Source organism: Kogia breviceps, chromosome 4 (genome assembly GCF_026419965.1).
Source record: "Kogia breviceps isolate mKogBre1 chromosome 4, mKogBre1 haplotype 1, whole genome shotgun sequence".
NCBI classification, from domain to species: Eukaryota; Metazoa; Chordata; class Mammalia; order Artiodactyla; family Physeteridae; genus Kogia; species Kogia breviceps.
Window position 1 is genome coordinate 116,840,604 of NC_081313.1, and position 287,418 is coordinate 117,128,021.

The following is a 287,418-nucleotide window of genomic DNA, read 5'->3' on the forward strand; positions in this document are numbered from 1 at the left end:
ATCTGCAATCCCGTCACCCAAAGACAACCCCGTTTAGCTCCTTAGGACTTTCCTTCCAGACTGACGCCAGTGCGTGTGTTAATGAAGTGAGGGGTAAAAGCTGGTTGTAGGAGGCCTTCTGGGGAGAAAGGCAGGTTTTGTTCAACTTAACACTTTGAAGGATCATTTGGTTGTGAAGACAGGTCTGCTCTGGAAGATTGAGGAAAGGGACAAAGAAAAGGAAAGGATCCGATAATAAAGAAAGAAGAATTTCCAGTTTCCGAGGGCCATGCTAGAGATGTGGGGGAATGTCTCTGGAGCACTGTCCTCCCCACAAGCTCCCAACCACCATTTGCTCTCACTCTCCATCACCTTCCTCCTTCCTGAGCTGAGCCTGGGGCAGGCATTGCAAACCCAGGTTCCAACGGCAGTGGCCCCCTTTAGAATGGGGGAGTGAAGCCTACAATCCTGAACTCCTGGGGAAAGCCTCCTGCAAGATTCAGTCACACGGTGAACTCTCCCCTTGCCCAAGTCAAGCTGTGAGTCCAGCTGGTGGCGCTGGCGGTGTGAAGGAATTAGGGGGGTTCCCAAGAGATAGTGCAGGGGAAATAGGACAATGCGTTCAGGAGGCAAGAGGCAGGTGGGAAATGGAGAATTTCCTGGAAAAAGGAAAACAGAGCCAGCTGTGTAAGAAGAAATGGAAACTCCCCAAGAACTCCAGGGATTGGGATGGGGGCAGGGATGGTGCATGGAGTAACCTGTGTCACGGGATGGGGTCTCTAGTGAGGGGAAGGGTAACCCCAGAGAGCTGCTTTTCCTTCTCAACTAGTGTATGTGTAGAGAGAATGTCTTTCCATTTCAGCAAATATTTGTCATGTGCCATGTTCATTGCTGCATAATACTCCAGTGCTTAAAGATGCTGCCATTTCTCTAACCCATGCCCTATTTTAGGATATTTAGGACTTTTTGCCATCATAATTAATGTTGCAGTGAACAACCTTGTAGGTACGTCTACATCCATCTTTATTTTCTTAAGATAAATTGCTAGCAATGGAACTGCTGGGTTGAAGAGCAGGAACAATTTTTAAGGTTTTTGATACATGTTGAAAAATTGCTTCCCAGAAGGTGGCAGCACTTTTGGTTCCTAATGGGTAACAGCTGTGTGAATGTGCCTATTTCCCCACACCTTGACCATCAGTTGTCTTCTTTTCACAATATTTTATTACTCAAATTTTAAACTTATAGAAAAGTTGAACAAATTTTACAGCGAACACCCATATAGCCACCACTCAGATTTGACAATTTACATTATACTATATTTGCTCTCTCATCCTCTATGCATGTCTCCTCCCTCCATCAGTTCATCTGCGTTTTTGGACGTATTTCAAAGTTACAGGTATCATTACATTTCACCCCCTGACATTTCAACATGCATATCACTAACAAGAGTTCAATATTTGTGTATAGTTCTTTGCTTTTTTAGATGAAACATATATAATGAAAAGCACAAATCTTAAGTATATAATTGGTTGAGTTTTGACAAATGCATATACTTGTATACTCCAACTCCTATCAAGATAGAGAATACTTCCATCAGTCCAGAAAGTTTCTTAGTCACCCCGTGACCCCACTGTTCTGGTTTCTTTCCACAGTAGCTTACTTCTGCCTATTCTGGACCGTCATAAAATGGAATCATATAGTATCTACTCTTTTTTGTGTCTGCCTTATTGCATTCAGCATAAAGTTTGGAGATTCATTCATGTTATTGCATATTGCTTATTTCAGTAGTTTGTTCCTTTTTGTTGTTGAGTAGAATTCTATTGTATGGATGTATAGCAGTTTGTTAATCCATTTGCCTCTTGATGGATACCTGAATACCACTGAAGGTTGTAATGACAGGGTTGGCTGCAGTTGCCCTGGCAATCAACTGGACACCTTGGGCTGTTTCTCATGTACAGACGAATGGATGGCTGCCCAGCTAGGTCTTCCTGACCTTGAACTTGTACTTTGTTGGAATTTGAATGGCTTTTCCATTTGTCCTCATTTCATCTCTGTCCTCCTTGTTTTCTTCATTTGATGATGGGATCCCACATTCTCCTGCTTTTCCCCTGCCTCTCTGGATGCTCCTTCTCAGTCCCCCATCTTGTGCTCCTCTATCCCCCACCTACCTCTTCATATGGGAAGCCCTCAGGGCTTCTGACATACCCTGCCCTCACTCCTAGGTGGCCTCATGACTTCTCCCAAATGCCCATCTCTAGCCCGGACCTTCCTCAAGTATCCATCTGTCTATCTGACATCTCCACGTGGGTGGCCAACTGATGTCTCAATCTCCAGCTGTCCTCCTCAAGCACATATTTCCCCACCTTAGTTCCCAGCAACTCCATCCTTCCTATTGTTTGGGTTCTCATATTTTGCTTTACTCTTGACTCCTTTTTTTCTGACACCACACACCCAATCCCTCAACTCATCTTATTGGCTTTAACTTCAAAATACATCCAGAATCTGGCCACTTCTCACCAGCTCTGCTGCTACCATCCTGGTCTGAGTTCCCATCAACTCTCCCCTGGAATTCTGCAGTAGCCTCACTGGTCTGCAGGCTTGGCCCTGACCCCTCCAATCTATCCCCAACAGCCAGAGGAATCCTTTAAACATATAAGTCAAATCAGGTCAGTTCTTTTTCCTAAAGCTTGGGTGGCTCCTCATGTTACTCAGCATCAAAGCCAAAGACCTTACAATGACCTTCAAGGCCCTATGTCACCTGGCCCCTTCCTCTCCTCCTCGTCTCCTCCACTTTCCCCTTGTTCCCTTTGTTCCTTGCTGTTCCAAGGATGCACCAGGCACAATCCTACCTCAGGGCCTTTGCACTGGCTGTTCTTGTTCCTTGGAAATCTCTTCCCCCAGATAGCTACATGAGAAATTCTTTTTACCTCTTTCTTGTCTTTGCTTGAATTCGCCTTCTCAAGGTGTCTAGCTGTAGCACTTTATTTTTTAACATATTTTTTGGAGTATAATTGCTTTACATCATTGTGTTAATTTCTGCTGTATAACAAAGTGAATCAGCTATACGTATACATATATCCCCATATCCCCTTCCTCTTGCATCTCCCTCCCACTCTCCCTATCCCACCCCTCTAGGTGGTCACAAAGCACCGAGCTGGTCTCCCTGTGCTATGGGGCTGCTTCCCACTAGCTATCTGTTTTATATTTGGTAGTGTATATATGTCAATGCCACACTCTCACTTTGTCCCAGCTTACCTCTCCCCCTCCCAGTGTCCTCAAGTCCATATTCTACATCTGCATCTTTATTCCTGTCCTGCCCCTAGGTTCTTCAGAACCATTTTGGGTTTTTTTAGATTCCATATATATGTGTTAGCATATGGTATTTGTTTTTCTCTTTCTGACTTCACTCTGTATGACAGACTCCAGGTCTATCCACCTTACTACAAATAACTCAATTTTGTTTCTTTTTATGGCTGAGTAATATTCCATTGTATATATGTGCCACATCTTCTTTATCCATTCATCTGTCAACGGACACTTAGGTTGCTTCCATGTCCTGGCTATTGTAAATAGAGCTGAAATGAACATTGTGGTACATGACTCTTTTTGAATTACGGCTTTCTCAGGCTATATGCCCAGTAGTGGGATTGCTGGGTCATATGGTAGTTCCATTTTTAGTTTTTTAAGGAACCTCCATACTGTTCTCCATAGTGGCTGTATCAATTTACATTCCCACCAACAATGCAAGAGGGTTCCCTTTTCTCCATACTCTCTCCAGCATTTATTGTTTGTAGAGTTTTTGATGATGGCCATTATGACCGGTGTGAGGTGATATACCTCATGGTAGTTTTGATTTGCATTTCTCTAATGATTAGTGATGTTGAGCATCCTTTCACGTGTTTGTTGGCAATCTGTATATCTTCTCTGGAGAAATGTCTATTTAGGTCTTCTGCCCATTTTTGGATTGGGTTCTTTGTTTTTTTGATATTGAGCTGCATGAGCTGCTTGTATATTTTGGAGATTAATCCTTTGTCAGTTGCTTTGTTTGCAAATATTTTCTCCCATTCTGAGGGTTGTCTTCTCATTTGTTTATGATTTCCTTTGCTGTGCAAAAGCTTTTAAGTTTCACTAGGTCCCATTTGTTTATTTTTGTTTTTATTTCCATTTCTCTAGGAGGTGGGTCAAAAAGCATCTTGCTGTGATTTATGTCATAGAGTGTTCTGCCTATGTTTTCCTCTAAGAGTTTGATAGTGTCTGGCCTTACATTTAGGTCTTTAATCCATTTTGAGTTAATTTTTGTGTATGGTGTTAGGGAGTGTTCTAATTTCATTCTTTTACATGTAGCTGTCCAGTTTTCCCAGCACCACTTATTGAAGAGGAGTAGCACTTTAAAGTTGCAATACCCCTCACCCTGTCCACCTCCTGGGCCCTTCTGCCCTGCCCTATTTCCCCCTGTAGTACTCATCGTTGTCTATAATATTATAAATTTTACTTATTTATTGTGTTTATTGTTTCGTTTCTTCCCCCACTCCCACTGGAAATGCTTTAGGAGGGCAAGGATTTTCGCCTCTTTTGTTTACTGCTATGATTCACCTAGAAACGTGAATATGTAACGCCTCAACGACAATTCGATGAATGAATGAAGGAAAGAAGTAAGAAAGTAGGATAATTTGGGAAGGGGTCTGCAGTCTAAAAATGGGTTGGAGCCAAGAAAATATGGGCTTCTGGCATGGCCAGGTGTCGTGGATGTCAGTGCTGTCTGCTGTGCAGCAGCCGTCTCCCTCCTCCTGGTGATCCCTCTCCCTGTTTTCCTTTGGAACAATTTCCTGTCCCACTGTTGGTCCATATGGATTACCTGGGGCTGACTCCACTCCTCACTCCAAGGCGGGCAGTGACTCCTTACGCCACAGTGACTGGTTCAGGGCTGGGCATATTTCGCTGGCTGAGCCAGTGAGACTGCATCCTAAGACTTTTGCTTACATTCTTGGGATGGGCAGGTATTCTTCCCTCAAAGCTAGACAGAAGCTCAGAGCTGCCTTAGCCACACTTTGTTGGAAGAGGTTACCTGGAAATGAAGCCCACACAGAGGAATAGTGGGCTACAGATGTGGAGAAAGAGCACTTTTGGGAGCCTGGATTTGGTACTTCCTGCAACTGGAGCTACTCCTGGACTTTTCATTTACTTGAGCCCCCTTTCACTGAGGCCGACTTCTGTCACTGCAGCCACTTAAACTGTACCTGCCTGAGCTCCTGAACTGGGAAGTGAGGAAGGGGCCAAGTAGGGTCAGCTGGTGGCAGTCCCAGGTGAGAAGCGTTTAGTATACAGAGGGCATTCAGTTATCAGTGCTGAATGGTGGGGAAATGGGAACAGATTTGCCTTGGTCCTGCCATAGAGGAGCTTTCAAACTGTTGAGGGAGAGAAGGACATGGGCACTGATGGGGCAAGACAGACTGAGGGATCCTTCCACACCAGCGGCAAGCTGAGATGGATAGCACCCAAGATTGGGGAGGGAAGCAGGAAGCGGGAGATGTCCCCTGTAGAGCTCATTCCCGAGCTGCCACCTCCCCCATCACCTCCAGTGCAGGTGGAAGAGCCCAGTTAAAGTACACACCAGCGTGTGTTCTGGGGTAGGTCCCTTAACTTTCCTAGCTTCAGTGTCCTCATGGGTAAAATGGGCTGAATGTTATTCACCTGGGGTTTCTGTGAGGATGAAATGAGATAGTGTGTGAAGTGAGATAATGCCAAGAACTTAGGATGAACCTGGCTCACATAACAGTCTTTTTCTTTTAAAAAATATTGGTTATTTACAAATTTATTTATTTATTTTTGGCTGCGTTGGGTCTGCGCCGGAGTTTTCCTCTACTAGAGAGAGGGGGCTACTCTTCGTTGCGGTGCGCCGGTGCGCCGGCTTCTCTTGTGGAGTACCGGCTCCAGGTGTGCGGACTTCAGTATTTGTGGCTTGTGGGCTTCGTTGCTCCGCGGCATGCGCGATTTTCCTAGACCAGGGCTCGAACCTATGTTCCCTGCACTGACAGGAGAACTCTTAACCACCGTGCCACCAGGGAAGTCCCTCACAAAACAGTCTTAATAAATGTCAGCTGCTCTAATTATTCCCCGCGGTCTCTCCTAGCCCGTGGCTGTGCCTGGTGGTGCAGGTGCAATTCTTGTAGATACCAGCAGGTGGCGCCCCGACCTCAAAAGAACCCATTCCTGGACTGCTTTCTGAAGTACTCCGGAAGGGGTTGGGCGGGGCGGTCTCTTGCTTCTCAGCCAGTTAGAGTCCTGTCTTCCCGGCTGCTCTGGGGAGAAGTACCTGCACTCCCCTCAGGTCCAAGGAAGCGGGGCCTGGGTCACCATAGGATAGTCAGTGGAACCTCAGTTCTCCGTCTGTATTGTGGAAGAGCATGGATTTCGGAGACAACCTGAACCAAGTTAAGGAAATGCTTAGGTTGGTGCAGGTAAAGGACTTAACAGAAAGAGCGAGCATCACAGCACGGAGGCTGGTTACAGACGGCCTGCGACTGGACCTTGGAGCGCGGCTGGGCCTGGTGCTGAGGCAGGGGTACGATCCATATGACCTCTATTCGTTTCCTTTCTGGATGAGTGAGAGAGAGAGCCGGGCTGCGCGGCACGGAGGACCCAGGACCGTGCGTGGCCGCGTGACGCGAGACGCTCTGGTAATTCTGAGTCCGGCCAGCAGAGAGAGGCGGAGAGCCTCGTGGCCCCAGATGGCTCCGCTTCTAAGCCCCGCGCCCGCCCTCCCTGGACATTACCGTTTGGCCGCGCTTCCTGGGGCAGGAGTCGACATGTCTCGAGTCCCTTTGCTTTAAAAAAGGCTTCTCCTCCTCTCTCTGGCTGGGCTTCCTGGGTCAAAGTGTGGAGTGAGGGGGAGTGTCAGCTTCAACCCTAAGTCTGTGAGCCCTAGCTGAGCCCATCCCCTGGGCCTCAGTAACTTGGATGGGATCTACTGGACACTCAAATTCTAGCAGCTCTCCAAGTTGTAAGGATTTGAGGGGCAGAAGGAGATCCTTTTCCTAACCCCCCATTAATCCAGGCCTGGATGGCTAGCTGGACCTCTGGAAGCCTGGGAGTGCATCCCATCCCACACTGGCCAGTTCCCGGCATTTTCCTGGACTGGCTCCCAGCGGCCCACAAAGGCCCTCAAAGTTCTGGGCCAGGCTTTGCCTGTGCCCTGGGCCCGCAGCTGGCTGGCTCTAGGCACTGCAAGTCCCTGGCACTCCTTGTCGGGCTTTGTCCACCAGCCCTGGACCAGTACTGGCAGGGCCACACTTGCTGGGGGAGGGGGTGGGACAGGCAGCTCTCAGAGCCTGAGCAGTCCCCCATTCCCTCCTGCCCATGGGCTTGTTCCCTTCCAGGGGACCTTCCCTCTACCTCACCTTGGTCAGGCAGTGCCCTGCCTTCTCCTCTTGGCTGCAAGCCCAAATCTTCACCTTCTTCAGGAGCCTGCTCCTATTTTACTACTCATTTATTCATTCATCCATTCGATACTTACTGAGCTCCAGCTACCCTCCAGGCCCTTGCTAGATGCTGGGGATCCAGTAATAACTAGATACACAGTCCGTGCCCCTTTTTGGAATTCACAGTCTGGGTGAGATTGTAGGCAGGAGACTAGTAAAATCCATACCTAAAATTTGACTTCACCTTGTGATAAGTGGGGTGAAGTAGATAAGCTGCCTGCCCCAGGAAGCTCTACCTACAGAGATATTTCCCCTGGGAAATCATCTGATAGTCTGTGAGCTGTGGAGGGAGGGACTTTGTCTGGGCTCTGCTCACCACCACCCCCCGCCTCAGGGCCTGGCACACTGGCACACAGCAGGTGCTCAGTAAATGTTTGTTGAATGAATGGATGAATCATTATCCTCACAGCCACAGGCTGCCAGTGAGTATGGTCTTTGCACCTTACACTTCCTCCCAGTTAACACAGGAGTCGCAGATAATGTTGGGGATGTAAAGACAAGACCTTGAGGCTCCCAGGATTCCACCTCTGGCCACTCTGACTCCCCACCTGCTCCCCACTGCACAGCTTCCCTACCTTGGGCCCTTGCCCTCTGGGACCATCCAGTCCAGAGAGTAATGGCACAGTGTGGTATGTGCTGTGATGGGGGAAGACGATGGCACTGCTACAGAAGTGACGGAACAAATTTCCTGCCCTCCTGGAGCTTATGGCCCAGTGATGGTAGTGGTGGGAGGGAGACAGACAATAACCGGAATAAGCAAGTAGACATGTAGTATACAAATATGTGTTATGGAGGAAAAGAAAGCAGGTGAAGGGGAGACGTGGGTGAGGGAGGGGGTAGTATTTTAGGTAGGGTGGTCAGAGAAGGTGACATTGGAGCAGAGAGCTGAAGGGGGTAAGGAGTGAGTCATGCAGCTACCTGGGGAAGGAGTGTTTCAGGCACAGGGAATAGCGAGTGCAAAGGCCCTGAGGTGGGGAGTGTACCTGGTGTGTTAGAGGAACAGAGAGGAGGCCAGTGTGGCTGGAGAGGTGTGAGGTTAGAGAGGTGACTGGGGCCAGATCACAGAAGGACCTTGTAGCCATTGTAAGACTTGGCTTGAGTCTTAGTGACAATGGAGCCATTTGAGGATTTTGAGCAGAGGAATGACATGATCTGACTTACACTGAACAGGATCCCTTCGGCTGCAGTGTTGGGATTGTTGGTACTGGGGCTGTGTGGAAGCAGGGGGACCAGTTAGGAGGCTACAGTAATAATCCTGGTGAGAGAGGATGGTGGCTTGAGGCAGGTGGTGGCAGTGGAGCTGATGAGAAGTGGCCAATTTGAGACACGCTTTGAAAGTAAATCCCACAGGATTTGTTGAGGGATTGGATGTGGGGGTGAGAGAAGGAGAGGCAAGGATAACTCCCAGGTTTTCCGCCTGAGCTGATGGAAGGATGGTGGTGACAAGTACTGCAATGAGTAAACTTTGGTTGGGATAAGTTGGAGCTGCCCTTTGGAGATCCTAGTGGACCCTTCAGACCAGCGGTTGGGTGTGAGGGCCTGACCTCATGGGGAAAAGGTTGAGGTGGGAGAGTCATGCACTGAGAATCATCAGGGTTTGAAGCCAAGGTGGCCTCAGCATGGGAGACCAAGGGGGAAAAGACAGGACTGAGCCCTGGGGCACATCAGCATTTGGAGGTAGGGAGGGGAGGAGGAACCAGCAAAGGAAAATGAGAAGGCAAAGCCAGGATGGAGGAAAACCAGGGCAGTATGGATCCTGGAAGACAAGAGGAGAGCATATTTCTGGGAGGAGGGGGTGATCAACTATGTCAAATGCTGCCGATAAGATAAGATGAGGTCTGAGAATTGACATTTGGATTTGGCATCATAATGGCCACTAAGGACCACTATCTAGTCCCTTTGTACAAATACTGGAAAGAGGTGGCCCCTCCAGGTAGACCCAGCTGTACAGGCACACAAAAGCAAGACACCTCAGTGTAAAGGAAAAGGTGTCCCTCTCTCAGGCAAATGTAGCCTGTACCAGGCACACAGCATGGTGAGGGGACAGCAAGCTGGATTTCAGCTCCCACTCTACCCCTAAGCATGCTGGGGGACTTGTGCAGTGCCCAGCCCATACATCTGTACTCAGCAGCTGTGTTGGTGACCTTGATGAGTGTTGTCAGTGGAATGAGTGTGGATGAGAAGATGACAGTTGGATTGGAGTGTGTTCAAGAGGGGTGGGAAGGCTTTCCTGGTGGTGCGGTGGTTAAGAATCTGCCTGCCAATGCAGGGGACATGGGTTCGAGCCCTGGTCTGGGAAGATCCCACATGCTGCGGAGCAACTAAGCCCATGTGCCACAACTTCTGAGCCCGCGCTCTAGAGCCCGCGAGCCACAACTACTGAAGCTCGCGTGCTTAGAGCCCATGCTCTGCAACAAGAGAAGCCACCGCAATAAGAAGCCCACGCACTGCAACAAAGAGTAGCCCCCACTCGCTGCAACTACAGGAAGCCCGTGCGCAGCAACGAAGACCCAACACAGCCAAAAATAAATAAATTTATTAAAAATAGACAGGATGGGAGAGGAATTGGAGAGCATATACAACTTTTTCAAGGAGCTTTGCTGTAGTGGAGAAAAGAAAGGGACAGTAGCTGGAAGGGGCTGTAGGGTTGAGAGGAATTAGCCAAGTGAGGGGGGGTGAAGGGGACGGCATCCCAGCCAGGCGACCAGCATAAGCAAAGGTCATTAGGAGTTGTTGGGATGTAGGAAGTTCCTAGAATGTCACATGGTAGGTGGGAGGTGTCAGGAGAGGATACTGGACAGGTGGCCTGAAGCCTCTATCTTGGGGGCGGGGTTGGAGCATGGCTGGGCATACGGTAGGTGCTCACTGAGCACCCTGGGATTGCCTGAGGAGTCCCTTCCCAGCCTCTCCTCCCCAGGCCTGCCTCCCAGCTGGCAGATGGGAGAATTGGGTGTTTCAAGTGTTCCCTGAGCCAGGGCTGGACCCAAATGCCTCCCCCAGTTGGCAGGTCTCAGGTCCTGGCCTCTTCTCCTCCCTGGATGCCCCAACCTGTTCAGGCTGAGGAAGAGCAGGAGGCCCTGCCTGGACCTGACCAGGTAGAGGCCTCAGCATGGCAGAGGCTGTGGTGGGCTGGGAACTGTGTCTCCTGCCCTGTCTAGCCTCTAGCATCTGCCTTCCTGAGACTCACCCTCAGGAGGAACGGGAGAAGCTGCTGATTCTTCTTTCCCTGGAAGCATGCTGGGGAATACAGAGCATTTTGGTTGCTGGTTGGGGGGATGCTGACCTTGTTTTCTTTCGAGGTAAAAGTAGCTGCAAGGACTAATAACAATACCCCTCTCTCCCGTGCGCATGGCACCCAAAGTGCTGTCTCACACAGAGCCCACCTGTGGCCTTGTGACAGTCCTTTGAGCCCTTTGAGCTAGTTCCACTTTGACATGGGAAAGTGAGGCTCAGGGAGGGCATATAGCTGCCCGCGGCCACACAGCCAGGAGGCAGCAGTGGCCACACTAGAACTCCTGTCTCCTGGTGCTGGCCAGCTCATGCACGCTGAAGCAGGCTCCAGAGTTTTGAGGGTTGGGGAGCAGATCCAGCCCGGGGACTAGGTTGTCTGTACCAGTCTGGCCCAGTTAAATGGAGAGACAGCTGGACCCTCCCTCCTTCCGTTTTTTCTTTTCACATACAGTTATTAAGCCATACCGTGTGTTAGGTGCTGAGGCTACACTGTGAACAAGGCAGACCTTGTCTTCAGAGGGCTTATAGTCCATCTAGGTGGACAGAGGTTCAATAATCCATTCCATGAATAAGTCACTAATTACAATCGGAAGAGCCGTGGCCTGTTGGGTGCATCTGTGAGCCGGGTCTTGGGTGGGTGGACCGGCACCAAGCACATTAACTCCTTTCATCCCTGCCCCATAAGAGGGGCTGTGACCATCCTCATGGGTAGATGAGGAAGTGAAAGCTCAGAAATGTGGTCCAGCTGTGACTTGAGGTCATGGGTCCTGAGGATAAGGAGCAAAGCCCTGTCACCACCACTTCCTCCGACCGCCCTTGCTGGTTGCCAACTGCCTCCCAGCTCTGCCTGCGGGTAGCAGAGGGCAGAAGGTAGAGGGCAGGACAGCAGGGAAGCCATGATCCCTCTGTGTCCTTCGAGAAGATCCTGGGCCCCTGCAGTAGAGTGGCTCCCTGGGAATGTCCTAGGGTCTGATGGGCCATGAAGGGCTGTAGCCAGAGTGCCCTCTGAACTGCTTAGCTGTGTTTACAGGATTAGACCTCCTGCCTTATGCTTTTGGAGTTTGTTTTCTCATCTGTAAAAAAGGTCGTAGGATTGTTTTGAGGGTTAAATATAACACGTAGAAAGCATTTAGTGTGGACTTGGGAACCCAGTAGATGCATAGTTAATAGCAGAAATGTCACTGTGGTTGATGAAACCCCAGCTCCTGCTGTAGCCCAGCTTGAAGAGGGAGGAGACTGATCACAGCTCAGACCCTGTACCTCCAATTACTGCCACTCTGCACAGCTTAGGCACCCCTCATAAGTCAGCTAATCCTCTCTTCTGTCAACCTCTCCTCCCTAAGAAGAGGGTCCCTAACTGTATGGGTGTGTATGGGTGGGAGGAAGGACGCAGAAAGCTTCATGGAGGAAGAGGCATTTAAGCAGGGATTTGAGGATTGGGTAGGAGCTCATTGAGCACAGCAGGATCAAGGCCCGACAGGGCAGAGGGTGGAATACTTGCAAAAGTGTGGAGGTGGGAAGGAGCTGGGTGAAGTGAACAGCACTTGCCGGCTGGAGTGGAAGGAGAAAGGTGGAAAGTGGCTTCCTGTGGTAGGGCCTGACCCTAACCTGATCTCCCTTGTCCACGGCATGGGGCCTGCTCACCTGCCCTGCCTCACCACAGCTCCCAGTCTCCCTAGATCCCTGTGGGTGGGGGCCCTTTATTACCTCTCTGAGGGGTGGAATCTTGCTCTGTAGGAGCCTCACAGCCAGGATGTTCTTTTTAGTGTTTAGCCCAGGTACAATACTGTCAACCTTCTCTTCAGAGCTAGGGTCCTGGGGTGAGGGGAGGGCTGCAGGTGGTGACTAGCAGGGTCTGTGGGGGCAGGTTCCTTTGGAGAGAGTTTCCACAGCCCAGAGTACCGGGCTCCTGACCTGGTACTGGGACTCTGTATTCCCCCCTTCCGCTCCCTCAGGGTCTCTCCCCTTTGTCCCTCTCTCCTGCACCCCTCCTCACTGCACTCCTTCCAGCTCTGTCCCAAGCCCCCCTTCTCACCCCATACCCCAGGTCTGTCTGTCCCTCTGTCTCAGTAGGTAGGTAAGTAGGTTGGGCTCAGCCTCCCTCTCTCTGGGATCATCCACCTTGATCCCCCACACTCCTCGCTCCTCTCAGTCGGTTGGGTCTCCCCTGAGCGGTGTGTGTGTGTGTGTGTGTGTGTATGGGGTGGTGGTGGTGGTGGTGTGGTGTGGTGTGTGTGGTGTGGTGTGTGTGTGTGTGTGTGTGTGTGTGTGTGTGTGGTGTGGTGTGTGTGGTGTGGTGTGTGTGGTGTGGTGTGTGTGTGTGTGGTGTGGTGTGTGTGTGTGTGTGTGTGTGTGTGGTGTGTGTGGTGTGTGTGTGGCGTGTGTGTGTGCGCGCGCGCTGGCGGGGGTGTGGAGGGCAAGGAGTCAGACCACGAACAGACCAGCGGAGGAGGGCAAGGACCGGCTCCCTCCTTCACCTCGAGGAGCGTGGTTCTTGAGGGCTCAGGGTCTGCGGCCCCAAGGTCTCGCCGAGGGGGCGGTGTTGGGTCCGGTCTGCTGGCCCGGGGTTAGAGGACAGCTGTAGCACGGCTGGGCTAGGAGCGGGGGCGGAACCTCGCAGCGCTCCCCTCCCCCACTTTCTTAAAGGGCCGGCGCGGGCTGGTGCGGGACAGGGCTGGCCGCCCTTCTCGGCCGGGTCTGGGCGCGCGATCGGGCCCTCAGTGCAGAGCTGGGGCAGGTGGGCAGGCGGGCAGGCGGCCTGCGTAGCCGCTGTCGCCTCCCGGCTCCATTCTCTCCGCCCCCGCCCGCAGTCCCCCCGCCCTTCCCCGCCCTTCTCGCTCCTCCCTCCCTCCTTCTCTACTTCCTTCCCTCCCTCCTGCCGTGTGTCTCCCCCCACCTCTGCTCTGCTTCTCCACAGACGCGCTCCGACACCTGAAGGGATAGCAGCGAGCGCGGGAGCCCCGACAGGCGGTGGCGGAGTGGGACGGTCAGTCCAGCGGTGGCCTCCTCATGGCCCCACCGTGAGAGGCTGGAGCGGTGAGTCGGGCCGTGCGGGAACACCCTGTCCCCAGGGTCAGCGTGCTCCGGGACCCCGCCCCTCCCGAAGCTGAGCTGGGGGCCGGGAGGGGCTGCTGGGGTTGGGGGGAGCATGCTGGGTGGCGGCGCCGCCCTCCGCCCTCCGTACCCGCCTGGGTCTGCTAACAAAGCTACATTTCGAGATCAGTTCCGTGGCGGCTGGAGCATCTGAAGGATACGGTTGTCATGGAGATGGGGCCGAAAGAGGAAGCCCGGGATGGCAGAGTCTGGGCCAGGGAGAGAGGGCACCGCTAGAGAGCCCCAGGCCAGCCTTCAGGGAGGGTTAGGGCCGGCAGCCCAGTTGTCTCCTGATCTCTCCCCCGCCCCCCCCCCGCGCCATTTGTCTAATCTGAGTGTATATATGTGTACGTTGATGGGGTGCCAGTGGGAGCTTGGTGGCCAGGGACCTGGGGTGTTGGGTGCCAGGCCTGCTGGCCACCACCTTTACCAGGGAGCAGCTTTGAAGATTTATTTCTGTTTCCAGTTTTGCAACTTTGACAGCCTGGCTTAGCGGCCAGGCCTCAGCGGCTCTGAGCTCTGCCGCTGGAGCAGGGCTTGCATGGGGGCGTGGCAGGCATCAGGCAAGGCCAGGAGGCACATAATGGCTGTGGCAGCCGCAGGGAGGGAGGGATCCTTGTAGTCACTGCTAGTGCTGGGGTGGGGCAGGGAGTCCAGATGTGGGGACCACCTGCTCAGCTGGCCCCCCTCCTAGGAGGAGGTATTCCAACTCTTGCTGTCCCTGGAGGACCTGGGGACTCCCTGAGTCAGAACTGGGGGCATTGTCTCTGCACAGGCCCAGGGGCCCACTGCCTCAGCCCATCCCTTAAACTTAGGGCCATCTTGGGGTGCCCTTGGAGAGAACTGGGGGTACCAGCCACAATGGAAGTGGGTCTGAGAATTCCTGGAAGGCTCAGGATAAGCCAGGCTGAACTTGATGGGTGGGTGAATGGGGAGCAGGGAGAGGGCTCAGGGTTTGGCCAGGACAGATGGGCAGCCTGGGTTTGGGGAGAGGCATCTGGACTTTCCTGGGTTCTCCAGCTCCTTCTTCCAGACCTGGAAACAAAAGCTGCTTAATGGGTGATACTCAGGCAGCTCGAGGGAGAGTGGAGAAGGGGCATTGGGAACATCTCCAAGTCCAACCTCTGGCCCCGGCAGATATAGTCATTTTTCCACTCCTTCCTTGGGAGGTTAGGAACCCTACCTCTCAAGGATGCTGCAAGTTCTATGACCTGTGATCTCTGAATCAGCAAAATGGGCCAGCTGCCCTCCCTTACCCATCTTACCTCTCTTACATCATACCCACCTTCCCTCTCAAGAGACCCTTTTCCCCAGCATATGGTAAGAGTCAGTGGCTTCTTTTAAAAAAATTATTTATTTATTTATTTATTTTTGGCTGTGTTGGGTCTTCGTTGCTGCGCATGGGCTTTCTCTAGTTGCAGTGAGTGAGGACTACTCTTCCTTGCGGTGTGCGGGCTTCTCATTGCGGTGGCTTCTCTTGTTGCAGAGCATGGGCTCTAGGCACGTGGGCTTCAGTAGTTGTGGCATGAGGGCTCAGTAGTTGTGGCTCACAGGCTCTAGAACACAGGCTCAGTAGTTGTGGCACACGGGCTTAGTTGCTCCGTGGCATGCGGGATCTTCCCAGACCAGGGCTCGAACCGGTGTCCCCTGCATTGGCAGGCGGATTCTTAACCAGTGCGCCACCAGGGAAGTCCAAGTCAGTGGCTTTTGAATGAGGCTACTGCAAAGTTTGGTCCTGGTGGAAACATGGCAGGTCCCTAGGTTGTGGCCTGAATCAGAGGATTCCCACACATTGGGATGAGTAGGTGGGTGGTGGCCCAACTAAAGGTAGAAGGTTGACTGGAATGCCCTTCGAAGGCCTCCCCTGCTGGTGCCTTTTGCAGGGGCTGAAACCTCAATGCTTAGGTGACTTGTACCCTGTAGTCCCAGGAGTGCCCTATGCCAGCCTGAGAGGCTTCCCTCCTGCTGCTGGTCTGACAGCTCTTGGTGTGCACTCCCCCAGCCGACCTGACCCACATGACGCAGGGGAGCAAAGTTACCTGGAAAGGACTTGCTGCTCTTGACAGGACTGAGAGAGGGGTGGGGGGACATTGCTTCGCCCAGCTTCCAGAATCGTGCACTGCCACTGTGCTAAGTACTCTCCTACACAGACCAGCCTTTAGAGGGAGGTATGCCCATTATTTCCATTTTGTGGTTACTGAGGCTCAGGGGAAAGTTGCTTGTTCAAAGTCACCTGGTTAGTAAGTGACAGAATCAGGATTTGCACATGGGCAGAACTGCTTGAAGCTTGGACTTCTGTCCCGAATCTCATTCTCTTCTTCCTTGGAGATGCAAGTTAGGAGGGAGGTGGGACTGAGCACCTTTTCATCTGGAGCAAGAGAGTGAACTTGGGGAAAACTGAGGCACTAAGCTGGGATCTTCTAGAGAGCTGGGATCAAGGCATTCCCGTTCCGGACGTTGGCCTGAAGGAGAACAACACTGCCTCTCGCGACAGACGATGCTCTAGACATTCTTTGCCAGATGGTCTTTTCCAGGAAAATCTGTTTTGAGAGGCATCTTATGTCTGGGGCTCCATATTTAGCCTGGCTCCTCACACGGGAGGATACACTCAGGCTGTCACCCCTTGAGGGGTGTTTGGTGGGGGGGTGGGCCTGGGCCAGACCCAGCTTCTTGCTACGGTTCAGGCAGAGGTGGGTTAGGGCCCCTGTTCCTGCCAGTCCTGTCCCAGCTGAGGGCTGCCCTGCTGGTCTCCCTGGGACCTGGCTGTTTCCTGCAGGGCCCTGTCCTCCTAAGTTGGTTTGCTCGCAGGTAAGCCTGACCCTGTTTAGGTGGTGAGCCGCTCCAGGGCTGTGTCTGCTTGGCCTGGGAGGACTCCGGTGTCCAGGCCAGGCCCACAGCCCAGCGTGCCGTCTGCTGCAGTAAGGACTGCCCTCTCCTGACTCCTGCGCCATCAGGGGCCCTGAGCTCCCCTCTTTAGAGTGTCTCCCTCCACTTCCTTCCCTCCCCCCTAACTTTTTGTCTTGTCACATCTGATTGAACAATGAACACCCACCTATAAACCCTTCACCTGGAGACCTAGATTTGCCAGTTGTTGACATTTTGCCCACATTTGTTTTTATCTCTCTCTCTGAAACTTCTGAAAGTAAGTTGCAGACATCATAGCACTTCAGCTCTAAATACTTCAGCATGAATTTCCTGAGACAAGAACATTTTTCTGCATAATAACTGTACTGTTAATCATACCCAAGAAATTTAATGATGCCATCTAATCTCATGTAATCCATATTCAGATCTCTCTAGCTGTCCCTGTAATGTTCTTTATAGCTTAAAAAAATTTTTTTGATAAAGGATCACACATTGCATTTAGTTATGTCTCTTTAGTCTCCTTTAATCTAGAACAATTCTCCGCTTTTTTTTTTTTTTTTGAAGTCTCTTATGACATTGTCAGTTTTAAAGAACCCCGGTCAGTGTTCATGTAGAATGCCCCACATTCTGGGTTTGTCTTCTTGCTTTCTCATGAGTAGAGTCAGGTTAAACATTTTGGGCAGGAATATCCCATAGGTGAATTCGTGTCCATCAGCAGGCGCATGTCATTAGCCTGGGCTATAATAGGTGGTGCTAAGTTAGGTCACTTGGCTAAGGAGTCCCTTTGTTTCAATCCTGTTCCTCCCTCTTCCCTACCTCTAGAAGCTTCATCCACCTGGTCACCCACACTCCAGGTCAGCAAAACTGACTGAACCCCCCTTTCAGAACATACGCCGGAGAAGGGTGATTAAGCAGACGCTGATGGGGCCTTCAAGGAGTTCACAGCCTCAGGGGTGTGGATAGGATGAGCCACAACTCAGGGCAGGTGCTGTCAGTGTGGGGAAGGAGCCCCAAGAAAGCAGTGAGGGGCACAGGGTGGGGGGGGAGGAGAGGGAGTGGGGGGCAAGACAGGAAGAAAGGGGGTGGGGCCTGGACCACAGCTGGCCTAGAATGTGGGCTGACAGCTGGCCCTTTCCCCAAGGGCACGGGGAACTACTGAAGGGCTTTAAAGAGGGGAGCGATGAAGAAGATGTGAGTGCTGGGAAGGGCACTCTGAGGAGGATGGCATGGACTGGCGGGGCGAACGGGGTGAAAGGGATGGTCAGGAGGCCGTGACATGGTCCAGCACAAGATGCTGGTGCACTGGGTTCTAGGCTGCTGCGTACGGTGCACAGAGGGAGTGGAGTTGGTGTGGTGGCCCTGCTGGGACTGGGGTATGGCAGGTGGGGGGTGGAGAGAAGGGATGGAGTAAGGAAAGATTAGGAGGCAGAACGATGAGCACTGGTTATCTGACTCGTGGTGGGGAGAGCTGTCATGCAATGGCTTGGGGAGGGTGTGGAGAATGCTGATTTGAGTGTGTGAGGTCTGAGGTACTTTCTGGGTCAAAGGAACAGCGTATGGGAAGTTCACTTCCCCAGGTCTTGGTGGGATGAGGGCAGAGGGAAGGCCACACACAAACCACAGCAGAGAGTGGGTGGTGGGCTTTCAGGTACCAGCAGCAGAGGGACTTTGGGTGGGGGCAGGGGCCGGCTCAGAGGCAGCTGCCACTATAAAAGTCAGGATAATCTCTCCCTTGAAGACCCCCAACTCCCTTACCTCATTTCACTGCTTCATACTTGCTTGGCAAAACCCCAGCCCTGGTTAAATGCAGTGCCTGGTCTGTTCCCTCTGTGCAGCAGAATGGGGCTGAGAAAATCCACTGCCCTGACTGGTCTCACTTTTAGTTCAAAACCATGAACTTCGGGTGTGTCCTTAGTGCTGTCCCGCAGTCCCACGTGGGTCCTAAGTCCATCCCCTCTCCCCCTACCTGATGATTATTACACTCTTTCTGTTCTGCCTTCAACCCTAGCCCCTCTTCTGCAATCCTCCCTCAAAGCTGATGACATTTCTTCCTACTTCTTTGAGAAAACAGAAGCAGTTAGAACTTCCTCAGACTCCCAGTGCTCTGTTCACCCATCCACTAGCATCTGTACCCACTGCTCTGCCTTCCCCAGTTGCTGCGGATGAAGTGTCCCTGCTCCTGGTTTAGGCCAGCCCTAGACTTGTGCAAATAGATCCTGTCCACTTGTGCAGTAGAGGGGGAACCTATAATGCGGGCGGTGGAGGGCACACTGTTCCAGCAAATGCCCCCTCCTGCATTATAGGCTCCCCCTCAGTGGATCATTCCATCAGCAGATATCTTTTTTTTTTGTAATAAATTTATTTATTTATTTAATTTTTGGCTGCGTGGGATCTTCCTTGCTGTGCGTGGGCTTTCTCTAGTTGCAGTGATCGGCGGCTACTCTTCGTTGCAGTGTGTGGGCTTCTCATGGTGGTGGCTTCTCTTGTTGTGGAGCATGGGCTCTAGGTGCGTGGGCCTCAGTAGTCGTGGTGTGTGGGCTCAGTAGTTGTGGCTCGCGGGCTCTAGAGTACAGGCTCAGTAGTTGTGGTATACGGGCTTAGTGACTCCGAGGCATGTGGGATCTTCCCGGACTAGGGATCGAACCCGTGTCCCCTGCATTGGCAGGCGGGTTCTTAACCACTGCGCCACCAGGGAAGTCCCTTTCAGCAGATATCTTGTTATTGTTTCTTCTGTCTTAAAAGATGGCTCTCTCATTTTCTCCAGCCAGCTACCACTGCATCTCTGTGCTCCTCTTTACAGCAAACCTCCCCAGAAGGGTTGTCCACTGACTGCTCTTCTCAAGGTCACCAATGACCTCCATGTTGCTACACCCAATAGCCATTCTCAGTCCTCATCTGCCTCATTTGGCACCTTCAGTCTCTCCCTCTTCCTTGAAATACATTCCTTGATCTCCAGGACATCCATTGTCCTATTTTCCTCTGACCTCGTGGGTACTCCTTCTCCCCGACCCCCAGCTCACAATATTGGAGTGCTCAGGACTCAGCCCTTGCATGGCTGCTCTTCCTCATCTGCATTCACTCCTGAGCCAATCTCATCCAGTCTTATGGCTTTACACACCACCTATATGCTGCCAGCTCCCAAATTTATATCCCAAATTTTGACTTCTCTCCTGAGCTGCAAAAGCCCACTCAGCATCTCGACTGCCATGTCTACTGGACACCTCAAACTCAACTTGTCCAAAGCTGAGCTCCTTTCTTCCTGATCTTCTCTCCCAAACTCGCTCCACCCAGTTTTCCCCATCTCTGGAATAGCAACTCCATCCTTCTAGGTGCTCAGGGTCGAAATACTAGTGTCATTCCTGACTCCTTTCTTTCTCTCCTATCCCATGGACAGTCCATGAAGGGGTGAGACTTTTACCAGCCCTCAGATCTCCCATCAGTGGGCTATGGCTGAATAGGAGGGCCAGTTTCAAAGATGGGGACAGGGAGGCGATGGTGGAATGTCCCAGTACAGACCCTTTCACACCTGCTCACTTTGCACCATATGCTGCTCACCTTCAACTGGGCCCAAGGAGACCACAACCTTTGTCAGACCCTGTGCTGAAGCCCTAAAACAGACAGGAGAGGACAGGGTAAGAGGAGGGAGGGAGGGGAAGAGCGGACTCAGCAAGGGAGAGGTTATGTGGAGTGACATAATCAAGAGGTTGGGGAGAGGGTGGGGAGGAAGGTCTCAGGGCAGGAGGCAGAGAGGAAGAGGAAGGGTGGACAGAGAATGTGAGGATCTAGAGAGTATGGGGTAAATGAAAATTGGGCAGGGAGCAGGGAGGATGAAATTTCTTGGTTCATCTCTCCTGGCTGTTGAACCAGACTGGGCGGAGGCTGCTCAGAGTTTGAGCCCCTGGAGTCTGCCCCTCCCCAGGCTTTTTAGCCAAGACAGGACTTGCTGGGAGGACTTGCCCTTGGTCAGTTCATTGTAGCTTTTGGGGTTAAGCTTTCAATCTGCAGGCTCATGGCTCAAATGTGGCTCAAGAAGCAGAGTGAGTCCCAGGTGCCAGCTGAAGTTCCAGGAAGACAGGCAGCAGCCAGCTTAACCAGAACAGCCTAGTCCTTTGTGGTCCCAAATAACTGAGGGCTCACCCTGCAGGGAAGTTGACTGGGGGTAGAGTCACCAGCTATAAACATTATTTGGGGTTTGACAGCAGACACTGTGAATTTCATCAGTGTTGAGGGCTCTCCAAAGCAGCATGCAGATGTATGCAAATGTTAAGCAAACGAAGGTGCCAAGTGGTTGTGGGGCGGGGAGTGAAGTAAGCTGGGAGATGTAAAAGAATGACCTTTGCAGAGATGGGCCCCTGAAAGTCCCAGCAGGCTGTGGGGCACATGCAGATAAGATGCAAATGTACACCCAATCCCAGGAACCTCTGCCTGCCCCGACCGTGAGAAAGGAGGCCTTCCAGACACCCACAACCCAAGGCCAGGCTGAGAGGAAGAAAGCAAGTTGGTGCTGGGCTCCCGGTTAATCCCAGATAAACATCACCTGTAGGGAATGGGAGCCTTTTAAGGGAGGTCTAGACCCCTGGCCCTTGCCCTGCATCTGGTGTGGCTCTTGTGCCTTTGAGGTGGAAAGCTAGGAGGGAGCCTGGTCTGGGGCAGGAGTGTTAGTGGGACCAGGACTGTAGGGTCCTCACCTGCCTCAGGAAAGGGTGGGGCACCCTTTCTGGCCCACCCTCCTGGTCCCCACAGGAGCCTTTCTCCTGCCTCCACCCTCAGGCTGGGCTTCTGAAGCCTCAGAACCTGCTCTGACAGGCTGCCCAGGGCAAATGTCTGCTGGGGCCCACTGGGTGTCCTGTGCTGCTCTACTGTGCATTCCACCCCCAATGCGGGCAACAGGTTCCCTCCCCTGCAGACCTGAGAGATGGTTCTGGAAAAGCAGTAGCCGGCACCCTTCCCTGAGCACTTGTACCTGACTCTGAGCTGAGCATCACATCCAAGCCATCTCCTCTGTCCTCCCTGCAGCCCTGCGGGGCAGATACTATCAGCACCACCACCGCCATTTTGCTGAGAGGGTGCTGAGGCTCAGAGGTAGGCAACTTTCCTGAGGTGACATAGCTTGTGGGATTTGAAGCCAGGTATTTCTGTCTGCATAGTTAGGGTGCTGACCCACTGTCCTGGACTGTCCCATCTGAGGCACTAGGTGGTCCAAGCTGAGAAGAGCAAGTAGGTAGAAGGATTAGGGTCACTTTGGGGAAGACCCAATGCAGCCAAAAATAAAAATAAAAAATAAATAAGATTGAAAAAAATAAATGAATAAAATAAAGCCATCATAGTAAAAACTGGTTCAGGCTAGAACCATTAAAAAAAAAAAGATCTAGGGAAAGAGCATTCTAGGCCAAGGGTACAGCTGGTGCAAAGGCCCTGAGGTGGGAATGAGCTCAGGGAGCAGAAAGAAGGCCAGTGTGGCTGCTGGGGTGGGGGATGGGCCGAGGGCAGTGAACCAGCTCAGGCAGAGCCTTTTTAGGCCATGCTGAGGAGGCCAGATTGGCGATGGGAGCTGATGGAGGGTTGCCAGTGAGGGAGGGGTGTGATATAATTTGTGTTTTCACAACTCACTCCAGCTGCCATGGGAGAGTGGGGAGGGGGATAGGGTTGTTGCAGGAACAGCTGAGACCCAGAAAGTGGCTGGCTTGACATTCAGCCCTGGACTGGGTTCCATTACCGTCATGGACCCCATTTTGGTTGGTGCTGAAAAAGAGGCTGCTATGCCCAAGGTTATCCCAAGGGCAATCACAGGAGCCCCCGCTGAGAGAGGGGCCTGGTTCTGGCTGAGGGAGGATGCAGAGGATCTAGCCACTGCTGGGCTGTCATTTGTAGGCATCTCCTTCTCATGAGTGCCCTGTGGCCCAGCTGTACCCCCTCCCCTGCTCTTGCCAGCAGGGCTGGAAGTGGGCAGGGTCACTGCTTTGTGTAGACTCTTCTGGTTGAGGATTTGAGCCGTGATGTTGAGGGAGGGTCTGGGAAACTGGGGCTCATCCTGTACTTCCAGGCCATTCAGGTGCAGAGGGAGGCTACTCCTGAGTCTAGAGGTAGCTACTCACTGTGTGACCTGGGGCAAAGCCTTTCCTGGTTCTGTGCCTCAGTCTCCCCGTATGTCAAATGTGGTAGTGGAGAGAGTGGGCCATAGTTGCCTTTCTCCTTGACCTCTGTAGTGAGTTTGTTTTTCCTTGGATCTCAGCCCTCTCATCATTCATGACCAGCCCTGGGGAAGGAGAGCAGAGGTGATGCCCCCATTCTGCAGATGGGTTCACAAAGGCCAGAGGGGACAATGATGAGTCCCAGGTCACATGGTGATTCAGAGTGAGGACTTGGGGCATTGTTTCACGCCTCTGCCCTGAAGGGCACCCCTCCCTTGGGCCCAGCAAGAGAGGGGGGTCCTGGCTCAGCTCTTTCTGGGCTCAGCTGGCCTTTAGCCCAGGCAGGGACTCTGGGCCCCTTCCCAGAGTGGAGCTCAATGTGCCCCTTGTCTGTCCACCCCCAGAAGCTGAGGACCCGGCCCCGTGCCCGGTTTTGGCAGAACTTCCATCTTGCTCTCAGCTGCAGGAGGACATGGCAGGGCAGGTAGGGCTAGAGCCAGCCTGAGGCAGCTGCTGGAAGTTGGAGGTGACGTAGGGACCTCCCAAGAGGTCCTTGATTTGTCCATAACCCTGGCTTTGGGGCTGTTGTAGACTGAGTGCTGGGTGAAGCCGCTTGTGCTCTCAAATCTCAGGCCTCACTGGGAGCTCAAGCAGAGCCCTGGCCAAAGGGGAGCTAAGCATCCATGTGTGGGTGTGGGAGCTTGAGGAATCCTGGTGGAATTAGGTTGAAACCCTGTGCCACAGATCCAGTGCTCACCCAGGCCTGTGGGCTAGAAAGCAAGCCAGAGGACTAGAACTCAGGCAGCAAGCCCAAAGGCCCCCACTGTCCCTCCTCTTTCCTTTCTAAATGCTCCCCTCACCCCCAAGGAGCCTCAGCTGAGGAGATTACTTCCTGTTCTCCTTGCTCTGAGTACACAACCCGAGGGAATGGATTGAAATAGCAACTGCAGCAGCAGGGATTTAGGGCAGACCAGAAAGAATCCCTCACTCAGTGCCAAGCCCCTCGGGGTCTCCAGTGTCCTAGGATCAGGCCCCAGATATTCTAGAGCCTAGCTTTTCAGATTTTTTTATTTAGTCTGTGGAAGTTTTGTTTTGTTTTTTAGAGTAAAATCTTATGCTCTTACAGTCTTCAAAACTCTAGGAGGTGACAGTCAGTCAGGGTGGGTGGGCTGGGGCCCCAGATCCCCATCGGTCCTGCCTGCTCTCTTCCACTCCATGTTTGAAAACCAAGGGGTACATGAATCTTAAGTGGTCCTGTGGTGGCAGAGCTCCCCCCAGGGGCCCAGAAGCCCCCAGAGAAGTAGACTCACCTTCCTCTCCAGGCTCATCTCTAAGTGGGAAGTTTCTCCTGGAGTCTAACCCAGTGTTTCCCAAACTTGCCTTATTATAAGAATAACAGATTACTATACCCGTTCCCTATAGATTCTGTTTCAGGTGGCCTGAGGGAGGGCCTATCTGTATTTTAACAAGTTCCTCAGGTGAATCTTAGGACCAGGTGAGTACGGGAAGTATGGGCCTCACTTAAATTCCTGTTGCTGTACCTGCGTGCCTCTCCTCCTCCCGCCTCTCCTGAACCCCCAGCACCCTTTCTCCAGAGAAGAGTGGGGTTACTAGGGGAAGCTGAGGTCCAAAGAGGGGAGGAAGTAAGTTGCCGACCCTCCTGAGATCGGACAGGAAGCTTCTGGGAAATTGAGCTTGTTCTGATCCGTTTAAAAAAGGGAAAATGGGTCTCCTCATTTGACAGATGAGAAACAGACCCCGGGCAGGGCAGAGGGGAGGGGGCTGGCCTGGATGGAGTAGTGAGGAGTCCCAACGTGGACCCCATGAGGCTGCACGGTGAGTGGGGCTCCCCTTCCAGTGCTCTCCCCTGGAGGGCCCCGTGGCAGCCTCCTCATGAGTCCCTCCTCAAGGATGGGTGAGCGCCGGGGCCGGGGCCGGGTGTGGAGGGGAACCCCAGGCCCCCTCCTCCTTCCTCCCGGCGCAGCCAGGGCTTTGGGCGCTCAGCGGTGGAGGAAGCCCCGCACTCGGCCAGTCTCCCGGGTGGCGCCGCCCCACTCAGCACCCTGGACAGCGCCTCCTCGGGGCCTCACTTTGGCTTCTCTGGGGTGGCCTCTGTTAATAAAGCTGCACTTCTGTTGACTTCCTTGCCTCCCTTCTTAACTCTCCCTCTAAAGGCAGCCCCCAGTCCAGATCTTTTCAGTCACCACTTGTCTCGCTCCTGGAGCCAGGGCAAGGGAACATGGAAAGAGGCAAGGTGGCTGGCTGCTGTAGGCCTGGGGTTTCGTTCCCTTTACTCACCAGCGGGAGAGGAAGTGGCCTTGGAGGAGTCCTGGACCCTTCCCTAGTACCTGCCAAACTGGATCTTCCTCGGAGGATTTTGATTAATTCTGAAGGGCACAACAGAGATATGTAAGAGTTAACAGGGAAGTAGGACTGGGGCACACCAGTGGCTGGGGGTCTGGGGAGAGGTGAGTGGTGCTGGCCTGAGCAAGGCAGTGAGGAGGCCACAGCCTGAACCCAGACTCCAGCTGAGAGGTCCTGCGAAGATCATCTGGGCCATCCTCTTGTCCTCAGGCAGGCTGCCTGCTGCTGGTTCTGCTGGGCTTTGGACCCCAGCACCTCTCTTTCTGATCCACCCCTTTCTCTCTCCATCTACTGCCAGGTCACGTTGGGTCCCAAAAGCAGCCAGCACAGGGTGGAAGCAGTGGCTGCCATGGATGAGGATAAGCTTCTACCTGCACTGCCTGGGGAAGATGATGCCACCTGCGACCCCATCCTGGAGCCTGAGGAGGAGCCTGGGGTCCAGAATGGAATGGCATCCAGTGAGGACCTGAACAGTAGCCACACCAGCCCAGGGCATGAGATGAGGGACACCCTGGTGGACACTGAGGGGCATACAAAGGGCCTGGACCTGGCCCTCCATGGCCTCAGCCTTGCCCTCTCCCTCACCAATGGCCTAGCCCTGGGGCCAGACTCAAACATTCTGGAAGACTCTACAGGGTCCAGGCCCTGGAGGGCTGGTGGGCTGGCGGAGGTGGACGATGCCTCCAGGAGCCTCTGTCCAGACACTGAGGATCCTCCACTGGGGTAAGTGGGTGTCTCGGGATGGGGGGCTCACCACATTTGCTCCAATGCTGCATGGCCTGGGCCTAGCCACTTAGCCTTTCTGGTTCTTGTTTTTCCTCATACGTGAAATGGGAATTTTATGTCCCTGTTTTGGGAGGATAGGGCCATAAGAGAGATTTCAAAGGCCAGCAACCTGTTGTGCCCCCCCAGCCCCCCTATTCACCATGGGCTGTTTCTTTTTAAAAAATTTTTTTCTTTTCCATCGTGGTTTATTACAGGATATTGAATATAGTTCCCTGTGCTATACAATAGGACCTTGTTGTTTACCCATTCTATATATAATAGTTTGCATCTGCTAATCCCAAACTCCCAATCCATCCCTCCCCCGCCTCCCCTTCCACCGTGGGCTCTTTCTATGTGGGGTTGGAGGGCCACACTCCCTCCATCCCAGGCTGGGCATCAGAGTTCCAAAATGCCTTGATGTTGGAGGTCATCTGGCCTATCCCTCTGCTTCCTGGAGATGAGAATGTCCCAATTCTGCAGCTGACCTCAAGAGAGTAAGCTTATGTGGATTAATCTTTGTCAGCTACTCCTCCCGGAGTGCCATCTGGGAGTTTGAGCAGGAACTCCTACTTATTGGAGTAAGTCCTACGTCCTGGAGTTACAGTCCCATTTCTATTATCCTCAGCTGGAGGTGGAGAGGCCCGGCGTCTTGGAGGTGGAGAGGCCTGGCATCTTAGAGGTGCCAGTTGGACAAGGAGGCGAGGATGGGGCAGGGGAATGTCTAGAAACCCCCAGTGTGGGCTGAGAAAAGAAAGCATATAGAAGGCTTACTGTGTACCACTGTCGGCACTGGCCCAGGCAGACAAGGGTGTAGGAGGTGTGCGAGCATGTGTTTGTGGGGCATGCATGTGTGTGTGTACCGTTGTGTGCATGGGGATGTGTGAGCATGTCAGTGTGCCTGGCCTGTGCATTTGAGTTGCACGTTTGGGTCTGCACGTGGATGTGTGGGGCTGAGTGGGCCTAGGTCTCCAAGGGCAGGAATGTGAGTACGTGGGGTCAGACGCCAGTGTGTGCCGGGTGTGTCAAGAGACGGTTTCCTTCCGGGCAGGGCCTATGGGGGGTGGGGCCTATGGGGGCAGGCAGGAGGCTGGGGCTTCTTGGAGCACGCTGTTTGTATTTAGGTTGGTATAATTTTGGAGGATGGCTGAAGGTGGAGGCAGATGGAAGTTTGGAGATTAAGCTGATGGTCTTCAAGCCCCTGTCAAAACTAGCCCTCAGGTTTGCTCAGGTGCATGAGAGGGTGGTAGATATGGGGACCGTTCTTGGCTCTGACACGAGATGAGAGCCCCCAAGGGCAGGACTCTGTCTTGTTGTTCTAGGACCCAGCATGGGCCTTGCAGAGAGAGCTGCTGGGCAGATTTTGGGTGTCTGCTCTGGCAGCCAGGGCAGTGGCCCTTCTCTTCCCTCCCCTCCTCCTGGAGGTCAGTAAAGGCAACTTCCATCCCAGCCCCCTGATGGGCATCCTACCACCTTTTCGGTTTCTGCCCTTTCCCCACTTCCTTCTCCAAATGAGGCTGCCATCTCAACTCCTGGTGGGACAGGGGTGGCCGATGGCTGTGGCCTCAGCTTTTCTCTCTCAGGTCAGTATTTCTCCAGGAAGCACTCAGGGATCAAACTTTGGCACTGGGGGTCCAAGGAGAGGTTTGAGGGGGTGGGGCACTTCCCAGTCCTCCAAATATGGCTCCGTCTCTGCTAAGCCCCAGGGACTAGGGGTTAAGCAGGGCATAGCCAGATCCTCAAGCTTACCAGGGGTGTGCTTCTTTGCTAATGGTGGGCCTTGGTTTATCTGAAATGGGCTGGGCTCAGCCTGCTTCTTTCTTTTTCTGTGTCTCTTGCTTTTGCTGTCTCTATGTTTCTCTCTCTCTCTCTCTCTGTGTCTCTTTATCTCTGTTACTTTCTGTCTCTGTTACTCTGTCTCTCTGTCTTTGTTTTTTGTGCTCTCTGTATCTCTTTCCTCTGTCTCTTTTTTATCTCTCTCTTATTTCTCTTCTTCTCTCTCTTTGTCTCTATTTTTATCTCTTTTAGTCCTCTTCCTTGCCTATTTTCCCTGCTTACTTGTGCATCTCCCCAGTGGATAAGAGGCCTCGGTTCATCTGTGTGTGATGCTCGATTTTAGGTGCTGGGGCTACATCAGTGAACAGAATATACAACAATTCCTACTTTCATGGAGCTTATGGTCTAGTGAGGAGACAGATAACATATCATAAAAATAATAGATAATTACATAGTATGTTGGAAGGGGACAAGTGCTTTGGAAAAAATAAAGCAAGAAAAAGGGGCTGGGGTGTTTGGGGGCAGTTCCTAGTTATAAATAGGGCAGTCGGCGTGAGAAAGGGATGCGAAAGGAAGGCTTCAGCTTGAGGAAAGAGCACCCTGGACAGAGCGAACCGCTGGTGCAGAGGCCTTTCTCGGGGGCGGCACAGGGCTCTGCAAGGGCTTAGGCAGTGTAGTGGGCTGTGGGGCTGATAGGCATCTGTCTATTCACCCAGTGCACCACTCAGCAGGGTTTAGAGGACCTACTCTGTTCTGGGTGCTCCCTGGCCTTGTGTGTGGGTGGGGGGAAACAGGTGTAAACAGGGGAACAAACAGAATACTGCATGCTGAGAGGGGCTGGGAGGAAATGAAGAGGTACCCTGAGGATGGACACTACTGAGGGGCCAGTGTGTTGGGTGGTATGGGCCTGCCTCCCGCAGTCTCTCTGAGGAGGTGACATTAAAGGCAAGGCCTGAGAGCTAGAATGTGGCAGCCAGACTAAGAACCACCCAGGTTGTGGGGACAGCAAAATTATGACCCTGTGTGACACTAGCTGTGAAGGGGAGCCTGGAGGAAGCAGCCCCCCACCCCCTTCCCAGGCCAGGCTGAGGAAGAGTCTCACGTTCATTCATTTAGCTCAGTGATGCCCACTGTGGGCCAGGCACGGTGGGCAGGGGGGGGCGGGACCACGCCTGTCCTCTCACTGCTGTGCCCCGGTACCCAGTCCAGCATTTGGCACCTAGTGTGCTCAGCAAGGGTTGGCAGAAAGAACAAACAGGACACGATCCATGCCCACTCGCTGCCCCGCAGGGAGCTCCCAGACATGGATTGGTGCCATCCTAGCACCTGTAAGGGGGACACCTGGCAGGATGGTGACTGGTTCTCGCATCCCACAGGCCAGGAGAGCCAGATGTGCGGGACGGCTTCAGCGCCACATTTGAGAAGATTGTGGAGTCGGAGCTGCTGCGGAGCACACAGTACAGCAGCCTGGACTCCCTCGATGTGCTGAGCCTCACGGATGAGAGCGACAGCTGCGTCAGCTTCGAGGCCCCCCTCACGCCCCTCATCCAGCAGCGGGCCCGGGATAGCCCTGAGCCAGGGGCTGGCTTGGGCACTGGGGACGTGGGGTCAGAGGGGGACATGGGAGCAGCTGGCGGTGTTGGGGAGCTGGGCAGCCCTCTGCGGCGCTCTATCTCTGGCAGCCGCTCCGAGAATGTCCTGAGCCGCTTGTCTCTCACGGCCGTGCCCAATGGCTTCCATGAAGATGGACCCCCAGGCCCAGGCGGGGACGAGGAAGACGAGGAGGAAGACATGGACAAGTTGCTGAACTCGGCCAGGTGAGGCAGGGCCCACCCAGGCTGGGAGCCGAGAGAACCATTGAGCGGATGGGGAAACTGAGACCCAGAGGAGGCAAAGCAAGTTAGGACATCCGGGGGTCTGGAGTGAACAGCCCTCTGCAAGCTCATTGTGCCCACCCTCTGCACCCCCAGCCTGAGGTTCCATCTGCCCTTCCAGGCCTTTCTAGCCAAGGTGGGGTCAGGGAGCTGATCATCTAATGATGTCCTTTGAGGGCTTTTCTAAAAGTCTGACTTGATTCTGTCCCGATGCAGTGGAGCTTCGTTCCCTGGTCTGACCCCTGGATTTTCAGAGGCCTGGGGAGAACTTCCAGCCCCCAACCAGGGCTTCTGACCCCCTTCTCCCCAACCCCACCTTCCCTCTGCAGTGACCCCAGCCTGAAGGATGGCCTGTCAGACTCAGACTCAGAGCTGAGCAGCTCGGAGGGGCTGGAGCCTGGCAGCGCAGACCCACTGGCCAACGGGGGCCAAGGCGTGAGTGAAGCTGCCCGCCGGCTGGCACGCCGCCTCTACCACCTGGAGGGCTTCCAGCGTTGCGATGTTGCCCGGCAGCTGGGCAAGAAGTGAGCTTGTCTCCTCACCCCTACCCCAGGCAAACCTGGTGTCTTTCTCTGCCCATGGCGGGGTGTGGGTGGCTGCTGTCAGGGGGGCCTGGTTCTGGAGGCTCCCAACAGTCCCCAAGAACTTCTCCTCCTACCACTGATCTCATTCCGGGCCTTGCCCTAAATCTGTTTCCTTTCTGGGCTGCCTGAGCGAGGGCGCCCCCGGCTCTGAGGGAGGAGAGGTGTGGCGGGGCGGCCCCTCGGGGCTGGGGGAGTGGCATGTGGCATGTGGCATGTGGCATGTGGTTATGGGGCCGTGGTGGATGGTAGTGAGGACAGAGCAGCCGGGCAGGGGCTGGTGGGCCACCTAATGGGGCCAAGGAGGGAGGGGAACCTGGGCCTGGCTGGGACCTCGGGGAACCCAGGAGCTGGGGAAGGAGATCCTGGCCCTCATAAAGCCCTGCTCACTGTGTGTCTCTTGGGACCAGCTGAAGGGGCGGGAGCCACCAAAGCACAAGCCCCCGTCTTTGGACTTGGGGGAAGGGAACTAGCCAGGTTGAAGCCCTGAGGGATAGGGGACAGTCAGCTGTGAAGTCAGCTGGCGTGTCCTGAGCAGGTCCGGCCAACAGCATGTCCACCTGCCTTGTCCTTCTTGCCTGGCCATCCAGAGGACCCCCAACACCCACATAAGGCTTCAAGATGCACAGAAGCAGGCCGGGCCTCTGGAGAGAGCTGCTCCCAGGCTGAGAGAGGCAGCCCAGACTCTAGACCCCAAGTCAGAGCTGACTGGGGCTTAGGCCACAGGGAAGTCCTGAGGATCCCCCCTTCTCCCTCCCTCCCGACTCCTCCACCCTCCATTGCCTCCAGGGCACTCCTTCCCTGGGCCTCCCCCCAAATCGCATCACCCACACCCTCACCTCTCCCACTGGGCTATAGTCCCCGAACCTAATGACATCCTCCTTCATTATGGTTGATCCCCACCCACCCCTGTCTTTTCAACCACTCCCTCTACATGAGTTTTCCTATCAGCATTTAATTGTGCTTAACTCTTTCCCATCTGAAACAAAAATCCTTCCTCAAATCGTACTTCCTTCCCCAGCCTCGTCACAGACAAAATTCTATTTTCTGCTCTGGATGGCCTCTGTCCCCTCCCCTTCTGCACATTCAGTGCCTCCAGGTTGGCTTCTTCCCCTGGAGGGGCCCTTCACAAGTCCCTCTTACTAGAGTCAGTGGCGGCCTGGTGTCTTTGAATCTGGTATCTGCCACCGGGCCTCAACTTTCTCCCCTTCAACAGCCTTGACACACCGGTCACTCCTTTCTTTTTCTTTAATTAAACTTTTTATTAGGAAAATTTCAAGCGTACACAAAGGCAGAGAAAGTAACATCTTAAACTTCCATGTACCCATTGCTCAGCTTCAAAGTTATCAATATTTTTCTATTCTTGTTTGATCGTCCCCCCCACAGCTTCTTCCCCTCACATTTGCTAGAATATTTTAAAGCATATTTCAGACTCTCTATCATATGATCCATAAATATTTAGTATGTGTCTCTAACTGACTAGGATTTTTTTTAGACATTCATAATTCCATTATAATTTCTGACAAAGTTAACAAAAATTCCTTAGTATCTCTAACATTCGGTCTATGCTTAATTTTCTCTGGTTGTCTCAAAAATGTTTGTTCAAATCAGGACGCAAATAAGGTACATGCATTACATTTGGCCAGTATGTCTCTTAGGCCTCTTGTAGCCAACAGCAGTTGCCAGTCCCCCTCCTTTTTGTAATGCCATGTATTTGTTGAAGAAACGGAGTCATTTGTCCGGAAGAACTTTCCACGTTTTGGATTTGGTGTCCTCATGGTGTTACTTCACACGTTTCTGTAAACAGGAGGGAGAGCTCGGGGCTTGATTGGATTCAGGTGGAAATATGCTTTGTTTTTTGGCAAGAATTCATCACTCCAGTCTTGAAACACTCTCTTCCTTGGCCTCCAGGACAACATACCCCTCCCTCTCTGGCTGCTGTTTGTCTGTCTCCTTCTCTGGCTCTCTCTTCCCTCATCTCACCCTGACAGGGGTTCTCCTCAGATCTCTGACCTGGACCTGCTGGCCTGTCTGTGCCCCCTCCTCTCACATGGGCTCGTCCCCCTTCCTACTGAGTTGTTAGTCACCAGTTAAGGGCTGATGACTCTCACATGGGTGCTTCTAACTCTACCTGTTGTCCTGGGCTCTGGGCATCACCCCAGGGGCCACCCTCTCTGTCGTGCCCCACGCCCACTCCATCCCTCTCCATGTCCTGTGGATTCTGCCACCCAAACATCCCTCCTGCCCACCCCTTCCATCTCTCTCGTGGACAGCTCCTACCACCCCCGTGGGCCTCCACTCCACAGGCAGGGTTCCAAATACATATCTGACCATCTCACTCACCCCTTCCCTGCTTCAAACTCTTCCAGATCAAGTCCCAGTCCTTGCCTTGGCCCTCAGGCCCGGTTCCCTGCCTCATCTCTTGCTGTCCCCATTCCTGCTCTCCAGCCCCAGCCACATGGCCCTGCTGGAACTTCTTGGACTGTTTCCTCTACTGGGGACACTTTGCATCATCTCACCTCCTACTCCCTTCACGTGGGTGGCTCTTCCTTTCCTGAAGGTATTGGATGAGACATCACCTCCTCTAGGAAGCCTTCCTGACTCCCCCACCTCCTGGCTCAAGGTTGAACTGTCAGAGCCCAACTGGCCAGCAAGGGAGACAGCAGGAGGAACGGGCAGGTCTGGGTGGGTGGGTCAGGGTCCCCAGGGGCCCACTGCCACGAACTCCCTGCTATTTGCTGTGCCCTGCTTCTAATGGATAACCCCCTGCTCTCCTGGCAGCAACGAGTTCAGCAGGCTGGTGGCCGGGGAGTACCTCAGCTTCTTTGACTTCTCGGGCCTGACTCTGGACCGAGCACTCAGGTCAGTGGGGCTGGGGTGGGATAGTGTGCCCACAGGCGATACAGTCACACATCTGGATTCTCCTGCCAGCTCTACTGTAAACTTGCTGTGCAAGTCCTTGGACAAGTCTCTTGACCCCTCTGGGGAGGCTGAGGGGAAGGGGTCATGAGAGCAGCAGCAATGCAGAGACTCAGTGAGTGCTGGCTCTGCGGCGGGCGCTGAAAATATGAAGGTGGGAATGCAGTCGTGACTCTTCAGGAGGGGAAAGGGCCAAAAGGCTTGCCTGTACTGAGCACTTCCTGTCTGCAAGATGCACCCTTTACGCACCCTGCTGACTGCATCTTAGCAACACCCCTGTAAGGTAGGGGGTATCATCCCATTTACTTGTGGAGAAACTGTGGGCCAGTTCCCCACAGTCACTGAGGGAGGAGATAGTCAAAATGGAATTTGCCCTCAGGTCTTGTTGGTGTTTGGACCCAGGGAGTAGCCCTCAGGAGGGGCAGGTGCAGGCCCCAGGGAGCGGAGGGTGGGGAATGGGAAGATGCAGCCCAGTGTCCAGCGGACCCGGCGGCAGGGCCAGCAGGGAGACCCTAGGCCAGAGCCCTCTTGGGGAGGGGCGGCGGTCTCTGAGCTGAGGGGTGGGTGGTCCCATGTATGGGATCTGTTCACCTCCTATGTGCCTCTCACACTTTTAAAAACTGTATTTTTCCCTTCTTTTTTCTCTGTTTCAGTTGGGATATTTTCTATGGACCTGCTTCCAATTCACTTACCCTTTCTCTGTGTCTCATATGCTGTTAACCCCATTTATTTTTTATTTTATTTTATTATTTATTTTATTTTACTTCTATTGTTTTATTTTTCAGTTCTGGAAATTTCATTTTATTAAACATTTTTTTGGGGTAGGTTTTAATTCTCTGGTGGGAATTCTTCATCTTTTGATTTATTTTCTACTTACTTTCCCCATCTTTCCCTCTCTTTCTTTGAACATATTAGTCAAAGTTATTTGAAATTCCTTGTCTGCTTTTACCCCGATATCTGCATCATCTGTATCTGTTTCTATTGTTTCTCTCTTGGCTTTCTATCTTATATCCTATTTCTCTGTGTGCTTAGTAATTTTTTTATTAGATGCTGTACGTTTTGTATAGAATTACAGTGGCTCTAGATCATTGTGTTCCTCCAGAGAGGGTTTACCTTGCCCCTTGCTAGGCAGTTAGAGGAGGGCAGGGAGGCGCAGTCCTAAGCCATCCAGGGCTGAGCTGAGGAGAGGCAGCCCTGAAGTTTGGTAAGGCTCAGGGTTCACCCCGATCACAGGGTGAAGGCCTCAGGGCTTTCCACTGAGAGAATGGTGTGTTCACTGGGGCCTCTCCCTTTGGTTGGTCCTAAATCCTAATTTGGTCTCCTCATTGCGGTGAGACTGTGAAAAAAAAAAACCAATCCCTCTACTTCTCAGAGAGGCTTTCCTACCCATTACATCTTTAGGTTTTGGTAGATATCTCACAGGGAGAACTGGCCACATGTTTACAGCCCCTCAGGTCTCCCAGTTTGTCTCTCCAGCTCCGTGAAGCCACTAATTGCTCTGCCTCTTGCCTGTGCCCGTGATTGGCAGTGTCCCCGGGGAGAAAGCAGCTGCAGATCAGCCCACTTCTCCCCAGTTCTCTCCTCTCCAGAATCTTGGTCCTATTGGTGTTTGTTGCGTCAGCAGTTTTCTGATAGCTTAAGAGAGATGTATTTTGTCTGGCTTTTCTCATTGTTCTCAGTGGAAGTGTTGGTCGGCTGCAAGCTACTCTATCCTGAGCTGAGTCTGAATATTCACACTGGATGATCGGGTGGGGAAGGTGTTGGGTGGGTCGGGCTCACAATCAGAGGCATGAGTGCTGGGTGAGAGGACCTTGTGTATCCAGCCCAATAGATTGAGGCTCGACTCTGCAGGCCCTGGGGAGCCCCAGAAGGCGCTGGGTGTGAAGCAGTATTTTGGGAGGCAGTGCTGGCAGCGGTGTGCTGGCAGCCTTTGATCCAGAGGCTTCTGAAGAGGGTCAGGTGGGAGAGGACGAGGCCTGAAGTTGGGCTGTGGGACAGAGGAATGATTGGTGTGAGAAGTGCAGAGGATACAGCAGACGGGCCCGTGGTTCCAAGATGCAGGGGAGAGGGTGGGCAGTAATGAGGCTGATCCTGGGGGCAGCCTGAGTTTAACTGGAGCTTGGTGAAGACCCCTGAGGAAGGGGTGTTTGGGCTGGGGAGCCGGAGCTGGGATGGATGACTCCCAGGTAGGATAGGCCACGGTTGGGATGGGGGATGGGTTTTAGAAAGTCCTAGCGGAGTATGAGGAGAAGAGGGAGGGGCCAGATGCAGGGAAGAGAACGGGGAACAGGAGAGACAGGGAAAGGAGGAAGACTAGATGGCGGATGGAGTATTTTTATATAGCAGTTGATTGATTGGGATTGAATTAGAGAGTGGTCTGCAGTTTTGGATGCCTTGGGAAGCCTCCAAGGGTAAAGACTGGCCAGAATGGGGCTCACAGGTCCCAGAGTGCCTTAGAAGTAGCTTGAGAGAGGATAAAGCAAAGTGGGCATTACAGAAGCCAAGTGAACCATGGCAAAATCAGGAACAAACTAGTCTCATGAACCCAGGATGGATAGAGGCCCACACTGTCTCAGCTTGCTGTTTCCCTTCCCAAGAAGGGGTGTGCCTATGCCCCAGGTGAGGGACCCCAGCCCCATCGCCCAGCCCCTCTGGTTTTGGCATACTTTGCCAGGGACCCCTGAGAGCTGGTGACCTTTGAATTTGGCCTTGAGAGGGACTCAGAACTGCCCAGCAGAGGAGGCTCAGACTTGGGGTGGGGGGAGTGAGGGAGGCCAAGGTTGGGCCTGGGGCTCAGCTGGTAGCACCTCAAGTGAGGAGCGGGAATGGCTGAGGAAGAGTGGTGTGGATGGCTCAACCATGGAGGTGGGAGCAAGGGGTGGGGCAGATGCTGGCACTGAGGTGTTCGTCTGCCTTTGCTCTTCACAATCTGTCCCCTGCATCCTTCCAGAAGGGCCCTGGAGGGTGATGAGGGCTGAAACTCCACACTCCAGAGGCCATCATGGGGGTCAGGGTGCCTCCCTGGGCCCAGCTGCTGGGGCTCTGGGGCCTCAGCCCCCTTGGGCAGGTTTGGGTGGTGTGTGTGTGTGTGGGGGGGGGGGTCCTACCCTGAGTGAGGACTCAGACTGACTCAGGGGCTCTTGGAGGCCCTCAGCAACCTTGCATTACCCATTACCCTCCAGAACCTTCCTGAAGGCCTTTCCGCTGATGGGGGAGACACAGGAGCGTGAGCGGGTCCTTACGCACTTCTCCCGCCGGTACTGCCAGTGCAACCCTGACGACAGCACTTCGGAAGGTACGCTTCGCTCCACTCCCCTGCCCCCAAGCCGGGCCCTGGCTTCTCCCTACCTCTGGTCCACCTGCCACTTCTGTCCTGCTCAAGAAACATCGGTGAATGAACGATGGCAGGTGGCATGGGGACTGTCTGCTGGAAAAGGAACCTCCCAACTGCCCTGCCCGTTGTCATTCCCTGTGCCTGAAAGTCCTCCGTCCTGGAGTCAGTCCTTTGGGTCCTCATTCTCCGTGGTGCCCTGTCGCACTGCTGATTGTTGGTGTGGTGGGAGTCCTGGTGTGGAAGTCTGGGTTGGGGTCCTCTTAAGTGCAGGACTTGTCCTGTGGATGGACCTGAGTCCCAGGCACTGGGGGACTAGGCTGGTTATTAGAGGAGACATGGGCCATGGAAGGGATATAGCCCGGGACCCAGAGCCATTCCTGGGTCTGAGATTCAAGATGAGTTTGGCCACAGCAGGCAGGAATCTGGGCTAGAACAGGCCCAGGGTGGTCTGGTCACCTCTTAGGGAGGGGTTGGTCCTGACCTGGGGCGAGCGAGTGACTCCGATGCTGTAATGGGGGTGGGACACGGAGCATCACGCAGGCCCTGGGCCCTGATGTGTGGTTGGCAGGTGGCCGGCCTCTTCTTGTCTCCAAGGCCTCCAGGCTGGCTCTCACAGGAGGCAGGTGGGAGCCTGGGGTTGGGAAAGAGCTGGCTGCTCACACTGAGGGTGCCACCGTCTCTGATATAGATGGGATCCACACGCTCACCTGTGCCCTGATGCTTCTCAACACGGACCTGCATGGACATGTGAGTTGGGGAGGCAGGGAGCGGGTGTGTCCTCTCACTGATTCATCCTGAGTTGTCCACGGGCCGGTCCTTTCTCCAGCCCCCTTCCCGAGACCTCCTGTTCGCTGGCCGGTGTTTCTTTAGCAGACCTGGGAGTTGGGCAACTTGGCTTCTAGACTTAGCTCTGCCCTCCAGTTTTATCCACTTGAGATCTGCCTGGGTCCCCACCCTCAAGCAGAGCAGTAAGAACAGCTGAGGCACATGGGAATTTAGGATGTGTTAAATAAGACGTGTGCCCCTAGCTGTGTCCATGCCAGACATTGCTAAAAGATCACATGTTCTTCCTACCCCTTGTGCCGTAAGCCTGAGTGCAGCCCTGTTGAAGTGCCACGCCCCAGGCAGCCCCTTACGGTCAACTGGTAGATTGCCCTCAAGAGGCATTCTCGTCACGCACCCCTCACCCCCCCGCCCCGACTAGGCAAACAGAGGAGTGATAGGTGGGTGTCCCGGGTTGTGAGCCTGTGTCTGGTCTGGGATCTGGGCATCTCAGTGCTGCTTGTGGCTCAATAATTCCTTCTTCTTTCCTCTATCTGCTCCGGGGACCCCCCCTTTGGGCTCTCTTGCCCTCTCTCAGGTGGTAAGTGTAGCTGGTGGTCTGCATGCCCTGTGAGCCTAGACCCCATCTCCATGTTCCCCTTCTGTGTCCCCCATTACCCCATCTGGCCCACTGATCAGTGCCCCGTCATTGCTCATCCCGGGGTGGTCAGAGCCCCTCTGTTGGGTTGGGGATATTTCAGTGACTCATGGGGACAACAGGCCAGCACATCTAGTTCCGAAGTTAATCAGGAAAGTCCAGGACATGTAGGGTGGAAGAAAGACCTGGGCTAGGTCCAACTTCAGATCCTACTCTTGCCTCCAGGTGGTACCTCTGTGACCCTGGGCAAGACACTAGCCCTTTCTGCATCTCAGGTTCTACATCTGTGAAGTGGAAATAATGATTTCCCCCATAGCGTCCTGGGGAGGCCTGAGAGAGGTATCACCAAGTGTCAGGGTCTGGCACTTAGTAAGGATTTATTATTTAATATTACTATGAATAATATTATGATATTATATGATACATTATAACAATATATTATAATAATATAATGATATAATAATAATATAATGTATTATTTTATATAATATATTATAGCAATATATTACAATAATATTATAATATTATTGCACAGTAATAATAATAATCATACGTATTATTAATATTAAAATTTAAATAATGGAGAGTCCAAAGCCCTAGCCTGTAGATCCCTGGAAGATCAAGAAGGTGAAGTGCCCCACCTGATGGCAGCCTGAGCAAGCGTGGGCACACTGGGGTACCTGGCCTGGGGAGGGTGAGAGCCTCGCTGACCTTGGCACGAAGAGTAGTTGTGTGACAACTGTGGTATGTCCGCCTGGGCTGTCAGCCTGGGTGTGGAACAGGAGAGAAGACGTGTGTATTCCATGGGAATATCACCAGAGCAAATGCCCATTAACGGACTGATGTTCCCCCAAGACTGCTTACTGTTTGTTTAGGGAGAGCAGGTGTTGCTGGCTTACCATAAAAGGAGCTTTAAGCACCCCCCTCCTCTCCCCATCCCCACCCTTGGCGGGGCCAAGGGCCATCTCAGGACCCAGTCACTCCTGTGCCATCCCTGTATGCTTCTCCCCCTGGTTGAGAGCTGCTAACAAGGGCAGCAGTCAGTGAACCCCCGGGTCGAGAATACTTCGAGCTTGGTGGGACTTAGCTGCCCATGGCACCACCTTAACGCCTGCAGCTGAAGAGAAACATCACCACCTTCATAGATCAAAAGCGGGTGGGGCAGGATTGTTCATACTTGCAGCCAACAGACATTGAGGATCCTGCCTCTCATGTCTCTCTCTCGAGACAGTATTGCAAAACATCAAAAGCAAGCGTTCTGGTTTGGAGTCCTCTGTTTTTCTCCACACAATAGCTTGTGACCTGGAGCGAGTTATTTACTTCCCTAAACCTCAGTTTCCCCAACAGAAAGTCCCTGTAAGACTTAAGGAGACAGCACTTGTAAAGTGCTTAGCCCAGGGCCGGGTTGTTGCAGTTACTGTGAGCTTTCCAAAGGACCCCAACGGAAGTGGCATCACCTGCTTTGCTCTTTTCCCCCTCCCTTCCTGCTCTCATTCTTCTGCTCTTTGACAGAGGCTGAGTGTTTGGTGGAAGGTGGGGATCTCAGGAATGTGGGGCCTGCTATGGCCCCCAGAAATAGCTCTGGTCAGAGCAGGAGGCAGTACAGGGGCTGGCAGGTGGAGTAGGTGTACCCTCTTCAGATGGGCACAGCCTGGTGGAGGAATCTGGAGGACTTTCTGTAGGAGGGGCGTTTGGACTCTAGGGGCTCAGCACCTTCTGTGTTCCATAAAAAGAAGGAAAGAGAACCCCTGCCTCAGGGTGCCTACCTTCTAGTTAGAGGAGATAGAAAATAAAGAAGTAAGCAAGTGATTAAAGCAGTGATAGGTATGTGAAGGGAATGAACAGGAGGGTGTGATGAGGCTGGACAGGGGGTCAGGGAAGGTGTCTCAGAGGAGGCACAGTTGGGGCAGAGACCTGGAGGATCAGCAGGAGCCAGCCATGGAAAGACCAGGGACAAAGCTTTCCAGGCAGAAGGACCAGTGAGGCTGGTTTCCACCTTTTGGCTATTGTGAACAGTGCTATGAACATACATATACAGGTTTTTAAAAATTTATTTTTATTTTAATTTTTTAATGGAATGAAAAATTCTTTAAGTTCTATAGTACTTTACAATTTTCAAAAGTTTCACACACATGATTTCATATAATCTCATAATAACCCTTTTTCTTCCTACCCTATATTGCCCCTCACCCTTCCTGGTAACCACTGGTTTGTTCTCTATATCTGTGAGTCTGCTTCTTTTTTGTTTTATTCACTGCTTTGTTGTATTGTTTAGAGTCCACATATAAGTGATATTATATAGCATTTGTCTTTCTCTGTCTGACTGATTTTACTTAGCATAAGGTTTTGTTTGAGCACCTGTTTTCAATTCTTTTGAGTGTATACCTAAGTAGTGGATTGCTGGGTCTGCTCGTAATTCTATGTTTAACTTTTGGTGGACAGTAAAACTGTCCATAGTGGCTGTTGTTGGAGCCCAGATGGGAGATGATGGTGGCTGGGGCAGACAGGGCAGTGAACATGGAGAGAAGGGACAGATGATGGAGGCCAGTTGAGGGTGAGCCTGACAGGACGTGCTGATGGGGCTGATTAGGGAAAGAGAGGAGTAAGGATGGCTTCAGCATCTGGCTGGCTGGGGGTGCTGTTTCCTGAGATGTAGAAGGAACTTCCGTGGGTGGTTGGAGGGCGTGGTGAGTGGGAGAGCTGGGGCTCAAGTCCCACTTGTGACATATTGTGTTTGAGATGCCTGCTGGACATGAACATGGGGTTGCCAAGGAGCTGGTGGGATAAACAAATCTGGGATGCAAGAGAGAGATTGGGTGAGGAGGTCATTGTCATCCTGGTGGAATGAAAGCCATGGGACTGGCTGAGTGCCTCAGGGAGAGAAGCAGGCTGGTGACCTCGTCCCAAGGCATGGCATTATTTAAAGGTCAAGCAGAGCAGCAGGAGAGGCTTTGAAGCAGCCATGGAGATGGGAGGAAAACCAGGAATTTGCAGTGTCTCAGAGGCCAAGAGAAGAAAGTGTTTCAAGGAGAAAGGAGTGGCCAACTGTATAAAAGGCTGCCATGAGGTCAAGAAAGATGTCAACAGAAAAATGACCATTGAGGTTGGAATGCCCATCGGTGGGTCATTATCACTGGATGGTCAAGGTCATTGGAGACCTTCACAACAGCACTTTAGGTGGAGTGGAGAGGACAAATGCCAGGCTGGAGTGGGTGGAGATGAGGATAGGAGGGGAGGAAGTGGAGGATGTGGAGAATTCTTTTGCGATATTTGGCTTTGAGTGGACTCCTGAAATGAGCCAGCCACTGGCTGGAGGGGTCTAGGAGGAACTCTTTCAAATCTGACTAGAGCATGTGTGTATGTCAGTAGTATCCACTAAGCAGGCAAGGAGAAACTGATGATGCAAGAGAGAGAAGAGAAAATCGAAGCTTTCCTTGAGATGAGCAACAGAGCATAGGTGGAGAGTGGCCTTAGCTGGCAGTAGGGAAAGCTCATTCCCCATGACATAGTGAGCTGGAAGGGGAGGATGTCAGAGGAGGGCAATTTTAACCTCCAGACAAGCGAAGATGGGAGCTTGGGTTAGAATTGGAGGTGGAGACAAGGAGAAGTATTAAAAATGTATTTTGGATGTGCAGTCACTAGCACTGATTAATGGAGTGAACGCTGGGGTGAGGGAGGGAGAAGCGTCTAGGCTGAGGCCAGTAGGGGGGGTGAGGAGATGGATGGGAGAAACTGTGCCATGAGCTTTCAAGCTGAAACAAAGAAAGTTGTTTTTGAAGAAAAGCTTAATTTATCTCAAACTTGGGTTGTCTGAAGGTTAGCAGTGGGAGTGCTGGGGAGGTGGGTTGGTGCTGGATGGTGGAGGACTGGACAGATGCAGGGGTTGGGATACTATTCTGAAGACTGGGGGCGGGGGGTCCTGCCTATTCTAAGATGGCATCTGAGAGCCATCTGAGCGTCATACAAGAACTTTAAAGGAGCACTGAGTACAACTCAGGTTTAGTCTTGATTTGCAAATAGTGATGAGGGTTTCCCTGCCCATGGGACTTTCCGTTGGCCCCTCTCCTTGCCCTGAAGGATGACATCTACTTTCTTTCTTCTTGGCCTGTCTCATTCTGCTCCTGGGGGGAGACTTAAAGACAAGCTGGGATTGTTCTGACCCCAGGGCTGCGCAGGCAGGTCACGCCAGACCTGTGGAAAAGGCCTTGGAATGGGGCTGTGGCCAGGCCAACCATAACTCTTTTCTGATTAGAGATAGAAGCTGTGGGAACAGTTTTTGAGGGTCAAGGCAGCAGGGAGGCCCTTTTGATCCAAATGGTGGTGGGAGGAAGGGAGGAACTGGGAACTTGGAGGCCCCAAATTATCCATGTCAGTTCACCTTCGGAGTTTCTGGATACACGTCTTTTCCTTCTCTCTTTCCCTTTTTCTCTCCCTCCCTCCCTCCCTCCCTCCCTTCCTTCCTCTCCCTTCCTTCCTTCCTTCCTTCCTTCCTTCCTTCCTTCCTTCCTTCCTTCCTTCCTTCCTTCCTTTCTTTCCTTCTTTCCTTCCTTCTTTCCTTGTTTCCTTCCTTCCTTCCTTCTTTCCTTCTTTCTCTCTCTTTCTCTCTCTCTCTCTTTCTTTCTTTCTTTTCTTTTTTTCCCTTCCTTCCTTCCTTTCTCTTTCTCTCTCCCTTTCTTCCTTTCCTTTCCTTCCCTTCCCTTCCTTTCCCTTCCCTTCTCTCTTTCTTTTTCTTTTCTGGTATATGTCTTTTTGCCTGGGTATTGTTGTTATTTTATTTTAAATCAGGTAATTTACCCAATATGATTTCACTTTTTTGCAGTTGATTATCTTACTTTCCCATCCAGAGATTGATTGATTTTAGTAGATGAAAGTGTATTCTGCAGTTGTTGGTTGTAATGTTCTATGTGTTGATAAGGTCAAGTCTTTTAACTGTGTTGTAAAAATCTTGTATATCCTTAATGATTTTTTTATTATGGTAAAATATACAAGACATAACTTTACCATTTTAACCAGCTTAAGGTGTACAATTAAGTGGAATTAAGTACATTCACACAGTGTGCAACCATCACCACTCTCTTGTTCCAAAACTTTTTCATCACCCCAAAAGGAAACCCCGTACCCCTTCACAGTCACTCCCCATTCTCTCCTTCCTCCAGTCCCTGGCAACCACTAATTTGTTTTCTGTCTCTATGGATTTGCCTATTCTGGATATTTAATGTGAATGGAATCATATAGTATGTAGCCTTTTGTATCTGGCTTCTATCACTTAGTGTAATGTTTCCAAGGTTCATCCATTGTCATAGCATGTGTCATAATTTCATTTGTTTTTATGGCCGAATAATATTCCATTGAATGGATATGCCACATTTTGTGTATCCATTTGTCTTTTAGTGAATGTTTGGATTGTTTCCACCATTTTGATATTGTGAATAGTGTTACTCTGAACATTTGTGTACAAGTTTTTGTTTGAACACCTGTTTTCAATTCCTAGGAGTAGACCAGCTGCATCTTATGGTAATTCTATGTTTAACTTTTTGAGAAACTGTGAAACTATTTTCCATAGTGGCTGAACCATTTAAAATTCCCACTAGTAATGTATAAGGGTTTCAATTTATTCACCTCCTTGCCAACACTTCTTTTCTTTTCTTTCTTTCTTTTCTTTTTTAATGATAGCTGTTCTAGTGGGTATGAAGTGGTATCTCATTTTGGTTTTAATCTGCATCTCCCTAGTGACTAATGATATTGAGCATATATTTTCATGTGCTTGTGGCCATTTGTATATCTTCTCTGGTGAAATGTCTATTCAGGTATTGATACTTTGCCCATTTTGGGGGGTTTTATAATTTTTATTTAAAGTTGTAAAAAAAATAAAAAATTGTGGCAAAATATGCATTACATAAAATTTACCATCCTCACCATTTTTATATGTATAGGTCAGTAGTATTAAGTCTATTCACATCGTTGTGCAACCAGTCTTCAAAACTTTTTCATCTTCTCAAACTGAAACTCTATATCCATTGAACAACTCCCCATTCCCTGCCCACCAGCCCTTGGCAACCACCATTCTACTTTTTGTCTTTGTGAATTTTACTACTCTACATACCTCATATAAGTGGAATCACACAGAATTTGTTTCTGTGGCTGGCTTATGTCGCTTAGAATAATATCCTCAAGGTTCATCCATGTTGTAGCATGTGTCCTAATTTCCTTCCTTTTTAAGGCTGAATACTATTACACTGTATGTATACCACATGTTGTGTATCCTTTCATCTGCTCTTGGACATTTGGGTTGCTTCCATCTTTTGGCTACTGTGAATAGTGCTGCTATGAACATGGGTGTGCAAATATTTCTTTGAGACTCTGCTTTTAATTCTTTTGGGTATATACCCAGAAGTAGTATTGCTGGATCATATGATGATGTTATTTTTCACTTTTTGTGGAGCAACCATGCTATTTTCCATAATGATTGCACCATTTTACATTCACACCAGCAGTGCACAAAGTTTCCAGTTTCTCTACCTCCTTACCAACATTTGTTATTTTCTGCTTTTTGATAATAGCCAAGTTATATCTTATTATAGTTTTAATCTGCATTTACCTAATGATTAGTAATCTTGAGCATCTTTTCATATGCTTATTGATCATTTGTATATCTTCTTTGGAGAAATGCCTATTTAAATCTTTTGCTTTTCTTTAATTGGGTTGCTTGTGTTTTTGTTGTTGAGTTGTAAGAGTTCTTTATTTATTCTAAATACTGTACTCTTATCAGATATATGGTTAGAAAAAATTTTCCCTTTTTATAGATTGTCTTTTCATTCTCTCAATAGTGTCTTTTGGGGCACAAAAGTTTTAAATTTTGATGCAATCCAGTTTATCTATTTTTTCTTTTTTGCTTGTGCTTTTGGTGTCATATCTAAGAAACCCAAGGTCATGAAGATTTAGCCCTATGTTTTCTTCTAAGAGTTTTATAGGGTTGGCTCTTATGTTTAGATCTTTGATCCATTTTGAGTTACTTTTTGTATATGGTGTGAGGTAAGGGTCCAACTTCATTCTTTTGCTGTGGATATTCAAATTTCCCAGCACATTTGTCCCAGCACCATCTGTTGAAGAGACTATTCTTTCCCCATTGGGTGGTCTTGGTACACTTGTCAAAAATCAATTGATCATAGCATTACAATTTATAAATGTATCAAAGTAACACAGTGTTGGGACTTCCCTGGTGGTCCAGTAATTAAGACTCCAAGCTCCCAATGCAGGGGGCATGGGTTTGATCCTTGGTCGGGGAACTAAGATCCCTCGTGCTGCGTGGTGTGGCCCCTCCGCAGAAAACACCAACAAGAGAAAAACAAAATAACACAGTGTACACCTTAAACTTACACAGTGTTACATGTCAGATTTACTCAATTAAAAAAATCAATGACCATAGATGTATGGGTTTATTTCTGGACTCTTAATTCTATGCCACTGATGTATATATCTATTCTTATGCCAGTGTCCCACTGTTTTGATTAGTCTAGCTCTGTAGTAAGTTTTGAAATCAGAATGTGTTCTTTTCCAAGATTGTTTTGGCTATTGGGATCCCTTACAATTCCATATGAATTTGAGGATAAGCTTTTACATTTCTGCAAATAAGGCCATTGGGATTTTGATAGAAATTGTATTTAATCTGTGGATTAGTTTTGTGAAGTATTACCATCTTAACTATATTAAATCTTCCAGTCCATGAACACAGGATGTCTTTATATTTATTTATGTCATTCATTTCTTTCAGCAACCTTTTTTAGTTCTCAATGTACAAGTCTTTCACCTCCTTGGTTAAATTTGTTTCTAAGTACTTTATTCCTTTTGATGCTATTGTAAATGGAATTGTTTTCTTAATTTCATTTTATGATTGTTCATTACTAACATATAGAAATGTAATGGATTTTGTGTGTTGATCTTATATCTTGCAACTTTACTGAATTTGTGTATTAGCTCTAATAGTTTTTTGGTGGGTTCTTTAGGATTTTCTGTATATAAGGTCATTTCATCTGTGAATAGAGATAATTTCACTTCTTTATTTCTAATTTGGGGGACTTTTATTTTTCTTATCTAATTGCTCTGGCTTGAACTTCTAGTACAATTTTGAATAGAAATGGGTATTCTTGCCTTTTCCTGATCTTAGGGGGAAATCTTTCAGTCTTTCACCAGAGTGTGTGATGTTAGCTGTGGGTTTCTCATAAATGCCTTTTATCACGTTGAGGAAGTTCTCTTCTATTCCTAGTTTGTTGAGTGTTTTTTCCATGAAAGAAGTGTTGAATCTTGCCAAATGCTTTTTCTACACCAATTGAAATGATCATGTTTTTTACCACCCTTCTTTCTATTAATGTGCTGTATTATGTTAATAGATTAAAAAAATTTTTATTTATTTTTGGCTGCATTGGGTCTTTTTGGCTGCGTGGGCTTTCTTTTGTTGAGGTGAGCAGGCTTATTGTGGTGGCTTCTCTTGTTGGGGAGCATGGACTCTAGGTGGGTGGGCTTCAGTACTTGTGGCTCATGGGCTGTAGAGTGCAGGCTCAGTAATTGTGGAGCACGGGCTTAGTTGCTCCGCGGCATGTGGGATCCTCCCGGACCAGGGCCTGAACCCATGTCCCCTGCATCGGCAGGCGGACTCCCAACCACTGCACCACCAGGGATGCATTTCACTTGGTCATGATATATAATCCTTTTTTAAAAAAATAAATTTATTTATTTATTTACTTTTGGCTGCGTTGGGTCTTCGTTGCTGCGCACAGGCTTTCTCTAGTTGTGGTGAGTGGGGGCTGCTCTTCATTGTGGTGTGCAGGCTTCTCATTATGGTGGCTTCTCTTGTTGCGGAGCATGCGCTCTAGGTGCGCAGGCTTCAATAGTTGTGACACGTGGGCTCAGTAGTTGTGCCTTGCAGGCTCTAGAGTGCAGGCTCAGTAGTTGTGGTGCACAGGCTTAGGTGCTCCGCGGTATGTGGGATCTTCCTGGAACAGGGCTCGAACCCGTGTCCCCTGAATTGGCAGGCGGATTGTTAACCACTGGGCCACTAGGGAAGTCCATAATCCTTTTAATATGTTGCTGTTTGCTAGTATTTTGTTGAGGGTTTTTACATTTATGTTTATAGGGTATACTGTTCTATAGTTTTATTTTCTTGTGATTTCTTTGTCTGGTTTTGGTATCAAGGTAATGCTGGCCTTATAGAATGAGTTAGGAAGTGTTCCCTCTTTTTCAGTTTTTAGGTAGAGCTTAAGAGGTATTGGTGTTAATTTTTCTTTAAATGTTTGGTAAACTTCACGGGTGAAGCCATCTGGTCTTAGACTTTTCTTTTGTGTGGTTTTTGATTACTGATTGAATCTCTACTTCTTTTTAGGTCTATTCAGATTTCCTATTTTTGCTTGAGCCAGTTTTGGTAGTTTCTGTGTTTCTAGGAATTTATTTTATCTAGGTTTTCTAATTTGTTGGCATTAATTAATTGATATTAACAAATTAATTGCTTAGTATTTTTGTTCTTGTTACTGAGAAAGAAGTGTTAAAATCTCCAACCAAGATTGTGAATGTCTTTCTCTTTTTAGTTCTGTCAATTTTTGTCTTTTATTTTTATTTACTTATTTATTTATTTTTCTGTGGTACGTGGGCCTCTCACTGTCGTGGCCTCTCCCGTTGAGGAGTACAGGCTCCGGACGCTCAGGCTCAGCGGCCATGGCTCACGGGCCCAGCTGCTCTGCGGCACGTGGGATCTTCCCAGACCGGGGAATGAACCCATGTCCCCTGCATCAGCAGGCGGACTCCCAACCACTGCGCCACCAGGGAAGCCCTGTCTTTTATTTTTTGAGACTTTTATTTATTATTAAGTGCATACAAATTTAGGATGCTTATATCTTCTGGTAGATTGACCCTTTTATCATTATGAGATGTCTCTATTTCTAGTAATGCTTCTTGCCTTTAAGTCTATTTTGTCAGTTATTAGTGTAGTTATACTGGAGTTCTTTTGCTAGTGTTTGCATGTATATCTTTTTTCTATCCTTTCCCCAAGATTTCTGTCCCTTTATATTTAAGAGGTGTCTATTAATCTTTGCCTTTTAATTGTACCATTTAATGAATTACTAATATATTTGAGTTCAAACATACCAGGTTACTCTGTTTTCTCTTTGACTCATCTGGTCTATATTGCTTTTTTTTTTCTCCTTTCTTGCCTATTTTTGGATTATTTAAGTATTTTTTAGAATTCCATTTTCCCCTGTTAGCTTGTTAGTTGTGAATTCTTCTAGAATTCTTTTTGTGGTTTGCAATATGCATCCCTGACTTATTAAAGTACTTTTTACCACATCCTGGGAAATGAAATAACCTTAAAATGTCTCAATTTCATTTATTTGTCTTCTCAACTTACATACTACTGTTATCATCCTTTTAAATATTATATCTCTTTCTATATTTTATTCCCCAGAAAAATTTATTATTGTTATTTTGCAGTCAATATTCATTTAGACTCAGCCACCCTTTTTGTTGCTCTTCATTCCTTTCTGCTTCTCCATGCTTCCATCTGAGATAACTTTCCTTCTGTCTGAAGAATTTCCTTCATTTCTTTTTTTTTTTGTGGTACGCGGGCCTCTCACTGTTGTGGCCTCTCCCGTTGCGGAGCACAGGCTCCGGACACGCAGGCTCAGCGGCCATGGCTCATGGGCCTAGCTGCTCCGCGGCATGTGGGATCTTCCCGGACCGGGGCACGGACCCGTGTCCCCTGCATCGGCAGGCGGACTCTCAACCACTGCGCCACCAAGGAAGCCCTCCTTCCTTTCTTAATTTCAGGTGTTTTGCTGAAGTATGACCAGAGTGTTTCCCAGGGCCCCTTGTCCTTGGTGGGCCCTGAATTCCAATTTTTGTTCTCTAGTCCTATTGACCACTCAGTTGCTCACCCTTTTGGCCACTGCTTGAGAATTGACAAATGCTTCAAAGAGGAAAGCTGCTCCTAGTCAGTCTCACAACCTCCATGTTTCCCTTATTTGCAGGATCTTTAGCCTTGAAGTCCTCATTGCTCTTATATTTCTCCAGTGTCTTCACATAAATGTTTTATTAATATTTTGACCAGCAATTGTTTCTGATGGGAAGGTTCATCTTCAATAAGATAGTCTGTCATTACTAGCATTGGAAATCTTGCCTGGTTATTTTTTGATTTTGCACCCCTGACTGATGGCTGGGGAATGTTCAGTGTGTGTGGAACTCAGGCAATATTATCAACATTACCCTCATACTCCTCAATTACGAATGTATACATAAATGACTATATACATAATACATATATGTACATGTACAATATACACATAGATTTATGAAACATACTATATTAAGGCACACATAGATCATTTCTCCTTAACCCTTTGGGAAAGATATAGAAAACTCTTGCTTGCCAGCTACTTATAAAGCTTTCTATCATTGTTTTCTTTTTTTTTTCTTTTTTTTTTTTTTTTTTGTTTTTGTGGTACACGGACCTCTCACTGTTGTGGCCTCTCCCGTTGCGGAGCACAGGCTCCGGACGCGCAGGCTCAGCGGCCATGGCTCACGGGCCCAGCCGCTCCGCGGCATGTGGGATCTTCCCGGACCGGGGCACGAACCCGTGTCCCCTGCATCGGCAGGCGGACCCTCAACCACTGCGCCACCAGGGAAGCCCTATCATTGTTTTCTAAATTATTTTCTGTGGTGTGTGAATGTCCCACATGATGTTAATATAGTCTTTGCTAAAATGGTGCCAAGGTCAATAAGTTTGAGGCACTGTACGTGGAATCCTCTCCTTGGAGACTCTTAACACACAGAAGCACATTAAAAACTCTGAAACATATAAACTTATTTGATTATGAAATCCTTTTCTGGGGGGAATTCCTATTCCCATCTGTAGGTGAATCTTGGGAAACACTGCCTTATAGCAAACCTAAATCCACAAAATCCTATACCAGTAAATATCTAGTGTTCAAGGGCCTTTGTCTTCTCAAAGGTGAAATGCCACCAGTGTTTCCTCAAACGTGAACACTGCAAGTCTGAAAGTATGCACATCAGATGTTGGGTTTGGAGGGCTGGAGCCCCTCTTGTAATCATTGGTTAAAAAACGAAGGCAGAACTTTGGGGTACAGTCATTCCCAGATCTTTGTCTGTGCCTCCTGGAGTGAAACCATCTGCTTGGGCTCCCTTGGTCCCAGTGCAGCTCAGCATGGGGTACCCATGTGTGTTGGTGGAAATTGATTTTTGATTCTCTTAAGACCAAACTCTCCCTCACTTCACCTACCTCTTGGAGGTCTTGCCGCCCCTCTGTACAGGTGAGAGGGTGAGACAGTTGTGACGGAATACACAGAGCTTCTGCTCAGGAGCCAAGAGGCCTGGGTTCAAGTCCTGGTGCTGTGTGACCTTGGGAGAGTTAACCATGGAGTAGCGGGTGAGAGCACGGGCTTTGGTGTCAGACACACTCAGCCCTTCTACTTCTTTGCTGTGTGATCATGGGCACGTCACTTCACCTTCCTGCACCTCAGTTTCCTTACCTGTCAAGTGGGGATAATAATAACACCCACCTCACCTTCTCTTTGTTGTGAGAAGGAAATAAGATAATGCATGTTGAGTATAATACCTGGAACATGCTAGGCACTGGCAAATGTCAGCTATTACAATACATCATCTAACCTGACTCCTTCATCTGGGTTTGAGGAGAACCCCAACCTCTCATGATGCTTGAGGATCAAATAGAATCTTGAATGTGAAAAAGAGTTCTGTATACTCTTGGGAGACAAAGGGAAATCCAGGCAGTCTGTTTTCATTACTGCCCTTGATGCTGCCTCATCCCTTCTGGCCGGGCAGGGCAGGGTGTGGGGACCACACCAACCTCCATCCCTACTCTCAGGCAGAACCATTTCTCCATTACAGAACATTGGCAAGAAGATGTCCTGCCAGCAATTCATTGCCAACTTGGACCAGCTGAATGACGGACAAGACTTTGCCAAAGACCTGCTGAAGGTATAAATTGCTAAGGGTCCCCATGGCCCCAGCTGTGTCCAGGGTGGGTGGAGAGGAGAGAGATTTCTGCCCACTAAATCCTGATGGTCCAGATTCCTAATTCTGGGGTCAGGGTCCTGATGACTTTGGGACAGAGGTAGAGACCATCCAGGTCAACATGTGACTGTTATGTGTTCCCTGAATTAGGCAGAGGGGTAGGCTCTGTGAGATTTGTTTTTAGTGCTCCACTATCATTATTGCTGTCATGGTAATCCTCAAACTTGCCACCCATTGTCACAGCTGCCGCCACTATCACCACCACCTTTATCACCACTACCACCTTCACCACCACCATCATTATCATTACCACAGGGAAAAGACCACTCATTCTTTCAACATCATCAGGAATCTAATTTTCTTTTGAGGCTGAAGCCCAAGGTGGAACTCTGGCCTTTCAAGCCCTGTCAGTTCTCCACGTTGGAGGAAGAGGAGCAGGTTTCTGGGGGGTAGATGATGAGTTCAGTTTTAGATAGTGAGTTAGAGGGACCTGATGATATCAAGTGGGCAGTTGAATAGTGAGTCCGGAGGTCAAAAAATAAACATTGCCTCCATCGCTGTTCTTACCATAATTATGTTCTTCACTGTCAGGAAGCACTTAAGAGTGTTTTTGTAAGTAAGATCAAATAATCCCAGTCCCTTCACCCACCTACTCCCTGTCTACTCATCCACTCATCTACCCATCCTCCCATATACCCATCCTTCCATCCACCCACCCACCCTGCAACTCAATCATTCACCTGCCCATACACCCACCCATTCACCCATCACCCACACATACACTCCTACACAGTCCCCTATATACACTCCACATCCACTCACCCACCCATCCACTCACCCATTTCCCTGCCCATTCACCTACCTACTAACCCATCCACCCACTCATCCTCAAGTCTTTCCAATCATCTAAAAATGAATCCACCCACCCATCCCCCATTTATTTACCCATCCAATAAATAAGTGTGAATCAAACACCTACTTTGCCCCACTGGCTGCAAAGATGCTCCCTCACTGTATCCAAATTGCTAGATGGAGATTTCTTTGACTGTTCATTGAACTCCTCTCTCTCTTTTTTCCCCCTCTCCCAGACTCTTTACAACTCCATCAAGAATGAAAAGCTGGAATGGGCCATGTGAGTAGTGCCCATGGGCACAGGTATGGGGAGACTGAATTACGGGGAGGGGGGAGGGGGTGTGGCTGGGGGTACTGGGAAGTCACGCCGGTTACTCTCCATGGTGCTGATTTCTCGCACCCAGGGACCTGGTGATCCCTGGCCAGCTGTCCAGCTCCTGGTGTTGAGTTCCCCTTTGGGTTTGTTTTCTGTCTTGATAAAAAGTATGCAATGTTTACAGCTATGGAATAGATTGAACTGTGAGTTTAGTTTCATGATGTTCACAACAGGTTTTCTGTTCAGGGGATATTGCCACTATTCCCAATGATGATAGCTCTTTCCCCTCGGGGAGGTAGGCAGGCATGAGCTATGAGTCCCTTTACAACTCCAGTAATCTGACCAAGTTGACGTGGTGATGCTGTTGGCAATGGGGAGAGATGACTGCCCCCTAACTTCTTCCCCTGTGAGGGCAGTGAGACCTGGAGATGCCCAGCCATCTGGAAAGAGGTATGGTTGGTGACCTTGCTGACTGGGGAGACTAACAGCCTCCTGAGGAAAGTTGCCACTCCACCGGGGAGTTGCTGTACTCCCCAGGGCAGCCTGGGTCTTTTTTTTTTTTTTTTTTTTTTTTTTTTAACATCTTTATTGGAGTATAATTGTTTTACAATAGTGTGTTAGTTTTCCCTCTACAACAAACTAAATCAGTTATACATACACACATGCTCCCACATCTCCTCCCAGCCTGGGTCTTTGGGCCCATGAAGAGGTCCCAGGTAGGGATTGTTAGGAACCCCAACCCAACTGGGGAGAGCTGACATTCTTATACCAGGGCTCCTAGGCTGGGGAACCTAGACTTTAGGGGCCTCATCTACTGACCTTCCCTCCCTCACCATGTCCCTGGGGCTTGGGCAGTCTGGCCATGGGTTACTGCTCCCTGGGGCTGGGCCTTCAGAGAGGAGAAGGAAGACAAGGAAGGAAGCCTGAAGGTAGTAAGGTCTCCAGCTTTGTGATCAAGGGTGAAGACTGGAGCTTGGAGGCCAAAAATCAAAGCTCAGAGGAGAGATGTCAGAATTGAAGACTCAGAGGAGGGAACAAAGGTCTGGACCTGTGGTCTGGAACTGGAACCTCCTTATCTCTGCTCTTTACCTCTAACTGGCTTCCAAATGAGTGTTTTGTGGGGAGAGGGCATGTTGACGTGGGAATGAGACCTCCGTGGAGGTGGTACTCAGGCCTAGTACTTTCCTAGTGATGAAGATGAGCTGAGGAAATCACTGTCTGAACTGGTGGATGACAAGTTTGGGACAGGCACAAAGAAGGTGACACGGATCCTGGATGGTAGCAACCCCTTCCTGGATGTCCCACAGGCTCTCAGCGCCACCACCTACAAGCATGGTGTGCTGACCCGGAAGACTCACGCCGACATGGATGGCAAGAGGAGTGGGTGTCAGGCGGGGAAGGGGCATGGGGAGGGATGCTAGTCCAGAGGGGGTCCACACTCCCTTGGCTACTCCTCTGGTAATGCCCATGCAGGCAGACGTGTAGGGGACACAAGGGAAGAGATATCGGGGTGGTTGGTTGTGGCCACACTACCCGTGTTCCCCTCCCCAGCGCCCCGTGGGAGGCGTGGTTGGAAGAAATTCTACGCGGTGCTTAAAGGGACCATTCTGTACCTGCAGAAGGTGAGAGACTACTCCAGAGTCCTTACCCAGAAAGGGCCAGCTCAGCCCCTGCCTTATGGTGTCCAGAGGGTCCCGGGCAGGACCTAGGGCTTAGGCAGATTCTGGGTCCTCCCCCATCAAAGGCCTTACTTGGGCTCACAAAGGGCTTTGGTGGTTTCAGGGAGGGGTCTTTTGAATGTCCAGGGGTTCAGAGGATACCCAGTGTAAGGCCTGTTCAGGCTTCTGAGACCAACTGGGGAGGAGTGCCTGGTGAATCTTGTTGGGGTGGGCATGGCATCACAGTGGCAGCAGCTGAATAATGGTGGGATGTACAGGGACAGAGAGAAGGAGAGTAAAAGGGAGGGACAGTGAGGGTGGAGGAAGTATGGGTCAGTAAGCCAGAGCCTGGTGATGACAGAGGCTTGCCCACCCCCTACCTGGCCTGTCCAGGATGAGTACAGGCCTGACAAAGCCCTGTCTGAGGGCGACTTGAAGAACGCCATTCGTGTGCACCATGCTCTGGCCACCAGGGCCTCCGACTACAGCAAGAAGTCCAATGTGCTCAAGCTGAAGACAGCCGACTGGAGGGTCTTCCTCTTCCAGGCACCGTAAGTAGGAGTGGGGGCACCCTCGCTCCCACCCTGGGCTTGGGACCTGCCCCATTCCCTTGCCTCACCCACCTCAGGGGAGGCACCCTTAGCTTCCCCTTCATAGCAGCCATGAGAGTGAGTGTATCTGTAAACAGCTTGGGTCCCTCCCCAGCAGCACTGGTTCTCAAGTGTGGTCCCCTCAGCATCTCCTGAAAAACCTGTTAGAAATGCAGTTTCTCTGGTCCCACCTTAGACCTCCTGAATCAAAAAGGCTGGGGATGGGCCAGCAATTGTGTTTTAACAAGCCCTCTAGGCGATTCTGATGTGCACTGAAGTCCCTAAATACAGGGCATATGGGATCTTTATCATCCTCCACTTAAAGTCGGAGGCGGGGGGATGGGTACAAAAGACTCACCCTACAGTTTCTCCATAAGACCTTCTTTCCACTCCCCTGCACTCCATCCTCCTGTGACTTGAGATTGGGGTTTCATGTGTCAGATGAGCTTAAAAGGGGGGAGGCTGGTAAGTGAGCTCTCAGGATAGGAGTGGACGTGCCAGGCCAGGTAGTGGGGCTGGGACGAGATGGCTGAGTTGGGGTGACCAGTTGCCCAGCTGCCTCTAACAATCCCCTGCTGGTCTCACACTCATTAGCTCCAGGCTGTTAGCTCTGAACCTGGCTGGGCAGCTTTATTTTCACATGAAAATCCAGGTCTTGCCTGGGAGCTGGGGCAGAAGGGGAGCTGTCTACACAGATGTGACTAGGCCCATCCAGCCCCCATCCTGCCATCCTCCCTCACTCCTTTGCCCACTTACACGGAGGTCTTCATGCCCTCTCTGTGCCAGGCTGATGCTGGGTACTGGGTGCTGGGTGTGAGATAGGGAGTCCTATTGTGCGAAGCCAGTGCGCTCTCCCCTCCCCTCCTGTCCCCAGGAGCAAGGAAGAAATGCTGTCCTGGATCCTTAGGATCAACCTGGTGGCTGCCATCTTCTCGGCGCCCGCCTTCCCAGCTGCTGTTAGCTCCATGAAGAAGTTCTGTCGGCCCCTGCTGCCCTCCTGCACCACTCGCCTCTGCCAGGTACAAACTCCTAGGATCACAACACCACCTCCCCAGGCTGCCTCTGCTGTGCCAGGCTCCTGCATTCAACAGCCCTCACCTCAGCGCCTATCCGGCGCCTGGTCCTGGGCTAAGAGACAAGCCGAAGGGGCAGATATTCTCCTCCATCTCCACCGCACCCCACCCCCGTTTACAGATGGGGAGACTGAAGGCACACACCACACAGTGGCCTGGGTGTGCCAGTGGCAGTGTGTCCTGTGGATGTGGTTGTGGTCTGTGGGCATAACGTGTGTCTGGGACAAATGGGAGAGAATGTTTGTGTCACAGGGAGCGAGTGACAGGTGAGACTTGGCTGCCCTTTCATCCAGGGCTCTTTTGTTGCCCTCACCTACCCTTAAATATTTTATTTGTAATCCTTAAAAAACTCCTACTCATTAATACTCCATTTTTCAGAGTTTTTTTTGAGAGGAGAGGATAAAGGGTGGGCCACTACTTGTGAGGTGGGGGGCAGGGGCAGCGCCATACTTCCCTTCCTGTCAAGGCCCTTGTCCGGGGTCTTCTCCGCAGAGCCCCTGGGGCTGTGCCAGCAGGGCACACTCCCCCCACGTGCACACGTACCATTCAAGCACACGCATGTTTATGTGCATACACACGTGCTGTGCACCCACACCTGCACCATACTTGTGTCTGAGCATACACATACACCCCCCCCACACACACAAATGCATGCAGCCCAGTGCCTGCATGGCATAAAGGGGTCTGGCTGTGCTGTGATGGCTGGGGTGTACTGTGCACTTGTCTGTGAGTGACAGTGTCTTTGGGTGTGATCCTGGGTCTGTGGCCATCAGACGTGTCCGGGCATGAATGTGAGAGACTGTGTGCATCGTATGAAGCCAGGGGGTGCCGAGGCCGGGCTGCCCCTTGGTCCAGTGGGTTTGTGTGTGTGTGAGGGTTCATAGGAGCCAGGGGCTGTGTCTGGGTGACTGTGTGTTTGTGTAAGGGAGTGTCTGCGTCCACACTCAGTGTGAGGGTCTCTCATCTCCTGAGCCTGCTGGGGAGGCTCTAGGAGAGCTGATGCCAATGGCAGGAGGGGAGGAATGAAGGCAGCGGCGGAACTCTTCCTTGGGTCTGGACCCGGCTCTGCCCCTGTGTATTTGATGACCCTGGCCAGGCCTCAGTTTCCCTTTGGCGAAGCAGCTCCTGGTGGGACAGCCCCCCTGAGGGTGGGACCTCACAGTCCATGACTTGTCTTTGCAGGAGGAGCAGCTGCGTTCTCATGAGAATAAATTGAGGCAGGTGGCTGCAGAGCTGGCTGAGCACAGGCGTCACCCGGTCGAGCGGGGCATCAAGTCCAAGGAAGCTGAGGAGAACCGGCTGAAGGAGCATTATCTCACGTTTGAGGTGGGCCCTTCAAAGGAGGGATTTTGAAGGACAGGGCTGGAGCAGGAGGAAGAGGCCAGCTCCTGCCTTCCACATCACTCCCCGACCAGGGGCTCCTGCTTTGGGGGCTCCCCTGAGGTAGTCGTGGACCGTGGTCTCCTGTGGGCCAATCTCTGCACAGTCCAGCTGCACAAACAATTGTGCCCTCACTTATGTCTCTCAAAGAGCACCAGACGGGCTCTACCAGAGACCCCTGTCACCCCTCTACATCTTTCTCCAAGCCCCATCCTCACCTCCCCTTTCCCCATAGGCCCAGCTTCTTGGGAAGTTTTTGCGACCAAACCACAGAACTCAAAAGCCCTCTCCACGTGACTTTCCCCCCTTGTGTCTCATATGCCTCTTTCACATAGGTTTATCAAGCAGAGCACCTGGGTCTTTCCTTCTGAACTCTCCCTTCTTTCTGTCTTGTCTCTGCCCCCTCCCCTGGTTCTGCCCCACAGTGGGGTGAAGGATGGTGGGGTGGACTTGGGGGAGGAAGGCAGGAACCACTTGTCCATTTTGGACCGACCTGCACCAGGGGCGTGGACAGACACAAGAGAGGCTGAGACCAAGACAGGAAGACCCCGGAGCAGGAAGGGTGGGAAGTCGCCCCTCTCAGTCTCTAGATTTACACTCTGATTTTCTACTGCAGCATAGAGGAGAGAGGAGAGCTCCCAGGATAGATCCTGACCTTTTGAAAAACATAACACTTTATGGCTTTTGAAAGTCTTCTCAATTTCACTCTCTCTGTGATATAAAAAAAAGCCACACTGATTGGCAGGTGTGATTCTCTTCACTTCCCTTGTATTGATTGATTTAATCCTCATATGAACTCTGTGACACGGGTTTTGTTATTATCCCCATTTTACAGATGGGGAAATTGAGGCTTGGAGAGGTTGGATCCTGTGCTTGAGGTGACACAGGAAGTGCAGGAGCCAGGATCCTAACCCAGGCAATTGACTGTGGCTCCAGAGCCCTGGTCTTTCTCACCCCCTGCCTGGCTTAACTGGGGGTCGAGGGGGAGTGGTGGGGAGAATGAAGGGTAGGGGAGGTGAAGCCCAAAATGAGGGGTCTTTCAGCTCCTGTGGCAGAGCTGGGTGAGAACAGGGTCTCGTGACCCTTAGTCCCTGCCTTCCCTGGGACTGCAGTGAGGGCCTGAAGCTCAGAGTCAAGGCCTCAGACACTGCCAAATCTCCCTCCTAAATGTTTACCAATTTACAGCCCCTTTAATAGCTCTTGAATGTGCCTCTCTCTCCAGGCCCTCACCAACACTGGACATAATCTTCATTAATCTGATAGGTTTAACAAGTGGTGTCTTATTGCCCTTTTAATTTGGATTAAATTTTTTTAAAAAAAATTGTGGTTAAAAAGCATAGCATAAAATTGATCATCTTAACATCATCTTATCATCATTTTTAAGTATATAGCTCAGTAGTGTTAAGCCTGTTCACATTCTTGGGCAACCAATCTCCAGAACCTTTTCACCATCCCAAACTGAAACTCTATAACTATTAAACAAAGACTCCTCAGCACCCTCCCCCCAGCCTCAGCCCCTGACAACTATAGTTCTACTTTCTGTCTCTATGAATGTGACTACTCTCTAGGTAGTTTATATAAATGGAATCATACAGAATTTATGTTTTTGTGACTGGCCTGTGTCACTCAGCACAATGTCCTCAAGGTTCATCCCTGTTGTAGCATATGTTAGAATTTCCTTCCTTTTTAAGGCTGAATACTATTCTGTTGTATTTGTATACCACGTTTTGGCTATCCTTTCATCGACTGATGGACATTTGGGTTGCTTCCATCTTTTGGCTACTGTGAATAATGGTGCCATGAACATGGGTGTGCAGATGTTTCTTTGAGATCCTGCTTTCAGTCCTGCTTTTATATCCAGAAATGGAATTGCTGAATTGCATGGTAATATTATTTTTCACTTTTTGAGGAATAGCCGCACTGTTTTCCACGGTAGCTGTACCATTTTACATTCCCACCAATAGTGTACTTGGGTTCCAGTGTGGAACCCAAGAAATTCTTCCACATCCTTACCAACACACTTGTTACTTTCTGGGTTTTTTGTTTGTTTGGTTGGTTTTTTTGTGGTACGCGGGCCTCTCACTGTTGTGGCCTCTCTCGTTGTGGAGCACAGGCTCCGGACGTGCAGGACCAGCGGCCATGGCTCATGGGCCCAGCTGCTCCCCGGCACGTGGGATCCTCCCGGACCGGGGCACAAACCTGCGTCCCCTGCATCAGCAGGCGGATTCTCAACCACTGCGCCACCAGGGAAGCCCTTGTTTTTGTTTTGACAGTAGTTATCTTAATGTGTTTGAGGTGATATCTCATTGTGGTTTGGATCTGCATTTTCCTGATGAATAGTGATGTTGAGCATCCTTTTGTGTGCTTATTGGTCATTAGTATATCTTTTGTGGAGAAATGTCTATTGGAGTCCTTTGCCCATCCTGAAATTGGGCTGTGTTTTTGTTGTTGAGTTGTAGGAGGTATTTTTCCCTTTAATATTCTGGATACTAGACCCTTACCAGATTTATGATTTACAGATTTTTTTCCCATTCTGTAGATTGCCTTTTCACTCTATTGACTGTGTGCTTTGATACAGAGAAGTTTTAAATTTTGATAAAATCCCATTTGTCTATTTTCACTCTTGTCTGTGCTTTTGGTATCATATCCAATAAGTCATTGGCAATTAATTTGGATTTTAAAAATTATTTATTTATTTATTTATTTTTTAATTTGGATTTTTTAAAATTATGAGTGAAATTTCTGTGCATGTCCCTTGCCTAATATTTTTATTGGGTTGTTTATCTCCTTTTTATTGATTTGTGAGAGCTCTCTAAATATTAAGGAAATTAGTCTTTTGTCATATAAGATACATTTTTTTCTCATTTTGTTGTTTGTCTTTTGACTTTATTTTTGGCCTTTCTCTGCCCTTTCCCCAGAAAAGCCGTTATGAGACCTACATCCACCTCCTGGCTGTGAAAATCAAAGTGGGCTCAGATGACCTGGAGCGGATTGAGGCCCGGCTGGCCACCCTGGAGGGGGATGACCCTTCTCTCCGCAAGACACACTCGAGCCCTGCCCTTAGCCAGGGCCACGGAACTGTGACTGGCAGCAAAGCCACGAGGGATAACACTGGGCCTGATACTTAGCTGGCATGGATGGGCAGGTCCCAGAGGCAGGCAATGCCCCCAGAGGGGTCAGTGAGCACTATTCCAGCCAGGGGCCACTTGGCTCAGCTCCAGGCAGTTGTTGGGCAGCCAGGGGGCGGTGTGGAGAGCCCTGTGGGCCAAGGAGATGGAGATGCTATTCATGATGTTGATCTTGCATCCTGGGGCTGCTCTGGGCATCCGACCCTCTCCCCAGCTCTCACATCCCTCTTCACCCCAGAGCCTCATTTTCTAGGCCAGTTGTGTGCATGCTCTAGACACCATCTCACTGGAGAAGTGGGAAGGGTGGTTGACTTCCCAGGCTTTCCTCTTCTCACAAGTTCCTCCCCTCATGTCCCTTGTTTCTGAGGGCAGGTCTTGACCCCAGGTCTCAGCTTGGACTCCCGCCCTTTCTCCTCCTCCTTCCTTTGAGTTGACCAGCAGCAGGTCTGCAGACCACCAGCACTATCCTCTCCTCCTCCACTCAGCAGCCTTGGGAACCACACCCCATTCTCCTGCCTCACCTGGCAATAACCCAGGACCCAGGCCTGTCTCTCAGTGCCAAGCTCTCTCCACTCAAGTGTGTGTCCACCTCATCTTCCATCCATCGAGGCCACTACTGCTTTCTTTTATATGGACATAAATGTATATATATAAGAATTATATATATATAAGGAACCCCTTTAGAGATGGTTTTGGAACTGATATCAGTTAGAGGATGAAATAAGAGGTAGGAAAAGCCTATTTCAGAATGCACTTGTTAGCAAGGAGGGCTGCTCTCTGGCCCCTGGAGGCCCTGACACTCTGGGAGGGAAGGTAGAGATGGTATGACCTCCTCTCACCCTATTTCCCCCTCTTCCGGCTGACCTGTGACTTAAACTGCTCTTACAGTTAATGCTTTGGAATAAATAGTGTGTGTGTGTGTGTGTGTGTGTGTGTGTGTGTGTGTGTGTGTGTGTGTGCTGCCCTGTCTGTCCCACAGGCATCCTGGGGTGTGAGTGGGATGGGACCATGGCCCTGTTTATATTTTGGTCTTTATGTTGGTGCTGCCGGGTCTCTGAGCTCCAGAGGTGGCCTCTTGTACAGATCTACTGCTACAGGAATAAAAGACACTCTGCCTTGCAAATAGCCATTTGTCAACAAGCCCAAAGATGTTTGCTGGGGGAAGGTTATGGAAGCCACTAATTCTTGGTCTTGGGAAAAGGTGGAATGACAAGTTGTTGATTGTTTTTTAGGTTGCTATTTCTCGTACTCGTCTAGTGACTCAGAAACGCTAGTGAAGGACATGTCTGGGAAGAATAATTTTCCATGTGATGATCACAGACTAGCATCCTTTAAACCCTGCAATCCTCAGACTGACAGTGGTGGGGGTGATGGCACCCGCAATACAGCTGTGATGAGCAAATCCTTTCTATTTTTAAAATAGATTACTGTAGTTTGGCCAGCAATTTGACCTCAGTGGTAACATATTTAGTTAATAAGCCAACCTTGCAACTAAGCAGCCAGCATTTACAAGCCCACTCACATTTGATACAAGGGACCTGTGAGTCTGTGGAGTGATGTAGTGATTTAAATCCAGGTTATTTAATTTGGATCAGCTGAGTGTATTTTATAACCAAACCATCTGGCACCTTCATTTTGCTGAGTGGAAGTAAATGTTCATTTAAGTGAAATTGAAAGAGCAATGTGGCAACATAAAAAAGCTCTCTACTTTTTTCTCCACGCTGTCTCAAAGGTCCTTTGAGTTTGGGGTCAGCTTCCCACCCTCTACCTCATGAGGGTGGGTGAGTGAAATCAGAGGAGCAGGCTCCATCCACTGCAGACACGTGTGCTTCCCTGAGCACTAGCTGTGCCTCCCATCAGTAAAAAAACCTTTTAGTTCACTTTCTTAATTGTATAATTATTTATTGTAAATTATATACATGTACTACTGTACTAAAATATTATGTACATTATAAAACATACACAAAAATAGAAATTTTAAAAAGATGAGATGAAAATAAATCTAAAGCAAAGTTCTTTTTTTTCTGCATTCTAATGGACCATCATATTCCCTCCACAACCTCTGCCCCTAATATGTCCATTTTCCAGGACTGTCCAAATCCAGAGACTCGGAGGACTGCAGGTGAGATGCGATAAGTGGTTTGCGCCACCTGGTGGTCCTGGGAACTGTACGTGGGCTCAGGGACTCCTGGGGGCTGACCCTTGAGGACAGTCTCTTGAGCCTCCATCCTCTCATTCAGTGAAGGTGAACAGTGCTGCACACTGTGCTGGGTGCTGGGGATACTGTGGTGAGAAAAGGATTGACCAGATCCCTGTCCACACGGGGCTCACAGTCTAGTGGGGAGGGGGACAGACAGCCACCATTTCCATTTGGGACTCTGGAAGGGCTGGGGAGACAAGCCAGAAATGACCTGGCAGAGAGAAGAAAAAAGAATTGGAGAAGTGGGGAAGACTGACTCAGGAAGCCACCCGAATGTCCTAAGTGCTCCTGGGGGACAGGGTAGTAGTAGGAAAGTCACTTAACTGTGCTATACCTCTTCCTGACAGGCCATACTAAAGATGCCCCATGGCAGAATTTGAGAGGTGAGTAGAAAAGGGGCCTCTCTGGCCACACCTGCTCCTAGGTTCCATTCACACCTGTGAATGAATAGGTGGCTGATATGATGGGGAGTCAAGGAAACTGATTAGGTTCTGGCCTTAGACTCTCAGCAGGTAATGTAGAATCCAGAGCAGATAATGAAGGTACCAATGGGGTCATGTGAAAGCCAATGAGTTAATCAAGGGGCCATTCAGAATTACTTGGGGTTACATAGAGGTAGATGGGTTCACTGGGGTCATAGAGGTGGTTTCTGACTAAAAATTTAGAAGGTAGAAACTTAGGGCCCTCAGAAGGGTCAAATGAGGATACTAAACTGGGTCATGAAGAGGTCAGTGGGTTCACCAAGAGGTCATTCAGAATTACTTGGGGTCACATAGAGGTCGGTGTGCTCATTGGAGTCATGGAAGTGGTTTCTGAGTGAAAATTTAGAAGGTAATAGTAACTCTGGCCCTCAGAAGGGTCAAATGAGGACAATAAACTGGGTCATGAAAAGGTCGATGGGTTCACCAAGAGGTCATTCAGAATTACTCAGGGTCATAGAGAGATCATAAATCACACAGAGGAATTACTGGCTCTCAGAAAATTTTAGAGGCAATAGCAAACTCAGAGCCGGCATAGGGATCTGGATGAGGTCATCAGCTAGGGGCTAGAGAAGTCAGTGATTTGCAGGTTTGTGTAGCATTTAGTTCATTAATTTCCTTTTTTCTTTGTAACAGGTACTTTTTTCCCCAGCATCCCCACATGAATACATGTCTAGTTCTTTACTTTTCTCCATCATTTCCCTTTCATCCAGTTTTTGCCACTCTCTGTGTGACTCAAGAATGCAAGGCACAGGATATGGTCATCATCATCATCAAATTAGCCATTAATAGACATCTGTCATGTGCCAGAAGCAATCCTGGGTGCTCTATATAATCTCCACAGCAACCCTTTGAGGTAGGTATTAGCATCACCATTTCCCAGCTGAGGCAAGTGCAGCCTAGAGAAGTCACACAGCTAGTGAGGGGCAGAGCTGGAATTTGAACTCAGGCCCTGTTGATACCTAAGCCCTTTCAACCCTAAGCCTGTCCTTTGCACGTGAAGGTCTCTGAGCTGACTACACATTCTGTGCTCATTTGCGCATACGCCCATACATCAACCACCGGAGCTCTTTGGATAGCTGACTCCTTTGTGTCTGGTTGGAACCTAATGGTTCCTGGTGCTGGGCATTGGCTTAGTAACATTAATAAATGAGGGGAAAGGCTCACCTTGGACACCATCTGCCTTCTCCATGCCTGAAATCATGTACCCTTCATCAGCGACTGCAAGTTTAGACAGGCCCTGGCTTTGAGGGGATATAAAAAAAACCCAACACCCTGTGGGCTTACAAGCTGCAGCAGCTGTGGTCCTCCTGGCAGCTGAGGGTAACCATTATGGCACTTTTCATGTCCACACTTTGCCTGTGACATGCCTGAGGCCCCAAGGGTCATCCTGCCTCAGGTGCTTCAGTGCCAACCTCACAACCCTTCCCTCCTCACCCAACTAGGCCCGGAAACTCTTGCCTCATTCTGGCCCCTGTAGCTCCAGGGCAGGAATTGGGCCAGGGCTCTGAGGCTGAGCTCGAAGCAGAGTAATCTGTGTCAGCCCCTTGGCCAGGTTTCCCAGTAGCCGGGGGTGGGGAGCTGGGGGACACCTTGTGAACGTTCTTAGAACAGGGAGGAGGGCTGGAGCCTGTCCTGGGAGTCTAAGGCAGGGGGATTTGAAGGGAGGGTCTCTTCTCCCAGGGACTGCTCTGGCCCTCTCCAACCTCCACACCAACATCCATCCATCTCTATCACAGGTCTTCATCCTCTGTCTCCCTCCTCACCTGGGGGCTAGGCACACGCAGTCAAACATGAGTTATTTCTGATTTTATTTATAATATAAAAATGTTCAAGTGTCAACAGTCAGGTGTTTGGACATTTCAAGGGGCAGGTTTCCCATTTGCTTAGGATTTTTTTTTTTTTAAACAATTACCTTTTTGACAAATTAGCAGTGGACCCAGTTTTGGAGGGTGGTGAGGTCAGGGCTGGAGAGGGAGTGGAAGTCATGGGTGGGCTAGGGGCTGGGAGCTGGGCTGTGAGAAGGAAATGGTGTTACTTTATTGCTAAGAGGGGAATCAAATACACTGTCGAGTGGCTCTTCTCGGTCCCAGCGTGACCATGCATCCAATCTAAAGAATCTGAAATGCAAAGGACATGCAGGCATAAAATAGAAAAGACGACCTGTAAACGAAGGTGCTGCAGAGGACGGAGGGGCGTCCTGGAGGCCATAGGGGAGGAAGAACCACGAACATTGCGACCCTGGCAGAGCGGCCCCCTCCCCGGGCCGAGGCTGTTGGGAAGACCTCTTTCTCAGTGCCCCCCTCCCTTAGCAGCTGTGAGGAGCGGGGAGGCCCCCTCCCCATTCTGGTTGCTGTCGCTGGGCCTTAGTCTCCCCCTGGACGTTACCTGACCCCAACACTAGCTCCAAACCTAGGATCCCCGCCCTTTCCTCAGGGGGCCCAGGACTCCAGATCTTGCACTGGAGCAAAGCTACTCCGGACCTCCTGTCGTTCGTTGGGTCCCCCAGCCTCGCGCTCACCCGAACCCAATCCCGCAGCCTCTTCTCTCCTGCTTTCTCTCACCACCACCACCTCCCACGACCCCCGCCAGCTTGGGATCCTACATTCCCCCACCCCGCAACCCAGACTTCTCTCCAGGAGCTCCAGATTAGCGTACAGCAAAAGGCACCACAATATAGGTTTCTATTAAAGAGTCAAAAAATTGGCCCATCTCTCTTTTTTTTGTTGTTTCTTTTTTTTTCCGAAGCTGTAAATCAGGATGTCACATATAAATAGTTTCCCTATAAAAACGTCTTTGCCGTTAGCTAGTATTATAAGACAATTTTTGCTAAAATGAAAATAAAACATTTTGTTATAACTTTTTCCTTTTATAGAAAATAAAAATATTTTTATTTCTTTTTTTCCCTCCTTTCTCTCTCCAGTCGGCGGTCTCTGTTCTCCTTAAAGACAGTGGGGCGGGCGAGGCGGAGGGGGCGGCGGGGGCCCTAGAGGGGCCCCGAGTCCTGCTTGGCCCGCGGGGGCGGCCCACGGCTGTGTCTGCTGCTGGCCCGCGTGCTGTGGCTGTCCAGGGAGTAGTAAGTCCTGCTGTCGGCCGCCGGGCAGAGCGGCGGCGAGTCCGAGCGCAGCGCGTCGTGCGCCGCACGCAGGCCGAGGAAAGGCGTGCTCTCGGCCGCCAGCGCCCCGTCCGCGTCCTCCGCTTCGTCGTCCGAGGCGGAAGCCGAGCAGCCTCCCGAGCCGCTGCTCAGCGACAGCGAGTCCCGCGCCGCGCCTGCGCGCTGCGCCGCCAGCCCGTTGAGGCGCGAGCGGCGCCAGCGCCGGGGCCCAGCCGACGTCCTACGGGACGCGCCGCGGGCGCGCGGCCGCGGCGGGGGCGGGGGCGCGCACTCCTGCGTGGTCTCGTACTCGTCGTCCTCGGGGATGCGGAAAGGGCTGGCGGGCAGACTGCCCAGGCTGCCGCCTAGGGCGCAGGCCCCGCGCCGCGGCCCCGGTCCCGCCGCGGGGTAGTAGTAGCTGTCGTAGCTGCGCTGCATGTCCGCACCAGTCCCGGGCCCTGGACCGGGGCCGGGGGGCGCCGGGTGCCGCAGGAGCGGCTGCTGCTCCGCCAGGCGGTAGCTGATGGGCGCGGCCGGCGGCAGCGACACGGCGTGCGCCGAGTTGGGGGACGTGATCTCGAAAGTCGGCACCTGAGTGGCCAGCGAGTAATGGAAGTCCACGGGAGAGAGGCGCGCGGGCGTGGTGAGGGCCGACACATACCTGCGGGGAGAGGCAGAGACGTGGGCCGGTGGCCAGGGGATGGGGCGGACCTGATGCAAAGCAGTGGTCTTGCCCAGGATCCCTCTTGCAAGAACCATGCTGGTATTCCTCAGTGACCGTCAGCAATTTCCTTAATTTCTCTGAGCCTCAGTTTGCTTATCTGTGAAACGGGAGTAACCACAGTGCTCATTCCGTAGCGTTGTTGGATGATTCCTTAAACGTTATCAGTTGTCCTTGGCTGTGGGGATGCTCACAGTCACCGGTGTTCCTGAACGGTTACTTTGGGTGAGGCTAAGCCTGGGGCATTTTACATGTGTGATCTCATCTAATACAGTAATTCTATTAAGAGGCTTCTGTTAGTCCCGTACTACACGTGAGGAAACTGAGACTCAGAACATTTAATTGACTTACTAAAGGTTCACACATCCAGGAAGTGGTTGAGCTGGGATTTGAACCCAGGCTAGGCAGGAACCAGAACTCATACTGCCCAATTCCTCATTCTAGTCCCTGCATTCAGCCACCCCTGTGACTTGGACTTACCTCCCCTCCGGGACAGTTCATCCCATGGCTGATGGCTACAGTGGGGAAATATTTTCCTTTTTAAGTTGAAGCTAAAAGCTGCCTCAGGGAAGTGACTGCCCCCACCTCAGGTAGGGTCCTCAGCCCAGAGCTCACAGTTACCAAGACCCCACTGAAGTGTCTCTGCTTGGGGCTAAAGACCACCAGTTCCTTCAAAAGTTTGCCCTTGCGAATATCTCCCACTCTAAGTCCCAGGCACCCGTCCCTTTTCTTTCTCCACATTTCCCTTTCTGAGTCAACCGGCCTCTTGCCCAACCATTATCCACCTCAGGACAGGGACCACCGACCTCCCTTCCTCTCTTCCAAACTGTAAAGCTGGGCACCTCATTGCTCTCCGGAGTCCCCATTACTGTTTTTCAGAATCATCTGACTCTCCTCTCTTCCCTCTCCCACATGTGCATCCATCATGTCCTACCCATTCCCTTTCTCCTGGAATACCCTCCACCCTGCTCCACTCCATCCTGGGACTAGATGTTCACTCTGGTCATTCCCCCACCCCAGGGTATTTCCTCCTTCAGCCTATGCAGTTCCCAGAACAATCTTTTTTTGGCCACGTGGCATGGGGGATCCTAGTCCCCCGACGAACCTGCACCCCTGCAGTGGAAGCGTGGAGCCTCAACCACTGGACTGCTGGGGAATTCCCTCCCAGAGCAATCTTTTAAAGTCATATCTCTGCTTTAGGAGGTACTTCTTGCTTACCCACCCAGGGCCACTGGCCATATATCTGGCCCCAGCCTGCCTGTTCAGGCCCAGCTCCGCTCTCCTCACAGCCCACCCTAGTCTAGGTGCCTCACCAGCTATGTCCTTAGTGCCTCTGCTGGAACAGCTCAATTGTTCCCCTTGCCTGGAAGTCTTTCCCCGCCTTGCCTCTCTACTTCCCATCCATTAAGGCAGGGGTCCCCAACCCCCAGGGCGCAGACCAGTACCCGTCTGTGGCCTGTTAGGAACCAGGCCGCACAGCAGAAGGTATGTGGCCAAAGCAAATGAAGCTTCATCTGTATTTACAGCCACTCCCCATGGCTTGCATTACCACCTGAGCTCCGCCTCCTGTCAGCGTTATGGTGAGTTGTATAATTATTTCATTATATATTACAATGTAATAATAATAGAAATAAAGTGCACAATAAATGAATCATCCAGAAACCATCCCCCTGCCCCCTTCTGTGGAAAAACTGTCTTCCACAAAACCGGTCCCTGGTACCGAAAAGGTTGGGGACCGCTTGCATTAAGAGGTCCTATTGCTTTCGTTACTACTGATAACCACAGCTCCACCTAGTGAGCACCAGTGCCATGTCAGGTAAAAGGCGAAGAGCTTTGCGCAGGATCTTAGGGTGGCCTTCATAAGAACCATGCACGATAGGTGTAATGCTCCCTATTCTATAGCTGAGGAAACAGGCACAGAGGTGATCAACCTGCCCCAAGTCACACAGGTGGTGGAGCTGAGCTTGGAAAGGTTGGTCTTGGAAAACCTAGCTGCTTCCCAGAGACTGCCATCAGACTGGGTTTCTCTGCCCTGGTGGGGTGTCCTATGCTTAGCACTTTCCATAGGCAGCTGTGAGCTTCAGTGGTTTTGTGTCCATGACCGGCATGGAGTAGGCTGAATTGAAGCCTTCTCCACCCCAGCCTGGAGTTCCTAGTACCATGCCCCTTTTTCTGCTCTCCTCCCACAGATCCCACTTGCCAAGGGGAGAGCAAGATGGAGGCTGGCCCCCTGCAACTCCTGGCCTGGAGTCAGGGAAGAAGGGAAGGTTCCTGGTTCTCATTGCATTCATTGCTCAGGAACCCAATGGCATCTTGATCCATGGGGGCTTAGTTGCTGATACTTCCAGGGCCTTCAGGCATTCTTGGCTCATTCCCATCCTGCACTCATCAGTTTACTCACAGACAGACTCCCCTCCCACTCTTCAATCTGCTCAGTCTTGGTGTCTGTTTCTCCTGGGACATGGGGCCTCTAGGTGACACCAGGGTAGGGCAACTGTATGTTCTGGTTTGTCCAGGCCAGACCCTGTTTGTTCCTGATGTTCCACTGCAACTATTAATAACATCCCCTTCTACTCTGAAAAGTGTCCTAGTAGAACAATTAAATTAGATGGTCATAACGCACCAGGGTCTACTGGCTGTAGTCCCAGCCTGTCATTGACATGTTGATGACCCCGAGCAGACCATTTAACTTTTCAGGGACCTTGCTTGCCCATCTGGAAAATGGGGGTGAGGCTCTTTGGAGTGTTTCTGAGGTGACTTAAGGGTCAGCGGTGCCAGCTCTCTGGCTACGGTGGGGCACAGGTCACGGGGTAGGAACTGACCTCTCGCTGTGTGGGGAGTCACGCAGGGAGTCTATGGAGTCATGGTAAGGTGGCACAGCAGCCCTGCGCTGCTCCTCTAGGCTGTAGGCTGCCGCCCGCCGTGCCCGCGCCTCCACACATGCTGGGCTGTTGCACTTGCTGGTGCCCACTGATGACAGCATGATGCCCGATTGGGAGTCGGAGGTCAGGCTCTCAGAATGTTCCAGGCTCCACGTGTGGCTTTCATGCCTGGAGAAGCCAGGTGGGAGTGAGGTGAGGGGTCAGGAAGGGGCTGGGCAGCACAGCACGTGTGGTCCCAGGCCCACCCCTTCCCTGGTTCTTCATTCTATCTCAGGCTCCCTCGGCTCACTGCCCTTTACTCTGGGCTGATGTGTAACATCATAAATGCCAAACCCCGACTTTGGGAGGAGGAGAGCTGGAGGCCTGTGGATGGGTGAGCTGCAATGTGCAGAGACCTCTTCGTTTCCTCTCTGCAGCCAACCTCTCCTTAGCCTCCCTGTTTGGGACCCTTCCACTCCCATGGTCCTTAGCCACTTGCCTCAAGAGCCCAGCCTCAGTGGCCAATACATGGGGACCCTGCCTATTCTGTGCTGCTCCCCAGGGAAGAAAGGGGCCAACCATGTTCTTTCTTGAGCTGTATGAGCCTTTGTGCTTGTGTGGACAGGCCTCCCTACCTCTGGAGAGGAGGTTAAGGTGGACTAGGTTCATGTGGAAAACCCAGGAGAGGGCATCAAATAGCTGTGGGTATTTGAGTGAGCAGGCACTTTATGCCAGATGAAGTGGTGCTGATGAGGTCCAAACAAAACCACATGTTAGGTGGGAACACAGTGATGCTGTTGTTCCTCTGGGGCTGGTTTAGACCAGAAAAGGGAATCTGGTCTCTTGAGGATCTGGATGTACATTTGGTGGTGGGTTCTGGTTTGAAGCCCCCCACTTCCACCCTCCTGCTCACAGGGACCCTCAATACAGAGCCCAGCCTGGCTGGGAAGTTTGGTGTTTGTCCCCAGGCAGGTGTGCGGTGTGCATGTGCACGCCCTGAGGGTGTGCATACAGGAGTCTGCAAGGCTGCGTGGGCCTTGGTGGTGCCCACCTGTGGCTGGAGGTGGGCGTGGCTGTGGAGCAGTGGTGAGAAGGAGAACAGGAGTGGCTCCCAGAGAAGGTGGTCTCCGTTTCCCTCCGGATGACATGGTCTGTGGCTGGCACATTCTTGGAGATATACTGGAACAGACAGAGGGTTTTTGGGGGGGGGTGCAGTTAGTGACAGATGACCAAGTTGAATCTCCTTCCTGGTGGGCAGGGGAAGTGAGGCAGTAAGCTCCAGGTTGCAGGGGCGGTGGTGGCCCACTGGATAAGGGACTTGGTGTTAGGGCAGCAATGGCCCCTGGAAATCAATCCCCTGACCTCCCTTAAGGAAGTGGGCCAAGCGAGGCTAAGTCATTCTGGTGAGGCAAGGCTAGGCTAGCAGGCAAGGCTGAGCACAGGATGGGCCGGCCGCCTCCCTGGCCCATTCTTGCAGGGGGCATAAGAAGGCAGGCTACACAGCAAGAGGTCAGAGTGGGGCCTGGGAACACCACTCACGTCTGCCATCTGGATCTCCTCAGGGTCCAGCCGGGGGTGGCTGGGCCCATTGGCCAAGCTCCGGTTCTGGTGGGCTGGACACATGTTCTGTCGAAGGTGGTTATGCATCTGCTTCCGCTGTTTTCTGCACAGGGGAAGGTGCATTAGCCTGACACCCGCTCCCCCCCCCTCCCCTGACACACACAAAGTATAAGCTTCCCTAGCTGTTACTCCAGGGAACTAGTCTGCCTGTGCCGGGACTGCCGTGGCAGTCTCCTGCTACTGCTCTTTCCTGTGCTCAGGCTGCCTTCAGCCAGGACCCCTTCAATCAACCCCCTACATCATCACTACCAGCCGAATTCAGCAGGACCTGAGCGTAGTGGTAATGAGCTTTGGCTCTGCTGAGAGAGCAGAACTCTACTACTTTCTAGCTGTGTAACTCTGGGCAAATTACTTAAACTATCCATGTTTCTAATTCAAAAAGAGTCATGTACCAAAATGTTCATTGCAGCTCTATTTACAATAGCCAGGACATGGAGGCAACCTAAGTGTCCATCAACACATGAATGGATAAAGAAGATGGGGCACATATATACAATGGAATATTACTCAGCCATAAAAAGAAACGAAATTGAGTTATTTGTAGTGAGGTGGATGGACCTATGTGCCAGATGCTGTTTTGGAGCAGAGGAGACAGATATGGTTCCTGCCCTTATGGAGCTTGCAGGCCAGTAGGGGAGGCAGATGATAAACACATAAACAAATAAACAAACAAGATACTTTCAGCAAAGTGCTATGGAGAAAATAAAACAGGATGCTGTGGTCAGGGAGTCAAGACCTGTGGGGCTACTTCACTTCGGCACCTATTAAGTGTTCAATACATTTGATTTGTAATCAACAAGTTTAATCATGTCACTCCCCTGTTAAAGCCCCTTCATTGGGCTTCAGAATCTTGTTTCCTCTCCCCAGCCTTGTATCTCACTGCCCTTTCCCCACCCCAGCTTGCTGCATCCTTGGAGGGCTTGTTTCTGATCCTACACTGTGCCTCTCTGGCCTCTGGGCCTTTGCATCCAATTGCAGCACATTCTTTGCCTCTTCACCTGCTAACTCCTGCTCATCTCTCAGGCCCAGTCTAAATGCACCTTTCTCAGGGAAACCCTCCTTGCCCTCTAGCTGAGGTTAGGCACCCCTGAAATACATCCTGTAACACTGGACCTCTTGCTTAGAGCACTGGCCATGTGCCTGATACAGGGCCTGGTGTCCAGCAGGCACTGAACGAAAGTTTGTTGAAGAAATAAGTAAATGTAGTAGGGGTTAGAACATGGGGCTTGCTTCTCCCCCAAGTTCTTGGCCTCAATTTTCCTATGTGGGCCCAGTCTCCTCCTGTGGGCTCCCTGAACCCTAAACCCCAAGGCTGGCAGGGCCTTAGATCTCATAGATAGGGGCAGCAGGAGTCAAGACCCAGGGGTCAGTACCCCAAATGGTGGCTATGCCCAGACTGTTGCTTTCCACATAAGAACAGATATGACAAACTCTTTCTGTACCACATCACTCTACAACCTGCAATGGCTCCCTATCATCTGTAGGATAAATCCAGTTCCCCAAGCTTGACATTCAAGGCCCTGTGGTGCCATGCAGGTTCCAGCTGTTCTTTTAGATTCGTGCACCTTTTTAAAATCGACCCCAGCCCTTTGCTCCAGCTAGACTGGGCTACTCAAGCTCCATGAACACAGCTGACCCTCTCCTGAATCTGTCCTTTAGCTTGAACTCTTCTACTGGAACTGTCCAGCCCCTTTCCTTGCTCCAAGGTTCTGATGCCACCTTTCCTTTGCCCAGGGGTGGCCCAACCCCATCTTCTCTGTATTCCTGCTTGGACTGCTCCTAGGTGGGATTAGGCAGTGCCCTGTGAGGTCTCTTTTTCCCCTGAGAAGGTGTCTCCCTCTCTGTGCTTGCCCACCCCCAACACTGCCCCAGTGCCTGCCTACTTGACAGGGCAGATCCTCCCTCACAGGATCCTCTGAGGTACTAGAGGATCACACTCAATTTATAGATGAGGACTCAGAGAAGCTCATCTGTTTCCTCAGGGTCACAGGAAATGGCCGAGCTGAATTAGAACCCATATCTATCTTCTTCCACTGCCTGGGCTTATGACCGTTCTTGTGCAGTCCTCTGGGGCCTGTCTACCCCACCCTCTGCTCCTGCTTCTTGGCCCAGCCCTTTGGCCCCTCACCAGCTGCAGAAGGGGGCAGAGGGGCATAGGAATGGGGGAGGCTCGGCCAGGCATGGTGCAGTGGAGAGGAGAGCCTGTCCCCACAAAAGCAGTCCCTGGTTGCTCTGAGTGCCCGACAACTCACTTGGTCTTGCAGTAGGCGACCACGCAGACGATGCCCACGACCAGCAGAGCCACGCAAATGCCGGTGATAGTCAGGACCCTTTTCTGGTACAGCTCCTCGGCTTCTGCAGAGGTAGAGGGCGTGAGGGGGCAGGGAGGGAGGCAAACCCATACGGACAGTGCTAGGACAGTGCAGACTGTCCCCCTGCCCCGCAAACCCTGGGCTCTCTCCAGCTCAGGTGCTGCCCGGCTCCCATCCATCTCACCCCTCCCCAGCCAGTTCCCTCCCTTCTGCTTTCCTGAACTCCACCCACCTGTGGATCTCATCACAAGTGACTACACCTGAGTTCACCTTCCCAAACCCACGCTCTGCCTGGAGCATGTGAGTGGAAAATGTAGGGGGATGGCTGGAGGAGGTGGGATGGAGGTGAAGGTTCCCAAGGTCATAGGGGAGGGCAACCCACTATGGCCTGGTGGCTGCAAAGAGCCTTGATGGGCTGGGGGAAGCTGGTCTTCATGGTGGTGAACATGCAGACCCTGGGCAAAAGCCTGGCTGGCCACTTTGGCTTCCTTAAGAAGGTGGAGAAGTGGCTTGTTCTGGGCTGGAGACAGGACATGAGGCCCAGAGGCTGGACTTAGGAGGGATGCCAGGACCAGGAGCGGGGACAGAGCAGAGCAGGCCCACAGAGGCGGGAGAGGGGAGACAGGCCTTGGTTTATCCCTGCAGCTTGGTCAGGGTTGTGGCCCTGGCCCACTCCAGCTCTCCCCGTCTCTGCTTGTCAGAGACCCACGAGTGGCAGCACAGCCCCCTGGCGCCTAGGACAGCCCCTGTGCTCAAGGAGCAGCCTCCACCCTTCTGAAGGAGCTGAGCTAGGCTGGGCCTCAAAGCCCTCAAAAAGACCCAACTATCCCCTCTACCTCCCGCTTTTTGGCGGGGCAAGCCCTACCGTTCTACAACAGAGAAAGCCTGGAGGAAGCAAAGGAAAAAGGTGATAGCACCAGACATGGTCAAGGCTACAGCCTAGACACCCCACCCTTGCTCCCCCTCCCATCTGCTGGTCAGCCCCTCCCCATCGCTCCCCTCCCACCAGCACAGGGATAAGTGGGGGCGGGACCCAAAGCCTTGGTGGAGCCCTGGGCAGTGTCCCTAAGCCCCCAGGCTTGCAGGGTCTCTTGTGGCAAAGGTACGCCCAGCAGCAAACACTGGGTACAAAGCCCCAGGCACACGTACCTGGAGGACTGTGCCTGTCTGACACACATACAGACCCTTCACAACAATACACACGGCCGCCACGCACGCGATCACGCCCACTGACACAGTCATGCAGAGTCTTGAACAAACAGCCCTCCACCCCAGATCCCCACCTCCAGGCTCTGTGGTCCCCGTGCTGCCTCCGGTTCTCATCGCCAGCCACGCCTCAGGCCTCCACTCAGACCTCTGTCTCCATCACTCCTCTGAGACCGCTCTGGTCATGGTCACCAACAACCCCCTGCTGCCAAGTCTGTGGTCATTCGCTTCCCTCTCAGCAGACTCCCCCTGCCGGGCCCACTTCCCGGGATGGTCTTCCCTCCTGGGTTTCCTCCCCCTGCGCTGGCTCATCCCTCTGTCTCAGTTGCTACTTCCCCCTCTTCCATCTGGGCTACAGGGTCCAGGCCCAGAGCTCTCAGGCTTCTTGTTCTCTCCACCTGCCCTTTCTCCCTCTGTCATCTCACCCAGACTCAGACTTGAAACACCATCCGTATGCAGCTGAATTTCACGTTTCTCTCTCCTGCCCTGACCTCTTCCGGAGCTCCAGATTCCTACATCCAAGGGCCATGGCCAAGCAGAAGCACTGATTCCCCACCCTCGTTCCCTGCTTTTCCCATCTCTTCAGTGGCGACACCACCTTTCCTGTTATACTAGCCCCAGACCTTAGAGTCATTCCTGACCTTCCCACCCACTCTGATACCTGATCCATCAGCAAGTCGTCTCAGCTCTCCCTCCCAAGTAGATCCCAGATCTGACCACTTCTTCCCATTTCCACTGTTTGCAGCTTCATCCAAGATGATGCCATCTCTCACTCGACAGCTGCCCGCTTCTGACTGGTTTCTCTGCTTCTATTCCTCCACACCCTGTCCCCTCACCCAGTCTATCCTCTGCCCCAAAGCCACACTGATTTCCAACCATAAAGCAGATCATTTTACTCCTCTGCTTAAAAACCCACAATGGCATCCCCCTGCAATTTGAATACAACCCAAAGCCTTACCGTGGTCCACGAGGCCCAGGGTCACCCGGTCCCTTCCTCTAGATCCCACCTGTAGGCTTCTTCCCCATGTCTGCTGTGCTCCAGAGGCACTGGCAGTCTTTCCATCCATCGAACAAGGCAGGTCCATCCACATCATCCTTAACTCGCTGTGCCCCATGCCTCAAACACTCTCCCCCGATTGTTTGCAGAGCTGGCTACTTCTCGTCAGGTTTTAGCTCAAATGTCACCTCATTGGACAAGCCTTCCCTGGCCACTTAGCTAGAGTAGCTTCTCACCCCGGCTAGGCACCATCCCATTCCATTTTATTTTCTGTGTAGCACTTACCCTCACCTGATATCTTTCCTGTTTGTTTGTTGTCTGTCTCACCCTGTGAATCTGAGCGCCAGGAGGGCAGGGACTCAGCATGCTAGATCGCCAGGGTCTGGCCAACTCTGGGGTTCAGTAGAGTTTTGTTGAGTTTGTGTGTGAATGAATATACAGACCACCTTTACAGACAGTCACATACTTACATACGCTCACACTTGCCTCCGCGCCCATTGCTCATGCTCAACCCTTAACAACAAAGATGTTCCACTGCACCCCTCCGTGCACTCACACCCTGCACTGAGAGACCCAACAAGATGTAAACATGTCAGCCCTCCATAACAACATAGACACGCACACCTACAGACCCCCCCCTGCACCCCCTGCCATGATCACACAGACACCACAGACTCAGCCCCTCTCCTCCCCCACCGTCACAGCAGAGAGACAGACATACTCTTACACATAGACTTTCAGCTCCATCTTCTGAGAACAGCTGATGGTGGCTAGGTGGCTGGGGAACTAGGGCCTCCCCAAATCTGCCATGAGAACAGTCTTTTCATAACTGCAGGCTCTGCACACATCTGGGATCTGACCCCACCAAAGGCTCAACCCCTCTGAGCCCCTGCATCTCTCCTGCTATATGTGTGGACCAGGGTGGAGCCTCCCGGCACAAAGCCAGAGAGCTGGGAAGACTGACCCCTCAAAGTCCCTTCCTGCCCAAGGCATTATCCAGGGGCCAGAGGACAGTCAGGAGTGGGACGTGAGGTTCTGAGCTGGGAGGCAGGAGGGCAGGCACCAGAAGCCAGCCCACCGTGGACCCTTGCTGGTGTTGCCCACAAACACATGTGCCACCATGGGGACAGATCGTGAAGGGAGTAACAGCCTCAAGCAGATGGCAAAGCCTGGCAGACAAACACGGGGCAGGCGGCAGAGACAAATGGGTGTTATCAGCTGCCAGCTTGGTGAAGAATGAAAAGCAATGGAAATGGAAATGGGAAAAGGAAGGAGGTTTAAGGTCAAATTGAAAGGGATGCCTCTCTGCACAGTTCTCCAAACCAGGATTCTGTGGCTTTCAGACACCTGCTCTCCGAGGGCTCGTCTGGCCAACCCACTGGGTTGCACACAGCTCAGGGGTCCCGCTCCCCTCAGAGTACCCTGGCGACTGGCCCCAGGCAAGGGGGCACTACTGTACACGGGGGCACAGTCTGAACGCCAGGGTACTCTGCTGTCCATGAGCTTTTCTTGTCTCCCACAAATCAATGTGGTTTATTACAGGACATCCTGATGAGGACAGGGGGATTTTTGAAATCATCCCTTTTCCATTTGGGGGGAAAGGAAACCAAACATCCAGCACACATGGTGTCAGAGGCTGTGGCTGTGGAGAGGAGCTGTGTGGATGGTGCTGACCGATACATAGAGGCTCCATACCCTTTAGTTCAAATCCAAGGTGCTCTGGCAGTGCAGAAGAAAGGAGGGTCAGAGAGGGGAAGGGATGGAGGGAGAGATACAGATAGAGAGAGATGGGGGAGGGGGCGGGAGAGAGAGAGAGAAACGTTGGTCAGGACTCTTCAGACACCAGCAGCCAGCCTGTGAGGTGAAAGCAGGTTAGTGGTGTCCCCTCCCAGCCTCCTGAGCCCCTTCCCTGGCACCCAGTCCCCAGGAGCCCTTGATTGGGGTAGAGAGAGGAAATGTTAGGATCAGCAGGCAGGGCAGGTTCTTTAGAGATGAGCTGTGGGGTTAGTACCTGGTAGGGAGGCAGAGGCGCAAGAGTCAGTTGGCAGATGTCCCCAGAGAGGAAAGATGAGTGGGGGCAGGGGGCGGAAGAGTCCCCATCCTCGCCCTCCCAGCTCCAGTGCCAGGCCTTCGACCCTTTCGAGCCCGTCCTGGAGACAGCTTGCTCAGCCTGAGCTCGTTCATGGGGCCCTTCTTTCTGTTCAGAACTAGGGCTTGGGGTACCCAGACCGGCCCCTTGTCCCTGTCCTGCCCCCATGGGCCTCACTGGCCTGCCCATCTCCTAGGAGCCAGGCATGGAGGCTCAGAGTTTGTGTGGAGCAGGACTGGGGAGGGGAAGAGGCCCCAGGCAGCAGGCCACTTCTCCACTTAACACCCCCAACACCCTAGAAACCTGCAGGGGCTAGGCCTCTGGTCCCAGCCTGATCACACGACTTAGGAAAGCAAACTGCAACTTGGAGAAAGAGACGAGTGGGTTCACCTGTAGAACACCTGTGCCCCTTAAATGGTAGCCAATTGCACTCTTTGAAGCTGGATCATGTTGTAAATCTGCAAATTCACGGATCTTCGAGGTAGACACCAGGGCCATCGAAGGGTTGGATAAAAGGGCCCTGCCCAAGGGTCAGCTCTGTCACTGACCCGCTGTGTGACCCCATAGTATCCCGCCTATCTGGCTCTCAGTCTTTCATCAGTTAAATGGGGATCAGGCCTGGCCACGGGATCTCTGAGGTCTGCAACTCAGCTGTCCCTCAGAATCATCCAGACCAATGGAACCAGGCTCTGGGGTGGGAGCTCAGAAATCTCTCCAGTGCTTTTGAAAAGCTCACCTACCATTCTAAGGTAACAGCCAGCACCTGATTGCAGGCCTCGAGTCTCAGTTTTGTCCCTAGTTTGCTGTGTGCATGTGGGCAAGTCATACATAGTCTCTGTTTCCTCATCTGTCAAAAGTGCCTGTACACAGTGAGAGCAGAAACTAGCACATTTTAAATCAACTAGACTCTAATAAAAATTAAAAAAAAAAAAGACAGGCGAGGCAGTGTGCAAGGGTTTGCTCCACTGCCTCCGCATGTGCACAGCAAATTCCACTAGACCCAGGCAGGAGGTGGAATTGTGTTCTGATGTTCTCATCTCCTGCAGAGGGAGTGGAGCACGGGGACATGAGCAGGAAGTCCTATGCACTGTCTAGCTCTGGATCTCTCCCCTGCTTCCTGATAGGGATTCCAGAGGGTTATGCAGTTGGAAAAGGGCAAGAGAGTAGGATGGCTCTGACTGAAAGAGGCTTGAGGAAGATCCTGGGGTTCTGACCCCCAGTTCCATGCAGAGACCACACCCTTGAAGCACGATTTCCAGCTCTTCTAAACACGAGCCCTTCTGTGCACTCCTGTTAAATCTGAAGTTGCGGGTGATCTTGAATGTGGTTTCTTTGCAGTCTTACGCTTACTGCTTGGAGGTAGGAGTCACCATAAGCACAGCAAGTCTACTCCTCTCCCAGGGCCTCCCAGGGCTGGCCAGGTGTGCTAAGCAGGCAGTACAAACTTGACAAACTGAAAGGGTCCTGGGGGCAACTCTCACTGAGCAGTTAATCCTGTAGCCCCAGGGACCCTCCAGGCAGCTTGAAAGAGTTCACAATGTTTGGATATTCAGCCAGGTTCCCCACAGAGAACAGCCCAGCTTGACCACAGCACCCCAGACACTAAGAGAACTGTGATTCACAGAGCTGGTCTGGGCTCCACTTTTAGTGGTGTTTGTATTAGATGAGGCAGCTAGGGCCCAGTAGTGCTAGGACACTTTCCCAAGGTCACATAGCTAATTAGGAGGTGGAAGGGAGACTGGAGGCCAGGTCTCTGGTCTCTTGGGGCTAAGCCATGGCTATTCCTGCCCATTGAGTCCCTGGGCAGACCTGACTGGCTAGTCCTCAGGACAATGACCATCTGGAGAAGTCAGCAGGGCTCCCAAAGCCATTTAAGAGTTTTCTCCTGCATCACTCCTCTGGGAACCAAGTAATAGCAGCAGCAGCTTTTGGGACTCCTGACTGGCCTCCCCTTTGAGTCAAAGGCCAGTACTCTTTTGTGTGGACAGTGGTGGCTGACAGGACTGGTGATGTCACTGAGAAGTCACTAAAAGGCAGCCCTGCTTCCCTCTCCCCGGGGATGGATGCTGAGGGGCCTGCAGCCATATCAGCCTCAGCAAAAAACAAAAACAAAAACATCCCCAAAACCCCAAATCAAAAAAACTGTCTCCCGCTCATCATATTCACTGACTGCCACTCAGCCAGGATGGAGTGATACCACCGAGTCACAGATGGGTCCTACTGAACAGAAATTTGCATACTGACCAGTAACCATGGCAGCCTGATGCTGGACTCCCAGCAGGGCCAGGCTTATCAGACAACAGGCAAAGTCTTCATCCTGGACATGTCCTACAACACCTGGTCATAGGCACCTGGACAAGGAGGCCTTGACGTCGACCCCGGCGCATGTGCTTGTGTGCTTGTGTGTGTGTAAGCAGGTGTCAGCACATGTGTGTTTGTGTGCAAGTGCAGGCATGTGTTTGTATGTGTGCGGGTGCGCGTGCTCTTGTATATGGTGGGTATCCAGGTGTACAAGTTTTGACTCTTGGGAAGTGGAGGGGCTGTCAAGGGAAGGAGAAGCTTTAAAGGGCTACTGCGGCTGCAGGCTCTGTTTCCGTGGCCTCTGCAAAAGGTAACCTGGTCTAGAGGCTGTCTGGGCAGAGGGCGAAGGTCAGACACTTTGCTCAGGATGTGCTGGGAGTCAGCCTCCAGGGGACTGATGCTGCCCCTCTGGCCTCCACTCCCATGCCAGCAGTAGCTGGAAGAGGAGCTCAACTGTGTTCAAACAACAGCAGGCCCTTGACTAAGCCCTTGGTGTGCATCACTTCACTTCATCCTCACAGCAACCCTAAAGGCATAAATGTCACTATCCCCATTTTACAGACGAGAAAAAAAAATCAGAGAGGTTAAATGAGGCCCCAGAACAGTAAGCTCAGCTGCTGGCAATTTTATTCAGGTCCATCTGAATCGAAGCCTGAACACTTAAGTTAGCATTTTTCACTCCTTTTTCAATAATTATCTGATAGAGCAGTGCATGAAGTGCTCTGGGCAAAGTGCTTGAAGAGTATAAATCCTTTACCAAAAGGTACCAGCAAGGATCCCAGTAACACTAGGCAGAAAGGCTGCATTTCCAGGCTCTTTTCTGGGCTCCTGGGGCCCTGCTGACCCTCCCAGAAGAGCTGAGCTGCAAGCTGAAGCAGCCCAGCTGGCAGAAAAGCTTGGACAGTGGCCGAGTTTTGGAGGCTCTGCTGCTCAGATTCAGGATGGGCTGGGACTCCCTGTCCAGAACAGCCCCATAAGCTAGGGGGGCTCTGGGCCTAAGGGTGAAAAGGAATAGGCCCTCCATTGCCTCTCTCCCCAGGTCCTCAGCCCCGCCTGGTTGCTCTGTCCTCCTGACCTACGGTCCTCCAATGGGGCTGGATCTGACTCTGCAATTCTTCCTGGAGCCTGGGCTCTGGAGAGTTCTGTTGGGCTACGTGCCCACAGGCTCTGTTCTTATCCCCATGGCCTTCCTCCCTGGCCTCCAATGGGAGGGGCCTGAGGACAGCGCTGCCCCCAACACTCTATTAAGAGAGTTGACCACCTGGGATGACCAGCCCCGACCTCCCTGGCGCCTCTCCTCTTCAAATCTTGGCTTCCAGGTTCCTGTGCAGGGAATGTCTAGGCTTTTGTGCTGTGGTCTGAGAAAGATCGGAAGGCTCCTTTCTCTACCCTGAGCCCCAAACCCCTTTTCTCTAAGGGCTGCCTAAATGGCCCCTGGGTCCCTCCCTCGGCCTCTTCATGCCCAGGCACCATCAGTCTAGTTCTAATTCCTCATGGGACCCATGTGTCCTCCCTGGAGAGGAGGAGGTGGGTGGTGGGTCGAGCAGGCACCTAGCATGCTTTGGAGGATGGGGGACATGGTTCCGTCTTGCAGGCCAGTGGACCGCTGGGCCCCAAATGGAGTCCATGGCCAGCCTGTGGCTTTCTGCTCTGCTCCACCTCCACCTGATGGCACTTGAAGGCACTGCTCCCAGCCCCCAATAAAACACACCACAGTTAGGGCCTCATCCTTCAGCTCCAGGGGTCACACTTTTCTCGGCAGACTGTGCAAACCAGAAAGCTCCAACTTCAGAGGTGGAAGAAGGGAAGGGAATGAAGTCCTGGATGGGGACTGAGACCAGAGAGGGCCTGGAGAGAGTCACCAGTTACCCCTTGATTCCTTCTTCCCTCTATGCCTTAGTATTTGCGGCAAACCTCACCCCTACTCCAACATCTAGCTGCACAGATGTCTCTGGTCTTCAAGGAAACCACTACCCTGGGACCTGTTTTCCCTCAATCCCCCTTCCCCACTCTCCCCCATCATCCCAAAATCAAACCAAAACAAACTCTGGCCAGATGGAAAGGCAGGCTTTCTGAGAACTTGTTTCTCTCAAACACACGAGCACACATGTGCACACACTCATTGCCCAGCCCCACCAACAGCATGACATCCTCAGACAGGCTCTTAGAGGCAGGTGAGGGCTCTGCAAATGCTTCTACTCATCCTGGCCAGGCTGCCTGACCCCAGTGGTGAAGAGGCCTGAGCGTGGCTCTGAGCAGCTGCAGAGAGAATTCAGTGTTACTGTGACCAGGCAGTACAGCAACATGAGGCAGGGGGTGTATCAGTCTCCTCTGCATGAAACTGAGCAAGACCCTTCAGGTGCTTCCCCAGGAAAGACCCCCCAGTGACCCCTGCCTCTTGTTTGTAGAAAAGCTTTAGCCTCCTAGGCCTTTCTCCTCAAGTTCCAAAGAGCAAATTTAATCAGACAAGTGAGAAAATGCAGAAACAAAGGAAAACAAACAAGACAAAATAATGAGTTTAGCCATAAAACAAAGTCAAGGACCTTTGGTATAACCTTGAGTTGTTTTGCAGATACTAAAACCCCACCAGGTGTTAGAAGTTAACTACATGATGACTACCCCCAGTCCTAGGCTGATTGGAACCAGAAGGTTGATGATTGAGATTCCTGAAACATCACCCTGTTACCTCACCATCAACCAATCAGAGGACTGAGCATGAGCTGATCACGCACCTCGTGACCCCACCCTACCACAGTCTTTAAAAACCCTTCCCATGAGCCCCTTGTATTCTTTGCTTGCTACCTTACAACTAGCGCTGTTCTTTCTTTCACCTCCACCCGGTTTAGTAGGTTAGCTTTGCTGCGTGTGTGGCGTAGGGGACCCAAGTTTGGTTCAGTAACACACAGGCTTCTGATGAGGCCTGAGAGGAGCCTAGGACAGCACCCCGCGTTTCCCGGCCCACCGCAATCTCTCTAAGCAAGGCCCCATCCTTCCCACGGGGTGGGGGGTAGGGTGGGGGAAGAACTGTCAGTTACCAGGGAAGGAAAGAAATAGAAGAAAGAGACATACTGGAGAAGTTGACCATTGCGAACTGCTGACACCTGTCCCCGGTGTATCCCACAGGACACCTACCAAAAGAAAGAAAACCAGAAAGAGAGAGCCAGGATAGCAAGACATAGGCATTGCAACACCCCGGCACGGGCTCCTGCCAATGCCAGCTGGGTTCCTTGCCACTGTTACCATTTGTACCGGCCTTGCCACTCTGCCCCTTACCTGCAGCCCTGAACTTTAAACCCAAGGATTAGGCCAAAAATGAAAAAGCAAAACAAAAGAACTAACAAACCAAAATACAAAAAAGAAACAAAACAGCCAAAGATCAAAACAACCAACACCCCTGGCCCTATGTCCTACAAGGGGGTGAGGAGTGGGGGGGGACTGCACCCAGAAGCTTTCTAAGGAGCAGGGACTCGTGTTTGTATCTTCAAACATACTTTGCTTAGGATCTGGCATGTACAATCGCAAAGGCAGTTTCTCCAAACATCTCTGTCCGAAGAATCCGTTTGGACATCTGGAGAAGGAAAAGGGGAAAAATCACAGAACAAACTGGCATCATCCGCGAGGCTTAGGTTAGAAATCAAAGTGCACAGTGATGAATGAGAAAACCAAGTCGAGCGCTGGGGCACACTCGTTGCTGAAGGGGCTGGAGTCGGGGCTGGGTGGAGGGCTCGGAAATCTCTTTCAAAATCTCTCTAATAGATGTGGCTCCAGGTGGTGGGGAAGCGGGGGAGGGGTAGGGAAGAAGATGATTTGGGGAAGCAGGGTGGGGAAATTGGGAACTTACTGCCTAAAGGTCCTAATGGTCATTGAGACTTCCCTTCTGACCTGCCTAGGGCCCCGTGAAGCCAGAATTGTAGATCCTTGGTGCCAGGCAGTCAGTAGGCTGGGGGGCTGGGAGTCTTCTGGAATACCAAGTTCTGGGGAGCCATTCCTTCCAAGCCCTACCAAAGGGTTCTCTCCAAGGCCCTGGGCAGGTTTTCTCATCCATGAAACAGACCCCAGAAAGCTCAAAGGAGAACTTGGGAATGCTGTTCCCAGGCTGTGTGCCTACAACAAAAAGGGGCCTTGGAGATGTCTCATCTGTTCTCTCAAAGAGGGTTTCTGTGGCCAGATAAGTTTAGGAAATCCATTCCCAGGCTTCCTTGTAGAGTTGCAGTGTGTGCTAGCACATGAAAGGCTAGAAAAGTTTTGTAGGAGGAAAGAGCTGAACTTTCCAGTATGTTCCAAATTTATTTGACCTTGGAAGTTGTTTTTTGAGGAATCCTTGTAAACATACGGTTTGGGGAAGGCTGCCCTACCTAAAGCAATATACCCGGGAAAAGCTTATGGGGAACAGGTGGGGGTGGAGAGAAGCCTGAATTACCAGCATCCCAAAGCTGGCGGGCTGAGGGCAGGTGTGGGGCATCTGGCCTCAGGTGGCAAGAATCGCGGTGGAGGGGTGGGGGCGGGGGCGGGGCTGCAGCCTGTTCCGCATCAGGGGGCCAACTGGCTGCCTGGGATACCTGCCTTTTCCCCACGACCTGCTCCTCCATCACTGCCTGGCTCTAGCGGGAGTTCATTCTCCCACGTTGCCTCCTGCAGAGAACCACCCACTCCCATCTCCCTGACCTTGTCCTTAACCCCCAAGGTCCACTTTCTTCTGTTCCCTGGCTGCCACTCTCCCCTGAGTCCCTGTCTTGTAGATTTCTGGGAGACATGCCCAGCCCTTGTACTCTCTTCTGAACCCCAGCAAGGCCAGATACTTAAGGGAAGCTTACAGATAGGGCCAGACTGACCCTCCCGCACCACCCCCTACTCAAAGATGGGTCTATGCTCTTCTGCCTCTTCTAAATTAGGAAATTAGGTAAGCCCATCACCAGCGTCCCCTCAATAACAGGTCAGTGACGTTAATCAGTAAACTTCCCCAAGAGGTGAATGTACTCTACCTCTTAGCATTCTAGTGTATACTAACCATCATAGCCCCTTGAACTTATAGGGGGTGATGGCGATTGGCTGTGATAGACCCCCACAAAAACCCTGTGGCCTCCAATCTAGCCTGGAGGATTGGGAGTGGTTGATGAGCAAATAGCTGGAGTCTCTCTGGGCCTTACTGTATCTCCCCTCAGGGAGGCAGGAGGCTGGTCCTTGTAGCCGGGGCAGTGTGTGTGCAGGTGTGCCTGGCTAATGAATAGTAGTGGTGGGGCGGGGGGGGGGGGGCGGGGAGTGTGTCTGGAGAAGGGGGAGAGCCTGCACGTGAAACTGACGCACGCTCATCCTGTTGAGCAGGGTGGCTCGGAGGAGGAGGCTACAACTTTGTAGCCTTAGTAGCCCTCTTCTGACCCCTCGCCCTCGTCCCCAGTCATCCCAGCCCAGGAAAATGGAGGCAGTGGCTAAGGCTTTCCGACCAGCTCCACTCAGGCTCAGCCCTTCTTCCTCAGCTCTCGGAAACTGATTCCACTTGGGATGGGACTAGAGGCGCAGGAGTGACTTTTCAAGCAGCAGCATCGTTGGGGGTGGACGATAAAGACCCAGGACGTTGCCAAAATGATTCTTGCAATCAGGAATAAGAAAGAGATAGGCTTGACTGTGTCTAGTGTCTGAGGTTAGCCCAGCTCCTGAAGACAGGAAAAACCTGTGTGTGTGTAAGAGAAAATGGGGGAGTGCAGGGGCAGGAGGGGAGAGAGGGGAATTTATTCCCACTGCTGAGAGTCAGGATGCTTTCCTGTGGCTCTTAGAGACGGAGGGTAATTGAGCACATCCCTGAGTTCCCGGCCCTGCACCCAGCCTGGACTACCCCCGACTCTGTCCTCGTATTATTCGTGGCCACAGAGTTGCACAGCTCCAGGTGGTGCTGTGGACACCGTGTACAACACGAACAAGCCCCCTGGAGTTGTGCGATATAGTCCTAACCTTCCTGCCCTGGGAAAGTGCCCACTAGCTGAACAAAGGAGAAGGTTGTGGGGGGGGATGGCCACTGCACGGGGTTGGGAGGACTAACACCTGTGCTGTTCCTCAGGCACTGGCTCCTTTCACGGGGCTTTTGGACACTCCTGTTCTCTCCTTAGCCCTGCTTGTTGAGGATGAGCCACGTCCAGGAGGCTGGGGCTTCCCTAGAGAAGGCTCTGGGGGTGGGCCCACAGCCTCTCTACCCTGTTGCCAGGACCTGGTAACAGGGTACAGGCTACATTAGCCTATCCACCAGGAGCGGGGCCTGAACTTGGCGTGGGTGGCTGGCTGGTAGTGAGTTCCCACTCAAACAGGGATTGAGCCCCTGAGTTTCAGGGACACAGGGGACAGGTTAGGAGGAGCGGCAGGTAACAGGCTTCCCAGCCCTTCCCCCCGAGCTGTTATCCTTGACTACGGGAAGGTCTGTGCTCAGGGCTGGAGAAGAGCAGGGGTGAGAGAGGGGCAGAGAGGAGAGCCCACGGGCTGCATCTGGGGTGACAGAGAGGCTGGGACTCTGCCTCCCCGTTTTCCCACCCTACCTCCCGGGCCTCAGTTTCTCCTTTTGGTAGCCTGGGGATAATGCCATGTGTGCTGCCCTCACCCAGGGGAGAGGGGAGGATGAAGGATGAGGGTGTGCCCCGGGCACTGGAGGGAGTGAAGGGTCTCTGGCCTCATGAGGGGTGTGGGTGGAGAGGATGAGCAGGCAGATGGGCATGGGATGGGGGAAATCACCTGGACATGGGAGCAGAGGGGATGGGGGTGGTGAGCTGATGGGAAAGGGAGGCATGCCACTGGTATGTGCACAGGGCTGGAAAGAGAGTCTTGTTCTGTCATCATCCCCTGAACCAGTCCCCAGGAGTCACGCACCAACCGTGCTCTATAAAAACACGGAGAGAAGAGGAGAAAGCAGCAAGAGGAAGTGCAGAGGCCCCTGTCTGGCCCAGACAGGAGACGGTCACCTTGATTTGGACCCCCGTTTTCAAATCCCCCTAAACTTTCCTTTTTTAAAACAAAATTCAGTATCAGTGACACTGTTTCTTTTGGCTCGGAATTCTAGAAAAACAGGAGGGATGGAGTGTGCCTGCTTTCCAACACTCCCCGCAGGGCTCTGAACCAATACACAACAACAAGTGTCAGAAAACCAGGAAGGAAAACTGATTTTTGTAGAAACTGGAATGAAACTGACCAGTCTAGTTTCATTATCCAAGCTAAGCGGAAATGCAAAAAAATCAAAATAAAAAGTAAACAAACAGCACAAATGGTACGACGTGAGTTCCGTTTCCTAAGTTCTTTCCTTTTTATTCCATGCATTCCATTCAGGGTGTCATCAGGAACCCCAAGAGGCTTACCCCCCTTCCCTCCCAGCTCACCCACCCCAAGAATGGCCTCTGGGTTCTGCCCTGCCCCCCTCCCCCCTGCCCTTCTCCAGCACAGCTCTGAGGACCTGCCCTCCTGATTGCAATCCCCGCCAGGGATGCCCCTCTCCCCTGAGGGCTCAGGGCATCAGGGAAGTTGGTTCCAGGAGCCCTGGCTGGGGCTGACCCAGGACAGGCTGAGATGGGGAGGTGGTGGTTCTGGGTACCAAGCTCAGGTTCTAAGCAGTGAACCCCAGTTGCCCTGGTGGGGAGGGGAGACAGGACAGCATCTTCACAGTGGCTCAGGCTCCTGCCCTCTGCTCCTCTCAGACTTAGCTGGGCGGGACCCAGAAGGTCCTAGGGGTACAGCCTTGCTGGCAGGGCCCCCTGGGAATCCTGTAGCTCCCTACTCTTTCCCACACTAAACTCTGGCACTGGAGTCCTGGGTCCCATGGCCCTCCTCAGCCCCGACACCTGTCCCGGGTGGCTCAAACCTTTTCTGTCTGAAGCCAGTGACAATGCTGGATCCCTTCAAGGTTCTGGGATCCAAGGGGCAGCTAGGGAAGAAGAGAGGCCTGGTGTGTATGTGATTGTTGCAGGGGACAAGAAGAAGGGGTCCAGGGCTGGGCCATCTCTGTGAGGTATTCCAGAACGCTTATGCATTTCTATAGATCTATTCCAAAGTGCTCAGAGCATTTTCAAGGCTAGAATGTTTTCCCCAGGGTCTGTGGCACTAATGTGGCAGCTTCCTAGAGGCAGAAAGAGAGAGGAAGGATGAGGGGCTGAGTCTGGACTAAGAACTTCCCTGGGGGACCTGCTGTTGCTTTTGGGACTGTCCCTTGAGATTCAGGATGGGGGAGGCCGGAAGGTGGATGGCAGCAGGTGAAAGGTGGAGCCGAGGTGGATGCTGGCAAAGGATGCCAGCTGGAGCAAGAGGCACAGGTGTGCCTGGCAGTCCAGGCTCAGCTCACCCAGCACTGAGGGGAGGGCGTGAAGGAGGTATGGCCCCTCGTTATCACGCTGTGAGGTGGAGGGGTCTTTGGCCAAGGCTGTAGTCAGGAGGGAGATGCAGCTCTGCAGCCGGAGGCCAAAGGCAGGAAAGCCGAGGAGCGCTGAATCTGACCTTATCTGTGGGGAGGGCAAACGCCCCTCTCCATGAATCTTCATCAGTACTCTGCTGGCCCTTGCCCAGATGCCATGGCAATGGGGCAGCTTTGGCACATCGCCAGCGCCCTAGGCTTGGGTTGTTTTGAAACCCAAAGTTGTGAACTAGGCCACCCTCCCTTTACTCAGGATCCGGCCAGAAGCTGTGCTGCCCTCACCAAGCTCCCCTACCTGTTTCTTGCTCACCCACCAGAGAATCTGTCAAGGGGGCAGTGGGGGCCCGGCTCCCAGAATATGTGGCTGGGCCTGAACAAGCCCTCCCTGATCACTGTGCTCCCACCTACCCTGTTTGCTAAGGGTGGGGAGCAGGGGGTCCTCAGCTCCTGGGAGTTCCTTCGGGGCAGCTCTTGGGGGGAGGCAGAGTCCCAACATGAACTTTTCCTCAACTCTGACCTCCCCCACTCAGCCACACCCAGAGTGATGTCCTTGCTGGTGGCCCTTCACTCCCCAGAGAGGGGCTAGGGACTGAAGTGGCACAGGCAGCAGCCAGGGCATATCTGGGCACTGGGGTCCTGCTGGGTAGGGAGAAGAGGCAGGTCCTGAGGCAAGCACTGGGGGTAGAGCCCTCTTCTTCCCTCAAGGTTATAAGAGCAGAGCTCAGCTAGCAAGGGCTCTGGGACGTGTGCCCTACCTGACCCTGCCAGGCTCCTCACTGCTGGGGAAGATGCACCCTGGGCAATGTTCATCAGAACAAAGTTTGGAAAGTTGCTGAGAGATGGGGAGGGGAAGAGAGAGAGAGAGAGAGAGAGAGAGAGAATCCAGTGCCCCGGGCATAGACTGGTCTCGTCATCTCCCTAGAAAGTGTTGGTGAAAGGGTGGACATTGGAAGATGGGGTGGTTAGGGGCCTGGGAAACTGGGACTGCAGAAGCCCTGAGCCCTTTAGAGCTTAAATCTCCCTGTATTCCAGGAAAGGGCTAGGAAGTGGGGCAAACCTCCCTGTCTACACCTCTTGGAGACCCCTTATTAATATCTCAAAGCTCACTTTTCCTAGAGCCCTCCACTTCTGCCCCAGCCTCTCTCCCCCTGCTCTTGCCCCCATGCTTGCCCCCACTGATGACTTACTTGCAGGAGAGCTGGTTGATGCCCTCGATGTAGTAGCAGACGCCTCCGTTGACACAATAGGACTTGGCTGTCTCGTTGCACTTGCGGGCGTGCCCCGACCAGGATGATAGGGTAGTGCTCACTGGAGGTACGAGAGACACGTGCCGGTGACCCACTGAGACCACCTCTGGGCCCCAGGAATCACCTCCTTCATGGCCCATCTCAAAGCTGGACGATCAGAGACTGTAGGAATGGCCGGGGTGGGGGGAAGTTCTGGTGGTCCCTCCCAGGTCACCAACAAGGCCAAGGGGAGGCCACCATGAGCTTGGACCATCTGCCCAGCACCACCTTGCACCCTTGCTCCAGGCAAACCTTCAAAGGCTGGGAAGATTTTCTTTTTTTGGAGGGGATGAGAGGCTAGCAGAAACTGCTTCATCTTCTGGCATAAGGGCCCACCTCTGCTGCTTGCCTGCCTACCCGCCTGCCTTTCGGGGGCTCCACTGCAGGCGGATGAGGCACCATGTCTTACGTGGGGTTCAGGGAGGAGACATTTATATCTGTCTGCACTGCTGGGGCTCTCATGGACCAGGGCGTGATTACAGGGAGCTGGGCTTTGAGGGGAATGGCACCTTTTTTGGACACTGTAATTTTCTGCGATCTAGGGACATGTGGGGAGAACCCTAGCTTCCGTCTCTCCCCTCTTTGTCCCAGAGTTGGGCCAAGCCACCCAGAAATGCTACAGAGGCCGCTATGTGCGTCTCCGTAAGCATCCTGGGCCGCCTTTATGTCCTCCCTCATCAGGCAGCCTCCACCTCCCCCACCCGGTCAGCTGTTGCCTCTGGAGGGAGCCTCCAGGCCTTGGACAGCCCAGGCCATAAATCCGGGGCTTCACGTTGCTGGGGAGAGGGCTGGGGGACAGCTGGGATGTGGAGACTAGGTGACAGCAAGACTGGGCTTCAAGGCTGCTAACCCAGACTGCACACCTGATGGATCAGATTCATTTGATAAGTGAAAATCACAAAAGCACTGCTTCCCAATGGGATGGCATCCAGAAGCCTGGTTTCAAGTGAAAATTCTTGCTCCAAATTTCACTCTTTATCTGTTAGCTAACCTCTTGGGCTGTGTATCCATATTGGGCAGCTAGAAACCGGTTCCTGCTCCCCCCTTCAGCTTCTGTGGCTCTGAGGGCCTCTCATGCCCACCCAGCAGTGGCCTCCTGACTGAGATGGCCCATCCTACCTTGGCTGGTCCTGTCTCCTCAGGGGTACTGAGTCTCCACCATCCCCCGAAGTAAGTGGGGGGATGAGAGGAGGAGGAGGAGGGCAGGCACTTGGCGCCCTGAGTGTTTAGACGTGTGGGGAGACAGATGGAGCACGGGACTGGGAGTGTATACACAGCTCTGCCTCTGTATATGTCTGAGGAGCTCGCTGATAAAACCCAGCGGGTAGGGCCAGCTCCCACCTTCCCTCCACATCATGCCTGCTGCTGGTCTGGCATCCTCGAGCCCCACCCCTGCTGACGTCTTCCACCTCTGCTCAACCCCACACAAGGCTGGGACCCACATGCTTCTGGGTCAGTGAGACCTAGGGAGCTAAGAAAGGGACAGAGAAGACAAACAGCTGAGGTGACCACGCCTGTGAGTTATAAAATCTCATTGCCGGGAGGACCCTAGAGGTTGTCCTGCCCTTCGGTTACATTGCCAAGGAGGAGTGAGGAAAGAGAGCAGGGAAGGGCCTTCCAGAGTCCAGTGTGTGTTGTAACAAGGCCTCAGGGCTCCTGACGTCTGGCTGAGCATTCTCACCAGGCACCTGGTCCCTCATGGAAGAACACGTCAGCACCAAGGCTTGACGGGAGGACGAATGCAAATACGACGTGGACCATGGGCCTGGGTCCTCTCATGGGCCTTGGCCAAGCCAGAGAAATCTCAGGCCAGCTTGATGCCCTCTGCAGCCAAGGGTGGAGGAACCTGCCCAGAGCTGGGCTGCATGAGCGGCTGGCAGGAGCGAGGATGGTGGCAGGACCACAGCCGCATGCTTGGGCCTGTCTACACGCACGTCTGTGCTCACTGAGGCCTTGGGAGGCAGAGGACGACTCCTGAGGGAAGACAGGGCCCCACCTGGGATCCATGGCCTAGGGCTGCCAGAGCCATGTCATCACGGGGACTAGGCTGGGGCCCCAGAAAGGTAAAAAGGGAGGGCAATGGGGGAGCTGGTTGTAGAAGGTGTGGAGGGAAGTGACCATAGGCCTTTCCACCTCAAAAAGAAGTACCTTGAGGCCACCCCTGTGACGGCAGGGCCCTCCCAGCTCACGGCAGCCAACTCTGCTGGTGGTGAAGGCTCACGCCAGAAGATTTCCACACTGAAGAGGTGCATTCGTGCTATTCCGGCACACAAGGGCTCCTAAGGCAATGTGTCACGCTCCCTTGTCAGCCTATTCGTATTTCTTCACTGTGTTCTCCCGTGTTTGGGGATGTGAAGATGACAAATGACCTCCAGGTGGGAGAATTTGGCCGCTCCCTGGATATCACCGTGGGGATGGCGCCGGGCCACCCCAAACTCAGCTCTCACTCCTCTGCCCCAGCCACTTGTTCCTCTAGCCTTGCTCATCTCAATGACTGGACAGCACAAACCGAAGGCCTAGCGGGCATCTTTGATTTTTGGTCCTTCTCTGTCTCCCTAGCCGTCCATCACCGAGGGCTGCCTTCCTACCTCCTCCTGAGGCTCTGTCCATGTCTCAATACTGCCTCCGTGGTCTCTTTCTTGGATGGCCACAGTCGCCTCCTCACTGGTCTTTCTTCCCTCACTCTTGCCTTCATCTCTACCTTTTTTGCTTCACAGCTGCTACCAAAGTGGTCTTTAAAATATGTAAATTGATCAATCGCTTCCATTATCAAAACCCTCCAATGGCTTCCATTCATACTCATCATAAAGTCCCCCTCCCCCTTCCCAAGTCTAATCTGGGCCTAACCACCTCTCCTGCTTCATGTCCTGTCCCTGTCTTGCAGTATATTCAGACTCCACTGGCTTAGTCCAGCTCCTCTAAGAGGCCACGTGCCTTCTTATCCAGGACTTTCAAAATATCAGTGTCTCAGAGAGGCTGCTCAGGCTCCTCCTTTACTCCTTCCCTTAGCTTTGTAACTTCTCCTTGTAGTGCTTATTCTAACAATTAAAGGACTAGTTGTGCAATTACTAGCTGTCCAAAGCTTAGCTCCTCCACTAGAATGTAAGCTCCATTTGGACAGAGGCCATGTCTGTCTGCTTCACTGGTGAACGAACCCCAATGTCGAGCACCAGCACTTGACGTGTAATAGGTGCTTAACGAATATTTACAAATATTTCTAATGAGCAAATGGACATCTGATTCTTGAGAGAAAGGTACCTTCTTCTACCATCCCAGGGTCTAGTCTGGTCTCCTTGGCTGATGATGATATCTTTTTGGTAGGTTAAAGCATTGTCTCTTACTAAATGCAAATACTCCTAGAAGGTCGTTAGGGAAATGAAAATCAAAACCACTGTGAGAGAGCACTTCACACCCCCTCAGGTGGCTGTATTTAAAAAAAAGATGGATAAATAACAAGCGGTGGTGAAGATGTGGAGAAACGGGAACCCCCCATACTTTGCTGGCGAGAATGTAAAATGGTGCAGCCATTTTGAAACACAGCTGGTCATTCCTCAAAAAATTAAACATAGTTCCTATATGACCCAGCAATTCACCTCCTAAGTGTATACCCAAGAGAACTGAAAACATATGTCCACACAAAAACTTGGACACAAATGTTATAGCAGCATTATTCATAAGGGTCCAAATGTGGAAGCAACTAGAATGACACAACAACCTCAGGTGATGTATATATAAACAATGTGGTAGAACCAGGCAATGGAATTATTATTCAGCCACAAAAAGGAAAGAAGTACTGATACTACTACAACATGGATGAACCTTGAAAACATTATTTTAAGTTGAAGAAACCAGTCTTGAAAGGCCACATATTCTGTGATTCTATTTGTATGAAATGTCCAGGATAGGTAAATCCATAGCGGCAGAAAGGAGATTCTGGTTGCCAAGGGCTGGGGGGATTTAAAGAAAACACCTGGGAAGGATAAACCCAGGAAGCCTCTATCAGCCATTAGTGTCTTGGTGTGAGTGAGTTTATTGGGTCTCTGAAGAGAAAATGGGCCGGGAAGGAGCTGATGCTGCAGAGATGTTCTGCCTGCTGCCAGCTACTGCAACTGCTTTTCTCCCTTGCTCTTGGAGAAAATCTCTGCTCGTCTTTCAAGGCCCAGATCAAGTGTCTCTTCATCCTGTAAGGCTCCCCTCCCACCTGCCTGGGATGCCCCCTCTCCCATTGTTAAGTTGCCTGTCTTTCCTCTTCAGTGTGTTAGAACAGGCAGACGCTTTGAGTTCAGGTTTTAGCTTCCTGCCATTTGAGGGGACTTTGGGAGCCAAGACTGTGACCCCTCAGCGTTCAGAACAGCGTCTTGCTGAGTTAGGCCTCGCTGAAGGCTTGAGATGACAGTATACATGGGTGTGCCTGTGATTAAACAGCTAGCCTTTCTAAGTCCCCAGGTAAGGGGCAGGCCCAGAAGCCTCTCCAGGGCTTCCACGATCCTGTGACACCCCAGGTCACACCTGCCTGCCCTCTGGGGCAAAGCCAGGCCCAGCCCGATATCCCAGGACTTGGTACAGCCAGCCCGGGACAGTCCACCCGGAAGGTCACACCCGCAAAGAAAGTTCGGCAACAGGATGAGAGCTGAAGAATGATCTGATAGAATTGGAGAGAGAGATACACAAGACCACAGAGGGCCGAGGAGTGGGGCCTGTGCTGGGAGTGCCGCTGCGGTGGGCTGGACTGGTCAGGAGGATAGCTGCCTGGGAGAGATGGTGCAGGAGGAAGAATAAAAATGGGAAGGAGAGGCCGACTACAGTTAGAGTTGGAAAGGTCATTTGGGTCGGATTTGTGAGAGCTGGGCTGTGGGACCGAGTCCTTGTTCTTTGGCTCCATGGGTGGGGGAGTGACAGGGCGAAAGCATCTTGAGGCTGCTGCTCTGGTCCAGGTTCAGCAGGGATGAAACCTGGGCCAGGATTGCCCCTGAGGTGGGGTTGGAATGAAAAGGACAGATGTGAGTGAAAGATCCAGAAAGAAGACGGACCAGGACTCGCAGACTCAGACCTGGTAGATCCAGTGGTAAGGGAGATGGAGGAGCTGAGAGTCTGGGAGGACAAGGGAGGTCCCTTACAACACGGCAGACCAGGTCTGAGCCAGGCTCTCCTCTCAGGGTCAGAGGGCAGGGTTCTCGTTAGACTGCGCTGGGTGTAGGGGGTACTGGAGGGCTGTCTGGTGGAAACACAGGGGATGAAGGGAGATGCAGGACTGGACTCTGTGCTGGGAGCAGGACTAGAAGCGAACCCAACAACCAGGTAGCCAAGTGGTACGAGGAGGCTGGGTATCAGGAGGAAGAACGAGAGCTGTGGGGTTCTGAGGACTCAGGCTGGAGTGGAGGGGGCGTGGCCTGAGGACAGGCAGCCTTGGTGACTTTCCAGTCAAGGGCAATAACCAGAGGACAGCCCAGCAGGGAGGCCGCCTCCATGCCGAAGCCGGAGCTGCCTCTGCGGAGAGGGGGAATCAAAGGGTGCCGTGGGCTCCTGACCTTGCACGTTTCCCAGGGAGGAGATGACCTGTGGGAGAGGGTCCTGCCAACCCTGAACTGAGGCTTCCCCCAGGGGCCCGGGGCACCCAAGCCTCCCACCCGTGGCCCCGCGGAGCTGGCTGCCTGCACTCGGGCGCTCAGCAAAGCAGCGGGCAGGCAGCTCGCGTGCACCCTGGGTCTGCCTCTCCCCGGAGCCCCGCTTCTGGCAGCCCAGCCTCCCATAATTGCCTTCTAAAAATATCCTTCCCCCCACCCCCACCTCTTGATTTCAAAATATTTAGTTTTCAGGGTATTTAAAACGAGAGCTGGCGGCTCTTCCAGGTCCAGATAACAAAGCTAAACATTTATGCTTCGACTGCATTTCTCTGAATCGGCTCAGATCTTGGGGCTTGATATGGCAGTGGCAGGAGGGAGAGGAGTCAAGTGCAAGATGGATCATGTGCGGGCCTCCCTAGGGCTGGGGGGCAACTGGCCCACCCCACAGAACCCTTCTAGGACCCCTCCCTTCATTGGGGGATCACCTACCGCTGTTGACAAAGAGCCGGCCCCTGACGGTGTCCTTCCCCAGGATGTTCTCAGCCTCGCAGACGTACTCCCCAGCGTCCTCCACCTTCACCTTGTTGAACTGTAGTCGTGAGTTCTTTCTGGATAGGGAAGGGGATAAGAGTGGGAGAGGCGTGAGCCAGGGCTTAGGTTGGCCATGGCTCCCCAGCAGTCACCCAGAGGTCACCTCTCCCTGCACAGCCACAGCATCTACGCAGCGTGGACGGGAAGTAGATTCCCTCCGACCAGCCATTGCTGGGGTCCAGGTGGAGTGCAGAGTCCCCAGAGCTGGAGGGAGACCTGGGCACTCAGGAGAACATGGGATTCTAAGTCCATGAATCCTCACATTTACTTTTCCAGGGCTGGGCCTTCTCTGTAACCATATTTCTAGGGGAGGAAAGTGGAGTCCTTAGGAAGTCCCATGGCCACCCCCCTCCTCTTCCTTTAGTGTCCTTCTCTCAGGCCTGCTGTGTCTCCCCCCACCTCCTTCCAGGAGAGCAGCTGCTGGCTCACAGCTACCTCAGCCTTCTCTTAGAGGTGGCAGCCCCGTCACTCTAGATAAGCCAGGCCTATTTCCAGATACCCTGCAGGGCCACCAATCTAACAGGTTCCCATGGCAACTGTGCCCAGCCTCCCAGTCCAAACCTGTAGCTCTCTCCTGCCTTTGTGTCGGCCCTGCCACTAAGGGGCACTCTGTGGTCTCCCCAAGGGGTTTCGCTTCATTCATTCAAGAAATGTTCACGGGGTGCCTTCTGTGTGCTGGGAGCTTGGTTACCTCAGGGAACAGAAAGATCCTATCCTCAAGGCCTGACTTGACCCTAGTGACTAATCTGAAGGAGGACAGGGCAGGACAGACGGGAAAACTGAGTCCCAGAGGGGCTTCCAGACTTGTCCAAGGGTACCCGGCAAAGCAAAGGCAGAGGTGGATAAGGAGCTGGAGTTGGTGAGGACTTGGGCCCCACGCAGCTCGTGGGCTGTCTCCTGGAGCCTATGCTGAGGCTGACCCCTCTGTGGAGGGCTTTGCACCCAGCCCTGCATGCCACGAGTTGTGGGGCGAGGCCTGGGCAGAGACTTCAATGCTGTGTATGACTCCAGGGCACCTGGCCCTGCTTCCCCTCTTCTTCCTGAAGATGCTGCCAAACCTCTCCTTCCTTCCGTGGGCTTCCCTGCACTTGCCCGCGGGTGCCTGGGCTCCGTAGGATCTGTTCACACCTCCCATTCCCTCAGCCCCAGTGCTCTTTAGGGCCAGTCTGAGCTCCGGATTAAACCCTGGGACCCCAGCCTGGTCCCCGGGGAAACAAAAAGTAGCATGAAAATTTCTTAACATGATGTAACCTCCTCCTCTTTTAGGCCCGAGTTAAAAAATCAGATTCCCAGAATATGCGCAGTGGGTTGGAGGAGTGGTGGCATGGGAGGTAGGGTAGCTGAGCTGTTCTGCCCTGGGCCGAGGGATGGAAAGACAGAGCCATGAAGCTGATGGGGGAAGGTGTGGATGGTGAGCAGAGAGGCTGCACCAGGGATGGAGGAGAAGGCAAAATGACCCACATCCCTCCCCGGGCTATGCTTTGGGGACCTACCTGTCTCCTGAGCTCCACCTCAGCCTCTGATGCTGGGCTCTTCCCAGACCTCCTCATTCCAAGATCCCCCAAACCAGCCTCCATGAGCTTGTCTTGTCAAAAAGTCCCTGTTGCTGTGGTGATGTCCTTGCGGACGTGACAGTGACAGCTGCCTGACTCCGTTCCACCCCTCCTGGCTCACGCCGTTCTCTGTCTCCTTGGCCTGGTGTCTGCCTACAACCCTCTTCTGTCAATTCAAGTTTGTTCTCTTCATTAAACAGAGCCCTGGAGGCTTCTCTGGCTAAGACAGCATTTCCTTCCTGGCTCCAGCCTAATTAGATGCCACAGATCTCAGCTGTCCCGGAACCAGGCTTCTGCTTCCTGACCACCAGCTCTTCCCTGACATTAGATGAGCAGAGTAGGGGATCACCTGAGGGTCTCCGGGTCAAGAAGGTATAGGGGACACAGACTCAGAACCTCCTTGTCACCCACCCACAGCTGAATTCAAAGGAGCTTCCCTTACATGACATGACATGCAGCAGGACAAGGTGGAGCTAGGCTCACAGTTATCTGGAGGAATGAAAGCTAAAACCAGAAGGAAGGGCTTCCCGCATGAAGGAGTGTGAGATGTGTGGAAAGGTGAGGGTGCAGGGAGAGCCGCTCCCCTTTGAGGTGCCAGAAAGGGGCAAGGGGACATAAACAATGACCCCTAGGTTTGCTGGCTGCAGATATCTTGGGTTACCAGGTGTGTGATGATCTCCCCAGTTCCAGGAAGGTGGCCCCAGCCTTGCACAAGAGACTCTGGGGTCAGGGCTGAAGGGTAGGGCTCGGTGGGGCTCTCAGGACCCTAAGGAGTGCAGGCAACTACGTTTCTCTTCTCCTCGCTCCTAGCTCCAGTCCGAAGCCCCAAGGACTCAGGACTCCCTCCCACCTTCTGGCAGGCCTAGTGCCCGCTCGCTAGGCTGACCCAGGTCTGCCCCTGTGATGGACGCCCCTCCCCTCCTTCCTCAGCCAGCTTTCTGCTGGCAGGGACTAGGGATCTGGGTGGCTGCTTCCTCCACCCGTCTGCACGTTTTCCTCAGTGCCTACCTCCTGCTGCCTGCCCAAGGGGCCAGTTCCAGCCTGCCCCTCATAAATAAGGGAACACTTGGTTCTGCACGGGTGGGCTCAATGCCCAGGGCTAGGGAGGGGGACGGTTTTCTTCCGGCACAGGAAGCCTTGGGTGAGACACCTCAGCGGGGCAGCCCCAGAGACAGGTGGCACCCACTGGGAAGGGGTCTCCGTAGACCAAGAGTGATGTCAAGACAGAGTGTGGCTTGGGCAGAACGGAGCGCTGGGAGGGCCAGAGTGCAAGCCACAGTGTGGGCAGAAGGAAAGAGAAGATTTTGCCAGAAAGGAGACTCCCGCCCCTAACCCCTAGCTCCCATGCCAGGTGAAGTACGTGTCTAGAGGCGGCAGCTCTCTGAGTCACAACATGGGAATCAGAACTTTGTTGGTGGCACAAGGGCTCTGTGTGTGCAGGAGGATGTGGGTGAGTGTGAGGGCCACGTGCGGATCAGGAATGGGGATGAGGATGGGCCATGTTGTGGACTGTTTGAGAGTAATGTGGCAGGCAAGGAGCACCCCATCTCCTGACTTCTGCTGTCTCAGTGAAGTAGGGGGAAGGGGAGACGGGGCCCCCAAAGCTGTAGAAGCCTATCCACTCCTCTCTCCCGCTCAGAGCCAGGCTTGGCGGGGAAGGGGTGAGGTGGCCTCAGAAGGTGAGCTTGATGGTCAACCTGTAGACTGGTGACACCCCAGACCCCCCCTCCCAAGTTCCCTTAGGAAGCAGTGTTCTTTCAGCCATAAACCCTTGATCTGCACCAAATCCTCTTCAATTACTTTCTGTTTTCTGCCTGGATCACTTTCCAGGGTGACCAGTCCTGTCTTTGCTCTCCGTTCTTGAAAAGAGAGTCAGAAAACTGGAAGCCCTGCCCAGAACGCTGACCCCCACCTCCTCTTTCACAGGTTTCGGAGACTAAGGCCTGAGGGCACGATGTGTACATCCAGGGTCACCCAGCGAACCAGGAGCAGCCTGAGCCCAGACCCTTTTTCCATCACTTTCTGTTGTAGGACAGGTTGGAGGGTCCTCTAAAATCATCTTCATTTGCATTTTGCAGGGGTGAGGAGTAAATGAAAGCTCCTCTGGAGGGCCAGGAAAGGCTGGGGTGTGCCTCAGCCAGAGAGGGAAGTCCACAGGGCCCTCAGGGCCCACAGAACAGAGGTCAGGTTTGTCCTGCCTTCTCACAGCCCCTCAGGAGAGAGGTGAGGGGCTGCCCTTGGACTCTTGGCTTCTCTGGTGCCTGGAGCCCCCTGTCTGGCCAATCCAAGATGGAAGAGAGGCCACCTTCCACAGCCCAGAGACCCTAGAGCTTCAGATTCTCTTCCCTGGAGCACTGACTCAAAGACTAAAGTCAATTTCCACGTCACGGGGCAACTGTCTGAGATACAGACTCCTCCGACACCAGTCAAAGCCATGTGCCTTTCCCTTACCTGGCTGTCTGCCCAGTGACAGCTTGCTGAGCCGAGGAACCAGCCCATCATCACACGTGCCCTCTCAGACACATCCTAGTCAGGGTCCTTCACCAAAGACTGCCCAATGGTGGGCTTTCCGACCCTGTGGCAGGTCCTTTGAGAAGTTTTATGCACAAGATGGGACTCCACGGTTAAAGCTGACTTGGACAATCAAATTGCCTTCAACCATCCAGGGACATTAATTAAGCAGGCACCGTCTGCAAGACGCTGGGGCAGCATCACCAGAGGGGCTGGAGCTGCAAGGAGAAACTGGGCGCCACAAGAGAGAGGGGGGACTGGAACTGGTTCCACGGGTGGATCTGGGGGCACAGCCCTGGGCTCTTCCCGGCTCAGGCCCCTCCTTCTGAGGAAGGATGGTGGGCGGCTGGGTGGATGGAGGGAGGGATGTGGCTCACCTGCCATTGCCGTACTTGATGCGAATGTCGCGGCTGCGGTTGAGCTCCTTGCCGTCCTTGAACCAGCGGTAGGAGGGCTGGGGGTTACCGGCTGCTGCCTCACACTTCAGTGATTGCTTCTCACCCACCTGTCCCGTCTGGCTCTTCATCTTCTTCAGCTTGGGCCGGGTGGCTGTGGGGATACAAGGCAGGAGGTGAGTGTGTTGGTGATGGGGCAGCGCCAAGCATGTGCTCCTGGTGTCGTTTCCTAGTTCAAATCAACAAGCCTTCACAGAGGGTCTGCGATGATGTCAGTGTGGGTACCACCTATGGAGAGTTTTCCTTCATGCCTGGAATGGTACTCAGAGCTTGATACACATTAGCTGATGAAAATCACCCTGTGAGTTCATGACAATGATTAAACCCATTTACAGATGGGGAAAACTGAGGCTCAGAGTGGTGAAGTCACTTCTCCAAGGGGCTGGAACTGGAATTCAAACCCAGGTCTCCTTGACTTCAGTGCTCATGATCTAAATCCTGTCCCAGACCCCCAGGCCTATGCTGGGCCCAGAGGACACAAGTGGACCAAAATGACAGACACAGCTCCTGCCCTCAGGAAGTTCAGTCTAGCAGAGGCGCTGGAACCTGGCATTGACATCACAGCGTGGTTTATGGAGGCCTGGGGGTGCTGAAGCCCAGAGGCGTGTCCCCCAACCCAGGCTGGGGGAGGAGCTAACTCAGCTGAGAGCTAAAGGATGGGGGAGCTAGAAGGAGGGAGGTGGTCCAGGCTGTGGTTTATCAGAATCGCACGTGTCAGCAAGGTGAGCTGCCCTGAATGGGTGAAGTGGTGTGGCTGTGTGGGGGATGGGGCCTGGGGCTACACTGGTGGGCACAGGGCTGCAGGGCTGCAAATGCCAAGCTAAGACGCTTCTCCCATTTTTCTTGAACACCATTCTATTTCCACCTGCCCCGGTCTCCTATGTTTCATCTCCTTGCCCCCCTCCCTCTAACAACCTAAAAAAAGAAAAGGAAAAAGTACTCTGTTCTTAGGACAGTGATGGCAAGTCCATGCTCCTTGCTGGGGTGTGTGATAATTTCCACTGGGACAGCCCTGTAAAGGATACCCAGTGCCTTTGTGTGTGCTCTCATTTGGTCACCGAGCTCTGTAAGGCAAGTGTCATGCCTTGGCCAAGAAACTTGGCCAAGGTCACCCAGCCAGGCAGCCACAGAGCCCAGGTATCTGGATTTGCAGTGTGTCAGGCTTGTAGCAGGCCAGTGTCTGCTTTTGCAGCCTCAATGGCTCTCTTTGAGGAACAGAGAAACTGGTTGAAGGGAGGGTCTGCTGGGGCCAGAGAGTTGTCTGGAGACTGACTTGACCCTGTCTAGTCCATTGGTTCTTCCCCCACCAGTTCAGAGTCACAGCTCGAGCTGGCTCTGGATAAAGACAGGTGAGAGGGCCTGGCTACAGGGGCCCCTCACTGAACCCAACCCTGGGCTGCTGCTTTTAGTAGGGAGTAGATGAGCGTGGGGTACAGGGGCAGGGGTAGCATGGAGAGAAAGTGCTCCCAAAGCCTTAAAAAATATAGTACATAGATTCAAAAAAATGGTGCTTGTGAAATGATTTTGTTCATTTTAGAAAATTCGAAAATACAAATGGATAAAAGAAAATAAAATCATCCATTATCCTAGTACTCAATAGTATTTAAAACACACACACACCTACACATCTATTTTTAAACAAAGTGGGATCAGTTCCAGTAACATGTTTCTTTCATGTAATGAAACACTGTTAGCCTTTCACCTTGGCATTAAGTATTAATAACATTTTGCAAACTGACTTCTATAGGACAGACATATCCAGAAAGAGGATAATAGCTACTACTTAAGAAAATGGTTCCATGAACAAATCAGTTTGGGAAACATGTGGGTAAACATTAAAAAGTATCTTCATTGGGCTTCCCTGGTGGCGCAGTGGTTGAGAGTCCGCCTGCCGATGCAGGGGACACGGGTTCGTGCCCCGGTCCGGGAAGATCCCACATGCCGCGGAGCGGCTGGGCCCGTGAGCCATGGCTGCTGAGCCTGCGCGTCCGGAGCCTGTGCTCCGCAACGGGAGAAGGCCACAACAGTGAGAGGCCCACATAGCACAAAAAAAAAAAAAAAAAAAAAAGTATCTTCATTGACTTCAGTATGATTCCCCAAGTAAGGGTCTTGGAGCTTTTTTGGGAAACCCTTGACTTTATTTCCTTGAAATGCTATTATCTGGAATAAGTTCTGTAACATAACAACTTATGTGTGTATACATTTATAGATATATAAATATTTTAATAGAGAATATATTCACATGATTCAAAATTCAAGACGTGAAAAGGTGTATATAGCTTAAAAAACAGATCTCCCTCTAACTTCTGACCAAGGCCACACAGTTGCCTTTCTAGAAGGCAATCAATTTTATCAGTTCCTTTTACATCCTTTCAGAGACCTTTTAAGCATAAACAAAAACCCCTAGTATTTACACGCACATTTTTTTCCCTATAGCACCATTTTTAGGGTTGCATAATATTCCTGAATGGGTGAATCAGAACTTATGTAACCAATTCCTATTGTGGAGCATTCAGCATACATTCTCCCCTGCCTCACCACACCCCATCACAGACAAGCCCAGAGGAACACCCTTGCAGCTTCATCCAGTGTATATAGCCAGTGCACATCAACCTTTGCACATATTCAGTGTATACTACTGTACGGGCAGTGAGGCTCCTGACTCAGACTGCCTGTATTCAAACCCAGGCTTTGCTATTTGTTAGTTCTGTGTCCTCAGGCTATTGCCTTAATCCTTCTGTGCCTCAGTTTCCTCATCTGTAAAACACAGGTGATAAAAACAGCTCCTACCTCATGGGATGATGACTGAGGATTATATAAGATAAGGGATGTAGAGCCTGGCACGCACAGAGCATTTAATAAAGGTTAACTATTACTGTTATTATTATCCACAACTATTTCCTAAGGCAATATTCCTAAAAGTGGACTTGCTGCGCCAGAAAGGTATGCAATCTTCCTCAGCTTTACACGTTGCCAAACTGTTCTGGAAAGGTTGCACCAATTTGCACTCCCACCAGTGAACGATGGTGGCTGTTTTTTCCACACCCTCACCAACAGGAGGTATTATCATGTATTTAATCTCTGCCAATTAGCTAGGCAAAAGATAACGCCTCTTTGTTGTTTTCATTTGCACTTATTTGATTCCTGGTGAGGCTGACCGCTTTTCGTAAGTGTATTGGCTCATTGTATTTCCTCTTTTTGAATTGCCTGTTCTTGTCTGTACTCTTGTTTTTCTATTGGGTGCTCATCTTACTGATCTGTAAATAGCAAGGCTATTCACTTTTTGCTACAATGTTTTTCCTCAATTACCTGCTTCTTACATTTTTAAATGCTGGTTTATTGTTTTGGGGTTGTTTTGTTTTTGACACTCAGAGGTTTTATGTGTATCAACCTATCAATCTGTGGGACTTTCTGGAACTTCATTATTCTAGTGTGATTGAAGCCCTGCCTCAGCATCCTTCCTCCTTAACTGCACCCCACCGTCCTCCATCTGCTTGCTCTCGGGGCCCCAGTCACTCCTTATCAATAGTTATCAACCCTAGATGCTAATGAGAACCATATGGGAAGCTTTAAAAAGTGTGTCAGTGCCAGGAACATTGTTCTGGACACTCTGAAGCAGGACCTGTGAGGATGGGTCCAGGTATGTGGGTTTTAAAGATATATAATAAATATGTAACATACTCTAGGCAAGAGCACGTATTGTTAAGTGTAGAGCTTGACAGCTGGCTGCAAGCCGAACACATCTTCACAGGTGGCTTTGCTCCAAGGTTGGGTTGACACCCAGTGAGCTAACCTCTTGGTCACCTGGTGACCTTCAACTAGGCTCCTCCCCCTCCTCGTGAACTGGGGACACAGAGAGCTCTTCTCAAGTTCTAAGGTGCCTCCTTCCCCCGCTTGGAGTGTGTTGACCTTCCCTGAAGTTCTGACGTGAGGGAGACCCTTGACCCCACCCTCCCCAACCCAGGCCCCCTTCCTCCCGATGAGCCAGGGCGGGGGGGGGGGTGGTGGTGGCGGAATACCTGGTGGGAGGAAGTGGTGCTTCCTGACAAGTCCTGGCACCCTGTGCCCTGAGCCCGAGGCCACTGCTTAATGGTGGTGGTAATGGTTACACAGAGACTGAACCAGAAACAGCGGGCACGACCCCAATTCAGAGGGCCCGGGGAACTGGGGGCTTCAAGGTCGTTCCCTGCCACCAATGGGAAAACCAGGACAGCATTTCAGATCACAAGGAGCCACCCAATCTAGTGAGAACCTTGTGTGACCTGACCCGAGTGATAGTCCACTCACTTCAGAACAGCCCCATCCAGTTCACTTTTCCCCCATTCATTCACCCTATTATATGCCAGGCACTGTTCAGGCCCTGAGTGTATAGTGGTGAACAAGGCAGATAAACTTCCTGCTCTTGGGAGCCTGCATTAGAGTGAGGAGAGTAGGTAATAGCAAACAATCTCAGGAAATATGAGGCAGTAATAAGCTCCTGGATAAAGGCCTTGAGGGGTGAATGAGCTTGGTGAGTTCAAGGGATAAAAGAGGCCCAGGTGGCTAGAAGATTCTGGAAGGCAGGGGAGCCTGGAGAAGTAGGCCCAGGTGACTGATGTGAGGCTGTGTGAGCTAGGACAAAAAGTCTGGGTTTGTTTTGCCTACCCCTGCCACTTTTTATGTGCTTCCTAGAAAATTTTAAATTACATATGTCGATCACATTATATTCCTGTTAGACAGCACTGGGCTAAAGGATGACAGTAAAAACCACCATACATTTCAATCATGTTGTGTACTTTACGAAGAGTCTTCTTTTGTGTCTCTTAACAGCTCCTCACAAGCATCATCTGAGATACTGAAAGCCTATGTCTCCTGGTCTAGCAGCATCCAGCTCTGGTCCCTGTTCACAGATATCTTAGTTCACGGCTCTTTGAAAGCCAAGGATGTATGTTTTGAAAAGCAATGCGACCCCGCGAACAGGCTGCATTTTTTACTTTAAGCAAGTCCCTTGGAGAGAGGGGCGGCAGCTCAGGAAGAGCGCCCCGCAGGTGGCACTGGGAACATTGCCCAGAGGACCTCTGTACCCTCACTCCTGGGCCTGGAGCCCTGTCAGGCTTTCTGCAGTGAGGAGCGTGGACAACCTGCGCAAGACGGCCCTGGAGTTTTGTAAATGTGATGGGAGGTATCAGAGGCTTATAAGTCGGGGAATGACTTGACCTTACTTTACTTTCTGCATTTTAAGCTCGTTCTTATCCTGAGCCACCATTGCTTCTCCCACTGCATCCCATTGGATTCAGTACCAGACCTTGGGGACACCTGGGACAAGGCTAAGAGGCTGTTGACACAGCAGACCTTTGAGGAGCTGAAGATAGAGCTTACCAGGCCTCAGACATGAGTGGGACAGCTCTAGCTCCAGCCTGGGCACCATCTCTGAGCCAGGTCCAGTATGGTCTGGGTGATTTTTATAGCCCAGGGCCCAGAATGCAATGCTAGTGTGAGGTATGGAGACCACTGTACCGTGGCCCTAGAGTGTCTTGGGGTCAGAGCTGAACCAAGCAGAGAAACAGTTTTCCTGGGGTGGATGGGATCTGTCAGGACAAGAGCTGAAGCAGTCCAGTGGGTAGGCTCTTACCCCCTAGTCAGTCAACCTGTGTCTACTGAGTGCTACTATGTGCCAGGTCCTGTGCTGTCCCAGACAGAAATGATCTAGCCCCGTATGGAGCAACCACTCCTACCCACCAAGGAGCTTAGCTTGTTCCTCTCTGTTATTGTTTTGTTACATAAGAAATACATTTTTGTTGTAGAAAAATTGCACAATGTGGGCTTCCCTGGTGGCGCAGTGGTTAAGAATCCGCCTGCCAATGCAGGGGACACGGGTTTGAGCCCTGGTCCGGGAAGATCCCACAAACTGTGGAGCAACTAAGCCCGTGTGCCACAACTACTGAGGCTGTGCTCTAGAGCCTGTGAGCCACAACTACTGAGCCCACGTGCCACAACTACTGAAGCCCATGCGTCTAGAGCCCGTGCTCAGCAACAAGAGAAGCCACTGCAATGAGAAGCCCGCGCACCGCAACGAAGAGTAGCCCTGGCTTGCCACAACTGGAGAAAGCCTGAGCGCAGCAACGAAGACCCAACTCAGCCAAAGATAAAATAAATAAATAAATAAATTTATTTTAAAAAAATTGCACAGTGCAAGTAAGGAAAAAGAAAAGTACATTTAAATCCATTCAATTACCACCAGAGAGAAAATCACTGTCAACATTTTCAAATACTTCCTGCAAGACTTTTCTCTTGAAAACGTTTTATAGCCTACTTTTCTTGGTTAACATATTATAAAGACATTTCCCCAATTCTAGAAATACAGATATAGATCATTTTAAAGGCTGCATAATATTCTGTTGTTCAGAGGAATTTGTTCGGTTGTCTCCAACGTTCTGCTAATGTTAACACTACGGCCATAAACTTCTCTATAAATTCAGCTTTGCAGCCAAAGGGAGCGCTCACAGTCCTGAGAGCCTGTGTTTATTTCCCCACGCAGAGAGGGGACCCTAAAGGCCCAGCACACAGGAGAGTGGACAGATGAGAGGCAGCAGGTAGAAGCAAGAGGAAGATCTGTGTTCAAAAGAAGGGGGTGGAGATTCCCGATACCCTGCTTCCCCCCGGGGTGCGGGGGCAGACAGCAAGTTGATGGCCTAGGTGGCCCTAGGGTGTTGGTCAGCCCGCCCTTCACCGCCCCTAGTGTCTACTCAGACCAAGCCCTGTCTACTGAGCTCCCATCCTCCTTGAGAGGTCACTTCGTCCCGTTCCCTTCCCAGTCCTGCTGCTTAGGACCCACCTAAGCAGCAGGACTAGGGCTCTCTGGAGTAGGGGTGTGGGCGTGTGGGGAGAGTTCTTTTGGCAGCTTTCTAACAAGAGGAAAGTCTCTCAAGGATGACCCAGGTCTCCGCAAAAAGATCCCCCTTGATAAGGGATCCCGTGAAACCTTAAGACACATCTCAGTTGCCACAGGTTGGGCCATGGTTAATCTGGGGGCTTCTGCTTTCTCACCACCTGATGCCAAGCCAGGGCACCTGGCCCGCATCTGTGTGGCAGGGAATCCCCAGAAAGCACCTCACTGAAGAGAACAACAACAGTAAGAACAACCAGGGCTGCTCCTTTCCCACATCCCAGCCCCGAGGCCAGGCAGTACCGCGGCTGCCAGCAACTTGACCTCATTCCTCTCGGCAGTGGGCGGTGGGTGCGGAGCCTGCAGAGATCTGAGAGCAAGACAGACGCCTGGGACAGGGCCAGGCAGCCCAGCCAGGCGGACCAGGCCCGGCCTCCCTCCTGACAACCAGGGCGCAGGGGCAGCGGACTCCTAAAAGGGTTAATGGTCCTCACCTCATGACTAAGGCTGAGCAGTCCCCTTTGCAGGGCAACACCTGGAGACAATGCGGCCAGCCTGCCTGGCATCAAAGTCTCCCACTATCCTGCTGCTGATGGGCTGTGGGCCAGCCCCCTCCCCAGCCCTCCTCCACCCAGAAAGTGACCGCGACCTCTGGGAGGTTAATTACAGACTCCAAGTTCAAATGAGAAAGAAAGAAGAAACAACAACAACTAAAAACACAGCTGGTTTAAGTGAGCACAGAAGGCCTGCTCTGAAACCGGCCCTCAGGTATCCTCCCCGGAGCCTGCGGAAAAGCCATTTGATACCCACAGGGCCAGGCCTCCCAAAGGGAGTGTGTCCCTGCTGGGCCTCTTGGCTTTCCCTGAGCCACCTTTCCTCAGCCAATCAAGCTTGCCCGCTTCTCAAACCATCCAACGAATATCTACCTCATTGCCTATGAGGTACCAGCCACCTACCAGCCATCAGGGATACGGTGCTAAGTAAGACAACGTGGCTGCTGCCATGGGCTCCACTGAGGCTGGGAGTGGAGTGAAAGCCAGCCCAGACCTAATGGGCTCTTAGCTCAACAGGCCAGGTGCCTGACACCTCAGCTATAAGGTAGAGAAGAGGGGCCAGGGCTGGCTGGGGATGGGAGCTAGAGAGAGCAGACGCTGGTCCAGGGGGGTGGGTGAAGAGAGGGGAAGAGAGGAAGGAGGACACAAAGCTTGGTAGCTCCAAGAACAACTGAGATGGTTCCTGCCTTAAAGCCTCTCCTGCCCATCCAGAAGCACCCAACCACTGACACCCAACCCTACAGTGCGAGGGCAGGGCAAGAACAGGCCTGTCTTGACCACCAGGGCCAACACTATACCCTCCCTTCCCCCAGCCCCCTCTGCCAGGAGCCCGGTGGCCTGACAGAAACACTGACACCTCGGGACCCTCCCAAGACAGAGATGCCCAGACCCAGGGGTCAGGCAGGTCTACGCCACAGTTCCTCACCTAGGTTCGGGGCTGAGACATGGGGGCATGAGCAGCAGAGATGGGGGACTGCGGGGGATGTCACCTATGTCTGGGGAGACTGCTCAGGTTCACAGAGCAGAGGCACCAGTTGCTGGGGTGGCATAGGGCCCCATGGTTCTTACCAGTGCTCGGGGCACAGACCGCAGACACCTAGAGTTGGCACAGAGGAAGCCGTGCATAACAGAGGAAAGAGCGGTAACCGAGGACACAGTAGTTCAGGTCTTTGTCCTGGTCTCCCAATTTTCCAATGTCTGCCCTTAAGTAAGTAGTTTAGCCTTTCTGCGCCTCAGATGATTCATCTATAAACCACACTCTGCCTATTTTAGAGGAATGGGGTAAGAGAAAGCTCTCTATGGAGGGATGGAAGAGATTATCATCTCTTTGGCTGCTGGAGGTAGAGGTAGGGATGACAGAGATGACAGTCCTGCAAGGCCATTACCATTTGCCCAACTCTGTTTAAGCTCCTCATTGGGCAAGGATAGGCCCTGGCCTCGGAGAACCCTCTGGAGAAAGGCCTGCTGCTGATGGACTAGGCTACCCCTTGTTCGAGGAACCCAGAGAGAAAGAGAACTGAGGAGGGGACTCCCAGAGCCCCTTTCCCCTTTGGGACAGGTCTGCACTTCCCACCTCATCAGCCTGGCTGGAGAAAGTTGTTCCTGAAGCTCTAGGTCATCGGAAAATGAAGTGGGGGTGGGGAAAGGGGAGGCACCTTATACACCAGACAAGACTGGCTTCTCAACCTGGGATGCATGCAAAGCCACAAGATGACCTCAGGGTCTCTTTCTGAAGGGTTTGCCAAGCTCATTAGTAACGAAAAGCAGCACCTTTGTATTAAAACAAACAGATCTATGGTGGAGTACACTTGCAAGTTCATGCGAATTTTTAAGATAAAATAAAAATACAAGAATTCAAAGAAATGTTGGGTTTCAGGGGAAAAAGTCTTAGCAGGCCTGATACAGGTAAGGATACAGGCCCACGTGCTCACCAAATGCAGATACCTCAGTGGGTTCTGGGGTCTCCCACGTTGCCAGAGGCCTGGCTACCCTCCCTACAAGTTATCCTTGGAGAGTCCTGGCCTAAGCACTCTGGAGTCTGGGAGGGCTGAGTTGTGGTCTTTGTGGTCCAGGCTAGTGAGACAGGGGGCTGGAAAGAACTCACCCTAAAACAAATCACTGAATCTGCAGTCAGTAGTAGCTCACGAACAGTACGGGGGAGAACCAGTTTCTCCGTCTTCTCTCCCAAGACTGCTCTTTCTCCTGAGTTCCCGCTTTCGGTCACCCTGTCATCTGTGACAGCTCTGTGTCTCTCCCCAAAGGTGGAAACCAATCACCTTCCACCAAGCCTCACCTTCCTAAGCCTCCATCTCCTGCCAGGCCCTGGTTCAGGCTATATTGCTCCCCCAGCCCAGAGTACCACTCTGGGAAGATTCACCTCTGTGTGCCTCTCCGACATTCAGAAACCCTCCTTGGCTCCATGATGGTCTGTAGAAGGCAGGCTACGGGCCTTCCTCGGCTGGCAGCCAGGGTCCTCAGGGGGAAGCTTGCTTGGTCAGTGAATAGCCCCTTCCCAAACACAGCTCTCTGCCTTTTCCCCTACCGGTTCCCTTCAGGAATTATATATTCCAGGCAAACCAAATCACAGGCTGATCCCCAAGTGCGCCTGTTCCGTATTCCTCCCGCCTCCATGCCCTCTGATCATGCTCCGCCGCCATGCCTTTCCCCACAGAAGCACAGTTGAGAGTGTCAGACACACAGGCTGGGGGTCAGACCAGTCCCAGCTTGCATTCTGGCTCTGCCCAGTGTCTTGTGTAACTAGACAAGTTACTTAACCTCTCTGAGCCTTTAGTCCCTTGTCTGTAAAACAGGAACAATCTCACCCGACTCTTAAGATTGTGGTGAGAATTAAATGGGGATAATGTACGTCAGGAACTTAGCACAGTGCCTGGAACAGAGAGATAGCTCAACAACTGGCCCTTCTTATTCATCTAAATCCCTCGAGATCACCTCAGATGGCACGGCCTGCTCTAATCCACCGAGCCAGGAGCAACCTCTGCCTTGCACAGACTCCCCGAGCATTTCACCTGCCCTGCTTTGGGCTTTCTACCTCAGAGCAAAGTGGGTTCTTATCTTTCTAGACTGTGGGACGCTCAGGGAGGGGACGTGTGGGAGCACAGCCATACTCCTGGTGTCTGGCACTGAGTAGGTGCTCATTGATCACTGGCTGAACAAATGAATTAGTGATGTAAAACTGGGCTGTGACTGATGGGTGCCTCACGGTGGCCCAGGTCAAGACTGTTGCGAGCACTCAAGGGAGGGTGGGGTCCCCTGACGGCTAATCCCAGGGCCCTCTCCCACCCAACGCTCCTCGGCAACTCAGTCCTTTCCTTCCCCCTCAGCCAAAACAGACATCTGCCCCAGGATAGCAGAGCAGATGGTGTAATCGGGGCCTCCCTGAAGGACTACTCTTGCTCAGCCCACCGGGCTGCTCGACAGCTGAGGGGCCCCCGGCCGTGGGCAGGAAGCTCAGCCAGGGCAGCCTCTTCCCATGAGACTGCTCTTCTTCAAATAGGAGAACGGGCCACAGGTGTCTGTGTACAGGGGTGAAAGAACTTGATAACGGCCTCCATCATTCATTCGCTCAAGCGTGTACTGGGCACTCAGGACATGTCGGGTGCTGAGGGTCACGTGACACGGTCTCCCTGGTGGGGATTCCAGCTGAGCGGGGTATTGCCCACACAGTGGGGTCGGTACTGTGATGGGGAGGTGCTGGGTGATGTGAGGGCACAGACCATACACCTCAGCCTCCCTCCTCACCCTGAGGGCCAGGGAGGGCTCTGCGGAGGGAACAAAGCCTGTGCTGGGCCTGAAGGGTGACAGGAGTTGGCCAAGAGGAGGGAGACAGTGTTCCAGGCAAAGGGTTCAAAGGACCAGGGCAGGAGACCACAGTGCACTCAGGGAACTGAGACCCGAGGCTCAGTGGTCGGCGGGAGGGGGCAGTGTCTCAGGAAGCTGTTGCTCTCTTTCTTGCCCGGTAGCTGCCAAACCCTTTGCCTCGTGGTGTGTGAACTTCTCTGGGCCTCAGTTTGTCCATCTGTACGGTGAAGGGACTGGCCCATGAGCTCAGATCCAGCCTTGCCTGACTGGGCCAGAAGTCACAGACCTTTGGCCAGGCCCAAACCTCCAGAATCCTTCTAAAGTGTTGCCAGCTGGTGAGCTATCCCAAGGCAAAGCTCATGCCCCCCATACCCATCCATCACCATACACACATCCTGACTAATCGGCTGGGACTGTCGAAGGAGCCCTGGCCGTGCCTTCCCCTTTTGCCCATCCTGCCACAAGCTGGTGGTGGCTGACGATGCCTCAAGAGCGGCTCTGGGAGACCAGGTCAGCCTCCTGCTCAGAACACTTCACTCTGCGCTGTTTCAGAGAAGTCTAAACTCACCAGCCTGACACTCAGAAAACCTGTTTGGCCCTGTTGATCTCTCCCTCCCACACACCATGTTCAGCAGCATATCTTTGGGATTGCACTTTATTTCCCAAATACCCTCTGTTGCCCCTTTTTGCTCACGTGGTTTCCTCAGCTGGAATGCCAAGCCTCTTTAGATCTCTCCAGCACACTGCTTCCTTTCGCCAAGGTCTACCTCAACCCCATCTCCTCTAGAAAGCCTGCCCAGATTCCTCTGATGGGAATGAGTCTCTCTTCTTGCCACTCTGTGTCAGCCCTTGCCAGGCTCGACCTTGCAGCTCTAGGTCTGTCCCCATCTCTCTCAGCCCACAAGGTGGCAACCCCATTCCCCTGACAGCCCCCAAGCATGGTGCCTGGCACAGGTGCCGTGGGGCTGGCATGCCCTCTGCAGGGCTCTCTGCCCTGGGAGGCTGGGCCACAGCTTAACCAGTGGTTCTCATGCTTCAGCACTCATCACAGTCAACCAGAGGGCTTGCTAAAACTGCTGGCCCCCATTCCCATGGTTTCTGATTTAGAAGGTCAGGGGTGGGGCCCAAGAATTTGCATTACTAGCAAGTTCCAAGTTTATGCTTTAAACCAGGTTCCCACTGGTTGAAACATTCACCTTTTGCACAAGGGGTTCCACAGGACCAGAAAACTACCCAGACTGGTGCTAGATCTCACTGGACTCTGGATCCTGAGCTTGGTTTCTGCTTAGACTACTTGACCATAATAACCTCAGGCTTCCCAGGAGCTCCTTCTGCCTGTTGGTACAGCCTCAGGGCCTTGGGCTGCCCCTCTGTCAGTGCTCCACGGTTCCTATTCACACCTTACTGCCACAGTCACACTGCAAGCTCCTTGTGAGGGCAGGGACATAACCTGCCCATCTCTGTACCCTTAAACCCTGCCCAAGAGCCCAGGAAGTAAATATCTGACCAGTTGTATGATGGGAAGGACCTGCTCCAACAAGTGAACCAACAGAGCATCCTATGCCCTTCACTGGTTTGTCTTGAGAGGCACGGACTGTGGAAGAGCCCGGGGCCAGGTGGACTGTGCATGGCGAGGCAGGGTGGAGGAGGCAGACCTGAGCCTAAGATCCCATGCTGCCATTAAGTCATGCTGGATCACAGGCCAGTCGTGGACTCTCTCCCTGCCTCAGTTTTCTCATCTGTAAAGTGGGGATGATAAAATAGTATCTCTACTTTATAGAACCATGACTGACATGTAGTAAGTGCTCAGTAAATGATAGCTGCCTCCTTTCTCCCTGCTCCTCTCCCACCCCCCAGCCCCAAGCAGGTTGGGTATGGAGCGTTCCTACCTCTTGGAAGGCGCTTTCTCACTCTGGTGAATTCCTACTCACCATCCAGGCTCAGCTCAAATGTCACCCCACTGAGAAGCCTCCTCTACACCCTCCCAGGAGAACAAATCATTCCTTTCCTCATCATATACCTCATCACATACAGATCTCTGACTTCACACTTAGTTGCAATCACAGGTATTTTGTAAGGATCTGTCTGAGCTTCTTGAGGGCAGGAGCTGCGATTTATTTGCATAGGAGGAGCTTGATGAATGTTTGCAGATTTATTTGCATAGGAGGCGCTCAGTGAATGTTTGCAGAACTGAATACACTATAGTGAATGAGAGCACATGCAGTGTGTATAGTTGCCACGTGGCCACGACCTGGAAGTCTTGGTGAATGGATGGATGGCTAGGCCAGGGCTGGGCTGGAGGAAGACAGAGAGCATATGCTGTACTGTCCGCTGCTAAGTTATAAACGGTGTGCTACAGGCTCAGGCATGGTGGGAAAACACAGTGGGCACATGGTTCTGACGGACCCCACGTCTGAAGTTTTGGCAGCGCTTTGCCAGTATTTAAAACAAACCCTTCTCTTCCCTATGCCAACTGTTCGTCAGGCCAGCCTTGTGTGCTCGAATGCAGAGGAGACTTAGATTAGAAGGGGGAGTGGGGCTGACAACCAAGCATGGGTACCCACGCTGGGAAGCCCACCTGAGGCCAGGGCTAGGGCCTGCCAGTTCTGGGCTAGCACCTTTTCCTCCATACGCTCCTCACTCTGGCACCACCCTAAGGTCAGGGCTGGCCTGACTTGGCCCTGAAGCTCCCAGCACCAAGGGCAGAGGGCAGAAGTGGGGATCACTTAGGCATTCTCGTCCATATCCGAGTCCAAGGGCTTCTGCTTCCCAAGAAGCTGCTGCTTCTTCCTCCAGCAGCAGCTCATAGAACCCACAGCGGCCAGAGGGCCTGAGGGAAGGAAGGGCCCAGCTCATACTCTTTTTTTTCTTTTATAAATTTATTTATTTATTTCTTGGTTGCGTTGGGTCTTCGTTGCTGCCTGTGGGCTTTCTCTAGTTGCAGAGAATGGGAGTTACTCTTCTTTTCAGTGCGTGGGCTTTTCTTGTTGCAGAGCACGGGCTCTAGGCATGCAGGCTTCAATAGTTGTGGCACATGGGCTCAGTAGTTGTGGCTTGCGGGCTCTAGAGTGCAGGCTCAGTAGTTGTGGCGCACGGGATTAGTTGCTCCACAGCATGTGGGATCTTCCCAGACCAGGGATCGAACCCGTGTCCCCTGCATTGGCAGGCGGATTCTTAACCACTGCACCACCAGGGAAGTCCCACCAGCTCATACTCTTTTTAAAGGAGACTATCCCCTTTGTTTGCAACCTGAAGCCCTCGGTCCAATTTTACTTCTATCCCAGACTTACTGGCCACTTGATTCCCCCACAGTGGGTGACTCACTGTGTGCCCCCAGCCCCACTGCTGGGCCAATCTGGCAAGACCAGGGCTCTCTGTCCCCTTGTCCCCACCGCTGAGTGTCTGGGACCTGGGCTGAGGACCTATAAGTCCTGGGGTGTGAACTGCTTTGAGCTCTCAGGATGAAAGCCTGCTAGGCGGTACAAAGTCACTCTCTGCTTGTTGTTCTTGTTCCTAATGAACCCTGAGGTGCCAGGGAGTCAGAGCGGAGTGTGAGACACAGGCTGAGCCCCAGAGGGCCAGGAGGATCACTCCAGGTGCCCGGCTCAGCGGGGTCATCCAGGGGCCAAGGCCAGAGGCAGAGGCTGCCAAAAACAACTGCCAGATGTGGCTCAGCCACGTACACGTAGGCAGGCGCGTGACCACCTCTGACCTGACCCTGGACAGCCTAAAGACAGGAGTTGATCCTAGAAGTCTGGGCGCTATCTTCACCAAAGGCAGGAGATGGGAAAGATGAAAGAGAAAGACCTTGCAAGGATTTTTTGCGCCCATTCAAATGAGATGTGTCCAGAGCGCTCAGCTAGTGATGCTAATCCCCCTTCATGTCCCCGTGAAAACCGAAGCCTGTCCCCTGCCCTACTGTGGGCAGACACAGAGTCCAGTTCACACGGGAGCTCCAACAGAGGGACACTTTCCATCAAGCCCTGACCGGACTTTCAGGGGGCACATGGAAAAGGCCAGTTACTTAGAATCAAATTCCAAAGTCATTCTTCAAAACAACACAGCACTTTCAGGGGTTATCAGTTTCTTTGGGGCCAGCTTTCCCCCTTCCTCCCACCCTAATCCCATAGCTCTCCTCCTCTCAGGATTCTCAGAGACACAGGGCCTGAGGGCGGAGGCTCAGCTGTTGCTGTGGAGAAGGTGAGAGCTGAGAGCAGAGCACTTTTCCTGAGGCCCAGAGAGAGGGAGGGCAGTGCCCGGGGCCACACAGAGGCTGGACCCCAGGTATGTGAGTGAGCTTATTATCCACCCCTCCCCCCAAACACTGCTGCTAAGGCTGACAAGGCTAACCAGCCACCCCTACCCCAGTCCCCTGGGATAAGGGAAAATGGGGGGTGGTGAGGGGGACCCAGCCCCAGGTAGGGATACCAGGTATTGGCCCTGAGAATTCTCAGTGAGTCATGGGGCAGAGTTCACACCTGCAGTTCAGTCCCCCCCCCCGGCACCCCTGTGCCCGTTTCCCCACACTGGCCTGGGTTTGAGTGTAGGGGTACCCTTTCTGCTATTTGCCAAGGAGGAGACGGGGCTGCTGGATGTGTGGTCAGGGACAGGGGAGCCAATTAATTAATGTTCCCTCCTTTCTCCCTCCCACTTTCCAGATTCCCTCCCCCGTCTAAGCTGAAGATTTTAATGGATAACTTGCTCACACTCTCCATGTCTGCACCTCCCAATCTTTCAACCAAATGTGGCTCCGCCCTGGCTAAGACCCCTCTCCAGCTGCCCAGTGTCCGTGTTCTCCCTGGCAGGGGTACTCTGAACATAAAAGAGGAGGACCCTGCAGCCTCAGATGGGCAGCTGTGAGGGAGGCCTCCTGCTCTGTAGGCCACTGTTGGCTTAAGCACTCATCCTACCAGGTTTGAAATCAGACCCACCCAGTTACATAGCAAGGATTTAAGACTGTTGCTTCTCACTGACATGGTTTCTCCTGATATCTTGTTTCAGAGCATGATCGTCCCCCATGATTCCCCCATTCCACAGTGTCCTAGGTCTCCAAAAGTCCTCTAGCTTACGCCTTTGGTCTGTTTGGTATCTACTGATCAGCCAACTCCCTGAAAGAAGCATTCTGAAGAGCTGCCCACTGGGAAGCAGGAAACAAGAGAAAGCAGAGAAGAAAAGACAGCAGGAAAGATTATAGTTAGACATCAAGAAGGACTTTCTCACAGGGGTAGAAGATGCTGGAAGAGATCACTGAGAGGTGATCTCAAGATGCCCATGGCATCTTGTACTCATAGCCCTCTCCCACCTCTGCCCCAACGCATACTCTACTCTCTGCAGCTGCTCATTTCCCGGCACTATTGATTCTCACCAGCTGAAGCCCATGTGGCTTGCTACCAGCTCAGCTCCTGCAGCCTTGACATTGGAAGGGTGCCCTTAACTAGCCAGCCTTCCAAGGTGCCCACACTAGGATGTGTATGGTGGGGTGGGAGAAGAGGGTGGCTCACTGAGCCAAAGCCATGAATTCTGATCCTGAAAATAGGCACCCTGAATTCCTTCAGATCTCAGATTGGAGGTCATCCACACTATACGAACCTGGACTAAGCTGCCTCACATTAGTATGGTCAGGGCAGACCCACAGTGTCCATTACCTTACAGAGGACTCCTAGACACACTTATCCAGCAGAAATGGGCAAAGAGGCTTTCTTTATGAGGAAGAGAACATAGCCTGGCCTTTAAAATTCCCTTAGTTTCTTCTCTCTACTGGGCGGAAGGCAGTGTTTAACTCCTAGGCTCTTCCCAATAGAGACCTCATTGGCTACCTTGCTACCCATTCTCCCGCATTATACAGAAATTCAGGAAAGGAAAGGAATTTGGCCAAATTCTCAACCACAGTTGAAGCTTCCCAACTTCCAGTCCAGTGCTCTTTTGAAGACATTTTTATGTTGCAGCTCTGGCAGGAACTTTAGTGAGGGACAGAGACACTGTAAAATAGGCATCATTGTCCAGGAATGCTGATTGGAAGACCCAAGACCTATCTCTGGAACTTACTTTGTGACTCTAAACTCAATAAACCTCAGTTGCTCCCTCTGTAAAATGGGGCTAGGACCACCTACCCCCCCAGGATTATTATGAGGATTAAATGGAGAGGAGCCATTTGAACATGGCTGGCCTGCTTACAAGTACAAATAGGCATTAATGAAATGCTTGCCTGAAAAAGAAAAAAGTGAGAACCCAAGGTTTCCCAACTGCATCCCAATAATGCAAGCCTAGTTCTGGAGGGGAGGACCTGCACACCTTAGGCCCATCCCTGAAAAGCCCAAGACCCCTCCTCCTTCCCCCCTGCAGCTGCCCAGGGAGGGCACCAAAGCGGGTCTCAGCACAGGCTCTGCTCACTCAGAGCAACTTCTCACCTCCCAGAACCCAAGGGAGTCACTCCTGAAGACAAAAGGGGACAACTGCCTGATGCCTGGTCCAGTTCTAAGGGAAATACCTGTCACAGAAGCAGGGGCTCCCTACTCCCTGGGGCTCTCCAGGACAGGGTATCCCTTCTTGGGAGGTGGCAGGCAATGCTGCCCTTGCTCCAATGGCTGAGCAGAACTCATGGAGGTGTGGCACATGGGTGGCAGCGAGCCCAGAACACACTCTGAGGACTGAGGACGGGAAGACAGTGACAGCTCCCTGAGCGCTGCGGCCAGGCCAGGCCCCGCGTCTGCCCGTCCGCTGTCTCTTGGTCATCGCACCGGCCCCACTTTGCTACTAGCTGCGGGGTCCTCGCGGCAGGCCTGTCTGCTCGGGTCGCGCCTCTTTCCCGCCCACTCCGTCGGGACGCGGCGGCCCGGGGACAGGCGCGCACAGCCACCGACCGGCTCCGAGTGCGCAGTCCCTTGCCTGCCCAGCCGCGGAGACCCGCTTGCACGCAGGCACCCGCGCCCCTCGGTGCCTGTCACCTCGGCGACCGCTCGCACAGCCCCGGACTCACCCGCGAGGCGCTGGGGGCGGGTGAGAGGGCGGCAGGTTTCTCCCAGGGAAACGGGGTGTCTGGGTGCGCCGAGGTGCCCTACCTTCCTCCCCGGGTTCGAGTTCCAGCTTCCTCCCCTCTCGGTGCTTATTGGCGCGGCCTCGGCCCCTCCTCCTGGACTCCGACATTCTGCCCCGGGTCCCGGGTGATGGACCGATGCGAGTTGCGAGGCGCGAGGCACGGGAGGCAGGGGGACGGCCTGAGCTCTCCGCAGCCGCGCTGCGCCCCCGCCGCCTGCAGCCCCAGTGCCGGAGCGCGGCGCTTTTCTTATAGGCGGTCACACCCTCCGGGGGAGGGGAGCGCCAAGCCTTAACTCTTCCCCTCCCGCGCCCAACGCCGTCACCACCACCACCCCCCCGCACCCGCCCAGGCTGCCGGGGCTGAGCGCGGCCGGGTTTGGCCTTGGACCCCTCCCGGGGCCCACCGAGGGAGACAGGACCGGCGCCCAAACAGAGCGCCACGACCTCCTCGCCCGGAGAGAGGGCTGGAGCTGGGCTGGGGGCCTGAGCCGTGACTGAGGAGGGGGAGTAGAGATCCCCCAGCGAGGGCCAGGCTGAGGACAGCATGGGGGTGGGGAGACGGCGAGAGTACGGCCCAGGGAGGGACCGAAATGAAGCCCACTGACCAGCCCAGCGGAATGGGAAGCACTCTTGCTTTTTGCAGTCTGTCTCCACTGCTTCGTGCGCCCACCAGTCTGCCCGCCCACCCCGACCTAGGGGCAGTGTGCCTGTGCCTCCTCATCCCTGAAGGTCTGGCTGCAACCCCCTGGGATCCCACCAACCGGGGGAATACCTTTTATGGAGCCACCATTTGTGCCTGGCTGCAGGGGTCTGTGGCCCAGGAGCCTCTCCCAGCCAGCGCAGCCTGCAGCCAGAGAGAAACCTGGGTGCCCCATGTGGCTAGTAGCGCCCCCTCCCACACACACTGACAGCCCAGGCTGCCAGCACCAGCTGGCTCTTCTCTTCAAGGCCTGTGATGGTGAATCACTGGAACCCCCCTGCCCGCCAGCACACCTCGCACAAGCCAATGGACAAGGGCTGTCAGAAAGGACAGCGTCCTGCATCCTGCCTGGATGTGGTGCTGAAAGGGTTACATAGAAGAGGCTTTCCCTCTTCTGGCTCCCAGAAAGCCTGAGCCTGCGGTTTGCCTGCCTCGCTCTGCCTGAGGTGTCCCCTTACAGCCATCCCAACTGGAATCAGAGTCAAAGATCATCTTAGCCAGTCCTCTGCCTCCTCAGGAGAGGGTCCCAAGGGTTCTCTGGACAGTGTCCTCCTTAGGAGAGCCTGGAGCAGGCTAGGGCTCTGGGTCAAGGCCAGAGACTCTGAGGCTCCAGGGCTGCCTGGGGGCCTGGCCAACCTTGAGGCCAAATGGGGAGGGGCGGGGGTGGGGGAATGGGGGGTGGTGGACACAGAAAGAGAAAAGATGCAGGCAATGCCCACGCAGACGGCTGAACTCTAGTGCTCTTGGGGCCTCAAGTCTGTCCCATCAGGGGCCAGCTCTGGGAAGACCAAGTGTAAGAAATCTCCCTCCTCCCACATCCCAACTGGGGTACAGTGAGCACTCACTTCAATTCAGGTAGCACTGTTCTCTGTGAGGTGGGCAGCGAGGGGTCCTGGGCAGAGCCAGAGTCCAGGTCTCACTCCTCCCCTATTCATTCAGCTTCCAAGTTGGCATTCACATCCATCCCTCCCCAGCCACCCGGTCACTGCCTCAGTTTACTCTCTCCTCCTGTCCCACAGACTCTGGTCTCCTTGCTTGAAGTCTTGCCCTCTCAGTTCTGACCTCCTCAAGGCCATCAGAGTGAGCTTGCTAGAATACAAACCAGATCACTTACTATTGCCTACAGGTTAAACCTAAGCTCCTCATTGATATCCAAAGCCCTGTTCCATTGGGCCCCAGCTCAAAGCCTTCTAGCCTCTAATCCTGTGCCTTAGCCACATTTACTTACAAGCCAAACACACCATATTGTCTCCTCTCCATATCTTTGCACAGACTAATCTCTCTTCCCAGAATGGCCTTCCTGCCTCCCTGGCCTGGCCTGGCCACCCTCTCTGTTCAATCATTTAGCCAATATGTAGTAAGGCTTACTGTGTTTCAGGCCCAGTGCTATGTGCTGGGGATTGGCTGTGAGCAAGACAAACATGGGCCTACTTACATGAAGATTACAGTCTTGGTGGGTATGGACAAACAACTAATTACACAAATAATGAATTCATTAAAATTTGTGTTAAATACTGAAGAGACGCTCGCTCAACAAATGTTTCTATATGTTGACATAAAGGTTAATAGAGGAAACAGATTGTAGTAGGGAAGTCATTCCCTAGGAAATATTTAAACTGGGATTCAAAGAATGAGCTGGAGTTGGCTGGACTAAAGGGAGGTGGGAAAGAGCATTCCTGGCAGAAGCAACAGTACCTCCAGTGGCTGTGGGGCAGGAAGGAGCTTTTGTGCCTTTGCAAAACCAAAAAACAGTCAGTGTGCTAAGGGGTGTGCATGCGTGTGTATATGGGCGTATGCGTTTGAGTGTGTGTAAGTGTGTGTATGGGGTATGTGTATCTGCATGTAACGTAAGTGTGTGTGCACCTGGGGGGTGGGGGGACGTGGGGTGGCACACACGTGTGGAAGGAGCCTGGAGAGAAGGCAAGCAGCGGTCAGATCAAGCAGGATACTGTAGGCGCAGTAATGGTATTGGAGTTTATCCCAAGAGCAATGGTCTGCTTCCAAAAGCTTTTAAGCAGCGTTTGTGAGGGGTGGGAGAGGGAAATCATCCGATCCTCTGCTTCCTAGTACTTTTTATGTATCTCTATAAGAATATATCACTGTTTATTGTTTTTAGTCTCCCCTCCCTTTTTTTCTGGCCACACCACAGGGCGGGGATCTTAGTTTCCTGACTAGGGATGGAACCCACGCCCCCTGCAGTGGAAGTGCGGAGTCATAACCACTGGACCGCCAGGGAAGTCCCTGTTTTTAGTTTCTACCTCTGTCTCCACCGCTAGAGTCAGGCCCCTTTAGGGCTGGGAGCCCAGCACCTGGCACCTGGGGGTGGCCTGTACCTCCCTGTGGGTCAGATGAGTGACCCCCTCCCACTAGTGAAGAAAGGCCCAAGGGCAGCAGCAAGACAACATGGCTCCAAGTAGGAGCCTGCAGCCAGAGCTCTCATGGCTCAGTATTGATGCATGACACGTACGAGTCAGAAATGCCACGGCAACTCCAAGGGGGCGTGAGCACTCTCCATGGGCTGGGATATCCACACATACTCCTGAGGGAGGTGGGGCTTGAAGAAGGGCTTCCAAGGTGGGGAGGATTTCAATAGGGGGCAGGGGAAGGGTTCCAGTGGGTGAGATATGGCAAAGACCTAGGGGAAGCAGTCACTGGGCACTGGCTCAGGAGACCATGAGCAGATCAGGTTGATATGAGGAGGCTATGGGAGTTACTAATAATTAATATGGCAAACACTTACTGGGCACCTAGTGTAAGCCAGAGCTCACAGCGCTCAGCAGGTCAACCATTAACTATCTTTATTAAATACAGCCTACTAGGGGACAGGCTCTGAACATTGTGAGGGTCAGGTAAGAGCTTGAACCCGGGGGCAAAGGTGACGGAAGCAGTAGTAGTAAGAATAGCTAACGTTATAGTATTAATTCACTTAATTCTTTACAACAACACTATAAATAAGTATCATTATCCCCATTTTGCAGAGGAAAATGGGAAACTGGGGCACAGAAAGGTGAAGTTATTTTTATTTGTCCAAGTCAAACGACTAGTAAGTGGCAGAGGAGAGTGAGGCCCCTATGCGGTTGGGTACCCAGAGCACAGACTCTTTAGACAGCTCCACGGTGTTGCTCAAGAAGATGTGGGAAAGGAGAGAGTGGAGAAACGGCCTCCTTAAGACCACCCACTGGCCTCGGGCCCTGCACAGTGTCCGTAGCCCTGTGATGGCTACTGGATGCCTCGGTCACAGGCAGGTGGAGAGTCACAGGGCACCACGAGGTGTGCCGGCAGGGCTCCCACGGCCCCGCCCCACAATTCCTGGAGCAAAGGCTTCCTGGGGGGAAGGACAGCGGGCACTTGGAGCATCCCCAGCCTGGACCAGGGCTCCTGCCATGAGCCTGAAAATGACCCTGGAAGCCAGACCTGTTGCCATGGGAACTCCTCCTTCTTACCACAGGGTGTGCAATGCCCTGTACAACCTCATGTGGGAGCGAGCTGAACCTGGGGATGAGCCCAGTGACCACATCACCCAGAGAAGAAGCCTCTCCCCAACCCTGGTTTCACAATGGGACACTAACAGTAACATAACAAATTAATTCAATTCCTTTAAGGAGCAATAACACAATGTTTAACTGGCTTACAAACTTTTTTCTTTTCCTTTTTTAACATTTTCCCCTCCACTTTGAGGCTGTACCATGGGCCAACTTTGAAGTTTAGCAAAGTTTAGACTTGTTTGAGTCATGTGCAAAAATGCCTTTGAGTGAAAAGGGAAAAAGAATACTACCCCTTTCTCCACCTGAGACTTTGGGGCTCCGAGAGGATTACCTGTAAATTTCTCCTGCAAAGGGGTCTCAGGGACCGAGACCCCTCCCCTTGGACTCACTGCTTGGTGGGGTTCTCCAGGAGAGTGTCAGTGACCTCAGGCCAGGGAGAGCCTGATGCCCTTCCTTAGGGCCACCTCCAGTCCAAGAAAGGGCACCCCTGAGCCAGCCCTGAGCCACTGCATGTTCGCCCAGGGAATTAAAAGTCCCTGGAGAAGATGAAGCTACTCCTACTCTCAGCCACCCCCGTTTTAGTGCCTCAAAGTCGCGAGGCTCCTCTCCCTCACTCCCCACCCAGTGAAGCTGCCAGAGGAGGAAATAGATCAATATGCCACTCCCTGTAGGACCGGAGAACTTCCCAGTCACCCTGGAGGATTATGCAAGGAAGGGCCTGGGAAGCCCCTTACCCCATGACTCTAGGAGACAGTGGGATCCTGGCTGGAGCCAGGTGTGCCCTGAGGAGCACCTGAGGGCCAGTCCCAGCCCACCAGGCCAGAGAGAGCCTCTCCCAGAAGCTGCACCTGGCCTGCAGCTTCAGCATCCCTATAAACAACGACAGATTTCTTCTCCTACATACAAGCTCGCTCATACTTCCACCTCTCTCGGGCAGCCAAAGAGAAGGCAGCTGTACAGTCTGGACAAAAAGGAGGGGCTGAGTTAGATGCTAGGACACCTGGGCTTGGGCTCAGTTTTGCCCCTGAGATTAGGTTCATCTGCGCAGGTCAGTTCCCAGGTCACCAGGGACTCAGGCTACAAAATGGGGAGAAGTGCCCCCAGATCTCCCTGCCCCCCAGCCTGGGAAGGCCACTAGAACCTGGGTGATCAAGGGAGTAAGGGGCTCGAGATCATTAGAGAAAACACTCGACTGCCAGGTGAGAACACCTCTGGAGCCACACACAGCCCTGTAAGCCCTGGCTATTCCCCTCCGAATTGTGCCTGCCCGCTCAGCACACACACTGGCACCCACACCTAGGTGCATGAACTCCCCTAAGCCCTGGCACCGCAGAGAGATTGAAATCAGTCATCCATCCCACCCAGGCTCCAAACCAGTCCTCTTAAGACAGTGATGCTCTGAGCAAGACTTGGTTTCTCCTCGAGGGGAGGAACAAAAAAGAGCCCACAGGCCTTTCTCACAGAGATTCCACTAAGCGGATGAGGAAATTAATTTCTGATCTTCTAGAATGAAAACATTTGAAAAGGGCTCAGCCTTGGGCAGCTCCCTAGCCTCAAAGGCCCACACCAACAGTGTCAAGGTGCAGGGCCACGCCTCCCCGCCATGCCTTTTTGACCCCATCCCCTTTCCCTTGGCTCCTGCGGGGACACAGGTTAGCTGTTCCAGAGCCTGAGCTGGGCCTGACTCGGGGGGCTGATGGGTGGGCACCTCTGCTTCCATTTCCATTGTATAGAAGCATCTTCTTGCCTCAGCCCACCCAATCCCAAACCCAGGACAGAATTAATGCCTCCTGCTCGGGGGTTTACCCTTCCTTTCAGCCCCTCTCAGGAGAGAGAAGGAGGTGGAAGGGAAGGGGCAGGCCCATCCCAGGAGCAGCCCCAGGACAAGCTGGGAGGGCCCAGGAGAGAGAAGAAAGCATTGGCCAAAGAGAGGGTAGAGAGACGCCCCTGGCTCCAGGGGCCGGGAGAAGAAAGCCGAGGCAGCAATGGGAGAGCAAACCAGGGGAGAGGTGAGGCGACAGGCAGGCCTGGGCAGGGCTGGAAGCAGGATGGAGAGAGGAAGTGAGAAACTGGAGCAGCCCCAGTGATGAGGGGGGGTGGGGGGAGTGTGATCAAGATGACAAAGAAATGTGGGCCTGGAGGGAGGTGGACTAGGCGCCACTTCCAGTGTCCCCAGACACCTGCTGGGTGCCCTTGGGCAGGTCTCTTTCCCTCTCTGGCCTGCCTTCCCGTCTTGAAAATGTGAGATTGGACTAGATGACCTCGAGAGGTCCTCCCGTGTGAGGAACCTAAGGGTTCCATGCTTACCAGCAAGAGGGGACGGGGCTGGGAGCAGACAAGTGAGTGGTCCCAGTCTGACAGATGGGGAAGGGAACTGGTCCACAGGCCTTTCTCCCAGCTGCACGCTCTCCCTTAGCTCTTTCCTTCTGTGGCCACTTGGCCTGGCAGAAGCCCTGAGTTGTTGTCTGTAGCCCCTCTGTTAGGCTGCAGGGAGGGAATCAGGGGCTGGCACAAAGCCCGGGGCACGGGTATCAGACTGCGCCGCGGGGGGCCCGGCTGCCCTGGATTCCTGCTGCCAGCTTCTTCCAAGGCACAGCCTGGGGGCAAACTGCCCCGTCTGCATGGAAACACCTGGGAGACTCTGGCGCTTCATCTTGTGTGACCCAGAGCCACACTTCTCCCTGGGGTGAGAGGGGGGAGCCTTTTTCCCTTTCCCAGTAGACAGGGAAAGGGGTGTGATTCAGTCCTTCTACCAGCCTGCTTCTTTAAGCTAACACAGCGATAATAATAACTGGCACACACCAAGGTCTGTGAACGTACATAATTTATAATGACATAATGACTTGTTTGCTGGCCTGGGGGCTGTGGGGACCATGCACAAGGGCTTAGCTACTGTCTACACCATCCCGGGGACACAGTGACTGTGTGCATCAGCAACCCATGAAAGCCAACGCGCCCAGAAGTAATCGTCCCCAGCCCTGCGGGCCCCGTCCGTGTACCAGGGATAGTGAGGGGCCAGCCCTCTTATATGGACTCGGCTCACATCTCTCCATCCACTCTGGGAGGTCAGGCTGCAGGGCCAGTGTCCATCCCCACCCCCTTGAGGACTGAGGGGGCTCATCTAGAAGGTTGCAGTCCCTTTCCAGGCAGAGGGAGACAATTCAAGCCAGACTGTCAAATTTGGAGACACTCCTGGTCACCGCCCAACGAAACAAGAGGCCTTGCCCAATATAGGTGTTTATGAGCCTGGAGGCAAAAAATTTTCTTCTCTCTCTCAGCCTTGCCCAGCCTAGCCCTACCCAGCCCAGCCCTGTCCTGCCACCCCAGGCTTGGCTGCTGCAGGGACCACAGCCCAGCTTCCCTGGCCTGGTCTGGGTGCTGGTTCACATGCCAGACTTGGACCTCTTAGAAATTCCCAAAGGACAACTTCACAGATGCTAATTTCATCGTAGCTGTGGCAGCCCTCAAGGACCCTGAAGACCCAACTCTGGTCCTGTCCTCTTTCTTCTTCCTGCCCCCAGTCACCACTTTCCTTCTCCTCAGAGCCCCTGTTTACAGCTGATGGAAGTCGCAGCACTAACCACAAAACAAAAACCATGAAAACTTCTAGGCTCTTGGCTCTTGGAGCACCCTGGAGTGGGAGTATCATAATTCATTCAGGAGGAAGGTCTACAAATTCCAAGTAGATGCGATATCAAGATAGGGCCAGGAAACCTGAGCTCTCTTTGCAGCTTGGTCAGTTTTTTTCTGGTGGTTCCGGAAGTCATATTTTCCCTTTGGGCCTCGATGTCTGCTTGCCTGTGAACCCAGGGAAGCCGAAATGCCAGCCAAGGGCCACTCTAGCCATGAACCTTCAGAGAAGAGCTCTGAGTCTCCAGATGTGTTCCCATCTCCAGGAACTTCCTCCCTGGCCATCAGCTGTTGCCCCTACAGCTGGCTCTCTAGCAGCCTCCCTCCTACCTTTGGAAGGTCAACCATTCATTGCTGGAAAACTCTGGTCTTGTGAGCCCAGCCTGTGGGTGTGTATGGGGATGTACATGGGAACCAGCAAGCTCCCCCACGGCCTCAGGAGCTCTGAGCACCTGCCCCTGGCCATTGGATGCTGCAGAATTCTGTTCAGTCTTCCAAGGGTTGCAGACCACAGCATAGACTCATCCACCATCCTCCCACCATCATGACAATGGCAACAATGAGGAGGAGGATGTCAATGATGGTGACTTCGATAACCCTCTTGCACCCATACTCACCCCTAAAGCCACTTCCGACACCCTGTCCCAGTCACACCCAGGCTTCTGGTGAATCTGACTCTCTCTCCCACCCTCTCTGAAGCAGTGGCTTCTGAACACTGTGATCAGTGAAGTGCCTACCACAAGCCTTTGTCTAATTACCCACATTGTTCTGGGTTCTGAAGGATGTCCAGGCAACTGCTTCTTTTATGTCATTTTTATATACAGTCTTCATCCCGAAATCAGTCCAACACCACCAACCCACCCCCTAGTCCCTGAGGCTCACCTCTTGGCCAGCAGCTTCAAAAGTTCGGCTGCCTGAGGGAATCTCCACCAGAGACTTTGTGTCTTTTCTGCTTTGCTTTCTTTTTTTTTGCTCCTTGGAGTCAGACATTGCATGCTCAGCATCTGCTCTGTGACAGGCACGGTGCTGGGCACTGCAGAGACACAAAGGCCCTGCCCTCAGGCGCTCACAGTCTAGAGGGAGGATAACACTTTCACAGATGGACAGAAATCACAGTGTAAGACAGCAGCAGCAATTTATGGATAGTTTCCTATGAGAGGATCATTCTAAATATCCTGGAAGTTCCTTGGGAAGAGTTAGTGTGAGCCGTGGTGGTCAGTCAAGGTGGGCTTCCTATAAAGGAAGGGGAAGATTCCAATTAGCAGAAGGGGTTGGAGGTGAGACGCGAACTGGGGATGGGAGGATGGATGTCAGAAGGAGGTACACCGACTTATAAGGGAAATCAGGATGCTTCACACCCTACATCTGGGCCCTCTGGCAATTTCCCTGTCCCTACCACCTCAGCACCAGGGAGCCCGCATATTTGGAGAGGCCTTAAGGCCACCGTGGGCCCGGAACTCAGCCTCACTCAGAGCTACCTTCCTCTAGCTGCTTTCCAGGGCTCCACGAAGAAGAATGACACCCCCTCCCCAAAATGCACACGTACACACATGCACACCCACCCTACAGCTTCATGAGCTTGTCTGTCAAATCCCCTAGGATCCTCCCAGAATCCCCTAGGATTCTCTCTGTCCCTCCCTCATTCACTCATACCTGTGTCTATACCTCGCAGCCTCATCCCTCCTATCATAGTCTCCAATCCGTTACATAACTCTGTTTGGGATTATTTTTGCCCAGAGGTATGAGCTGCATTTCTGCATATTTAAGCTGTCCTTGATTCATTCCTGCCCATTTCTTAGTTCCGCTTGCCCAGGTGGCCGCCCCACCCACAGGCTCCAAGGCCCCTGGGAACATGCCCACATCGGGCTCAGCCTGCCTCACAGCTAACCGGCTGCTCCACTCCGGGGCCCAAGAGAGCAGACACAGAGCCATGCGGGGCACCGCTCAGGTGGGCCCCAGGCCAGGGTAGGCCCTGGGCCTTGTTACACCAGAGTCACAAAAACTCTGATGCCTTTCATATTCTCCATTCCTCCCTCCCTGCAAGCCTTGGCCCTTGTATCTCCTAGTCTTTTCCACCTGCAGGGGTTGCACTCCAACTCTATGGCCCCAGGGTGAGGCCCTGATAATTCAAGGGGGAAGGAACAGTGGGAGGAAAGACAAAATGCTAATTAATGGTTTGTTTCCTATTAGCTTCTCACAAATAGAATGGCTTAATGTAATTACTGAAATGGTTACAAGGGGGCTCTTGTTGCATTGTAAAACATTATCTGACAATCATTTTATTTTTAAGAGCTCATTACCAAATAGACTGGAAGTCACTCTCCAGCCTTCTCTCCTGTTGTGGGATGGGGTGACTTGGACAATAAGATGGGGGAGACTTTTTGCTCAAGGTCACCAGTTGAAATGAGGATTCAACCCAGCAGTTTCCAACTACTGCGAGCAGCCGGTGCCAGCTGAGCTGCCAAGGCTCTCCGGGCTTGGTGGTGGCAGGTCCTGCCCACATTACTGTGTCTCATGCAGGCCCCTGACTACTGGGTCACCAGGGAGGACACTGAGCTCCTCGGGACAGACAGCCACCTGAATTTTGCTCCTCGCAGGCCGGCACTACCACCTCCACACCTGTATCCTGTGCCTGAAGACTCTGTCCCAAGGCTCCCTTCACAGTTATTTTGCTCCTACCATGTGCCAGACTGTGCCAATGGATCTGCATGTGTCTCTCATAACACTCTGAGTATTGTTATCTGATTTACAAGCAGCAGAATGACATAGCCTAAAAGTTTATGAAAGGCTCTGTGAATTTTAGATGATCACCTAGTTAAAAGGAAAGGATCATGGTAACATTTGTACTGCGAAGATGTGATGGGAATATAGGAAAGACTTTCCTGGAACACGGGACAGCCTGGACAAAGGCACAGAGTGGGCACTGCCAGAAAGGGTTCAGAGAATGATGACTATTTCACTTTGACATCAAAGACACAGATAGGGAGTCATAAGAGAGAAGGCTGGGAAAAGTGAGTGGGAACCAGGCAGCTCAGAGCTTTTAGAGCTCATGCCAAGGAAATAAGAGGACATAGAAGGTTTCTGAGCAAGGGGGTGACCCAACCCCCGTTCTCCTTTTGGAGGCTCATCTGGCAGCAATGTGGAGTACTGATCCCCTCCAATACATTCCGAGTTACAGTCTCAGGGGTGGGGCCAGACTTGGTATTTGTAGCTATCCTGATGCAGATGGCATCTGAAACACACTTGGAGAAAACTGGCCCTAGAGAATCCAGTCCCCATTGCTCAGCTTGTCATTTAGAGTTTTCTGCAACCTGTCCCCACTATCAATTTTCTTCCTTGCAACTATATTTTTAAAAGTTAATTGAGACAATTTACATACCATATAAGTGACCCATTTAAAGTACAAAATTCACTGTTTTGGGGGGGGGTATATTCACAGAGTTATGCAATCATCACTACAACTAGTATTAGAACATTTTCATTACCCCCCAAAGAAACCCTGTACTCTTTAGCACCCCTCTTCCCCCATCCCCTGCAGCCCTAGGCAACCACTGATCAACTTTCTGTCTCTATAGGTTTACCTATTCTAGACATTTCATATAAATGGAATCATACAACATGTGGTCTTTTGTGACTGTCGTCTTTCACCTAGTATATTGTTTTTCAAGGTTCATACATCTTGTAGCATGTATCAGCTTCATTCTTTTTTATGACTGAATGATATTCCATTGTATGAATATACTGCATTATTTATATATTCTTCAACGATGGAATGATGGACATTTGGGTTGTTTCTACTTTCTGGCTATTATGAATAGCGTTTCTATGAACATTTGTAAGTTTTTGTGTGGATGTATGTTTTAATTCCTCTTGGGTATATACCTATGTGGGAGGAGGATTGCTGGGTCATATAGTAACTCTGTTTAACCTTTTGAGGAAGTACCAGACTGTTTTCCAAAGCAGCTGTACCCTTGTACATTCTCACCAGCATTTATGAAGTTTCCAATTTCTCTTTATCTTTGGCAACACTTGTTATTATCTAACTTTTTGAGTTTAGTTATCCTAGTAGGTGCGAAGTGGTATCTCACTATGTGTTTTTTTAAAGTAGATTTATTGATATAATTCACATACCGTACAATTCACCCACTGATACATTTCAATGGGAATATTACATTATTTCATTGTGGTTTTGATTTACATTTCCCTGATGAACAATGACATTGAGCATCTTTTCTGGTGCATATTGGCCATTTGTTTATCTTTCGAGAAATGTCTACTCAGATCCTTTGCTCATTTTTAATTGGGTCATTTATCTTTTTATAATTGAGTTGTAAGGGTTCTTTATATATTACAGATACGCATCCCTTATCAGATGTGTGATTTGCAAAAAGTTTATCCCAATTGTGGGTTGTCTTTCACTGTCTTGATGGTGTCCTTTGAAGCGTAAAAATTTGTAATTTTGATGAGTTCCAATTTATTTTTTCTTTGGTTGCTTGTACTTTGTGTGTGATTTTTTTTTAGAACCATTACCTAATCCAAGGTCACAAAGATTTACACCTGCTTTTTCTTCTAAGAGTTTTGTATTTTTAGCTCTTACATTTTTATCTTTGATCCATGTTGAGTTAATTTTTGTATATGGTGTGAGGTATTCTTTCCCATGTGGATATCCAGTTGTCCCAGCACCCTTGTTATACAGACGATAATTGCACTTTTCATCAGTTCATCTCAGTGATTCTTATGTGGACTACAGTCTGAAAACCACTGAATTAAAGGATACAGAACTAGGCTAGGCAATGAGTGAAAGGGTTTAAACTTTGGTGGTCATATTAAGAATTGAGATAAAAGGACAGATGAGAGATATAGGGATGAAGGAAATGGTAACACAAGGTGACAGAGTGGTTGTAGTGACCCATAAAAAGCCGAAGATGACAACACTACGATTACACCTTTTCTTTGTACCCTTTTACAGCTTAAAGCATGTTCCCACAAACCTTGCTTTATTCCATCCTCTTAGTGAGATAGAGAGGGTTACCATCTCCATACAACAGGTGAGGAAACTGATTGTCCAAGATGTGGTTAGTAAGCAGCCAAGACAAGCCCCGAGATTCTGAACATCAGTGACTAGAACACTGATGGGAGTTGGCAAAATGGGGGCAAGAGCTGCTTGAGTTGTTTAGACAGGTTGGATTTGGGCTGCCAGCCAGACATGACTAGCGGACATCTGAAAATGCAGCACCAGAGTGGGCTCAAGAGGTCGGAGTTGAAGATGAGGTTTGAGAGGTCACTGTTGAAAAGCATCGTTAAAGTAATCGGGGCAGGCAGGCCTGCCAGGGAGAAAGTGTAGTCAGAAAAGAGGAAGGCGGAAGCAGTTCCTTGTGGGAAGAGACCTGTATTTAGAGGCCAGGAAGGGTCAAAACAGGGGATGGGAAAAGAGCTAGGAGAAGAATTTTCTGAGAATAATAGGGTGGGTCAACCAGTAGCAAACACTGAATAAATAGCCAGGAGGGAGAAAACTTCCAAATGGCAAGGTGGGGGGATGGAAGGGGCTGGGGGAAATGTCACAGATCATTGTTTAGAAGAGCTGGCCAATGAATCACACTTCAGTGCTTGATGGAACTGTTACTTGAAGGAAATGCTTTGTGATCATCTTGTAAAGCAAATAATCACTCTATAACCAATCAATGTCTGTCTGTCTATCTATGTATCTTAGAGAATTTTCACATAAAGGTTTTGCTTAATGTTAGCTATGGCTGCCTATGGAAGGGATCACAATGTGCTTCTGAAATGATGACCTTTCCAGGGGCAGAGGAGTCAGACCAGGTTTCTGCAGTATGAGTACAGATTAAGCAAGCAGTTCTGTGAGTTTCGAGCTTGTATTCAAAGTTAGGTATGGTGCCACTAACCCTCCCTTCCTCATGCCCCCTGGGCATCATATGGCCCTGTGTTACTAACAGCAAGAAGCACTTGCCAGGACCTGGTCATTATGTTTAGCGTGTATGCATTAGCTGCCTGAGAAAATGAACTTCAAGGTTCCCTGAATCTCTGTAGCTAAATGACAGTCTGGAGAGAGGAGGGACCATGGGAGGCAACAAGATGAGAGACGCAATGTTAGAGCGATCAAGCATCTGGAGAAGGGTACTGGATACTCTCTTGTTCCACATTTTAGCCCTTATGGGTTTAGTTTGTATCAGGGTAGAAGTGGGGGGTGAGTTACATGGCTAAATGCCTGGTTTTGTGATAGTTCGATTCAACTGAGCAGAGCTCTCTGAGCATCTAGTCCAGGCAAGCTAAGCATGGTGGGGGAGACAGTGATGCTGAAGCCAATCTGGTCTCAAGGAGCTCACAGCTGTCATACTAACAGACAAGAGATGTGGTCTCTTGCACATATTTGGCATGCAAATATTTGTGAAAACAAAATTGAATTAAAATATACAACACAGGGCTCTAACAGAGAAGCAATGAATGTACATGGAATTCTAGGTAACCACTTCAATGACAAATATGTTGGTTATGTCAATGTATGAAGACTGTAAGTAAAATACAGCAATTGAACAGGGCAGAGACCACACCACAGACAGCTGTGCAAGGCTCTCAACCAAAATCAGAGAGACTACGGAGGGCAGTAGGGATTTACTTGTCTAGTGTTCCATAAGTTTTCTTCCTGTCAACTGGCTTAGGTTCATAATAAAAATGAGTGGTCTAGAAAACAGGTGTTATAGGACTGTGGAAGATGGAGTGGTCATGGATGCAGCTGGGCCTTGATGGATGCGTAAAATTCTACCAAGCCAAAGTGGGTAGGGAACCTTATAAACAGGGAGAATAACATACACAAGGGTTCAGAGGCAGGAATGTGTAGACTATAACAAGGTATAGTGAGCAAACCAGCTTAGCTTGGAAAAGTAGATGTAGACCCTGATGTTGAAAGCTTACATGCTAACCTAAGGTATCTGGATTCCATTTTATAGGCTGAGGAGGATTCCTAAGGGTATTGGGCAGCAATTCTCAATCTTTATATTTGTGAGGATTAAATGAGTTAATCCAGGTAAAGTCCTTAGATCAGAGCTAAATGTTTATTATTATTATAACCTTTGTGGCTTGTCTTCCAAATAAACCGTAAGTTTCTTGAGGGCAGGGATTCAATCTTCCGGGGAAGGAGGGAAGTGTGTATGTGGGGGGGTAATCATCTAACCCAGACTGATAGGGTCAGAGAAGCCTTCCCAGCATAAAACACAGCTTCTCTGAGACCTTGAAGACATTAATCAGGTGTGACGAAAGGCATATCTGGAGTGGAGATTGAGGGGAGAGAAAGGAGATTATTCGAGATGAGAAAACAGTGTATAGGAAAGCCCAAAGGAGAGAAAATACATGAAACTAAAGAAAAGTTTAGCTACCGTCCTCTGAGAAGTTTTCTGTTTTAAAAGCAAATGACAAAATTGTTATAGCATTGTTGCAGGATACAAGGTTAATAGACAAGAATCAGTCACTTTCCTATGTACCAGCAATTAACAAGTGGAATTTGAAATTAAAAATGCATTACCATTTACATTGGCATTCCCCTCAAATGAAATATGTAGAGATAAATTTAACAAAATGTGTACAAAATGTGTATAAAACTCTGATGAAAGATATCAAAGAACTAAGTAAATGGAGAGAGATTCCATGTTCATGAACAGGAAGGACTCAGTGTTGTCAGGATGTCAGTTCTTCTAATCAGAATCCCAGCAAGTTATTTTGTGGATACTGACAGACTGATTCTAAAGTTTATATGGAGAGGCAAAAGACCCAGAATAGCCAACTCAATATTGAAGAAAAGTACAAAGTCAGAGGACCGACATTACTCAACTTCAAGACTTACTGTAAAGCTTACAGTAATCAAGACAGTGTGGGGGACTTCCCTGGCAGTCCAGTGGCTAAGACTCCACACTCCCATGCAGGGGGTGAGGGTTCGATCCCTGGTCAGGGAACTAAGATCCCATATGCTGCACAGTGCAGCCAAAAAAAAAAACAAAACAAAACAAGGAAACCCCGCTTAAAAAAAAAAAAAGACAGTGTGGTATTGCAAAAGAATAGACAAATAGATCAATGGAACAGAGCCCACATAAATATAATCAACTGGTCTTTGACAAAGGAATAAAGGCAATACAGTGGAGCAGAGATGTTTTCCTCAATAAATGGTGCTGGAATAATTGAACATCCACATGCAAAAAGATCAGTCTAAGTATAGTCATTACACCCTTCACAACAATTAACTCAAAATGAATGATAGATCTAAATGTAAAATGCAAAACTGTAGAACTCCTAGAAGATAATGTAGGAGAAAATCCAGATGACCTTGGGTTTAGTGATGACTTTCAAGATATGACACCAAAGGTACAAGCCTTGAAATAAATAATCGATAAGCTGGAATTCCATTAAACTTTAAAATTTCTCAATGCTCTCACCACGAAAAAGAAATGATACTTATGTGATGTGTTAGAGGTATTAGCTAAAACTATGGTGGTAATTATATCACAATATATAAATGTATCAAATCAACACTGCTGAACTTTTTTTAAAAATTTATTTTTATTTATTATTTTTGGCTGTGTTGCATCTTCTTTGCTGTGCATGGGCTTTCTCTAGTTGTGGCGAGCGGGGGCTACTCTTCGATGCAGTGTGCGGGCTTCTCATTGTGGTGGCTTCTCTTGCTGCGGAGCATGGGCTCTAGAGTGCAGGGGCTTCAGTGGATGCGGCACATGGGCTCAGTAGTTGTGGCTCTTGGGCACTAGAGCGCAGCCTCAGTAGTTGTGGCGCATGGGCTTATTTGCTCTGTGGCATGTGGGATCTTCCTAGACCAGGGCTCGAACCCATGTCCCCTGCATTGGCAGGAGGATTCTTAACTACTGCGTCACCAGGGAAGCCCAACACTGCTGAACTTCTTAAACTTACACAATGTATGTCAATTATATTTCAATTAAAAAACAAAAAAACTTCTGTTCTGTGAAAGACAATGTCAAGACAATGAGAAGACAAGCCATAGACTGGGAGAAAATATTTGCAAGAGACACATCTGATAAAGTACTGTTATCCAAAATAAACAAAGAACTATTAAAACTCAATAATAAGAAAACAATCAACCTGATTTTAAAATGGGCAAAGGACACGAACAGATACTTCACCAAAGAAGTTATATAGATGGCAAACAAGCATGTGAAAAGATATTCAGTATCACATGCCATTAGGGAATTGCAAATTAAAACAATGAGATACTTCTACACACCTATTCAAATGGCCAAAATCCAGAACCTGACAACACCAAATGCTGGTGAGGATGTGGAGTAACAGGAACTCTCTCATTCATTGCTGATGGGAATATAAAATGGTACAACCACTTTGGAAGACAGTTTGGCAGTTTCTTACAAAATGAAACATACTCTTACTGTACGACCCAGCAATTATGTACCTTATCCAAGTGAGTTGAATGCTTATGTCCACACAAAAACCTGCACAGGGGTATTTATAAAAGATTTATTCATAATTGCCAAAACTTGGAAGCAACCAAGATGTCCTTCAGTTAGGCGAATGGATAAATAAACTGTGGTACATATAGACAATGGAATATTATTCAGTGTTAAAAAGAAATGACCTATCAAGCCATGAAAAGACACAGAGGAACCTTAAATGCATATTACTAAATGAAAGAAGCCAATCTGAAAAGGCTACTTACTGTACGACTCCAACTATATGACATTCTGAAAAGGCAAAACTATGGAGACAGTAAAAAGATCAGTGGTTGCCAGGGGATACGGGGAAGGGAGGGATGAATAGGCAGACTACACAGGATTTTTAGGGAAGTGAAGCTATTCTTTATGATGCTGCAGTGAGGGATACATGTCATTACACATTTGTCAAAACCCATAGAATGCACACCAAGAGTGAACCCTGATGTAAACTGTGGACTTTGGGTGATAGTGGTGTGTCAATGTATGTTCACCAATTGCAACAAATGGACCACTGTGGCGGGCCATGTTCACGCTGATAGCGAGGGAGGCTGTGAATGTGTGGGTAAGGGATATATGGAGCTCTATACTTCCTGCTTAATTTTCCTGGGCACCTAAAACTGCTCTAAAAAATAAAGTTTATTAACAGCAATAACAAAGCAAATGACAATTATGAAACACTGTTTGTGCCACATGATCGCTCATTAAAATGTATCTTGTGTTCTGCAGAGGCCTCCTAGGCATGTCTGTGGTAGACAGCCCTGAAATAGAAAGACAGAGAACAGTGAGCACCGGGCAGAAGTGAGCTCCCAGGACTTGCTAAGAAACCTTGGTTCCTGTCCTGCTCAGCCACTAATTAGCTCTGTGGCCTCAGATGGGTCTCAGGCTCTCACTCTCTCTCTCTCTGGGGTCCAGTTTCCTCCTCTCCAACAAAGAGTTTAGATGGACTAGCCCCCTCAGCGAGGCCTCTTCCAGCTCTCGTGTCGTGTGCCTGTACCAAAGAACTTGGGAGCTCTGGCCCTCTGGTACTTAACTGGAGAAAAAGCCCTTGGGAATCAACCTCCAAGGGCTCAGCCAAACCTAGAGCCCCAGTTGTAATTCACAAGGCCTGACAAACAAGAGACCAGCAAAATTCTGAGGGCTGATGGGATCCGTTTGGCCATGCGTGGGACCTCTAAGCTCCCTGAAAGGGGGCACCAGCTCAGATATGTGAGCGCTACCCAAACAAGTGGTTCCCAGGCCCCTACGACCAGATGTCTCCGTGCTGCAGTGGCAGTCCTGTTGGTCATTTCCCCTTGCGCTGGCTGCCAACAGAGCTCACTAGAAAAATGGGCACCAACAGCTCCAGAGAGCAGGCCCTGGGCCAAGGACTCCCAACTTCAGGATGGCAGGAGGAAGCAAAGAAGAGAAGATAGTGAGCACCCCAGGCCTGGCTCAGCCCTGCCCAGGGTCACTGGGATGGATGAGTGAGCCTTGTCCCACCTTCTGCTGCCATCTCCCACAACCCCGCTGGTTAGGCACTGAAAGCATCTTCGAGGGGCCCCTGGTCCTGGTCAGGGGAACGACCCTGGCTGTCTGGGCTCAAGCAACTCTTGTGGATTTCCATTTCTTCTGATCAAAACTGAACTCTCTTTAACAAAACATTCTAGTGCTAAATTAATTAGGTTTTAACAAGAATACATGTTTTTGGTTTGCGAGACAATATCAAAAGTGCAGAATTTCTGGTAAACGAGAAAAAGAAAAAAAACCTGAATATTTTTTCTTAAGGGCAATGAATTATGCCTTCCTTGTTGTGTCCTACAGACGGAATTACTGAACCAGCTTGTTCTGTTTTAATTAACCCAGCTAATAATTTCCCTGCTGGATTCCCTTGTTCATAACTTCTTGGTTTCACATAATAATGTGTTTGTTTCTTCCTTTGTGTTCTAATGAAATGATAATAACCTTCCCTGGCATTCATTTCATCCTTAATATCCGGAGATTTCATTAATATAAACCCTCTTTCCATCTGCTCTTGTTTCCTTTAAAAGGAAATATTTCTGTGTTCTCTTTACTTGTCTTCTTTGGGGAGGCTCAGCTAATCTCTTTCCTCCAGAAAGAATCTTTCCCTAAGCCTTCCCCGGGACGATGGGGCTTGGCACATGGTCCATCAGCCACTCCCTTTCCAGGGCCTTACTGATGTCTCTTCGCTGTTGCTTCTGGGACAAAGTCCATGGCTCACTTGGAGCCTCAGAGTGAAAATGACACTGATATGAGGATCTGGAGAAGAGGCGGTGACCGCTGCCCCAGGGCTTACCTGAGTCTTGGGTCTTGGGACAGCAGGAGATGTCAAGACCAGGAACAGCCCATGGGGAGGACACTGGGAGGCAGGAACAAGAGGAGAGCCTGAGGTCAGGGAAGGTGTGAGGTTAACCAAGGTATTGGGATAAAGGAGGGACGGTGCAGTCTGTTGGTTCATCAGTGACTTCCGCTGTCTGGCTGGCTGTCTTCTTTCTTGTTTTCTTGGTCAGGAGCTAAATCCTGACTACCAACCAGTGTCAAAGTAGAAAAATTCCTATGGAGTGAAAGTCCTGGGTTCATTACGCTGCACCAAAGAATCTACTGGGGTGACCACCTGCACCGCACAAACTCGGCACTTCTTTGTATGTGGTCTTCTACTACTCTTGCCACTGTGCTGGGTCAGGGGAACCCACCACAACCCTCAAGAAGTTTCTACGCTGGTGGGAAACTGAGATGATGCTCCCCAAAGCACTAGCAACCCCAGATCCTGGGGGCTGGGCCTGCTGAATGTGCCCCCCTGAAGGTCATAGGAAGGGAAACTTGCAACCAAGTGGCCAGGAAAGGCTCCCCCTCTTTTTTGGTGACTATTTCTTTGATGCTACTACCATGTAGACTAGAAGTCTCTCCAGAGGTCCTTCTATCCTGTGGATCATCTAGACCCCTGGAGTGGGGAGCACTGCTGAGAGCAGAGCAGTTCAGGTCCTTGAACCACCCCATTGAGGGGAAAAGCAAAGGCCCTGCAGCCAAACCAAGCTGAGGGAGGAACCGCGCTGGCAGAGGCTGTGGGCAGATGCCTACAGTGAAGCTCCTGAGGTGTGTAGAGGACTCTGCAGCTGCTGAGAGCTTGAGGGACGATGCAGGGCACTGTTCTGGTCCATCTACCCTCAACTGTCTGGCTCCCACAGCCCCGTAGGCCCCAGCACTGCATCCACTCCATGGGTCCTCCAAGCAGCCATCCGTGGATACAGGGAAGCTGCACCCACCAGCTGGCAGGGCCCATCCTCGCTGCCCAGGGTGCCTTCACCTTGTTTCCTTCCACCTCAGCCCCTGCCACACGCACCCAGCAGGCGCAGCAAATGTGGCCATTGCAGCCTCTGAATCAACCCATTCCCCCTAACACAGGAGTGGGGTGGGGGAGAGCCCAGAGTCTTCTTCTGACACAGGAAGAGGGTAGAGAAGAACCTTGACCATCCACAACAGATTGACGTCTTCGGGTCCCAAGAGATAGTGTGCTATGTCACACATGCGCTGGTTGCCCTGCTGGGGTCAGGATGCATGGGTGTGGGCATCTTGGCTCCATGCGTTTAACAGTTGCCTCTGTACTTTCTGAGGTAGGCATAGGTGCCCACCAGGGAAGGATGACACTACAGAGGCAGCACTAGTGCTTGAGTCCTCTGCAGGGAGCAGTGCACACAGGGCAGGTGTGGTCATGCTCAGTCACATATGATCATATAAGCCTGGCTCTCAATGGCCCTCCAAACTAGCTACCCCTTCCTGATTCTACCTGCTTCCCAGACCCCAGGCTGGCTGCAGCGAGTGACGGTGCTGTGCTTACGGCCCCTGGTTGCTCAGTCTGTCCAGAGATCAGGGCCATGGCTTCCATCAAGTGTACTGCCGAGTGGGAATGAGAAGGGCTCCTGTGCAGAGGTACGCCTGGGCAGGAAAAGAGTCTGACTGTGCTGTTTTCTTCCTTATTTCATTAGTCTAGAAGTGGTCAGCCTCCAGACTCCGGGCTCAGGCAAGGCTGCCTCCAGCCCAAAGGTGATAAATGAATGCTCAGTAAACTCCTCCAGGGATAGAACCCCCGTTCCCTCTTCTTTGGGAGGTCTGATCAAAGTGGAAGCAGTGAGCCCCATCTGTGACATCAACTGAGCTCACCTTCCAAGCACATTGCATCCAGACCTTCCACCAGACAGTTGGACACAGCACCCTCTGTGATCATGGAAGGAAGAAAAGCTTCCTGGCTCCTGAGGGGATGGAGCTCAGGGTCTGTGCTGGCCACCCTCTACCAGGACTCCACATTAGGATATCCCTAACCTTAGTGTCTTCCGCAGATTCTAAGATCTAATAAAAGGATGTGTGGTACCTGGCAAGGGTCACAGCTGCCTCACCAGGAGACCGTACTGGGAGAGCATGCAAGTGGGAGTAGCAGTCTCTCTTCCCGCTCCCTTCCCGCTGTGGTTATTCTTGGCTCACTCTGGGCCCAGATGCCTCACCCCTGCCCTGTTGCCCCATCCTATTTGGAATCTTCACTGCAGGGAGTTCCAGGCAGCTATATCCCCCCCTCTCCTCACCCCACTTTTACTCTCCCTCTTGTACCTGAAGCCTTCCAGTTCCCTGCTTAGAGGCTGTGGGATTGCTCCTCAAAGAATACAGCAGACACGAAAATGAAAACTATATGAAAGAAACCTGGCACGGCCTACAGGACAAGTTTTGAATAGTCTCCGGACCTACTCTCCCCTTATTTCACGTCCAAAGAAAACCATCCCCAGAGTTACTCCACTGGCCTTGGATGGGATGGCCACCAGCTCACAGCTTTGTCTACCCTCTCCCTGTGAGGCCAAGATGCAGTCTTTACAGAGATGGGGTGCTATGTCCGTACTCTGCCCCTTGCCTTGGGAAAAGCCTCTTTGTCTTAGAAAACGGAATCATCTCAATCCTCATATTGTCAGCTCACTGCATGCCCTGTAGTCTCCACCAATGGTCAGAGGCAAGAGACAGAAAGGAGCCCCCTCGCCATCAGTCAGCCCCCAGTACTCTCATGACTGGAGCAGGCATCATGACAAAACAGGAAAGACAACAAGATGGGCATGAATGGCTGGGCCCTGAGTCCCATCACTGGTGCGAGCTATGGGACTTGCCCAGTTGACAGCAATGAAGCCAGCCGTCCTGACAGCCTTCCAGGGATCTCCACTTTTTTGCAACAATGAACACTGTGGGCCACCTCCTTCCTGAAAGTCTCCCTTCCTGTGTCTTCTTCCTCTCCCAGGGCTCCTCTTTCTCCTGGTTCTCCCAACTTGCTGAAGGCTATTTCTCCCCCTCCTTCAATGATAAGCTATTCCTTTTTGTCTCACTCTGTATGTGTAAGTGCTTCTCAGGATTCTGCCCCTGGCTCATTCGTCCGTTCATTTACTTCTCTCTTCCACAAGGATATGAGAGCTGCTCTGGGCCAGGTACTGGGCTTGGCATTGGCCATTTATTTCTCATTCCCCTCCCAAGGACTTCCACAACCCTCACAGCAACAACCATGGCTTCTCGAGGACACCCCAAGTATGTTTCCAACCCTGGCTCTTCTGATGGTCAATGCTGTGTTCTTAACTCCAGCTGGATACTGGAAGGTGAAGCCCAAACACTACAAATGGAACTTAGCATCTCCTCCCTCAGCCTTCTGCCTCTGACTCTCTGACTTCTACTACCTGCCTCAGCATGTTCTTGGCCACTGGAGCTGACAATCAGGAGTTGTCTCTGACTCGCATTCAGTCACTGGCTGTGTCTGGCTAATTCTGCCAGCATAATGTTCATCTAACACCTCTGCCCCTTCCTCTCTACTCATTCTCATCGCTACCACCACGCTCAAGCCTTCCACAGTCTCCCAGCTTCCCCCCTTCATCCTGGCCTTCTAGTCCCCCGCATTCCCCCAAAAAAGTCCCACACAAAGTTGCTGGATGAATCCTTCCAAAGAGCTTTCATCTTGTCACTCCTCTGCTCAAAGGCCTTTAAGTTCTCTATCAACTCTCAGGTAGTGTCCAAATCCTCTGGCCTGTCGCTCAAAGCATCCATATTGTGTCTTTTCTCATTGTTCTGGCCACCTGGTTCTCAAATACACCCTGCTCCTTCCCAAGAATGCTTATTCTGGCTCCTAGGCTCTTTATGCCATCTCTTTTATTTCTAAACCTACCTGTCCCTAAAGAACAGGATCAGATGTTGCTTCGCTCCAATGAAACATGCCATGCCTTCTACCACAATGATTCCTGTGGCCTCATTGGTCTGACTAGACCGTCATCTTTAACTCACAGGGAGATTTTCTCCTTCCTCATTGCCCTCCCAGCACCTAACACAGTGGGTGTTCCTAGTACTTGTCAGGTGAATGAAAATATAATTCTTGCTTCCTGGGGAAGGCAGGAGAATACATGAGATCAGGTGTGGGCTAGGAGTTCCTCAGAAGGAAGGTGTGAATAGTGGTCACAGTTGTACAGAAATGTCTACCAAGTAGAGAAGCCACACTTCCATCTAACTACCAAGGAAATGGTACCCCCAGGAGGCTCCTTGTAGTGTCTTTCTTGAAGTGTTTTTAACTGCAGGGTGGCTTCTCCCCTTTACCAAAACATTAGATTCCGTAACTTCTCAAGGACACCTCTGGCTCTCAGACTCCTTCTTCCCATGGGGCTTAGCACCTCACAATCCCCTCACACATCAACCCTCCTGTCAGCTGCTGGGTCATTCTGTTAGTGAGAAGAATCGCCTCCATATTCCAGTCAATTATGACTCTACCTTGAGGACAAAGGGAGAAAATCACCAAAGGGGACATTTACCACTCATTTGTTTGAATACATGACGGCACTTAGCATGAGACATTTCAACATAGTTCTTAACCCAAGACACACCCTTCAGCTTCAGAGAGGGCTTCTGTACTGACATATTAGCATGGTTATTTGTGGGACAAACCAGGATTAGAGTGTTTTCCCATAGCACACTCCCACCTTTCCTAAATTTTTCCCACTCTGAGTTAGGACTAGATTGATTCCCTCTCAGACCTAACCAGAGAACCAGCTTAAAGCAAAATTGCCTTCTTTCTACAAATTTGCTGTTTCAGGCCTTCTCTGGGGGAAGGGATGTAAATGAATTAAAAAAGAAGTTTTCTCTTCCAGTTTGCTGATTCTGGGGTAAACCAAAGGACCTGACTCAGCAGCACAGAGGTGACCATGTCTATAAGGCACTGGAAGCAAGATGTTTCCTAATGAATCCCTGCAAAGAGATAGTTTATGTATGATCTGTTTTAGCCATGTGTAGGGTATGTTTGAAAAAGGTTTCAACAAAGAGGACCAAACTCCTCTGGGTCTCAGAGACAGAAATGGAGCAGAGCTCAATTCAAACTTTTACACAGGTTCCTGTTGGTTTGTGTTTCTTCTCCTGGCAGGAGGTCTGCTTTCCATCTCTACCAGAACACACTTCTGCTTCTGATGATAAAGTGTGTGCCTCACTGGCTTCCATATACTCACTGTCTGCTGCTGGCCTTGCTCAGGGCCCCACTTGGCAAAAATGGCTAGGGAAAACCCACTAGGGGACAACGAAGACCATATGGGCTACCAAGTAGGGGTTCAGGGAGTGGCAGGCCATGGGTGGATCCTGATGAAAAGGGTAGCCTATGCTAGATCAGACAAGCAGGCTTCTATCCACAGTAACAAGAGGTTTACAGAGAACGATAAGCCACCAGATATCATCCAAAGAACAAACAGATTTATCTGGGTCTGTTTCACATGGTGACAGTTGGACTAGCGGTCAGCATAGAGCAAGAGGTTACAAGTCCAACTAGAATTAAAAAGCCAAGGGTACATGGGCTTTGAGTCAGAGGGATCCAAGTTTGAATGCCAGCTTAGTGATTCAGTCTCATTGGCTGGTGCCTTTGGATTCACTATCTAACCTTGCTGAGCCTCATTTCCTCATATGTAAAATGAGGAAAATGATACCTACTTTACAAGGCTGTTGTGAAGATGAAATGAAATGATAATATAAAGTGCCCAGGACAAGACCTGACATGCAGAAGGAACTCAATTTGCTGATATTATAGAAGGAAAAAAATAAACCCTAATCCTGAAGTTTTTATCTAGTTAGTAATACAAATTAAATGAACATTAGTAAACAAACAGGATATGATCAAGCCTTAGATTGTGGGGTATAACTTTAAATGTAGCAGTTCAGAGATTAAGAAGATCTCTGAGGGTCACAGTCATCAGGGAAGTCAATTTGGAGAAGGTGGGATGAGAGTAGGTCCTTGAGAGCAGGGTATGAAAGAGAGAAGTAGAGAAGGGGTCTTTCCCTATTACCATGCTATAGGGAAAATACTGGAGCCAAGTTTCAAGAATGAAGTCCAGGGGCTTCCCTCGTGGTGCAGTGGTTATGAATCCACCTGCCAATGCAGGGGACATGGGATCGGGCCCTGGTCTGGGAAGATCCCACATGCAGCAGAGCAACTAAGCTCACGTGCCACAACTACTGAGCCTGCGCCCTAGAGCCCGCAAGCCACAACTACTGAAGCCTATGTGCCTAGAGCCTGTGCTCTGCAACAGGACATGCCACCACAATGAGAACCCACACACCGCAAGGAAGAATAGCCCCCACTTGCTGCAACTAGAGAAAGCCCACACGCAGCAATGAAGACCCAACACAGCCAAAAAAAAAAAAAGTCCAATGGGCCAAGTGCAGTTAAGTCATTTTGAAGGTCAGCAAGGTAGGGGGAGACAAAGTTTGTAGGCCTTGTATCAGATGCTGGGAGTACAGTGATGAATGATGATTCTTGTGTGTGAAGCAAGCCATGTAATAGGTGCTATGATAGCTCTCATACATTGCTGGTGGGATGTAAATTGGTATAACCTATATGGAGGGACATTGGTTAAAGCTATCAAAAATTTAAATGCACATAACCTTTGAAGCAATTTTCATTTATAGGAATTAACAATGTTCATTGATAATCTTAACAGCAAAACATTGGAAATAACTATCCACTAGAATAAAACCCCAACAATCCTAATTAACATTCATGGAACATTCCACTGAACAGCAACAGATCACATACTAGGCCACAAAACAAGTCTCAATACATTTAAGAAGATTAAAATTATATCAAGCATCTTTTCTGATCACAACAGTATGAGACTAGAAATCAATTACAAGGGAAAAAAGAAACCAAAACTGCAGTGACGGAAAGCAAGTCGGTGATTGCCAGGGGCATGAGGAAATTTTGGGGGTAATGGAAATGTTCTATAAGATGATAGTGGCAGTGTTTTACGTGGCTGTATACATTTGTCAAAACTCATAGACTTGTACCCTTAAAATTAGTGAAATTTATTGTATGTAAATTCTATGTCAAGTTTTAAAAAAGGATGAAGTAACTCTACCTAATACATATGGAATAAACTCCAAAGTTTCCACACCAATGTAGGTGGGAAAAAAAAAAAACTAGGTGCAGAACTATGTATATAGTACTCTTTTTTTCCTCACAAATGATAGCAAACATATATGTATGTCTCATATAGGCAGAAAATATCTCTAGAAGATACCCAGGAAAATGTAATAGTGATAGCCTCTAGGAAGAAGAATCAGTGCCTGAGTCTGAGATAGGCAGGAGACTTTATTGTTTATCATGCATTCTTGGACTTTTCTGCCACATACATTTTTAAAAAGATTACTGATGCAGGAGAGGTATAGGATGCTGTGGAATTTCACAGAAGGGATATCTATCTCACTTTGGTGGTGGTGGGGCAGCAGTGTTGGAAAATATTTCCTTGAAAAAGTTATACCTAAGCTAAGACCTGAAGGACAATAAGGAGTCAGCCAATGGAAGTGGGGAAGAAGAGGAAAAGCATTCCAGGCAGAAAGAATAACATGTGCAAAGATCCCAAGAAAAGAAAGAAAATGTGAATTAGGTAAACAGGCAGCAGCCAGGTTTTCATCATGTAAGCTAGAGGTCAGGAAACTTTTTCCATAAAGGGCCAGATAGTAAATATTTTAGACCTTGTGAGCCAAGAGGCAAAATCAAGGATATATTGTAGGTACTTACATGAGAAGAGAAAAAATTAATTTCCACAACTTAATTGATGAAATTCAAAATATAATAATTGAGTACAACAGTTTGTAATACAGGTCTACTAATGAGAATAATGTAATTTTTTTTAGGGGGTGAGGCATAACATGGCACTTAATTGGGATGCAAAGTTAGTGTTCCCTATCATGAAAATTGATTGCAAATGTTCACCTGTTAATGCTGATCTGTAATGAAATTTTATGTATTTCAGCTTTGAAAATGTCTTTTCACACACATAAGTACTAACAGACATTGCTATCAATCCATGAGCATGTGATTTTAATTGAGTATATTCATCACTTGGAAGGTATTTATAGAATACTCTCAGATTCTTCTCTTGATATTTGCCTTTTAGCCTATCATTACATTGCAGATTAATCACTTCCCATTGAAAGTTAGGTGGAAACTCCTCAATTGCACATTTAAATTAATTTTGAAATATGGAAATTTCCTTTGCACTTGCATCAACGTTGGAAAAAACACAGATGGAACTATAGTTTGAGCTCAGAAAATACTTCACTGCAAATGTCTGTGGGAATGGAGCTCCTGCTTCTTGTTTCAACTTCTGACAGTGTGGGAAGTATATAAAGCAGCTTGACATTACATGTGATTCAAACAACATAAGTTGTAGTTGAGATTATTTTACCACAATATAAATTTCACAAATAAGCATTATTTTGCCTTGTAATTTTAGGTTTTATTCATTAGTAAATATCAAGTCTGCAGCAAAAGTTAAATTCCAAAGCCATTCAGGGTTTGAGTGGTAGAGGGCAGTTTTTCTTATTCAGAAAAATGTCTATCTCAGCTCTGAGCTCAAAAAAAATCACAGTAAAACTTTACTACTCTTAAGCCATCAAAATGCTGTATGGTAGGAGAAGTTAACATATTCAGCTCTTATTTCTGACAGAAATTCACAGAAATATCAATAGTTAAGTTCCCAAGAGTGTATAAATTATACCTAGATCTATATCTATGCATACAGAGACACAAAGCTCACTGTTGTCACTACTGGTTGAACAGCACATGATAGATTAAAATGTTTTCCTCAGAATACCTGCCAATGAATAATACAATGAAAAATGATATGCCTTAAACACCTTTTACATATTAACAAGTTTTGTAAATTTGCCTAAGTAAGGCTTTTTCTGTTTTACACATATTTTTTGCCATCATTAGTTATAACACACCTTAGTGGATTCCACTTCAGGTTGTACTGAATTAGTGTTTTCTCAACTATTCTCACCTATAGTTGCTCTATGCAGACTATACTTAGAGGCTAATTCTTCAGTCACTTGACACTTGGCATCCATTCCTTGAATAAACAATAACTGGCCAGTATCATTAACATCTGTCAACTCATCCAGAGCCAAGGAAAACCACTTGAAATCATTTGCCTTGTCTTTTAGTTTACTATTTACGTTGCTCCTAATGTTCTCAGCTCTTTGAATGACTGTTTTTGATGAAAGGCTAATAGTCTTTGAGTTTATTTGCTCTGGACACATTCTTCAGTTGCTACAATCAAACACAATTTAATTAACTCACCATTTATAAACAGTTTTCCTTGCTTTGCTAACAAATGAGCCACTTGGAAACTTACTTTGGTTGTAGCCTGATTTTCATTTTTTATTTTTGTGAGGAATTCTGCTATAATGAGATATTCCACTTTAAATTTCCTAATTTTTCTAACCATTGCTTTCCTGTGAATTAGGACTACTGTGATTAAAATTTGTTTGGTAATGTTGACATATATTGTATTCTTTTAGCATAGCTATAATGTCATTGCACAATAAATAATTCTTTGTCATTTATTTGATAACAAAATAATCCACAGTTCACTGTGGCCTCAAAATTATGACATTCAAAGTCTACTTTTCTTTTCTCGTTTTGACCTGAGTGTGAACTGATAATAAAACATAAAATGCCACAGAACAGTGACACACATGTCACTTGAAAACACTGTCAAGTTATAAGCGAATCACTGTAATTTATAACGGAGCAAAGTGATGACAGCATCATATGTGGTCTTCATTGCATCTACTCAACTCTGCTATTGAAGTGTAAAAACAGCCATAGACAATTTGTAAACAAATGGGCATGGCTATACATTCCAAAGACATTTTATTTATGGGCACTAAAATTTGAATTTCATAAAATTTTCACATGTCACAAATATTGTTCTTTGATTTTTTTCAACAAATGTATAGATAAGAAAATTAAATAAAAGGCATCCAGATTGGAAAGGAAATAGTAAAACTATCTCTATTTACAGATGACATTATCTTTTATATAGAAAATCCTAAGGAATCCACTAAAAAAAAAAAAAAAAAACCAAAAAAACTATTAGAATAAATGAGTTCAGCAAGGTTACATGATACAAGAAATATATACCTTATATTTGTAAGAATAATAAAATATATATCATATTATAGTATTATAAAAATATATAGTATTTCTATACACTTGAATGAACAATCAAAAAATGAAATTAAGAAAATTTCATTTACAATAGCATCAAAAAGAATAAAATATGTAGGAATAAATTTAACAAATGAAGTACAAAACAAACTCTCAAAATTACAAAATACATTGTTGAAATAAAGAAGATCTAAATAAAATGAAATATATCTTATGCTCATAATTCAGAAGACTTAATATTGTCAAGATGGCAATACTCCCCAAATATATAAAGAATGCTTACAGCTCAATAGTAAAAAAAAATTTTTAATGGGCAAAGGATAACTCAACAACAACAAAAAACAACCTGATTAAAAAATGGGCAAAAGACTTGAATAGCCATTTTGCCAAAGAAGATATACCAATAGCCAGTAAGTACATGAAAAGATGTTCAACATCATTAACCATTAAGGAAATGCAAATCAAAACCATGAGACACTTGGGTATGACATAGGCAACAAAAGCAAATATAGACAAATGGGACTACACCAAACTTTAAAATTTCTGATCATTGAAGGACACAATTAATGGAATAAAAAGGCAAAATATGGAATGGGAGAAAATACTTACAAATCATGTATCTGATAAATAATTAATACCCAGAATATTCAAAGAACTCCTACAACTCAACAACAAAAAAAATCAAATAACCTGATTAAAAAATGGACAAGGAACTTGAATAGTCATTTCTCTAAAGATGATATGCAAATGGCCAACAAACATATGAAAAGATTCCCAACATCACTAAACATCAGAGAAATGCAAATCAAAATCACAATGACATGTCACCTCACACCCATTAGGATGGCTACTTTCCAAAAACAACAGAAAACAACAAGTGTTGGTGAATGGTGCAATCACTGTGGAAGACAGTATGATGGTTCCTCAAAAAATTAAAACTAGAACTACCGTATGATCCAACAGTCTCACTGCTGGTGATATTTGCACACCCGTGTTCACAGCAGCACTATTCACAATAGCCAAGAGGTGGAAGCAACACAAATGTCCATCAATGGATGAATTGATAAATAAAAATGTGGTATATAAACACAATGGAATATTATTCAGCCTTAAAAAGGAAGGAAATTCTGACACATGCTATAACATGGTTACCTTGAGGACATTAAGCTAAGCGAAATAAGCCAGTCATGAAAAGACTAATATTATATGATTCCACTTAAGAGGTACCTAGAGTAGTCTAATTCATATAAACAGAAAGTGGAACAGTGGCTACCAGGGGCTGGTGGGGAGGGGAGAATGGAAGTTGTTTAATGTGTACAGAGTTTCAGGTCTGCAAGATGAAAATGTTCTGGAGATCTATTTCACATCAATGTAAATCTGAACTGTACACTTAAAAATGGTTAAGATGGTAAATTCTGTTATGCGTTTTTAGTCATAATTTTTTTAAAAGCCATCACTGACAAGTGGCAAGACAGCCTAAAATGGGGAAGGATGAATGGGAATTTGGGTTTCAAAGAAGCAGAACCCAGCTACAAGTATATCAGTGAAAGCTGAGGAGCCTTTTGGAATATCAATACCAACCCTTTATTTATGTGTGACAACCTCTGCTGCCCCTGAGGACTTCTGATGCCTGAGTCTAAAGTCCCAAAGTAATAAAGTGTATGTTCCAGGAAGGACTTTTCATGCTAAGAGGCTCAATGTTAAAGTTTAAATGAAGCAGAGATTGATACCAGTCAGGGATTAATGAAAAAGGTAATGCCCCATATCCACGTGTTTATTTCTTTAAATCTGGCACTATTACAGACCACGAATTTAAATGTAATGAGTTATAATTTGTGTTAATAGTCATATCAAGTTAATCTAATAAAGAGCTCTACATTAAAAAACAAACATAAAGGGCTTCCCTGGTGGTGCAGTGGTTAAGAATCCGCCTGCCAATGCAGGGGACACAGGTTCGTGCCCCGGTCCGGGAAGATCCCACATGCCGCGGAGCGGCTGGGCCCGTGAGCCATGGCCGCTGAGCCTGCACGTCCAGAGCCTGTGCTCCGCAATGGGAGAGGCCACAACAGTGAGGCCCGCGTACCACCAAAAAAAACCACAAACAAACAAACAAACATAAAACATCACTTCACGTCCACTAGGATGGCTAGAATAAAAGACAGGTAATGACAGGTGTTGGTGAAAATGTAGACAAACTGGAACTCTCATACACTGCTGCTAGGAAAGTAAAATGGTACAGCTGCTTTGGAAAACAGCCTGGCAGTTCCTCAAAAGGTTAAACTCAGAGTTAACATATGGCTCAGCAATCCCCGTCCCAGGTGTAAATATATACCCAAGAGAAATAAAAACATCTGTCCATACAAAAACTTACACACAAATGTTCATAGAAGTATTATTCATAATAGCCAAAAGTAGAAATAACCCAAATGGTCCATCAACTGATGAATGGATAAATGTGGTATATGTACATACACACACATATTTACATACACTGGAATATTATTTGGCAATAAAAAGTAATGTAGTACCGATACACTTACAACACAGATGAACTTTGAAAACATTATGCTGAGTGAACAAAACCAGTCATAAAAGACCACATATTGTATACTTCCATGTATACCATGTATATGAAATGTCCAGAATAGGCAAATCTATAGAGACAGAAAGCTGATTAAAGCCATAGTTGCCTATGGCTAGGGGTGATAGGAGGCTAAAGAGTATGGGGTTTCTTTTTGAAGTGATGAAAATGCTCTAAAATTGATTGTAGTGATGGTTGCACCACTCCATGAATATATTAAAGACCACTGAACTGTATACTTTACATGACTGAATTGTGTGGTATGTGAATTATATCTCAATAAAACTGTTCCCCACTCCCTCACCCCACCCAATGTACAAAATCTAGCTTACTGGACCATACCAGACCTGGCAGCAGGCTCCTTTCCTGGGGAAACTGAACAGTCAGAATTGAACCAGGGTCCACACAATCTCATTGCACCTGACATCTGGTCACATCCAACCTCAGGGCTCCCGCATATGGAGCCCCTTCATTCCAGTGGTGCGAAAGAAGTTCAGCTCTGGACTTCCTGAGAGAACTAACCCGAATGGAACATTCTTGTCTCCAAAACAGGTCCACTTCACAAATCATTGTTATCGTCACTTTGATTATCACTGCCACCATTCTAGTCCAGCATCTCAGCCCGTATGCCAGCCAGTATCCTAGCTACATTCCAACTACTACCATAGCCAATATCCCGGCCATTGCTGCCAGTAGTAGCTCCCATTTTTTGAGTACCTGCTATGTTGTATCTAATCTTCATTGCAAACCTGCGTACCAAGAAGTCTGGACTTTGTCCTGAGTGCTATGGAAAGCTACTGAATGGTTTTAAGCAGTATAATGATAAGGTTATATTTGCATATTCAGATTTACTCTGGCCGAAGCCTGGAGAATAGAAGAAAGACTGTTGCAGTAATTCCACGTGAGATAAGGGTGGTGACAGTGAGGATGAAGAGAACTGGTAGGATTGAGAGATGCTTAGGAGAGAAAATTTCTAGAACTTGATTGCAGATTGGACATGGGGGATAAGACAAGAGGCTAGAGTCAAGATTTCCTCGGCAAAGGTAAGTTCAACAGCCACGGGCAGCAATTTGCCGTTAACTATCAAGGTCTTTGAGTCTTGATGACCCAGAGGCTCCCAAGGCCAGATCACTCAAGTCTCTATCAATAGGGTTCCCCAAAGATCCATACTGTAGGCATTTCAGTGAGGAACCAAACTGACAGGACTAATTTGACCATTATAGAAATGGTCTCCTTTCTCTCTTTTCCCTTTAAGAGAAAAAGAAGCTGTTTACTCTGCATATCAAAAGATCTTCAGGAGGCCCAGTCTTTCTTCTACCAAATTTCTATCATTTCCACCTATCAGTTCTTAAAAATCAATCAGTAAATTAATTCCACAGACATTGGATGGTCCTGCTATGTACCAGGCGTGATATGCTATATTAGGTTTAAGGATTCAGAGGTGATCTCCCTCCTTCTAGTACATCCTGTTCTTAGGAAAAGACCCAGAGCTAATTTGTATTGAAGCACAATTGACTGATGTCTTAATTCAAATTCCCCTAAAAGAAAGATCGCATTACATTTTTTAAATAAAAGATAATTCATAGATAAATACAAATAAGGCAATCACTAGAACTCATACCACCTAAAGATCATTATTATAAACATGTTAGCCTATGCCTTACCAGACTTCTATGATATTTCTCTCTTCTCTGTTTTATTTTAACTAGGGAATTGACATGTTACATAAGAAGAACATCTTAGGCTAAGGAATGACCCCAGTGTGGCTGCTATTTAGTGCAAAGAGCTTTCCTCAAGGCCTCAAAAGTCACATCTCTCAGGTTTTCACATAGGTGGTTGCTTCTATGTGAGACCCTGCTGGGTATCTGGCCACGGGTAGGTGTTCATATTCACCAGCTTCCTCTACACAAGCCCTGCCCACCTTGGTTTTGGAGACTAAGAAAAAGGAAGTAATAGACACCTTCAAAGCCAGGGCAGGGGGCTGGTCAGGGGGTAAGGTCTCCCAAAGGACAGCTAGAATTGCTATATTCTCTGCATGGCTCCTGCCTCTGTCTAAATCGCAAATTGCTGCTAGGACTGGCCCATCTGTGACAAAGAGACCAGTGCAAATGTGTTGAGAGTGGTGTCCCAGACTCTTCCTAGGGGAAACCTGATTAAAAGGATTATTTCAAAGGATTATTAGTAGAAAAAGAATTTCTGGCTCCCCAGGATAGAGCCATCTTTGAACCAGGCTGTTTCAACACTTCTAACTTGCCCCCCAAAAGGTCAGCTGGAGTGAGCCACACAGCAGAGAACAAACTCCCAATGCCAGGGACACAGATGGTCAACACTGGTCCATCCCTGACTGGCTGGACCTTCCTGACCCATCCCAGGGGAGAGCTGGATGGTTTGTCCATCCCTGGGAAACTGAAATGCAGCACTAGAGGCTCTAAGACTTCCCCCACACCCAGGGATATGATGTGCTGTCTGGAGAACATTTAGCTTCTTCCAAAATAGACAATTCCTGATGCTGAGAGAGCTCAAGTCTCTCCTTGAACTGAAACCTAAGAGCACCTTCCCAGTCCCACCTCTTTAAAAAGGTGCTGGTCCTAAGGCTGTGTTGTGACCCGCTCTTTCCCAGGGAGCCAAGTAAGGGGTAGTCTTGGCCACCCCCAGGCTGACCATCCCTCCTGCAGATGCCTAGACTCACAGCTGCCTCCCTGCCTGGGGAAAAACCCTCCACAGACAGAACTGAACCAGGGTCCACACAGTCTCACTGCACCTGACATCTGATCACATCCAACCTCAGGGCTCTCACATATGGAGCACTTTTTTCCAGTGGTGGGAAAGAAGTTCCTCTCTGAACTTCCTGAGAGAACTAACCTGAATGGACCACTTTTGTCCCCCAAACATAGGTTCACTTCACTGTTGTCATCATTGTCACCATCACTTTGATCACTGCCACCATTCCAGCCCAGGATCTCAGCACCTATCCCAGCCAGCATCCTAGCTGCGCTCCAACTACTAGCATAGCCAGTGTCCTGGCTGCAGCTGCCAGCCACAGCTATTTATTGAGCACCTGCTACATTGTCTCTAATCCTCACTGGAAACTTGGAATTTCACTGAAGCGGAAACGGCGGGTTCAAGATGTTGAGTCACAGCACAGAGAAGAGGTAGAGCTGGGCTTTCACTCTAGTCTGGATGACTCCCCCAACCAGTGCTGTTCCCACTGTCCCATGCTGCCTCCCTATGGTGGGCCGAACTCTGGATGCAGACTGAGAAGGATAAAATACACATTTGCCAGCTATGTGACCTTGGACAAGTCACTTACCTTTTTTGTGCTTCAGTTGCATCTCCACAATGACAGTTTTGTACGAGGCAAAGATACAGAACAGTACTTGTGTGTGCCTGTGGGTAGGGAAGGAGTTTGTGTATGTGTGCCTACAGCTGTGTATTGGGATCAGGTGAGGTAGGGATGAGGCCATGGTCCTGCTCTCTAAGCCTAGGGAGGGGCCAAGTACTAGAGCTGCCATGGGGACCTAGTCAGTCATGGTCAGGCTGGAGGGTGCCTGTCCACCCCTTGCTGCCTGTCTAGGATGTCACATTCTGTGGTCAGGAAGAGGGGTCCCGGGAGTGCCACTGGAATGTGCCATCTGCTGGGAGCCCCTTGGACGGCTGATGGATGATAAGGCAACAATAGCAGCCTGGGCTCTGTGGCTCCCTTCTTTCCCTTTCGTGAGGTTCCTTCTGCCCCATAGCCGTGGAAAGCTCCCAAGTTCCCCACAGATGCCTCCTTGGCCAATCTGCCTGCCTTTTATCCTACACCACCCAGTTTTCTCAACTCTTAATTCTGTTTCGGAGACCTCAGTCACCGTGCCCTTGACCAACCATGCAGAAAATCCACTGGTTACAACACTGTAACCTCAGCCCAGCATATCCTTTGTGCAACCCCCCCCCCCCCCCCCCCCCCCGGCTTACCCCAGCGGTCCTGCCTGGCCTGGAAGGAAGGCCAAAGCTCACAGCCTCAGGGTCTCAGCTCTGGAAGATCCAGATAATACAGTGGCCAGGAAGGAGGACCTGCAGATGTGTACAGGCATTCATTCACCAGCAAAGTTGTCGGGGAGACAGCACGGTATAAGGGCATAAGATTTGTAGTCAAATGGACTAGGTTTAGAATTCTGGCTCTGCCTCTTCCCGGCCATGTGACCTTGGGCAAGAGATTTAACCTTTCTGAGCCACGCTTTCCTCATATGTAAAACAAAGATAATAATAGCTACCTTGCAGGGTGGTTGCAAGGATTAACCAAGATAATATATTTGAAGCACCTAGCTCAGTGCCTGACACATTGCTGGCACCCAATCCTTTCCCTCCCTGATCCCCTGCCGGGCCTCTGCCAACACCAATGGGCAAACAAATTTGGCAGGTCACCTGTCAATTATCTGAGGGTCCAGAGCTCAGCCTCTGCACCTTTAAACTGCACACGCTGTGGATTACAAAAGGCGGGAACAAGGAAGATGAGACAAGGTGGGATGGGGGTGGGTGGGCAGCCGAAGGGCACAGAGGGGAGTCTCAGCATGAGGCGGGAGAGCTTAAGGCCTGGAGCATTTCAAAACAAGTGCACAAGAAACTTATTAAGAACAGCTGGCCCCTGGGTGGGGTGGGGGTAGGCTCCAGACTCAGAGCCTGGTTTCAAGTGGGTCCTTCCCACCAGCCTGTCTGGGCTAGAAGCAGGGAACCTGACATTTACATACTTCTGCAGATGTGTCCCAACAGCCTGCCTGCGCTACCACGGTGCTGGAGGGGAGGAATAATCGCACCAAGGCTGAGCTCCCCGTGGAGAGCCAGATGACCTCAGTGCTTCAGTGCTCCAAATAGAGGGGGTGGGGTGGGCTATGTGCACATGTGTCTGTGTGTGAGCGTGCGTGTGTGCGTGCATGTGTCTGTGTGTGAGCGTGCATGCGTGCATGCAGCTCCAGCCCCTAGCAGACAAGGCTGCAGGCCTGGGTTGACAGGGATGCAACATCTGGCCAGCTATTTGCCTGAGCCAGATGCACGCCGGCCAGATGTAGGGCAAGCTCCCCTGGGTGGGGGCCGCACAGGAGGGAGTCATAACCTTATTGTACGGCCTAATCCTGAAAATATTACTCTGGAATATGTGCGCCATCAACGGTATTGCCATAAAAAAAAAAAGGCCTCAATAAAGAGAAGAGGAAAGAACAAGTCCTTGAGAGTCCCAGCGGCCTCTGACACACTTTCTGGGGGATGGGACAAGTGGGGAGAGAGTCTGGACCAGCACTTATCCCTGGGCCCTAGCAGTGCCTGAGCTTGGGAAGAGCAGACGGGGAGCCTGGAGGTGTATCTCCCAACCTGCAGAGAGAGCTACTGAAAGCTCAAAGCCTTGGATGTGGCCACAAAGAGCCTTTGTGACTGAGGTTTAAGGGTTAATGAATCTGGGGGAAGGGGGTGACTGAGTCTGGGAAGCGCTAGAAGAAGTGAGCCAGAGAACAACTCTGGGCCTCTTTCCCTGGCCTTCCTGAAACGAGGTATTCTGGATGCTTCCAGCAGGGAAAACACTAGAATGAATGTCTACTCTTCCCCTCTCCACTGTCCTCACTCCCATCTGCACTCCGCCCCCAACCCCCTATCCTGAGAGAACCAGCCAGACAAGCCACAAAGACTCAAAGCCAGGATATCAGGGCTGGGCTGCCTTGCTACCTGGGGGCATTGGGCCTGGGCCCAACTAGCTTTTCTGGAACAATGACAAGGTGCGGTGGTCACAGCAGGCTTTCTGGAGGATACGGGGTCTCCGAAGATAAGAGGGATTTGGCTACATGATGAGAAGAGGACAGGACCTGTCCTATTCAGCTAAGGAGGGCCTTGGGCCCCTGAGAAGCTGAGGTGGAGAGGGAAACACAGAGAAAGGAAGAGTGAAAGAGAAAAATCACATGAGAACCAGGACCTCAGTGCCCCTGTGGCCCCAGCCCTTTACCTGACAGTAGGGAGAAAGAGAAGAAAAAGGTGTAGAGAGCAGGAGGAGGCTGAGAAGGACCCCAGCAATATGGGCTTGCAGGCACTTGGCAAACCCCCAACCCACCCCAGGCAGCTTTCCTGCCCTGGAAATCCAAAGGGAGCCAGAAAGAATGGGGAGAGTTGAGGTCAGGTAAGTCTACCTGGACAGTCATCCAGCAGGAGAGAAGGGGAGGTGGTGGCTGGAAGCTGATGAAGAAGGAGACCCAGGGAGGCTGAGAGGCACGCAGAAGCAAGGAAGGGGCCGCCCAGGGTTCTCTCTGTCCACCTCTTATGTGTTCGAGGCAAGCACAACTGCTTCTCATTAGCAAAAGTGACGGTGGAGGAGAAATCCAGCCCAGTCCAGGTCATGGTCACAGCCCTGAGCAGCCAGCTTCAGCCAAGCCAGAGAGGAGCTGGCTGGGGCCCCAGGAGACCTGCAGCTGCTGTCCAGCCCTGGGGTCCCTGGGCCACCATGTCAGCACTGTCGTGAGCAGTGATGAGAGGGAAGGATGAAAATGGCTGGAGGAACAGGGAAGGAGGGGCGTTATGCCAACACCCTCCTTCTGGCCATCTTGTCTGTTTTCTTCCTCCTAATTCATTCATCAACGTCATGGCCAAATCCGACCCCACCAATCTGCTAAGAAAGCGGCAATGGCTTCCCAACGCCTAAATCAAGACAAACTTCTGAGCCCAGATGTAAAGATTCTCTGTGATTTAGCTCCCCTGGACCTCATCAATCCTCACTCCCATGGCTCCTGAACCAAGCCCTCCACTCCAGCTACTCTCCGAAAAGGTCCCCACGTGTATCCTGCCAAGTCCCTCTGTATCTTTACTCTCGCAGTTTTCTTAGCACTGAATGTCTTTTCGTTATTCTCCTTTTACATTCCACTTATCTGCAAAATTGGGAGAGTGATAATGCCCACCTCATAGAGTTTTTGTAAGGATAAAATTAGAAAGTGCTTGGAATGGAGCCTGGCACTGAGTAAACATTAGCTATTCGTATTATTCTATTCATTCTCCTTCTACTCCAAGCCCAAGTTCTACCTTCTCTACAGAGCACCATCTCCCTGACTTGCCCACCCGTGACTGTCATCACCCTCCTTCTTGCATTAACCAGCTCAACTCACTTCTGTTCAAACGATGTGTTTGGCACCCTACACAATGCTAGGCACCGTGCTGGGCAGCAGGGAGGAATGGGAAAGAAGGCAGTTCTCCTGCCCTTTCAAAGAGCTTACAGCCTGGAGGGAACCAAATGAGCAAAAGGCAGTTACAAGAGGGTGTGCAAGTGCTGGACTCAGACTATCTACTCACAGGGCACCATGGGAGCCCAGAGGAAAGACTAGCACTGAAGATGAGGGAAGGCTTCTCAGAGGAGGTGATAAACAAATGGGTATCTGAAAGCTGAATAGGAGTTAGCACGCCGAAGGGAGGGAGAGGTGTTGCAAACAGTAGGAACAGCATGAGGGGAGGAAGAGGGAGATGGATTTGGGAAGTGCAGTGAGCTCAGTAGGGTTAAGCATGGACCGTGAGGAGGAACAGTGAAAGCTGAGGCTAGAGAGGTTTGTCAGGAGCAAGATCTGGAAAGGCTGCATGAACTGAACTAGGACGCTGGGGCCGAGGCCTGTGGGCAACAGGGAGTCATGGGAGGGACTGTGCTGCTCACTTTGGCCCTTACCATATATGCCTGCAACAATTTTTAACTGTTTCCTGTCTGCCAGAATTGTCTCTTAGGAGATTTACAACCTGGCACCTTCTCACATGCCTTTTTTCAATGAGATAGAATATAAGCAAGTGGATACCTACTAGAGGCTCCTTGAGGGTAGCAAGGACTGCGCCAGGCTGTGCACAGAGCAGGAGCTCAGCGCATGTCTGGGACCAGGTGGTGTAGCAGGGGTGCTCTGCAGCTCAAGCGTCTGGTGGGGGGGTGTACACTGGGTCAGCACCCAGACACAGGCAGCCTGGGGACAAGCCACTCAAATGCCCCAGTACACGGTTTCTTCGTCTCTGCCGCCTGTCTACCTGCCTACCACACATGAGCATGCAGGTGAAAGCTCTGCAAAGGTGCACCAAAGGAGGAAGCAGATGTTGAGACAGAGGAAGGCTGGACCCCACTGCAGGGCTGGCTCTGGAGGCTGAGGAAGGGAGCCTGAACCAAGAAGAGCAAGAAACAAATGTGTGCTTCTCAGCAACACCCCCACCCCATCCACGGCATCCTCTCTGTCCATTTCTCTCTCTCCAGCTTGTGGGAATCACGGTCGACCCTGGAAGTTGCCTAGTCGTCCTTCCCCCAACACATACTGCAGTGACTGGGGACCTGAAGAAGTCAGGTTACCGCTCTGGGCGGTCCTTGTCCTGACCAGTTAGCACCTCCTCCAGGAAGCCTTTCCTGACACCCAACTCACAGTGCTCTCTCCCTTCTCTGACTTTCTGCACTTCCAGGTAGCACCATTCGTGAAGTACATGACTGTGACTTCCCTCTAAGGGCTCTCAGACCTCACAGGGCCCCTCCCACCCTCAAGATTCTAAGCTCCTTGAGGGCAGGACCCAGCTGTTGCCTCTCCAGCATCCTCCATGGTCCTTATCATGGGCTTCCCAAAGGTGTTGGGTTGCTGGTTCCTGCTTCTTCCTCTTTGAAGCTGAGGAAAAAGATCTGGGGGTCTGGATGGTCCAGAGCTGGGTCCCATGGGTGGAGAAGGAGAGAACAGTGGCCTCTCCTGACGTACACGCACTCCGCTTTCACCAGGTGAGGGCCATAAACTGGGAGCAGTGGTTATGTGACTGTCAGATGGAAAAGCTAAAGCAGCTGGGCAGTAAGTGTCGAAATCCCAATCGGCAGGATGTGGAAGTTCCAGCAGATGAGGTGATGAGGCAAGATGGGAAGGCCACCAGCTGCCCAGCGAGATTTAAATGCACTGCAGGTTCCAGTGCCAGACAATGGGTCTAAGGCAAGGCCCACTCCAGGCAGCTGCCCCCAACCCCTCCCCAGCTTCATGGTACAGTGGGTGTGCCCAGGGAAGCACAGCTGAAAAGTGGCCTACCATCTGGAGAAGATGACAGGGTCTGGAAGACAGTGCCATCAAAGGCCTTCTCCTTGAGGCAATTAAGGCCGGCCTCATCAGCACTTTGAAATGAGCATCTAGCTGATTCCAGATGTGGAACCAGATGGGAGAAAATTACATCCTGGCATTGACTGGTAGGCAAGTTCAGGGTCCATCCTCCACCCTTCCAGCTGGCAGGGCCTTCTCAAGGTCTTTCTGCCCATGCCCCTGCCTGTATATCTCTCTTGGTCTCCTATCCCTGGCTGCAAGAGTCTCATGGTTGTCCAAGTGACTCCTGATGTCTGGCTTTGGTCCACCCCAGAATCAGTTTATTCTCTTGTTCCGTGGAGATGGGAACTAGCTCGTCACCATTGTGTATGTGTGTGTGTGTAACTATGTGTGTATATATGTGCACATTCACATAAAGAGTCCTGAGAACACAAGGTCAAGTCAGATCCCTGGCCCTGAAAGGGGCGTTGGAGAGGATGTAGCCCTGTTCACTTGCTATTCAGGTAAGGACACCAAGAAGAAGGGAGGTCTGCCTGTAGGAAGCAGGGAGTGGATCAGGTTGACTTAGATCTCGGGCATCAGGCTTCCAAAGGTCTCTCTGCACTGACACATTTCCCCCACCCCACTCCAGCCCCGCCCAACACACCCAGCTCCAATCCCTGTCTTGATCTGCAGAGAGAAGAGGGCCTGTTTCCTGGCATTGAGGCTCTCACTGTCCAGAGCTGCCAGTGTTGATATGCAGATGTCAGAGGGAGGAGAAGCAATTGAAGGATGGAATGTCCTTTTCCAGGTTGAAGCAAGCAGGATTAAGAAGAGCTTGAAAGAAGCCAAGAGGGATTTGGGAGAGGGGGAAGATGAGAGAAGGGAGCCCCCAGACAATGGGTTCTGAGGGATGGAGTCCAGGGAGTATGGCCTGATGGGGGAGGGTTCCCTTGCTCAGCCAAGGGAGAGCCCCTCATTTCCTCAGGACACTTGAGCCATCACCACTTCATGCCTCAGGACGAAGCCCTCTATTCAGACCCCTGGTGGGTCCTGGGACTTCAGAATCAGTGGCTGCTCAAAACTACAAGGTGTCTCCTGGAGGTTTCCTGGGCCAAGGACCTCAAATATAAGCTTTCCAAAGACAGGTTCACTTCACCTTACAAAGCAGTGTAAGGCCTGACTCCAACTTTGCTCAGGCTCAGCCCCTCAGGCTGTGTGGGAAATAGGCAAAGGCCACCCAGGGTGGCAAAGGAAACAGCATCTTTAGGCGCCACCTCTCTCCTGAATCACCCCACATGAGCTACAATTTGAGACTGGGGGTCTACCCTGGCTTTCTTAGGAGGGACTGCTCTTGAGAGGTGAGGTCCAGCACGCAGGGAAAGAATGCATACGCTTTTTCAAGCGTCAATGATTTTCTGAATTTGAAACCTCTTTTTTCCAAACTTTGCAGAGCACATACTGTACAGTCCCCTTCATTAAGGATTAATTACTAGCCAAGTCTGAAGTCTTTAGAGTCATTTGGGAGTTATTTGAGCTGAAACAGAAAACATAACGATGTTGTTGTTTCTTCTAAATTGAAAAAGAATATCTTTTGTGGGTGTTTGCAATGCTTACTAACAGCTGAAGGGGTTTTTACTCTTTCTTTCCAAAAATCATTGCTCCAGGCCATGACCAAATATGGAAAAAGTGACAAAAAAAAAAAAAAATCCCCAAACTATGAACTTTTCAGAAAGTTACAAATAGCTGAAATAGAAGCATGTAATAGAAATGGCCAATGGCCTTGCCTAGCACAATTTCCCGGTATTTCCTGGCCACCCTCCTACCCTCACCCACCCACCCACCACTCAAGTCTGTGATACCCAGGCATCTCTCCCTTCTAGGCATCCAAGAACCATGGAGCCAGGCAGAGAACTGAGTGCTGGGGAAGATCTCAGTACTGAATTATCATTCTCATTTCACAGGTGAGGAAACCGAGGCCCATCAGAGGGCATAGTGACTTGGCCCAGGCCCCAGAGCAAGCTACAGCAGAACCAGATCCCCAGGCTGGCTTTTTCCTGGCTGTCATCCCATGCCCAGAAATGTTACAGGGCAGACCAGGGCAGGGTCTCTGGGCCTTTGGGAAGCCAGGACAAGATGCCATCTGTGGCTATGCTTGGGCCATGCATGTCACTGAGAGTAAGGTGGGCATTGTAGAGGAGAGGGTGTGGGCTTGGGGACAGGGACAAAGACTTCTTCCCTGTCTTGGAAATGGGGGTGGCAGGCTCTCATGAAGAACACACTGATTATGCTAGTCACTGCCCCACCCAAGCTCCTGGACAGCTGGCATAGAGGAAAAAGTGACTAGGGGTTGGTGATGCTGCACCCCTTTCCCTGGATCCCAGGCTCCGATATAACAGAAATTATGCCAAATCAAGAATCTCTCCATGGCACCCCTCTAACCAAGGTCCAGGCCAAGGCTTTTGGGACGTCATTCCCCAGACCTATCTCCCCCAAGGAGGAAGAGAGGGGACAGGGGCTCCCCTCTCCTCAGGGCTTAGGTTGGAGTTCTGCCTTGGCACAAAGCGTCTGCCCTAGATGTAGTCCAGAACGGTAATATAATTTTGAGGTTAAAACTCTGGCACCAGACTGCTGGGGTTTGAATTCTGATGCTATCACTTCCCAGCTGTGTGACCTGAAAGTTACCTAACTTCTCTGTGACTCAGTTTCCTCATCTGTAAACAGAAATAATACTAGCACCTACATCCTCTGGTTCACAGTAACTATTGTTACTGTTGTTATCTGCTCAATGTTGGCAACTCATGGAAGAGAGAATAAACAAGTGGATACCTAAGAACCCAGGACGTACTTCCTAAGTTGGACAGAACCTGCCCCTTCTCAGCTCCTCCATGAACCTGGAACAAGTTGCTAGGCTCATCTGGGCCTTGGTTTCTCCATTAGTAATATGGGAATAATAGAACCCTTTGCTGTTCTCTCAAGTTTTTTGAGAGGCTTGGATGAAAGGCACCAGCATCGGGGTGAGATGCTACTATTACAGCTAATGACAGAACCAACGTGCTCATAAACTGCTGCCCGGCTCTGACTCAGGCTGTTTAGAGTTCTAGGCCTTGCCTGTGGGGAGGCCTGGGTGGGTCTGTGGTCGGGGGATGGGGGAGCCCTGGCCAGTGCCCTCACCTGCCCTACTGTATTAGTGCATCTGCTGTGACCTAGCTTCCTGCAGGCTTCCTCTCCCTGGGTTGAACCCCTCCTGCCTGGTCTCCCTGAGAATCCCAGCACTCCTCACCCCAACGCCTGCCCCCTCCCCTCCTACCAGGACGCAGGCTCCAGCCCTGCGTGTGACACATTGCTCCAAAGGACAATGAAGCCTGTTTGGACACATGTGCAAGCCATGGTCTTAGGCTGCTGCAGCCAGAAGATAAGACACTCTCCAAGGCCAGGCCCTCCCTCTCCCACCAGCCCAGGGACAGTGACCCAGAAGGGGATGATCAGCATGGGGCTGGACTCCCTCTGTGACCTCAACATCTGGTGAGACACTGCAGGTCCCTCCCTCCTTTGGGGAACTCCTAATGGGAGGCTGACCAGGGAAGGGAGGTTTTTGTAAATAAGACCTCCTCCAGAAGGCCCTGCCGAGACATTCCTGTTATGTATCACCAGCTCAGTTTCTAGATTGAGGATGGCCCCCTGGTTCCTTCCGAGAATGAGAACTGGAAGTGAAGGGGGGCGGGGGTTGGTAAAGCCAAAAAGGAGCTGATACCAGGCCATCTCCAGCCCCCTAAAAGAAGAGCTCTTTTCTTGGCAGTTCAGTCCAGTTCCAGGAAACCTGTGCAATAGCCTCTGTCCTAACCTTAGCACTGGCCTGGGAACACACAAACCCATCCAACCTGGACCCCAGGATGACTGGGGGCCAGGGCAGCCCTAAACAAACATCCCTTGGTCTCGCAAAGTGCGTGCTCCTCACCAAAGCTCTCGCTTTCCTGACCAATCCAAAAAACAAGTCACTGGACAGACAGATGGCCAGATGGCAGGAGGTACTGGCAACAAGGGCCACCAGCACGCCTCTCCCAATCTAGCTGTCTGTCTGGCCCCAAGAACTAGTCCTTGAGCCCCCAGAATCCTTTCCCCCTCTCCACGTTCCCTCAAGCTCCTGTTACTCCCAAGACTAGGCCCTCATAGTCCTTCCTTCCACCAATGCTACTAAGCCCCTATGGCTGACCACGTGGCAGACACTGAGTTAGGGATATGCTAAAGCGAGCATAGAAGGAGGAACATGATGCTGGAGGCAAGATAAGGAGTACAGAGTGGGGAGCAAACTGAGCCTCCAATGGGAGATGGGCTGGCCAGAAACCAGCAGGCTTGAACCAGTCAGGACAGAATGAGATACACTGGGAGAAGGTTGGGGAGAGCATTCTAGGCAAGGGTAATGGCACCAGCAAGAAATGGGGGAGGGAAGTCACTTGGGATCTGCAGGACAATCAGCTCCTATAGGGCACACAGTTTGGGGGGAAATGGAGAGTGACCCCCAGATTATGCTTTGGGGATCCTGAGCAGTGAAGGAAGCGCATGGACTGGGGGTGGGGTGAGGGTGTAGCCAGGGAAGTCAGCACAGACGATCTTCACAGGAACTCCCTGGAGGTGAAAGATAGGGACCTCTTCTTCAGAAATCAAAGCAACCTTGTAGAGATGGGCTCCTCGCCCTTCCCAAGCCCTGGAAGGCAGGGAAGGAACTAAAAGGAAACACTCTTGTCACGATTTAACAGAGAGGGAAACTGAGGCTCATTAGTGCTTAGTCATCGGCCCAAGGTCTTAGAGTAAATCAGCATCCAAGCCATTGGAATATTCTAGACGCCCAGGTGTGGAGGGGTCCTCAAGAGGTCACCTACTCCGCCGCTTGCCCCAGGCAGGCCAGATCCCAACAAATGGGGCTTCTGACCATGCTTAACCATGTCCGGAAGCCTTTTTAATTTTTTTTTTTTTTTATTATCAGTGCCAAGTATTTGTTGAATTCAAATCTAGCCCGAATCCTTCCTGCTGTGGTTTAAACGTACAACTTCTCTGGTTCACAGGCAAGATGGAGCCCTCTCTAGACTTGAAGGGTGTGTTTGGGCTCCACCTCAGTTTTCTCTTCTCCAGGTTCAGTCTCAACAGTTTCTTTCTCTCTAGGCCCAAGCCTCCCGTGACTGACGTGACACGTACACTACGTGCTCAGTAACTATCAAATGACTGAATGAATGGTGAATAAATGAACAAAAGAACCAATGGTTTCTAGATAAGCACAAAGTCCTCCATGAATTAGACCCCTCAACACCCCTAAACCTGGCATGATATACATACAGCCGCTGCCCAGGGTAGTCTGGAAATATTCTTAGGACATATTCTTACTTTAAAAACATGGTGGGAGGGCTTCCCTGGTGGCGCAGTGGTTGAGAGTCCGCCTGCCGATGCAGGAGACGCGGGTTCGTGCCCTGGTCCGGGAGGATCCCACATGCCGCGGAGCAACTAAGCCCGTGAGCCGTGGCCACTGAGCCTGTGCGTCCGGAACCTGTGCTCCGCAACGGGAGAGGCCACAACAGTGAGAGGCCCGCATACCGCAAAAAAAAAAAAAAAAAAAAAAAAAAAACATGGTGGGAGAGGGGGGGATAAATTAGGAATTTGGGATTAACAGATACACACTACTATATATGTATTAGGTAAACAACAAGGGCCTACTGTATAGTACAGGGAACTCTACTCAATATCTTGAAGTAACCTGTAATGGAAAAGAATGTGAAAAAGTATATATATATATATATATATATATATATATATATATATATATATATATATATATAAAACTGAATCACTTGGCTATACACGAGAAATGAACACATTGTAAATTAACTATGCCTCAGTAAAAAAAATTTTTTTAAATTAAGTTAAAAAAATAAATAAAAACATGGGTACCTTCCCTCCTTATCTACAGTGCTTTTCCACCTTCACAGCCTTTGCTGGGCTGGGGCAACGTGTTTTCTCATTGCCTCCTAAGCCCCACAATGCACTTGCACGTGACATGCGCACACACAGGTGCTTGTGTGTACAAGTAAAGTATGGGCACCGCCCCCGTGGGCAAACCCATCCCCGTCTTAACCAGGTTGGCATTTCTGCTGGGCTCTTTTGATAAAGAGGGTTACTTCTGCAGACAGCTAAGACCTATGTCCTTACAAATCCTCCTTATCTTCACCCCTACGATGCTGACACACAGAAAGAACTGAGCCCTATACGTATAAGTGCCATTTATGTTCACCATTGCCAGGCACTGTGCCCAACACTGTATATGTATTTTCTCACTTGGTCCCCAAACCACAGTGTAGATTATAGAAGAGGAAACCGAGACTCAGGTGAAGTTTGAATCATAAATAACAGAGGCAGGCTTGGACCATGGTCGGCCTGACTCCAGAGCCCCCTTATACCTCGGTTGCTGTCCTGCCCCCACCTAGGCCTGGTGGTGAAGGTGAACTTGGCTCTCCCCACTGCACCCTGCCACACCCCCAGCCCAGCATGCAGAACCACATCTAGGTAAGAACACTGCGTTGCAATGGGCAGTGGGGCGTGGGGCATTGTTCACGTCCAGCAACTTGTCTTTGTTCAAACTGTTTCCTTTTCTGGATGTTTCCTTTTCTCCTAATCTCAAATTGAAGACCTATTATTTCCAAGCCAGGAAAAAAGAACAAGAGAAAAAAAAAAGGGAGCTCTGTTCCAGGAACTGTAACATCTCTCTCTCTGTGCTACCCAGTTTCTCACTTCTCTGATTCTCGGACAAGCCCAGCCACGCCTGGCCCCCAAATTTGGCAGGACCATTGGTCACAAAGCCTTTTTAGGGTCTTCTCTTCCCCCATATAGCTCCAGGACAAGACTGGGGTGAGAGAACAGGAAGGAGGGGAGAAAAGCAGAGCAAGGAACGGCAATGGAAAGTAAGAAGTTCTAGCTCCCAGCCTACCCCTCCGATGTGTACCCTACTCTCTTGGGACTCTACTGTGTACCCCCTTCCTGGCCTAGAGAAGTAGCTCTAGAGAGAACGTGTGGCTAGTCATACACAGAAACACATACACATGCACACACGTGGGTGCCCACACCAGAATGACAGACTATTATAAACACACATCCCATCCTGGGTCTTAGTCACAGAGGCAGTCGGAGCCTCAAGAGACGCAAACCCCCCTGAGGCTAAGACACATAATCATGAGCACATGCGCTCCCAATCACATGTTTCCAACACTGCCATAAACATGCCCTTTCTCTTAAACACAAACATTGTCACATGCACGCTCAAGGAGTGCAGACCAGGTCTGTCAGCACAGACCTTTGTGGATGGGCCCAAAGAACAAAGGAGGCTGGAGCTAGACCCTTGAATCAGATGGGTTCCCAAACTTCATGGGCCTCTTTTTCTGAGCCCCCCACTCCATTCATCTCTGAAGTTCATGAATTGGCTGGGTCCCCTCCAGTCCAGGGAGGGGGCTGGGCCTTTCCCAATGCTACCCGTGGCCCCCACCCCAAAGCATAGCCCATCCACCCTGAGCCAATAGAGACCAAGCTTATGCCAGGAGGGATGGTTTGTGGCTGAATGTCAGGAGATGCCACTGTGTCTCCCTGGGACAGAGTGGAGTTTCTAGTCTCAGGCCAGCAGGAGCCCCTAACCTGCAGCTGGAATACACTGTCCCAGCTGAAGGAGAAACAAAGGTGTCTTGATGCAAGGGAGTTACAACACTAGACACTATACTGCCCGGGGCAGGAACCTGCCACCACCCTGCTAACCCCACAGGGTCAGGCTGGCCATCCAGCCTCCCCACCCAGCTCCACAAAGCCAACCCCCTTGCTCTGGACACCAGTTGGCAATGCTCCCCTCTAAGACCTCCAAGAGCCAGTATGAGTGACCCAGAGGGGAACTGGGTCGGGGAGACAGGAGCAGCTAGACAGCTCCCTATGTTCCAGGTTGGGTCAGGGGAGAGCACCCCGGAGGGACACCCCAACTCTTTCAACATGAGTTCACCCAAAACAAAGCCTTCCAAGAAGGCAAACAGCTATTCAGAGGAGAAAGCAGCCCAGGCCCGCACAGCTGCCAGCAGAGCTGGAGGGCACCGCGTTGCCCAGACCAGGCCAAGGAGCAGAGTGACACGGTCCTCCTGGACAGAGCTGGCACCTGCCACAGGAGGCGATGGTTTTCATGCCATCCCCACTGGTCCTGCTGATGCTCCACTATGTCACCAGGAAGCAAACATCTCCAGACCTCAGACAGAAGGACTCTGACACTTCTGGTGATGAATCTGGGCCCTCCTGAAGGCCTCCCCAGCTGCAGCAAAGCAAGGCGCCCCTTTTTCTGCCCAGACACATCTCCTTCCCACCCTGGAGAGCCCTCCATCCCAGATGCACTCAGTGCTAAAAGGAAAAGTTCCTAGGAGGACTCATTAGTACAACTTTTACGGAGGCCAGAACGTAACTCCAAAGTAAACCCAGCAGAGGTGGGAATGTGGGGCTTAAGGCCTCAGCAGAGAAAGAGGTGTGCTGGCCACAGGGGGAGAGAGTATTGTGGGCACAGCCCCTCCTCTTATTCTGTCATAGCACCCAAATCAGCCCATTCACTTCCTTTCTAGGACATGTCACAATATGTAACTGTGTTATTTTCATATTTGCTTCATATTTGGTTTCCTCCACTAGGATATAAGCTCCATGGGGTTAGGGACCATGTCTGTCTTATTTACTGTTGTGTTCCAGTGTCAGCACAGTGCTGGGCACACAGGAGGGACTTAGTAACATTTATTGAATGAATGAGTGGTCTCTGCCCACAGAACCTCTGCACACTGAGCTCCATCACCCAGAAACAAAGGAGTGAGGTACCTAAAGACTCAGAGGATCCAGATCAGAAATGGCAGGAAGCGCTGCAAGGAAGCCCTGCTAGCTCCTCATCCACCTGTCCGCTTGTACCACACTCCACAAATCTATCCTGAGCACCTATTATGTGGCAGAGTGGGAGCTGAGGACACCTCCATGTAATTAAAACACAGAAACACTGCTCCCCATCCCCCCAAACTGGCCCCTTTCCTTAAGGAGATGATGCCACTTTGGTAAGGGAGGTCTATCAGGAAACAAGCTACTACCACTCAGTCTGACAAGGGCCATCAGAGAGGTAAGAACAGAGGCCCTACCCTGTTCTTTGGGAGCTGGAAGTTTTCCCAGAGGAGGGACATCTAAGATGAGCTCTAAGGAGTGGTGTGAATTAGCCAGCAACGTTGGGGTGGGGGAGGAAGAAGATTTCATAAAAAGGGATCAGTACGTTCAAGAGTCCAGAAGTGAGAGAGAATGTGGCTTAAACAGGGAGAGAAGGGAGTTCCGTGTGTCCAGTGATGGTGAGGAAATGCCAAGAGAGGGGCAGGAAAGGCCCTGGAGGGCCTGGAAAATGGTGAGGAGAGCCACTGAAGGGCTGTAAGCAGAAAAGGAAAAGAGACTAAGCTTGCAATTTAGAAAATTCCCTAAGTCCTCAGAAAAGGATGCTCAGAGCATGCCAGCTCAGGCAGAGGGCGAATGGTCCTCCTTCTATCCCTAATGGATGGGCAGAGTATGGGAGCTGCTCAAAAAGAAGCCTGAGAGGAGACAGGGTCGTGCAGGGGACCCAGCCTCTCCCAGTGGCTCAGTCAGTAGATCCTCCTTTGCCCCCTGCTTCAAGAGGTAACCCCTTGGGGGACAGCAGGAGACCTGAGATGCCGGTCACATGGGAACCGTGTGTGAGGGCCCCCTTCTGCATGGCCCATGAGGACAGGGTGAGAGGAAGAGGAGGCGCAGAGTGACCATGCAGTCATGGGAGCTATTTAGAGTCAACCTGCTCCCTAGATTCCAAGTACCTTCAGAGACCATTGCCACTGATCTCACATCCTGCTCAGCCCTGGGCTTGAGGCAGAGGCCCAAGAAGTGTTCCTCCTGGGCAGAGAAATAGAAAAGCCACTCAAGCGCTCTCAGGATACAGATCACTCCCCTCCCCCAAGAGTCCCCCTCCTGAAGAACAAGTGTCCGACTCCTCCTTCCACATCCCACAGCCCACAAAGGCCACAGGTGGCCAAATGCACCCTCCCACCAGGTCAGAACAAAAGCTGGCAAAGATGCTGCTGCCGTGTATGCAGTGGGCCTGGAAGAAAACAGTCAGTGGCCCAGTGTGAAGAGAAGTAGAGACACGTATAAGGAGAGGCTGGTAACTCAAGGCCTCATCAGAGACGTAGAAGACCTGAGCTTTTAGTCAGAGATCAGTCACCAACCTGTCGTGTAACTTTGGAAATTTTTTCAACCCTGAGCCTCGATTTTCTTACCTATAAAAGGAGAGCTGGGGCTTCCCTGGTGGCGCAGTGGTTGAGAGTCCACCTGCCGATGCAGGGGACACGGGTACGTGCCCCGGTCCGGGAAGATCCCACATGCCGCGGAGCGGCTGGGCCCGTGAGCCATGGCTGCTGAGCATGCGCGTCCGGAGCCTGTGCTCGGCAACGCGAGAGGCCCGCGTACCAAAAAAAAAAAAGGAGAGCTGGACCATGTGATCTCTCAAGTCCTTCCAGTGCTTTGATCGAGGGGAGAGGAGGCTGTGTGGACCCCCAAGGCGTCTAAGGGAAATGTCGCAGTGGTTTCCTGGTGCTGTTACCCTCCTGTCAGGCCTTCCCACCTTGACAAAATACCAAGCCGGGGCCCACGATCACCATGTCTATTAGACTGTGTGAGGAGGTGTTAGAAGGGAGGATATGGAATCAAGAAGCTAGAAGCAGCTGTTGACAGAACACAAAAAGAAAGGGACTCCATTGGTCTGGGCCCTGAGCTGAGAGTGCCTGGGTGAGTGGGAGCTAGGGCCTAGAGCCCCAGGAGTCTAGGAGCAGCCCAGGATTTGAACAACCTCCCCACAGAGAAGAGGCCTGTAGAACTCATCATTTATCTGGCTCTGCAAGCCAGCCCCCGGGCCGATCTCCTAGTTGTGTGAAGGGAGGAATGTGGTAGATCAATGCAGAAGGGGGAGGAGGGCCAGCAAGACAGCAGCAGCTTCCCTCCAAGACCTGCAGGGATTTGGAAAGAGGAAGGAAGGCTGGAAAGGGCAGGAGAAGTGGCTCCCAAGCTGGAGCATCTATCAGCCATCCACATGGGAATCTCCATCCCACTAACGTGCAGTGAGGGCCTGCTCCCACCAGGCTGTATCCTAGATAACACCCTGATGAGCAACAAGGTAAATTCCCTGATAGGCCAGGACTCAGACAGCAGGGCCACCAAGAGCCTGCCTCCACCGCCTCCACCGCCTCCACAGGGCAGCAGGGGCATCGGCAGGCCCTAAACTGGGAGGGAAGCAGGAGACCTCTAGGGGCACCTACAGCCAGGTTAGGCTTTCCAGGAGGCCTTGGCCAGGAGGAGGGGGCCCCCTTCCAGAGGGCAGGGCAGCATCTGAGACAGCCTGCCCCGCCACCTGGTGGAGAAAAGAGGAAGATGCTGGAGACGGTGCTCAGCCAGGTAGTGCCCTGCCACCTGGTGGAAAGCTGGGGCGGAGGGTTCCGGAGCTTCCGAAATCAGCCCCAGCGGCCGACCACCCGGAATCCCTCAGCCCCTAGTCAGCCTGCTGTCCCAGGCTACACAGTAGGAAGGGTGCAGCCTTCTGGGGCGTGACCCCGTTCCTTACGTCATTTGGGAAGAGACAGAGCTCATTTACATGAAAAATTAGACAATACAATTATACATGCTCAATCATTCAGTTCAGCTCATTCACCCACCCAACCACCCATTCATCTATTTAAGGAGTCAAATACTTCAGAATCTCATATTAGATGTAAGGTGCTGTGGAGATTATGCAGGGGAATAAATTACAAGGCTTCATCTCGACCCTCAGGGAGCTTAAGCTCTATTATCCTTATCCAAACAAGGCTTTTTACCCCCCTAGGACTTTTTTCCCAAAGACTTTCACATATATCATCTCCCTTAATCTTTGTAAAACCCAGAGAGATACATATTTTTATTCCCATCTTACACATGAAAACACTCAAGCTCCAAGGAGTTAAATGATTTGTCCAAAGTTTCACAGCTGGTAGGTGGCAGAGCCTAAATAGAAACCCAGGGTTTTTCATTTGTTAAACAAACATTCCTCCAATGCCTGATGTATGCCAGGCACTGTGGCAACAAAAATGAATGAGAAATGACCCTTCCCCAAGGGGTGCTCACAGTCTAGTGAGTGACAAACAAAGACACCAAGAAATATACACAGGATATCAGGCAGGGCTAAGGCAGAATTTTATACAAAATTCTTTCTACAGCATGAGCAAGAAGAGCTACAACTTTAATAAGGATAATAATAGCTATCATTTATTTAGTGATTACTATGTGCAAGGCACTGTGGTCAGTGCTTTATATGAAGTAACTCATTTAAGCCCCTGCAGATGGGGGAGAGGCAGTGTTAATCCTACTTTGCAAAGGAGGAAACTGAAAGAGAGAAAGGTTAAATAACTAACGGACAGGGCCAAGATGCAAACCAGCCAGGCATTCTGGCTCCAGTGCCTGCACCCTTGACCATTATACTATACGGCCCCAAGGTAATGGCAAATAATTAGCATGTGCCCCTGGACTGATCTGGGGGAGAATGAGGGGAACTCGCTGGAGCAGAGGCTCAGAGGCTGTGTCAGGCTTCAGACCCAGGAAGCAAACTCTGGCTTGAGGCAGTGCTGGGAAAGGATCATTCTGATTTAACCCTCCAAGATTAGGGCGAACATGCTTGACTTTTAATGACCCGTGATGACTCTGACATACTCTCCTACAGATGTTCTGAAGTGAGTTCTAGGTCTGGCAGAAGGAAGGAATGAGAGCTATCTTCAAAAGGAAAGACTATATGTCTTTTATAGACCACGGGGTGGAAGTTCAGGCAACTTCCTGAACTTCCTGAAGCAGGCAAGGCATGATCATTAGTTGGTGGAGGTGCTAGAAGGGCAGTTTCTATACAGGGATCTTAGTGTCCCTTCCAATGCTGAGATGCCACACAGGCTTCTCCCTTGTTCCCTCCCTTTCTTTACAAACATGCATTGAGTCAACCTTATGTTAGACAACAGAGATTTCAGAGGTGACTAAGACACAACACGTGCCGGGTAGTGAGTCTTGAGACCCATCCCAAATGACATATGATGACCTTTGGCTTACTACATTTACCTCTCAAACAGGAAGGGAGAGGGCCATATGTGCCCTTTCTATCCTCATTGGAACAGTTCTACACCTCCAGTTAATATTTGAACTTAAACAATACTGAAAACCAGTTATGCTATCATGACCTAAGAATGGCGATATAAATAATAACATAAAAACAACTAACATCATTTTATTGTGTACAAGGCAGTGTACACCACACCTAACAAGTATGATTTTTACATGGTTGTGCTGCCAAAAGTTCAAAGGCAAACTTAATAATCCTTCAAGATCCTAAAGGGCTCTACCAAAAAAGGGTGTCTGCCTGTTCTCCACATTCTCTAAGTCATGCCATGGGATAATGGTTTGATATTACAAGGTTGGCCTAGCCATAAACTAGAACACTCTGGGAACAAGATGGTCCAAAACACTGAAATAAAATACCAACCAAGGCTGTGCTGTCTCCTTCTTTGGAAGACGTAAAAGGACATGGATTTCCATTTGGTTCTAGTGGTAAAAGGAAGGGAATAGAGGGGATGACCTGGTTTGGATAAGGTCTGGGCACATGGTCAGACCTTTAAGACTTGGTTGATAAAAGTCTACATAATAAGGAGGTGGCCTTCATAGGACCACCAGGACTAGAGCAATGTCCCTATCTTGACTGGAAGGACACTCAGAAAGAGGCACAAGAAAATGCAGGCAAGGCTTATTTGGGCCCTGCCCTGAGTAAGAGCCACCACAGAGTTCTAAGCTCCATGCCCCACTCCAACCCTCCATGTTCATGTCCGTGTCCATGGGCCCCCTGCTTCCGCCTATGCCTCCATGTCTCTCCCTAACTATTCCAGCCCTGTGTCCCTCTGCTGGGCTGATCCTCTCTGCGGTACTGCTGGGGCCATCTTCTCCTCCAGCTTTCAGCCCCTGCCGGGAGCAAGGAAGAGTGGGGGTGGCCATGGCAGGGAGCAGTGGGAGGGTTGAGAGGGAACCCGTAGGTAACCCCAAGTGCTAAACGCAGAGAGAAACGGCGGAGCGAATCTATTCATTCAACCAAAGTAGACTGTGTAAAACCTGATGTGGACTCCTTAGTCTGCACTCTCCACAACATCTTTCCAAACATGTTTGCTTCAGACTTAACAATGAAGACAGTCTCCATAACCAGTTTTTCTTTTTTGGCCCCAAAGTTTTGAAGGTTAATGTATCTCCATCCTTCTTAGAAGGAGCACATGGCTGCAATACCACCATCCTGGAGTTTTCCTGACCCTGGTTTCTCTAACATGGGGAGAAAGGAAGTTGATCCAGCCCTGCCTTTGGGCCACAGTGAGGATAACCTCACATGCCTTCAGCCACCCAGGACGCCAAGTATATGGCACTTATACAGTTTCCTGAGAGCTCCCAGGGGTGGCACCAAATTTAATCTAAACATGCTACATCCCTCGTGATCTCTCCACCTGCCTCAGCTTTGATGTGGCACCTATTTTTCACTGGCTGGTAAGTCTCTGTTTCTCAGCATCCAAATCGCTGGGATTGGAGTAGGAAAAGAACTAGGTGGGCATCTGTTTCATAACACGTCCATCCTTAGGAGGCAGCTGACAGGGAGCAGACTGTGCCTGCCATTCTTTCCCCAAACTCTATGCTATGGCCACAGGGGATGGCAGGGAGGAGCTATGGCCCCGATCCAGAAAGAAATTAAATCTCCTCAAATTAGGTCAAACACACCCTTGGCACCAAAGGAAAAACTGGAAGACAGCATGTTTCCCTTCCAGTTACAAAACCAATGTATAAAAATCAAGTGCTTTCCTGTATATGAACAATATACAATTAGAAAATACGACGAAAAAAAATCCCATTAACAATGTCAATAAAAACATTAAATGATACGAATAAAGTTAGTAAAAATGTACAAGATCTACCAATAGAAAACTATGCTCTAGTTCTACTAAAGGAAACAAACAAACTGAAAGATATGAATTGATAGAAAAATGTAGTACTTTACAATGTAAATCTTCCCAAGTTAATCTTTAAATTTAACACCATTCCAATCAAAATCCCAAGAGCATAATGATTCTCAAATTCATCTGAAAGAATAAACATATGAGCATAGCCAAGAAAAACATCAATACAGAAAAACAACAACAAAAAAGGGAACTTGCACTGTCAGATATTAAAATGTACTATAAAGCTACAATAATTTAAAAGTGTGTTTCAGACTTCAGAATAGACTGATCAATAGAACATATTATAAAGGCAAGAAACAACTGCAGTGTCTAACAGAGGCTTCATTAAGGGTGCCAGTGCTTATATAAAATGTAATATTATAAATACACGCAGGATGAAAGCGACATTTCATATTGTCCAATAACACTGCTGGGATAACAAGTTAACTAAATTTTTAAAATACCATACTTATTATACACAAAAATAACTTGTGGTTGGTTAAAAGATTTAAATGTTAAATAAAACACAGGAACATTTATGTGGATGTTTGTGTAACATAGGCGTAGAAAAGACTTTCTAAGCTTCATCAAAAGGCATTCCAAAAATAAATATTGATGCTTGTTGATGCTTATTACATTAAAAAATGTAAATCTTCTGTGTCAAAGAATGTCACAAAACTAAAGGCAAATAATAAAGTGGAAAACTGTATATCAAACAAAATAAAGGTTAATACTCTTGAGATAAAAAGAACCTTGTAAAACAATAAGAAGATAAATACCTCAATAAAAGACTGGGTAAAGACATAAATGAAATACAAAATGGTAATAAACATTAAAATGTTCAGCCTACATAGTAAGCAAAGTAAATTAAAATAAAATAACATTCTACATATCAGATTTGTAAAGGTGGTAAAAGCACATTGGCAAGAGCATGCAGAAATGGGCACTCAAATACTGGTGGTGGAGGTAAATTGGTATAATCTTTCTGAATTATAATTTAGCAAGAGGTTTAAAAGCCTTAAAATGTACATAACTTTGGTCCCTACAGTTCCATCTGGGAATTCATCCTAAGGAAAACTTTACTTAGAAGCACAACTGGCATAACAAAAAATTGAAAACAAACTTAATTTCTAATTATAAATAATTGATAAAATAAATTATAGTTGTATTTATAAAATGAAATATCATGTGACCTTTTAAAATGATGGCACAAAAATAACTATTGCCACAGAAAGATGTTTCTAATATACTTCTAAATTTAAAAAGGGGTAAATTATGAAACAATAGGTACTGTATGGTCCTGTTTTTTAAAAAAATTGTTTAAACAATTTTTTATACATAGCAGAAATCCTGGAGAAATTTATTCCAAAATGCTTAGTTTTGTTGATGTTGGTAAGATTTTAAGTGTTTGTTATTATTTTCTTCTTTTTGGTCAACTGTATTTTCTGACTTTCCTATACTAAGCTCTTCTTGTGTAATTTTTAAATTTAAAAAAAGAGAAAGATTAGGAGCCCCTGGCAATTTCTAGATATCCGGCGCTCGCTGGCCCTGTTTGATCTAGGAGATAAAAAGGCTTCATTAAGGAGAAATGATCCCATGGCTCAGAAATATATACCTCCCATCCCGAATTGCTTCATTCCAGTTCCTCACTTGGGTTCCTCCTCCTCATCAAAAGAACTGCCACAAAGTCTATAACGTGGCAAGGACTCAGCCTTCCCCCCTTTCCTCTTCCCTTACCCCCATTCCCAAAGCGAGGACACACCATAGGCAACAGGGTACTCCAAAAGGCATGAACCACATGGGTCGCTCTGAGCCAGGGGAAGGGAGGAAGACCCTGGGCCAGCAAAGAAGGGATCTGGGCTGGGTTGGCAGCACATGAACCTGAGTGTCATGAGCTGCCACCTCCACCGTAAAACAGCAATGGGGGAGGTAGCAGAGATCGGGGCTCCCTGAAGGGCTGGGGGCAGAAGCAAGGCAACCGCACGGTCAGCTAGGGTCATAATTATATATTTTTTAATAGCGTAATTTACCAATAGCTTTTTCCTGTCAGTCAGAGACTAAATTAAACATTTCACAATCCAGCCTCCTCTTCTTCCCCAGCTGTCACCACCCTCAACTTCTCTTCCCCACACCAGCCTCAGAAATGGCCTAATCCTCAGGACCAACTGTTCTCAGCACCAAGGCCGGGGACAGCGGCTCTCTAAATGGGCCCTCACTGGGGGCTCCTCCCCTTAAGGGGCCTTGGCTGCCAGGCCACAGGTCTAGGCCTCTTCCTTCCTAAATCCAGAGGGGGACAGGCCCACGGAATGACTCCTTAGATGCGGTTAGTGTTCCTTGGATGTGGAAAACCCATTTCCTGGTCTGTATGTGAGCTAAGAGCCTCCTAAGTGGGCTGGCAGCCAACCTCCCTCTGGAAAAGAGGTTTCTTGAACACAGATACACAAGCGCCTCATGGGTGTGTTACAAATGTCTATTTATCATGTGTACCATCTAGGTATGGATGTCCAGGCCACCCTCAGTAATATACTGATGTCCCTGAACCTCCCCATTCTTAAATCTCTTGGAATCACTCAGCCAATTCTAACCCCAGGCAACAGTGAACTTGGAATCAAAATCAAGTCCAGCCTCTCCGGTGCTGTGCCTTCCAGTGAAAAAAGAAAAAAAAGGACCTGGTCTAAACACCTTTCCCAGCACTGCGAGAACTCACAGTGAGCTCCCTTTGTCTCTATTCTGCTAGCGCCTGGGGCCTCAGAGGCACAGATGGTAGCCTCCTGCTACAGGAGTTGACCCATCTGTGTGGCGCAGCCAGGCCTTCCCTTCTGCCCCGGTCCTACTGTCATGGAGGGCCTGCTCTCACACCCCCCACTGAGCCTAGTATCCAGGACTCCAGGCTGGTACACAGCACTCAAGCCTCTCTGTGGAGAGCCAAAGAGGCCAGCACAGAGCCACTTGCCAGGTCTCGGAGGTGCCCTGCAGGGGAACCCTCTGGACGGTCCTCCTCACTACACAGGGGAGGTGGCCCTCAAGATCTCAAGGGCCATCTGGGGAATATCAGACAGCACCAAGGCAGGCTGGCTGGGGCAGTCAGGGCTGGGCTGGGTTTGTCCTGCCAAAGCTATAGGCTTCCTTTGCAGCTGGTGGAGAAAGAGCTAAATGGAGAAGCTCAACACACTCCCCCCTCCACCTCAGTATGTGAGAACAAAGCCCCCTGTCTCCTAGAGCTGCACTGCTTCTCAGCAACTGGTACTTTCTGGCAACTTGGCACTCCAACAGGGCAACAGACCTGAGAGTCAAAAAAAGAATCATTTTTAGAGCTGGAATTAAAATCAGTCTACTATTCAAACAAATCCTAAAAATAACTACCATTTGTTAAGTATTTATTTTGGGTTTAATGTTTACATAAATTATTACATTTAATCCTAAGAACAACTCCATGAGGTTGCTATCCTTATATTTTCCCTATATTACAAATGTGGAAATGGAGACACAGAGAGGTTGAGACTTGTCCAAGGTCACCAGTGTGCAAGAGGCAGGCCAGGTCTATATGACTATCAAGCCCATGTTCTTCCCCACTTGGAGACACTACCTCTGGGATGCTGACAAGTCACCCGTTATGGGAACAAATTCTTTGCACAGTGCTTGTCCTCCTCAAAGAGTGGGTTTCTTTTATGTTTCAGGAAAAATATTGTTCAGAGTGGCTTCCCTAGAGGCCTTATTCCCGAAGGCTCCTGGACTAGTTAAGGGCAATAAGCTCAAATACAGAGCCGACAGCCTTGGGGTCTTCACTTCATGGACAGCCAGGTGGTTCAATCTTATACAGTGACAGATCTATCACACCCATCTGCAGGCTCATTTCCCAGATGCCAGTGACACTCTGTGCTTGGGAAGCAGAACCCACCTACTTCCCAACTTTCCCATCAGCAGCCCCCAGATCCTTTGGACAGGGCTCTGGGATAGACCCCCAGGGTTGCAGAAAGTCAGATGCAGAAGAGACCCAGGGTCATTAATCTGATCCTATCAGCCCACAGATGAGAAAGCTGAGGCTAAAGGAGGAGCCACTGAAACAGTCTCCTGGCATCCTTATCTTTCCTATAAACTTAAGCCTTACGAGCAGGGCCAGATGTTCGTGCTTACGCGTATAATTCCCTTCCTAGAAGCAGGAGTCAGGGGATGAGAGAGAGGACGAGATGCATAAATAGTTGAGGGCACTACATGGGGGTGAGGGAGACCACAGTTCAAATGCTCACTTGGCTTCTGCACAGCTCTGTGATCTTGACAGGTTACATAATCTCTGTGCCTCACCTTCCTCTTCTGTAAAAAGGAGATATTAATAGTGCCAACATCATAGGATTGGTCTGAGATTTATAAAATAATGTATAGCCCAGTGCCTGGCTCAATTACACAGGAGTAATAAGGAAATCTGAATAAAAGATAGGCTTTAATTAATGATAATGTGTCAACATTGGTTCATTAATTGTAACAAATGTACCATACTAATGTGAGATCTTGATAATAGGGAAAACGGGTTAGGATATATGGGAACTCTCTGGCCTTCTAAATCCTCTTTAGAAGGTTTTAAATAAACCTTCTAAATTAAAGGTTTATTTAAAAAAAATAAAAAGGAGTATAATAGAAGTTGTGATTGTTATAGAAGAGAATGATTATGAGCTATGTCCCTGAGAATCTGGAAACAGCCAGAAAGAATCAAGTAGCAAATCAGCCAGTATCAACGTCCCTAATGCTCAGTCAACTCAAATCTGCTCCAACTCCTAACCGGGGGCAGTGGATTTGACAGGTGTCAAGGCATCTTGATGAGAAAGACCACTAGATCTGAAGTCAGACAGACATAGAGGTTCAAATTCTAATCTACCACTTGGTTCTCTGTGATCCTGGGCAGATACCCTCCCCTCTCTAGAGCTCCTTTTCCTCTTTACTGGTGCACTATTTCTCCTTGTAAGCCTGAAATGAGAGTTGGGGCAGCCAGCCTCTAAGATGGCCCCCGATAATCCCTGCCTCCTGGTATTCATGCCCTTGTGTAATATTCTCCCCTTGGGTGTGGGCTGAACTTACTGACTTGCTTCTAACAAATAGACATTGGTAAATTGCAGGATGTTGTATCAAAGATTAGGGTATAAAAACACTGTGGCTTTCCTCTTGGATTGCTTGTCCTGGGGAAAGCGAGCTGCCATGTTGTAAGGGAGCCCTGTGAAGAGGTTCCTGTGAGGGAGTTAGGAAGCAGATCTTCTGAAGCCTGCCAATAACACGTGAATGAGCTGAGAAGCAGATCCTTCAGCCCCAGTGGGACCTTGAGATGAAAGCAGTCCTGGAAGACAGCTGCACTACAATCTCAGGAGATGCCTTGAGCCCCAGCTAAGTCACACCTGGAGTCTCAATACACAGAAACTGTGAGATAAGAAATGTTTGTTGTTTTAAGCCACTAAGCTTTGAGGTCATTTTTAAATGGAGTAATAGATAACTAATAGAAGGACTATCTGTGAAGACATTTTGTTGGAAACTAAGAAATTTGGTAAAGCCGGAAACAAGACAAAACAAAACCCTAAGGTCCATCAGATTCCATGGAAGTTCCCTCTACTTTGTCACCTCCGTGGCATTTCTGCTGATCACCGCCTCTTCCTTCCCCTCCCTCCCTGAACATCTGGAGGCAGATGAATTTGGTGATGACAGCCTATGAGATTCTTTCCCCACAGAATGGGGAGGACTCAGCCATTCTGGGAGCCAGGAACGCTCCAGTGAGGCAGCCCAGTGCTCCCCTGACTCAAGGCAGGGGCCCTGCCTCAGATCAAGCCAAACAGTTTTCCCAAGGTTACTCAGCCCCCGCTCTTTGGGGCGTGGGGGGTGGGTGTAGATTTCTCCCTCTAATTCATAGGATGTTCACTGCATCACCCAAAAACCAAAATTCTATTTTCCTTCTACCTTGTTTTCCTCTCTTTGAGGCTGTCCTCAGGGTAAAGAGACACTCTGGAAATAACAGCTCAATCCTTAGACACACAGCAATGTCCAGGCAGATGAGCTCTGCTCCCAGCGCAAATCTGGTCCCAGGGTGTCTCCTCTAGGACAGACACCCTATTTCCATGCCCACTCTTTCCAGGCAGATGTCCTTGAAGGGTGAGGAAGAGGAAGATCATCTGCCTTCCAAGAAGAGACCAAGTCCTCCAGGGGCTCTTTAGCACCCCAACTCCACTGAGCTCTGGGAAAAGAACGGCCTTGAAAGGATGGGGCCTCTCTAGAGAGAGAGCCATCTGTTCAGACATGACGGACTCCACCTGACACCAACCCCACTCTCCACAGTCATTTGGCTCCAATACAAAATCCACCCCCAGTCACTTTCCCTGTCCCTCCCTCCTAGCACTACAAATCCTCCCCCAACCTCAAACTTTTCTGAGCTCGCCAGGCAGCTCTTTTTTCCCTGGGGAATCTCCCTCCTACTTTCCTTTCCCAAATGGCTGAAATCTGTGCATCTCTTGACTTGATTACCCCCTACAAGGAGCCTGGTTGTACAGAGAAGAGGTTTCTGTAGAGGCTTCTCCGTGGGGGCAGGAGAGGCACGGAGACTAAGTCACAGCTCCTGGGGTGCAGCTGTGGCTACGAAGAGCTGGCCAAAGCATCAGCAGTGGCTCCCCACTGCGGGGCACAGAAGGGCTTCCTGGGGTGTGACTGATCTAGAAACAAGGGTCCAGAATAGAGCCGGCAGGATTCAGGTGGCGTTCCCTGTACGGGCTCTGTGGCCTGGTAGACAGCACTGCCTCTGAGCGCAGGCCACTGCTCGTACCTAGCCCCAGCCTGAGAGGGCTGCTTATCTAGGCCTGGGTCCTGCCTCCTGGCTATCCTCATGTTCTTCCAATAGCCCCTTTTCCCAGAAGCGGTCTGAATCATTCTTCCCACACAGTGGGCTGGAGTTCAAGGCAGGAAAATGTAGCCTATCCACCCTACGCAGCCATGGAGGAGGGGGCCAGCCTCTCTAGCAGCCACTTCCCTCCCTGCTCTGGCTCTCCCTCGTGTGGCACTCTTACAGGGCCGTTACCCACCATGCTGGCCAGCGTCAGCCATGCCTCTGCGGCCTTCCCCATTCTCTGAACATAGGCATGCTAAGCCAGAGAGAGTCCAGGGGGCTGGTAGAACCCATCTGAAGTTCTCCTTCTAACCCAGGTCCCTCAAGAATAAGGAAGCAGTAAAGGGGCAGGTCCCAGAATGCCATCTAGGGCACCCTGGTTCCAGAGTGCTGTGAGGAAGACCCCATTCAGCATTGCAGGCTCTAGGAAGCCTAAAGGGAGCCACCTGTCAAGCTCAGCATGTGGTACTGAATCTGATGCTACCAGGCTGTAAGCCCCAAAGACAGAGGCTGGGTCCTGTTCATGTCTGTGCTCCAGCACAGAGCCGAGCTCCGAGCAAGCCCCAAATATGTCTGCCCTCTCCTCCGCCCCTGATGCTGACAAGCCCTAGCCTGCCAACCTCGAGACAGGAGTGCAGGGGAGAATGGAGATGGAGCCATATGTAGAGGTCCTGCTGGAGAAGGAGGGGCTTGCGGCCATCCCCAAGGCTGTGCCAGCCACAGTACAGCTTGGCTCTCAGAAGATGCTTCTATGGCTCAGGGGATTGGGAAGCCTCACTGAGGGCAAAAGGAATTAATTCCGTGGGAGTAATCAGCAAGGCATGGCTTTCTACACTTCCTCACACTAGGGATACCTTCCACGCTGTATTTGCTGTAGAGTCAAGACTAAACTCCTCTGCCTGGAATTCAAAGCAGTCTACAATCTGGCTGCCTCCCCGCCCTCCCACTGCTCCCCCACCCCCAGTATCCCCACACAATCCTGGGTACCTGGTGGACCAGCCTCATCACTGTCCAGGCAGATGCCCGTCTTCACTAACGCCGCTCCCTTCTTCCTCCCTCCCTCTTTACAGCAGATCCGAACCTTCAAGCACTGGGCCCTGGCCCTGTTCTCTCTGAAGCCTCTTCTGATCCCTCAGTCCACATGGATCTCTGCCTTTTCTGAACTCCTATAGCACTCCTAGCCTGCACCACATGACCGAGCCCGTTTATAGCATCTCCTGTTGCTCATTAGATGCTTTTCTGGAAGTCATAGTCAACCAGAACAGAGGAGCAGCACAATGACCAGCAGAGTGCCTGTCAGGGCTGTACAGCCAGGTTTAAGTTCTTTGAGGGTCGGGACCATGTTCTTTGTGTCTCTCCTGGCTCAGGATGGGCTCAGTGAACCCCAGTAATTCTTTTCAGTTTTTAGGTTCTATCCTCCACCCATCCCCCTGCAAGGTGCCTGCTTTTCCCCGGGACAGGCTTTGAAGACCAGCCTTTCTGTCTACAGACTCTCAGCTGGCTGAGAAGCAAAGGGTAACTTTTATGAGCTGCCTTAACAGGGGTACATACCACCCGCTCTGCATCTGTGTCCTCCCGCGGCTCCCCTTCATCAGGCTTTATCAGCCCCACTCCCATCTCTGCCAGGCCGAGCCCTGACGTCTGGGGGATTAACTGGCCCAACTGCTCAGTACCACGACCTCTGTTTATGACTCTCTGTATCTGGCCACCGCGGGTGGAGAGTGTTGCACATTCCTGTGGACAGGCAAGAACCATGTCATACAAGACATTCCGTGAGGAGTTTCCCAGTTGCTGAGCTGGAGGTAAGCAGACAGATCAGAGTGGCCTCCCTGTCCCATTCCCACAGCCCAGGACGCAGCCTATCTTAAGACTTGAAAGAGAAGGTGGCTGTGAGTTTGACCAGACAAGCCACTAAAACTGCCTTCCAGAGGGTGGAATCCTAAGGCACCCAGGGACAAATGAGAAAGGTCTCTGTTTCTTGGGCTGCATCAGGGCTTTAGGCTGGGAGTGGTCCCCGGGACAGAGCTGACCCAAGGCAAGACCCGGCCTACAGGGTGGCCTGGCCCATCCTGGGGCCGCTCCTCCTCAGGGCGATTCTCTGCCAGGCCTCGAACATGCTCCTCGTGAGGTTTCCCAGCCTCACTTCTCCCTCAGTCTCTCAGACTCTTGCCTTCATTTCCTCTGTTTCTCTCTTGTTTCTCCTCCTCCCACCAGCCCGCAATCTCATTATGAGAGAAGGCAAAAGAACAACCTTTCCTGCACTGTTACATTTTTAGTGAGTTCACACACACACAATTTCATGTCATCTTCACAACATTCCTTCATGTCGTCTCCGCAAGCCCAGGAGATAATGTGACCTGCTCGCGTTATTAACAATTTATGTAAGGTGTGGACTGGAACCCAGAGTTTCAAACACTTAGGCGAGAACTTGTTTGTTTGTTCTTTTTTAATGATGCTTTGCCTAAACTCCCTGCCCTGTCATACTGAAAGCTTTCTTACCATAAATGATTTGTTTTCCTGGCATAAGGCAATTCTAAAAAAGAGGAATAGGCACAAATTCTATTGCAAAATTCTACCCCTACCCTTACCTCTACCTCCCCACCAGGATCATGGAGACATCCACCTCACATACACAGAAATGCCTACTGCAATGCGTGTATAAGGATATAAATTCATGATGAATAAACTGGCATTCATCATCATTCTCATCAATGCTGTGCAGTTGTATCATATATTATATATATAGTATCAGCTCTCTTTTTTTGGTGGCAGGCTTACATTTCATTTATTACACATCAAGTTTAACACATTAAAAACCATTCAGTTTTATTAATTCACATGTTATTCACAATCCATCGTATGATCCTCATTGAAAATTCAGATGACAAGAAGTCAGAAAGCTTCTTGTTCTTATGATATAATGATCTGAGAATTGTGATTTTTATGGTTAACATAACATGGGATAATTATTTAGTAAACTTGGATGTACATTAATTTTATGACCTCACAGGGAAGGGTTACCTATACTTTTCTTAGATATCTGTGCATATGTCTTTATTTCAACCATGTTAACTAATATTTATGACTTCTATATATTGCTTTTATGAAGATTTATGACTGTATCAGCTTTATGCTTGGTCCATTTCTAAGAATTTACTGTAAGGAAAGAGAGATGAGTACAGAGATTTAAATACAAGGTTGTTCAACATAGTATTCTTTACAATGATAAAATATTTAATAATTTATAAACAGCCTACACTTGGGGATTTGTTAAATAAAAAGTTTGGTTCTTTCAAATGATGGAACATCAGCCATTAAAAATCAGGTTTCTGGGCTTCCCTGGTGGCGCAGTGGTTGAGAGTCCGCCTGCCGATGCAGCGGACGCGGGTTCGTGCCCGGGTCCGGGAGGATCCCACATGTCGCGGAGCGGCTGGGCCCATGAGCCATGGCCGCTGAGCCTGCGTGTCCGAAGCCTGTGCTCCACAACGGGAGAGGCCATAACAGTGAGAGCCCCGCGTACCACAAAAAAAACACAATAACAACAACAAAAAAGAACCAGGTTTCTGAAGAACAATTAATGGCTTGGGTAATTTATAATACTTTATAATAATGGGGGAGAAGAGCAGTATATAAAATTATATAAACATTAAGATCTAGTAAGGAAGAAAAAATGTATACATGGAAAAATGACTTTGAAGGAAAATTACCAAAACTTCATAAGAGGATGTATTTCAGCATGATGAAATCGTGAATGATTTTTCTTTTTCTTGTGATATGTTTCTGGGTCTTCCATATTTCCTACAATGAGCATTTATTAACTTTAAAATAAGAAGAACTAACAAATGCTAATTTCTGTCAAATTCCTTTTTAGTTTTCAAAACAGCCACCATCAGTACTAGGACAGGGGAAGTTAGCCCATTTTACAGATGGCATAACAAGCACAGAGAAGCTAAGTGACAACCAATGTCACAAAGTGATTGATTTAAGGTCGACATCAGAATCAGGACCCAGGTGCCCTCAGACCCAGCCTAAGATCCCTTCTGCTTCCCCATATGGCCTCCTCACATGACTATTTTCACAGGCACATGCACTCCAGCCTTGTCTTCTAGGTTGTGCCCAAACAGATAAAAATCCTCACTTGGGACCAAACATCAGACCTCAGGGGTAGCGGATGGGAGATGAAAATGAGCCAAAGAGCATTTCAGTTCCACCCCAGGGGCCTGACAGTGTTGGGCCTTGGTAAGGGCTCATTAAATACTTGCTGGCTGGGCCTTTCTGCAGGGGTGGTTCTAAGAGCTTCACTCAAAACAGCTGCCCTCTGATCTCCCGGGGAAGCCTGGTCTTCCCTCTCCAAGCAGGAATGGCAGCTCCTCTCCTCAGCACCCACAGGGCCAGGCAGTCAGACCTCCAAAGGTAATGATTCAGAACCTCTTGATGTCTTGATGGTGACTTAATTCTCTAAGAACCTGATGAAAGATATGGACCCTCTGCAGAAAAATGCACGCAGGCTTGTACCCACATACTCTCATTCATAATTCTCGTTTACAGACCTTCTGAAGCTAACAGATTGCAGGCTTCCAGGTCTCAGCAGACAGCTTGCCTGGGCAGCGTGAAAGCCAGGTCCCTCCTCAGCCCTATCTAGAGATGCTCCGTTGTCCTTTCAGCCTGCCACGTCTCTGCCTCAGTGAGCCCCAATTAGTTCCTCTCTGGGAGGTGACTCAGGGCCAGTACACTTCCTCCACCCCTGATGACCCATTAGGAGGAGAGGAGAGGTGAAGAGACTTACATAGTCATACCGTGAGTCAGTGCACAAGCCAAGACTCGAATGTGGCATTTGGGGCTCCCAGGGCTATGTTTAGGCCGCTGGGAAGAGCTGCTTCTCACAGCAGCGTCTGGACACACACAGGGTCTGGACATGGGCAGATGCTGAGCACAGCTCTAGGGTAGCAGAAAGACAGAACCTGGAGCATCATCACCCCTAAGCACTCCTTTCTTGCGTCTTAGGATGCAGCTCCATCCTCATCCTGCACAAGAATAAACTGAGGTAACAGGAAGGAAGGAATTTCTGGCTCCAGTCTAGCATTCTTCCTTAGGACCACTGCAAACCCTGGCAAAACCCCAGGCTGTTTGCACATCAGGTGTGGCCCCCATGGTTTCCCTTCCAGGACCATGCACTGGAGGAAAAGGGCTTTGGCCTAGTTTGGTCAATGTCATGAACTAGCCATCAGATTTCTCTTATAAAACGCACTACACACAGTTCTTAAGACAAAACTGTGACAGAAATGGAGTCCCCTGCTCAGGGCCAGTGAAGAAAAGGTAAAAAGAACCTAGATTTGATGAAAACTGATTTCTGGATCAACAAGGAGAAATCTAGCAAGTCATATTGGTTGATACCAATAACTTTCACCCACCCTCACTGACCATCCCAACCCCACACCTAAAAGGACTGCTGGGAATATTTCCTGAGCAACCCAACTTCAGCAGTGCTGCCCAATATAACTTACTGTGGCGAGGGAAATGTTCCATATTTGTCTTGTCCAATATGGTGACCATAGCCCCGTGTGGCTATTGAGCACTTGAAATGTGATTAGTGTAACTGAGACTCTGAATTTTAAAATTTTATTTATTTTTAATTGCTTTAAATTCCAATTTAAATTGCCTCTAGTGGCTACTGTATTGGGCAGTGCAGCTCTAGAGGCTCTGTGAGGACATAAATTTTAGTAATTAATTGATTAATTCTTTTATATATGCCTGCTTAACCTTTACCCAAGTGATTCAGAAAAACTCCCAGACTTGTTAGAAATTCCCAAGGGTCTTTAAGGGCTGGGGGTGGGCAGAGTCTGAATGGAAGACTCGTGCAGAAAAGAAGGGAAGGGATCTCTTTGATACACGTATTATGAGTCTTTCCCAAGGAGAGGGAGATTATGCCATCTCACAACCTGGACTGCATGCTCCAGAGAAGGACCCCATGCAGGAGTCCAAAGCTCTAAGGATGCCCACTGCAGGAAGCAGGGAATATTCTCTGAATGGTGAGGATCCTGGCCAGAGGGAGACTAAGCAAACACAAAAAAATCATTCCTGGGGAAATTACTAGGAAGATACACATTCCTTCAGCTGCAGTGAGACTGTTCTGAACTCAGAGCTCTTGATGGAGAAGAGAAGGATGGAACAAGCCTCCCTGGTGGGTCATGCCTCATACTGCTAGTGGGAGCTGAAACAGTACAGTACCAGGTATCAAAAGCCTTATTAAATGAACATATCCTTTGGTATAACAATTTCACTTCTGGAAGTTGAATTTAAGAAATTAATTCAAGATAAAAAGAAAGAAATTAATTCAAGATGTATGAAGATTAAGCTACAAGGATGTTCATTTTAGACTTTTCATGAAGCAAAAAATATTGTAAACAATCTGGACTACATGAGCAGATTGTTAAATAAATTATGGTAGCTTTGTGGAATAGAATATGCCTTACCTCCCACATCTAAGCCATCAGAGCAAGTCCTCCCTTACCTCCCAAATGTATTCTGATTCTATTACTCTCCAACACACCTGCCATCATCTGAGTACAAAGCACCCCCTTTCCCCTGCACTACTCTTTAGCCTCCTAACTGGTCACCCTGCTTCTACTTTTACCCCCTTCAATCCATTGTCCACATAGCAGCCAGGGCTGGCGAGCTTGCTGACTGGCTCCCTAGGTAACTGTTTTTGTTTTAACGTAATAAGCACTTGTAAACCCACCACCTAATGTAAAAGCTAGGATCTTGACAATCACTTGCATCTAACCATTTGGCTCCCACCCATCCCATCTCCTTACCTTCTCCCATGCCAGCCAGCCGTCATCCTGAATCCTCATTCCCTTTTTAAATTTTTTATATAGTGTTATTGCATCTATAAGAATTCCTAAATATGCATATTTTATTAAAGTTATTTTTAATTTAATGAAAAAAAACATGTGACATGCACTATCTTTGATCCACTTATTATATAGATGCAAGAGTTTCTCTTGGATATGTACCTAGGAGCAGAATGTCTGCATTTTAGGGTATGTGAATGTTTAACTGTTTTCCAAATTGTTCACTAATTCACACTCCCATCAGCAATTTTGAAGAGCCTGTGGATCTACCTCCCTTCCGGCACTTAATATTACAAAACTTAAAAATTTTTACCAATCAAATGGGTGCTAAAAGTTATTTAACTGCAGTCTTAATTTGCACTTCCCTGATCACTGACAATGTTGAACATCTCTTCATATTTCTATTGATCTTAAGTGTTTCCTGTTCTGTGAAATGTTTCTTAAGCCATTCACCCTTTTTTTTTTTTTCAGTTGGGTTGTTAGTACTTTTCTTAATTTGTAGGAGTTATTTTTATGTGTTTCTTACACTAATCCTTCCCTGGCTGTGTGTGTTGCAAAGACCTATTCCCAGTCTGTAAACTGTCTTTTCACTTTCTTTAAGGTGTCTTTTGATATATAAAAATTCTTCATATGGTCAAATGTATCTATTTTTCTTTTGTAGTCAACATTTTTGTGACTTATTTTAAAATCTTTCCCTACTCAAATTGTAAAAGAGAATCACCTATATTTTCTACTAAGAGTTGTAAAGTTGTGGGGTTTTTTTACATTTCAATTCTTAAACCATCTGGAGTTGATATTTTGTATACAGTGTGAGGGAGGGATCCAATTTCATCTTTTTACATATGATTTTTTTTCAAGTTCCATTTATTATACAACTCTTTATTTCCCTACTGATTTAGCACTCTACTTCTGCCATATACCAAAGTTCCATATCTATGTGAGTCTGTTTCTGAACTCTCTATTTGTCAATTTGTTTATCCTTGTGCCAATACCGCACACCATCTTAATTACCTTATTTTCATAATAAATCCTGATATCTGGTAGGGCAAGTCTTCCCTTGTACTTTTCTTTTTCAGAATTTCAGAAACCCTATCAAGTTGGGGTTTTAATTGAAACCTGTAGGACAAATAGGGGAGAACTGGAGAACTGACATCTTTATGATATAAAAATTTCCTATCTATGAGTGTGGCATCTCCCTGCAGTTATTTAGTTCTCCTTTTAATACCTCAATGAAATTGCACACTTTTTGCTGCAGAAAACTTGTACACCTTTTGTTAGATTTTTTCTTAAGTATTTCATTTTGTCTGATCATGTTTTTAATTCTTCTCTTTATGTTTTCTAGCTTGCTGTTGGTGTATAGAATAAAATTGCCATTACATATTAATCTTATATCAAGCTAACTGGCTAAATCCTATTATTTCTAATAATTTGTATATTGTTTGGGGTTTTCTATACAAATAATGACACATAATGCAAATAATGACTATTTTATTTCCTCCTTTCTAATTTATATGCCTCTCATTTCTTTTTCTTGTTTTTCTGCACTGCATTTCCCCATTTAAGAATTTGTTTGCTGTAGTATTTTTATAGTCACTCTTATCTGGTGAGGAAGTTCCCTTTCATTCTATTTTATCACGAATGGTTGTGGATTTTTAAAAACATTTTTTTCCCGCTAAACTAACACAAAGATAGAAAACAGCAGAAAAGAAATATACAGCTTAATTATTATAAGACTAACACTTCAGGAAAGTCTTTCCTTGGTCCTGAAACAGAGAGGGGGGGAGAGAGAGAGAGAGAGAGAGAGAGAGAGAGAGAGAGAGAAAGACACTAACACCTTTGTAACTACCATCCATGAATGAAAATAAAACCAGCCACCCCAGAAGCCCCACTTGTGTCCCTTCCCATATAAGCCCCTCCCTCCTCCTACCTAAGAGTAACTGTTCTCTTGACTTTTCGGTAATCACCTCCTTACTTGTTTGGGTAGTTTTATCACCACAAAATGAATCCCTAAACACTATGTTTTAGTTTTGCTTAATTTACCTTTTATTTTTTTATTAAGACTCCTTTTTAAAAAATGATACAAATGAAGTTATTTACAAATCAGAAACAGACTCATGGACTTAGAGAATGAACTTGTGGTTGCTGGGGGCGGGGGGGTGGGGGGGAAAGGGGGCGAGGAGGGATAGTTAGGGAGTTTGGGATTGACATGTACACACTGCTGTATTTAAAATGGATAACCAGCAGAGACCTACTGTATAGCACAGGGAATGAACTCTGTTAAATATTACATAACAACCTAAATGGGAAAAGAATTTGAAAAAGAATAGATACATGTATATGCATAACTGAATCACTTTGCTGTACACCTGAAACTAACACAATGTTGTTAATCAACTATACTCCAATATAAAAGTTTTTAAGAAAGTTTAATAGAAGTATTAAAAAAAAGACTGCTTTTTAAAGAGCAGTTTTTAGGTTCACAGCAAAATTGAGGGAAAGGCACAGGGATTTCCCACATACTCTGCCGACACACATGTACAGCATCCCCCATTATCATCATCCCCCACAAGAGTAGTACATTTGTTACAACTGATGGACCTATATTGACACATCATAACCACCCAAAGTCCACAGTTTACATTATAGTTCACTCTTTGTATTGTACATTCTATGGGTTTGGACAAATGTATAATGACAGTATCCATCACTGTGGTATCAAACAGAGTATTTTTACTGCCCTAAAAATCCTCAGTGCTCTGCCTATTCATTCTTCTCCCTGCTCCAATCCCTGGCAACCAATGATCTTTCTACTGTCTCCATTGTTTTGCCTTTTCCAGAATGTCATATAGGTGGATCCATGCAATATGTAGCCTTTTCAGACTGGCTTGTTTCACTTAGTAATAAGCATTTACCTATTTTTTAAATATGTCGTTCAAATCTCTTTTTTTCCCCCCTCTTGTCATCTATTTGGTGAGGACACCAGCTCACTTGTTGTATGGTGTTTTCCTCTTTGGGATGTTGACTTTTATCAGTTTTCTTTGAATCTAATGAGATAATGAAGTGGGGATTTTGTCTCTTTTAATCTGTTAATGAGGTAAATTACAAGTATGGAGAGCAGTCTTCCTAAAACAAATCCGATCATCCCACTTTCCTTCAACAGCTTCTCACTGACCTTAGGATAAAATCCAAAGTCTTGACCAGGGCTTACAAGGCCCAATAGGGTCCTAAAAACGTCCCATCTACACCTTCCTCTGACTTAATATACAGTTTCCCTCTTCCTCACTCTCTTTTAGGCACAGTAGCTTTCTTATAGTTCCTCAAACATGCCACGCTTATTCTCAAGCTTTCGTCCTTAATTAGCTGCTCTTTCTTTCTGGTATGTTTTTCCCCCTGATCTCTACATGGTAACTTTCCAGCATCATTAAGGTCTTAATTCACCATTTCCTTCTTCAAAGAGACTTTCCTGAACCATCTGATCTAAAGTAGTTCCCCAGATACCCTCATATCACTTGTTTTTAATAACCCTTATCAGAATCTGGAGTTATTCTGTTCATTTAATTTATTATAATCTCCCCTCATCCCAACCCTTAATGTAAACTTTAAGCAAGTTTTGTTCATTGTTTTATTCCTAACATTTAAATTGGTGCCTGGTACAGTGTAGGTCTTTAATAAACATTTATTATATCAAAACTATATTATAGAAATTTGTCTAATGACAAGTAAAGATACACTAAACTGATAAAAGGAGTATGTCTCCATGATAGGATATTATTTTTGTTTAAAAGTGTATCCAGGGACTTCCCTGGTGGCTCAGTGCTTAGGAATCTGCCTGCCAATGCAGGCGACATGGGTTCGAGCCCTAGTCTGGGAAGATCCCACATGCCGCAGAGCAACTAAGCCCATGCACCACAACTACTCAGCCTGCTCTTTAGAGCCCGCGAGCCACAACTACTGAAGTCCACTCACCTAGAGCCTGTGCTTTCTAGAGAAAGCACCGCAATGAGAAGCCTGTGCACCACAGCAAAGAGTAATCCTCGCTCAATGCAACTAGAGAAAGCCTGCGCACAGCAACGAAGACCCAACAAGGCCATAAATAAATTTAAATAATTAATTAATTTTAAAAAATGCATCTGTATGTGTGTCCTAATCTGAAGAGTCAAATATCTGGAACGACAGAGCACAAAGTTAACAGCAGTTACCTCTGGGTGAGTGAGACTACATCGATTACTGATATTTATGTTCTTTTGCTTGTCTGTATTTTCTGCTTTTTTACTTCTTTGACAAGTATATACTGTGTTTATTATAAAACAAAATAATAAGAGTAACCTTGTTATGAAAGAACAGGCAAGATTCTTTCTTTTAAAAAATTCACAGTCTAGTTAGGAGCACATAAAAACCCCTCAAATAGCTCAAGAACACATATACATCAGCACATGCAATTACCAAACAACACACAGTAAGTGGATGCCTAGCCCTATTCTGGGTGTCATAGGGGATCCAGAGACTAAATCTGCATTTATTTAGCATTCTCCCTTGTTCCAAAACAGGAATTGTTGTGGCTCATAGCAAGATCCCTCCCATATCACCTATTTAGGGAGATGAGATGTACACAAATGACACGGCAAACTCTTGTTCAATAACAACTGCGAACACTTTGTGTTTGGTGGCTGCGTCTCGTCTAGCTTCGTGTTCCCCTAGAACCTACTGAGGACTTACCTGGAACACTGGAATCACTGAATGCTACTTGAAATAAACAGTTCAGCATTTATGATATCACAGCAGGATCCTTGATCCTTGATAAAATGCCAAAAAAAACGAAGTGGGGTGTAGAGTTTCAGTTTTGCAAGATGAAAAATTCTAGATATCTGTGACACACAATGTGAGTAGACTTAACACTCCTGAGCTGCACACTTAAAAATGGTTAAGATGGGAAATTTTACATTATGTGGTTTTTACCACAATTTTTAAAAATGCCAAGTAGAATGGTACAGCCTGGTACAGACCATAGTGCTAAAAGCATTTAGCACAGGAGGGGTCACTGTGCACTCAAAGGGTATGGGAAGACTTCAGCAGGAAAGACTTGAGCCAGCCTGGGAAAGAAGAGTAGAACTGACTTGGAAGACAAGGGAGGGCAATTCAGAGAGGGGGCGTATAGGAGCCAGTATGCAAATATATTTAGGGCCAGCGAATAAATGGATGGGCTCCCGACAAACTGCAAAGGGTTACAGAAGGCCAGTAGTGGGAAGAAGGGTGTGAAGGGGGGTTGGGTTAGAATGTGGAAGGGCAGGCTGAGGAGTCTGGACTTGAGCCTAGAGGCAATGAGAGACGGAAGGTTTTAGATTTGGGAAATGATGTGATAAAAGGGGTATTTTAAAAATACTAATTAGCATTCAAATTAAAATACTGTACACATTAATCTCAAACCCGCTAGAAGGGAAGAAAAAGCAAGCACCCAAATCTCCTAAAGTGACATTCAGATGACAGCTATTGTTGAGACACACAGCATCCAGACCAAATAGGTCATCAAAATGAGCTTTTCGGGGAACAGAGACACTGTCCCCCACCACTACTGTCAAAAGATGCATTCTATCACTCTTGTCTTGTAAGCTCTTCTCAGCGGCTTGGAATCTCAAACACCTTTTTCTTCCCAGTACTGTAATTAGCTAGACGGTGGGCAGCAGTGATTCCCTGACTAGAATGCAAAGTATGAAGAAGGCTGGATTTAAAAAATAGAGCTCCCACATATGCCAACAGGAGCAATTCAGCTCCAACTGCCGCATGCCTAGGAAATACTCAGGTTCCCACAACTAGAAGGAGCACTTGGAGGCTTCCTCTCAGGCTGGACCAGAAATGAGCAGGCTCCCCAGTACCTCCCGTCCCTGCCAGATATCTTGGTCTTTTCAGGAACTGAACACCAGTGTGAAGCAAGGGCAATCATCCCCACAGAATAAGGGACAGGTGACTCCACTGGACCAGTCAACCCACAATTGTTATAGGACATTCCAGTTCTTTTATTGAAAAAAGAGGTAAAACATCAGAAGTTATCTTACTGAGTACTTAATGGACATGTAGCAAAAAAATCAGAAAATGGATAAGCCAAAAAATTAATAAAACCGTCATGTTCTAGCATGTTACTACGTTAACAAATACGAATGAACTCCTATTGGACATACTATTTTGGAACCTGACTTTTTTTCACTGACCAATCTATTGTGAATATTTTTTATGTCAATTAGTGAATTTCTGCAAAAATGATGTGTGATGGTTGCATGGTTATTCCATAATATGGGGAATATGGGAGGTCATAGGCTAGTCAACCAATGTCTCGTCGTTGGATATTTAGGTTGATCCCAATCCTTGGTATTATAAACCATGCTCTGATGAACATCTAGGAACTAAATAACCTCATCCCCAGGATCCTAACATTGTTGGTGGTGAATGTGTTAAAAATGTGCAGTACAGGGCTTCCCTGGTGGCGCAGTGGTTGAGAGTCCACCTGCCGATGCAGGGAACACGGGTTCGTGCCCCGGTCCGGGAAGATCCCACATGCCGTGGAGCGGCTGGGCCCGTGAGCCATGGCCGCTGAGCCCGCGTCTGGAGCCTGTGCTCCGCAATGGGAGGGGCCACAACAGTGAGAGGCCCGCGTACAAAAAAAAAAAAAAAAAAAAAAAGTGCAATACAGACCTATTCCAACGGGAGACTGCTGTAACACCTACTATAAGAAAAGCTCATGTCCTTCAGGGACCTGACTCAAATCTCATTTCTTCCAGGAAGGCTTCTCTTGACCAGATCTATCCAAAGTGTTTCTCTCCCTCCCCAGAACTCTGATCTGCTGCTTAGCAGGCGTGCCCTTCCTCTGGCACTTAAAACCTGCCTGGCCTGGCCTTTGCCACGTGTCCCTTGTCTTTCCAATAATACCAGAAGCTGCTTGAAGACAGAGATCACACTGAGTACTTCTTTGAAGTCTTGAAATAATGGCACATGTGATTAGCACCTAATAAATATTTGTTAAATTATTTCATTTAAAAGCCTGAGGGGAATCTGTAGGAAAACCCTCAAATTTTAATTAGGGCTTATGAGTGGTCACTGGGAAGAAAGAACTAAAAAAAAAAAAAAAAAAAAGACCCTCTTCCTTTGCTCCTCCAAAGGCACTGCTAGAGCTCAGTCCACTGCTTTTGACCTGCCTCACTTCCTTGGCCATAAACATTCAAATCTCTGACAACTCAAAGAACAGCGGGAATAAATGGAATGATCTTATAAAGACCATCGGACACATGGTCTGGCAACACTGCTCTAAGGGGTTACACGCAGTGAGCTGCCTCTGTCTTCAAAGTGTACTTCCCATGCTCCTTAGTGAAGGAGGGGTTAGAGCAAAGGTCAACAAAACAGACCCGCCCTAAAGGTTAAGGGAAGATACCACTGCCTAATCCCTCGTGAAGGAGAGACACAGCAGAACTACTCTGCCATATGGGGCGTCATCTGCCAAAGAGCAGAAATAGATGAAAGCAGCCCCCAGAGCAAGGGCTCAGTAGTCCTAAAGGATACCCTCCCTCAGCCCGAAACAGATCCTAGAGTGGAGCAAATTTCCAGAAAAGTAAGCAGGTAAATTCTGCTTATCAAGAAGGCAGAACTTCCAAGCCTGCCGCCCACAGGCCAAGGTCTGTTGCACAGGGACATGGGCTCCCTCTAAATGGGCCAGGGTCCTACCTGGGGAGGGGCTGAAGTTATTTCTTCCCAGCACTCTGCTGCTTTGAGCTTTGTCCCTCCAGGGAAACCAGGATGCTTTTGTTGAACATCTGCTCTGACTAGACCTGGGCTAAGAGTGGTGAGGTATGTGGGGAAAAAAAAGCCTGGGCCCTCTTGTATAGAGCTATAATCTGGCTAGAGGTCTGAAGTTAGAGATTGAACAAGGGAAAAAAAATACTGTTTCTGTGTTGGCAGCTGGGGTGGGGTGGGGGATGGGGAGCGGAAAGTCAGGAACTTTAGGCCAGAAGTCCGCAGGCCGGGGTTCAGCTCCATCTGCCACCAGTGACAAATGACACAGCTTTGGATAAATCACTTAACCTCTTTGGGCCTCTAGTTTTTACACCAGAAAGATGAGAGACCAATCTTAATGCTGCCCACAAAAGAGCTTCCAGGTCAGAATACGGTTCTGAAAAAACCTCAGAGGGCTGCAAAAATGGCTTTATTGTGATCGGTACTTATATATTTAAACCAAACCAGAAGCCAGGAAAGCTCTGGCGGGCTGGCTATGGCTCCATCTCAGGCACACGCAGGTAAGCCTGTGCTGGGGCCTCCCGGCAGACCAGCCCCACACCAGAACCACACTGGATCAGCTCCACATCAGAATCAGAGCCCTACCCAGCCAGGGGGCTGCAGCTCAAGACAACCTGCCTCTCCTTTCTCCTCTTCTCATGCCATCATCTCCAGGTCTGTCTCTACTGGTGATGCAGTAAGGAGTGCAGGACTCAAAGTCACCTGCGGTGGACAAGCTCAAGTCTCAGAGGCCTGATGCTTGCTCCTGACAAGGCTGAAATCAGAATTATGAGCTAAGGATTTCAGAACTGGGGAGCTGGCTGAAAACAAACAAACAAGCACCATCTACCAGAAGTCAAAGAAACATACTGTCACTTGAAATATGGGATAAGAGCAGAGAATTGTAGGAATGGGGGAAGATAGGAAAAGGAGTTAAGACAGGGGAAGGAACCGACTCCAGTCAGCAACACCAAGAAGGGTCCTGGCATGACCTCTGAGGCTCCACATCACATCCCCTTGGCCCACCTTCTATTTCCACACGGCTGTTCTGTGTGAGCTCAGACCCATCTCCTGCCGACAGGGTCACACCTCAAGCACACAATCCCATGGGGCTTTTTCTGACATGTGAGGACAACGCTCAGCCAGTGGGGAATGGGAGCTGGTGGACAAATGCTCCAGGCTCACAACCTGCCAGCAGACAACTCCACAGAGCACTCTGTGCGATTCTCAGGAAGTCCTGGTAGAAATGAGTCCCCAGTGCCCACAATGGGAACCTTAACGCCACCCCCTCATATTGGCTTCCCCTCCTCCCTGCCTCATTCCCACTCATGATGCTCCCTCATTCCTGCTTCCTGGGATTTCCTCTCAAATAAACTGTCCCCACGTCCTCATATCAGGTTCTGCTTTCAGGTGAACCCAAACCAAAAACATCAGTAGAGAATCTGGAGCTTACAAGCTGGTTAGAGAGGTCGATGGCACCTTGGCAGCTTTCTTCAAGAGATGCCACGTTACTCTGAAAAGCTTTCTTGGTAACGCTCATGGCTCTCTGTGCATCCACTAGGGCTGGTTACTCAGCTCGAGGGCAAATCTAGCTTGTTACTGCCCCATCCAGCAAGGCTCATGGAAAGAGAGGGAAGGGACTGAAAGTTCTCTCCTGGTGCTCTGTGGATCTCTGGGCAAAATTATTGTACCACCTCAATTTCATCGTCCCCACTGCACACCGTTCCATTCTGAGCTCCTCCAAACATCACCCCATCCTGAAAGAACCAACAGCCTTTTAAGGGAGCACAATTTCATTTTTTAAAAATGAGGAGAGTCGTAGGAGGGAAACCACCCAGACTACATGGGAAATACACTCTGAGCAAGAACACTTGGGAGCGGAGGGTGTGTGTGGTGCTGTTCTAAACCCACCTGGAGGCAGGGAGCCTGGGCAAAGATGACATGCATGTGCGCCACACACAAGCCTACATACACCCAGGAAAATACACACGTACACAAATGTAGGAAAAAAGCAATATCAAAGTGTTAGCCAGAGTTCCCTCTGAGTAATGGGATTATGGGTCATTTTTATTCTTTTCATTATACTCTTGTGTATTTTCTACAATGAATGTATAATACTCTTAAGTTTTTAATTATAAAAGAATGACACTTGTTCCTTCCACATGATATCTGCAGAGCCCTGAACATGACCTATAAATGCCCACAGATTTAGCTGGGACAATGGCAGGTCTTGTGTCGGGAGGTTCTTAGACAAGAAGTGGAAACACAAAATATTATCATTAGCAAGCATTTTCTCTCTCAGTAACTTGGTCTTTCAGAGGAAGTGAAGCACAGAAACACGAGTCAATTGCCTACACACCTCTGTGCCTGAACTCTGACATTTCCCGTCACCACCTCTCTTTGCTTCCAGCTTCTGAGACACCCTTTCAGCTTCCCCTGATGAAGAGCCTTAGGGGGAGATAGCCTAGCATCCTGGCCACCCTACCAAACAGTGAGGGGACTGAAAGGCGGCAGTCAGTGAGCTAGGGAGCCCCTGAACCAAGCCAGTTGTTAAGTAGGCGTGAGAACCCATCAGCTGGAAACACCGAAGGCGGGCAGGCAGGCGGAATGATTCTGGGTAAAGGAACATTGTAAATGTTGTCACCCAAAATAGAGCTGAGCTGAACTCGGCTCCCAGGCACTGCAAGCCTCCTTCCGGGTCCTCGGGGATGCTCCCCAGGCACCGCATCTCCTCCTCCCTGCTGCCAGGATTGGCTTGGTCTGTACTGCTCCCGACGCTGGAGGTTGTGGGCAGAAGAGCAGCTCTGACCTGGTGCTCCAGGAGTCAGCCCTGGGGACAGGCTCAGTCCTTCCTGGCCCAGCGCCCATTCATATTCTATAGCCAGACCTCAGGGAACTCAGTGAGGGCGAAGGCACATCTACCAGGGTGATATCACGGACCGCCTGTCTCTACCATCACCTCCACCCTCCCCACTCCTGCCACCCCTACTTCCAGCCTCACTCTTCTTTCCATGTGCTATGAACCAGCCAGCTGCCCAAGTTTCAATCCTCAGCATTATCTTCACTAAATCCTTCTCCTACCCCCTGAGTAATAATTCACTCCATGTACTGACTCTCCCTTCACACTCTCTCCAGTCCACCACCTTCGTTCCTTTTTACAGCTCCTGTTGTACTTCAGGCCTTTGTCATCTTTCCCCTCAATTGCTGTAGGAACTTCTGAACTGCTCTCTGTAACTTCAATCCTTTCTAATCTATCATTGGATCTGATCCAACATCACATGTGATCACTTCAATCCTCTCTTCAAAAGCTTTTCAGGGGCTCCTCACCACCTACAGAATGAAGTCCAAACTCTTCAACATAGGACCCAAGGCCCTTCACCGGCTCTCTGTGACCTACTTTGCTAGCCTCATCTTTTGTCTCTTCCTTACCCTCACATCCCACGTTCTAGCCACATCAGACCTCTCAGAGTTCCCTGGATTTTCCAGGCCCCAGGTGTTAAGGTGAGACCTTTCACATGAACCTTGCTGCTCCCAGCTCCTCTGATGAACCACTCCCTCCTGATTTCCTGTCAGCATCCATACCAATTATATGGCGCTTGCTCATCCAGTCGGGTAGAGCTTGTTTTCCTTTGCATCATCACAATTAGCCTAGAAGAGTTTGAAAGAAGAAATTGTGATTTCATATTCATTTGTCCCTAATACCTGCCACTGTGCAGAATTTACTCTACTTACAGAATTTAATATATGCTTGCAGTTTATGATGATGATACCATTAGTTATCTTCTCACATGGGTATCTTGTTATCCCAACCAAATTATAAGCAACTTGAAGATATAGGCCTAAGCAGGCCTTGTATACCTCATCAAGCAATTGATAAATATACAACCCAATTATAAAAGCACATATTCATTCATTTCACAAATATGTATTGAGCACCTGCTATTTGCCAGGCACTATCTTAAATACAAGAGATGTGACAGAGAACAAAAAAAGACAAAAATCCTTGTCCTCTTGGAGTCCATAATTCTAGTGGAAGAAGACAGACAACATTTATAAGATAAATCAGTCAGGGACTTCCCTGGTAGTCCAGTGGGTAGGACTCTGCACTCCCAATGCAGGGGGCCAGGGTGTGATCCCTGGTTGGGGAACTAGATCCCATATGCATGCTGCAACTAAGAGCCCACGTGCTGCAACTGAAGACCCGGAGCAGCCAAAATTAATTAATTAATTAATCAGTTTTAGAGAAGATAAATCAGCAAATATATAGTATTGTTAGTTAATAGTAAGAGCTAAGGTGAAAACTAAAACAGCAAGAGGGATAAGAAGTAATGCGAGTTGTGATTTTAGATAGGATGGCCCGAGAGTCCTCGTTGATGTCACGTTGAGGAGGGAACATTTGAAGAGGTAAAGGCAGCAAGCGAACAAGCCATGCAGAGTTCCAGGTGAATCATATTCCAAACAGAACAAACAACATGTACAAAGTTTCCGGAGGCAGGAACATATCTGGCAGGTTCAGAAAATGGCAAGGAGGGCCATGTGGGGTACAATGGGAGAAATGAGGGGAGAAGGTAAGAGCTGGAGTCAGAGAGGTAACAGAGCAGAACATACAAGTGGGCCTTCAGTCATGTTGTTCTGCGTGAGGAAGAAAGCCACATGAGGCTTTGCACAGAAAAACCACATGAGCTGACTTATTTTTCATTTTTTGGTTAATCTGACTGCTGTGTTCAGAATAGACTGAAGAGGGGTAAGAGTGGAAGCAGAGAGACCAATTTGAAGGTTATTAAAACAACTAGGCAAGAGGTAATGGTGGCTTGGATCAAGTGGATAATTGGGAAGGTGATGAGAAAAGAGGAGTTTGTCAGTTAATGGACAAAACTGCCTGGATATCTCTTGTAATTATCCCCAACTCAAAAAATGGCAAGGCCCATTGTTTGGGTCAAAAATCTTGGAGGCATCCTGCACTCCTCCTCTCCTCTCTCACTCCATATCCAATCCTTTCACAAATCCTGTACATGCTACCTTCAAAATATATCCAGAACCCAACCACTTCTCATCACTTCCCCAATTATCCTGGTGACCCAAGCCGCCATTATCTCTTGCCTAGCTTTCTTTTAATACATTTATTTTATTTATTTATTTACTTATGGCTTGTTATGGCTTGTTATGCGTGTGTTAACCAGTGCACAGCCAGGAAGACCTATCTCTAGTTGCGGCAAGCAGGGGCTACTCTTCGTTGTGGTGCGCGGGCTTCTCATTGCGGTGACTTCTCTTGTTGTGGAGCACGGGCTCTAGGTGCACGGGCTTCAGTAGTTGTGGCATGCAGGATCAGTAGTTGTGGCTCACAGGCTCTAGAGCGCAGGCTTTGTAATTGCGGCACACAGACTTAGTTGCTCTGCAGCATGTGGGATCTTCCTGCACCAGGGCTTGAACCCATGTCCCCTGCATTGGCAGGCGGATTCTTAAACACTGCGCCACCAGGGAAGTCCACCTAGTTGTTTTAATAGCCTTCAAATAAGCTAGGTAATTTCCTACTTTTGATAACATATTAATGTTAATAACATGTAACATGTTAATATTAGGGGAAGTTGGGTGGGGGGGGTGTATGGAAATTTGTACTATATTTGCAAGTTTTCTGTGAGCACAAATAGGAAACGAATAAAGGTCTAAGAAGATAAATATATCATATTTGGAAAGAGCTACTGCTCTCAAAGTCTCGATTAAGGAATAATATATTTTATCAAGATTATGTCTCTAGCTCTACCTTACAGTAGACACAATATAATATTCTACAGTTAGTAAATGGAGAAGGCACAGAAGAAATAGACATCATCAGGCAAACACCACAAACAATTGTGGCAAACAGAATCCACCAATGGATGCTAGAACTAGTGGTCAAAATTCAGAAGAGAAAAACGATTTAAGTAGTTTCAAAGTATGTCTTCCAAGATATTTGTTAATTATAAAGGGAGGGATAGTAACTTTACAATGGAGCAATTCGGCAGACACCACCTACCCAAGTGATCGAGGTTATCATTACTAAGACCCACTGAGAAGGAGACAACCTCATTTCTGTGGCAATTTTGTCAAAAAGGCATAACCTCACTTCAATAATGAGAAAACATTAGACAAATCCAAACTGAGGTTCATTTTCCAAAACAACTGATCAACACTCTTCAAAAGTGTCAAAATCAGGAAAGACAAGGAAAAACTAAAAAACTGTTACAGATTATAGAGGGAATGAAAGAGGAATAACAACTAAATGCAATGTGGGATCCTAGGTAAGCTGGTGGATCAGGAAAGGGACATGAGTGGAAAACTGCTGAAATTCCTATAAGGTCTATAGTTTTAGTATTGTGCCAATGTTAGTTTCCCAGTTTTAATAATCTTACTATGGTTATGTAAGATGTTAATATTACAGGAAGTTGGGTGAGGGGGGTGCAGAAACTCTGTCCTATTTTTGCAAATTTTCTGAGTCTAAAATTAGTTCAAAATTTAAAAAGAAAGATTATGTCTCTAGATTAAACATTACCCCACAACTCCAGGCATCTTTCCCTCAATTCTACCTGTAAAGTAAGATGAACCTGCTATCCTCTAGGAAACGTATCATTGCGTGGGTCTCCCCCAAAAGTATGTATTAGACCTTGAGCTCCCTAGGGTCAAAAACGAGGATTTGAAAGGAAAGATCCCCAGAGTTTTAAATACCTCTCTTTCCATGTATAAGAATTCCTCCTGTGAACATCAAAGGACTGATGACAGATCTGAAATTGCCATTAACAAGCACCAGTTAGCAGCTCACCAGAGACCTCTACCCTAAATTCCACTGTCCAGAGAGAGGTGGTCAGGGACTAGAAGCTGGTGCTCCCCTAGATGCAGTCACCTCAGTAGCACGGCAGGGCCTACACTGCCCCAATTTGCCTGTGTCATACACTGCTGGTATGAAATGGCACAACCATTCTGGCAGGTAACTTGATAATATGTATCAAAAGCCTTAAAAATGTTCCCACCCTTTGACCCAGCAATTCTACTTCTAGGAATTATCTTAAGGTAATCAAAGTTGCACACAAAGATGAATGCCCAAGGTTTGCCATCCCAGTATAAACTCTAGTAGTAAGAAATTGGCTGCCATAAACATTATACAACCCAAAGTTGATCAAATAAAATATAGGACATTCGTAAGATGGCCTTCTATGTGTCCATTAAAATCACATATTTCAAGAACAGTTTGCTATATATATGATCCTGATTTGGTGTGGGAGAGGAGAGGTATGCAAATTTAAAACGCAGGGGAAAAAATATGCCTTATAGTAGTTATCTCTGGGTAGTTGAGATGCTGACAAAGCTTTAAATTTTCTTCTTTATACTTTTCTGTTGCTTCTAAATTTTCTCCAACAAACATATATTACTATTCTAATAAGGAAAATACACTCCACACCCCCTCAACTTGCAGGTGAATAAACAGAGTTATAAAGAGCCTTATTAACTTGCCCTGGGTTCTTCAGTGAGTCAGAAGTGAAACCAAAAACAAAGACCCTGGTTCTCAAAGCCTCGCTCATCTCACTAGCTGCCAGCATGTGTGCAGTGGTAGTCCGAGGACAGTGTTCTTAACTGGGACGATTTTGCCCCCTAGGGGACAGCTGGCATGTCTAGAGACATTTTCGTTTGTTGTAACTGGGGGAAGGGGTTTTACTGCTGCTAAACATCTTACATCACACAGGACAGCACCCCTGCAACAAAGCATTGCTTTCCTCAAAATGCCGAGGGCTACTGTTAGAAGCCCTGCTCTAGGAAAAGGGAGCCACAAATGTATTCCCCCACACTGGACTTTGAAAGCGCTCAGGTGGCTCAAAAGTACGTTGGGAACCTCCAACCTGCTTCACATCCTGTGCGAGCTGTAGTGCTTTCTGTTTCAAATAGGATCTGACTTGGCAGTTAATGGGCCCCGGGGTGTAAGCACCAAGGACTTTATTACTCATATTAAGCAACCTTCCTCTTCCAACTGGAGAAAAATAAATTGTTCATTTCACACAAGAGCCATAACAGACACACAGAGAACACAGCTTAAGATCAAGAGTTCAAATATGGGAGATGGGCCAATGGGGGGAGAGGGAGTGGTATCCTGATGGCCAGAATGAGGGGCAGGAGGTCTGTTTTCATGTCTTTCCACTGCATTTTCCCCAGAGTAAGTACATCTTTACCTGAGCTAGCTTAGGAGAATCTAACTTTGGCTTGTGACCAAAAGAGCACAACTAACTAAATGAAACGTGTATATACCACAATGAATCCCATGTGCGTCAGCACTTAAATGCCAACTTAAAATCTAGAAGGAAATATAGTCTATTTACCCTGGCAGTGGAGGGAAAATAATCTTCTGACAAATGAATATGATTAGAGTCAAGAGTGATGGGCTCAAATAAATAAAAGCATAAAGACAGGGGACGGGTGGTAACATGGTTAGAATATGGGCTCTAGAGTCAGACAGGCCTGCCTCTACTTCTAACTAACTGTGTGCCCTTGAGCATGTTACTTAACCTCTCTGAGTCTTACTTCCCCATATGAAAATGTGATAACAGCAATAGTACTACCTTCCTAGGCTTGTTGTGAGGACTAAATGAGATAATGTATGCCAAACGATTACATAACACTGGTACCCATTCAGGAGCCATTATTTCTGGCACTTAGGAGCAAATTAGCACTCACCCTCCAGAAGATACTACCAAGATGGCACCACAAACCTCCCTGGGCTTCATGGTTCGCTGCCCTATGGATTAATGCCACTGTGTCTCTCTGCCCTCTCAGGCACAAGCAACCTGCACGAGCCAAATGGCAGGTTGGAGCCCAGAGCCATCTTGGGGTGAAACTGACTGACTCAGAAATCCTGGGAGGCCAGTCTGGAATGTGGTAAGGGGAGGACGAAAGCCCTTGCCTCACCAACACAAGTGGAAGCTCAGTGGCCCAACCACACCATGAAGATCCACCACTAGTCACAGACACGTGGAAAAATCAGCAGCATCTTAAGAGTGTTGCTGCTACTGCAGAATTGGGGCACATGGAGTCTCTCGCCTGCCCTGCCTCAGAGAGCAAGTGTTCCAAATCTAAATTAGATCTCTTCTTTCCTAGAACTAGGCTGAAGGCTCTTCAAGAGTAGGGTTTTGTACTCTGTATTCCCCAAAACACTCTGAATGGGATTCTATGCACAGTAGGCACTTAAAAGATGCTCTGGGGACTTCCCTGGTGGCGCAGTGGTTAAGAATCCACCTGCCAATGCAGGGGATGTGGGTTCGAGCCCGGGTCTGGAAAGATCCCACATGCTGCAGAGCAACTAAGCCCGTGGGCCACAACTACTGAGCCTGCACTCTAGAGCCCGCGAGCCACAACTACTGAAGTCCACATGCCTAGAGCCTGTGCTCCACAACAAGAGAAGCCACAGCAATGAGAAGCCCATGCACCGCAATTAGAGAAAGCCAGCATGCAGCCAGAAATAAATAAATAATTATTTTTTTAAAAAAAAGACTTTAAAAATGGTCCACATCAAAAAAAAAAAAAAAAAATCTTAAAAAAAAAGAGACCAAAAACTAATCAGGTCACTTTCCTATACAAAAGACTTCAAGGGATTTTCTCTTGGGACAAAGAGCAAAGACCAAACTTCTCAGCATAGAACACAACACCCTTTCCAATGGGCCACAGTCTATCTTAGCAGCAATACCTTCTACCACTTCGGACACATAGTGCATTGCATGCCTCCACATCATTGCCCATGTTATTCTCTCTTCCTTAAAGTTCTTCTGTGCCATCTTCTCCTAGTTGTTCCTCATTTTTCTCTGGCAAATTCCTTAGCCTCCTTCAGGACTGTGGGAAGAAGCAACTGAGTTGGCCCCCAATGATCCTGCCTCCTAACATCCCTGCTCCTAAGCAATATCTTCCCCTTGAGTGTGGGCTGGGCCTAGAGACCCACTTCTGATAAATATAATATAGCAAAAGAGATGAGATGTCACTTCTGTGGTTGAGTTATAAAAAAGACAGTGTCTTCAATCTTGCTTGCTCTCTCTCACTTTCTCCCTTGCTTGCTTGAGGGTAAGTCAGCTGCCATATCATGAACCATCCTATGGTGATATCCAAGTGGCAAGGAATGGATGTCTCTGGCCAACAGCCAGTGAGGACCTGAAGCCTACCAGTGACCATGTGAGTGATCTCAAAAGCCCCCTACTGAGTCTTGAGATGACTGCAGCCCTGGCTGACACTTAGTTGTAACCTTGTGAAAGTCCCTAGGCCTAAGGACTCCATTAAGTCCCACCTGGATTCCTAACCCACAAAAATAGAAAGTTTGTTGTGAGAAAATAGAAGTTTGTTGTTTTAAGTCACTAAGTTTTGGGGTAATTTGTTATGCAGCCATAGATAGCTTATACAAGGACCCAACTCAAATGTCACTCATCCGTTAAGCATTCCCCCAACACCCTCTTCTATCGCCCAGTCCATCTCCACCTCTCCCATTGCTCATGGGATCGATCCAAACTTCTTAACATAGCCCTCAAGTCGCTACATGACAATTCAACTCAACCCACCTTCCCAAACTCATCTTTCATCACTGCACATGGCACCTGGGGTTACTGATCTTCTTTCAACTGCTCCAACTTGTCCCAGTCTCAGCTTTATCCCTTTACACATACTGTTCCCACTTTCTGGAATACTTCTTCCCTCTCTCTTTACCTAGTTCACTTCCATTTGTTCTTCAAAGTCCCAACTCAAATCTCTTTCCTCCAGGAAGAAGCTCAACTCCCAAGGCTGGGTTGAGGTATCTTCCATTTGTGCCAACCCCTTTTCCTGTACTTTTCGACTTAGAGCATTTATCACTTTGTGCTGTCGGTGCCTTTGATATGCTTACCTCCTGGCCTGGACTGCAAGCTCTTTGAGGGAAGGTCAGATGTCTGTCATTCATTTACATATGTATACTAGTCCTATCTTAACTTTTAGTTTAAATACAACCTGGTACTTGCACCCGTGCACCTGAATGCTGCTGAAGAAAAGCACAAAGCCACGTAGACTGGTCTCACATTAATTCATAACCATGAACCAAAGATGGGCCCTTAAAGATGCCTGATAATACTGCATCTCCCTAGTTTATTCTATTCACTCACCTACTCTCCCTGATGACTATTTCACACCTTCTTTCTTCTTAAACCTCTCACACTCCACCCCCATACTCTCAGCTGATGACTTTGTTTTCTACTTCACTGAGAAGACTGAAGCAATCAGAAGAGGATTTCCACAGACTCCCACCACGTTTATGCACCTACCAGCATCCATCCACATAACTTTGCCTTTCCTCCTGTTACTAAAGATGAATTATCCACATGGTCCCGGAGCCAATCCCTCTGCTTGTGAACCAGACCTCACCCTCCCCTACTCTAGAAAATCATCCCAACAATCTCCCCTTACCCTTCTACATCATTAATTTCCCCCCTCACCCAGACTGTTCCCACCAGCATGTAAACATGCTGTTACTTCTCTCGTATTAAAAATAAATAAATAAATAATCCACTCAAATAAAGTTTTAACCTCCATTACTACACCGAAACTGCTCTTGCCAAGATCCCCATTGACATCCACATTGCCAAATCCAGTGATGAATTCTCACTCCTCATGTTCCTCGATTCCTCAGCAGTATTGGAACCAACCAGTCTCTCCCCACCTACCTGGTGCACTTCCCTCGCTTGGCTTCAGGATCACCACACTCACTTGGTTTTCTTCCTGCCTCATGGGTCACTTCTTCTTTGCTGACTCCTCCCTCCCCCAACCTCTTACCGTTGCAGTGTCCAGGGCTCACTCAGGTTCTCGCTCTGCCTTTCTTCTCTACCCATACTCGCTCCTCTGTGATTTCAGTTATGGTCATTTAAGTAATACCACCTATATACTTAGATGATTCCCATATTTATGTCTTCAGCCCCGATCTAACTCTCCACTTAACACATCCAAACGATCTAAAAGCAAACTCCTTATCTCCTCCTAAAAGTTGATCTATCCACAGTCTTCTCCATCTCAATGGCAATATCACATTTCCAGTTGCTCCGATTAAAAAGCTTGGAATCATTTTCTACTCCTCTTTTTCTTTCCCACCCTATATGTTATCCATCAGGAAATCCTTTGGGCTCTACCTTTTAAAATTATCCAGAATCCAACCTCTTCCCAACCCCTCCTCTGCCACCGCAATACTTCAAACCACCACCATCTCTCACCTAGTCTGCAGTGGTCTGTTCCTCTGTTTTCACCCTTGCTCCTGAAAGTCTATTCTCATCACAGCAGACTTTGTGATCCCTTTCAAATATAAGTGAGATCATAACATTCCTCTACTCAAAACCCTCCAGTGGATCCTTTTTTTCACGAAAAGAAAAAGCCAAATCTTCACAATGGCCTACAAGGCCCTACATGATCTGGCACCCATTGCTTCTCTAACCTCAGCTCATTTCACTCCAGACATATGGGCCTTTTTGCTGTTCCCCAAACATGCCAGACATGCTTCCACCTTAGGTGAATTCCCTCTGTGTGAAATTCCACTCCCCAGGCTATCCATATGTCTAACTTCCTCACCTCCTTCAAGTCTCTGCTCTTACATCACTTTGTAAATTAGGTCCTTCATAACCACCCTATATAAATTGCAAACCACCTCCTCTGCACCCCCTTCACCCCTTCCCATTGTTTTTTTACTTTTCATAGTATTTAACACTTCTAAACAGTATTTAATTTACTTAATTATTATGTACATTCCATATTATTAGTCTCACCCACTAGAAAGCAAATTCCACAAGGGCAGAGATCTTTGTTTGTACTATATTCCAAGCACCTACAAGAAGTCTTGATATACAGGAGGAACTCCAATATTGTTGGAGGAATGAATGAATAAGCCCAGCACAATACCTAGTGCATAATAGATGCCTACCAAATATTTAATAAATGAATGAATGAATAAATCAATGGTCCATCTGTCACCAAGCTGTAAGCCTTCCATGGACAGAGATGTGACTTATTCATCTTTGTTTCCTCAGTAACCAGGACAGTAATGGAGATTCAATAAATGTAGGTTAAATTAAAACAAAACCAAAACCAAAAACAAACCTGAACATGAGTGAAGTGAGACTGGAAATGTGAGGTGCCAGCATGCTAAGGTTCATATGCTAAGCATCCTGTTTCTTCCATGGTCACTCCCAGCTTGGAGACTTCCATTTCTGGATCTTTCAGGATGTAATTCTCAATGACTGGAATGAAGAGGTTGGGTAAATGTGATGGAGGAAGGGCCACTTTACCGAAGAAGGGCTTCCCTGCCGTCCTTAACTAAGGCAGCACCATCAGACCGCACAGGTAGGGTTTGCAGGTGGGCGCACCTTGAGTCCATAAGTAGTAGGGGCTTCCCTTCCCTGGTGGCGCAGTGGTTGAGAATCTGCCTGCTAATGCAGGGGACACGGGTTCGAGCCCTGGTCTGGGAGGATCCCACATGCCACGGAGCAACTGGGCCCGTGAGCCACAACTACTGAGCCTACGCGTCTGGAGCCTGTGCTCCACAACAAGAGAGGCCGCGATAGTGAGAGGCCCGCGCACCGCGATGAAGAGTGGCCCCCGCTTGCCACAACTAGAGAAAGCCCTCGCACAGAAATGAAGACCGAACACAGCAAAAATAAATAAATAAATAAACTCCTACCCCCAACATCTTCTAAAAAAACACAAAAAACATAAGTAATAGATGCAAACCAGGCTCCCGTAGGCTTTAGATCCAATGTCAGGCTTCCACGCCCCAAATTCTGATAACCTAGGAACTGGAAAATCAAGTTACTTCAACACACACGTGCCTTGTGTTCCTCCTTTCAGGGCTCACATCTCAATGGGTAAGGCTGGCATTGGCTCAGATACCTTTGCAGCCCATCATTCATTTCTAACACGGGGAGGAAGGGGGTGAAATGGCTCCTTATATGCTTCGTGGGGTTGGCTGCTTCTACCTGCTACACCCTCACGTCAAAGAGGAAACAATAAGCCTTCCTGACTCCAGAGCCCTGCTTGCTCTGGAGAACGTAGAGGCAAGAGAGCCAGGAAGGGGGTGGTACCGAAGGAGAGCTGGTGCCAACTTGGAAGTCAGGCAGGAGGAGTGAGAATTCTGCTACTATCTCATTCTATGACCCTGGGCAAGTGAATTCACTCTCTGGGAATTCTCATATTTAAAACTAAAATTTTGAACTGGATAATTTAACTATGTGCTTGTTATAAAAATTAAACTTGGGGCTTCCCTGGTGGTGCAGTGGTTAAGAATCCGCCTGCCAATGCAGGGGACACGGGTTCAAGCTCTGGTCCGGGAAGATCCCACATGTCGCGGAGCAACTAAGCCTGTGCACCACAACTACTGAGCCTGCGCTCTAGAGCCTGTGAGCCACAACTACTGAGCCCGCGTGCCACAACTACTGAAGCCCGTGAGCCTAGAGCCCATGCTCCGCAACAAGAGAAGCCACCACGCTGAGGAGCCCACACACTGCTACAAAGAGTAGCCCCTGCTCACCTCAGCTAGAGAAAGCCCGCGCACAACAAAGACCCAACACAGCCAAAAATAAATAAATAAAGTAAAACTTAAACTACTATTAACTACTCTAACTTGACAGTTTGAGAGGACCGCATTGTCTGCAAATACCTCCCAGCAAATTCATCTTAACCCCCTCATCCCTGGCTCAGCTGTCATTTATCCATAAAAGTAAACAATCCTGGTGCCAACTATGTGCCAGGCATTGTGCCAGGCCTGGGCGTACAACTGTGAATATGGCAGGCACAGCCTCTGCCCTCCAGAGCCTATGGTCTAGCAGGAAGATAGACATCTGATGTCCAACGATGTTTCAGTCACTCCCACAAATCTATTTGAGAGTGGAAGTGATCATGTCAGTGCTGGTGTGAGTGGATGGAGCATAGTTATGGCCTAGTCTGGGGTTTCAGAAAGTCTTCCTGAAGGAAATAACATCTGAGCTGAGCTCAGAAGGACAGATAGGAATGAACCAGGGGAGAAGAAAGGGCATTTGAGAGACAGAAAAGAGCACATACAGATGCCCTGAGGCAGGAGTCATATCTTGTCAAGGCCAGTGTGGCCCAAGTGCAGAGTGAAGACCAGATGGGCAGAGAGGTGAGGCCACACAGGCACAGGTGAGCCCACACAGAGCCTTACAAGAGGGACGTGGTCTTAATATACGTTAAAGACAGTGAAAGAGATCGGAGCAGAGTAGGGGTGGCGTGATTGGACATGTGCTTTTGAAAGCTCACTATGTGGAGAATGAACTCTAAGGGGCACAAGTCAATATGAAAGGGCCAGTAATGAAACAACTACAGTGAAACAGGTGAAAAATGATCAGTATTTGATATGGGTGATATCAGTGGAAAAACAGATAAATTCAAGAGAGATTTAGGAGGTAAAAGTGATAAGATGAGGGGGAGTTGCAGGGGGCAGGTAATAAAGAAGAAAGTACCAAAATGCAACCTAAGTGATAAATTAGGAAACACTATCAGAGGACCAAGTTTGGAAAGGGGGTGATATTATTAGTTCAATTTGGGACATGTTGTGAGATACCAAGTAGAGAAGATGAGAAAGAAGGTGAATGTATAAATCTGGAGCTCAAAGGTCTCCAACTAAAGAATTGAAGGTATGAATTTGAGAGTCCCCATAGACACAATAAGTGAGGTCGTGAAATGTGCATATGGAGAGAGTATAGGAGAAATAAAGAGAACCGAGGATGGAGACTTGAGGAAATCTCATATTTAAAAATTGAGTAGAGAGGAAAGAGCTAAAAAAGAGAGAATGTAAAGGAATGGTCAGAGATAGGAGGAAAACTAAGGGTTTGACATCATGGTAGCCAAGGGAACAACATATTTCAAGAAGCCAGGATTAGTGAAGTGTATTAAAGTGCTGAGAGATGAAATAAGATGGGGAACGAAAGATGTGCATTAGGGTTAGGGGCTTGGTGCTTGCTTAGAGCAGTTTTGATGGAGGGGGAATTGGGGAAGAAGCCAAAGGGGTGTGAGAGGAGAGGTCGTGAAATAGAGACAGGGTGTATAGACTGTTCTTACAGCTATGAAAGAGGAGAGATAGGTAGGCAGTGATTGAAGATGGGAGAGACTTGAGTATGTTGAGAAATGGATAGAAAGGATTCAGCAGAGATGAAGACAGAGGAGGGACAGTGGAGAGAAAGAAAAGTGGACAGTATCAGGATGGACTTGGAGGGCATTATGCTAAGTGAAATAAGTCAGACAGAGAAAGACCAATACTCCATGATATCACTTATATGTGGAATCGAAAAAAAAAAAAAAAAAAAAAAAAAAAAAGAAGCAGACTCACAGATATAGAGAACAAACTAGTAGTTTCCAGTGGGGAGAGGGAAGGGGGAGGGGCAGTATAAGGGTAGGGCGAAAGGGTTATTATGGGATTATATGAAATCGTGTGTGAAACTTTTGAAAATTGTAAAGCACTATAGAATTTAAATAAACTTTCATTCAATTAAAAAAAGAAAAGAAGAAGAATGGAGGGGGAGAGGACAAGTGAGTATGAAGGTCAGTGTATATTCACCCCTGCAAACACACAGTCATACAGTCAGCTCTGCTAATGTTTTCCAGAGAAAACCTCCAAGTCTACAGGTCCCTGTACTCTCGGTGAGCGGTGTGGACCCCAGGAGGAAAACAGCCCCTGTGGGCCCCATTTGACACCTAGTACAAATCACACTGCCTCCTCTGTCCTTCTCTTGAGTCAGAACAAGGCCAAATGGGAGCTGCTTCTAGCCCTGCTGTCCACAGGTGATGTGATAGGATCTCTGCAAGAAGGCCCAGGTGTAACCAGGTCAAATCTGGGGACATGACTGAAAACACCAATGAAGGAGAAGAGATGTCACAAAGTGCCAGCATGCCAACAAGGAATCAGATGGGTGTATTGAGGGAAAAACAGCCCCACTCCTTCATGCAGTAACTCTGGAAGGGGGAAGAGGCTGCCTAGCTGCCTAACAGACTAAGCTCTTATTTTACACACTATAGTCCTTAGTGAGATGCCTCCCATGTCATTGCCGAGGCACCTAACCTACAGCTCCCCAAACCTGGAATCTGGAGCAGTTTCTCCGGCTCACTGTATCATAACCATGACTGTAACTCTAGGACCAGAATTCAATCAGCATCTTTTAGTCCAAAGCATGGAAACAGCATTAGGACACAAAGATTTAAGAGGACAAGTGCTTGCCAAGGTCACGGGAGAGAGAAAACCAAAACACAGAGCCTGCCAAATCCCAGGTCGGCACTTGACCCCAACAGATCCAAACCAACACCTCCCACCCCCCACAATCCAGGCCCTGCTCCCCCAATTTGCTGTCTTTTCAACCCTTTGGGCACTCCTTCCTTGGACCCTAGAGAGGATATTTGTTTATGGTGCCAGTGCTTCTAACAAAAGCTCATCCCTGAGGAAAAATCAGCAGAATGCTTTATTCCACATGAAGAACTGTAGAAGGAACCTATTTAAGAATGCAGCCTCCTGAGTCCCTGTCACCCAGAGTCTCCAAAGCACTGGGAAAGACAGAAGGAGAAGAAAAGGCAGGGAATCACAGGGAGGTGATAACTGACACTTAGCAGACTGCCTATAATAAGCAAATGACATAATAGAAATAAACACAGCTTTGGGGAGAGGTGCTGCAAGCACAGCCCCGAGCAGGCCCAGGGGCTCCAGGGAGTCATGCTGGGCTAGAAACCCGGTTATTTCTAGGGCACCAAGCAGCATCTGCCCTGAATCAGGAGCCTGTGGAAGCAGGGGCCAGAGGACCAATCAGAGGCCGAGAAATACAGCACAGCTTCAGCCAGGGGCCTTGGTCACCGGCCTACTTCCAAGGTTGGGCAGGAAAAAAACCCCACAGAACTCTTCAAAGAACCCCGTTCCAGTCATTTCGAGTCCCTACATTAGCCAGGAAAGAATGCCTGCGTAATCAGTAAGAGCAAGTAATCCCCTTATCGCTTCTCTTTGTTTTCAGACTGGCTCTGCCTAGAAAGCATGGGTTCAGATGAGCTCCATCACTTATAACCAGTGTGGTTTATATAACCAGCTTATAACCAGCTTGGAACTCACCTCATTTTTTCGTTCCTAGGTGTAACATAGGGAAGGGAAGGCCCACCTTTGTAGGTTGTTCTGAGAATCAAATGAAGTAATGTCTGTAAAAAGTACCTGCTTGGGAAATGTTAGTGCCTCTTCCTTACCCCTCTTCACCTGAGGATTTACATTCATAACTACAAGGTCTTAGTCTACATTTCCTGAACCAACAGGAGAGGACAAGGTGGGAGGCAGTGGGGGGGTGGTGTGTGGCTCAGAAGGCTCCCTGCCATTCAACTTAAAAGATGGAAAGTCCAGGGACTTCCCTGGCGGGCCAGTGGTTACGACTCCAAGCTTCCACTGCAGGTGGTGCAGGTTCTATCCCTGGTTGGGGATCTAAGATCCTGTATGCCAGGCAGTGCAGCCAAAAAAAAAAAAAAAAGGTGGAAAGAACACACCCATATACTCAAAAAAAGACCGAAGACTCAAGAATTGGTACTAAGAAAGCAGCTCAGAATTTGCAGTTGAATCTGAAGAGCTTTCAAAAGGTAAAAGAAAACAAGAACAGGATTCATTCTAAAGAGAAGTCTCACAGACAGTGTACTGATTGTCCTGTCACTTGGAGAGTTTAAGTTAGGGGTTTATAGGACAGGGATAGGAGACCTAGCCCCCACCTTCTAACACCCCAGGGCCCAAGACAGTCAAATCCAGGGTAAAATAAACTATCCATGAACCAAAATGCATCTCGCCTTCCACTTTTAGGTAGAAGCAGGAAATGACAAAATTGTCACTAGAGATTTTTTCTTTAATCAACAGGCAGGATATGTCCCAAGATCAGGACATATATAGTCAAATCAAACTTCTGTTTGCAGAGATCTGTGCAATGAGAAAAGATGACGATGACACATGACAACATACTCAAGGACAGACTGAATTCTACAAGTACTGAGGCAGCAAAATGCCCCCATGCATTTTAGCAAGATCTTTTCTAGCAAAGGTTGAGAGAAAATAGTTTTTCATGTAGAAAAAAAGAAAGTTTGTATATGTGGCCCACCAAGCTCCAAAAAAAGAACTAGCTGGCTTCCTCGCTTCTACTACGCCTTGCCTTCCGTTGTAAGGCCCAGCCAAATTTCAGAGATGTTAATGTACAGAGTGGGGGGAAGGGCAACGGAGAGCCAATGAAATAGGATATACCTGCCTGAGGAAATATTCTATGCTGCAAATCGAACTCCCACTCTGTAGCCTTGCCCTGTAAGTCCTTGGCAGAGGGACTGTGAAGAGGCTGTGCAAAAGGCACTCTCCAAGTATTAATCCTTAAGAGTAAGCAAACTGGTTAGTTGTTGTAATAATAACAGCACACTCTGATACAGCACTTTGCAATCTCAGAGAGCACTTTCACAGACATTATTTCCTCTAAGCCTCACAATATCCCTGCTAGGTAAGAAAAGCAAATATCACTAACCTTCTTTTTCAGTTAAAAAACAAAACAAACAGAAAACACAGGCTCCCAAATGTCAGTTGTCCTGAGATCACAGAGCTAGTAAGTGGCAAATTGGAGTTTAAAGTGACATCTCTCTCCTAGGACTGTGTTCTTTGTTTTATGAGACGGAGTCTGAGGTTAGGACCTTTCCACCTTTCCAGCATGTCCACTGAAGAAGTTCAAGAGTAATGTCGGATCTCTGTATTTTTAAGTTCCGTCTCTCCTCAACACTTGCCCTAAGAATGATCCTTAAAGGCCTAAGGGGGTATGGAATACTAGAATGGACCATGCTTTGCTTCTCCTCTGGAGGTCACCACCCATGACCTAAGAGAACAATCTCAACCACTCAAGTGTTGCACCACACAGGGATTCCCTGAAATATCACCTCTGCATCCATAACATGAGCATGGTCTCATGCCTTTTTAATTTCTCCTTCAGTCCAGGCATTAGGGTCCTAGGACTCCTGTCTACATCTACTAGAGAACAAAGACAATAAGAACTTTATTTACCCCTGGGTGGTGGTGGTGCAGGGGCTGGGGCTGGAATGGAAGGCTGGGAGATGCTTGAGGAGCAAAGGCAGAGAGCCAGAATGGTCTCCCCATGTAGAAGAGGAACAACCACATCCCACAAGCCAACAGGCCTTATTTTAGGAAATATTTAGGCTCATCCCAAAGTAAGAATAGCCTAGATATTTGCATACATAAAACAAAAAGGCTCCATCCTCAGCTCTCTACTCTTCCCTTCCTATAGTCTTCCCTCCAAGAGTCCTCTGCTCTTCCAGCATCAGCTATCCATTCCTCAGCCATGGACCAGGGATTTGACCTCTCCAGTCCGATCCTCTCACTTAGGTTCCAGCCCTATATCAGGGGAATCTCAGCCTTCTCTCCTACTGCTTCTCCAACCCACGCTTTAGGTTGCAGCCTAACGAACCACTTTCCATCCTAGTTCAGGTCAAACTTTTACTGAGCTAGGTACTATGCTATGTGCTGATCCCAAAATATGTTTGAATTTTCTTTCTTCCATGATTTTACCTTTTATCCCTACCAGGAATAACCTTCCTTCCCCTACCACCAACAACCAAAGTCCAACTTGACCCATTTTTCAAGATCCTTCTCCTTTGAGTGTTTTCTGACGTCTCTAACTAGACATGTCTCTAATAAATATGTATTTATTATACATGTATTTATCATCTCTCTCTCTCCTTAGTTATGTGCTGCCCTCTCTTGTAGCACAAAATATATTACCCTTAACAGCGATTTGACCATCTGCCATTCCCTCACTAGAACTTTACAAGCTCCTTGATGGTATATCCATGTCATACTTATTTTAAATTTCCTGCAGAGTTCTGCACAAAAGATGCACCCAACTCATATCTGGTTTTTCGTTGTCTATTGTATTTTCTAGCTGGGTCTCCCATCAACCAGAGGAAGCCAAGAATAAATGTTCTGGGTTCAGAATCCTGGCTCTGCCGTTTATTTATAGCTTCATGACCTTGAGCAAGTTAGTTCACCTCTCTCTATGCTTGAGTTTTCCCCTTTGTAATAAAGAGGATGATAACAGTATTTATTTCATACAGTTATTATGAGAACTAAATGAGTTAACACTTATAAAGTGGTTAGCACAGTGCCAAGTACATAAAGTGTCAAATAAGTGTTTGTTAAGTAAATAAAATCACTGCCAAACTCTTCATTTTCCTCCTTAAAATTACTTTTCCTCACAACTTCTCCATTTTTGCTAATGGCACTATTATTTTCCCCAGCTTTCCAAGATTAAACTTTGACCCCTTTTATGCCTGCTTCCTGGTTCATCACCATGTCTCACAGATTCTGGGAAGAAACAGGATAGTTTACCTACCTCTTCTCCCAGTTTCCATGGCTTCAGAGACTTTATGATTCCCTCTTTGATCTCTCAAACATCTATCTCTCCCCAAATCCAGTCCACTCTGAATTGTGTATACAAAGTATTTGCAAACATTCCTCTCTTCATATCCTATCTCTGCACCAGTACCTACAATGGTGCCATATCACCTCCAGAACCAAGTCCAAACTCCTCTGCCTGTCTCTGGAGACCCTCCTTAATCCAGTCCTGCCCTCCTTTCCTAATCTTATCTCCCCTATATCTCTACCCCAAGCACACTAATCTCCTCATGGTTCTGGAAAGACATCTTCCTTGTCTCTGCCTCTGTTCATACTGTTCTTTTGGCCTAGAAACCTTTCCCTTATCCTCCTAAATCCCCCAAGCCTATTCATTCTTCAAAACTAACCTTTAGCCCTAACTCTATCCTAGAAAATTTCCACCCTAATTGATCTTCCCTATCTCTGAATTCTATAATCTATTTTCCCTTTTGCAATTATTATAAACTTTTTGCTTTACATCACTTGTTATTGATTCATGTTAATCTGATATCCCCAACTAGACTGTAAACCTCTCCAGAACAAGACACATGACTACTAGACATCCCCAGTATCCTTCAAAGAAAAGAACAATAAAGGAGCTAAAAATATACATCTATTAACCAACACTTGATGACAAGCTTGCCTCTCCCTTTCTTTGGGAGTCAGGGAGTGGATAAAAATGGGACTGTTTACCCACCTAGCTGACCCTATATGCTGTGTTCACAGATGGTGTGGGTAGCCCTACCTGGGGGATTTGCTACAGCCAAAAAGCCTGTTCTCTCTGTTGACAAACGCCAACAATCACTGTAATCTAGGCTGCCATATGGTTCACCCAGCCCTGTAGTAAAATCGGTTCCTTGGAGATATAGAGAGACCAAACAGGCCAACTCTCCGATATATGGAGTCGAGGGAGATCACCTTGAGCTACCCCACGACAAACAGGAAGGCACAGAGTGTCCAGGACAAGCCAACACCCAAGCGGATGCAAAACCCACATACCCTGAGGTTCCTGTCAACTCTACCTACCCCTTGCCTGGAATCTTTACCATGGGCCCAACAAGCCCCCTCCCTCAAGACTCTTGAGACTCCCCTAGAGGAATCCACAGGCGGGCAAGGGCAGAGAGAAGAGGTGGCCCTGCTCTCACTGTGTGAAGAGAGCTGCCCAAAGTAGTAGTTTAATTTCTGTTTTCATAGCATCGGGTCCTGAGGGCCATTAACAGAGTAAGACAATTTCATCCCTGATCCAGCTGCTCTAATTTAGGAGGGACACTCCCCATTTTTTGATCAACTATTCATCATTTTCCCCATTCTCTCTCCTTTGTGGATTTCAAAGGCAGGAAGAGGTCAGGCCCCCATCATATTCCTAAATTGCCCCAAGCCCTCCCATCTAATTATCACAATCACAGACTTGGGGAGGCTGTTCACATTTGATACTCAGAATGGAATACAGGGGAGGTCTAGCTTCAAGAAAGAAATTCAGCATTCTAGGCGTCCAGACTGTCCCTCAGCCCAGGATTTTGCTAAAATTTTCGAAGTACAACTGTAAACCCATGCAGGCTCTATTTTGATGGCATGGCATGCCACTTACCCAATTGGCTTGAAACACTCTCTCCACCCCACTTCTCACAGCTGAAGAAAGCCCCTTGTCAGCTCAAAACAAAGCCCAGGGTATAAGGACAGCCTGCACAAGTTCATACAGAAAGCTGTGGGCTGAGACTGGACCAGGGAGGCTGATTTCCAGGAAGGACTCTCACCATTTGAAAACAAAACAACAAAAAACCTCACAAAGGCTGCATAGTCTCCTCTTCCTTAACTAAGGACACTGCTCAGACTCCCTTCCTGGCCACCTAAAAGAAGTTCCTGTCACTTCTGACTGCTTGATTCAGATTGCAATTCTGCCATCCACTTGCCCCCAGTCACCCTGTCTACATCTTAAGGCCCTAATATCTCCTACTTGTCTGTGGCAAAGCAGAAAGCTCTGGGTACCAAGAGGACCCTGGATAAATCACTTGTGATGAATAAGCCTTCTCTTAACTTGAGCTGATTTTGAACCAGCTCTCCTGGCCATGCTCCTTGGGTATGGCACATGTAGGTACCTAGAATCACACAGGAGAAAAAATAATTTCTTCACTCATTTCCCCCTCAGTTAACATTTATTGAGCTTCTATAACATGCCAAGAACCATGAAGGTGATAGGGATACAATGGTACACAAAACAGCCAAATTCTCCTATCCCTGAATAATCTTTCTAAGATACTTCTCATAGAAGCTAATAAAACACAGACTCCAATCCACATATCGGAGACTTGGTATTTTTTTGCTATAAATAGCAGCAACAATGACAGTGTAAGAGTCCAGGGCTTCCCTGGTGGTGCAGTGGTTGAGAATCCACCTGCCAATGCAGGGGGGACAAGGGTTCAATCCCTGGTCTGGGAAGATCCCACATGCCACAGAGCAACTAAGCCCATGAGCCACAACTACTGAAGCCCATGTGCCTAGAGCCCGTGCTCTGCAACAAGAGAAGCCACCACAGTGAGAAGCCCATGCACCGCAATGAAGAGTAGACCCCACTTCCCACAGCTAGAGAAAAGCCCTCACACAGCAACGAAGACCTAACACAGCTATAAATAAATAAATAAATAAACTTATTTTTTTTAAAAAAGAGTCCAATTTATGCAGCACTATTTACAATAGCCAGGACATTGAACCAACCTAAATGTCCATCGACAGATGAATGGATAAAGAAGATGTGGCACATATATACAATGGAATAATGCTCAGCCATAAAAAGAAATGAAACTGAGTTATTTGTAGTGAGGTAGATGAACCTAGAGTCTGTCATACAGAGTGAAGTAAGTCAGAAAGAGAAAAACAAATACCGTATGCTAACGCATGTATATGGAATCTAAAAAAAGACAAAAAATGGTACTGATGAACCTAGTTGTAGGGCAGAAATAAAGATGTAGACATAGAGAATGGACTTGAGGACACAGGGTGGGAGGGGGAAGCTGGGGCAAAGTGAGAGTAGCATCAACAAATATACACTACTGGATGTAAAATAGTTAGCTAGCAGGAAGTAGCAGCATAGCACAGGGAGATCAGCTCGGTGCTTTGTGACCACCTAGAGGGGTGGGATAGGGAGGACGGGAGGGAGGCTCAAGAGGGAAGGGATATGGGGACATATGTATGCATATGGCTGATTCACTTTGGTGTACAACAGAAACTAACACAGTATTGTGAAGCAATTATACTCCAATAAAGATCTATTTTTTTAAAAAAAAGAGTCCAGTGTAGCACTTTGTAATAACTAACCCAGACTTCCCATTTTCATCTAAAGTGGCAGCCTCAACTTACCACTTTCATACCTCTACCAGCATATTGCATACCTAGGCCAATCTCCTTTCATGCACCAGATGCTTATTCCCAGTTTCCAGTTCTAATCCCAAGGTAAAATCCATTCTCTCAAGTCACCAAGCAGCTATTAGTCATTAACTTATAAGGCACCAAAAAAGAAGTGAGATACAGCCTTTGCTACAGTTCCAACTTGCACTCAAGAAGCTCTCCATCTGGAGGACCATACACACATACCCTGCTTCCCCAACCAATTACGCTAAGTGGTAGGATAGACCATTATGATTACAGAAGAGCTATGAACTGCTACAGAAACATGCCATGGTCCATTTGGACTGAGGGGATCAGAAAAAGCGCTGAGGAGAAGTGAGATCTGAGCTGAGCCTTGAAGGATCAGGAGGTTAGCAACTGACAGAGAAGGAAATGAAAACACACCAGAAAACAGAATGTGCAAAAGTGCTATGGAAGAAAAATGTAAAACGTGTTTGAAATGTTCAAAACATTACACTTTGGCTATAGGAAACAGTAAGTGTGGAAAAGCAGGCTAAAGGCTTAACGGCAGGTGGGTGTCGTTGTGGAAGGCCTCATATGTTATGTGAAGGAGTTTTCACTCTATTCTACAGATAATAAAAACCTGTTGAAGATTTCTGGGTTGGGCAGAGAGAATTACTTTTAGAAAGCTGATGCCATCAATAGACAACAGATGGAAGAGAGCAGAGACTCTGAAAATTGGGGATTCCATTTAGCAGCCACCTTGGCAGCCTAAGTGAGATATAAGTACCCAACTAGAGCCTCATGGATGAAAATAATTAGATTGAAGGTACTTGCAATAGTCAAAATTGTCATCACTTCACAATGTACTATATACAGGGGATGGAGGTGAGAAAGGAACCAAAGATGGTTTTGCCGTTTCTAATGGCTTGGAAGAGTAGATGGATTGTTGTTATCTAGGATGGGAGTGTCCTAGACAGAATAGGATATGGTAAGGAGACTATAATGAGCTTAATTTGAGACATTGTGAACTGTATCCTTTGTTAAGACCTCAGAAAGATCAAAGGCAATGCCTTTGACTTGCCTCCAGGCCCTTTCCATTAAAGAATAGTGATTCCTTTAGCCTGAAGAATAGTGTCCACAGCAGCCCCACAGGGAGCTCACTGGGATCAGCTTATCTTGATAAGATTTGTAGGTATGGCTTTTGTCTAATGTAGCGAACCTTGATAAGATTCATAGGCAAACCACAGATTTTTAAAAAGAAATATAGTAGCAGGAACACCATCAGTTTGGACTAAGAGGGACCAAACAGTGCAAAATGAAAAGAAGCTTTTGGGCCCCCAAACATCTACAAGTAGGAATCAGGCTGAGTGTACTGTACAAAATTTTTACTTTTTATATATTGTGATGTTTTGACATCTTAAAAAACCATTTCTGGGCTTCCCTGGTGGCGCAGTGGTTGAGAATCCGCCTGCCAATGCAGGAGACACGGGTTCGTGCCCTGGTCCGGGAAGATCCCACATGCCGCGGAGCAACTAAGCCCGTGAGCCATGGCCGCTAGGCCTGCGCGTCCGGAGCCTGTGCTCCGCAACGGGAGAGGCCACAACAGTGAGAGGCCCGCATACCACAAAAAAAAAAAAAAAAAAAAAAAAAAAACCATTTCTGGCTGGGGAGGGACTGCCCCTCCCAGGACTAGCCAATTCTTAGAAACAGCAAAGGACTCAACCAGGAGAAGGCCTTTGAAGTGCAAACTAACCAATCCAGAGTCATGTCTCCTCTGTCCGCCCTTTAATCATCCCAGGGCCAGGTACCAGGCAAACAGGAACCACCCCTATAATTTAGAGCCCATCAAAATTATTCAAACTAGCCAACCCTAAACTATTCACCCTGCCCTGCCTTCCCCTCCCCAAGGACACCCCAATAAAGGTTTCCACCTAATGTTTCCCCTCTTTCCAGTCTTCTGCCACCTGACCAAAACCTGGTACTTCCCTGTGTTCCTGTGTGGCAGGCAGTGACCCCCCCCCCCATCTCTAGGACCAATGAATATAGTTAGCTCATTTTTTTGTCTGTATCTCCTCCTCTTGTGGCCACACTTGCCTAGACATCACCTAAAAGAATACAGAACTGAGAACACTACTTAGCTGCAAACACAGGCTACATTTTTTGGAAAAGGAAGGATAATTAGAAGGCAAAACCATGAGCCCATAGGGTAAAACCAAGAGCGGTGGAGAATCATTCCCAGGCAATAGGACTGAGCCCTACTCATATGCCAGGCCGGATTTCAGAACTGCTATGGACTAGGACTCTTGGTTCCCCTCTTTCTAAATGGGAACATCTACCCCAGATAGAAGACTAAGAAGACATAAAAACTAAATGTGATGTGGGGGAATTCCCTGGCGGTCCAGTGGTTAGGACTTGGTGCTTTCACTGCCGTGGGCCCAGATTCAATCCCTGGTCAGCGAACTAAGATCCCATAAGCCACTCAGTGCAGCCAAAAAAAGAAAAAACACAAGAAACAAAAACAATGTGATGTGGGATCCTAGACTGGATCCTGGACCAGGAAAAGGATATTAATAAGACAATTGGGAAATTTTGAATAAGGTCTATAGATCAGTTAATACTATTGTATCAATACTATTAATTTCCTGGTTTTGATAATTTTACATAGTTGTCTAATATGGGGAAGCTGGGGAAAGAGGATTCTTTGTACTATTTTTGCAACTTTCTTATAGATCAATTTATTTTAAATTTCAAAATTTTAAGTAAAAAATAATAAAGTCATTTTACAATGTTCAAGTATTACCAGTTTTTAAAAGGGGGCATCTATAGCAGTTAACCTATGTCTATTCCAGCATTGTATGGGGGTTGGGGGGTGGGGGAGGTGGAGGGCAGATGACTTGTCTCTTTCATTGACAGCCTTCAGGTCAAGAGGAACAGCATTTGAGTTGCTGTCCCCAAGGAATTGCATGAAAGGAGCCTCATCTGTACCCAGACCTAATTTAGATGATGAAACCCTGGCTCTTGAGCCTGAGCCTGAGGCCATATAGATGAGATTTTTTGGAGGGAGGAGGGTCTTGGGTGAGGATGAGTGTATTTTTTTTTTAATAAGTAAGTATACATTGGAATTTGAATGCAATGACCAGGATGAGTGTATTTTTATGTGCAAGGCATATAAATAATTTGTGACCAGAGGGCAGACTGTAATTGTTTCAAAACATGTCCACAAATTCTTTGACAATCCATCCATTGAGACGTAGAGTCTAATTCTGCTCCATTTGCATCCAGTCAAGCCTTAGTAACTCTCTTCTGAGAAATAGAACTCGGTGGAAGTGATTCTAGTGACTTCTGAGGTTAGATCATAAAAGACAATGCAGCTTTTGCCTGGTGCTCTCTTATGCTCACTCGTGGACCTTGCCACCATGTTGTGAGGAAACCCAGGTAAGGTCGGTCTCTGGCCCTCAGTCCCAGCTAAGCTCCCAGATGAGAACTAGCCAGCATCAAATGCTAGACAAGTCAGAGAGGAAACTTAGAAATGACCCAGTCTCATCTACTGTTCGACTGCTCAGCTACCATCTGGTCAAAAACTACGTGAGAGATACTAAACCTCCTAGCTGAGCCCAGTCAATCTCCAAACTGTGAGCGATAATAACATATAATGATTGCTATTTGAAGCCACTGTATTTTTTTTTTTTTTTTTGCGGTATGCGGGCCTCTCACTGCTGTGGCCTCTCCCGTTGCGGAGCACAGGCTCCGGACGCGCAGGCTCAGTGGCCAGGGCTCACGGGCCCAGCTGCTCCGCGGCATGTGGGATATTCCCGAACCTGGGCACGAACCCGTGTCCCCTGCATCGGCAGGCGGACTCTCAACCACTGCGCCACCAGGGAAGCCCGAAGCCACTGTATTTTGGTGTGGTTTGTTATGCTGCAATACAATAGACGTGGCAATAATAGTAATTGCAGCTAGTCTGCATTGAATGTTTTCTACAAGCAGGCACTGTTCTAAGCACTTTACAAGGAGTACTCACTGAATCCTTATCACAATGCTATGAGGTAGGTATTATAATTAGCCCCATTTTACAGTTGAGGAACCTGAGACACAAAATGGTCAATTTGCCCAAAGTTATATAGCTAATAAGTCATAGAACCAAGATTTACTCTTCAAAGTTGGCTCCAGAGCATGCAGCCTTAACCACTATGCTATGTAGAGTTGAAAATTCCAAACAGATTATGTAAGTTGAGAAGAGAACCAAGGACAATCCGTTAAAAATTGTACCCTTTACAAGAGGCTAAAAAGAAGAGCCAGTGATGGAAGGACCTGCGAAGGAAGTGGGAGGGGAAAGAACCAAATACTACATCTACAACATACTGGAGGAACTCATGGCAGGATCCACGAACCAGCTTCAGTCTTTAAGGTTGACAGGTCAACTACAAGCCAACCATGACCTCTGCCCCAAACTCACAGTTGTCAGTAACAAACTCTTTCAAAGAAAGGAATCTTTGAACCATAGAATGGAGAGTAACATCCACTGGATTACCCCCGACTCACGTAGACAGAGCAGCACTACTGGCCTTTTCTACTCTTCCTCTTTCAAGGGCAATGCTCACCCCTATTCTGGAATTATGAAGCTGCTACTTAACTTCAGAGATGAGAAAAGTAAACTCTTATACTTCCTTTAAAAAATATGGTTCATGGGACTTCCCTGGTGGCGCAGTGGTTAAGAATCCTCCTGTCGATTCAGGGGACACGGGTTCGAGCCCTGGTCCGGGAAGATCCCACATGCCGTGGAGCAACGAAGCCTGTGCTCCACAACTACTGAGCCTGTGCTCTAGAGCCCATGAGCCACAACTACTGAGCCTGCGTGACACATCTACTGAAGCCCATGCACCTAGAGCCCGTGCTCTGCAACAAAAGAAGCCACCACAATGAAAGGCCTGTGCACCACAACTAAGAGTAGCCCCTGCTCCCCACAACTAGAGAAAGCCCGTGAGCAGCAACAAAGACCCAACACAGCCAAAAATAAATAAATTTAAAAAATATATATATATGGTTCGTGATCTTGGCCCAACGAAGACCATCAAACCCGCTGGGACCCTTTATCAATTTGATGTTTTCTTTTAGATACAGCACTAAAGTTTCAAGCGATCCCTTCACAGAACTAATCTTAAACCAATGCCTTTAATTCCTACTTCTGTACAACAAGCTCTGGGCCTAGTGCAGACCCTTCACCAGAGGCCCTGAGGCTGTGACACTACACAGAAGAAGCACAAAGCCCACATTATATGTGGGCAAAGGTAGAAGCTGGGGTAAAATCAGCAGAGGTGACAACAGTATTCCCAAGGGAACCAGTCTCAGCTCCAGCTCCCATTTGCCCTCTCAGTTAGCTGAGTGCATACCACGCACAGTGGAAACCTACTCAGATGATTTACATACTGAGAAACAAAGACAGCCAACTCCCAAACTGGGGGCCACCCATGTGCCTCCCTTCAACCTACAATTTAGATTCTTTCCCAGCAGCAAGGAGTTTCTCTCAGAGGTGGTGATGTCTTGTTCTGCCCAGAGTATACTACCTGGCTCCACATGCAGTGGAGCCTGGCCCAGTATTGGCCAGAATCACTTGGGCCGAGCCCCAGAGGTGCCACCTGAAAGGGATTACTGTCAGTACTTGGCCAAGACAATTTAATGTACGTGTTACTAAAAGGTCAGTGAATGTTACTAGCCTTTTTGGAGACAGCATTTCCTCTTGAAAATAAGACCTAGAAACATAGGAGAAGCTTTCTTGGGAAAGCCCCATATTTTGTCTAAAAGAACGAGACCTGAGAAAAATTTAGCCCAATTTGTTGGATATAGTCCCACCCATGTAGGTACCTATCTCTTGCCTTGTTCCTATTTTCCCACTAGGTCCATCAGACCTAAAGTCCAAGGAAGGATTGGGAACTTTGTACTAGAAATTTCTGGAAACTTCTCTGGTTCTTGGGAACAGGGGCTGAGGGATGGCTGTTACATTTATGACATAAGCAAGTATGACAGCAGGCCTAAGTAGAAAGGTAGGAGCTAGATGGGATAAGGTGGGAGGGGTGGAGCCCCAGAGAAGAGGGTCTCAGAAGAGAAACCCACCTGAACAGACTGTGAAAAGGAAACCATCTAAGAGTGAGCAGTCAGATAGGCTGCCTTTGGAAACCCCAGTGTCCTTTGAAAAAAAATCTTCACTTGTGGGCCTTGGTTTTATTCTGTGACAAATGAATCATGTTGTGGTCTGAGTCTTCTTTCTTCCTTTTAAAAACATTCTTCTTTTCATTATTATTTTTCTCTGAAATTCAATCAACCAATGACAATGTCGGGAAAGTTGCACTGTATGCAGCCCTGCTGTTATTTTATTTCTCACTCAGAGACAGGAATTCAGACACAACAGATCATCTACTTAATCTACCTGTTCCGTCCTGACTGGTAAATAAACTCTCTTCTCTAAAGCCATATAAAGTTACTCCAGAGGAGAGCCATCAATTGGGTTGTGCTTGTGAAATTCAGTACTGGCCTAAGCAACATGGTGAAGAACTGTACTGAGATGTTATGTATGGCCACAGGCACCAGGGAAAGGAACTCTGACTCGCTGAAGCTGAGGGCCACAGCCTTCTGCAGGGTGATGACTAGGGGCCCTTAAGAGCCCTGGGCTTGAAGAGAACTCCCTCTGGAGAGGCCCCTCCCATCCCCACCCAATAATTCAGCCAAGGAGACACAGCAGAAAAATGCCTCATTTCAAGGCAATGACAAAAGAATGAAATACTAAAAGAGAGATGTGAAGAAATATTAGGTTTCTACTCCCTACCCTTTCAGAAGAAAAGAATGATCTAAGAACCAGTACTGGCTTCCAGAAGGCCCCAAGCTGCCTATAGGCAAAAAGGTACAACCACTCCTAATTTGTGATCTCAGCTTACTACAGAAGATGCCTGGTCATACCTCTTACCTCTTTAAGGTATTCAGCCCGAAGCATGAACAGGCCAGAGTAAGAGAGTCCAACTGACCTTTCCAGTGAGAAATCAGAATGGGGAATAACCAAAAAGCTTGCATGGCAAGTGAAAAGGAGAATTTTGCAGAATGAGAACTAACTAAAAGATAGGAATTAAACGCAAGCCAAAATATTGACATGTATGAGGTAAACCACCTAGAGATAATTCTAAAACTCAAGAACAGAAAATTACTTGCAAGAAAATGAAGAAAGTACGGACTATCAAGAAAAAAAACCAAAACCTGAAACATAACTGAGAAGCAAAATTCTGCCCTTTATCTAAATGTCTGAAGACATTTTCCATGGTTGGTCTAGTCCTTAAGCCTGAGCTGTATTTGAGGAATCTCGAAATTTGTCTAGGACAAAGTGGTCTTTAGAGAAAGCAAAGGTCTCACTTTTCCCTTACTTGGCAATAGCCAGTAGTCAAAGATCTTACAATCAGGTGAAGGAGCTAAGACACTGACCCATCAAAAGATAATTAACAGCGCATGGCATTAAATGATGTGTCATATAAGTGATACAGGCCATAAATACTAAAAGTCTAAGAATAAGAAAAAACAATACTTCCTAAGGTCAGGGATGTGTGGCCAGTCCAGGATCTGAAGGGTAATAATACCCAACAAATATTTAGAGGAAGGACTCAAAGCAGAGTCTTTGTCCTATAAACATTTAAGGAGCAAAGTTTCATACTTCCAATGGGTACCACACATCAATTAATTAATTAAAATTAAACCCCACAAATTCCAAAAATGCCACCTGTTACATGCCCATACCTGTACCCCTCTGACCCTGGGCAGCCACCAGACCCTCCCAACCCAGTGCAGAAATAAGGAAAGAGTATGAATGATTCAATGTGAATCCACCCCCAACTCTGGACACCCCCAAATCAAAGCAGGATGAGTCAGGGACCTTCTTTCTTTGAAAGAAAAAAGGATGCTTTCAGCCATTTTCCAGTGACTTTCAGCAACTCCTCTTAACAACAATACAATGTAAGATAAGACCTGCTGAAGTAAAAAAGCAGACCTGGCAGGACTCCAGAATGTGGACCCTTGGTTGACCCTACAGGCATGATGAAATTTTGAAATGGTCATTTTGAAGTTTGAGTCTTAGTCCTCCCATTTGTGAAACAGAGAAAAGCAGTTTCTATCTGTGGGCTTCTCAAAAAATTGACTAAAACAGACCCATCGACACATCAAGATTTGTAGCCTACTTGGGACCTCCATAGGACCAGCATTCATACCCTGGACTCACATGGGCTTCCCTACAATTAGACTGCACACATAATACAGTTTTCAGTAAAAATTTCTCCCCTTGTCTGCCTCCAGTCCTCCAGAACTTAATATTTTCACTTACTAGTCTTCTTGCTCACATTGGTCTAAGTTAATAAGATTTTGTTAATAACACTTATTGACCAGGTGCTGCATTAATTATTTTACATGCATTATCTCATTTAATACTCATAGCAATCCTATTAAGTGCTATCACTATCCCCATTTATAGGAAATTAAGAAACAGAAAGTAATTTGCCCAACATCACCCAGTTAGAAAATGGTTTCCAAACCCAGGTTCATCTGGCTGTAGAGCACAAACTCTTAGTCATTACACTATATTTAGCAGGCTTTTTTTTTTTTTTAAAGGAAGAGCATCTATGAAAAACCTTCAGCTAACATCATACTTAATAGTGAAAGTCTAAATGCTTTCCCCCAAGGATGCTCATTCTCACTACTCTTATTCAACATTGTACTTGGCAGTTCCAGCCAGTAGAATAAGACAAGAAAAAAATAAAGGCAATAAAGGCAAACAGATTAGAAGGGAAAAAGTAAAAATGTCATTTTTTTCACTGACAATACAGTCATGTACATAGGAAAAAAAATCCTTAAGAAATCTACCCCCAAAAAAGTTACTGAAATGAATAAATGAATAACTAATACAGGATACAAAGTCAATATTTTAACAATTATCTTTCTATATACTAGCAATGAATAAGTGGAAAGCAAAATGAAACAAAAATACCATTTACAAAAGCATCCAGAAAACAAGAAGTACTAAGGAATAAATTTAACAAAATATGTGACCCATTCACTGAAAACTACAACACGTTATTGAGCTGCTTTTAACTGAAGCTTTCAAATACTACTTACATAATTACAAATAAACTCATCAGTCTAGCACTCAATATGGGTGGGAATATCATCCCAGTTTATCCCTCTAGGACCTTTTCCCATTTGCTCCTTTCATCCTGGTTATTTTGTATACTACAAACATGCCCCTCGGCTACTGAGAATGCTGCTCTGTCTGCATGGAATTGATTTAATCAATCAGTTCATCTCTCTCTATCCCTAAACCACCTCTACCTCTTCTATCTCTGACTATTAGAATCCCATCTCAAACTGCTTCTCCAAGAAACTTTCTTTAATCTTCTAATCAGATTTTCCTTTCTTTTATGACTCTTCCCCTCCTCCCCAAAGCACTATGTTGTTATACCTTATGGCATTTGTCATACTCTAGATTGAATTACTGTTATATCTTTGTACTTCTAGATTGTAAGCTCCTTGGTGACAGGGACTGTCTGATGCAATTCTCCTAAAGTACCTAGTTCTTTACACAGAACACATTTGTTGAAGCAAACATTTGAAAGACGGAAATGAAATAAAGCTCTTTTAGTAATACAACCTCTGGGATACCAAATTGCATCACTGTCCCAATCAAATTAATGATATCCTGACTTTCCCATGGTTGGACCAGGTATTTAGCCATGTGGTAACCTTCCTTTTATTTAATTCTGAGGAATGTTAGTTCAGCTTGGCTTCTGTTAGTTGGACCAATATCAAGATCAAGACCAAGTAAAACATCCCAGCCTAAAGGACAAAGACAGATCCTCAGTCTGTATAAACAGACGAGGGAGGGAAGGAGGAGGGGGAAGCCAATGTCCTAAGCACAAAGCAGGAAATCATTGAAGGAAAAAAAGAACCATTAAAGATTCTGCTTCCTAAGAGAATAAAAAGTAACCTGAACATCACATCTTGGGGGTCTGTGTTGCTAGTAGAATAAGGAAACTCTCTAGGATACCTGTGCCTCTGCTACTCTGGAAACATCTGCAAGGGCAAATGGAATGTTAACTACCTCCAGCCCCACCCCAGGAGGCAAGCAGCACAATCAGGTTCTGAGCTGAGGCACAGAGAAGAGCTACAGGCTCTGTCCCAGAGAAGGTCCCTGGAGAGGCTATTTGGATCTCACTGCATGTACAAAGCAGGAAGGGAATGTTACTGTAGAATGGAGCTTGCATGCCACACTGCCAGCAGCAACTAGCCAGAGCAAGAAGGCTCCTTAACTCAACCTCATTTCATAATTATCAAAAACATCACAGCTGATTAGCAGCAAATGATCTCAGTCAAGTGTGGAATCTTTGTCTTTTGACCCCAGATTGGCAAAAGCTTCCCAGATCTTTGCCTGAGTACAGCATGTCCTCTTTCATGTCATCCTAAAGCCTTTTAATCATCCTCCAGGTTTGCTTCAGTTCCTACAGGATTGCTTGAAACGTTACTCACCAAGATTCATTTGTGTGTACTGTTTTTTTTTTTTTTGTACTGTTGTTTTTAAAGGAGTCTACTTGAATTTCACACAAGACATTTTTTCAAACGTCATAATTTAGCACATCCACTGCTCAATTCATCTACTTTCCTCAGTTTTCCAAAGAGCTCCCTATATCATCTCTTGAAATTCACAAACTAGGTTTATCTCTATGTACAAATTCCAGTAAGTAAGTGGGGAGGGTTAATTCACGGGAAACAAGTAAGACAAAAAATCCCCATTTCACACACATCCAACCAAACTCAAAATTTGGAGGGAAATTTCTTTTACCTTTGGTGTAAATTATACTAACAACGATTCAGACCCTGAAAAGAAAGACCCAAGAACAACTGTCAAAGACTGCACAGGGGAAACTTCATTGATAGTGAGATCATTCCTTTTCCAAATCAATGTTCAAAATTGCCATATGCCACTAAACCAACAGGCTTTAGAGGGTTAAGACGTCCCACTGTTTAGATTTGCATATTTGCTTTCCCCTACTTATCCAAATGGCAATTCCTTGATCCTCTGAAATTTTAACACTACGTTCAAATCAGTTAGCTTAAACGTACTTCAAAATAGTATTCAAGTGGCTAACTCCCCCTGGAGTCATACCAGCTATACATGAATATGATCAAAATCAACCTCTTCATCAGCAACTGGGGTCTTTGGTTTCTAAATGAGAATCAAAGCAATCATGCACTGTGGAGTATTCTCTTCCCATATATGGGATTATGTGATTTCCCACATGGATGCTATTGTGAGATTACCTACCAAGAGTGTAAACAGTGGGAACTGCTGTGTGGGCAGAGCTGCAGCCCTAAAGCTCAGTGACAAACCTTTGGATCTCTCCTTTGAGCACCCCAATTAAGACTCACAAAATTCACTGTCATAGAAAACTTCTTAATGGCAAAGTATCTGAAAAATAAGTTGGTATTTTTACCCCTCACTCTAGGGTTATATTTGTAAGGTAGGATACTGGTTAAGATCTTGGATTAGGTTAAAAAAAAATATATATATATACTACTCGGGAAGAATTTACCATAATATTGGCTTAATGGCAAAATTAACATTCTCCATCTGTTAAGAAAAAAAATAAGATTACTTTGAAAAACATTTTGCTTTTAGAGAAATACACATTTCAAGAATATGTTATAATTGCCTAAGAGCTGGGTAGCTGAGGACAGGGATAAGACTTTTCAACGTATATTCTTATGTACTTTCTAAGTTTTGAACCATATGAAAGTGTTAACATATTCAAAAATATAAATACAACTTTACAAAGGAAAAAAATTAATGACATATTTGCTATTACGAAATGAAATTAAAATGTCCTAGATAGGGACTTCCCTGGTGGTGCAGTGGTTAAGAATCCGCCTACCAATGCAGGGCACACGGGTTCCAGCCCTGGTCTGGGAAGATCCCACATGCCCCGGAGGAACTAAGCCCATGCGCTGCAACTGCTGAGCCTGCGCTCTAGAGCCCACGAGCCACAACTACTGCAGCCCGCGCGCCTAGAGCTCATGCTCCACAAGAGAAGCCATCGCAATGAGAAGCCTGAGCACCTCAACGGAGAGTAGCCCTCGCTCGCAGCAACTAGAGAAAGCCCACGCAGCAGCCCAACGTAGCCAAAAAAAAAAAAAAAAAAAAAAAAAGTCCTAGATAATAAAAGATGGTTAAGAGCCTTGGGACCAAGAAGAAATTAGTCACCTAGCTAGTTAATATAACACCCTCTCTAGCTCCCAAACCTTTTGTTAATTCAAGTTGATAGTTATCTTATTTTTGTTTAAACATGGGGGGGGGGCGGTGATAACCTGCCTTCCAAAAAAAAAAAAAGAGGGTCTTCTCCAAGAAGACCTAGATTCTCCACCGCTCAAATCCCATTAACACTAATCAGCACAATGATTAAGCACATTGTGGTTAAGTACTCTAGTTGATTACGACTCCTTCGGAAAAAAAGGTTCCCATAGCGACAGGTAAGGGCTATCATCGAACTCAGCTTTTCAGCACAGGACTTGGTGTCACAGATAGGAGAGTTAAGATTGCTTTAGTATTAATCTGGAGGCTTGCTTTTTGAACTTCACTTGACTTCATCCATTCAAAAGGCACTTATGAGAATCCCTCTGTAAGCCACGGGCAGTACCAAACATTGAAGGACAGGAGAGCTAGGAGAAAGACTTCAAAGATAAGATATGGTTCCTTCCCCCAAGAATCCCAGTCTGCTGAGGAAAACAGCCACTGAAAGAAATAATGATATTGTGATGGTAATTCTACCCCTAAATCTATAATCAAGCCTGTCCTCACCACTAGGACTGGTCAGTTTCTAATCTAGTTTCACTTTCCCATCTTCAAGCTGCAGCACAGCTGGGTTTCCAGCTGGCTGGGGAAGAAAAGATTCTTTAAATAAACAGCACTTTAAAAATATGCAGTCGCTTTTGCTATACTGAATTTTGTGAACCACCTTGCTCTAATATGTGAATCTGGGTGCCACATTAATTTAAAACTATCCTAAAGAACATAAAGTCCCCCAGGAATACACCTTTTCTAGCTTTAACAACAAAGTACACTATACGTTGGAAGAAAAAGGCAAATCATAAAGTGCCAAAGGAAGAATGATCTTTCTTTAAAAAAAAAAAAAGATATCTATTGCGTCTATTTAATAAGGAAACAATTTAAAAAACATACACATATAGGAAAGCAAATGATAGAGTGTGATTAAACCAAAATATATGCAACCATCATTAAAAATGTAGGACTATTTGCAGAACAGGATGCTTTTATAGCATTGTAGAGTTGCTAATCCCTGAGAGTCCTTTTCAAATCTTATTCCTGTTTTTTCCTCAGAAGGCACAGAAAACACCTCCATGTATGTAATCTTCTGAAAAAGGCAAAGACTTTACTCCACTCTTTACCACCAGAGGTAGTAATTTGGGATTAATGATACACATTAGATCTATAAAAATGCCCCTCTGGCAGATATTGCTATTCCAGAAGGACTTAACAGGCTACAAGTCAACATTTCATAGTTGTGGTAAAATTAGCCATTTATGAAGACCTTTATCTCTCTGTATGGTACCTTATCCCAAAGTCCTGGCCCACCAAAACACAGCTTTCTGGACAATCTCCCGAGGAACTATAGCTCTCAGAACCCAGACAAGCTCAGAGCTGAAAATGGCTAAATAAAGTAACAATTTAACCACAGTTGCTCAATATAACGGCCATGATGACAGTTTCCAGGTGCCAGTATCCCTATTTTGCAATGGGCAGATCTGCTCCAAGGAGAAAATGTTCCCAATGACCCTGTGGCCCAGAGGGCTTTTTTAAGAGATAGAAAACAGAAAATGAATTTGTTAGTTATTTCCGCTGAGCACAAGGAAGGTGTTGTGGTTAGTTAGGAAGATTTGTTTCCTTATTTAATATACCATCACTAGTGCATGTTTTCTTCAACTACATTGTAGAAAATAAGAAAATGCAGTTTATGCTCTTCTGTCATATGATCACCAGTTCCACAAGTTTTCTCTCACAAAAATGTCCTCTAATTTCTAATCCCCTTAAAGCCCCCAAACTGACCTGTATCTATATACTATCAATTCAAAGCAAAAATTTTTGCACTCTAAAATGTTTACTCCCATGCACTTTCCTGCCCCTTGATAATTTGTGATGTATGAGGGCCTTCTCCTTAGCAGTGATTGCAGTCCTAAATTTATCTTTTTGAGAACTATATTGCACATGCTATGTTCATAATATGAGATGACCACAACCTAAAAGCAGACTATATTTCTGAACCCCAGATCTTTCATGATCTCCACATTCAACTATTAAGCTATTAAACACTCACTAAAGCAAACAAGATAGAATTGATGGAGGAAGGAGGAAAGGAGGAGGAAGACGGGGGACGATGACTACTGGGGCTCAGTGGACCAGACTAGGGATTATATGGCAATGTGCACAATGCACATTCAGGAGCAACTCACTGAAAACCAAAACAGAAGCTGTCCTTGGATAAGGTTCAATAAATGTTTTTACTATCTATTTCCCACTGCACAATACAGTTCCACAGCTCCCCAAGGGATCTCAGACAAAATGCTTAACACAATAAAAAATTAGAAATTCTTAACTGGTCTCAATTTGTCATCATCAAACATTTCAGAGCATAAAACCAACATTAAAGAGCAGTCAACAATATTCCTCAGAACAATGTCAGAGAGATAAACTGCTGTTATCACCAAAGTTTCTTTCTTCTTATTAAGACACTGCAAGAGTCTTCTGATTAAAGTGATCACAGTTTAACATAATACCTAGATATACTCCCACCATTAAACTAAAATTCATCTTCTGAAGGACAAGGGTGGGGAGGGGGCGGGGGACGTGGGGTAGAAGTGAAGCTTCCAAAAGTCAAAGGCATTGATCTAGAAAGATGAGGGCAGCAAAACTTCCTACAAGCTGTTACACATTCTTTGCTACTCAAAGCCTATTTATACTACCCAAAATCAGTTGGTACACTAGTAAACACACCAACTTCTATGACAGACCAGGACATCTGTCACAATTCAGTGATTACACAGCTCAGAGTCACACTGCAAACACCAAATCCAGCCTTTGGGGATAAAATGAAACCCCAATATGAATAAGCACAAGACAAGCTAACATCAAACACTCCAGTCTGGGGACAATTTGGTTCGAAATATCTTACTGAGAAGTAAATACTGGATTCAGGGACAAGAAAAAAAAAGATCTTAAACTGACATTTCTTTGACTTTTGACATTGGAGGCCTCCATTCCCAGCTGCACAGATCTACAGATTTCAGTGTTTTGTTTCTAATCACCTGCATTCCTGTTCAGCACCCAACATCATGAAGATGAGATATGCAGTCAACACATCCTGCTGGTGAGATGTCAGAGCTGAACTTACAGCATTCAACAGAAGTTACTCTATTTTGCTGTCATCACAATCAACAGACCTAGGAAGATCTCCCAGAAACAGCCAAAAGAGGTGTCTGCTCACTAGTCGTGGAGGTTAAGAGAGGGCTGTGCTACCAGCTTAGCAAAGACAGGCAATCACGATGCAGAAAAAAATCCCTGAGCCACATGGGGGACAGAAAACAGTAGCAGAAAAAGTCCCAACTCTGCCTGCGCCAGCGGTGTGGATGAGCTGAGCCGGGAGCCCAGGAGAGGAAGGAGGGGGCGGGGGCCATGATTCCCTAGGAGAACTTGTAAGCAAAGGCCTTCACAGCCTGGGAATCTGCCCAGCTGCTCCTGCAGACCCTGCCAGCCTGGGCAAGGCAGGCCCGTGGGAGCAGAGCGGGCAAGGCCTCCGAGGGTCACTCCTGACTCACTGAGCCTCGGGCCAGCAACACCAGGACCTCTCCGTTTTTCCTGCCGCTACTGGGCTATGATGGCAGCTTTCCAGCCCCACATGCCATACATCAGCCGCAGATCCCTGCTGGCACAGGCCAGCGAGTCCCCCCGCCCCCACCCCTGGCACACTTTGAGCCTGATCCTCCTTCTCCCCAGCCCAACACCCTCACCCGCCATGCCAAACGCCCTGCACAGGGGCGGCCCCACCCCCCAGCGGCCGGCCGGGGCGCTGCCAGGCCTGGGCACCTGCAGCACCTCCCGCCCCACCCCCATTCTCCATCGCTTCGCCCCTCCCCCCTTTCTCTAGCAGAGGGAGGGGGCGACTCACCGCAGTCAGTGCACAGGATCTTGCCCACCTCTTTCTTGAGGTTTTTGCCGTTGGTGTCAAGAGGGGCAAAGGCTGTCTTAAAGACTAAGGGCTGCTCCGTGGGCTCCAGGAAAAAGATGTAGCGCTGGTTCCTTTCGAGCGGCGCACAGGAGCCCACGCTGATCACCTGCTCGCGCTGCAGTCCCCCGCTCCGGAGCGGCCACTTGTCCAGCACCTTCACCAGTGCCACCCGACCCGAGGCGGGCGGCTCACGGGTGCTGTTGGAGCTGGAGCCGCCGGCCGGGGCCAGCCCCTGTACCTTGCCCTCCACCACCACGGGTGCCTTGTACGCCTGGTCCTGCACCGACTTGAGGCTAGGCGAGTAGCAGGCGAGCGACACACCGAAGAGCAGCATAGAGAAGCCGGGGGCCGGGTCGCGCCTCATGCCGCCGGCGGCTGCGGCTCGCGAGCGGGCGGCGGCTCTCCGGGCTGCGGGGCTGCGGGGCTGCGGCTGTTGCGACGGCCGCGGCTCTGGGGGCGCAGCGGGACGAGAGATGCCGCTGTTGCTGTCGCTGCTGCTGCTCCTGCTGCTGCTGCTCTCGCTGCTGCTGCTGTCGCTGTAGCTGCTGCACCGAGCCTTCTCCAGTGGCGGCGGCGGCAGCGCTGAGCAGCAAACCTGCCGCATCTGGCCAGGCCATTTGGGGGGCTCCGCCGCTCCGCCGCCGCCGCCGCCTTGGGAGGGGAAACCAGAGCCCGCTGGAAAACCGGAAACAGCGTAACGTTAGCGCCTTGTAGCCCTCCACCCGCAGCCCGGGGAGGCGGCCCAGCTAGGGCAGGGGGCAGGCGGCAAGCGGGCCGCGATGCGCAGCGCGGAGGCGCGCAGCGCTCCCACCCTGCGCGCCAGGACCTGGAGGTGGATGCGGAGGATGGGACGTCCGCCCACTTGCTCTCTCGCGCCCCCTCTACCCCCGAACCGAGTGGGGAGCGCGGCTTCTGCAGGGCAAGCTTGGGACTGCACTGCTTTAGTGCCCGGCTTCAGGGCCCGCAGGGACGCGGGAGGAATCGTGCTACCCTTTGCTCTTGGGATTTATGGGCACGACAGTGGGGTAGTGCGTGAGCAGAGGGCGGAGTAGAGATAACAGATTCTGGCACCGTCCTATGAAGGGGGGAGTGGGACACAGGCTGTGCCCTGCCTTTGGACATCGGCTGTAGGAGCCAAGAAGATTGTCACGGCGCGGGTGACTGGCCAACCTCCTGCCTCCTGGGGTTGTATATCCCCTTCCCTGGGAGGACCCTAGAGGCCAGCCCTTAATCGGGCCCACGTGCTTGGCCCTGCCACCGCCAGGTGAGCGCTGGAGATTCGAGTTAAGGTGGGGGAGGATCCCAGCCCCGTCATTTGGGGGAGAATTGGGGCTACATGGAGTCTTGCTGCGGCGTTGAGAACACCTAACTCCGGGTGGTGGTTGAGAGAGGGTCCAGTTCCCAGGTCTCTGGGCTTTCTCCAGCAGCCAGGCGGGACCAGGTTACACGGTATATACAACCTCATCTTCTTTTTAAAAAGCCTCTTCCTAAAGGAGGTGGGGGTTTCTTGGGAGCCAACCTGAGAGCCAGAGCCGATCAGGGCCAGAGCTGCCCCACAGGAAATGGTTTCTTTTTAAAAGTGTGCTGCTTGCAAAGAGGCAGGAGAGTTTGCTCCACTGAAGACAGCATCTGATTTTAAAAAGTGAGTTTTGGATCCATTCTCCTTCTATCAATAAAGATACAGGGAGTTTTTAAGACCCAGCTTATATCCCTGAAGGATATGGAGCTCAGGAATTCCAGTGAGATCTTGGAGAATCTTATCCCTGACTGGGGACTGTAGGAAACTGGCCCGAGGATGTCTGACTTTGGATAGGAATGCTATTCTGGAAAGGAAGGAGGGAGCTAGAGCTTTTCTCCTGGCTAAGAGACCCCCCAAACGTAATATATTCAAAGCCAACAGCATTATTTCTCCCACCCAACTCCAAATTCCATATAATCATTAATGGAACCATTTTATACTTGGCCACCCAATCCAGCAAGTCCCTCAGTCTCATTTTATTCTCCCTCATCCAACCAACCACCAAGTCCTTTGCCACTTCTTTTTATTTAAAAAATCCCCGATTTATCTAGTTCCTCTCCAACTCTGCGTGAATACCCGAGGTCCAACAAGTGCTCCTCACCTCTCACCTGGACCACCACAAAGCCTTCTCACTAGTCTCCACACCTTTCACCTCATCACCCTCCTCCAGTCCTACCACTGCCAGAGTGATCTTTCTAAAAATAAAATATAAATATGATTTGGCCATGCCACTGCTCTCAGGAGTAAAGTCCAAACTCTTCCGCATGGCTCTTCACGGGCCCCTCTACTTAGCCAACTCCATCCTCTGGGAGCCAAGCCCCTACCCTAACAGTCCTCAACACATCATACTGTTTCTTGGTGTGCTTCTGCACATGATGTCTCTTGTGTCCAGGAAGCCTCACCTCTGCCTTGTCCGCCTGGAAAACTATTCTATCCCCAAGGCCTAGCTCAGCAGTAGACCTCATCCCTCCCTCCCTACATATGCACCACCATCCTCACCACCATATGCATACAAGATGGAATTAATTCCTTCCTCTTCTGTGTTACCATGTGCCTCATACATATTACTGTTATGGCAAAGACCTAGACTGTACTTCAAGCAGCTATTAATGGGTCTGCATTAGACCCATCAGACTAAGCACCTTAATGGCAGGGACTATGTCCTATTAGTCATTAGATACCTAACCAAAGGAACAACCAACACAGTGCCTGGCATAAAATAAGGATCAGCAAATCCTTAGTGAAAGAAGGAGGGTAGGAATTAAAGAATGGAAATCAGCTCTCTTAAAGGCATCAAGCCAATCTCGTTGGCCCCTTCAGTGTCTCCTTTTCCATTTTCATTGATCATAGCTATAAGGAAGATTTCTAACTCCACCCTTGCATTTTTCAATGGAAGAAACAATACCAGGGAGGAAAAGGGAATTATTCAAGATCATACATAACCAAGATTGTACTCAGTCTTCTGTTTCTCAGACCAGGGTAGTGGTGAAGAGCTTGTGCTCTAGGGTCAAGCAGTACTGGGTTGCAAACCAATTTTGTAAGTTACTAATTTTGACTTGACTCTATTTCCCTCTCTAGGGCTTAGCTTTCTCATTTGTATAATGGAGATTATACTAGGGTCTACCTCATAAAATTGTTTTTTGCTCATTGTGTACTTAATTCAATAAACATCTGATGGAATGGCTCCTCTGTGCCCAGCACTGAGGCATGGGACTGGTCACTGGATATACTGAAGTGAACCAAACTGACACTGTCCCCGCTCCCAAAGCTCTTACTCCATTTGGGAGACAACGGTAAACAAATAGGTAAAATAGGATGAATAGGTAACTGTCCTGAAGGAAATAAACAGGATGAAATGATAGGAAATAATGGAAAGGGGAGAGGGTAGGTCTACTTGGATAAGGGAGGGTTTCTCTGAGGAGATAACATTTAAACTGGGATTAGAAGGATTTGAAGGATGTGGATTATGTGAGATAACAAGTGTAAAGTGCTTAGAACAATGCCTGGTGTAGAGTAAGGGCCAAAATTAATGTTGAATGTTATTGATATTTTACTTATACCAGTGGTTCCTAATCTAAGAGCTGAGACTCTCTATGTGGTATGTAGTTATTGCACACTAGGATTTTCTGTATATTAAAAATGCAGTGCATTCAGGGAGTTGGGGATCAACATGTACACACTGCCATAATTTAAAATGGATAACAAACAAGGACCTACTGTATAGCCCAGGGAGCTCTGCTCAATGTTATATGGCAGACTGGATGTGAGGGGAGTTTGAGGGAGAATGGATACGTGTATATGCATGGCTGAGTTGCTTTGCTGTGCACTTGAAACTCACAACATGGTTAATCGACCATACTCCAATATAAAATAAAAAGTTTTAAAAAATGTAAAAAAAATGCAATGCAATTTTTCAATACTAGATGCCAGTGTGGTGAATAAAAATACATATTCCATCTCTTTTTTTTCACATATCCATTTTAAAGTATAACAAGACATTGTTAAGTATGCAGAAGAGTGCAACAAGGTGAAGAAGAGTGGCAAGGTATGCTATCTTTTTGTCTTTTTTTAAAGGATAAATACATAAAGATTTGTAGATCGTAGATTACCTTTGAAAGGACACAGCAGAAAGGGAAACAATAGTAGGCTCTGGGGAAGGGCACTGGGTAGGGGAGGAATGTGCAAGAAGAATGCTTTTCATGGTGTTCCCTTTTGTACCTTGTGAATTTTTTTATCAAGTTCATATACTACCTATTCCCAACAATGTTTGAGAGAGGATCCTCTAATTTTTTACTGATGCTGATTTTTTTTATCATGTATTTTCTCAATCACAAGTGACCTAAAGTAGAACTATTATTATATGGGATTCCTTGAAATTTTTTTTAAATTTAAAATGAGATTCTGGTGCTAAAAAAGGGGTTGGGAATTATTGCACTATAGCTTTATCTTCTTTAGAATGCAAAGATAAGTTTTGAGATTCCAATTATCCACTAGAATTCGTGCGGCCACAGAGGGTGGAGAGTTAGGCAGAGATGTCTAAAAGGAAGAGAGGTCCTTGTCCAGATTTCCCCAAGGTGTGGTGTGTATGAAGATAAGCTTTACAGAATTAACATCAGCCATTTAGTAGAGAAGACAGCCCAATTCTCTTCTGGCTTTTCCTTAGGGATCAAAGTGAATTGGTACACAGTCTCAGAAAATAAAGCTTGATATTCTGAACCTGCTAACTCTTCAGTGTAATTCAATAATTGATAGTCAAAATAATAATAGCTACCATATTTAAACGGCCATTTGTGTGTCAGGAGCTTCATGTTTATATTTCCATGCATCAACAACTTTGCATTTTATAAACTGAAGAGACTTACAGAGGTTTAGTAACTTGCCCAAGTGGCAGGCAATGTTGGGATTCCCATTCAGGCTTGCTTTATGCACAACACCGTGTCTCTCTGAGGGAAGGTGTCTTGCAGCCTCACTTTCATTGTCATCTGAGAGGTCTCCAATCTCTCCAAAATACTTCCACCAATGTCAGACTATTTGAAATGTACAACACTGGCAAGCAAATGGTATAAACATCATTTTACAAAAAGATGAGGAAAACTGAGACTCTGAGAGAATTTGACTTTTGCAAGATCACAGAGCTACTGATAGGACCAAGGTTTCTCATAAACTCAAGCTCACATTTTGGGGGGGTGTTCTGGTTGTCTTTTTTTTTTCTGTCTTTTATTTATTTTTATTTTATTGATGTATAATGGATGAAATTGTCATATATTTAAAGTGTACAAGATGATAATTGGATACATGTATACATTGTGAAAGGATTCCTACAATTAACTCATTAACATTATCTACCACCTTCTATACTCTGCCACCCCCCTTTGTTTATGAGAACACTTAAGTTCTACTCTCTTAGCAAATTTCAGCTATACAGTAGTTACCAACTACAGTCACCATGCTATACATTATATCCTAAGAGCATATTCATTTTATAACTGTAAACATATACCCTTTCACCAACCTCTCCCCCTTCCCCCACTCCCCAGTCCCCAGCAGCCACCATTTTATTCTCTGTTTCTATGACTTTGGTTTTTATTTTGTTTTTTTAAATTTCACACATAAATGATACTGTGCAGTATCTGTCTTTCTCTGGCTGACGTATTTCACTTAGCATAATACCCTCCGTGTTCATCCATGTTGTCACAAAAGGCAGGATTTCCTTCTTTTTTCAGGCTGAATAATAGTCCATTATATATGTACCACATTTATCCATTCATCCATTGATCTTGTTGTTTCTGTAACTTGGCTACTATGAATAATGCTGCAATGAACATGGGAGTATAGATATCTCTTCAAGATAATGATTTCATTTCCTGTGGATCAAGCTAATACTTTTGAACAGAACCAGACAGAGAAATGGAAGGCAGACCTGTTCACTATACAGGCTCTCCACATGCTTGTGAAAAAACTTGTTCATGGTAGCAGTGGGCTGTGTCACTACATAATAATCACTGAGAACAAAAACAGAAGTAGACAGAATGGTATAGACATACTGAATTCAAGATAGAACACCCACATGAAAAGCCTGGCTTCTTCTCCCAGATCCCTCCCACACGAGGATGGACTTCTTCCAGCTTTAGCCGATTCAGTGGCCAGAAATGGCCACAGAACCAGGTTACATGGCTTATTACATCCAGGAGAACTGTCCATCAGGTGATGTGTATGGTCTTTATGTGGTCACTGGGTCTCACAAATCAAGCCAAACACTTTGCAGGACAATCTCATTTTCTAAATAAAGATATTTTGTAAACTTCTTTTTTTTCTCCTTTTGAGATCTGTTTTCTAAATTTGGCTTCCAGAGTCACTCTCAGGTTCTGTGTTGTTAATTTCTTTTCCTCCAAGGATTTTTAAACAAGGGACCAGATAGAAAACAGATATTGAGACTCTGAGGATATTAGCATTGGGAAAAAATCAGCGTCAATGTAGCCCGATGGCCTCCTGTCACAGAGGAAGACATAGAGACCATGGAGATTATTCGATTTGCTCAAGGTCACACAGCCTAGTTAGTGGCAGAAACATGACTAAAACCCTGACTTTCTGCCTACTGTTCTTTTGTTTATGTTGCAAAATCCTGGCTCCCCACCTACTGGAATGGGCGCTTGGGCAAGTCACTTCACCTTTCTAATCCTTACTGTCCTTCCCAAATAAAATCGGGATAATAATATACCTACCTCTAGAGGTTTCGTGAGGATTCAGTGACATAACGCATGCAAAATGCTTCACAGTACCTGGCACGGAGTAACTGGCTAACAGCATGGGTAATGGACTCAGGCTGCCTACATCCAAGTCTCAGCTCTGCCAATTACTTAGCTGACATTTGGCCTAGTTACTTAACTTCTCCGGGTCTCAGTTTCCTCAATGGTAAATGCGTAAAGTGATAATAGTTCTTACCTCATTAAAATTGCCGCGAGTCTTATAGTCAGAAATATTACATTGCAAATTTGAACGTTGCTAAGAAAGTAAATCTGAACAGTCCTCATCACAAGAAAAAAAATTTTGTAGCTTTGTATGGTGACAGATGGTAACGAGACTTATTGTGGTGATCATTTCCCAATGTATACAAATACCGAATTATAATATTGTACACCTGAAACTAATATAACATCATGTGTCGATTATACTTTGATTAAAAAACTGTTGTGAGTATTAAATAAAAGAATATATATAGCATACTTAGAATAATGCTTAGCACATGTTAACTAGTATTAGTCTGACTAGAATAACCATTTTCTTACTTTAAGTAGACATACTTTACCCCAATTCAGCAGTTTTAAAACCACCCATTTTCATATTTTTTGAACACATGCTAAAATTCTTAAGCATAGAGCCTGATGTTCTACTTTATATGTATATTTTTAAAAGTCACATCATTGGTAGTCCTAGCTCCCAATCAATAGAGGACATGATTCAATAATTTATAGCCTAGGGCTGCATCAAGAGTCCAAGGGCTTACACTCTCCAATTTGCTGAAGAGGGCAGCAGCCCCTCTGTCTGAGTTGTTCCATCTGGGATAATAATACTTATTTCTTTGTAAAGTGCTTTGAGACCTTTGAATGAAAAGCGCTATGTGAGCACAAATTATTATCTCTTTTCCAGATATCAGTTTTAGATTCAAATCCAGAAGCTCCCTAAAATAGACCACAGCAGAAGTACAATCTGGACACAGATGTATCTGTCCTGTGTTATTTCGATCAGAAAATACATTCGTGCTTTGCAGCAGCATTCGTTTTCTTTTAAGCATCATAGCCTGTCTAATTTGCGTTGAGAAAAAATTAGTTGTCTTTCAAGCTGAATGTTTTTGCTGTTTAACATTCAAAGATTTTCCTCTCTCTGTTTTCCTGATTTGTGTATTTGGAATCCTCTCCTGAGGTCAACAGGAACTCTGAGGTTGATTCAACTCTGGGGGCGTGAAGCAGGATGAGGAGAAGAAATTAGTCCCTTACTCCCAAATCCTCAGGCTAGTGTACCTTTGAGTGTCCAATTCAACATTGTTTCTACCTCATAATTTCCACTCCATGTGCCTTCTCTTTCATTTACTTCCCAGACACTTCCAATATCATCCAAGGTCAGAAATTTGAAGACTTCACTTTTCTTGAGTTTTCTTTAAAATTCATAAATTTATTTATTCTACCAAAAAGCATTTATGGAATACCTACTAGGCATACTGACCTAGATGCAAAGAAATAATAGCCATGGTTGCTGCTAGAACTAAAATCTAGGCAATATTAGAGTCAGGATCTATTATCTGTTGAGCTAGCACTTGCCCTGGGCCTCTCCCCTACCCCCACTCCCCACTTTTCTTCTTTAATGTCATCCCTCCCCTTTGTCTCTCAGGCTCAGTGTCCCACTGTTCTCTAAGCTCTCCCAATTCTGAGGGCAGAGAGAGTATGTTCTGCAAATGCTACGTCCTCAATATTTGCTGAACATGACAAACTCAATCACACTAAGGGATTACTATCTACTAAGGCCCAATGCATAGCTCCTTAAGTTACACCTTAGTTTCTAAGACATTTTATATTTATTCATCCCAAAGTGAATTTATTTATTTCCCAAATAGTTTTATTCATTCTTGTCAAAACTCCATTTGATTAACATTAATTTTGCAATGTATCACTCAAAACTATTTTTAGTGTCTACTCTAGACCAAGCTTCATACCAGATGCTGAAAATGCAGGCACAAATAAGACACACGAGGTCCCTGCTCTTGAAGAGCTTATACTCTTCAAGGGAGACGGACACTAAAAAGGAAACAAATACATAAAACATTTCTGTAAGAGAAAGAAAAGAAGAAGGAAGAAAGAGAGAGTGTGTGATATGATTAGATTGAAAACGACTAGGACAGAATACCACTTGCAAGGATGGCCTTTCTAAGTAGGCTACATTTGAGCTGAGATCTGAAGGATGGAGAGGCATCAGCCCTGAAAAACTCTGGGAGCAGAGCATTTGAGGCAGAGAAAAGAATACCATAGGAAGGGCCTGAGGCAACAGCAAACTTGACATGATTCAAAGTGTGGAAGGAAGGCCAATTAAGTTGGAGGTCATTATAAGGGGAAAGAGTGCCATGGAATGAGGTTAGGGAGATAAGTAGGGCTCAGACTTATGCTGGGCCTTGCAAGCTATGGTAGGTATGGATTTTATTCTAAGTACAATGAGAAGTCATGAACAGCTTAAGTAGAGGTCTGTCATGATCTGGTTTATATTTAAAAGAGATCATTCTGAGATATAGAGCAGAGACTGTATTGGGAAAAGAGTGGAAGCAAAGAGAGCAGTTAGGAAGCTGTTACAGTGGTCTGGGAGGTGACAGTGGCTTACACTGGGGTCGTAGCAGTGGAGATGAAGAAAAATGGATCGAATTCAAAATATACTTGAAGGTGGAACCAACAAGACTTGGAAGATTGGATGAAATGGGTAAGGAAAATAGAGTGATCAAAGATGACTCAATTCTTGGTTTGAACAACTGGACAGATAATGGCACCATCTATTGAGATGGGAAATTAGCAGGGGACATAATAGGGCTGGAGAAAAGAGAAAATTCCATTTTTGACATATTGATACTGAGATACCTTTAGACATTCAAATGGAAATTCAGTTACCAGCTGATATGTAAGTCTGGACTTCAAATGAGAGGTCAGAGTTAGAGGTTTAAATCTGGGAGTCAACATATAGATGGCATTTAAAGCTATGGCACTAGATAAGATGATGAAAAGAGAAAGTTGATAGGGAAGAGGATATAGAAGAGCACAGCCCAATAAGATATATGTGAGCCACATATGTAATTTTGAGTTTTCTAGTAGCCACAGTAAAAAAGTAAAAAGAAAAAGATGAAATTAATTTTAATAGTCCAGTATACCTAAAATATTATTTCAATATGTATTCATATAAAAATTATTAATGAGATACTTTACATATATTTTCATGCCAAGTCCTTTTAAATTAATTAATTAATTAACTAAATTATTTTTGGCTGTGTTGGGTCTTCGTTGCTGCACGCAGGCTTTCCGCAGCTGCAGTGAGCAGGGGCTATTCTTTGTTGAGGTGCGCAGGCTCCTCATTGCGGTGGCTTCTCTTGTTCCAGAGCATGGGCTCTAGGCACGCGGGCTTCAGTAGTTGTGGCACGTGGGCTCAGTAGTTGTGCTTCGCGGGCTCTAGCGCACAGGCTCAGTAGTTGTGGCGCACGGGCTTAGTTGCTTCACGGCACGTGGGATCTTCCCAGACCAGGGCTGAAACCCATGTTCCCTGCATTGGCAGGCGGATTCTTAACCACTGTGCCACCACGGAAGTCCCCATGCCAAGTCTTTTAAAGTTAGAGAGTGTTTTATGCCTACAGCATGTCTCATTTCACACTAGCCACATTTCAATTACTCAATAGCCACGTGTGCATAGTGCAAGTTTAGAACTTAGCCCTGGGACAACTCAACATTTAGAGGTTGAACAGAGGAGGAGGAGTAGTCAGGAAAGGAGACTGAGAGAATGGTGCCATGGAAGTCAAGAGAAGAAAGTATTTTTTAAAAGAGACTGGTTAACTGTGTCTAATGTTTATAAGAGGCTGAGTAAGATGAGAAAGAGCAATTGAATTCAACAACATGGAGGTCACTGATGACCTTGACTGAAGCTGTTTCAGTGGAGTGATGGGTTTCCTGGAAGGAAGCCAGAATGGAGTCAATGAAAGGTAAGGAAGTGGTGACAGCCAGTATAAACAACTTTTTCAAAAAGTTCTTCTGTTCAGACAATCAGAGAAATGAAGCACTAGTTGGAAGAGGATGTAGAGTTGAGGGAGGGTTTTTACCAAACCAGGAGATGCTAGAGCATGCTTGTAAGCTAATGAGAATGTTCCAATAAGAAGGAAGAAATAGCTGTGGGGAAAAAAGGGGATAATTGAAGAGGGAAGCCCTTCAGAAGACAAAAGAGGATGAGCATAATAGCACAAGGAGAGGGGCTGCTCTTGGACAGAAAAAAATGATTCTTCTATTATAATAGGAAGGATGATAGAATATGGATACCATATCCGAGTAGAGATACAGACTTGTTTATAGATCTGGGTAACAGGAATCTTCATTTTACAACAGGGCTGAAGCCATAGCAAAAAAAAAAAAAAAACAAAACGAAAAACATAGTGTGCTTGTGGAAGGGGAAAGATGGGGAACTGCATTCTTTTTCTTTTCATGATTAATGTTAAGTGAAGACTATACTTTTTTCAGGGTCTGGATTATTGGTGTCTACTACCCTCCAGGGTACCCCTTTCTCTGGATCAAGTTACCTGGGAACCAGTTTATTAATCACAAGGTTGTGGGGGTTTTTTAGTTAATTAATTAATTCATTTATTTTGGCTGCATTGGGTCTTCGTTGCTGCATGAGGACTTTCTCTAGGTGCAGCGAGCAGGGGCTACTCTTCGTTGCGGTGCACGGGCTTCTCACTGCGGTGGCATCTCTTGTTGTGGAGCACGGGCTCTAGGCGTGTGGGCTTCAGTAGTTGTGACACGTGTGCTCAGTAGTTGTGGCTTGCAGGCTCAGTAGTTGTGGCGCACAGGCTTAGTTGCTCTGTGGCACATGGGATCTTCCCGGACCAGGGCTTGAACCCGTGTCCCCTGCATTGGCAGGAGGATTCTTTTTTTTTTTTTTGAATTTTTGAATTTTATTTTATTTTATTTATTCTTTTATACAGCAGGTTCTTATTAGTTATCCATTTTATACATATTAGTGTATATATGTCAATCCCAATCTCCTAATTCATCACACCACAAACCCTACCCCACCGCTTTCTCCCCTTGGTATCCATACATTTGTTCTCTAGGCAGGTGGATTCTTAACCACCAGGGAAGCCCTCACAAGGTTTCTTGATGATCAGAGTCCCAGGGCAAAGGGAATGAACAATCTTGAGGTCATTTCATTCAAGCTGTAAAAAGAGCCTGAGGAACTATCTCTGATACATCTAACAGGGTACACACATTTGTCACATTCAGAGTCTCTCTCCCCAGAATAATCTTGGAAATAGAGTGATAAAATCTCCTGATCCAATTTGTGGGACAATCTACCTGAGGCCTATTTAATCTTATCCCTAGTTGAAAGTCTAGGCCTCCTCCATGCCTTTAAGAATTTTGAAAGACTTCTAAAGGGGAAATGTACTGGGCAGGGTCCCAAGCAGGAAATAATATTCTACTCAAAAAATTTCACAGAGAATAATTTATTAAAGGGCCTGTTTACAAAGATGTGTGCAGTTCAGGAAATAGCAGGTATGTAGAGTCAGCCAGGGATGAGCAAGAGTTTGCTAAAACCTTCCCTTCCCCAGACATGCAGGGGCAAGGTGAAGAAAGTGTTATGGGAGCCCAGTGAATGCTGGAGCTCTGCAGGAGGGGCTGTCAGGCAGCTACTTAGAGAACATGGTAGCAAAGTAGGGAGAAAGAGGGGAAAAGAAATACCCTGATCTCTCTTTCTTCCTGCTCTTCTTGCCATGCCAAGCTTCCCTGTGCCAAACTTCTGCTCAATCCATTGGAAGCCAGAAGGCAGGGGAACCCAGGTGATGTAACCCATAGAGATCAGTGCTCCATGGTTCAAAGCAGGATAGGGAAGGATGGAGAGTGAATCTAGGAAAGGGGGTGGGTTGGGGACAAGCAGAGTATAATTAGCACAGGAAGATAAGATATCCTTACATGAAACAATTAAAGAAACAACTAAATGAAAGAACATATCAATATTAGGAATATCAACTCAATAGGACTGACTATGTATGGAGCACTAAATATGTGACAGAGATGAAGGGAGGAGAGAGGGAAAGCTGAATAAAACTAGCTAATTCATAAGACTATAGTAACTCTTAGCTTTCTTTAAGTTTTCTTACTAGACCAGAGGTTTGGAGAAGGGGGGATTGATTATTTTGTGTCTTGTTTGATCAAAGAAAAGGCTTTATTTTCCCTTTATTATCTACAAGGCAGAAAATCCTAGAGGCAAAAATATTTGTTTGACTTTTGGAGAAAAGGGATCCTCTGTAGATTTTCATATCCTCTTATCCCAGTCTCCCTCCACCTGCGCCACTGGAAAGAGGTCTAAACCTCCAGGAGACAGTGGCTTACTGAAGCTTAAATTTAGATAAAAGCTTGAAGCAGACATTTGATGTTACTAAGCTTCTGTCACCATATGGACACAATCAAACAGAAAGTAATACTGCATTGTGGTTAAGAAGGTAGGCTCTGAAGTCAGATTGCTTAGATTTAAACGCTTGCTCTACTACTTACTAGCTGTATGACCTTGGGCAAGTTACTCCTCTTTTCCTCCATGCCATCTGTAAAATGGGGATAATAATAGTACTTATTCCACAGGGTCATTTTATGAGGATAATATAAGACACTTCACAGTACTTAGGATACTGTCTGGCATATAGTGAGTGCTTAAAAATCTTATTATTAATAAAGCCAATTTCCTGATTCCAAAGTAATTCTGCAACCAACTCCATTTCTCTTGAATAACCTGGTCTTGGTATCATCTCCACATCTTTAGATTTGTCTCTGGTAACCGCCCTCCCACACACACACTCAGTAGATAGTGGAGTACACATTTATAGCAAAGGTATATTCATATACTTTTTTTTTCCCCCAGCGGGTTCCCACCTTCCCCAGGGTCGTGGGGCGCGCGCACGTGCGCGCACACGGCCCCAGCCCACACGACAGCCGCCGGGTAAACCCCTCCCGACGGCCGCGGCGGGTTGGGGTGGGGGGACCAGTGGCACGCAGCGCGGCGACCCGGTGTTCACATACTTTTAAATTCATTCATGTGCTCACATATTTATTGAGCACCTGTTATGTTCTAGATACTGGATTAAGTGCTGGGCACAATATAAAACTGAGAAAAAGCAAACACAGCCCTTGCCCGAGAGCTTGTGACCGAATGAGGTATACAGACACTAATCAAATTACTACAAATAAACACTGTATGATAGGGCAATGATAGGATCATTAGTGAATCATGATATTACAGCTCAGTTTTTTCAGATTCTAGAGAAAAGGAGTTAAGTGGGCTTCTGCGAGCTACAAGTGAGACATAAGGCTGTGCTGTCCAATAGGGTAGCCACTACCCACATGTGGCTATTTACATTTTAATTGTAAGCAATTAAAACTAAATCAATTTAAAATTCTGTCCTTCATTTGTACTTGCCACATTTGAAGTGCTCAAGTACCATATATGACTAGAGGCTACTGTATCAAACAGTAAAAATGCAGTTTTCCTGTAGAAAAATAGGCAAAAAGCATGAACAGACGATTCACAAAGAGATGTATAAAGTAGTTTTTAAATATATAAAAACATATCAACTTCATTCATAATAAGAACAATGGACGTTATTAAAGCATATTGAGATATCATTTTTCACTCATTAGATTCACAAAATAATCAAAAGCTTGACAGTACACTTTGTTGATAAGCATATAAGAAAACAGATACTCTCATACATTGCTGGAGGGAATATGGCAAAACTACATACAAATTTACCCTTCAACACAGTAATCCCATTTGCAGAAATTTATCCTGAAGTTACACCTTTAACAACATAAAAATACACATGAACAAGATTATACATTGTAGCATTATTTGTAATTTCAAGATATTGGAACCTCCCTAAATATCTAACTGAAAGAGGTTGTTTGAATAATGCACTCATACAATGGAGTACTATGCAGCTGTAAAGAAGAATGGAAGAATGAGGAAGATCTCAATGAACTGATATGAAATGATTTCCAGGAGATATTAAATGAAAAAAGCAAAGTGCGAAAGAGCATATATAGTATGCTACCTTTTGTGTAAGAAAAAAGGGAAAAACAAGAAAACATGCATTATCATTACAAAAAGAAACATGAAGGATAAACCAGAAAACAACAAAATGTGTTTCCTACAAGGAGAAGGGGTGGAAGGAGTAACCAGAAGGGAGTGACCCTTCTCTGAATGTAAATTTTTATATAGTTTTGACTTTTGAAAGCATGTTAATATCTTACATACTCAAAAATAATAAGAAGGGAGGAAAAACTAAAACCAAAATCCAATCAAACAAATGAACACACTTTATTTCAAATGAATACCATGACCACACTAAATGGGAATAAAATTTAAAAAGGGAACTAATCCAAGGAATTTATGGACACATTATATGCTAAGTTTTGGAGAGGGTAGAGAGAGAAAAGTGCAAACAAATCCTAAACTCTTTTTAGCATGATTGTTAAATTATAATGGTATGGGCAAAGCAATTCTGAAACAATTTTATATGTAATCTAAGATTGAGGAAATTGTTGGGAACCAAGTTACTCACTGTGGAAGAAGGGATACGTAAGTATAGAATAGGGAGGACAAGCAAGAATCCTGTAGAGACAGGTTGGAATTAGAGAAACTGGTGTGAACTCATGATTTCTAAAATATGAATATGTGTGTATATACATATTTATGTCTGTGCCCATGTATATGTACATATATGCCTATATTTCCTAGCTCTGGCTATTCAAAGGAAAGAATAGCCAAAGTAGCAAATACAACCCAATAGCAATGAGCATATCTGGTGTCCAGATCTTGGTTTCTAATACCATGCCTCACTAAAAGGAACCTGGGCTCCTTTGAGAAATGGCTGATACCAGGGCTGGGGCAATGTAGGTAAAATTGGAGCCTGGAACATCTTGTTATGCCAGATAGTAAGTGCTAGAAGATGACAGGAGCATATTACATGGGGGCCAGCTTGAAGAGGCTCCCACTGGCCAAATCTGGGACAATCTGAGCACCAAACTAAGTAAAAACAATAATGAATTATACACCATTGAGAAAAATAGCAATCCATGAGTCTGTAATCTTAGATAGATAGACAGACAGACAGGTAGATAGATAGTAAGATAGATAGATAAAAGGGGGAGAAGGGAGGCCTCTTGCTTAGTGCAGAATACTGAGGGCCTAGAGTCAACTTACCCATTAGGCACAGTGTCTAAATACCATGATACTTTTAAATTAGTTAATTAATTAATTAAATTTATTTATTTATTTTTGACTGCATTGGGTTTTCGTTGCTGCACGCGAGCTTTCTTTAGTTGCAGCAAGCGGGGGCTACTCTTTGTTGCGGTGCATGGGCTTCTCATTGCGGTGGCTTCTCTTTTGCAGAGCGCGGGCTCTAGGTGCGCGGGCTTCAGTAGTTGTGGCTTGAGGGCTCTAGAGCACAGGCTCAGTAGTTGTGGCTCACAGGCTTAGTTTCTCCGTGGCATGTGGGATCTTCCCGGACCGGGGCTCAAACCTGTGTCCCCTGCATTGGCAGGCGGATTTTTAACCACTGAGCCACCAGGGAAGTCCCAAAATCCCACGATACTTTTAAAGGCCCATGAAAATGTTTTAATTTTTATTTCTTTTAAAAGAAACCAAAAGAAAAATAAACATAATAACAATAAATCTAGCTTGGATCATATTAATCTTTATACCAACATAGTCATAAATATAATTTAAAAAATTTTTTATGGAGTAAGGGGCCGAGAAAGGCAAAATATCATAGGACTCATGAAAGTCATGATGCAGCCCTGTGAGGGACTAGTGGTAAATATGGACAGGGTGCTAGATGGAAAATCATCATTTGGCAATGTTCATGGGAGAGATAGGATCAAGAGTCATCCAATAGATGCTAAATATAAGAGAAATTTGGGGGGGAGAATAGAATATATGAATGGTCTTAAATTATCCCCCCCACTTCTTATTAGTTGCAAGGAAAAAAATTAGAAGATGATTATACAGTGGAGGTAGTGGGTACCACTTTGACTGCATGATGAAAATTAATACTGTATTACCTGTGAGGGACAGATAGACATCACGTGCCTTCATATGTAATATCCTGAGAAGGTTATGAAATCATCTATGCAGTATCCCTACTAAAAGTGTATGATGATATAATCACAAGGAAACATCAAACAGAAAATGAAAAATGTTCTATTTTTTTTAAAGGTGGAGGTGGGGCAGAGTTACATTCTTCAAAAATGTCAATGTCAAAAAAATGCAAAGAAAAGCTGGGAAATATTCAAGATTTAAGGCAGCTGAAGAGACATGGCAACTCAATACTGTACCTGACCCTAAAATTGAAACTGTCCTGGAAAGAGAAAAGCCTATGAGGGACATTATTAGATCAACTTAAAAATTTGGAATATAGACAGTGAATTAGATAAAAGTATTCTACCAATGTAAATTTACGAAGTTAATAGCTATAGGGCAAAGCCCTATTCTTCAGAAATATATGCTGAAGTATTTAGGGGTAAGAACTATGATGTATGTAAGTTACCTCAAGGGGTTCAGGAAAAAAATTGGCATCTATTCTGTGTGTGTATGGAGAGAGAGAATAAATGACAAAGCAAAGGGGATAAAATAACAATAGGTGAATCTTTGTAAAAGGTGTATGACTGTTCTTTGTACTATTTTTATTTTTGCAACTTCTTATAAGTTTGAAATTATTTCCAAATAAGTTTTTAAAAACAAAAATTAAAAAAACATATTAGACTGTCACATACAGACGTATAACTAATACTGTATGCATAACATTGGCTAGATTTTTCACATTATAAATAGTTTCCCCTGTTATTACAGAATCTTTGAATCTATCATTTTAAATGTCTGCATAGCATTCTAACAAACTGACACTCTAGAGTTTACTGGGCCATTTTCTTTATTGTTAAACATTTAGACTATATTCATTTTTTCCTGATTTAAACAATGTTCACAATGGTTAAGCTTAAGAGCTATAAAAAAAAAAAAGAGCTATAGGACCATACTACCTATATTCACATCTCAGCTCTGTGGTTTACTAGCCCTGTAGCTTTGATTAAATTACTTATCTCTCTATGCCTCAGTTTCCTCAAGTCAGACATAATATACAGTATTTATAGAAATGTTGTGAACATTAAACGAGATGCTCTTGTAAAGAACTTACAGTGGTGCCTAACACGTAGTCAGCATTCAACGAATATTAGCTATTTGTGTAATTTTTTGTGCATTCAGCTTTTTTCGTTTGGGGAGATCTAACCTTTTGCAATATTAATAGTTTAAAATAAAAACAATACTGATAGTTTGGGATATAGAAAAAAAGTGCATAATATATATATAATAATGGCAATATTTTGAACAATGAAACCAATGATTTTATAATCCTTGCTTTCTTTAATTTTTTAAAAAAGTATACAGGAATTCACCTAATAAACAAACACATCTCCTGCTATCCTAAAGTACACCACCAGGTGGCGATATAATCAATTAATTGGCAATATTAATTTAGGTAAATTTCAAACTCAAATTTACAAAATCCCAAAATAGAAAGAGGGTTCTTTGAAAAGAAGTGTGGTCACAGCAGACACATTAAGTCTACGGCTGGTGACTAAGTTGAGGTACATCTGTCCCAATACCTCACTAGGTGTTAGGTTGCCCAGACGTCTCTGAACTGATTCATCTTTCCTCTGACCCCATTTCCACCCAGCTTAAAAACCCTTTCCTCTTTCAGACTTTCCTATCTCAGTAAATGGCACTATTACCATCCACCTATGTGTTTAAGGCAGAAACTAAAGGTTACTCTATTGTGGGGTGTGGGGCTTTTTGTTGTTGATTTCTAGTTTTGTTATACTCTTGTAAAAAAAGGATGTAGTCCATATGATATCAATTCTTTTGCTATTTCTTGAGACTGGCTTTGCAGTAAGATGTAAGTTTTCCGTGTGTACTTAAGAAGAACATGTAATCTCTGTTAGGTGAAGGATTCTGGCTATATCCATGAAATCAATCTTGCTAACTGTGTTGTTCATATCTTCTATATCCTTATTAATATTTTGTCTGCTTTTTCTGTTTCTGTAGGAAAGGTGGTTTAAAAAAACCTCTCCCACTGTAATTTAAAATGTGTTTATTTCTTGCAATTCTGTCAATGATATTTTTACTTTATATCTGTTGAAGATATATTGTAAGTTACATATAGATTCAGAATTGCTATATCTCCTTGGTAAATTATTCCTTGATTATTTATCTTAAAAATAAATTTATGGGACTTCCCTGGCAGTCCAGTGGTTAAGACTCTGCCTTTCAATGCAGGGGGTGCGGGTTTGATCCCTGGTCGGGGAGCTAAGATCCCACATGCCTCAGGGACAAAAAACCGAAAAACATAAAACAGAAGCAATATTGTAACAAATTCAATAAAGACTTTTAAAATGGTGCACATCAAAAAAAAAGAGGTAACTTTAATAAATAAATAAATACATTTATTCCTAACAGTGCTTTCCACCTTAAAGTCTATTTTGTTTGGTATTAATATCACTACATTAACATTCTTTTGGGGTAATATTTGCCCATCATGTATTTTTTTCATTCATTTGCTTTCAAATTTCTATGCCTTTATGTTTTAGCTATGTCTGTGGCAAACACATATAGCTAGTTTTTTTCCTTATTATCTAATATAAGCAGTTCTGATTTTAACTGACAAGCTTAATATATTTATATATTTAAATTATTGACATATTTTGACTTATTTCTACAATTCTATAATGTGTTTTATTTCAATTTATAATGCATTTTAAAAACTTTTTTTCCTCCTTGCATGCCTTTTATTGGATGGTTCTGGTTTTATTTATTCCTCTTTCTTTACCTTTATTGATTTAGAGCCTTTATGTTTCTATCATTTTGATAGTTATTCTCATCTTCTTAACATGCACATTAGAAAGTCTAAAGTTAATTTACCTATTCTCTTCCCGAATAATCAAGGGCTTTGTAAAACTTTATCTCCAATCACTTTCCCTCCCATCTTGCTCACTGTCGTTATCTAATATTTTAGTTTTAACATCTTCTCAATCTAGACTTTAAAATCATTGTTAATGTTGTTTACAATAAATGCTTATTTAGATATGTTCACATGTTTAGCAATTTTCTTGCTTACCACTTCTTGCATTATGTTATTCCCTTGATTAAAATTCTTCAGTAGCTTCACATTAGAAACAATAATATCCAAACCCTTTGCCATAGTATACAACACTTCACATGACCTGGTCCCTGCCTGTTTCCCCAGCCTCCACTCTATCACTCTTCCCCATTGCTCACTGCCCTCCAGCTATAATCATCTTGTTTTAGTTTCTGGAACATGCTATAACTGAACATCAATTTTTCTCCCCACCTCAAATACTATGCACGCTCTTTTCCTTCAGTTCAGTATGGTCTTTCTATTCTCCCTATTGCTGGCTCTCTCTCATTCTTCTCAGCTTAAATGTAACCTTCTCAAAGTGTTCTTTTGCCACTCTATACAGATTAGGTCCTCCCCATCCCATATAACAGCCCTCTGTTTATTTCCTCTATGTACTGATTGCAAGTCATAATTACATATTTGAATATGTGATTCCTTGCTTGGTGTCTGCCTCTCGGACCATATTTGTCTCTATAAGAACAGCAGTGGTAGTAAAAAGAAAACAAATGTGAATGAGAAACATTTTAAAAGAAGGGCTTAACATTTTCTATATTAAATTAGATGAGTGGGCAAGTAGAAGGAAAAGTTAAATGTAATTAAGTTTCTCTTTTGGAAGACTATAAGGATAGAGATACCACTTGACAGAAATAGAATAATTGGGAAAATAATTCAATTTGAATGAAATTGAGGAGGGAGAAAATTACTTCTGCTTAGAAGTATTAAGCCTTAAGTAACAGTGGGACATTTCTGTGAAGATATCACATAGACAATCTGAATTATGGTAAGTAGAACATAGGTATGAGGTCAGAACTGGAGATGTAGTTTTGGGAATAACTTACCTATTTTTCATCCCTTATCAATTTAATATTCAATTTCTCATTTAGCCATTCCAAACCTTCTGCTTTATATATTCAACAAATATTCTTCCTGGCTCTGTGCTAAATACAAGGATACAATAATTAACTAAGATAGATGCTATTCCTGCTCTCAGGGAGCTTACAGCACAAAAGAGGAGCAATGAATAAGCAGTTGCAATAGCGTATGATACACTCTGCCATAGGTATTAGATAAGCATGCTATTAGGAACACACAACAGGAAAAGTTAACCTAGTCTATGGGTCAGGGAAGTCTTTCTGGGGGTGTGGGGAGTAATACTTTACTGAAACGCAAAGGAGAATAAGGAGTTATTCAGGAAAAAAGGAAAAGGAGAGACTCCTTAAGTGAAGGACACATGTATGCAAAAGCTTTAAAGCAAGAAAAAACATACGTGCTTAAGTGTTCCTACCAATACTTTTTCCCAGAAACTATTCTCTACCCAGCCGTTTAAAATTGATTTTTTTGGACTTCCCTGGTGGTCCAGTGGTAAAGAATCTGCCTTACAATGCAGGGGACGCGGGTTCAATCCCTGATCTGGGAAGTAAGATCCCACATGACGGGGAACACAACTAAGCCTGAGAGCCACAATACTGAGCTTCCGTGCCTTAACTAGAAAGCCTGTGTGCCTCTAATAAGACCCAACACAGCCAAAAATAAATAAATAAATATGAGAACTATTATTTTAAAAAATAAAAATTTTTTCAAGTTGACTGAGGTATAATTTATATATAGTAAAATTCATCCTTTTATGGTGTTTCTGTGAATTTTGACAAACTTATGCTGTCATGTAACAATTACAACAATCAAGATATGTAGTATTTCTATCACCCTAAAAAGTTCCATCACATCTCTTTGTACCTCCCCTACCCTCAGCCCCCTCGCAACTGCTGATTGGATTTCTGTCCCTATAGTTTTCCTTTCTCCAAATGTATAATGGAACCATACAGTATGTAGACTTTCGAATCTGGCTTCTTTCGCTGAGCGTAATGCTTTTGAGAGTCATTTATGGTGTTGCATGTATTAGTAGCTTGTTCCTTTTTACTGCTGAACAGAATTCCATTGTACAGGTGTACCACAGTCTGTTTCATGTTGATGGACATTTGGCATGTTTCTGGTATTTTTAAAATATGAACAAAGCTGCTATAAATATCCCCATAGAGTTTTTTTTAATTTTTGATTTTTTATTGAAGTACAGTTGATTTACAATATTGTGTTAGTTTCAGGTGTACAGTAAAGTGATTCCATTATATATATATATAATATTTTTTTTTCAGATTCCCATAGACGTTTTTGTGTAGGTATAAGTCTTCATTTCTCCTGAGTAAATACCTAGGAGTGGGTTTGTTAGGTCATAGAATAAATGCATGTTTAACTTTATAGGAAATTACCAAACTGTTCTCCAATGTGGCTGTACCATTTTGCATTCCCACCACCAATGTATGAGAGTTCCAGTTTTTCCACATCCTCAGCAGCATTTGACATTATCAGTTGTTGGTTTTGTTTTATTTATTTATTTTTAAGTCATTCTACTAGGTATGTAGTGATGTCTCATTGTCATTTTAATTTGCGTTTTCCTAATGACCAATAGTGTCAAGCATCTTTTCATGTATTTATTTGCCATCCGTATATCTTCTGTAAAATGTTTGTTCAAATATTTTGCCCATTTTTTCTTTTTCTTTTTTTGATTGTTTTCTTATTATTGAGTTTAGTGAGTCTTTTACATATTCAGGTTACCAATACTTTATCAGATATGTGTCTTGCAAATGTTTCTTCCCAGTGTGTGCCTTGTCTTCTCATTTTCTTAGACTGACTTTCAAAGACCAGAATTTTTTTCTATTTTGTAAGGTCTAATTTATTAATTTCTTCATTTCTACCCAATGTTTTAATCCCATTCCTTTCCATTTCTTTCTAGAATAATCTTTGTCTGCCTCCCATCATGCAGAAGTCTCCCACTTTTTGCAAAAATCTTCACTTGCAGTTATTTCCCACCCCCCATTGTTACTGTCCTTTTTCTCCTTCATTTCCCTGCCAAATATTTGGAATGAATGTTCCTTACTACTTAGTCATTCCTGAAATCCCTGAAAATTTGCTTCCATTCACACCACACTACCAAAACTAACCTCTGGATGTCACCAAAAAACCTCTTACGTGTCGATTCCAATAATAGTTTCTAGACCCTAATTCTCTACTTCCTTTTAGCATAACCCTTCCTTCCAAAATTTATTTTTTAACCTCTTACTTCCAGCGTTCCCAAAATGCAGATCTAAGGTGTATAATAGCCCCTTAGGGATTAATTCAGTTGTTGAATGCCATGTAAACAAGAGTTTCTTTACTGAATAAATTCAACATTTTTTTTTGGTCTGAATTCAGACAGAAGCAATAAATATGAAATAGGTGTTAAATTATTTACAGGTTATTAATTCCCTTAAATGACTTGAATATCACCATTTTTTTAATGACTTTATTGTCTTTCTTTAAAAATCTATACCCCCAATAGCATAAATTTCAGCACAACCCACAATTGATTTTTTAAATTCTGAATTACTAGAGTCCAAATGAGTGAAATTTAACTCTAGCTTTTTCATTATAATACATATGTTCATATATATTATATATTTGGAAGAAATACAATCCAGGAGCAATCTCCAAGCACAGGGACAGAAGTAGTTATTAAAATAGCAAAGTTTGTTTCTAATATTTATTAGGTAGAGAAACTGAAATACAGTGAAATAGATTTTCCCCCTAAAGTAAAATCATAAAGAGGCAGAGCAAAGAAGTTTCAGTTTTGATTTTGCCTCATTGGGACCATAAATAGCAAACAGTTTATTTCTCTCAGGTATTCCCCTAACCACCACTCTTTTCCTTTCCATTTGCCTTCCCTTTCTTTTTTAATTTCCTCTAATTAGCATAATGACCAGACAATATGACTAAATTAAAGCATTCCATTTCTCTCAACTCTAGGTCAAGGTAATTACTTCTGGTTACCCTATCTCTTCTGCCGGCTTCCCTTTACCTGCTGAAAAGTCTGCTTTCAGATGGACAGCTCCTGCTTTGTTCTTGGACAGAGCAAAGGCTGAAATTTTCCTGAAGTTCATTAGTGTCATAAGGCCAGGCTAGGGTAATCAGTGCTCTGAGGTCTTGTATGTCTCTAGCATGAGAATATCAGTACATTCTGAGCATATTGGGAGGCAGCATAATCTAGTAGAAACAGCTTAGGAGTTAGACCCCAATTCAAATCAAACTTGACTGACAGGTAAATAAAGTCAATAAATCCTCTGAGCATGTTTCCTCATCTGTGAAAGAAAGATAAATAATATCTACTTTAACCGGAAACATGAGTAAAGAATCTGATACTTAATAAGTACTCAATACAATTTGGTCCTTTCCTCCCCTCTCCAGCAAATTCTTTTAATCAAGAATAACTTTTTATTCATTTATTTATTTACTTGGCTGCTTTGGGTCTTAGTTGTGGCACACGGGCTTCTGTAGTTATGGCATGCGGGCTCAGTAGCCCCATGGCATATGGGATCCTAGTTCCCCAACCAGGGATCGAACCCACGTCCCCTGCATTAGAAGGCGGATTCTTAACCACTGAACCACCAGGGAAGTCCCGAAAATTACTTTTTTAAATGTCGCCCTTTCTTGGTCCACTGATGCAAGGCCAATCCTTTGGTACTTTCCATAGTATTACACTGACATAATAGTGAGACAAGGGGATATACTGCCTCCTGAACATATTTGTGTTTTAACAAGGACTCTCAGGATAGGAGTTTTTGATGTGGCAAGGTCAGTGCTAGTGGTGATTTCTGTGTTATGTTCTGGGAAATCTAAAAGTTCTATGAGGCATCTCAAGAAGTTTCTGAAAACATGGTAATAAGAGACTTATTTCATTTCTGCCTGCTCTGTGACTTACATACACCACCTTGACAATAGATACATTGGTCATCAGCATTCAATTGTACTACTTTGCTTATAAAGGGCTTACAGTGTTCTATGAAGATCACACAGGAAATAGAAGTCTATAAATAAAGTTCAAGGCACCTTGTATATCTTTATTTTTTCCTGAAATAGCGTACATTTATTATATGAAATAAATTACACATTAACATTAATTTGAAATTCTTTCTGTCAGATTAAGAGTACACATGATGGACTGCCTGGGAAGTCCCAAGAGTACACATGATATTTGACTCAATAATTATACTTCTAGGAATCTCTCCTAGAATACACTCATACGTGTGTATAAATATGTATGTAGAACCGTATTTATTGCAGCTTATTTGTACCAACAAAGACTAGAAACAATTGCTTAAGTATTATAGAATAATCATACAACAGAATACTATGAACCCATTAAATAATAAACAATTATTAATTAAATAGCAACTACATGCTCAGAACCTTATTAAGTGCTGAAGGAGAATAAAAAGAACTATAAGCCATGGTTCTTATCCTAGAGGAGCTGATAACTTGGTTGAGAAGGGTCAAAGATGCACAGATCCCTGGCTTTAAATTATATGTCTTCTATGTGAGTCAACTTTTTGGTTTGTGTTCTTTTAAATGTTTACTTATTTATTTATTTAGGCTGTGCTGGTTCTTATCTGTGGCAGCGGGATCTTCATTGCTGTGTGTGAGATCTTTAGTTGTGGCATGAGACCTCTTAGTTGAGGCATGTGGGATCTAGTCCCTGACCAGAGATCGAAACCGGGCGCCCTGCATTGGGAGCACAGAGTCTTAGCCACTGGACCACCAGGGAAGTCCCTGGTTTGTGTTCTTGAAGAAGAATCTTCTGGACTAGAGGATGGCAAACTACAGCCCATGGGCCAAATCCAACTCCTTGCCTATTTTTTGTAAATAAAATTTAATTGGAACACATCCATGCCCATTCATTTACCTATTGTCTAGGCTACTTTCCTGATACAGAGTTGAGTAGTTGCAACAGAGATCATATGGCCCACAAAGCCAAAAATATTTACTAACTGGTCGTTTATGGAAAAAGTTTAACTCCTCTTGTAGGCCTTTAAAACAAAACAAAACAAAACAAAATTTTAAAAATGGTTTGGGGACTTCCTTGGTGGTGCAGTGGTTAAAAATCCTCCTGCCAATGCAGGGGACATGGGTTCGAGCCCTGGGCCAGGAAGATCCCACATGCCACGGAGCAACTAAGCCCGTGCGCCACAACTACTGAGCCTGCACTCTAGAGCTCACGTGCCGCAACTACTGAGCCCACATGCCGCATCTACTGAAGCCTGCGCGCCTAGAGCCTGTGCTCTGCAACAAGAAAAGCCACCGCAATGAGAAGCCCGTGCACCACAACAAAGAGTAGCCCCCGCTTGCCGCAACTAGAGAAAGCCCGCGTGCAGCAACAAAAACCCAACGCAGCCAAAAACAAATAAATAAATTTATTTTTTTAAAAAAAGCTTTGGGGGCTTCCCTGGTGGCACAGTGGTTGAGAGTCCGCCTGCCGATGCAGGGGGCGCGGGTTCGTGGCCCGGTCCGGGAAGATCCTACATGCCGCGGAGCCGCTGGGCCCGTGAGCCATGGCCACTGAGCCTGCGCGTTCGGAGCCTGTGCTCCGCAACGGGAGAAGCCACAACAGTGAGAGGCCCGTGTATCGCAAAAAAAAAAAAAAAAGCTTTGGGGCTTCCCTGGTGGCGCAGTGGTTGAGAGTCCGCCTGCCGATGCAGGGGACGCGGGTTCGTGCCCCAGTTTGGGAAGATCCCACATGCCGCGGAGCGCCTGGGCCCGTGAGCCATGGCCGCTGAGCCTGCGCGTCCGGGGCCTGTACTCCGCAGCGGCAGAGGCCACAACAGTGAGAGGCCCGCCTACCGCAAAAAAAAAAAAAAAAGAAAGTTTTGGAGTTAAGGATGGTGGTTTTAAAATATGTCCATAAATTCTTTGATACACTTTCCTTTAAAAGATGAAGCTGAAATGCTGGGGCCCCCATGTCTGGGCAGTTTGTGCTTGCTGGTGGCAGCCACGTTGCTTTCTGATGGAGGAATGAAGTCAGTGCCTGTGACTTCTGGGCTGGAATCAACTGTGCTCTCCCTGGAGGCAGAGGAGCTGAGCCAGAACTATGGCCAATACACTGGTAGTCGTTGGACTGACCACTGCTGCTGCAGGATGTGCAGGCTGTTACATTTTGCAAGCCATGAAGCATATGGAGCCTCAAGTAAAACATGTTTCACATCTATCAAAATCTGCCCTCACCAGTGGCTATTACAGAGGTGAGTGTGAACCCAAAATGACAAAATGGGAAGCAGCATTAATACTAGGAGTAAGCCCTACAGCCAATAAAGGAAAGAGATACTCATTGACGTATTATGCATTTAAATCACCCAGACAAGGCAGGATCTCCTTAGATAACAGTCAAAAATCAATGAAGCTAAAGATTTACTAGAAGTTCAAGCTAGAAAATAAAGTATATGTATGATGAATTTTAAGTTCTTTTTCATTGATGTATATGAGTACCAGCTTTTATCATAAAATAACCTCAAAGCTGCGAAAAATAAATAATTAAAAATAAAAGATGAAGCTTAATTCTCCTTTCTGTGAGTGTGGTCTGAACTCAGTAACTTCCTTCTAATAAATAGAGTAATGTTCAGGGACTTCCCTGGCGGTCCAGTGGTTAAGACTCCACGCTTCCACTGCAGGGGGCACAGGTTTGATCCCTGGTCGGGGATCTAGGATCCCGCATGCCACACAACATGGCCCAAAAGTAAAATAAAATAGAGTGGTGTGCAAATAAGAGTGTGTGACTTCTGACACTAGATCATAAAAGATGTTACAGACTTCTCCTTGCCCTCAGATCACTTGCTGGAGAAAAGCCGATTGCTATGTTGTGAGGACACTCAAGTAGCCCTGTGGAGAGGTCCATGTGGCAAGGAACTGAGACCTCCTGCCAACAGCTAGCAAGGAACCAGGCCTTCTACTAACAGCCATGTGTGGGAACCATCTTGGAAGGGGAGGCTTCAGCTCCAGGTAAGGCTTCAGATAGCTGGAGTCCTGGCTGATGTTTTGACTGCAGCTTCATAAGAAACCCTGAATCAGAACCACCCATTTAAACCACTCCTGAATTCTTGACCCACAGAAACTGGGAAACAATATGTTTTGCCTTAAACTGCTAAATTTTGGGGTAATTTGTTATTCAGCAATAGATAACTAATACAAAGCTGAAAGCTATAGATGCTCTAGAGCAGTGGGTCTGTAAACTTTCTCTAGAAGGGCCAGACAGTCAGTATTTTAGGCTTTTGGACCATATGGTCTCTGTGGCAACTACCCAACTCTGCTGTCGCAGCAGGAGAGCAGCCACTCACAATAGGTAAACAAATGGGCATGGCTGTGTTCCAATAAAGCTTTATTTTCAAGCACAAGCAGCAAGCCCGTGGGCCATAGTTTGTCAGCCTCTGCTCTAGAGAAACCAATTTTAATGATATTAAGCAATGATTAGAAAGGAGTAATAGGAGCTGGGGGATTTCTCAGCCAAAGGCTGCAAAGCCAACTACCAAGGAAACTCCTGATTAGAAAAGGGTATGTGCACAATATGGTCACAATTCTTTTCCTAACTTTCCCTGTAAGTTTTTTGCCCTGAGAAGAGAAATAAAATAATTGGAAGGGTGATGAGATTCTTTTCCCCCTAAGAAATCCTAGAATGAGGACTGAGAACCCACAAGGCAAGAGAATGAGAAAACTGAAAATAGGAGAAAGCTGTTCTTATGGTCTTTTCACCAAGCTGCTAAGACCTTTGGGCACCAGTGACAAAGCTGGTGTTTTAAACATGCAAAGCAAGTTTTGTCAATAATAGGAGGAAGATTATCTTCCATTAACACCTGGAAATAGGACAAGGAACTAAAAAGTAGTTGATAACTGTTAGTGGAAACTAAAAAGGGACCCAAACTTTACTTAAGTCTATTTCATACTATTTTGCTCTAAGTGTATCACATTTTCTTTGTGGTCCTTAGAACTTAGTAATTGTTCAGGTCTGTAAACTTACTAAACGTATTATTATGGAAAAAAATCATAACTAACGGGAATAACATGCTGACCAGATGTCTGTTAGAAGGAAGCCTGACTGGATCTTACCACCATAGTGAGAAGTCACTATTTTTAGTGGCAACTCCTCAAATTGCAGACTTACCATGCAGCCATGCAACCCTGACCTGTTACAATCACAGCTAAGATTTACTGAATGCCTACTAAACACCAGGTGCTGGGCAAAACACATTACATGCATTATTTCATTTTATCCTTCCAATAAACCTATGAGGTCAGTAGTACCATTATCTTCACCTTACAGATGAGAAAAAAACTGAGACTCAGTAACTTATTCAAAGTCACTCAGCTAATAAGGGGCGGAGATAAAATTTGAACCTGGGAAGTCAACACATGGAGCTCACAGTCTTGACCTACACCTGCTGCAGACCCTGAGGAGAAAAGTTTAAGTGCAACATTGTGTGATAGTGATGACCTTACATTTTCTTTCAAAGACAGTAAATTTAGTTGGGTGAAGATAATTCAAATGCATTAAACAATTGGAAAACACTCTTACAAAACACAATAGTAACAATCATTCATTGCTATCTGGTAGAATAGCCTCTAATGGGGGGTTGGTTCCCAAATCAACATGTAAGGAAAAAAACTGAACACAGACAAATTACTCTAAAATTCCTTTAAATTGCTCATAAACTACTGTTCCATAGACATAGCTTTGTAAGGAAACAACAGATTCACATCTCCCTTCTCATGCTCACCCTGGGATATATCCAAATTTAGGGTAATGGCTGAGCTGTACCTTCAAAATTTGAATTCTCTCTCCTTCTCTCTTTCTCTCCTTTACTCTTTCTCTCCTTTCCTCCCTCTCTTGTTGTGTATATTTGAATGTACATAATTTTAAAATACTTATGATGTTACTCCATTGTCATACGAACCTAGAATGGAACATAAATGTGAGGGCACCAAAGTAAGGAAAAGTAATAATTTTTCTTTTATAAACACAGCACAGGAATAAGTACCTCAGGGATTAGTCTGACATGTTTCTGTCATGGCATATACACACTGTCCATTCTCCTAAGCAAACCATCCTAGCCTACCCTGTGCATGGACATGATTCAGGCATAAGAGCCTCTGTCACAAGCAGAGCAAATTTCTCTTCCCTCCTAGTTGTCTAAAATCAGTACAAGGAAGTCCTAGCCACAGCAATCAGAGAAGAAAAAGAAATAAAAGGAATACAAATTGCAAAAGAAGAAGCAAAACTGTCACTGTTTGCAGATGACATGATACTATACATAGAGAATCCTAAAGATGCCACCAGAAAACTACTAGAGCTAATCAATTACTTTGGTAAAGTTGCAGGATACAGAATTAATGCACAGAAATCTCTTGCATTCCTATACACTAATGATGAAAAATCTGAAAGAGAAATTACAGAAACACTCCCATTTACCACTGCAACAAAAAGAATGAAATACCTAGGAATAAACCTACCTATGGAGACAAAAGACCTGTATGCAGAAAACTGTAAGACACTGATGAAAGAAATTAAAGGTGATACAAAAAAAATAAAAGAATTGAGGGACTTTTTTTTTTTTTACTGTTCACACCAACAATGTAGTTAATTTAACTTAATTTAATTTAATTTATTTATTTATTTTTGGCTGCATTGGGTCTTTGTTGCTGTGCATGGGCTTTCTCTAGTTGCAGTGAGCGGGGGCTACTCTTCCTTGCAGTGTGCGGGCTTCTCATTGCAGTGGCTTCTCTTGTTGTGGAGCACGGGCTCTAGGTGCACGGGCTTCAGTAGTTGTGTCTCCCGGGTTCAGTAGTTGTGGCTCACGGGCTCTAGAGAGCAAGCTCAGTAGTTGTGGCTCACTGGCTTAGTTGCTCCGCGGCAGACATGTGGAATCTTCCCGGACCAGGGTTCGAACCTGTGTCCCCTGCACTGGCAGGCGGATTCTTAACCACTGCGCCACCAGGGAAGCCCAAGGGGCATTTTGAGATGACAGATGACAGAACTTGGTTAACGGGGATCAAGAAATTTAGGAGATGCTGCTTAGAAAAGTCAAGCAAATAGGAGGACAGGAAAGGACAATTAAGAATGCTCTGCCAGGGAACTGATTTCAGAGAAAGAAGGCAAAGAAGGAAGGTGGAAAGAGAAAAAGCTCTCCGCAAAATCCAGTACATCCTGCATATTCCCAGGTCTCATTTTATTGAGCCAAGTCCAGGAGGGAGCTTATTCACTAACTGAACTGTCATAAGGTTAAAAAAGAAAAAAAGGAGGGATTGAAAAAGGGCTAGAACTAGGGTAGGGTGAGTGACACACTCCCCTTGGGCACCAAATTTAACAGGCACCAAAAACTCAATCATCAAGATAAATAATATTTTAATGCAATAGTTTTAAAAATCAATTTGGCAAGCTACAGCCAGACACCTGCTTTGCAAATAAAGTTTATCGGAACCAAGGTCAAGCTCAGGGCGATTGAGGCAGGGTCATAAAAGTGCACAATAGCATTCTGTCTTCATTTCAAATTTGGTTTTTGTTCAACATAGATTTTTTTGCTCTAATTTTGAATTTAAAAAATACTACACTAAAACATTATTTATCTTGATTGCTGATTTCTGCGGCTCCCCTTAAATGTTTTGCTTTACTCACTGCACACTAGTCCTGACCTGGGTTGTAAAAGAGAGAGGGGGAAGGCAGAAAGAGATAGTCAGTGGTTTAAAGACTTACGCAGGGATTTGGGGTCAAGACCTAAAGCAGAAAAGTTGGAGATTCCATTTTATCCTGCTGTGTGCATTCTGTGCCCTGGGCGCCCTCATGCCAATGAAGGCTGTTCTTTCATTGAGCTCCTTCTCTTGCTTTGGCAGCTGCACTCACTTTTATATGCAGGTTCTGGAATGCTGGGAGCTGTATGGCAGCCAACGTCTCTCTTCTCCCTTCTCAAACATGACATTCTCTGTAATTCACTTACAGACACCTCTTTCCTTAGCCTTCTCACCCAGGGAGCCTGATCAAGGAATCTAAGAACTAAGCCTCATTTGCCTTCTCTGGGTATGCAAGTGAATTTGCATATATCTTGTATCCATTTGCATTCTCCTCACATGGGGGCATTTAGAATAAAAACAACATTCATGAATCAAAATGAAGCTTGTTCCATTCTTTTCTCTGTCAAAGTATGGTGCAAGTAAAAGGATACCGCAGTGTAAGAAAAGAGCTGAAATTATATTTGCCATGGTTATGTGTAGTTTTAAAAGCAATCCAATTTGGTGGCATTTACCACCACAGAACTGGCGTTTATAGGTTTAGCCTAGAAGAACATAATCATTCATGACTGAAATGGCTACCCCCTTCCTCTACCATTCTTGTAGAAATTGAGCCAAGGACCCCTAAAAGCTGAAATTGCCCTCTTTTCCTCCCCCTGGTCACCACTTAAAGGGTAGGAAGCCTGATGGTTCCAGCTAATTGATTTCTTCATTTGAAATGAAATGCATGAAGAACCAACTAAAAAGGAGAAAAGGAAGAAGGAGTGATGCTCCTCATCCTCCCTCAGCCCTTTGGGAGCTAAAAGAACTAAGAGAAAGAAAAGAGTAGTCTAGTATGAACACTGCAGAGAATTTCATCTAAAGAAACAAAGTGAATAGTGGACTACTGGTCTCAAAATGAGAGGGAACCCAAAACGATGAAAACTGATATGATAAATAAGAAGGGCAAGTTCATTATAGAGGTGTTTTTTTTTTTAAAGTAGAACTGTTAAGTAAGAATATGTCAACATGCTTCCAGCACTAAGAGAAAAAGTACCTAGCCAGAGTGTGGGATCCTTACAATCTGTGTGACAGGTAGATAGTTCAGTAAATAAGGATGTCTCAAACCATCACAGCTTGAGAAAAATCCCCTTAGTGCATTTAACCTCCTTGTCGTATAATACCCAGTTCTTGAAGCAACTTTCTGGTTATCTGATGATTTGTAACCAAGAAAAGTGGTGCTCTAGAGAATGGATTTCTATTTTTAAACAGATACACCTCTTACTATAACTACCGAAGTGACATCCTGGTTTATAATTCAGAGTTTTTGTTTGTTTGTTTTTTTGTGTTTTTAAAAATTTATTTATTTATTTTTGGCTGCATTGGGTCTTTCTTGCTGTGTGCAGGCTTTCTCTAGTTGCGACGAGCGGGGGCTACTCTTCATTGCGGTGCACAGGCCTCTCTTGTTGTGGAGCACAGGCTCTAGGTGCGTAGGCTTCAGTAGTTGTGGCATGTGGGCTCAGTAGTTGTGGCTCGCGGGCTCTAGAGTGCAGGCTCAGTAGTTGTGGCTCAAGGGCTTAGTTGCTCCACGGCAGGCATGTGGGATCTTCCCAGACCAGGGCTCAAACCCGTGTCCCCTGCATTGGCAGGTGGATTCTTAACCACTGCACCACCGGGAAGCCCCTAATTCAGAGTTTATAAATTTGGTTTAATTGATGCCTAATTCAACTCTTGGTTGAACTGATAAAATCAAGCTTCTGACCAAACTGTCAACAAGCCTTATCATTTCTGCCTTTAAAATGTCATATGCAGGACTTCCCTGCATGGGAATGGTGAATTCCACCATTTTGTCTTCCAGGTCACTTATCCATTCTTCTGCCTCAGTTACTCTGCTATTGATTTCTTCTAGTGTATTTTTGTATTGGTCATCTCTGTTTGTTTGTTCTTTAATTCTTCTAGGTGTTTGTTCTTTAATTCTTCTAGGTCTTTGTTCAACATTTCTTGCATCTTCTCGATCTTTGCCTCCATTCTTTTTCTGAGGTCCTGGATCATCTTCACTATCATTATTCTGAATTCTTTTTCTGGAAGGTTGTCTATCTCCACTTCATTTAGTTGTTTTTCTGGGCTTTTATCTTGTTTCTTCATTTGGTACATAGTTCTCTGCCTTTTCATTTTGTCTATCTTTTTGAGAATGTGGTTTTGGTTCCACAGGCTGCAGGGTTGTAGTTCTTCTTGCTTCTTTGAGAACAGTAGGTTTTTATAAAATACTTCTATAACCATTTAAATTTTTACAATGGTCATGTACTTCTTTTATATTAAACATTAATTTACAATGGTTGATAATGTAGTAACTGAAGTAATTCATATACTCTATGTGGATTTATTAATTCAAATATATTACATACACACACACAAAGTGAGTGTAAAAGCAAGCACTAACACATGCAAAAGAAAACATGTCAATTACAGAATTTCTCATTAAGTAGTAGGATACTAGATGATTTTTTTTTTTTTTTTTTGCGGTGTGTGGGCCTCTCACTGTTGTGGCCTCTCCTGCTGCGGAGCACAGGGTCCAGATGCGCAGGCTCAGCAGCCATGGCTCACGGGCCCAGCCGCTCTGCGGCATGTGGGATGTTCCCAGACCGGGGCACAAACCCGTGTTCCCTGCATCGGCAGGCGGACTCTCAACCACTGCACCACCAGGGAAGCCCTCTAGATGATTTTTATTTTCTCCTTTAAAATTATTTTTCTAGATTTTTTTTTTAAGCAGAGGTCTTCTTAGAAGCCCATATGATTTAAATTTATTTATTTATTTATTTATGGCTGTGTTGGGTCTTCGTTTCTGTGTGAGGGCTTTCTCTAGTTGTGGCAAGTGGGGGTCACTCATCGTTGTGGTGCACGGCCCTCTCACTATCGCAGCCTCTCTTGTTGCAGAGCACAGGCTCCAGATGCACAGGCTCAGTAATTGTGGCTCACGGGCCCAGTTGCTCCGCAGCATATGGGATCTTCCCAGACCAGGGCTTGAACCTGTGTCCCCTGCATTGGCAGGCAGATTCTAAACCACTGTGCTACCAGGGAAGCCCTCTAGATTTTTATAAGGATCCTGGTACTGTTTTCTTGCTGCAAATAGCACTCATTGTTTATCCTTTCCTCTTTTTTAAAAAAAATTAATTAATTAATTAATTAATTTATTTATTTTGGTTGTGCTCGGTCTTCGTTGCAGCATGCAGGCTCTTCACTGCAGTGGGCAGACTTCTCTAATTGCAGCACTCAGGCTCTAGAGCGTGAGGGCTCAGTAGTTGCAGTGTAAGGGCTCATTCAGTATGTGGGATCTTAGTTCCCTGATCAGGGATTGAACCTGGGTCCCCTCCAGTGGGGGCACAGAGTCTTAACCACTGGACCACCAGGGAAGTCCCTGTTTATTCTTTTCAAGTTATAAAAACTATTCATTTTCAGAGTAGAAAACTTAGAAAATACATAATAATTTAAAGGAACACTATCAAAATTCACCTAAAACTTCAACATCCAGAGATAACCATTGTTAACCTCTTGGTTAATATCCTTCTGGTCCTTTTGCAGTGTTTTTCTTATTAAAAATATGATCATATCTGCTCTGTGATCTATGTTTTTGTTTGTTTGACATATTATCCAGAATATTTCTCCATGTCCATAAAGTATTCTCCAATATGATTTTTATAACTGCATAATATTCCATAATAGGAGATATTATAATTTACTAAGCCAACTCTACTTCTGGACTGTCCCAATTTTTTTTAACATTCTGAATAACCCATCAATGAGCATTCTTTTGACTATATCTTCACATCCATCCCATTATTTCCGCTGGGTAGATTCCTAAAGTTGAAATTTCTGGGCCAAAGGGTAAGGCATAAATTTTTTATTGTGGTAAAATGCATATAACATTCAATTTACAATTTTAACCATATAAAGTGTACAGTTTAGTGGCATCAAGTACATTTACAATGTTGTGCAAACATCACAACCGACTAGTTTCAAAACTTTTTCATTATCCCAAACAAAAATCTCATACCCCTTTAGCAGTAATTTCCTAGCCTCTCCTTCCCGTAGCCCCTGACAACCACTAATCTGCTTTCTATCTCTATTGGGTCATAGAGACTGATTTGCCTCAGTATCTAGATTTGCCTATTCTGGATATTTCATATAAATAGAAACCTACAACATTTGGTCCTTTGTGCTTGGCTTCTTTCACTTAGCATAATGTTCTTAAGCTTTATCTATGTTGTAGCATGTATTAGTACTTCATTCTTTTATATGACTGAATAATATTCCTTCTATAGATATACCACATTTTGTTTATCCATTCATCTGTGGGTATTTGGGTTGTTTCTACTTTTTGGCTGCTCTGAACATTTGTGTGCCAGTTTTTGTTTGAACATCTGTTTTTAATTCTTTTGAATATACAGTTGACCCTTGAATAACACAGAGGTTAGGGATGCTGACCCTCTAGGCAGTCGAAAATCCACATATAACTTTACAGTCCTTCCATATCCTTGGTTATGCACCCTCAGATTCAACCAATCTCAGATCCTGTAGTACTGTAATACATATTTATTGAAAAAAATCCACATATAGGGCTTCCCTGGTGGCGCAGTGGTTGAGAGTCTGCCTGCTGATGCAGGGGACACGGGTTCGTGCCCCAGTCCAGGAAGATCCCACATGCTGTGGAGAGGCTGGGCCCATGAGCCATGGGCGCTGAGCCTGTGCGTCCGGAACCTGTGCTCTACAATGGGAGAGACCACAATGGTGAGAGGCCCGCGTACTGCACACACACAAAAAAATCCACGTATAAGTGATTCCTGGCAATTTAAACCCGTGTTGTTCAAGGGTCATCTGTATACCCAGGAGTAGAATTACCAGATCATGTGACAATTCTATATTTAACTTCTTGAGGAACTGCCAAACTGTTTTCCGCAGTGGGCTGTACCCTTTTACATTCCCATCAGCTATGTATAGAGTTTGAATTTCTCCACATCCTCATCAACACTTGTTATTTTCTGTTGTTTTTGTTGTTTTTTAAAATGACCATCTCAGTGGGTAAGAAGTGGTATCTCATTTTGGTTTTGATTTGCATTTCCCTAAAGACTAATGATGTTGAGCATCTTGTCATGTTCTTGTTGGCCATTTGTGTATATTCTTTGGAGAAATGTCTATTCAAATTCTTTGTCCATTTTTAAAATTATTATTATTTTTTTGGCTGTGTCAGGCCTTAGTTGTGGCATGCGGGATCTTTGTTGAGGCATGCAGGATCTTTTTCGTTGTGGTGCGCGGGCTCTTTGTTGAGGCGCATGGGCTTCTCTCTAGTTGTGGGCATGCAGGTTTTCTCTCTCCAGTTGTGGTGCAAGGGCTACGGCTCCAGAGTGCGTGGACTCTGTAGTTTTGCAGCACACAGTCTCTCTTGTTGAGGCACGCAAGCTCAGTAGTTGTGGCACGTGGGATTAGTTGCCCCATGGCATGTGGGATCTTATTTCCTTGACCAAGGATTGAACCTGCATCCCCTGTATTGTAAGGCCAATTCTTTACCACTGGACCACTGGGGAAGTCTCCTTTGTCCATTTTTATTTTTATTTATTTATTTTTTTGTGGTACACGGGCCTCTCACTGTTGTGGCCTCTCCCCTTGCGGAGCGCAGGCTCCGGACGCACAGGCTCAGCGGCCATGGCTCACGGGCCCAGCCGCTCCGCGGCACGTGGGATCTTCCCAGACTGGGGCACGAACCCGTGTCCCCTGCATCGGCAGGCGGACTCTCAACCACTGAACCACCAGGGAAGCCCCTTTGTCCATTTTTAAATTGAGTTGTGTTTTTATTGTTGAGTGTAAGAGTTCTTTATATATTCTGGATACTAATCCTTATCAGATATATGATTTACAAATATTTTCTCCCATTCTGTGGGTTGTCTTTTCACTCTGTTGATAATGTTCTTTGATGCACAAAAGGTTTTAATTTTTATGAAGTCTAATTGTCTATTTTTTTCTTTTATTGCTTGTGCTTTTGATGTCATAATTAAGAAACAACTGCCAAATCTAAAGTCATGAAGATTTGACACTAAGTTTTTTTCAAAAGGTTTTATAGTTTTAGCACTTATTAAATATAATGATCCCTATCTTTGATCCATTTTGAATTAATTTTTGTATATGGTGTGAGGTCGGGATCCAACTTAATTCCTTTGCATGTGGATATCCAGTTGTTCCAGCACAATTTGCTAAAAAGATTATTTTTCCCCCCATCAAATAGTCTTGGAACCCTTGTTTAAAATCAAAGTATTACTTTGAGATCAGAAAACAAAATCAAATAAACATGTATATGTAGAATGTGTCTCCTCTTTTCTTCTCTATTACTTCTATTACCTTTCATCATGTTTTTATGGCCTCATACTCAGATTAATGCAATAGCCTTCTAATTACCCTGCTTATCAGTGACAGAGTAATGTCTCTTTACTACTACCATGTTATTTCCTTACTCAAGAGTGGGTCAGGTTGCTACTGTCTAAATATTAATTGGTGACTAGACCTCAGAGCATAGTTACCTCACCAAAGTACAGTCAACTGTACCTCTTAGCCTAAAATAACCAGCCAGCCTTACCCATTGCTTCTACAATAAATGGATCTGAAGGAAAATTGAGTAAAAATATATTTAAGACTGAAGGGATAAGGAGATATATCCTTTTTAGCAGTATGTAAAAATAGTATTTTGAGCTCAAAATTATGTCATTTATTCTTTCCATAAGCATTAACTGGACACCTACTACATCTCAGGATTACAAGAAGGAAGAAGATGCAGATGCTGTGCTCTAATTGCACAGAGTTTAGAAGAGGAGACAGTTATTTAAAAAGATAAATTATAATCTAACATTGTAAGTGCAATAATGAAAGTGTGAATAAAACATTGTGGAAACACCAAAGTGCAGCAAGTTTAATAATAGGAATATTTCTTTTTTCCTTAATAGATCTGTTAAATTGCCACTATAATTACCTAGAACTATTTTTTGTAGTATTTCCCATCACCAGTTTATCTTTTTTTTTTTTGGTACGCGGGCCTCTCAGTGCTGTGGCCTCTCCCGTCGCGGAGCACAGGCTCCGGATGCGCAGGCTCAGCGGCCACGGCTCACGGGCCCAGCCGCTCCGCGGCACGTGGGATCTTCCCGGACCGGGGCACGAACTCGTGTCCCCTGCATCGGCAGGCGGACCCCCAACAACTGCGCCACCAGGGAAGCCCACCAGTTTATCTTTTAATTCATTCATTTACAAATATTTATTAACTGGCTACTCAATGCAAACAAAAGCACAAAGAAATTTCTAATCTGGTTGGGATTGAGGTATGATATATGAAAAGCTAAAAAGTAATATAGCTGTGAAGTTTTCAGTAACTTTTTTTTTTTGTGGCTGCGCTGGGTCTTTGTTGCAGCATGCGGTCTCTTCATTGAGGGCCTCTGTGCGGGCTTCTCTAGTTGCAGTGTGGGGGCTCTCTAGTTGTGGCGCCTGGGGTTCCAGAGTGCACAGGATCAGTAGGTGCGGTGCACAAGCTTCTCTCTAGTTGCAGCGCACGGGTTTAGTTGCCCCACAGCATATGGGATCTCAATTCCCCGACCAGGGATCAACCCACATCCCCTGCAGTGGAAGGGGGATTCTTAACCACTGGACCACCAGGGAAGACCCAACATTTTCCAATTTTGTGATATGTTTAAAAATCATATAAAATTAATATGTTAGAAAAAAATAATATAGTATGAGTCAATAGCTCTGACCTACGAGGAAGAACTAGGTGAGCAGTATAAATTAGCAGTTCTCAACCATGATGCCTCAGTACAGTGATATGTTACTATAAATTGTGCAGCATGTCACAGTAATGTGTATCCATAATTAAGTTCCATAACATAACCATTATCAGAGTTTGCACTTTATTTCAGACACACACACAGACACAGACACACAGAATTGAAAGTTGTTCTTATGATAACATCATTCTCATTTATTTGCATCCTAATATACTTACTTGAGTGGTCTAACTAATGAATTCTCAAGCAGGAAAGATCGATGTATCCACAAGAAACTCCACGAGGAATTCAAAAAATGGGTAGTACTTAGAGATAAATTGGAGAAGGTCACAACCCTCTATGTGGGAAAGATGAGAATGTGCCTGATGTATCAGGAGAAATAAATAGACTGACCTACATGAGCAGCGGTTGATAGAGGGAAGTATAGCAACAAATAAATTAGGAAGTCTTATAGTAGACAATTGTTTTTGCTGCTCTGCATCCCTTTAACCTTCTTGTAATATGACCCTAATTTCGTCTTGCAAATCACTCTCTCCCTCTTTTCTGACTAGATGAACTTTGGGTAGAATTAACTCTAACCACAGTCCAGGAATGAGTATGTGACTCAGACCTGTTGAATCAATGTCATAGTCCTCAATTTGTAGAGATGATTCAGGAATGGGCAATAAGACTCAATGAGACTTTTACTAAGAGAGCCACATGGTCTTATCTTCTGAAATTGCTAATAGTAACAATGCTGTGAGCTTGGAGCTGCTGACAGGTGAGCACTTTGTGCCAGGAAATGATTCAATATAGCAGAAGGAAGAACTGAGAGATGAAGAGAGGGAGTAAGTCCCAGTGATATCATCCAGCTCCTGGATCAAAGCATGACTGAAACCAGTAACCCCTAGACTTTGCAATTAAGTTAGCGGATATATATATATATATATATATAATAAATTTATTTTATTTTTAATTTATAATTGGCTGATTTTGGTCTTCGTTGCTGTGCACAGGCTTTCTCTAGTTGCAGTGAGCGGAGGCTACTCTTTGCTGTGGTGCACGGGCTCTAGGTGTGTGAGCTTCAGTAGTTGTGGCACACAGGCTCAGTAGTTGTGGCTTGTGGGCTCAGTAGTTGTGGCTTAGTAGTTGTGGCTCACGGGCTTAGTTGCTCTGCGGCATGTGGGATCTTCCTGGTCCAGGGATAGAACCCGTGTCCCTTGCATTGGCAAGCAGATTCTTAACCACTGCGCCACCAGGGAAGTCCTATGCTAGCCAGTAGATTTCCATATTTACTTAAGCCATTTAAAATTAGATTTTCTGTCATATATAACAAAAGAATTCTAAATTATTTGGGTCTGTTGGCCAGTTATTAATGATCTTATGGGACTAGGTTAGAAATTAAGACTTGACCCTATGAGGGGGCCACTGGAAAAAAAAGTTTTTAAAGCAGATGTGGGACAGAATGAACATCATTTTTTTCACTATCAAGGAAGCAAATTACCACCAAGAGTAATTTATTTTGAGATGTGCATACAGGAGTAGAAATGAGATTACATCTCAGACTTCCTAGACTGTGGACCTAAACTGCTTGCCCTCTATGTCATTCTGTTGTAGCTAGAACTTAGTACTTTTCAAATGTGTAATCCTATCTTTTACTTAGTTCAAGTTAGACACAGAGGTCAATTAGGCTTTGAGCAAGTGAATTTCTTAAAGTATGATCCATCTTAATATGTTCAAAATAATATGGGTTTTCAATGAATATGGTAGTGATAATGTTGTCTATACCTTAACAGCCAATGAAATGTAGCAGAAATATAGTGCCATAAAAAGAATGCATCTAAAACCACTCCCCTGAGTATGAAATCCATGTTTTCAATGTACATCAATAATTATATCAATAACTGATTTGTTTTAAAAAAAGTTCAAAAGGGAAAACTAAGAGAGTAGGGTCCTACTCGTGATTCCTTAACAGTTTTGTGTGATTGAGTAAATCATGTTTCCTTCTCTATGATTCAATTTTCCTACTTCAAAGATAGAAAAATGATAATACTGAACTTAAAATACAAGAAGATTTAAATATTGCCTTAACTATCTTCATCTATGTTCATCAGACACTTGAAGAACATCAGGGAAAGGTACTCTAGGAATATAGAAATAATAATAAAAGTTAAAATTGAGTACTATGTTCTAGGCACCATTCTAAATGTTTTACATGTATTAAACTATTTATGCCTTACAACAGCCCTATGAGGTAAATATCATTATTATCCCCATTTTGCTGAGGCTCAGAAAAGTTATGATTCTTGCCCTAAAGCTAGCCAAGATTTGAACCTAGGCAACTGTATACTGTCTTTCTACTTATCTAATAGTGCAGTAGATAATCTATAAAAAGGGTAATAAACGTGAAGGAAAAAATTCTGAACAGGCAAAAGCGATGTCAAAAGTTTTCAATGTCTTTCATTTTGTCATAAGGGATTCCCTCAGGCTTAAGGCCTATTGACTTTCATCTTAGGCACAATTTTTAAAAGTGTGTTGATATTTTTTAAACTCACAGAAGGTGAGCACCAGGATGGTAGTATGTGAAAGTGGGGAGAGGTGGTTACATTCTGGATATGTTATGAATTATATTACACTATGAAGCTGGCTTTTTTTTTAAATTAGCAATCCTCAATACATGTAAATATTTTCTATCAGTTCAGTTTTCCAGAGAAAGGTCTTCCCCTATCTCCTGCCTGGGGATAGCAATAGTCTGGCTGCTAGCTTTCTAGAGCTGGGTAGAGAAAAGAGCAGAGTGTCCTGTTTAGAATGCAGACTTTCATGTTTTCATACCCATTCCTCAGAGCCTGGTATGTCCAAGTCCAGAGCCTCCCTAGTTCAGTTTCTCCCGAGGATGACACCTTCTGTCTCCTGCATGGAAGGAGAGAAACACACCTGGCTACTTGGGGTAGGTGTAGGGAATGAGGATCTAGGTTCTACATGATCCCTACACAGACTTGTAAATAATCCACCCCCTTCTAGCCCCTTCCCTCCTTGCACATATTCTTTGCCCCTCCAATTCCTGTGGCTTTCTGAGGATCCTTGGGACAAATCTGTGTGCCTATTGCTGATGTCTGCCTCATCTGCAGTACCTAAGTTTTACTTTCTCTGACTTAAGCCATTTTTCTTTTGTCCACCCACTTTCAGCCTTCACATACTGTGCCTTGGGGTTAAAGATGTTTCCTTATGTCATTGAATATGGAGTTCATGTTTTTATTTCTTGTTCTTCTCTTACAAATGCCTTTAACCATATTAAATATGCCTAATATCACTCATAGAAAACCGCAAATTAAAACTTCAACAAGATACCCCTTTCCATCTATAGGATTAGCAAAGATTATTTGCAAAGTTATTGGCAGGCCTCAGTTTCTCACTGGCTGTTGGCTGGAAACCTCATAAGCCTTTCCATAGGTAGATTGTCTGAGTGTCTTCAAGACATAGCAACTGGCTTCCTCTAGAACAAGTGATAGAAGAGAGAGAAAGCCCAAGATAGAAGCTACAGGGTTTTTTTTAAACAACAACTTTATTGAGATATACATGAAGTTACACACAGATTTTTGACTGTGTGGGGCGGGGCAGGGGTGTGGGAAGGGGCAGGGGTCAGGACCCCTAACCCCCTGCATTGTTCAAGGGTCAACTGTAATTCATATACCATACAATTCACACATTCAAAGTGTACAATTCAATGGCTTGTACATTTACAGAGTTTCGCAACCATCACCACAATTAGTTAGAGCATTTTCAGTACTTCCAAAAGGAACCCTGAACTAAGCTATTGCACCCCAAATTCCCCCACTCCAACCTTCCAGCCTAGGCAACTATCAATCTACTTTCTGTCTCTATAGATTTGCCAATTCTGGACATTACGTATAAATGGAATCATACAATATGTGGAATCTTGTGACTGGCTTCTTTCACTAAGGTTGAACCATGTTGTAGCATATATCAGTATTTCATTTCTTTTTATTATGTGCTCTCTTTTTTTCACTATCTTTCAGTGAAATTCCTACTTATTTATATTTACATATCCAGGTTTTTCTCTCTCTCACTTTTTCAGGTACCAGAAAGACCTGGGCCTTCTTGGCTCAGGATCTGGGTTAACACTTCCCAACCTCAGAAACAGTTCCCTTTAGAACTGAGGTTCTAGTTTGGCCCATGGTCCTTGGGTCCTTAAAGTCTTTTATAACCTAATCTTGCAAGCGACATACCACTACTTCTGCCATATTCTGTTGGTCAGACAAACCAATTCTCATACAGTGGGGGAGAGGACTACACAAAGGTGTGAATACCAGAAGGCAGGAATCAGGGCCCTTTTTTTTTTTGGCGGTACGCGGGCCTCTCACTGTTGTGGCCTCTCCCGTTGCAGAGCACAGGCTCTGGACGCACAGGCTCAGCGGCCATGGCTCACGGACCCAGCCGCTCCGCGGCATGTGGGATCTTCCCGGACTGGGGCACGAACCCGTGTGCCCTGCATCGGCAGGTGGACTCTCAACCACTGCGCCACCAGGGAAGCCCAGGGCCTTCTTGAAGGCTGCCTACTACAGTGAGGATGTTGTCATGTTGCAATCCATGTTAGAAGTAAAGGCTTAAACTTCTAGCTTTGCGTCGTCTCATAGATCACCACTTACAAGATCACAAGAGTAAACAAACAAAAGGCTCACTTACACTGCATGGTATAAAGGAAAAGTCCTCACTTAGAGGGAGCTTTGGTAGGAGTCAGTCTTACTTCAGCAGCACCTGATGTCCCTTGATTAGTATAGAAGTGAATATCTGGTATGATGGGAATGAGGAAAGGAGGCGTAACACTTGGTTTTAAAAGAGAACGTTGAAGAAACAAATGGCTGATAGCAATTTGACTAAACACAGTATTAGCTATATAAATAAAGTTGAAAAACACTCACCTGGCATAAATGTATTCACCCTGATGAATGATTATCTCCAAAAATAGCTGTAGTACAATAAAGAAGAAAGTAACTGCAGCTTTCTTATGGTTTGGTCATGAATATTCACTCAGTCATTTTGTCAGTCAACAAATATTAATGATACAGAGGGGACTTTTATACTCAATTAATATTCTCTGAGTTTCCCTTTGGGATATGACACTGTATTTAATAATATAATAAAGAAACATAAAACAAATACATGGTCCCTGCCTTCAAAAATCTTTCATTCAAAGGCAAAAAAAAATAGACAAATGACAAACTGATATTTGTTTATTTTTATTGTTATGTTTTATCTGATAGTTGTTTTTAAAGACAATAAACACAAGGAGCTATAAACGTTCTTAAAAATATACATATATTGCCACTTGTAAATTCTTTTTCCATCTCCATGTGTTTTTAGTTGTTGATGAAAACTGTTTATATACAAGATGAAATTTTTTTCAGTTAAAAAACACACAAACACATTTTAGGGTATCATCTGTTTGGACTTATTTTCCTGGTTATTGTGTGTGGGTCAATTCAGTGGGTAACAGTAGTAAGATGAACATCTGGAGTTTTGAACTTTCTTTGAGAGATTAATTTGCATTGCATCATGTAACCATGTCAAAAGAGGGCAAGTTGAATCTCTGGTAAATTAAAATACAAGGAAATATACAAAGATAGCTTCACTAAACTTGATTCAGTGAAAATATTTCAGATCAACAGATTGTAGGAGCTTTTTACTTAAAAAGTTTTACAGATAGGTTTAACTCAAGACTAGATTAATTTATGATGGGTCAATAGTAAAGAATACAATTTTGCATATTTCCATTTCTGCAGAACATTAACAAGAAATTTTAGTTTGTGTATAATTCGGTATTTATGCAAAATCAACCTAAAAGCAATATTCAAACTACCCAGTTAGGGGCTGGGCTTCCCTGGTGGCGCAGTTGTTGAGAATCTGCCTGCTAATGCAGGGGACATGGGTTCGAGCCCTGGTCTAGGAAGATCCCACATTCCACGGAGCAACTGGGCCCGTGAGCCACAACTACTGAGCCTGCGCATCTGGAGCCTGTGCTCTGCAACAACAGAGGCCGCGACAGTGAGAGGCCCGTGCATCGCGATGAAGAGTGGCCCCCACTCGCCGCAACTAGAGAAAGCCCTCGCACAGAAACGAAGATCCAACGTAGCCAAAAATAAACAAATTAAAAAAAAAAAAAACCTACCCAGTTAGCAGCCTCCACCCTATCTCCTCGGTTTTTATACCCTTAGAAACTAACACACAAATAGATGACTTTCCCTCAAAGGAACTCCCAGGCACAGTAATGTCAAATAAGGCTGTATACTCTTAATATAGAAAGGAAGAGGAAGTTTAAAAAGTTTTAGGTAAAGACGACTTTCTTCCGTCCTATAAAAAGTATATATATACCATTTTATCCCCTCTAGACCAGCAAAAATTTAAGTGTAACAATACCAAATATTGAAGAGTAAGTGGAATTCTTATAAACTGTGGGAATAGTAGAAAACTGTTTGGCATTAATTATCTCACAAAGATGAATATTTGCATACTCTACAACCAGCAACTCTACTCCTAGGCATATGACCAAGAGAAACCCTTGCATGTGTGTCCAGGAGGAATGCATAAAAAATTTTATAGCAACAATGTTTATAATTATTTGAAAGGCTAGAAACAAGCCAACTATGTATCAACAGAAGAATAAATTGTTATATATTCACACACTAGAATGTTATATGGTACTGAAAATCAATAATCATTATACACAACAACATGAATGAATCTTGGAAACATAATACTGAGTTAAAAGAGTAAATCCCAGAAAACTATGTATTGAGTGAAAGCATTTTTTATAAAGCTCAGAAACATACAAATTAAACAATATATTATTTTAGCACATACACATTTGTGATAAAACTAAATTTTAAAAAAACAGCACAAAATTTAGGATACTGTTACCTCCGAGGGCAGGAGGAAGAGATAGAGGAGAAACACGATTGTAGATGCAATTTACTGATAAATATTCTAGTTCTTGGGTTGGGTAGTTCATTACATGATTAAGCTTTATACCCAATATATGTGTTCCATATATCTTTTGCATGTATTAAAAAGAAAAAATATTAAGAGATTGATCTAATTTATCCTCATCTTCTCCAAGTGAGAGCTGATTCTTATTCTGCATGTAAAGAAACCGAGGGTAATGATATCACTTGCATGTAGAATCTAAAAAAGTTAAACCTGTAAAAAAAAAAAAAAAGTTAAAATAGTGGTTACCAGGGGTGGGGGTAGGGGAATAAGGGTGATGGTGTTTAAGGGTACAAACTTGAATGAGTAGTAAATAAGCCATAGAGTCTAATGCATAATATAATGAATATAGACAGTACTATTGTATTACGATTATGTAATGAGATAAATACTGCTACATTGGCAATCATATTACAATATACAAATGTATCAAAGTAACACACTGCACACCTTAAACTTACACAATGTTACATGTCAAATTTATTCAAAAAAAAAAAAGAAAAAGAAAGAAAATTAGGGTGGTATAACCCTATCTTCAAATAAGGAATAAGACAAAGAGTTCTGCAAAATAGAATCCCTCTCAAAGCTACTGATAGATTTTTTAAAAGAGAATGGTCTGTCTAGCTGGAGCCAAGAAAATACAAATGAAATTAAATCCAAGTGAATTAAATGGGAATTTTTTTTCTAACATGTGAATGGATTGTGTGATAAACTGAACCTCTTACCTGCCAGGAAATAGTGATGATCCAAGATGGGATCTCAGCATCACTAGGTGAAGTTAAAACTTCCAGAGATAAAAGGAGCAAGAAAAATTTCAGGAAAACTGGAGGTTCGGAACAGAATACCCAGGATAAAATGAGCAAAAAATACAAAGGCTAAATCGATTAATTCTTTTTTTCACTTTTCTTTAACTTAGACTGTGCAGCAGGGAGAGGGAAGGGACAGAGGTAATAGAGATAATTAAGACACAGTCCCAGCTCTCAAGGAACTCATATTCTAGTAATCAGAGAAAAACCTTTCAATGTGTAAATGGAAGAGTTACTTCTCTACAGAACCCATAAACAGTTTTTCAGATGGAGTAAAGTGGCCCAAAACCTATAAAAGGGAAGAATACTTGGAGGTTTTCAAGAACAATGCAGGTGGCGAATCTAGTAGTGAGGAAGAGGACAGTTTTAATCTCAGGCCATCGCGGGTGAGCCTGAAATTGGAAGGGAAAAAAAAAGAGAACTTGGCTTGGGCCTTGAGTGAAAGGCAGGAAAAGTTGGTGCCACAGTGGGTGGGAGTTCACATTTATGGAATACTTACTGTGTGCCAGATCCGCTTCTAAATGCTTTTTATGAATTAACTAATTTAACCCTTATAGTATACCTATGAGGCAGTTGGTATTATTACCCCCATTTGATAAATGAGGAAACTGGGGCCTATAGATGTTAAGTAATTTGCCAAAGTCACAAAGTTAGGAATTTGAAAGCAGAGTTTTGAACCTAGGAGATTTGATTACCCAGCCCACATTCTTGACCACCACACTGAACAGAGGATGTTTCGCCTAAATAAAAATTAGGGAAAACAGAAGAGCTGAAAAAGTATTTCATCATATGAATTCATTAAAGTTTATATACAGTTGAGGTACACTGTAAATATTAAGATTTTTACCCTGAGACATTATTACATCTTGGTAAATATTAATGGTGTGCCTCAAAACATTTTTTTTTCCAGGTGAGTGAATCCATCTTTATTTATTTATTTATTTTTAGCATCTTTATTGGAGTATAATTGCTTTACAATGCTGTGTTAGTGTCTGCTTTATAACAAAGTGAATCAGTTATACATACACATATGTCCCCATATCTCTTCCCTCTTGCATCTCCCTCCCTCCCACCCTCCCCATCCCACCCCTCTAGGTGGTCACAAAGCACCAAGCTGATCCCCCTGTGCTATGCGGCTGCTTCCCACTAACTATCTATTTTACGTTTGCCTCAAAATTTTTGTACTGGGCACTAGGAACATGGAATATTGCAGAACTAGTAGAGAAAAGCTGTGTCTCCAGGGCATGGTCTTAGGAGAAGAATCTCATCTTTTGGATCCCTCAGGAGACAGAAAGTTACTCAAGGTAAGCTGTGGCAAAGACCTCAATTTCTCATGTAATAAACTGATGTACTTTATAGCCAATCTCAACCCACAACATACATATTTATTCAGTCTCTCTTTGCTTTCTCAGCAATTTAATAACTGACTTGTTGGTTCATTTGCTTCAGCACTATGCTAATGAGGTAAAATTGATGGGTTTAATTCCTTTTTAGCTCTAGTGGCCATGAACTGCACCCCTAAACTTAGCATACATGAGCTGTCGAGTGACCCCAGAGAAATTGTTTGGCTCAGAACAAGTCTATCAATGTTCCACAAAAGATAATGCTTTACTGAGTATGTGTCAGAACCTTCATGTTTGTATTCAAGGACAACACATTAATTTTCACAGAGAACAAATAAAGTGATTTGTTTAATGTCTCACAATGGATCTCTGGGACAATCAAGAATAGATTCTTGGAAAGTTCAACGTAATACACTTACTCAAATTGACCCTACCTATGTTATACAGTCATAATAAAGTCTTTGCACAACCTCATGACATATACTCAATCAATCTTGATTTTAGGTAGCCAATAAATAACGTTAATAAATAAAAGCAGAAACTATCTCAGTTTGTAATTACTTATGGAAGAACTCTTACCTGAGGACAAACTAATGAAAACATAATCAATTCCAACTCAATAACACAAATTTAATATGCCTAGAATAAAGTGATCTGAAGTAAGCTATGTAATTCATTGAGAGAAACTTACAAAGCAGTGACAGAGGTTTATTTGGCAGATGCTACTGCTCAATAAACTAGATCTAAACTTTTAATATGATCTGACATTTGACAGGACCACAATAATAAGGGAGGTGTCTCATAATTATCCAAAAATATCAAATGAAAAGGATGGTGAAAGATGAAGTTAAACTGGAAACTTGTTAGACTGAGAATGAGAATAAGTAATGTCAGTTTGAAATAGAAATGGCTGAAATTATAGCAGGAGCAAATAAAATGAAAAAAATTGACAGATATTTGTTTGTAAATAAAATGTAAAGTTTTGATGTCTGATACTTCAGAGTAGAAGGAAAAAAACCATGCTCTTGGAAAGGGCTTATATTCAAAACATCTCCAAAGAAGAAGGGAGGGTGAAAGGGATGGGGAGAGGGAGAGTTAGTTTAGTGGCAAAGAGTGCAAACTATGAAGGAAAATTGTCTAGGTTTAATTCTTGACTTTGTCACTTAGTAACTGTGTGATTTTTAGCAGGTTTCTTAATCTCTCTGTGGCTCAGTTTTCTCATCTGTAAAACGAGTATAATAGAACTTACTCATAAGGTTGCTGTGAGGATTTTATGAGGTAATAGAGAGTATTTACACAGTGCCAGGTACATAATATGAGCATTATATAAACATTATACTTTTGAATAAAATATCTAAAGATTAACATCACTGATGATATTTAATCAGAGAACCAAGAAGAAATCTGATACAGGTCTGCAATCTTTTATCCCAAATCCTTAGGGCCAGATGTGTTTCTGAATTAAAATTCATTTCATATTTTAGGAATGTAAGATATTATGCTACCTATGTTTTACTTAA

General features: G+C 47.2%; 2 protein-coding genes and 1 pseudogene across 3 annotated transcripts; 2 read left to right on the forward strand and 1 right to left on the reverse strand.

The window, feature by feature from the left end:
- The first annotated feature begins 13,110 nt into the window (after positions 1 to 13,110).
- On the forward strand, positions 13,111 to 61,859 carry PSD2 (pleckstrin and Sec7 domain containing 2). The gene is made up of 16 exons (XM_059061262.2): positions 13,111 to 13,210; positions 13,606 to 13,724; positions 25,440 to 25,864; positions 29,056 to 29,496; positions 29,883 to 30,077; positions 32,916 to 32,996; positions 36,236 to 36,348; positions 37,076 to 37,134; positions 50,717 to 50,806; positions 51,931 to 51,974; positions 53,200 to 53,390; positions 53,562 to 53,632; positions 54,062 to 54,219; positions 55,133 to 55,277; positions 56,514 to 56,657; positions 59,630 to 61,859. The coding sequence occupies exons 3-16, from the start codon at positions 25,491 to 25,493 to the stop codon at positions 59,837 to 59,839; spliced, it is 2,316 nt and encodes a 771-aa protein (XP_058917245.1). The 5' UTR covers positions 13,111 to 13,210; positions 13,606 to 13,724; positions 25,440 to 25,490; the 3' UTR covers positions 59,840 to 61,859.
- Positions 61,860 to 65,124: 3,265 nt separating this feature from the next.
- NRG2 (neuregulin 2) lies at positions 65,125 to 238,231 on the reverse strand. Of its 2 annotated transcripts, XM_059061258.2 has the most exons (11): positions 237,297 to 238,231; positions 99,979 to 100,150; positions 95,436 to 95,554; positions 89,284 to 89,404; positions 82,789 to 82,847; positions 77,025 to 77,048; positions 73,067 to 73,169; positions 70,734 to 70,857; positions 70,246 to 70,373; positions 69,156 to 69,383; positions 65,125 to 66,273 (listed from the first exon to the last, which is right to left on the reverse strand). In XM_059061258.2, the coding sequence occupies exons 1-11, from the start codon at positions 237,958 to 237,960 to the stop codon at positions 65,505 to 65,507; spliced, it is 2,511 nt and encodes an 836-aa protein (XP_058917241.1). In that variant the 5' UTR covers positions 237,961 to 238,231; the 3' UTR covers positions 65,125 to 65,504. The 2 variants fall into 2 exon arrangements, with proteins under 2 accessions (XP_058917241.1, XP_058917239.1); XM_059061256.2 differs by lacking the exons at positions 77,025 to 77,048; positions 82,789 to 82,847 and adding an exon at positions 83,211 to 83,287.
- Positions 238,232 to 264,296: 26,065 nt separating this feature from the next.
- LOC131755116 (mitochondrial import inner membrane translocase subunit TIM14 pseudogene) lies at positions 264,297 to 264,640 on the forward strand (annotated as a pseudogene).
- Positions 264,641 to 287,418: the final 22,778 nt, after the last annotated feature.

Coding starts and splice junctions, on each gene's coding strand:
- PSD2 (XM_059061262.2), top strand. CDS start 25,491: ATGGATGAGGATAAGCTTCTACCTGCACTGCCTGGGGAAGATGATGCC. Junction 25,865..29,055: donor ACTGAGGATCCTCCACTGGG/GTAAGTGGGTGT, acceptor CGCATCCCACAG/GCCAGGAGAGCCAGATGTGC. Junction 53,633..54,061: donor CCATTCTGTACCTGCAGAAG/GTGAGAGACTAC, acceptor TGGCCTGTCCAG/GATGAGTACAGGCCTGACAA.
- NRG2 (XM_059061258.2), bottom strand. CDS start 237,960: ATGCGGCAGGTTTGCTGCTCAGCGCTGCCGCCGCCGCCACTGGAGAAG. Junction 77,049..82,788: donor CGCAATGGTCAACTTCTCCA/GTATGTCTCTTT, acceptor CTGCACTGCCAG/AGCACCTTGGATTTGAACTA. Junction 73,170..77,024: donor CCTTGGATTTGAACTAAAGG/GTATGGAGCCTC, acceptor CTACCTCTGCAG/AAGCCGAGGAGCTGTACCAG.